The sequence below is a fragment of the Myotis nattereri genome (assembly GCF_964212035.1).
Source record: "Myotis nattereri genome assembly, chromosome: 13".
NCBI lineage: Eukaryota > Metazoa > Chordata > Mammalia > Chiroptera > Vespertilionidae > Myotis > Myotis nattereri.
Genome location: NC_138088.1, coordinates 21,571,961 through 21,860,318, shown reverse-complemented (window position 1 = coordinate 21,860,318; position 288,358 = coordinate 21,571,961). Strand labels below are relative to the sequence as shown.

Here is a 288,358-nt window from a genome sequence, read left to right as displayed (position 1 = left end):
TACCAACCAAGAGGAATATGTTAGTGAAGTGAAAGTGACAGGAACCTTGGGAAAAATTGAACATATCACCTTAGAGTTCATTACAGCCAAGGAAGAAAACACAGAGCCAAGTCAGACAAGTGCCTTCGATTGCTTAGCAGTTCAGAGAAGATATAAGAATGTCCCAGAGCCGGACATTCTAATATGAAAACTAGGACAAAAAAATAAAGCCCACTACTGCAATCACAAATGAGGGGAAATGGGAGAGAACAGATGCAAACATAACTCAGTGTGGTACACAAGGAGCTTCGCAAGGAGCTGGGCGTTTTAAAGGGCACACAGGAGGAGGAGGAGGAGGAGGAGGAGGAGGAGGAGGAGGAGGAGGAGGAGGGCAAAGGCAAGGAGGAGCACATGAGTGCAGTATTGACTGACCTGTTGGAAGAGTGGATGGACGTAACCTAGGATGAGCAGAGACTTGTGAAAAACACTCAACACAACACCAAGACTTTTAGATGCTTATGAGGAAGCAAGGACAAGAAAGATACAGCCTCCCTCCTCCACTCCCAGGCAGATTTCTTGATGCTGACAACTAACAGAAAGCAAAGTGACAATTTCCTGAGTTTGCTTCTCATCTTGCTTCTCATCTACAAAGGAGACTAGTCTTCAAAATGGAAGAGCTGTGTCAACAATCTGGAGAAGAAACCGATAAACAAAACAGGAGAAAAGATGGTGAAGGAATATTTAACCGTTTAGATGACTGTCCATTTCCGGGGATATTCTATTACAGCGAGGTTTCTCATTCTCGGTACTAATTATATTTTAGGCTGGATAACTCTGCTGTGGGGGGCTGTTGTGTGTGTGGCAGGATGTTTAGCAGCATCCCTGGCCTCTATCCACTAAATACCAGTAAGTAGCAGCCCCCCAGTGTGACAACCAAACGTGTTTCCTGATATAGCCCAATGTCCCCTGGGGAGCCGAAGTGCCCTGAGTGAGAGCCACAGTGTTACAGGGCAGCGAAAAACTTGCATGTATTATCACAGAATTATTGTTTGCATCTTTGAGTGATCATGGCATTGGGAACTGACAATTTTCTCGTATATCAAAAAGGCCGCTACTAAAAATTAAGACCAGTAAATTTGATGTTGAACCCCAGCAAATTTTAATACAGTATCAAAATATAACTAATTAGAAAAGAGAGCAGTGATCTTGTGATATCTTGGTAGAGTTCCATGAAGAGCCATTCATACTAAACTAATGTAATTTTGTTCTCTTTTCCCTTTTTCTCAATATCATCTCAATATCATTGCAAATGGTTTCACTAAAACATTTTTTTAAATCTTTTGTGAAATCTCCTTTGACAAGAGAAAGAAATGGGAGCTGTCGCATACACAGTTGATCTGAGCGTATATTGGTAAAATCTCTGGAAGGGACTCTGGCAATATCCAGGGAAGTTTATATGCACAAATTTTCAGACTAAGCAATGCCACTTTTAGGAATTTCAATATGTGTACAAAGATGTATCTATTGCAGTATTGTAACAAAAAGCTAACCACCTAAATGTGCATTAATTAGGGACTGGTTAATTAGTTGTCATATATTCTTTCATTCCTGTGACTTTACCTGTGACCAGAAGGTCAGGAAAAGCCTTAAGAAATACTAGTATACAGAATCCAATTGGATGGCATTTGCTTAGCAGTAGGGAAGATATTCAAAACACTTCACCACCACTTGGAAGGCCCTTGTGTACCAGATGTTCACACTTTAGCTTCTGGGTCTAGGAAAGTCTAGGGCAGTGATGGCAAACCTATGACATGCGTGTCAGAGGTGACACGCGAACTCATTTTTTTGGTTGATTTTTCTCTGTTACATGGCATTTAAATATATAAAATAAATATCAAAAATATAAGTCTTTGTTTTACTATGGTTGCAAATATCAAAAAATTTCTATATGTGACACGGCACCAGAGTTAGGTTAGGGTTTCTCAAAATGCTGACAGGCCGAGCTCAAGAGGTTCGCCGTCACTGGTCTAGGGGGTCCCCAGCAGGGACCAAGAAGAGGAAGGGCATGTGGTAGGAGAGAGCGGGAGTAAAAAAAGGCATTTCATATCTTAACACTTTGTATCACCTCACTGGGGAATGTCAGTTCTCACCAAGACAGAAACATTAAAATATTCCAGAACCGCGTGGATTCAACCAAATGGCAGCTGTAAGGAAGAGTGAAGTAAACTTACATGAACTGATACGTTAATTTTTTTTAATTTATACCAGAAACTATTAGCAGTTGCCATGTGGGAAGAGGATCAGGGAACTTAGGGTGGGTCAGGGAAGGGGGAGATTTCTTTTGTTGTATACCCTCTGTGGCAGATGCTACAGATGTGCTCACACCCCTGCCAGCCCTGGCCTACCTCTCCTCCTCCAGACTCCACCAACCAAACACAGCCTGGGTGATATTTGTTCACCTGTCGGACTGACAAAGGTGAATTCTGGTAGGGCATTTTGATCAGAGCTGTAAGAGTCGGGGACATGCTCTCAGCACACACTGTTAGTGGCGGTATAAATGGATGCGCTCTTCTTGAAGAGATGCATGGCAATAGCTCTCAAATGTTTAATCATGTATACTATTTAAGCTTGGACATTTCCAATTACAGTCAATACTTATTAAATTTTAAAATGAGCATTCCTTTTGCTCCAGAAATTCTACTTCCATGAGTTTATCCTAATGATACACTCATAAAAGTGCATTAAGAGATATCAACAAAGATATTCATTACAGCATAGCAACATGAAAAACGAAAAATACTGAAAACAACAAACATATCCATTAACCCAGAATGGACTAAATAAATTATGCTACAGACACTCTGAAGTTGAAAAGAATGAGGTAGATCTACATAAATTGCTAGAAATCTGTCCTAAATAAATGTAACGGTGCAACGTGGGGGAGAAGAGGAGACACGAGATGCAGGTCAACAAGTGTACGGTGTGCATTTTCCTTCCTCGCCTAAAGTAGATTCTGTACTTTAACAAGAAGAGCAGAATGCATAGCTATTGTCGAGGCAATCGGCAAAGCCTGTCACAGATTATTTGGTCCTTTGTTGTCCCAGACTGGGAAGAGAGGAACTACTGAGTCTAACAAAAAAGCAAGTTAATTCTCCACTTCCCATGACCTACGAGCTCCAGCCATCAAGTAAGTAAGAGCCTGGTACCTCTTTTAGAGACTCACAGAGAAATCCCCCTTCATCCCCACCCACAAACACACACACTGGACAGGACACGCCGTGAGGTCCGGGCTTTATTTGGTTCCCTAGCATCGATCCCCAGCACTAAGAATACTGTCTGGTCCGAGTCATCTACACTGAGAGAGTGATTCCAAAGCCAGCACTAGGGTAGGTCCATGCGGCCCTCTCAGCAATCTGCCTCTCCGTCATGCTGTGGGTTCTCAGTGAGCTAACCGGGGTCACTCTGCATTGATACCACCTCCAGAAGCCTCATCAACTGAGACCTGGCCATTCACTCATCTCGTTACACCTCCATCCCAATTCTCTATCTCATAATGCAAATAGAATAGAAGAGATAAATGCTATATGGTGTCATTGAAGTAATGCTACTCAAAGCACAGATCTGCAATGAGATGCGGAGCTTGCACTATAATGTAAATTGATAACTGTTTCACTCATCTAGACAGTCTTGCTACAAAGTCTTAGGGCATAGATGACTCACATCCTGGTACAAACTCTTTATGCCCTTTCACAGACCATTAATTAGATCGGGAAATGCTGATCACATTTGGAAAAGTGCTAATATCAAGTGGGGCCTAAAGTGCTCAAGTTCCACTCCTTGAAGGCCTTGCTTTGCGCTAATCATTGCCTTCTGCCTCAATTTCCCCATGAAAGGGAGACCTGAAGCATCACTAACTGGTTAGGACCATGAAAGGCAGGAAAAAGAGGTGGGGGAGCAGGGGTGCCAAATAAATTTGATCTAAATTTATACTTCTGTACATAGGAACTCAGTCACTCCTCAGAACCTGGAAGTTAGTGATTCGGTTGGTAGCAGATTACTGGCTATGTCTGTCCCAGGCAGCAATATGTAGTTAAAAACAGTAATTAAAGCACGTGAAAATCAGATGCAACGGCTAATAGTCCTGTTCACTTTTTTAAACTCTGTATTCTCAGTTATCTGTCACTTTCCATTAGATTTGCAAGTTGGCAAAACTCAGGAGCTCCACTTCCCCAGCACCATGTCACTGAAAATCCAGTATCCGCACAAAACTGCTTTTTGGGTCTCTAGACTAACATTCCCATGAGCCAATGATCCATAAATAAACACTATTTGTAAGTCTTCATTAGAAAGCACATGGTTTCTCTTCAGGCAAGATTGGGCTGCCAACTTCTCTTCTTAAATATGAATCTCTTCAATTAAAAAAAAAATAGAAACATGCAAACAGACATTCATAGTAAACAGAAAAGAGAACACCCATCCTTTCATAGCTATGACCTCTAAGTATCACTGAAAAGTAAAACTCCACAATTTTTTTTAAAAAAAATAATACAGGCAGAATATATTCTTTTAAGAATTCACAACCAGCCCTGGCCAGTGTTGCTCAGTGGTTAGAGTGTCAGCTCACACACTGAGGGTCTTGGGTTCAATCCCTGGCCCCAGTCAGCACGGGGGAGGCAATCAATGTGTCTCTCCTACATCGATGTTTCTCTCTTTCTCCCTCCTCCCTTCCCTTCCATTCTCTCAAAAATTAAAGGAGAAAATATCCTCAGATGAATATTAACGAAAAAAAAAAAAAGAATTCACAACCCTAATTCCTCAACTCACCTCCCACCAAGTAATACTGATCTCTCTACTCTCTCCACTTTGCTTTCTGTGAACCAGCCACCATCTCCAAAAAATCAAATATTGATCACCAATCCCTTAGGGTTTTCCCTGTGATATATTCTATTTCTATAACCATAGCTCCCAAATTAAACAACAAAAAACTTAAAACTTCGTATCTTCCCTGACTCCCACTCTAGCCATGCTCTTGTGTGCGCCCTCTCCTTCCTTTCCACTGTGCTACCTACAGATTTTCTCCAAATACTTCTAATTTCCCCAAACTTTTATTATAAAGTGTGTATCCTTCCTAATTCTGCTATTTCTTTGTCACAGTTGGATAATAAAATTCATATAACTCAGAATGATATATATATGGTGCTCTAACAAGTTATGAATGTTATTGTTCTAAAGTCCACAATAATATAAATAGTCAACAATACTATCTGTTGGGCCCAGCTGGTGTGGCTCAGTGAATGAGCATTGAGCTATTAAACCAAGAGATCACTGTTCAGTTCCAGGTCAGGGCACATGCCTGGGTTGCAGACTCAATCCCCTGGAGGAGGAGAGGGGGGAGGGAGCGCCATACAGAAGGCAGCCAATCAATAATGTTCCTCTCTCATCACTGATGTTTCTTTCTCTCTCTCTATCCTTCTCCCTTCCTCTCTGAAATGAATTTTTTAAAGCATATTTAAAAATAATAATAATAGTAATAATAATACTATCTGTTGGTTTCAGACACAAGGTGAAGGATTTCAACTCTGACACACACAGCCTTATTGATATCTGTGAATGTTGATAAGTTGAAATTTTGTAAATAGAAGGGATTCTGTCCTTCCAAACACTTAGTGTGTTCCTATCTGTGTGCCTGTGCCTCACAAAAATGTTTTTCACATCAGAGACACTCAATAAGTATTTCAGTTGGTAGACAAGGAATTTTACAATGCCTTAAAAAAAAATCCTTAAAAATCACAACATTTGTCTTCAACTCTAATGCTCTCTAATTCAAGTCCACACTTAAGAATAGAGCTTAAAGAAATTATTTTTAACATAAATAAATATACACACACAAAAGATATTTAACACAGCATGTAGATGTTTGGCAATGATTAATAAAATTATATCTACTTACTTGGAATAATGTTACACAGCAATCTAAAATAATATCTATGTAGAATAGATATTATTGGGGAAATTTTTTGGCATACGGTTAAATGAAAAAGCATTGTTCCAAATTTTATCTACAGCATTACTGCAATTCACTTTAAAGCCATGCAGAGAAAAAAGACTGGAAGGAAATACATCAATAAAATTACAGATCATTTTTTCTGTGCTTTCACATTTCATACAATGAATATATATTACTATTATAATGAAACCAAAGGAAGCTTTACTATAAAAAGTCCAATATGTTACTCAAATAAGAAGGCAGACAGACTCTGTGCAGGAGGTAACAAATGGGAATAGCTGTGTCCATGCTCTTTATATTGTGGGTTTCCCCATTTAACCAATGTGTCCTGTGCTGCTACTGTGTTAATGTTTTTACCGTGGGTAATGACATTTTAATAGCGCATCCAAATGTGCCATGCAAATTTGACTGCTGATCCTTCATATTCCAAATTACAAGTATTCTCAATATGTTGACCTTTCCATCTGCCTAAAGAAGCTAGCCACAACCCAGAACCAAGACTACTAGTAATTTGAAATCCCAGTTTTCCCACGTAAGCAAATCATTGGATCTCATGGATCTTCAGAGACATTGAAACAGTCTCTCCTCATGGTGTCTTATCAGGGACTCAAAACCTCTACAGCAGTGGTCCTCAACCTTCCTAATGCCGCGACCCTTTAATACAGTTCCTCATGTTGTGGTGACCCCCAACCATAAAGTTATTTTCATTGCTACTTCATAACTGTAATTTTGCTACTGTTATGAATTGTAATGTAAATGTCTGATATGCAGGATGTGTTTAGGTGACCCCTGTGAAAGGGTCGTTCGACCCCCCAAAGGGGTCGCGACCCACAGGTTGAGAACCGCTGCTCTACAGTCATCTAGCTTCCTGAGGCCTAACCTAAATTCCTCCTGATTTCCATCTGAACTCATTCCTTCCAGTTCTGGCCTCAGGGCAACCGCGAGCAGCGGCTCACAGTCCCGCAGACCCCACTGTGACCGCTCTTTGCATTACCGATGGTACATCACAGCCCACGTTCGCCTCACATACTGTGATTTTCACTTGGTTATACATGGTGGTAGAACAGTTCTGCGAGATGCCTTAGCCTCCTGATACTACTGCCTATTACAACACAAAGATATAATGCAAATGGTAAATTCAAGCACTAATGCTTTTGCCACTCGGTCATCTGGAAAAGCTCCCATTTGCTGTGAACAAGCTTTTTTGGTTAAAAGTAAAACCCCTTCACACACTTTCTTTTGCCCCAGCTCCATGGCAAAGCAGAAGCATCCAGGCCACATCTTATCTTCTCCTGCGAGGTATCGCAACCGGCTTTTTATAGCCAGAAACTCTCTGAATGCAAAGCACGACATTGGCTGCCAGCTTCCCCTGGCACTGGTTTGGAAGTTATTTATAACTTTAAAATTAGCGTGAAAGCCTACATTTCTCACCAGAACGACTCACAACATCCCCGTTTTCGAGACGAATGTGACGTCCTTTCATTCAGAAGGAAATCCCGCATTTTAACTAACGCAGAGCAACCCAGCGCAGAACCAAGAACACACTGAGGCCCAGCTCTTCTCCTTGCAAACTGGACACTTACCTTTCTGTCGCTTCCTATAAAGTAGATGTGTTTAAAACTGGGCTCTTCTAGGAAATTATCCAAAAAGACGTCTTGGTCAGTGACCGAGTTGCAAAGCAACAAGTGGAGAGCCAGTGGCAGTGGGGCATTCACCCAGGATAAGAAAGAAAGGGGAGGTTACAAGCCGGGTGGGTGGTATCTAATCCTGAACCACTAGTCACTGACCTCACTGACAACTTGTTACTGAAAATACTTCGTTGAAAAAGGCCAGACGCATACTTTGCCTAGAGATCTGCAAACGTGGCTGTCAGGGAGCTTTGAATAAGTTAGATTTGCATTTCTCTAGCCCCTTTCCAAAATAAGGGCCCTTGCCATCTAATTAAAGCTGAAGGCTGAGATGATTGAGAGTGAAAAGTGGTAAAGCAGAGATGATAGGAGCCCAGAAAACCTGTCAAAAGATCGACCCTGTAAAATTCAGGGTCTTCAGGACCATGATGCTGTGTCACATGTGGTGTGTGTTTCCTCTGAAATCTTACCTGCCTTATCCTTGCACCAGTCACTATACTCTCTGCTTCCAGAACCTATGTAGAACCACATAATTATCAGTAGTGTATGTAAAGTGAAAATTTACCAAAAACCTCCAGTATTAAAGCTACCGAAACAGCCCTGGCTGGTTTGGCTCAGTGGATAGAGCATCAGCCTGTGGACTCAAGGGTCCCAGGTTTGATTCCGGTCAAGGGCATGTACCTTGGTTTCAGGCACATCCCCAGTGGGGAGTGTGCAGGAGGCAGCTGATTGATGTTTCTCTCTCATTGATGTTTCTAACTCTCTATCCCTCTCGCTCTCTGTAAAAAAATCAATAAAATATATATATTTTTTAAAAACTACCAAAACAAAACAAAAACAAAAACACCGTTTTCTCCAATAAAATTTCTTTCTTCTATGGCTATTTTTTTTTCATACTTCCTCTCCTCCCCCCCCCCCCCCCCATTTAAAAAAAATATATCCTCTCTCGGAATATCTTAACATTCACTGGAGCAGCCTGGTATATCCCTCCTCCTGCTTTATCATTTCATCAGTTCTTTGCCTCCCCACTTGAACTTGTACTGCAATTCCTTAGACGGGCCCACTTCTGTGACTCTCTTGCAATAGCTTCTAAAACAAGAGGTGGCAACGGCTCCTAAAATAGAACTACTTGTTCGAGTTTGGGCATTTCTGTTCTTCACAGGCTGAATTCTAAATAAAAAGAAGGCGTTTGTTTATTAGCTCCACGGGCAGCCTTACAACAAATATTAGGAAGCCAAGAGGCAAGGGGGGCCTGGGGACCGTTAGAGAATCAGGTGTGAAAGGGGTTTCGCTTTCTATGATTTTTAGGGAAACTAGCAAAGCTGCTGTCGTTTTATGTAGGTTCCTTCACAATGTGTGCAGTTGGCATTCCATCTCACCTAAAGATTCTTAGTGCACACACTGTCCTCCCAGATTTTTTTAAAGCAGCTTCCCCCCCCCCCCCCCCCCGGACAATCTAGGAATGGCCTCTTTTCACAGCGAAAACAAAGAGTAAGTTTTATGTCTCTCAATCCATCTTTTCTGTAATAAAGAATTCACTTGACACTTGCAAAATAGAAGTTTTTGTTTTAGAGCTTTAATAATGACTGTTTTCCAAACCCAGACTGTTGAATTGAGCCCAGGATACCCAAGTGCTGTCATGCGCCAGCCTGCCACCACTATAAAGACACAAACAAGTTACTTACCTGCTCTGTACCTCTCCTTCCCATCTGCAAAATGGAGATGAAAAACCCCTGTTCTACCTGCTGTTCAGGGGATGTGTGAATGAAATGAATACAATCTGAAGTGCTTCAAATTACACTGAACTCCCAAGCGGTGCCATGCAGATGCAATATGGTACCTCATGTTATCAAAACAACTAAATATTATAAACATCTGAAATACAGTTTTAAAGAGCTCTGCGGAGCTGCTGTTCAATTCCTTTATAAAACGTGAAGTATTTCCCACTGTAGCCACAAGAGGTCCTCCTCCTAGCAATTCAAATCACGTCGGATTTGACGAGTAGAGGCCCAGGGGCTTCTGTATTTACATGGGTTGGCTGGCAGGACACAGAGATCACCTATGTCAAGCTTCCGTAGCTAACTACAGGGAAGCGAACAAAACCGGAGAAATCTGGCTTTCTCTGGCGATTGCCGAAGCATGCTGCACACTAAGTAGTTCCTGTAAACTACACAGCCGCTGCATTTTGCACCCTGGCCCCCTTCCAAATTTTAATCCCTTCTTGTCACTTTGCCCAGTCTTGTTCAGTATTTATTCTCCTTCCCTATTTACTTATTTCCTTTCTTTCTACTTTCCAAACTTTACATTTTTGGCTCACATTCCCCTTGCAAGCAAGCAAAGGTTAGGGATAGAAGAGCTGGGGGAAAAGGGAAAAGAGAGAGAATAAATAAGTCAGGGCTGTTGTAGCAGTTCTCCCGAGGTAATCCAAAGTGCGTCTTCAGCTCCAGGAATCAGGGCTGACCCCAGACAGCCACTCAACCACATGTACTAAGAAGCCCCTTGATGCGGGGCACTGGGTTAGGAATCAGCAGATCAGTGCACAAAGGGAGGCCTCCACAAAGAAAAGAGTTCTACCCCCTCAGCATCCCCTCTTGGAAAATAAGCCCTCCAGGGTGCAATCGGTTCTTTAATCAGAATGAAATACAGTTGCTTCTTTTCACTAAAATACCCTAAAGAATAAGTGTAGCTTTTTGAAAAATATATTTTTATTGATTTCAGAGAGGAAGGGAGAGAGAGAGAGAGAGAGAGAGAGAGAGAGAGAGAGAGAGAGAAACATCAACGATGAGAGAGAATCACTGATCAGCTGCCTCCTGCACGCCCCCTATTGGGGATTGAGCCCACAACCCAGGCATGTGCCCTTGACCGGAATCAAACCCAGGACTCTTCCATCACAGGCCAACTCTCTATCCACTGAGCCAAACCAGCAAAGGCATGAGTATAGCTTTCTGCATGAACCATAAGCCCATTTTGTTCTCTACATAATTACTCAAAAGACTGGCAATTTCAGGTTGGAGCTTTAAAAAATATGTAATTTCATGAACAGCTAAAATACGTATTTAAGATAAGATTTAAAGATAAGGATAATTTCTGTTTGTGATCATTAAAATTATTTTACTCCAAAAGTACGTGGCAAATAGTTCTGGCACATTGGTGGGCGTCTTAGGTGAATCTAATGAACGGGCTTCTGTGGTAAAGATCCGTATGTGCTGTCGCAAAACGTGCTTCCTGCTCTCCCTTCCCACCCACCCTGCTATCAGCGCCTGGCCCACTCCCCTCCATCACCGAGGAACGCAGAAGCCATCGGGGGGCGATACCCCGCGTCTTCTCAGCGTCAAAGCTCCCAGAGCACCAGCCCGGGCCGTCTTCTCGGCCTTCCCTCCTATGGCCGCGCAGGCAGAACCCTGCTCCTCCCCAAGGCTAAGCTCGCCTCTTCTGCTCTGGGTCCCTCTTCTCCCACCTCCCCGCCGACTCCGCTCCGTCACGATCACCACACCAGCTGCACTACCACCCCTTTTCAATGATCAGCCTAAAACTATGCGCTGGAGAGCATTATGCTAAGTGAAATAAGCCAGTCAATGAAGGAAACATACCACATTATCTCACTCATTCATGGATAATAGAGACCATTATAAACTTTTGAACAATAATAGATACAGAGGCAGAGCTGCCTCAAACAGACTGTCAAACTGCAGCGGCAAGGCCGGGGAGGGTTGGGGGGCAGGAGGTAGGGGGGTAAGAGATCAACCAAAGGACTTGTATGCATGCATATAAGCATAACCAATGGACATAAGACATTGGGGGATAGGGGAGGCTAGGGGACTGTCTAGGGCGGGGGGATAAAATGGACACATATGTAATACCCTTTGTAATACTTTAAGCAATAATAAATAAATAAATAAATAAATAAAACTATGCCGCGGGACTTCTAACTTCAAAATACCAAACAAAAGCACTAGCTTCACCCTTCAGCTCCCTCTAGCGCTCCTCCCCGTCCTCTGCCGCCTTCATCACAGGACTTCACCCCTACGCTGTCACCTCTCATTCCCTCCACAACCCGCTCCATGGAACTTCTGTCCCTGTCGCTGCCCGAAGGGCCAGCTGTAAGTCTATCAACAACCTCCCGGCATCACCTCAGGGGATAGCTCAGCCAATCCTGTGGCTTTAAGCGAGATCGGCCACTGGATGTTGAGTGGGACTTTAACTGTTGCACCGAATTGGCAACTAAGGCTCAAAATGAAAACGTAAGAAAACGAAGCCACCTGTGTACATGGCACACTAAGGAATGCCCAGTGTTTGAGGACAGACACCTCACTCGGGGCTTACGAAGAAGGTAAGAAGAACTGCATGCTCTTCTCTCCCGCTCCCTCTCCCAGCCCCAACACCAGAGGAAAAGTTTGGAGACTTGGAAAATTAAGGGAACAGGCCAGCTAGTCCTCTCTTCTCAAAGATATCAGAGAAGAAGTGGTAAAAAAGTAAATGTCCCTTGCGATTGCCAAGTCCCTTGAAAGGACAGTTTTAAGACGAGAGCTGATTATTTCTTCTTTGGAGGGTCAGTACCGGAGGAGGGGAAAAATGAAATTTTATTAAACTGGAATAAAGTGGAAGTTTTAAAATGGACTGAGCAGCCTTCAAAACACTGCAAGTGGCAAGTAAATTATGGAGCCTACCCAATTGTCATAAAGGAATGAGAAAAGGAGATACAACAAAGAGCTGAAATGCAGGGATTGGGGAAAGCAAACTCGTTCACCCAGCAAACCGGTCACACACCCATAAGCTAATGATTCCCAGATCAGTATCCCAGACTAGATCGCTCTCACCAGCACCAAAGGCATACATCCAACTGCCCTCTCCACTTGGATAGCGAAGACACACTTCAACGGTAGCATGTCCCAAAAAACAGCTCTCGCTTTTGCCTCTCAGACCTACTTCTTTCTGTCACTCATATTCTAGTTATGGGTACCATCGCCTAATGGCTTAACCCAAAACCAAGCAGTCATTCTTCATTCATTCTTTCCCCTTTCAATCATCAAAAATTCCTATTACTCTTACTTCCAAAAGCTATTTTTATTTTTATTTTATTTTTATATTTTATTGATTTTTTTACAGAGAGGAAGGGAGAGAGATAGAGAGTTAGAAACATCAATGAGAGAGAAACATCGATCAGCTGCCTCCTGCACATCTCCTACCGGAGATGTGCCCGCAACCCAGGTACATGCCCTTGACCGGAATCGAACCTGGGACCTTTCAGTCCGCAGGCTGACGCTCTATCCACTGAGCCAAACCGGTTTCGGCCCAAAAGCTGTTTTTAATACATTCACTTGTCTCTATCTCCCCTGTCCCAGCTATCCTGAGTCATTTGCAATGCATTCTCCACATGGCATCGAAGTGGTCTTTCAGAACACAGCTTTGCTCATCTTATTCTACTGATTAACATCACCCAATGGCTTCCTATTCCTTAGAGCAGAAAATCCGAATTCTTTACCAAACTTACAAGGCACTGCATGATGACCTGGCTCCTGTCAACCTCTCCAACCTTGACTCACTGCGCTCTTCCCCCTACTTCACTGACTTTAACTACATTTTCTGTTCATAGAACACGCAAGCTTTCCCCATTAGGGCTGTGGCACTGGCTGACCCCCTGCCTGAAGTCATTTTCTCCCAGTGGCTTACACGTCTGGCTCACTCTCTACCTTGACATAATACTTCCCCTTCTCAGAGAGCTGATCACCTTATCTCACTGCCCCCAGTCACTTATAGCAACCTTACATATTTATTTATGTTTCCTTATTCCATTGGAATGAAAGCTAGAGGCAATGGCAGTGTCCATCACAGCATGGCATATGCAAATGAACTAGAATGGATTTCAAAAGAGGGAGAGCGAGCGCTGGAAGGAAGGGGTAATCCAGGGCATTTTCCTGGAGGGAGTTATATTTGCCTTGATGCAAAAAGGAAAGATGTCAATACCATAGGAGAATAGTGTTCCACTAATTTTATTTCTCAAATATCCTTCAGATCCATTGCCTCTCCATCTTTCCAGCGACTGCCCTGGTACAAACTGCAGTTATGTCTTGTTTGTTGTCTTTATATGTTATATTTACCCCTCCTCCTCTGTTTCACATTGTGTAAACCCAAATACAGCATTTAAATTCTAGTCAGGGTGTATTTAGTGCTAAAATTAAAAATCTCAATATAACTATTTTAGAACTACTGAAAGTGACACATTAACTTTATTGCCTGGGTGATAACAGTAGGGCTAAAATGAATGGTTTTCTCATTAATTTTCTCATGTAATTTTCTCATAGTGCCATGCCTCAACTTTGACGGCCCATCTTGCCATTAGTCAATAACCTTAACAAGCACAGTAATTACAGTCAATCATGTCTGCTTTAGCTCATTGATTACTTTGCTACTTCTTTTTCAACTTGTTAATGAAAATTCTCAGCACAGACCTTCGGGGTGACATTTCTTTTATTAATTAACCATCCTATCAGTCCCTTGAGTATATTAAACCAGAGCATCTTATATTGAAATTGACATTTACTGTCATTGAACCTGCCTTTTTATTTCAATTTTTTAAATAAGAGATTATTACATTACTTCCAAAGATGAGAGAGAGAGAGAGAGAGAGAGAGAGAGAGAGAGAGAGAGAAAGAAAGAAAAAAAAAAGAGTAGAGAGAGGAGAGAGAGAGAGGCGAAAAGCTTGCTCCAAGACCAGTGTTAGAGACTGGTTGTAGGAAATTCAAAAGGCTCAATAATGTTAAAGCTTGCACCATGCCACTCCTAATTCCCAAAAATCTTGAAGTGTTTAGGTATTATTATAGATACATAAGGTGCACCTTACTCAACAGTAAGTAGAATTTTTTTAGAAGTTCTAAAGTGAGAATTACTTTTAGAAACCCCGTAAAACAGCTCCAATTCCTTTTTGACCTCAGGAAAATAGTCATGTTTAACTATTTCCTCTCCCCACCTACCAAATCAATTACCAAATCCTAATGATTTTAAAAATTCTCTCTCTCCAGTTCCATTGAATCTTATCAATGGTCACCTAAGCTATTGATATAGCTTTCTAAGTGATTTTGCAACTGTTGGCATTCTCAGTATTACAACCTCCACCACACCCTAACCCCATGGTCGGCAAACTGTGGTTCATGAGCCACATGCAGCTCTTTGGCCCCTTGAGTGTGGCTCTTCTTAAGCCTTAGGAATACCCTAATTAAGTTAATAACAATGTACCTACCTATATAGTTTAAGTTTAAAAAATTTGGCTCTCAAAAGAAATTTCAATCGTTGTACTGTTGATATTTGGCTCTGTTGACTAATGAGTTTGCCAACCACTGCCCTAACCCTACCACTCCATTCTCCAAATTACTATCAGAGTTCTTTCTAAAACACGGTCTGATTATTTAATTATTTTGCATACGAAGTCTTCAGGGAACTCCCAGAATAAAATATAAACTCTTTAGTTTAACATTCAAAGCCCTTTGCCATCCGGACTTTCTCTATTTTTCCAAATACCAGTACGGAATGTAGCACACAAATATGCCAAGAACAAGAGATCTATATGTCGCTAAGTAGTTTTATTTCAATGGTAAAAGCACACAGACACACAGAGTACTTGCCAGTTTCTACACAAACCATACTCTTCTTTTTTCAATGAGCTTCCCCCAAATACCCTCCAACCAATCCATAAGAGTGTCCATTTCCACACACTCTAACCAACCCTCGGCATTACCGAACTTTTTCTTTCTGCCAATCTGATGGGTGAAAAGTGGTATCTTTTAAGAGGCAAAATTCGTATTCTTTTAATCATGAGTAATAGTAGGTTCATTTCATTTGTATGAAAGTCATCTGTACACCACTTCCCATGCATGGCCTGTCGTTCCGTTATTTTCCCACTGGCTGCTTTCATATTTAACTGTAAGAGCCCTTTATATATTAAGGAAATTAGTTATCTCATACAGATGTTGTCCATCTTTTCCTGCCAATCTATCACCCATTCTTTGATTTTACTTAGGGTATTTCTTACTTAGCAGATGTTTATAATTCCTATGTAATCCCAAATACAGAGCTTTGCCCCTATTGGATCTGGGTTTTGTAACTGAATAGCATTCCCTACCCCAAGATGATGAAGAGGATGACAACGGTAACTAGGTAATCATCTGGTAATTCTAATTTCTTAATGTACTCATATTTTCTAGTATTTCTAGTTTTGGATATTTAAATGTGACCCATTTGCAATTGATTCTGATGAAAGAAATGGGGTAGAACCCATTTTTATTTCCTCCAAATGGATAGCTAGGTGTCCCAACATCATATTTTCGAATTTTCTTCTCCTCACTAATTTTAAATGAATTTGATGACACACTCATTACCCATATACTATAGAGATCTCCATGGGGGGCTTCTATTCTGTTGATTCATAAGTCAATAACCTAAATTTTTCCAAATGCTATATCTCTATAAAACTTCCTTTTCATCTCCCCATTTGAATATGATAGAACTGGTCACTCATGATCACTATTCCTCTATTTCACAATTTTATCAGCTAATCACACACATCTATTTCTAACACGAACTTCAGAACCAGCTTATCCAGCTCCCCCTAAAAATCCTATTAATTCTCCCAGATTGTGCTAAATATATGGAACAATTTAGGAAAAATTAAACTCTACAAGGACAAGGACAAGCACTATCTTCCCATTTATTCAGTCATCTTTTATTCACCTCAGTAGAGCTTTAGAGTTTTCTTCCTATTTGTGCTCTGCATTAATCATTATATTCATTCCAATTTATTTTCTCTTTTGTTACAATTACCCATTTGGCCTTGACCTTTCTTCCTTTTACTCTCAGGTAAAAGAAGATTAAGTAAATCATATTCCCTTCAGTTTATAGCAATTATCACTATTAGTCTGTGTAATCCCTCTTGTTACTTTATTCTCTTACAGCTCGAGTCCCTCTTTCTCCACACTGTATCTCTGCATTTGTATTTGTTCTGGGGGAAAAAATGTGTAGCTTTATGTGTACATATTTTTGCTTCACATAAATGGTATTAGGGTTTTATTTCTCATTCTATTTCACTATTTCACTGAGTACCATGACTTTACAATCCATTCATGTTCATGTGTTTTCACTTCTAATTACTGTGCAAATCTCATGCTGTGCATCCACCATACTTAACATACCTATTTTCACAGCGACAGACACCCAGTGTGCCTTCAACTTCCCCACCATAAAAAGCACTGCAACAAACGCTCTTGCAGTAATACTTAGGATCATGTTATTTACTGGGACAAACAAACCCAAAATTTCAGTGCTTAGGAAAGTAAGTTTCTTTCTTGCTCATATAACAGTCCAGCCATAGCCGGTTTGGCTCAGTGGATAGAGCGTTGGCCTGTGGACTGAGGAGTCCCGGGTTCAATTCCGGTCAGGGGCGTGTACCTTGGTTGCGGGCACATCCTCAGTGGGAGGTGTGCAGGAGGCAGCTGATCGATGTTTCTCTCTCATCGATGTTTCTAACTATCTCTCTCCCTTCCTCTCTGTAAAAAATCAATAAAATATATTTTTAAAAACAAACAAACAAAAAAAAAACAGTCCAATGTAGGTATTCCTGGGAGGTGGATATCTTTCCTTCATGTGGTGGTACAGAGAGATCACATAATTTGCCCACAGTCACACAAAGAGTAGCACACCCAAAAATTCAAATCTAAGTTGTCTTATTCCACAGTCTGCTACGCATGTCTCTTTAAGAACATGTGTGAATATTTGCAGTGCTATCTTTATTACAGATTAAGATCTCATATTGTGTTAGATATTAAACTATTGTCTCTTCTGCTCCTATGCTTTGCTTTTGTGATATTGGAGTGGAAGCAACAAACCACTCTCCTGTCAGCTGGCTTACTGTTGTTGGTTTCTCCCAAGGACACTAGAAGGCAAGACAGCAGGTGAAATTTGCTTCTTTCTATCTCCTTGCTATTCTTACAGCTCAGCCCATTTTCCCATCAGCAACAGCCATCCAGTGTCTGCTCCTCTACACTCCCAGAAATAACCCCTCGACCGGCAGTTCCTCTCTCCTCAGACGACTGAGTCCCAGCTCCAACCAGGACCCTGCTCCATGCTTGCAGGTTCTAACTCCAGCCCCTTCCCTGTGTGTTCCCCCAAGGATGATAGCTGTTTCCTATTTTCTCTCTGGTTTCATCAATTTTCAACTCTCCAACACCAATTTAGCCATTTCCCAATAGTCACTTATTTTTATTGAACCTCCTAGTATGGTTTCTGGTTCCTTAACCAGACTCTGGCTGATACACATATACAGTCAATTCTCATTAGTTTTGCTATAAAGTTGCCACAAACACTGAATTAGTGATGCTGAACCTTTGCTTCTAGGAAAAATACAGTTCCTGTGAATCTGTAGGAAAAGTATTTCCACTGCAATCAATACTTCGCCTTGTTTTATGTGTGTCTCTGTTTTAAAACACCTAACTTAACATTATTGCTATTACAAACATTGAACTCTCAGCCAACAGCACCGTAACTCATGTCTGAACAAAACATACCTAACACAAATATTTTCTCCATCAAGTACATCACAGCCTCCTTGTGCTTGAGAACACGAGAGAGCACTTCAGCACTGTGTGTCAGTGCCATTTTCAACAGTGAAATCGACACCATAAAGCACAGAAATGCAGAAAGCGTGGCTCTGAACAGACCATGAAAATGACACATGTGGAGTGTGAGAGCTGAAGCGAGAACACAGAGCATCTCCTTGGGTAGCTGGGAACATGCTTCCGCTCATCAGGCGACTCAAATTTTCTCTGTTTTGTGCGTGTTGGTAAATGACTGCACAAGCGCTGCGAGTGTCGATTTGGGGTTTACAAATTTTAGCAAGTAGGCGAATTTGTAAATATAGAATCTGTGAAGAATGAGGATAACTTTATATATATATTCATGGCCTGTCTCCAAAATCTCTAAGCTGTTTAACTGGTCCATGTGTAACATGAAGACTTTTTAATATGTCTTGATATCTAGTATGATCAATCCCCACCCTTTTCTTTTTTAAGGCTGACTTAGCTATTCTCATACCTTTGCTATTTCTTTTTTTTTTCCTTTGCTATTTCATATAAATTTTAGAATAAATTTATCAAACTCCTAAAAAAATCCAACTGTAACTTTAATTGAAATGGCAATTTTTACATTAATTAAGGAATAATTGATATATACTTATTAAGTTGCCCTGTCTGCTATGGGACATCCTTCCATTTATTCAGCTAATCTTGTCTTAGGTTTTCAATGTTTTTACCATAGAGATTTTTTATATTCCTAGATACCTTGGAAATATTATCATATTGTGAAAGGATTTTTTTATTATATTTTCTAGTTGGTTCTGATGAATGGAAAGAAATACTATTAATGGCTTAAAACTGATCTCATATCTAGCAATCGTGTAGAATTCTCCTGAGTCTCACACTTCTCAGTTGATTCCTGTATTGTCTACAAAAGATGAAACAGTGCTCCTTTCACATTCCCCTCCCCGCCCCTCAGATGCACCAGCCTGGACCACCCTGCTGGACTTGTTTCCTTTCTTCAAGGCCCAGCTCAAACATTACCGTCTCTGACAAGTCTTACCTAACGGCCTGGCCTCCTACACAACTATCGAACAGTCCTCCTTGCTTGCCACTCAGTTAAATGTGCCACTTACATGCTTCTGTAACGCTTTCTACATACCTCCATTCTCCTACTCAGCATGGTGCATCAAAATTACGTGTTTAGCCGAAACCGGATTGGCTCAGTGGATAGAGCGTCGGCCTGCGGACTGAAAGGTCCCAGGTTCGATTCCGGTCAAGGGCATGTACCTTGGTTGCGGGCACATCCCCAGTGGGAGGTGTGCAGGAGGCAGCTGATCGATGTTTCTAACTATCCCTCTCCCTTCTTCTCTGTAAAAAAATCAATAAAATATTTTTTTAAAAAGAAATAAGCAAGTTCAAAGATTACAATAAAACTTTAAATGAGCTTATAATTAATAATACACTAATATATACATTTCCCTGCAATTTCTGGGAAATCTGTAATGTTATAATTACAGTGAAAACACAAGTACTACCCTACAAAAGATAACTTCCTGTGAAATACAGAATTTGAGTTTTATTATTTTTTTTATTAAATCTTTATTGTTCAGATTATTACATTTGTTCCCCTTTTTTCCCCCCCATAACTCCCCTCCTCCCAGTTTCCACCCCACCCTCCGCCCTCACTCCCCACCCACTGTCCTCATCCTTAGGTGCACGATTTTTGTCCAGTCTCTTCCTGCATCTCCCACACTTCTTTCCCCCCCAAGAATAGTCAGTCCATTCTCTTTCTATGTCCCTGATTCTATTATAATCACCAGTTCATTCTGTACATCAGATTATTTATTCACTTGATTCTTAGATTCACTTGTTGATAGATGCATATTTGTTGTTCATAATTTTTATCTTTACCTTTTTCTTCTTCTTCCTCTTCTTAAAGGATACCTTCCAGCATTTCATATAATCCTGGTTTGGTGGTGATGAACTCCTTTAGCTTTTCCTTATCTGTGAAGCTCTTTATCTGACCTTCAATTCTCAATGATAGCTTTGCTGGATAAAGTAGTCTTGGTTGTAGGTTCTTGGTATTCATCACTTTGAATATTTCTTGCCACTCCCTTCTGGCATGCAAAGTTTCTGTTGAGAAATCAGCTGACAGTCGTATGGGTACTCCCTTGTAGGTAACTGATTTTCTTTCTCTTTCTGCTTTTAAGATTCTCTCTTTGTCTTTTGCTCTTGGCATTTTAATTATGATGTGTGTTGGTGTGGTCCTCTTTGGATTCCTTTTGTTTGGGGTTCTCTGCACTTCCTGGACTTGTAAGTCTATTTCTTTCACCAGGTAGGGGAAGTTTTCTGTCATTATTTCTTCAAATAGGTTTTCAATATCTTGCTCTCTCTCATCTTCTGGCACCCCTATAATTCTGATGTTGGTACGCTTGAAGCTGTCCCAGAGGCTCCTTACACTATCTTCGTATTTTCGGATTCTTTTTTCATTTTGCTTTTCCGGTTGGGTGTTTTTTGCTTCTTCGCATTTCAAATCTTTGACTTGATTCTTGTGCTCCTCTGGTCTGCTGTTGGGAGTCTGTATAATATTCTTTATTTCAGTCCATGTATGCTTAATTTCTAGTTGGTTATTTATCACAACATCGAGGGTCTCATTAGATTTCTTTTAGATGTCATTAAGTTTATCGGCAGTTTCTAGAAAATTATTGAAAGACCTTAAAAGTGTGGTTCTGAATTCTATGTCCTCCATCAACATTTGTGTCCTATTTCTTTGTCTCCTCATTTTTTATGCTTTCTTGGTGCACCCCTAGTGGTCTTTGTGCGCAGTCTTGTTGTAGTTAAGCCTTGATTGTTGTAGGTAATACTGGGGGTGATTTGACCTCCAGGCCAAGTGGCTGTGAGAATCAGCTGTGTCTGCAGTGGGAGAACTTTTGTCCTCTAGGGAGGTGCTAATCTAGCCCTTGCCTGAGGCTATGCAGCAAATGCCTCTGTGCAGGGCTTGGGCGGGGCGGGTCGCACGGGATCAACAGGGCGGGTGGAGCGAGCAGTTATGGCTGCTCTCAGTCCCATTCCCAGAGGCTCTGCTGCTCAGAGACCCAGCAACCGCTGCAAACCTCGGAGAGAAAGCTGCCTCGAGTTCCGACCGAAGCCAGACAGTCCCGCTTCTCCTGTTTGAGTCTGGGTCCCTAGAAACTCGCCCGGATCTGGAGCTCAGAGTCTGAGACTCCCTCCCGATTGGAACAGACAACCGCGCCCTCAGCCGCCAGCCCGCTCCGCACGCACCTCCGCACCTTTGTATTTTCCGCACTGCGCCTCTTCTGAGTCTCAATATGCTGTTCTCTTTCCTTCTAGTTGAAGAATTTCCCCTCAGCCAGCCTTCCTGTGGTTCTGGGTGATGTCCGTTCTGTCTTTTAGTTGTATTTTTGAAGTGGTTGTGCGAGGCAGCAATCTCCAATGTTTACCTATGCCGCCATCTTGGTTCCTCTCCCACAATTTGAGTTTTAAAAAAGAAAAATTAAATATGAATTTGAGAGAATGCTTTTTTAAAACATTTGTTCCATAAAAATTTGAAAGTTTTCATTTTAAAGGTTAAATTTAATTGTCAGAGAAAGAGCCAGGGTTTTTATGAACATGTAATATAAACAATTTAAACATTATTAGTCACAAAAAATAAGGTCTAAGATCAATCTCAGCAACAAAAGTGGTTCTAGAGTGAAACAAACACTAATATTACCTCTAAGAGTAACAGCTAATAGTTAGTGAATTTATTATGTCAGACACTGTGCTAGCACTATAGATACAATATAATGCTCACACCGATAAATTATAATTTATACATATGATGTTCACATCTATAAATTACAATGTATATATAATATAATGTTCACATCTATAAACAAGACATCTTAGATTACTAGACTATTAGATGAGAAAACCTATGCTAAAAGGGATTTATTTGCCAAAAACACAAAACTAGTAAGTGGAGAGGTGGTTTTCTGACTCCACAGAACCTCTATTAACTGCTAAGCTCAAGTAAACAAGTGCCTGTATGATGAAATTGAAGGTAAGGAAAAGCTAACCAGCTCCAAAATATCTTCTTCAATCACTTATAGCCTTCAAATTCCTGCTTTTAAAGGCTTCAAGACAGGATGGACTGAAAATATCTGATGGAAGAAGTGAATCAAAAAGGAATAGACCAGAGAATGAGACGCTGAGCAGCCAAGGGCCAGTAAGTTGAGGAGATTGGAAGTACATAGACCTAAAAGAAGTGTCAAAAGAAGGAGGCATGAAATGAAAAGCACAAAATCCAAATAAGTTAACATTGTAAGCAACCACTATTGCCTGCTTTTACAGTTTTACCAAATCTGTCTATGCCTCTTTGGCGACATGAGAAAATATAGTTAAGTATTTATAAAAAATAACATGGTAGGCAAGTAACTGCTCCCCCATCCTTTCTTCTAAAAAGATAACCTTCTACAGTAAAATTGTGGAAAATAAAGAGAAATAAATTAAAAACTATTAATCAGCCTTTAAATATTAAGTTTACAAAATATTTTTAATGACATGGGCAATGCTTATTCCATAATTTAAGTCAAAAAAAGACCAAAGCTTAAAATTGTACAGATACTATTTTCTAAAAATTTGTAAAGTTATTCATAGAAAAAAAGGCTTGAAGGAAATTTTGAGGTAAGATTATATATATATATGTATATATATATATGTGTGTGTATATATATATATATATATATATATATATATATATATATATATATTCTTTTATTTCCATCAGGATTTCTAGGCCAAGTCCAGAAATTTGTCAAAAGCAACTTTGACAACACTAGAGGGCGCTTAATCGGCGCTAACACTGTGGTTTCCAAACTTAAACCGTGGGTCCTACAGTCTCCCAACCACCTGAAGAGTTGTTAGAACCGCTTGCTGGACCCCGTTCCCCGGGTTTCTAATTCAGTAGATGCTGCAGTTCTTTTTTATAAAATGGGCCATTTTAATGTTTTTTACAATAAAATAAATAGTTCTCTTGATGACTGCAGACATGTTACCTGGGTGATGGTACTCAGAAACATCACAGTAAAGGAGTTTTCCTGATTGGTGCATTGTCTTCAATCATTACAAGGAGTCATTTGCTCTCACCAGTAAGACTGCATTTACGCATCCATCATTTTCAGGATTGTTGGTAACTGGGCATGTTTTCCCCAAATAGCCCTGCCTCCAGGTGTCACAAGGCCCAACTTGCTCACTGTCACCTCAATGACAGTACCTTTGGGAATAACACTCAAAGTTGTAGAAAGAGGGGATGAGAGATTCTTCTTTACACCGAGTATTGTCAGGCAAAAGGTGGCTTTCAGTTCAGGACGTGTTAGGTGGGCCATCTTGAAACGCAAGCGCATTGGCCTTTCATATTTAGGTGGTGCTAGCCATCTCCAGCAAAGCAGACTTGAGTAACCATCCTCTTGCAGGCATTCTTCTTTCTCTTTTCTGTTCCAATAACTTTGACACCTTTGCTTCTCCCTCGGCATGAACTTTGAGCAAAGGGACTTCCCATTTTCCCCGCTTTCTTTTTTCATCTTTTTGTTTAATCGTATTGCAAAGTACTTTAGCTCCGACTGTCCCTCTCTGCCCAGTAGGTATGCAGATACTGCTCCTTGTGGCATCTTTCCATCATTCTTTGGTTTGGTGTTTTCTCTTTTCATGCATCTTTTTTAAAAAATATGTATTTTTTATTGATTTCAGAGAGGAAAAGAGAGGGAGAGAGATAGAAACATCAATGATGAGAGAGAATCGGCTGCCTCCTGCACTCCCCATGCTGGGGCTGGAGCCCGGGCATGTGCTCTGACCAGGAACCGAACCATGACCTCCTGGTTCATAGGTTGATGCTCAACCACTGAGCCACACCAGCTGGGCTCTCTTTTCATTTGTATTTCTCAGCATGGTGTTGTTTATATGGAGCTTAGCCTTCAGACCAATCATCCTTTTTGCCCTCTTTGACCATTCATGAGCCTCTCCCCTTCCTTCTTTCTCTTTTATCACAGTCATCCAAACAATATCCGTAGCACTTAGTGTAACTCAGCATATGAGTTCTGTGGCATGGTTTCCGGAGCCACTGGGTGCATTCCCCCCGTGTGAAGAAGCTCTCAACTTCCAGGTCTCAGAGACTCACAAGCCAACTCCACACCACTCGCAGCAGGAAAGGGAGAAACTGCATTTCTCACATACTCACAGGCGATGCCAATGCTGCTGGCCAGGGAACCACACTTGGAGAACCACTGGTCTACATAATTGATGATGATATGTATGCACATATTTATACAGACACATTTAATTACCATGCAATTTAATTTATTATTTTATTATATTATTCTAGTTATTTTCTATTTAATTTACTATCTGTAACTATTAATAATTATAGCTGGGTGCTAATTTATAAAGCCCCATACTTACCTAGATCTGTTAGGTCTACCTGTTGTCATGTGGGATTTTATTCCCCACTGGGGGAAAATAGGCCATCTGTACATTTGGTTGATAGGATGAGACAACAAATCTGGCCCAACTACTATCCACGGCTAACCAAAGCTGGCGAGAATCTGCTCTACAGAGAGAATGGTGTTTCCTTACTAATTCCTAAATCTTACTTACAAAATGGACAAAGAGCTGTTCATAAGAAAAGCAGGAATTTGAAGGCAATCTAATCTTTACAAAGAGGGGAAAATGAAAAGATAAAAGCAGTCTCTGGCACTTTTCCTTCTCTTTTTCCTCACTGTCCCCCTAACGGCATCAGAAATTACTCTCCAGGAAATCTCTCCCACAGTAAGCCCTGTTCAAAGGAGACGCTCCATCACAGAATGACAGTGATGATCATTCTATACAGCATGTGACCAATAGAAGCACAGTGTGCTGATGAAAAAAAGCAGAAACATTTACAGATCTATGAACTTATTTGTTAAATGAACCATTTCTCGATGAGATTTTCCTACTTGCTAGCCCGCATTTTCAAAGTTCTGTAGCAGTACTTTTCTAAATACCCTAAAACAAAAACCAGAAAGACAATATTAATCTAATTTTTTTACTACGTCTGTTCTAATTTAATTTCTGCATTGCTAGATTCAAAGAACACTATGGCAGGAAGGACATGAATATCCTTTTGTAAATTTCTGATAGGAAAACTATAAACTCTGTACAATGTATTTTTGAATGAACTGAATGATCTGAATATTATAATTTGGCTCATTTCCTGAGTGACTGATAGGTTAGACCAAGTTTATGTTCTAATGAAAGAATCAGTGTCAAGATTTGGCAATCCTTTTGGGGTGAAAAAACATTTGAAACTACACAGAGGTGGTAGTGGCTGAACAACATTATAAATGTACATTTAAAATGCCACTAAATTTCTCACTATAAAATGATCGATTTTATGTTACGCCAATTTTACCTCAATTTTTTAAAGTATGTCAAACAAAAACTGGCAATACAACTTTCACAATTACCAAGTCCTTGCAAAACTCTTGCTCTTGACATTCTAAAAAACTTCTAAAAAAAATGTTGGATTTCTTACGTGTAAACCATATGGACAAATAATCTTAAATGCTAATCTCCCAGTTTGATTGATGTCCCCCACCCACCTGGTTCTTCCTTTATTCTCCCAGGAACAGAAGGGACAGTCAGAATCTGGCTGCACATATGTTGTTCATAATTCCAGGGAAAACCTCAGAAATTTCTGAGAAAAACTTGACACATGTACGGCTAAAAGGCAGAGGTACACAGGTTACTTCTAACTCGATCAGATTCCGGGGGCCTGCCTCTTTCAAAATAAATACAAAGGTAAGCCCTCTTCTTGGCATTTATTTTAAAAGAATGTTAAGACTTCTTGTTAAACTTTGATAAAACTTACAATGTTTTACGCAGCCACACTATCAAACATATGCATAGTTGAAACATATATTTTCCCTCTCATTCACCCTTTCTGAGGAAGCTACTGGACTACATGCTCCCCTAAACTGAGAAAATAAACTGTGAAAGAGGAAGATGTGACCCAGGAAACAACAGAATACACTAAAGGAGAGGATGACAGGTGAGCAGTAGGCTTAGGATCAACAGGTCCAGATTGGAGCAGGGAAAAGAAGAGCTCTAAAAAGGATACCCGGATGAGAGAAAGAAAGGAAGGAAGAAAGGGAGGAGGGAGGGAGGGAGGGGAGAGGGAGAAAAAGGGGGAAAGAATAGTGAAGGAAGAGAGGGAGAGAAATATAATAGATAGCGTGATGTGTTTAAATATAATGAGGAAGCCCGGCGGATGTGGCTCAGTGGTTCAGCATCAACCATGAATCAAGAGGTCACGGTTCAATTCCCCGGTCAGGGCACTTGCCTGAGTTGTGGACTCAATTCCCAGTAGGGTCGTGCAGGAGGCAGCCGATCAATGATTCTCTCTCATCATTGATATTTCTATCTCTCCCCTTTCCTCTCTGAAATCAATAAAAATATTTTTTAAAATAAATAATAAATATAATGAGAAATTTATAGTTCTGTCATAGAATTTAGGATGAATTGGTAATAATCATATAGAAAATTAAGCAGACAAAAAAGAATAATATAATCATTAATTCCTGGGAAAACAAAAGTTCTAGAGAAAGGAAATTTAATCATAGTATAATATGTGGCTTAGCTATGAATAATAATTACATAATCATAGTAATATAAACACTGAATATTGTTTTAACCAAATATCATCACATAATTTAAAAGATAAGAGACAGGAAAAGGAGTATATTTAAAATGCTGATGGCTTATATTTCATAGTAAATAGCAAAGAGATAAAATCTGAAACTAAAAATTTAAGAAGCAGTAGTGTAAGAATATTGTTTAGAAAGATGGAAGTAAATACCAGAATAAACAACGGTAAGAGTTTAGGGTAGTTATCGTATCTGGAGAGTGAAATGTGAGAACAGGGAGCATGGGGCAGGGAATACTGTATTTCTCATACTTCCCATCATATAGTAGTTTTCTTTTAACAAGTATCACTAGATGAAAAGTAAAGCTTAATTGAAAAACAGTTTTTATAGCCCTGGCCAGGTGGCTTAGTCTGAAGTGTTGTCCTGTACATCAAAATGTTGCAAGTTCCTTCTTTGGTCAAGGTGCCTAAGGGAATCAACTGATCAATGTTTCTTTTTCTTCTCTCTCTCTCTCTCTCTCTCTCTCTCTCTCTCTCTCTCTCTCTCCATTCCTCTCTCTAAGTATATGCTTGGGTGAGGATTTAAAAAAAATAAAGAAAAATAATATTTATAGATTTTCATAATATGAACTGCTGAGCTTGTATTTTAAAAATCAAAGTACTGTGCTTAAATTAAAACATGTTTATGAGTAAGTTGATGTTTCTTCGCTTAAATTAAAATCTTATTTGAGCATCTGATAGGACATAGTCTTAGAAAAAGTGTCATAAAAATCATAATTTTTAAAACCATTGTTGATCAGTAAAAACTTGTTACTAATTTCACCCAAGCTGAGATGCCCCTTTTTTATGCTCTAAGCACTTATTATTATATAGATACACAAATATAATTTTCTCATTAAAAAAATACACTGTTTTAGGGTAAAAAAATATAACTCTTTCTTCAGAGCTTATCGGTAATACAGTGGCCCTACATCTTACTACATATTTACTTGAATAATAAACCAACAAAACAAAAATAGGCAGAAGTTTTATAATCAAAATATTGTTCTACTAGAGTATGGAATTAAATAAAAAAGCTTCTAATTTAATATCTCTCACAACATATTCGTTTCTCATTATTTTGTCATGTGTCCTTGTAACTCTACAAGACCTGAGTATTAAAACTGTGCAATATAACTTACCAAGAAAATATTAAGATTTAGGTTAAAGATGACAAATTGAACACACCTTTATCTGCCTTCCCTCTCAATATGCCATTAAAATTGTAGACTTGAGCAAACAAAGTCAAGTCCCTAAATGATCAGAGAGCAAACACACCAAACCTTGAACAGTGTTTAGGAGAAAAATGCACAGAGAAGGGAACAGATTCCCAGTCCCCGCTGCCCATTACATAGCAAAAAAAAGAAAATGTAATTGGTAGCTATGTAATGTAAGTACTTGCTCAGAAAGAAAAAAATCAAATAATGCTAAAGGAGTTGGAATGAGTTGCTTAGGTACCTCCATTATTCATGTTTATTTAAATTTCTAATTTTTAGATAAAAGCAATATCGTGTATACCTTAAGCCTACGTAATGTTACATATCCATTAAATCTTAATTTTTAAAAAATAGGCAAATGACTTCAATAGACATTTCTCCAATGAAAATATACAAATGGTCAATAAGCACATAAAAGAGTTCAACATCATTAGTCATTAGGGAAATATAATTCAAAACCACTTCCCATTTACTAAGATGGCTATAATTTTTTAAAATGGAAAATAAAGTAATGGCTAGAATGTAGAGAAATTGGAACCCTCAGACATTGCTGAGGAAGTATAAACGGTACAGCCACTGTGGGAAAGTGTTTGGCAGAACCTCAAAAAGCTAAACACAGAACTACCATATCATCCCACAGTTCCACTTCTCGGTATATACCCAAGAGAACTGAAAACAGATGTTTGAAGACTTGTACATGAATGTTCATAGCAGCAGCACTCATAAAAAATAGCCAAAAGGTAAAAACAATTTAGTGATGAGTAGATAAACAAAATGTGGTCTACCTAGACAATGGAATATTATTCATCCAAAAAAGAAATGAAATTCTGGCCCAGCTGGCATGCTCAGTGGTTGAGCGTCGACTATGAACCAGGAGGCCACGGGTCAATTCTCAGTCAGGGCACATGCCTGGGTTGCGGGCTGGATCCCCAGTGTGGGGTGTGCAGGAGGTAGCCAATCAATGATTCTCTTTCATCATTGATGTTTCTATCTCTCTCTTCCTCCCTCTTCCTCTCTGAAATAAAAATACATTTGAAAAGAAATGAAATTCTGAAACATGCTAACCATGGATAAACCTTGAAAACACTGAGCTAAGTGAAATAAGTCAGACCCAAAAGGATGAATATTGTACTATTCCACTGACATGAGATACATATAGATAGAGGCAGAAAGTAGAACAGAGATTACCAAGCGTGGGGGTAAGAAGGAATGTAGAGTAATTGTTTAATGGGTACAGTTTCTGTTTGGGATAAAGGAAAAGTTCTAGAATGGATAGCTGTGATGGTTGCACAACGTTGTAAATGCACTCAATACTCTGATATCATACATTTAAAAATAAACTGGTAGATTTCATGTTATGTATATTTTAATCACAATTTTTAAGGGCAAGTAACTAAAATATTGTCATAACATAAACACACAAAATTTTGAATAAAATAGCAATACATACTATGACATGGATGAACCTTCAAAATATACTAAGTGAAAGAAGCTGGACCAAAATAATCCACATATCATATGATTCCACTTATATGAAATTTACAGAATATGCAAACCTATAGCAAAAGATTAGTGACTGCCAGGCTGGGGTTGTGGGGGAATGGGGAGTGATTAACTAATGGGTACGGGGTTTCCTTTTGGAGTGATAAAAATATTCTGTAAGAGATAGTGATTATGGTTGCACATCATGAGTGTATTGGAAGCCGCTGAAATGTACACTTTAATGGTTAAATGGCTATGACATCATTAGGTGATAGGAATTTTACAGCTCCATGTCAATCCTATGGGACCACCATTATATACTAAGCCCACTGTTGACTGAACGTCATTATAACTGTATATTATATAAAACTGGATTGTTGTAGACTAGAGGGCAATTCTCCCGACAGCCTTGAAGAAGCCAACTAGCATGCTGTAGAGAGGTTCTACATGACAAGATACAGTGGGCAGCTTCTCGGAGCTGAAAATGTTCCTCCACTGACAGACAAGTCCTGCAACTACCGGAACTGGATTCTGCCAACAACTAGTGATCTTGAAAGAGGGCCCTGATCAAAGCTGAGCCTTAGATGACACAACGGTCCCAGTCACCATCTCGAGATCTGGTGAGACCCTCAGTAGAGGACCCGGTCAACCCAGGACCACACTCATGACCACACTCTCCTGACCCACAGAAACTATGAGATAACAAATTCATGTTGTTTTCAGTCACTAAGTTTATCATAAATTGTTATATAGCAAAATAAAGCCAATATAAGTCATATGCTTACCCCTTGGCCTGAGAAGCGTGGGCTACCTTAGCAGCTGAAGTAAGGTTGCATCCAAATAGGGAGGGGAGGTCCCCCTTAAGCAAAATTTAAATGCCATCATCGGTTAGGAGGATGGATACTGGAATAAAGAACAAAAATGATCCAAGGCAATATATTCGGTACCTGACATCTCATAGGCCTTCAACATTCAACTCAACTGTCCCCTGCCGTTGGCTCTGTCTACTGCCACATACACACTTCTTAATCCACATGACTCTGAGCCAGAGACTAACAAAGAATACATGAGGTCAACAAAATCTAGCAAGAACACTGGACTTTTATCTTCGTAAATTTGCCCCTAATTAGTTTATCTCACACTGGGCAAGCCACTCAGGGACCTCAGTTTCCTGTTTGTAAAAAGGGGGATTGAGCTCTGACCAGTTTGGCTCAGTGGATAGAGCATCAGCCTGAAGACTGAAAGGTCCTGGGTTCAATTCCAGTCAAGGGCATGTACCTTGGTTGCGGGTACAACCCCAGTAGGGGGTGTGCAGGAGGCAGCTGATTGATGTTTCTCTCTCATAGATGTTTCTAACTCTCTATCCCTCTCCCTTCCTCTCTGTAAAAAAATCAATAAAATATATTTTTTAAAAGGTGGGGGGGGGGGGGCATTGAACTAGCTTTATTGTTTCTTTCAACATTAAAATTCTATGGGGTTTTTTAATTTAAAGAGAGAGCCCACCAAAATAATTCAAAGTACACTTTGATTTGCCATAAAAGAACAAAGAAATGCCATATTGCTCCAAACACATGCCCATCCCTCTCAGTATTCCACCTCCGCAAGCGGCATTAAGAAAGGTTTTTAGAGAAAGCCACGAAACATCTGCCTTCCACACCCAAATTAGCTTAATAAAAACTACCACATCAAACAAACAGCAAACAAAGAAAACTACCACATAAAAGAACAGAATCTGGGCGTGGCATGGAGGAGAAGGCAATCAGAACTACCAGGGGACCTTCACAAGGTAAAATGTCCGTGGTTGCAAGTCAATGTTTCATGATATTGTTGTCATGAATCAGAATGTATTTATATTATAATTGTGTGGGAACATATGCATTTTACTTCTTTTCCCTTATTTGCCACTCACTACATTCATTGGCAATGCTAAAGACCCAATGTTAGATGTAAGAAAACTCATCTGGGAAACTCACACTTTTTGAAAATCTAATCTACAATGAGTGTGACTTCTTGGATTATTTTAGCAACATGATTAGTCAGGAAAAAAGCATTTTGGATTTTTGAAATGCCTACATTCACTCAAATGAGCTGAAAATTAAGTGTGAAATGCAGTATTTCACTTTTGAAAAATTGCAAAGAAATGTTAATCACAATTGTTCTCATCAAATACACATTGACTCTTGCAATATATTTTTTTCTTTTGCAGTGTTCTTTTCTCTTCAACAACAACAAACAACCTCTAAATTCTCGGGCCTCAAACAGCTTAAAAAAAAAAAAAAAACCTCTCAGAGTAGAATTTTTGGTTGAACTATTTTAACCATAATCAATTCCCATTACTGTCAAGCTTGTAAGCAGGTCAAGAGAATGCTTTAAAAGGGAAGAGGAGGTTAAGGAGGAGAAAGAGGACTTGATTTATGCTTTTGCCATCCTTCCAGCTCTCAGCCAGACAGGCCGGAGACACTTCTGGAAGTAATCTCACCATGGCTGTCCAAGGGGAACTGCAAGTTCAGTTCACACTTGTATTGGCTGGTGATGATGGTACTGGAAAAACGGGTTCCATGAGCATCAGCTGACTGGTGAATTTGAACTTGGGTGTTGAAGTCCACCCCTTGTGTCCCATACCAACAGAGGACCTATTAACTTCAATGTATGCGATACAGCTCGTCAGGCGGAATCTTGTGGACTGAGAGACAGCTATTACATCCAAGCCCAATGTGCCATTACTGTGTTAGATGCAACTTCGAGAGTTACTTGTAAGAATACTAGAGGCCCAGTGCACGACATTCGTGCACTAGGTTGGGGGAGGGTCCCTCAGTCTGGCCTGTGCCCTCTTGAATCCAGGAGCCCTCGGGCAATGTCTGACTGACAGCTTAGGCCCGCTCCCTGCAGGGGACATCCTAGCCGTGAGCCCGGCTTCTGGCTGAGCGGCGCTCCCCCTGTGGGAGCGCACTGACCACCAGGGGCCAGCTCCTGCATTGAGTGTCCGCCCCCTGGTGGTCAGAGCACATCATAGTGACCAGTCATTCCACTGTTCCGTCAATTTACTTATTAGCCTTTTATTATATAGGAATCCCAACTGGCATAGAGATCTGGTGTGAGCGTGTGAAAATATCCCCAGCATGTTGCGTGGCAACAAAGTGGATCATAAGGACAGGAAAGTTAAGACAAAATCAATCGTCTTCCACCAAAAGAAGAATTTGTGGCATTTCTGCCCAAAGTAACTATAACTCTGAAAAGCCCTTCCTCCAGTATGCTAGAAAACTAACTGGCCCCTAACTTGGAGTTTGTCGCCATGCCTGCCCTCGTCCCACCAGAGGTTGTCATGGACGCAGCTTTGGCCGCACCACACCGTAGGAGCATGCTCTGGAGGTTGCTCCGACAACCGCTCTCCCAGATGAGGGTGAGGACCTGTGAGGAAAAGAAGCTGGAGCCCAGCTCACAAGCCCTTTTATAGGCAGCTGTGCTGTGACGTCAGTGCTGCAGCGCCTTTGCCACTTGGTCATACAGCCAAGCACAATGTGTGCTTAATCTCTGGGATACGCAAGGAGATGCATGGGCTTCAGAGTAAACGTGGCAGTTAAAAAAGACCTTCATTTCTTGGACCTGCAGACGTAGCTGTTTTGGAACACCGCTGCTTCCTTACTGAGTTTCAAATATCAGACTGCTACTGAACATCACAAGTCAGTGCGCAATCGTGTTTGTCACCGTCATTCCCATTCTTTCTCATTTAGAATCAGAATAAAATTGTACTTCAAATTCTTTTTTAAAAAAAAAGGAAGCCAAAACCGGTTTGGCTCAGTGGATAGAGCGTCGGCCTGCTGACTGAAGGGTCCCGGGTTCGGTTCCGGTCAAGGGCATGTGCCTGGGTTGCGGGCACATCCCCGGTGGGAGATGTGCAGGAGGCAGCTGATCGATGTTTCTCTCTCATCGATGTTTCTGACTCTCTATCCCTCTCCCTCCTCTCTGTAAAAAATCAATAAAATATATTTTAAAAAAAAAAGGAAGAGGAAGAGTTTTCAGTAAATATTATCACTCAACTGCACAGAAAAGAATTCAAGATCGAGATACAACTATGAAAACAGTAAGACTGTAAAAGGCGCGCCGCCCGCCTCTCCGGGCGGTGCGGGAGGAGGAGTCTGGCCGCTGGCTCTGGGATCCCTCCGCGCCCGCCGTGGGGCCTGGCCTCCCCGGAGCGGATCCGGGTGTCCGGACCGGCTGCGTGGTGGCCGGCGGCGGGCCGAGGGGTGGGGGCCGGGCGGCAACCGACCACGGAGGAGGTCATGGGAGCGGAGGGCCTCACCGCTTGGCTCTTTCCTCCCTCCCCCTGTGGTCGGCTCCCCGCTTGCCCCGCGCTGGGGCTGAGGGTCCATGCGGCCCTCGGGGCCCGGTCAGGGGGACCGGGGCCTGCGTGGGCCGGCCACCGGGCCCCATGGGGGGGGGGGGACGTTGGCTCCCCGGCCCACGGCGGGAGCCCGGCGCAGGCTGCCACCCGCCCGCTGCCCCCCGGACTGGGCCCGATGCAGCGGCAGCGGAGTGGGGCGCGTGCCCTAGCTCGGGGAGGCCGCCATGCTGCAGTGCACCGGCCCCATGGCCGGGCCTGCTCCGGGCGGATGCCGCTCCTCTGGGGCTGGGCCGCTCCACCGGCCGCACCCCGTTTGCTGGGCCTGTGCCGCCCAGACGCGCTGGAGTCCCAGTCTGCCCGCGGGCCAGCTGCAGGTGCTATGCGGGAGGGCCATCCTGCCTTGTGGCGAGTTCGAGCGGCAGCAGCAGGAGCCGGGCAAGGACTGCGCCCTCCATCTTGCCTTGGGTCCTCCATCTTGGGACAGAGCCACCTGCGCCCTCCATCTTGCCTTGGGTCCTCCATTTTGGGACGGTGCCATGTGCTTCTTCCCGGAAGACGCCGCTGCTAGCCACACCCAGGATTTCTCTGGACTGACCAATAATAATCAAGGGAAGTACACGCCATCACTATGACTGACTCGCACCTGGCCAATCGGCGGGACCCACAGTCCCCTCTCCTGCCCTCACTCCACCCCCCTTTAAAACCCCCTGTCCCATCAGGTCTCTCTCTCTCTCTCGGCCACTGGAGCTTACCGTTGCATCGGTGAGTGTGGCAGGGGAGCCAAACCTAGGTTTGAAAATAAATGACTCTTTGCTTTTGCATCGGACTGACTGGCTCCCTGGAGGTCTTGGGAACTTTGAAATCTGGGCACAACAACTGAATTACAGGTGATCTCAGGGCACACACTGAATCGAAGAACAAGATAAAAAGACAAAAATGTCTTTCTTTTTGGAGAGCATCTATTGGAAACTTGCAAGTAAAGCTCGTATATGATAAAACTTGTGCCTAGGAATGTCGATAACTGTGTTCCATAGAATTCACAGTGAAATTGGAATGGCTTGTGTTGCTGCCACAGAGGTAAAATTTCTAAAAGCAGCAGTCTCAAACTGGATAAAACTTATTCTTACAGTTTTCCAGTATCTTGCTCCCCTTCCACAATTCAATCGATGTAGACACTTAGCAGCGTAACTTCGTTAAGAGAAATAATCTTGAAAAGCCTCACGAAAATTCACACAGCCATCGCGGTCATTTAACATCCAAAGCCCAGCATGTTGTGTGGCAACAGAGTGGACATTAAGGACAGGAAAGTTAAGACAAAAATCCATCGTCTTTGCCACCAAAAGAAGAATCTGTGACATTTCTGCCCAAAGTAACTACAGCTCTGACAAGGCCTTCCTCCGGGAACAGGCAGGAGAGCAGATCAAAGCTCAGGGATCAGCCTTCCTGCCTTAATATGAAATGGAACATTATGGGAAAGACGGCGACGTTTCCACGCACAGTTTTAGAAATTTAAACCAGTAAAGGCTGCGGCCGGATCACTCATCAACACAGACAACTTGCCACGGGTGGAGCCCACGTGTTGCGGGTATGCGCTGCGCATGCGCCCTGGCGCCAGCCTCCCAGCCGGCGGGCCCCCAGCCCCCCGCCCCCCCTACCCCCCCCCAGGCCGCCGCTCCCCGCCTCCGTTCTCCGAGGGGGCGGAGGTCAGGCCGCCCCAAGTCGCCTAAGGCAGGAGCTGCACTTTGCAAGGGAGGGAATGAATGGCATTTAAAGATCGATGCAGACCTAACGCAGAACCGGCTCGGGGACCACCTCCAAGCCCCCCATCACGTGAGAGGCCTGAGCCCACACTGAACCCCGATTTCTTCCCGCGGGGCCCGGCGGGGACGGGGTCATCGCGAGAGGAGAAATGGCTGCCCCACGGGAGCCCGGCAGGGGGCGCCAGCCGTCCGCCACAAGGGGAGGGCTCCGGGCGACGCCGGCGCCGGCACCGCCACCACCGCGGGAGACGCTGCGGGAGCGACGCGTCCCCTCGCCGCCACTGTCCACGGCGCGGGCCGCAGCGCCACGCGGGACGGGCCTTGGCCGCGGCCCTCTCTGACCTAATCGAGGAGCGGGAGGGCAAAAGCCAGGCCCGCGACCGGAGCGGCGCGAAGGGCAGGGTTTCTAAGGCCCAACTGGGAAGCGTTCCCTTAAACTAAACGACTGGCGGCAGGTTCGAGTATTCCTTGGCGTCCACGCAGCAGCCCCCGCAGCTTCAGGCTCAGCCCCGCCGCCTCTGAGAGCGGAACTCCGGGAGGCTGTAGGCCCCGCCTCCTCTCGGTCCGGCGCGTGCGCAGAGATGTTAATATACTAAAGTGTCCCTGCCTTCCCTTCTCCTCCGTAGCAGCGATGGCCGAGTGGTTAAGGCGTTGGACTTGAAATCCAATGGGGTCTCCCCGCGCAGGTTCGAACCCTGCTCGCTGCGGAAGCGGGCGGCTTCTCCTTTTCTCTTTTACTACGGATGCTTTCAAATGATACCCCGTATCTTCCTGTTTCATTTCCCAGACGTGCTGGCTAAATGGAGCACGTCTACAGAAAACTTGAATGCGCCAGATGAAGGACAATAAATGTCAGTGCGACAAACACACTGTTTACACTAAAAGATAAAAGTCGTCCTTTATTCTAAACGGTAAGCTAACAGTTTTAAAATCTTGTTCTTCAATGTGAACAGCATAGTCGCAAAATAAAAATATAGTTTTCAGGCTATGACAATCTAAACAAGCTATCATCTCTTTAAAACTGATAACAAGGCTAATGCTCCCTCTCCTTCCATCTCAGGATTACCTTCAGCGGTTCCCCCACCACATCCAAAAGTGGTGTGAAATAGGAGATAATAAAATCTTTTGAAAGTTCTACTTCTAAACCATGAGATTATATTCACATAATGGAACAATATGCACATAGCCACTAAAATGATGTTGATGACATGGGAAGGCCTTCCCGATGCATTGCCAAGTGCAGAAAGTTGGACAGTTTGGAAAACAATTTATATTATGATCACATTTTTGTTCAACAGTTCAGTTGTGTGACGAGAATGGGAGAAAAAGAGAGAATGGATGGGGGGCTGGGAAGAAATAACAGTAACTTTTATCTCTGGATGGTGGGATTTAAATTTTCTTAACAGTTTTTAAACTAGTTTCCAATCATATATTGACCCAGTGTTTTCTTAATAATAAAAGAAAATTGTGAGGTTAGTCTTTGAGACCCTGTACAACCCCTTCTGCTCCCTTTCCATCCACCTTTCCCTTTCTCCCTCCCACCCCATACTGTCCAGATGTCCTTGGGAGTTCCCTGACACCTCACAGCTGGAGACAGCCTTCTGTGATACCTGAAGTACATTCCCCCACACAGCCCCCATCCCACTATATACAATCACCACATTCACATCTTCAGTCCATCCTCCCTACCCAATCCCATCCTCTTCTGCCCCCATTCAAGTCACTTATAAATAACTGCATTCGTTTCCTAGCTCATCTCCTTCCCTGTTTTAGTCAGGATCACACTGAGCTGCAAATGACGGAAAACCCAACTCCATTGACTTAAACACATAGGGCAGTGGTTCTCAACCTTGGCTGCACATTAGAATCACCTGGGAATCTTTTTAAAATCCTGATTTCTGGGCCTCATTCTCCGGAAATTCTGTTTCTTTGTTATGGGGTGGGGCCACAACATTAGTAACAAAGAAACAGAATTTCCGGAGGATGAGGCCCAGAAATCAGGATTTTAAAAAGATTCCCAGGTGATTCTAATGTGCAGCCAAGGTTGAGAACCACTGTTCTACAATATACCTTTAAGCTTCCACATCAATCCTACCTCTGACCACAAAGTTTCCGATTTTTTTTAAAAAAACAGCCCTATGTGAACAAAAGTATTTCTTTTCCACACAGCATTGCCCTCGGTGAACTGGCCTGAGCAGCTTGCAGAATTGCTGGGGTAAAATATCTTTTTTTTTTCCAGTTTATATTCAATATTATTTGGTATCAGTCTCAGGTGTACAGCATAGTGGTTAGACAGTCATCTACTTTACAAAGTGTTCCCCCTGACATTTCCACTGGGTTGAGATTTCTTCGGGCCCCTCTGGATCTTATTCATGAAATGTCTGCGATGGACAAGGACGCTAGCTGACCACACTGCAGAGGTTCAGACGCAAAGCAACAACTACCAAACCTGGAGTCTTTTTGCAACATCACAAACTAGCAAATGCTCTGGGGGCAAACCCTTCTTCTACTATTAGCCCAAGGCTGCCATCTGGTGGCAATCTGAGGAATAGTGACTCGAGCTTATAGATTTTGAAGAGCCTTTTTTAGGAGACAATGTGAATACACTGCTGGGGGTAGGGGTGGGGGGTAATCTTTGCATTTCCTTGTCATATCTTCTATCAATTTGTAGCATAAGTAAAACCTACTTTGGATAATTCTGAAAAATAATAGAAAAATTCTACTCACATAAGCATAGATGTTTAGAAAAGATCTTAGAAATCACCTTATAAAGAAATAGCCAGGCTTTTTGTAAGACTAGTTGAACAAAATGCCAAAGTTTTGATGTATCACTCTGCAAAAATCACTAAACATCAGGTTTACACATTTTCCACATGGGAACTTTGCATTGTGAGGTTCTCCTTTATCCAGAACTGGAATTGCTCCTAAGGAAAGATCTCATTCCGCACTCGCTGCATATGTCTAAAGTGCTCTCCCTGGCCCATTTTACTTCAGGGCTTCACCTGCATATGCATAGCTACAGCTCTGATGTCTTCCTTGAATACACAGTCCTTCTCTCAAGTCCTTCTTAAGCACCCAGAGTCCTGTGCCACTTTCTTGCTTTCTCTCTGAACCCAGTTGTAAGGCACCAAAAAGCACAAAACTTTTCACACACACTCACACAAAAATAAAAAATCTACCCTGGGCATGCATAACCATTGTCAGCACCATGAGAAGGCAGCCCTGGGTGGGGAGAGTGATGCTCTCAGAGACGGATCCCCAAGTAGGAAATAGAAGAGCAGCACCTGGGAGAGCCCAGGGTTAAGAGTTAAAACAGATGCAGACAGATGGCTTCTCTCGTTCTCTGAATTTTTACCATATGTGATCCCCAGGGTAGGGCATGCAGGAGGCAGCTGATCAATGTGTCTCTCTCATTGATGTTTCTAACTCTCTATCCCTCTCCCTTCCTCTCTGTAAAAAAATCAATAAAATATATTTTAAAAATAAAGAAGAAGGAGGTCTGATAAATAACTTTATATACCTTACTAGAGGCCCGGTGCATGAAAATTCATGCACTGGAGGGGGGCGGCCCTCAGCCTGGCCTGCCCCCTCTCACAATCCGGGAGCCCTCAAGGGCGGGAGGCGACCTGGAGATCAGGGGAAGGCGACACCTCATCACACCTCTGCTGCTGCCACTGCCAGCAGCACAAGCCTCGGCCAGCCCTGGTTACCTGAGCCTCGGGCAGCCCTGGGCAGCTGGGCAACCGCCATCCAAGGCTAGCCTGCACCTTGGGCTGACCCTGGGTGGCTGGGGGGCTGAGGGAACTGGGGGTCTCTGGAGGCAGGCACATGGAGCAATCGGGCCCACCTGGGGGCAGGCCCTGCCACACGCCTGCCACCCAGTGGGGCTGAGGGGACTGGGAACTGCCATCTTGTGTCTGTGGGCGCTGCCATCTTTGAGGGTGGGACAGTCAATTAGCATATTCCCTCCTGATTGGCTGTGGGCACTGCCATCTTTGTGATGGTGTGAGGGTCAATTAGCATATCCCTGCATTATTAGATAGGATACCTAGTATGTCAATCACCCAGAAATTTTTCTTCCCAAATGTACCACTCGCTGTCAGATCTCCAAGCTGTTCCTTCCACTAAAAATACCCTCTCCTACTCCTATCCCTGCCCTTCAGCCTGGAGAACCCTACACATCTTTCAAAAGCCGGCTCAGATACCTACACATGTGTGAAGACCTCTCTGACCCTCCCCCTCAAAGGTGACTTAGTCCTTTCGGACATACTTCTACCACAGCACAACGGAAATGCCAATGTCATTATCTGAGTCTCCCACCAACTGTGGGCTCTTTGAGGGGCGGGCACTGGTAGTTCATCTCTGTATCCTGAGTCCCTAAGCAGTCTGTGGCACATAGAGAACATTCAATAAAGGCTGACTGAATAAATAAATAAATATTAGAGGAGAAAGAAAAGAAAAAAAGAGAAAAGGGAAATCAAAGATGAGATTGAAAGAAAAAGATGAAATAGAAGAAAGGAAGCCCTGGTCAGTGTTCTCCGTGGTTAGAGCATCAGCCTGCACACCACAGGGCCGCAGGTTTGATTCCTGCCCAGAGGGGGAGGAAGACAATACACGAGGCAAACAGCTGACCGTGGAGAGGTAGAACCAGACAGCTTGATGTTTTAGGTCACAACACGAAGTGCAAATCAGGCTTCCAGAAATGTTTCTTTGGCCAGCACAGCATTTAAAAAATTTTTGATTTAATAATCAAAACTTAAGAACCATAAAAATCCAGGTTTCTAGCTTCTTAAACAAAAATAGGTCCAGCCTAGCCTGGGTTAGCACTCTCCATGATAGCCATTGGCTGGGTCTGAGGATGCTTTTCCCAGGTTACCAAGTCCCCAGTACTCCCCATTGTAGGCCCAACATGGATGTTGAATATCACCAGCCACTTACCATTGAGCTTGTGCTCTTGGTTCACTTATAATTGACCTACTTCGTTCATTTACTTCACCTGCCTTTTAAACCTTAGAGTTCATCACCCTTGTCCCAACCAATGCTCCATCTAGATTCGCTATGGCTACAAAAATAACAATAGTAATAGTAGTAATTATTCTAGATCTGCACTCGCCAATACACCTGTCTAAGATGGTGGGAATATTCTGCAATCTACACTGTCCACGTGAGGCTTTTGAGCACTTGAAATAGGACAAGTGTGATTGAGGAGGTGCATTTCTACTGTTCTTTCATTTACAGGCATTTAATATTAATTTAGGGCAGTGTTTCTCAAGATGTGGTGTGTATAGAAATACCCAGGGATCTTGTCAAAATGTATTATAACTTAACAGATCCAGAGTGGGGCATGAGATTCTGCAGGTCTAATAAGTCCCCAGGTGATGCTGATGATTCTGGGCTTTGGACCATACTTTGGGGAGCAAGATTCCACAGCAGTGCTGCTCAAACCTTAGCATAAATCAGGGAGATGCCGAACATATTCCTGGGCCCTCACAGATGCTGATTCAATAGGTCTGGGGTGGGGCCCAGTAGTTTGCATTTGTAACAAGGTCCTGGATGCTGGAGCACTGTTCTAGAAAATGGGAAGATGTTGGTAGCAAAAATAATTTTAGTCATTCTCTGATTTTCTTTCCTAACTGCTACTAGTAATCTATATATATAAAATCCAACGACTAGAATGACCAGTCACTATGAAGCCCACTGTGGCCAGCGAACCCGCCTGATTGATGGGTGGGGCCAGCTGGCCAATCTCCTGTGGACCTGCCCCCTGGCCTGCCCCACCCCCGTGGGCCCCCACCACCCCAATCGACCTGAGGCCCCTCCCCCCAGCCAGCTCCACCCCCAATCGGCCCCCCCACTCTGATCAGGGCCAGTGCTGGCCAGCCAACCTCCCACAGCCCCTCCCCCGGCCGCTGACCCCTGATCAGCCCCCCCACACACTTGGGGGTGGGGCCAGCTGGCCCACCACCCACAGCCCATCCCCACAGCCGGCCCTGCCCCCAACCATCCCCCCACCCCAATTGGGGGTGGGGCCCGCAGGCCAATTGCCTGCAGCCCCTCCCCCCAGCCAGCCTGGACCTGATCAGGCCCTGATTGGGGCGGGCTGGCCTGCCAACCTCCCCCATCTCCTCTTCCTGGCAGGCCTGGCCCTCACCCATGCAGGAATTCGTGCACTGGGCCTCTAGTAGTTAATATTTGTGTCCTACATCAAGGGAATTACTATCCCATTTTACTGATGCGGAAACAGGCAGTGGGAGGTTAATGAGCTTGCCTAAGGTGACACTGATGGCAGGTGCTATCTCCAGAGCCACCCACTTACATGCACACATTACACGGTGGGTGACATGACCATGGGTGTTTGCCAGTGGAGTGTCCTTGCCTTAACGTATACACTCTCCGATCCCTAGAATTTAGAACAGAAGAGAAAGAAAACCAGGACAGTCTGGGTTTGTTTTATTTCCTGGTAAAATGTACAAGAGAGGACATGGGCTCAGAGAAGCAAAAGTCAGATACTTTTCATCATTTAGCTTTTATTATTATCTGGGGAACAGCACTGATAAGCTTCTGTTTCTAAACTTTTCAGGGCCACATTTTATTGTTTGAGCACTGGCGAGCATTTTTAGCTAGTTGCTACTGGTAGAGACACATCCCCCTCCCTCTCCACGAGCAACCGCAGAACCTGTGTCACTCACCTGCTCAGCTGCTCCTTCCTCCTCAGCTGGGAAGGCCAAGGTAAGAGAGGAGAAGGAAGGGGGGAGAAAGCCAGGTCTGTGCTCCGGGCAGTCAGGATCTGTCACCACTTGTGAGACCTAGGGTCCTTATGGCTTTGATTAAATTTGGTTTTAAGTCCTAGCTCCAGAAATCGTATCCCTCTCTCTATGCAGGTATGTATACCTCTCAGAGACCTAGCCTTACCCCCAGGTAATCAGCAACTCCCCAGGCCGCAGAAGACAGTAGCCAGGGCCCGACTCATGGTCACACAGTTCGACCTCCGGCAGGCTAAAGAGAACATGTCATGTCTCAGTTCCCGAGCCCCAAGGTGGACAGACAGCCTGGCTACTTTCCCATGAGACCAGACAGAGGGGCCAGAAAAGACCTCACCTGTCCTCAGAGCTGTCCTCAAGACCAGAAGAAATGATTTATTACTCTTACCTCAACTCGGACCAATCAGCTCCCAGCACAACCCTGACTGCCTAACCCACCCAGAACCCCTAACCCACTTGTCTTCTGATGTTTGCCCTATATAATCTGAAACCTGCACAAGCTCCCCGGCTCCGCATTGACCAATTCAGTATTAACTATTTTTTCTTTCTATACTGCAAACCCCTGCTGGTGCGTTTCTTCCGGCCAGTGTGTGCAGGCAGGCGGACTCAAGGAACAACACAGGGAGAGTCCCAGCCTCTGAGAAACTATTCAAGCCTGGTGACAAGGAAAGCCTTCTCCCGGCCACAGGTGCTCGGAGTCCTGCAGGGGGCGCTCCAAGTGGCCTCGGGCTAGAGGTGAAGACCAGGGAGAGCCCAGTGAGGCAGAGCGTGGCTGCAGCTCATAGGCCTGTTGGAAGCCCAAATGGAGTGCCCCTGGGGTCATGGGGACCCCCAGAAATAGCTTTTCATAGAAGGGAGAGCTCGGGTCTCCTATATGTGGGTAGAACCATCAAGACATTAACCATTTCACCTACAACCTATACTTGTTGAAGCCACCGTGGTCCTCGCCCTGAGAAGCAAGTTAGAATTACCCTGGAGTTGTCAAATCCCAACAGGAAGGGACACCCGGACCCATTACATCAGAACCTCCGGGTGGGACTCAGGCACCAGGGTTTTCATCTTCTCCAGGTGGTTTCAAAGTTGAGAACTCTGAAATAGTTTAAAATATATATAATGTTTTCCATTTTATCGTTTTTAGAATATAACAAAACTACAAATTCTCAACCAAATTAGATTAATTGGAAGGTTCAAATGAGATTTGTGTGAAAAATGCCCTGGCCAGTTTGCTCAGTGGTTAGAGTGTCAGCCTGTGGACCCAAAGGTCGCAGATTCAATTCCTGGTCAAGGGCACGTACCAGTACCACGGTCCCAGGTTCCTCAGCCCTGGTAGGGGTCCCTGCAAGAGGCAACCAATCTATGTGTCTCTCTCACATCAATGTTTCTCTCTCCCCCCCTCCTCCCTCCCTCCCACTCTCTCTAGAAATCAATGGAAAAAATATCTTTGGGTAAGGATTAAAAAAAAAAAAAAAGAATTTGTGACCAAATGCTTTGAAAACTGTTAAACATAGGAGTTATTTGTTATCATTAGACCGTTTTGGAGCCTCCCCTAATGGCCTGACAAGCTGGAAAGTATTTAATATGGTATATTTATATTTAATATACTTTATTCTGAGGACAAATCCTCATTGTCTTCAGAGGTGGGATGCTATCAAGAATGGCATCAAACTCCGATGAATGTAAAAGGTCACTGAGGTGTTTGGAGCTGGTGTGTATAGACACACCTACTACTTCATTGTAATCTCTCCCTGTTAGTCTCTGCCCTTTCCTTTAAAAAGAACATTCAGAGAGGAAGAGTTATGAGAAAGAATGAGAAAAAAGACACATCCTCTTTCTCTGCCCTCCCTGTCTCACTAATCCTTCACTTCTACCTCTGCCTACACATTCCCCATCAGTTCCCACACTGGCCCGGCTCCCGCTGGAGGCCTAACCAGGCCACTCCAGACCTGGTCTTGGGTCAAGCTGTGTTCTACAAAACGGAGATTCTTACTTCTGGCCACACTTAGAAGAAACTAGATTTTCCCTAAATCCCACAGTAGGTTAGAACCAGAGGAAGATCTAGTTCTCCACACACCTAACCTAGATTCCACTCAGAAACATTCACTCTTGGCAGCTAATTAATATAAGAAATCAGCAAAGCAAAAACACTGGAAGAAATGGAACAGCCTGGGAGGGAAGGGAAAGGATGAGAAAGTGCAGCCTGATGCAAAATATTCTCCCACGGTGAGGGTGAGATGACACAGAAAGCCGAGAAGTAATAATAGTGGAAGACACAGCCACACTGATGCATATCACAAAACCTGAAATTGAAGGGAATTGAAGCCTTTCATCGTGACACATTTCATCATTTCCTCAGTAATTGGATCAGTTTTATAATTTCTTCCATCACTGACTCCCCAGGAGTCCTGGCATCTCTCCGTCTATGATATGGAGATGGCGGGTAATGGTGTTTGCCTCCAGGAAATTAAAGACCCTTTCAATAACTGCATTAGTCATCCACACTTGCTGCTGTGATTGATCTGGTAACCACCATCAGATCTGGGCACAGAAAGGATATGAAAATTCATACGCAGGAAAACAATCTTATCTTCCCTCTCCCTATCCAGCTCTCTCTTTACAAGAAATATCTGCAAAGTCATTTCTGCATTTCTAATCTGTTCATTAAAGGGCATATTTGTGACAGGCTGGGATATATCCACTGGGGACTGAAAACGATTTAGGATCCTAGGAAATGGTGAATTCTGCCTAGGTTTTTCAAAGTTGCTCTGTTGAGTTGCCCTTTAATGTAAAAGAGCAAAACTGTTTCAGAATTGTATTTTAACATTTCAGGACACCAAGAAGGCAAGAAGCCATAACACTGAAAAAAAAAGAAAAGCAAAACGCCCTGTTCTCTTCCTGTCTCTGTGGAAGGTACCAGAAAAAAAAAAAAGTGTACTCTGGTTTTATTACTGCTTTATATCATGGGCACTCCCTAATATCAAGCGTTAGGGGAGGTGCTGGGGAAATTGTTCCATAAGCACAATGCCAAACAAGCCACTCAACAAAGTCTAGCCTAGAGTGAAAAAACGTAAAGGCAAGAATCCCAATGAACAAGCACTATTTTCTGGGTTTTCCAATCCAGATCTCTGAAACCTGCATCTATTGTTTAAGAATAGGATAATCATGCCCTGGCCGGTTTTTCTCAGTGGATAGAGCGTCGCCCTGCGGACTGAAGGGTCCCAGGTTCGATTCCAGTCAAGGGCATGTACCTTGGTTGTGGGCACATCCCCAGTAGGCGGTGTGCAGGAGGCAGCTGATCGATGTTTCTCTCTCATCGATGTTTCTAACTCTCTATCCCTCTCCCTTCCTCTCTGTAAAAAATCAATAAAATATATTTTTTAAAAAGAATATGATAATCAAATGTACATATACAGGGTGTCCCCCAAAATGTATATACTTTAACAGCTGATAGCTCAATTTTGAAAATGAAAGATATTTTAATAAGCACTGCCTTCATAACTGTTCAAAGTATGTGTATACATTTCTGGGGGGACACCCTATGTATATACTGTTTGATCCACTCAAGTACTAGGTTATTTATCCTACAGGTATACTTCCCATACAAGAAATACTATGTATAAAGCTATTCATTACAGTGTTTCTTGTGATCAGGAATAAATAACCTTAAAAAGCATCAATGGAGGACAAGTTAAATTTTGGTTCATCCACACAATGGAATCCCATGAAACAGATAAAAAGAATAAAGTAGCACTCATATACTAAAAATGGAAAAATCCCTAGGGTTAACTGAATAAATGGAAAGTATGCAGCCATGTAAACAGTATGTTACCATTTATATAAAGAAAAGAACAGAGCCCTGGCTGGTGTGGTTCAGTGGTTGGGTGTCATTTGTGTACCAAGAGGGAGATGGTTCGATTCCTGGTCAGGGCACATGCCCGGATTTCAGGCTCAATACCGGTCAACAAGAGTGCAGGAAGCAGTTGATTGATGTTCTGCTCTCACATGAATCAATCTCTCTCTCTCTCTCTCTCTCTCTCTCTCTCTCTCTCTCAGAACAGACACACATCTATGTGTGTGATGCATAGCATAGCTATGGCAATATATGCAAGAATCAGTGCCTCTGAGACAGAGAACTGGGGGAAAAGGGACTGAGGAGGTAAAGAGGCCATAATTGTATTAATTGATTATCACATGACTTACTATATAATTACATGTAATTATATAGTAAAAACTAGAGGCCCGATGCATGAAATCCGTGCAAAAGTAGGTCTTCCTTCCCCCAGCTGCCGGCATTGGCTTCCCTCACAGCCCCGGCTTCACCTGGAAGGTCATCCAGAAGGATATCTGGTCCAATTAGCATATTATGCTTCATTATTATAGATAGTAATGAGTACACATAGTGCTTTGCCAGGCATGTTCTAAGCACATTACATACATACACTAATTCAACATGCTCCTTTTAAACTGTACAAAATTCAGGTACCTGTCTTATTTCACTAAATTATCAATTACTTGAGAGCATCAACATGACTTAAGCATTTTTACATCCTACACAAATGACAGTACAATATTTTCACAATATTGCTCTCAATGAACAGCAAAAGGATCCATCAACAAAATGAAAAGGGAGCCCACTGTATGGGAGAACATATTTGGATACATCTGATAAAGATTTACTATACAAAATATATAAGGAACTCATACAACTTAACAAAAAGAAGACAAACAATCCAATTAAAAAATGGGCAAAGGACCAAAAGAGACACTTCTCCAAAGTGAACATACAGATGGCCAAGAGACATATGAAAAAAATGCTCAAAGTCACTGATCATCAGAGAGATGCAAATTAAAATGGCAATGAGGTATTACCTCACACCTGTCAGAATGGCTACAATCAACAAATTAACAAATGACAAGTGCTATCGAGAATGAGGAGAAAAGGGAACCCTAGTACACTGCTGGTGGGAATGCAGACTGGTGCAGCCATGATGGAAATATGGAGTTTCCTCAAAAAAATAAACATTGGAACTGCCATTTGACTCAGTGATCCCACTTTTGGAATATATCCTAAGAAACCCGAAACACCAATCAGAAAGAATGTATGCATCCCCATGTTCATAGAAACACAATTTACAATAGCTAAGATCTGGAAACAGCCCAAGTGCCCATCAGTAGATGAATAGATAAAAAAGCTGTGGTACATTTACACCATGAAATATTATGCAGCAGTAAAAAAAGGAGGATCTTGCCCTAACTGGTTTGGCTCAGTGGATAGAGCGTCAGCCTGAGGACTGAAAGGTCCCAGGTTCGATTCTGGTCAAGGGCATGTACCTTGGTTGTGGGCACATCCCCAGTAGGGAGTGTGCAGGAGGCAGCTGATCGATGTTTCTCTGTCATCGATGTTTCTGAGTCTCTGTCCCTCTCCCTTCCTCTCTGTAAAAAAATCAATAAAATATATACCAAAAAAAAAAAGGAGGATCTCTTATCCTTTGAGACAGCACGGAGGGACCTAGAGAGTATTATGATAAGTGAAATAAGCCAGTCAGAGAAAGACAAGTATCACATGATCTCACTCATATGTGGAATCTAATGAAAAAATAAACTGTTGAACAAAATAGTTCCAGAGACATAGAAGCATGGAACAGACTGTTGAATCGCAGAGGAAAGGCAGGGGTGGGTGGGAAAAGATTGGTCAAAGAACTGATATAAGAACATATATGCAGCATATATGCATAACCCAGGAACACAGACAATCGGGTGGTGAAGGCCTGGGGTGAGGGACAGAGGCAAGCTATAAGGGGTCAATGGGAGAGAAAAAGAGACATGTGTAACAATACTTTTAACAATAAAGATTTTAAAATAATAATAATAATGCTCTCAAGAAATATGTACCACATTCATTTATTCATGCAATATCAAATATAAGAGAAACTAATGATCTTTAGCATTTAGAGCTGACTTAAAAGCCTAATGACCTTAATCTATAATTACCTTTTTATAATTGTTTTGTTCCGCCATGAAGTCGAGCCAAAACTCAAAAATAAATGGCTTTGAAAATGTGCTATTATACATACGCACAATTGTAACTGTGCTGAATACACTGGGGAGTCAAACAAGTTATTGAAGAAAAGTTGTCCAGTTTTCCCATTATTTTTCATTCCAAGAGAAAAACTGTATAATCAACACACAGTCCTTTTTAAACTTTGAGTTCAGGAGAGTATTTAAGAATAAAAGATCTCCTACTAAGTTACATAAAGTGCTCAGCACAAATACATGAAGTGCTTCGCACAAGCCTGGCCCGTCATAAATCCCCATCCCAGCACAGCTCTTTCTCATTTCTTTGGAGGCTGCCAGCCTCACGGGAGAGAAAAGTACTCCTGTCAATAACTGGGAAATCCATCTGTAAAAAAGCAGAGTGGGCCATGGAAGTGGGAGTGTTTTTCCCTTTAACAAGTCATTAAAAGTCATCAGTGCTATGAATCAGACAATGGGGGGTTGGGAGAAAAAATTAAAACTCCAATTCTTAGATTTAAAAATTCACTTATTCAATCTAGTATTTTTTTCAAGCGCCACCTGGACCGGGCAGGCATTATGGCAGGCAATTGTAGTCCAAAACCTCATTTTATTAATTTAACATGCTTTATATTTTTTCTATTTTTAAAGTAAAATTTGCAGATATGGTAACAATGTCAAATCACATTTTAATGAAGTGATAAAATACTGATAGAAATCATTCTCTCTACAGATTTGACAAAACAATAAAATTTCAAATAAAATTAAGGAAACCAATACAGGATTGTATTTGTTTAAAAAAAATTTTTTTTCGCCCCACCAGTGTAACTCAGTGGTTGAGCATTGACCTATGAACCAGGATGTCAAGGTTCAATTCCCAATAGGAGGCATTTCAATCTCCCTTTCCCTTCTTCTCTGAAATCAATAAAACAATAATATTTGGGGGGGGAAGGTTTTCACTTAATTGAGTTTCCCAAATTTCATATCTTGAAGTCATTTTTTATGTAATGATTTTAGAGAGGGAGGAAGGGAGAGAAAGACAAACATCGATTTGCTGTTCCACCCACTTATGTATTCACTAATTAATTCCCTCATGTGCCCCAACTGGGACCAAAACCTCAACCTTGGCGTATGGGGATGACGCTCCAACCAGCTGAGCTACCCAGCCAGGGCCAAAATACATATATTGACGTCCCAACTCCCAGTACTTCAGAATGTAACCTTTTTGAAGATCAGGTCTTTAAAGAGATGATTAATTTAAAAGAAGGTTGTTAGGTTGGGGCCCTTATCCAGTATGACCAATGTCCTTACAAGAAGTAGAAACACCAGGGATATACATGCACAGAGAAAGGCCATGTGAGGACACAGTGAGAAAGCAGCCACCTGCAAACCAAGGAGAGAGGCCTCAGGAGAAATCAAACCTGCAGACACCTTGATCTTGGACTTCAAGCCTTCAAACTGTAAGAAAATAAATTTCTGATCACTTGCTATATAACAAAAGAAATCTGGTAGGGATGTGTTTCCTCAAATTAATAACCTTTTAAATTTACAAGTATTGAAATTAAAGTAGAAATACCTATTCAGATTATTTAAAAAAAAAAAAAGTTGAATTCTACATTCATTATGAACTTTGGGAAAATTATTTATTTCATTCTATGGGGTTTAGACAAGCAATTTCACATTTCAATTTAAGTCCAGAGTCAGAAAACATTTCTTGTACATTCCGTACTAATACAGATCATCATATATCAATGAAATATTTAAATACAGAGACTGATTTAAAAGTGGATTTCTCTAAATAACATTTATCGGAAAACACACATAATACAATCCACTCTGGATCTAAGAGGCTTAATTTGTTCTAATATTAAAAGAACATTCTAAATTTTCTTTTAAATTTTCTTCTGAAATTTCTCTAATTTAAAAGACATATTGTGAGAATGGGTTCAAGGGTGGAGGAATCAATCGGTACTCAGCGATTCACAAACATGGCATATAAACATGACATTTTAAAGATTTGGACAAAGACTGCATGTTGGCAGCACAGGGGGTGGTCTTGCTCACTCGCTCTCCCTCCTACTGAGCAGGGACATTTCATATTTCATAGTTTCTGAATTTCCTCAGGAGTTCTGAAGGAGCATCCCCAGACCAGCGGAAATGAAGGTGCCAACTGTTCACATCTGAAAAACCTTTGAAGGAGAGAAGAGAAGATTTTTAAATCAGAGGTGGGAACAAAGGAGTCAAGCTTGTAATAGTAGGACAGCTTGCTGGTGAGATTTCACTGCAATAAGTGAAATGTAAGGGTTAGTCTTTGGGATGAATTATTAATATCTTACAGAAACTGATTAACTTGGGCAGGATGTTGAATTCTTGTGAACAGGATTTATTTTATATGGATCAGAGGATCTCACATGCTTAAACTTAATAATAAAAGGACATTTATAATGCCTCCAGTGCTGGTAATTTTGACAATTCACCTGCAAGGAAATTGGAAACAACTTTCAAACAGCTGCCAAAAATAAAAGGTCAATGGTAAAGGATTCTGGAAATACAAATAATGTATTCCATGAGAGTAAGATTTATTTTTTTAGAGTAATAAACAACTTTGTTGAAAATTAGATAAAAAGTCATTTTCCCTCTACTAGAGAAAATGTAAACTGGCAAAACTATTCTGGGTAGGAAACTTGCAATATTTATCAAACTCATTAAAATGCATAAACACCCCTTACAATTATACTTCTGAAAATTTATCTTAAGGAAATAATCACAGATGTGCTCAAGGGTTTTAACTATAAGATGTTTAACATGATACCTTTTATAAATGTTTTTAAAAATAAAAAAACAGCCCTGGCCTGTGTGACTCTGTTGGTTGAGTATCATCTCCATGCATCCCTAGGTCACCAGTTTGATTCCAGTCAGGGCACATTCCTGAGTTGCAGGCTCAATCTCCAGGAGGGGGCATGCAGGAGACAGCCAATCAATGTTTCTCTCTCTCCCTCTCCTTTCCTCTCTAAAAATATCCATAAAACATATTAAAAAAAAACAAAAACATTCCAAGTATTCAGCAATAGAAAGTTGGTTAAAAGGCTGTGATATAGTCATTAACAATTTTTAATACTTACAATCACATTAAAATGCTCATAACATATTGCTGTGACAAGTAGTTAGAAAACAGTGTGATCCCATTTTTTAAAAATATGTTTTTATTGATTTCAGAGAGAAGAAGGGAGAGGGAGAGAGATAGAAACATCAATGATGAGAGAGACTTATCAACTGACTGCCTCCTGCACACCCCCCACTGGGGATCAAGCCAGCAACTCGGGCATGTGCCCTGACTGGAAATCAAACCATAATCTCCTGGTTCATAAGTTGACACTCAACCACTGAACCACAACAGCCGGACTCATTTTTAAATTTCTTATTTACGTGGGTATTTCTATAAGAAATGTTCAAAGTCTATAAGGAATTACCCCTAATTGTTAACAGTAGTTATCTCTGGATAGCTGGAATAGATGTAATTTTCATTTTTTAATACTCTTTTCTGTTTATTTGTGTCTTCTTATTTTTCTGCAGTGAATAAGTATGCCTTTTGTCATTTTTGTTGTTTATAATCTACTTATATAAAAACCATGGGTGGTGTTCATCACGACCACAACCACTGTGACCAAGTAGAAAGAAGTCAGTCCTGCAGGGATTGTCTTGGCAACAGCTGCACCCTCCCCCGAGCTGTTTCCTGGAGCTGTTTCCTGTAAGGGCGGGGTTTGAGGCAGGAACCTGCCCTGGGAGCCTGGAGGCATATCTTTTCTAAAGTGTGCTACACCAGCACAGCCAGGGTGAACCTGAGTGGGGGCGGCTGAAAGGTTTAGAAAAGACAGACAAGAGAATGAAAGCTGGGTCTCGGTGGGACACTGCTTCTCTGAGAGGCAGCAACCACGCCCACAGCCATGCCTTTATTTTATAGCAGATGCTACAAGGCAAAGTAAGGGCGGGACCAAGATGTTTACAACATTCTCCTGGGTTTCAATTCTACTCAACTACATGCACCTGAACTCTATCAAGCCTACATCACTCAGGCACGTGGGGCCACTTGTTTGGACCATAGGTTCAAGCTTACAACTACAGCTGTTGGCTATAATTGTGCTGGGAGGGCCCTGCTCTCCAAGCTGGGATTTGCACGTGGCAATGAGAGGACTGTACCCTTTCATCAGTCCAAGGCTTGAACCTGTCCAAAACACTGCAGCAGCTCCCCAAAATAAAGTTTTAATTCTGTTTCTTTGTTACTGATGTTGTGGCCCCACCCCATAACAAAGAAACAATTTCCAGAGGATGAGGCCCAGGAATCAGGATTTTAAAAAGATTCCCATGAGAGAACCAAGATGGCGGCATAGGTTAATGCCGGAGTTTGCTGCCTTGAACAACTACTTCAAAAGTGAAACTAAAAGACGGAACGGACATCACCCAGAACCACAGGAACGCTGGCTGAGTGGAAGTCCTACAACTAGGAGGAAAGAGAAACGCATACGGACACTCAGAGGAGGTGCAGTGCTGAAGTCAAATTCTGAGGTGCGGAGTGCGCGGAGCGGGCTGGCGGCGGAGGGCGTGGTTGGCGTTTTCAATTGGGAGGGAGTCGTAGACTCTGAGCTCCAGATCCGGGCGAGTCTTTAGGGACTCAGACTCAAACGGGAGAAGCGGGACTGTCTGGCTTCGGTCAGAGCGAGTGCAGCTTTCTCTCCGAGGTTTGCAGCGGGTGCTGGGACTCAGAGAGGCAGAGCCCCTGGGGACAGGACTGAGAGCCGCCATAACTGCTCTCTCCAGCCCACCCTGTTGATCCTGTGTGACCCGCCCCGCCCAAGCCCTGCACAGAGGCATTTGCCCAATAGCCTCAGGCAAACGCCAGATTAGCACCTCCCTAGAGGACAGAAGTTCTCTCACTGCAGACACAGCTGATTCTCATAGCCACTTGGCCTGGAGGTCAAACCCTCCCTGGTATTAGCTACAACAATCAAGGTTTAACTATAAGACTGCGCACAAAGACCACTAGGGGGTGCACCAAGGAAGCTTAACAAAATGCGGAGACAAAGAAACAGGACAAAATTGTCAATGGAAGATATAGAGTTCAGAACCACACTTTTAAGGTCTCTCAAGAACTGTTTAGAAGCCGCCGATAAACTTAATGAGATCTACAAGAAAACTAATGAGACCCTCGATGTTATATTGGGGAAACAACTAGAAATTAAGCATACACGGACTGAAATAACGAATATTATACAGACTCCCGACAGCAGACCAGAGGAGCGCAAGAATCAAGTCAATGATTTGAAATGCGAGGAAGCAAAAAACACCCAACCGGAAAAGCAAAATGAAAAAAGAATCCAAAAATGCGAGGATAGTGTAAGGAGCCTCTGGGACAACTTCAAGTGTACCAACATCAGAATTATAGGGGTGCCAGAAGATGAGAGAGAGCAAGATATTGAAAACCTATTTGAAGAAATAATGACAGAAAACTTCCCTCACCTGGTGAAAGAAATGGACTTACAGGTCCAAGAAGCGCAGAGAACCTCAAACAAAAGGAATCCAAAGAGGACCACACCAAGACACATCATAATTAAAATGCCAAGAGCAAAAGATAAAGAGAGAATCTTAAAAACAGGAAGAGAAAGAAACTCAGTTGCCTACAAGGGAATACCCATACAACTGTCAGCTGATTTCTCAACAGAAACTTTGCAGGCCAGAAGGGAGTGGCAAGAAATATTCAAAGTGATGAATACCAAGAACCTACAACCAAGATTACTTTATCCAGCAAAGCTATCATTCAGAATTGAAGGTCAGATAAAGAGCTTCACAGATAAGGAAAAGCTAAAGGAGTTCATCACCACCAAACCAGGATTATATGAAATGCTGAAAGGTATCCTTTAAGAAGAGGAAGAGAAAGAAAAAGGTAAAGATACAAATTATGAACAACAAATATGCATTTATCAACAAGTGAATCTAAGAATCAAGTGAATAAATAATCCGATGAACAGAATGAACTGGTGATTATAATAGATTCAGGGACATAGAAAGGGAATGGACTGACTATTCTTGGGGGGGAAAGGGGTGTGGGAGATGCGGGAAGAGACTGGACTAAAATCGTGCACCTATGGATGAGGACAGTGGGTGGGGAGTGAGGGCGGAGGGTGGGGCGGGAACTGGGAGGAGGGGAGTTATGGGGGGGAAAAAAGAGGAACAAATGTAATAATCTGAACAATAAAGATTTAATTAAAAAAATAATAAAAAATAAAATAAATAAAATAAAAAGATTCCCAGGTGATTCTAATGTGCAGCCGAGGTTGAGAACCACTGCTATAGATAATACTAAAAATATATCTAAACGTGCAATTCTTTGTCCAAAAAATGAGCATGTTCAAAAATTATATGAAGAAAATTTGGATATACTCGATGGAGATTTTCACACATATTTGACTGATGATTCCATTGATTCCACAGATGATCCTGAAAAGGAAAATTTTCCCATTGAATTTCTTAATAGTATTACTCCTTCGGAAATGCCGTGTCATAAATTAAAATTGAAAGTGGGTACAATCACCATGCTATTGAGAAGTCTCAGTCGTAATTGGGGTCTTTGTAATGGTACCATATTTATTATCAAAAGATTACGACCTAACATTATCGAAGCTGAAGTATTAACAGGATCTGCAGAAGGAGAGGCTGTTCTGATTCCAAGAATTAATTTGTCCCCATCTGACACTGGCCTCCCATTTAAATTGATTCGACGACGGTTTCCCGTGATGCTAGCATTTGTGATGACTATTAATAAATCACAAGGACAAACTCTAGACAGAGTAGGCATACTCCTGCCTGAACCCGTTTTCACACATGGTCAGTTATATGTTGCTTTCTCTCGAGTTTGAAGAGCATGTGATGTTACAGTTAAAGTTCTAAGTACTTCAGCACAAGGGAAATTAGTCAAGCACTCTGAAAGTGTTTTCACTCTTAATGTGGGGTACAGGGAGATATTAGAATAAGTTTAATCACTTTATCAGTCATTGTTTGCATCACTGTTGTTTTTATATCATGTTTTTGTCGTTTTTATATCATGCTTCTGTTGTTGTTATATCCTTTTGTTACTGTTTATTTATTAATAAATTTATATATTATTTTCATATACATTTTACTAATTTCCTTTCATCTCTTCACATTTCTATTATAGGACAAATAGCAATATTAAAATATCTCTGCTAATTAATTCCTTTTTAAAAAATATATTTTATTGATTTTTTACAGAGAGAAAGGGAGAGGAATAGAGAGTTAGAAACATCGATGAAAGAGAAACATCGATCAGCTGCCTCCTGCACACTCCCCACTGAGGATGTGCCCGCAACCAAGGTACATGCCCTTGACCGAAATTGAACCCAGGACCCTTGAGTCCGCAGGCTGATGCTCTATACACTGAGCCAAACCAGTTAGGAGAATTAATTCCCTTTTAATGTGCACAAATTTCATGCACCCGGCTACTAGTATTGCTAATGAAAATACAGGTTACAGAAAAATAAAATATGCTTCCATTGATATTTAAATGGTTATCTAAAAGTCTAGGCAGAAAAAATGTACACGGAATTGTGGACAGTGATTATCTCAGAAAAACAGGATCTGCTTGCACTTTCTTTAGAATTATCATAGAAAACAAATTTAAAGAATTTCCATTTGGAGAAAAAGCAAACAGGAAATTCTTTCTGACAATCTGTAATTGAAAAGCACACACAAAATATGGACAATGTGGCCCTTTTAGTTTTAAGTACACTAACATATAAAAATATACCAAAAGATCAGTGGTATGTTCTTGAGGTGGTAAGAATTCAAGTTGTTTTTTCTCCCTTTTGCTTGACTACATCCTCTCACATCACACCCACTGCCAGGCAGGCCTCTGCCAGAGGAAGCCCAATGCGAGGCACACAGGCGGGCCCAGCCTGGGGGTAGGCAGAAGCCCCAAGGACATGACTGCACAGCAACAGCATCTGCTACCTTTCACTTTTTTTTAAAAATATATTTCTTTATTATTTCAAAGAGGAAGGGAGAAGGAGAGAGAGATAGAAACACCAATGATGAGAGAGAACCATTGATCGACTGCCTCCTGAACACCCCCTACTGGGGATTGAGCCCGCAACCCAGGCATGTGCCCTTGGCCGGAATCGAACCTGGGACCCTTCAGTCCACAGGCTGACGCTCTATCTACTGAGCCAAGCTGGCTAGGGCTACCTTTGACTTTTTGTTTTTATTCCTGGATGTCACAGAAAACTATCTACACTAGTAAAAGACAAACATGCAAATTGACCGTACCTTTGCTATGCCTTAAGCCACGCCCACCGGCCAATCAGAGTGACCATATTCAAATTAACCCAACCAAGATGGCAGCCAGCAGCCACAGAGCTGGAGCAAGTAGGAGGCTTGGTTGCCCCAATGATGGAGGAAGCCAAGCTTCCCGCTTGCTGCATCAGGCTCTGAGTTCCACTCAAAGCAACAAAGTTTCAATTATAGAAGGTAAATAAGCCCCAGATACTTGCTTTCAGCTGGCTGTGGCCACAGAACTGGAGTGAGCAGGAGGTTTCCCTCCCGCCCACCCTGGCTGGCTCTGAGCTCCTCTCAAGGCTACAAAGTTTCAATTATAGAAGATAAATAAATCCCAGAATAAAAAAAGAAAAAAAGGAGAGGCTGGGAGCTTCCGTCGCCGGGGGGCTTGGCCAGCCTGCAAACAGCCATCAGCCCTTCACCCAGGCTGGCCAGGGACCCCAGTGGGGACCCCCACCCTGATCCAGGACACCCTTCAGGGCAAACAAGCCGGCCCCCAGAGGGATGTCTGATTGCCAGCTTAGGCCCAATCCCCCGGGGAGCGGGCCTAAGCCAGCAGGTGGTCATCCCCCAAGGGGTCCCAGACTGTGAGAGGGTACAGGCCGGACTGAGGGACACCCCCCCCACACACCGAGTGCACAAATTTTTGTGCACCAGGCCTCTAGTTTGATTTTAAAAGAGTATTTATCAGAAGCCCCATTCATTGCATATTTAAATGGAAAGAGAAAAAGGTGAGATTGTCTCACACACTGGTTTGCAGATGCCATGGTCCATATTTTACAGGTTGCAATTAAGTCAAGTGGATGACGGGGACTATTTGATGGCTCATCATATAAGAGCATCAAAAGGCAAACTCCAAAGTAAATATCAAGCATTGCATGAGGAAATTAACAAGTATGCTTAAAAGCTATGTGAGCAGCCTCTCAGGGCTTAGTAAAGCTGACATGAATAATATTTCTTAAATTCTGACATTATAAAAATTTACACTACAGTCAAATGAAATTATAAATAATCATGCAACTGCACTTTGGTATATCAAACTCCAACTTTAAGGCACTACTCAGAACAGCTAACAATATCTTAAACCACACTAAGAAATACTGGTAGGCCCTGGCCAGTGTTGCTCAGTGGTTAGAGTGTTGGGATGCCGGGGTCCAACCCCAGCAGGTCCAGGGGTTCCCAAAGGCGTAGACGGAGTTGGCGAAGAAGGAATGACACGGAGATAGCGTTCAGTTGATCAGCAGCCTAGCCAGGATCTCCAGCCAAGTTCTGGTCTGGATCTCCAGAGAGGTTCTGCTTTTTATTGTCTTGTTACATCTGTATTTATCCCAGTTGATTTTAATCCTGTCAATTTCTTTTTTTTTTTAAATATATTTTATTGATTTTTTACAGAGAGAAAGGGAGAGAGATAGAGAGTCAGAAACATCGACGAGAGAGAAACATCAATCAGCTGCCTCCTGCACACCTCCCACTGGGGATGTGCCCGCAACCCAGGTACATGCCCTTGACCGGAATCGAACCTGGGACCTTTCAGTCTGCAGGCCGACGCTCTATCCACTGAGCCAAACCGGTTTTGGCCCTGTCAATTTCTATTACAAAGGTTAGGGCGTTTCTTATCTCCATTCCAGGGAGTAAAGATTATGTAGCTTAAGCATGATTGTTTGTAGTGATTAACTACCTGCCTGGCACTTAGTTAAGGAGTTTCATCCCCTCCCTGACTTCAGGGAAAAATTCCTACCTGGGGAAACAACCTTTCTAGGAGAGGCATCCCCTCCCTGACTTCAGGGAAAAATTCCTACCTGGGGAAACAACCTTTCTCGGAGAGGTGACCTTGGTTAAAACACACAGCGCTAAGGGGAGCAAACATATTAAGAACAGTATGCTATATACGCCAGGTCCTTTGAAACATATGCTGTGCAGATGTTTCTTTCCTGCAGCGACTGTGTCAAGCAGCAAGGATGGACCGGCTTCCGGCATTGGCCCTCCAACCCAAGGGTCTCAGGTTCAATCCCTGGCCCCTGTTTTTCTCTTTTTCTCTCCCCCTTCCTCCCTCCCTTCCACTCTCTCTAAAAATCAATGGGAAAAATATCCTTGGGTGAGGATTAGCAGAACAAAAACAAACAAACAAACAAAACAAAGAAAATACTGGTAAATGCAGCCTTTGGCAAAATTTCATGATTCTTATTCTCCAACAAACAGCTCTCAGAATGAGGATCCTTCCTCCTCTCACCCCCTCCACTTCATTCACAATTTATCCTGATTGATATATCTGCGCTGTGGAATATTTATCAGCTGTTAGAAACAATGAGTTAATTCTAAAAGTAAAGTTTTAAGGAGAAGTCCCATAATAATAAAACCTGACACACAAAAAGAACTTTTATATGCCTGATGGAAACATTTTATGTATATTAAGTTATTTACTCCTCAAAAAGTCTGCTTAACTTAATCAATTACTGTAAGATAGTAATAATTTATACCAAAAACATAACCTTTCAAAGTAGAAACTACTATTTTAACCATTATCTATATATATAATATATATAAAAGGCTAATATGCTAAGTGTCCATATGGGTAATGACATCATGTAACAACGCCCAGCTTCCTCTCCCTAGTGACTAGCCTCCTTGGAGTTTCTTCAGCCCAGAAACATGACTTGCTTTATAGCCAGGTGCAAACATTTTACACTGTAACCAAATATCTGTAAAGTGTTTTCCCATGCCTCATCTCATTTGATCCTCATAGAAGTCCTGGAGTAGGTAGATGGGAGACTCTGTGGAATCCTATTTTCTTTTCATTAGCCAGAAAAATGGAGATTTGGAAAGCTTAGGAACTTGACCCGACTGAAAAGAAGTAAGAAATGCTGAACTTTGAAAATGACTTCAGGTTTTCTCACTGCATAGAATATAGTCAAACACTGCTGCAGTTAAATATTTTACCCTTTGTTCTCCCTGTGTGATCTACAATAATAATCTGCTCCGTGTTGATATTTACTGCTGTGTTGCTGATAATTATCTGAAAGAGAAGTTGGGGGTGCTTCACTGGGCTGGAAAAAGTTTACCTAAATCAGAAAGCAGGTCTAACTAAGCAAGTTTATTCTATATCTATAAAAGGCTAAGTTGACTCGCACATGCGCCATTCATATAAAGCTCTCGCTGGTGCCAATCGCACAAGTGTGTTTCCATCTGTCATTGTCAATCATGAATTTGGTTGACACTTCCTTTATAGAGAAAGGGCGAATAGCGATTTTAAAATATTTCTTCTAATGAATTTTCTTTCAGTGTGCATGAATTCATGCACCAGGCCACTAGTATACAGATTTTTTTAAAAATCAAAGAGATTAACTCTTATTAACATAAGAATGTCCAAACCTGTAGAGAATTTTTATAAAAATTTATTGTTTGAGTTAAACAGAGGATATGCCTGGAAGTGAGATCTCCATAGACAGAAAAATGTTTCCCTGAATAACAGTTTGTAGTTTCTGTGTGTATTTGAGATTAAGGAGGGAATGTAAAGGAGGATTACATGAAGGTGGCGATCTGATTACTCTCTTGAGGGTGGTCACAGTTTAGGAGAGCTCTGAAGAGTCATTTCAAAAGTGTGTTAACCTAGAAGCACGAAAGCCACTGACAGAACTTGATTAAGGCCAAGATAAGCCTTTTACTAAAGCAGTTACATGCCTGGGGCAGGATTTTGGTTAACACCTGAATCCAACTGCCCAGTTAGGAATTTATGATCAGATCACCCTGTGCGGTGACTTTCCATAGAAAGCCTTTTTTCATCCACATTCACTTGCCCAAGGCCACACAACTCATGGTTAGAAAAGCTGGGATCTGGTTAAGGCCACAGTGCTCTTAGCCTCCTGTGTAACATAGAGAAATGTGCTCAGTGTATGGCTGTTCTATATTTTTAAAGCCCTCCTGAGTGAACATATACTGTTGTTCATATATGCTTGTATCAGCGTATGGAACAGTATGGAAGGAGACACACCTGGGCATCTGCATTGGTTACTTTAGGAAACAGAAGCAGAGAAAGATGGGAGACTGGGGTAGACACTAAGTTATTGTATGTATATAATTCTTTGATTTTTTTAAAATGACAAGTTCATTATTTGGGGGGTTTATCACATGTTTATCACTTTTTAAAAATATGTTGTTACTTATTTTAGAGAGAGAGAAAGGGAGTGGTATAGAGAGATAGAAATATTGATGAGAGAGAAACATAGATCAGCTGCATCCTGCACACCCCCTACTAAGGATCGAGCCCACAATTTGAGTGCATGCCCTGACCAGGAATCCAAACAGTAACTTCTTTTTTTTTTTTAATATATTTTATTGAATTCTTACAGAGAGGAAGGGAGAGGGATAGAGAGTTAGAAACATCGATAAGCTGCCTCCTGCACACTCCCTACTGGGTATGTGCCTGCAACCAAGGTATATGCCCTTCACTGGAATTGAACCTGGGACCTTTGAGTCCGCAGGCCAACACTCTATCCATTGAGCCAAACCAGTTAGGGCCAAAAAGTAACTTCTTATCAACGCTCAACCACTGGGCCACACTGGCTGGGCTATTTTCAGATTCTTACAACAGGCAGTCAAGTGGGGCCTCAGCATCATGCCTGAGTCTCTAAAGTGTCCAACGCCCCAAGTTCTGGTGAAGTCTGAATCCAAAATAGAAAGTCACAGGCACCCTCCAGGATTTAGAGAGGGACAGATCTGAACTTTCCAAGGCTGAATGGAGAAACATTTGCATGTTTGCCTTTGTGTGTGTGTTGGGGGGCGGGGTGGGGGGGGAGTGTTTGCATGTGTGTGTTGCTTAAAACCGATTTCCTAACATTCGGGCTTCAGCTTTGATCAGCTTGCTGTAACACATTTCCAGTTACAAGGCTGATGCAGTCAATGTACAGGCTACAAAATGATCTTTTGGTTAACACCTGAATCCAACTTTAAGAATCTTTATTCCCAAAAGTAGTGAGCACTTATAAGTTCTCCACAAAGAGAGATTTGAAGTGACCATTTCTAGAAAGATTATAATTCACCACAAACTATCTACTTGTCTTATTTTATTAAATAGGTGTTCAAGGATGTTCAGGAACCTTCTGTTTAAAGGCTAAAATCTAATGGAGTGTTGAATCACAACCCTGGAAATCAAATAAGATTTTGAAGGACAGTTACTGTGTGTGTACATAACACACCTATCGACACAAGACACACAGTGGAATGGCTACACAGACAAACAAAGAAATGATAATAATAGCTCACATTTACCCAGGGCCTGCTAAAGACCAATCACTGTGCTAAGCATTTTGCATGGATCTCCTCATGTAATCCTTATGATAAGTCTTTGAGAAGGTACCATTATGATTTCTATTTTGTAGATGAGGAAACTGAGGTTTAGAGAAGTTAAGTAACTTTTACCAAGTAATACAGACAATAAGTAGTAGAGTCAGGATGTGTAGTTTGGGAGCCAGGATTTCAACCTCCTAACACCCTGCTCCCGTGGATCTATAAATGATTCAGAATGTCTACAGAGCTAATTTTAGATAAGGCATCTTCTCAAGATAGTGCAGTGCCTTAGAAACAGACTGAAGCCAAACTGCCTTAGTTCAGACCCCTGCCCTGCCACACAATCTCCATAACCTTGAGAAAATTACTCAACCTCTCTGGGCTTCAGTTTCCTCATCTGTAAAATAAGAATAATGTTGATACCAACCTCACAAACTTGTAGGGAGGATTAAATAAATATGTGTAACATTAATATTAAAGGAGATAATAGATGTAAACTAATTCCTGTGAAAACATTCCTGCACATAGTAAACTCCCCAATGTTAGCTAACATTAGTTCAGTGGAAAGGAAGACACTCCCAGAAATATCTCAAAGTTCCCTTTACCAGGATTATATTAAAGAATGTATCATCTAGCCCTAACCGGTTTGGCTCAGTGGATAGAGCGTCAGCCTGTGGACTGAAAAGTCCCAGGTTCAATTCCAGTCAAGGGCATGTACCTTGGTTGCAGGCACATCCCAAGTAGGAGGTGTGCAGAAGGCAGCTGATCGATATTTCTCTCTCATTGATGTTTCTAACTCCCTATCCCTCTCCCTTCCTCTCTGTAAAAAAAAAAAAAAATCAATAAAATATTAAAAAAAGAATATCATACTAATTAAAAAATAAAAAAGAAGGTATCATCTAGTTTCCATGTCAATGCTAAGTAAGTGTTTAAGGACAAGCCAACCCTTAAATTTGGCAAGAGTCAGACCTTCTTTGTCTGCAAAGCTGTATGACATGACTTACTTGAAGAATCTGGACTCTGTCGGGAGGATGACTTCTCCAAGGACTCAGATTCTTTTTGCTCCATCTTCTCAGTGGTTGAACCCAACTCTTCTTTCTTTATTTCTCTTTGTTCGTTCTGTTCCTCATTTTCAATCTTGTTGGTATGAGTCTGGTCAGGTTCTTCCAGCATTCGATCTTTTTTACCTCTGACAGCCCAGTGCATTGACTATATTAATTAAGAGCAGACATATAATATAAAATCAATACTATATAGCTTTCCGTATTTAAAGTTTAATATGTGGTGACACCTGACTTACTATTATAATGCTAATTTCAGAATGTTAAACTTGACTAATAACCAGATCAATTAATCCAGATATTAATTAATTAATCTTCCCTGGTTTGGAAGACTAATGATATAAGGAGACATCTATATTATGGTACAGAACAAAGGGACAAACATCAGAGAGATTCAAAGAATTAGATGTTTCCTCAAAAAGTTAAACCACCGAAGCCGGTTTGCTCAGTGGATGGAGCATCGGCCTGCGGACTGAAGGGTCCCGGGTTCGATTCTGGTCAAGGGCATGTGCCTGGGTTGCGGGCACATCCCCAGTGGGAGATGTGCAGGAGGCAGCTGATCGATGATCGATGTTTCTAACTCTCTATCTCTCTCCCTTCCTCTCTGTAAAAAAATCAATAAAATATATTTAAAAAGTTAAACCTAGAATTACCACATGAACCCAGCAATTCCATTGACAGGTATATACCCAAAAGAACTGAAAACAGATGTTAAAAGAAAAACTTACACATGAATATTCATTCACAAAAGCCAAAGGTGGAAACAACCCAAATGTCCCTCAACCAATGAATAGATAAATAAAAGGTGGTATATCCATATAATGGCATATTATTTGACCATGAAAAAGAAATGAACTACTACAATGTGGATAAATCCTGGAAACATTATGCTAAATAAAGAAGCCAGATACAAAAGCCACATATGTATATATGATCCCACTTACATGAAATATCCAGAATAGACAAATCCATACAGAAAGAAAGCAGAGTGCTGATTATCAGGAGCTGGGGGAGAGGAGGATAGGAAGTGATTGCTACAGGGTTTCCTTTTGGGGTGATGAAAAAGTTCTGGAACTAGATAGTGATGATGGATGAACAACATTGTGAATGTACTTAATGCCACTGAATCTTACACTTTAAAATGGTTAAAATGGGCCCTGACAGGGTAGTTCAGTTGGTTAGAGCATTGTCCCCATACGCCAAGGTTTTGGGTTCAATCTCCATCAGGGCACATACAGGAATCAACCAATGAATGCATAAATGAGTGAAACAACAAATCAATCTCTCTGTCTCTCTCAAATTAATAAAAATTTAAGAAAATAAAAAATAATAAAATAAAATGGTTAAAATAATGAGTTTTATGTGTATTTTACCACCAAAAAACAATGAGGCTGTGTGCCTCAAGTCATGCCAGAGATTAAGCCTACTACTATTGTAACTATTGTAACTACTATTGTGACCTTCCATTAAGCTTGACCAATGCAGAGTTGGCATTAGAAGTCTGGCAATAAAAATATTAGAATTCTGGATTATACATCTTCTCTTTAAGAAAACACATGGCACGAAGCAGGAATTCAATCAATATTTACTATGAAACATGTGTGCTAACTTTAAGTGGATTCACTTTATGTGAACTTTTCCAAGTCCAGTTATCCTCAAATAACAAGAACTTTCTAAATATATTTCCTTTTGTTTCTTTAAGGATAATGTGAATGTGCACATGTACACTATATAGAAAAGGTTTCTGGAAGGAAACAAGAAACTGCGATGGTGGCTTTCTGGGTAAGTAGAACTGGGGTCTGAAATAAGGATGAACTGACTTTCATTACATATCCTATTGTACTGTATTGATTTTTTTAAAAAACAAAGGTGTGTTAGTTATATTTTTAATTTACAATTTTAAAAAAATCAGTGGTCATAAATCAACAGAGTTTGGTATTGCCCATTGATTTCTGGTATAACTTTTATATTTTTAGAAATATACACGTTCCAGAGAAACCAAGATGGCGGCATAGGTAAACACCGGAAATTGCTGCCTCAAACAACCACTTCAAAAATACAACTAAAAGACAGAACACACATCATCCAGAACCACAGGAAGGCTGGCTGAGTGGAAATTCTACAACTAGAAGGAAAGAGAAAAGCACACTGAGACTCAGAGGAGGTGCGGAAGTAAAGTGCAGAGGTACAGAGGCGCATGCAGAAAGGGCTGGCAGCTGAGGGCGCAGCGCACGTGGAAGGGGCTGGCAGCTGAGGAAGCAGCGCACGTGGAAAGGGCTAGCAACTGAGGACGCGGCGCACATGGAGAGGGCTGGCAACAGGGGATGCCGTTGTCTTTTTCAGCCAGGAGGGAGTCTCAAGCTCCCGACCGCTCTGAACTCCAGTTCCAGGCGAGTCTCTGGGGACCCAGACTCATACGGAGAGAAACTGGACTGTCTGGCATTGGTCTGAACTCGAGGGCGGCTTTCCCTCAGAGGTGCTTGCAGCGATTACCGGGACACTGAGAAGCGGGGCCTCTTAGGGAGGACTGAGGAGCAGCCATAGCTGCTTGCTCCGCCCTGTTGATCCCCTGAGACCCTGCCCCACCCAAGCTGTGTACAGAGGCTTTTGCATATGAAAGGCCTGCCCCTTTGCAATCTGAAAATTACCTAACAAACTGCAGCTGGATCAGAGAAACCCAGAACATCCAAAAGAAGGCCTTAGGCCCCACAGCAGCTTGCACTGCTTCATAGCTGGGCTCCTGCTGGGTAGGCTCAGGCAGAGGCTAAATTAGCACCTTCTTAGAGATCCAAGAGCCAGTGTACCCAGTGGTCAGAGTGGGATCATCCAGATTACACTTCCTCAGATCCATAAGGGACACACTCAGGAGGCAGACTCAGTGAGCACCAAAGCCCCACTGAAGCAAGTCTTGCCCCAGAAGGGTGTCTCCGGCACAGAAGTTCTCCCACTGTAGACACAGCTGATTCTCACAGCCAATTGGCCTGGAGGTCAATTCCTCCCAGTGATACCTACAACAATCAAGGCTTAACTACAACAAGACTGTGCACAAAGCCCACAAAGGGGTGCACCAAGAGTGTCCACCTCCGGTAATTGGGGAGGCTGAGCCACTGGGCCCTATAGGACACCTAGCACAGAAATCCACTCTACCAACACAGGGAAGCATAAAAAATGCGAGACAAAGGAAAAGGTCACAAATGACAGAAATGGAGGAAAGCAAATTACTGAATATAGAGTTCAAAACCACGGTTATAAGGTTTTTCAAGAATTTTCTAGAAACCACCGATAAATTTAGTAAAACCCTCAATAAGTCTAGTGAGACTGCTGATAAATTTAGTGAGACCCTCAAGAAATCTAGTGAGACCCTCAAGGTTATGAAAAAGGACCAACTAGAAATTAAGCATACACTGACTGAAATAAAGAATATTATACAGAGTTCCAACAGCAGACTAGAGAATCATAAGAATCAAGTCAAAGATTTGAAATATGAAGAAGCAAAAAACACCCAACCGGAAAAGCAAAAAGAAAAAAGAATCCAAAAATACGAAGATAGTGTAAGGAGCCTCTGGGACAGCTTCAAGTGTCCCAACATCTGAATTATAGGGGTGCCAGAAGAAGAGAGAGAGCAAGATATTGAAAACCTATTTGAAGAAATAATGACAGAAAACTTCCCCTACCTGGTGAAAGAAATAGACTTACAAGTCCAGGAAGCGAAGAGAACCCCAAACAAAAGGAATCCAAAGAGGACCACACCAAGACACATCATAATTAAAATGCCAAGAGCAAAAGACAAAGAGAGAATCTTAAAAGCAGCAAGAGAAAAACAGTCATTTACCTACAAGGGAGTACCCATACAACTGTCAGCTGATTTCTCAACAGAAACTTTGCAGGCCAGAAGAGAATGGCAAGAAATATTCAAAGTGATGAATACCAAGAACCTACAACCAAGATTACTTTATCCAGCAAAGCTATCATTCAGAATTGAAGGTCAGATAAAGAGCTTCACAGATAAGAAAAAGCTAAAGGAGTTCATCACCACCAAACCAGTATTATATGAAATGCTGAAAGGTATCCTTTAAGAAGAGGAAGAAGAAGAAAAAGGTCATAGATAAAAATTATGAACAACAAATACACATCTATCAACAAGTGAATCTAAAACTCAAGTGAATAAATAATCTGAAGAACAGAATAAACTGGTGAATATAGTAGAATCAGGGGCATAGAAAGGAATGGACTGACTATTCTCGGGCGGGGGAGAGGTGAGAGGGTGTGGGAAGAGATTGGACAAAAGTTGTACACCTATGGATGAGGACAGTGGTGGTGGGGGGTGGTAAGGGCAGAGGGTGGGGTGGGAACCAGGTGGAGGGGAGCTATGGGGGGAAAAAAGAGGAACAACTGTAATAATCTGAACAATAAAGATTTAAAAAATAAAAATTAAAAAATAAAAAATATATAAATATACACGTTCCAAGACCCCTGAAACTCTCTGGAAACCTGATACAGAATTGTGTTGAATATGCTGGTGGGGGTCTTTTGCCCAGTGATTTTGTACTCATAATTTAAGTTAAGCAATAAAGGTTACATATTCTGCATTCTCTCAAGGCTACAGCCAACTGTTTTCTTAGCTTATGTAAATAAAGTCCTATGTTTTCATTTCTTATCTAGCCCTCCCCCCACCCCCTTAGAGCAGCCTTTTGGGGGGAAGCGGGGGAGGCTGCTTGGCGCCAGCTATGAAGACCTAAACGTGTGTCCTAAATCTACAAACTCCTGTAGGAAGAGAAATAGCACTAAAGGGAGGGGAAGAATTTTGAGAAACTGCATATTCATACTCCCCTTCACTCCACTTCCCTTTACTTCTGGGAGAGAGGACAAATCCATAACCCCTCCCTTTATCTCTTTTTTCTGCTTTCTCTCTCCATCCTTAAAAAAATCTCTGCCTGCACCGAGATATTAAGATGGGTTTTTGAGGATAGGAGTCCCCCATCTTCTTGAGATGCTGACACTTGAATATACCTCTTTCCTTTACACCAGTACCTGTCTCACAAGTTTGGCTTTCTTTACAACAGGCAGTCAAACCTGGGTTGGGTTACCGTCTGTGTGATTTTGCCAGCATAACCCTGGCTTTGTATGGTGGGATCTGGAGTATGGGAGAAATAAAAAATGGGTCTTAAAAATGGAATCATTTTTTAGGTAACATTTTCTGAAGAACAAGGTAAGAGAGAGTTACATTTCCCCATAGACCCTTTTGTACCTTTTCTATTTTGTGTCCTGTATATGTATTTCCTATTAAAATGTTTAAAATTGGCCCTAGCTGGTTTGGCTCAGTGGATAGAGCATTGGCCTGAGGAATGAAAGGTCCTGGGTTCAATTCCAGTCAAGGGCACATGCCTGGGTTGCAGGCTCGACCCCAGTAGGGGGTGTGTAGGAGGCAGCCAATCAATGATTCTCTCTCATCATTGATGTTTCTAGCTCTCTCTCCCTCTCCCTTCCTCTTTGTAACAAATCAATACAATATATTTTTAAAAAATATATTTTTTGATTGTTTTTAGAGAGGAAGGGTGAGAGATAGAGAGTTAGAAACATCTATGAGAGAGAAACATCGATCAGCTGCCTCCTGCACACCCCCTACTGGGGATGTGCCCGCAACCAAGGTACATGTGTTGTAATGTACCCCGTGAATCACAGAAGGACGCCTCAAGAAGTCGAATTAAAGAGTCACATTTATTGCAATCCGGGACTATGAGGGGCCATTCCCCAAATCTCATAGTGATAAGATGGTGGCAAAACCAGACTTATATAGGCAAAGATCACAAAGGTATTGATTACATCTCAAGGTTTGGAATGAGGAACCTGGTTTGCAAAAAAGCAGTTTACAGAAGCAGAAGCAGCATGTTAACTACAGTTTTGGGTCTCCGGATCACTGAATTGACAGAAACACATTATCTAGAGCCCTCGGGTCTGGAATGAGGAACCTGGTCAGACTGAAGCATGTGATCTAAATTACAGTTTTGGGTCTCCGGAAGACTGAGTCCACAGGGACACGTTAACTGGAGCCTCTGACCTTGGGATAACTGTGCTGTCCTTCCCAGGTAAAGGGAAATGTGCTTTCTAAGACCAGTCTGACCACGACCAATGGGATAGTCACAGTACAAGCAATAGGTATTCAATCAAATGGGATGATTTATATCAGGGGTCCTCAAACTACGGCCCGCGGGCCACGTGCAAATACAAATATTGTATTTGTTCCCATTTTGGTTTTTTACTTCAAAATAAGATATGTGCAGTGTGCATAGGAATTTGTTCATAGTTTTTTTTTTTAAACTATAGTCTGGCCCTCCAACAGTCTGAGGGACAGTGAACTGGTCCCCTGTTTAAAAAGTTTGAGGACCCCTGATTTATATAATTCAGAAAATCAAAGTAACTTTTCTATTGTTAAACCAAACAGCAGGGTTAAGAGTTAAACTACATTTTCTACCTGAGATGATTGCTACCATACTTCACATGCCCTTGACCGGAATCGAACCTGGGACCCTTCAGTCACAGGCCGACACTCTATCCACTGAGCCAAACCAGTTAGGGCAATAAAAATATATTTTTAAAAAAAATAACTTGTCTGCTCTTAAAAAAAATGTTTAAAATTGGATAGATGGTAGATGGAAGAATAAATGAATATAGAGTGAGAAAGAGGGAATGAGAGTTTACTGTGTCAAGAAATCAAAGCAAAGAAACCAAAACATTGCTTTTCTGAAGTTCAAGGTTATTGAATTAGGTCAGTAGTTGTGACATTTAAAAACTGTGCCAGAACCACAGAAGGGGCCACCGCCTCTGCTACACATGTGCCCCATGATGCAAGGGGCATATCGTGTTTCATCTGTACAGCATTACTTTTCCGGGAAGTCTAAACTTATCTACAATACGGGGGTTGCCAAGTTCTGCCTGAGGCACCACTTTATTTACCAGGCATGATTGACAGGCTAGTATCTTCCCTATGTGACTCCCTCCCCCAGTGTTTTACAGGGAACACGTCCATAATGTCTGGCCTTCCCTTTGCTCTTATCCTGTTATTAATAATTAGTTAATTACAACAGTATAATATTAATTCTGTGTCTTAGCACTTCTCTCTTGGAATAAAAGGACCTATGGTATGCCTTAGATGGGTGAAGGACAAATGACTCACCTATAATAAATGCTTTCCAAGCACTCAGTGAAAAGATATTAAGATAGTCGTCTTACTCATCCATCCCCTTTATGAGCAAATCAGAATAAAGTATTTTATTATCAACCCTCATATCTGCTGATCCCAATTAATCAAATACCCAAGAGGAAACCCCAAACTATATCTAACCTATACAGGCACCTCTTACGCTTTATAGTTCAATCCAAGAACTACCATAAGAGCAATGCTAAGCAGCCTGGTTTGCTGGGACACAATTAGATCATACATTTCTGTGTTCATAAAACGTATTTCTCAGCTCCACTAGCATAGCAGTTGGGCACAACAATATTTAACATCAAGCAAACTACTGTGGAGTGACTCTGATCAATAGAATGAGCATCAATAAAAATATCAAATGATAGCAGATGATAGAGATAAAGAGGAATTCTAGGGAGGGGGAGAATCTGGACAGTAAAATGAATTGCCCAGATGAAAATCACTGTGTGCATGGAGCTGGCTAACACTAAACAGACACCCAGCCTGGGGGCAAAGCCACTGTCCTATTCTGTGAAACTGGCATGTTGTTCTGCTTCTCAATTAACTTGTTTACCATCTTTCCTTCATGGATTGTCTGGTTTTTTGTGTGTTTTTTAATCTAGAAAGCCATTTTCTTAAATTATGTACCTTGGTTAACACTGGAATATAAATCCATTGTGTCTATAGTAAACTTTGAGACAATTAGAAAAAAATCGATGGACTCAGATGAGCCATGGTTCAGCTAAGTGACTATTCAAAATTGATGGGTTATTTTTATCCTGGCTCTCCATGAGTACATATTTTTTTACTTTCCTGGGTGACCTCTGACAGTTTTTGGATAACAACCATTTAGGACAAACTGCCTTTGAATAAGCCCAGAGGACCTTGAACTGTTTCCCATCTGGCCAGGGAAACTGTGGCTACCAGGGAAACCAGGAAGCTTCCCTAGTAGTCTGCAGCCAACTGGACTCATCCCAAAGACACCTTATCCAGCCGGAAATAACAGACAAGAGGTCCACGTGAGGGTGACTGGCAGCCCCAACAAGCCCTCCCAGTAACAATGTTTCAAACAATCAATTCATCAAAAATATATTTTTATTAGTTCTTTATAAAATTATAGCAGTTTATACGGCATGGGCCAGTTTTAACAGCTTATGAGAATTTTACTCAGCACTTTATTTAGACTGTGGCTTTGCTACAACCGCTTTCTCACAGCTATCCTAAAGGCATCCTGCCATATTATTTTGGAGCTAGAGGGAAAGTCATCCCCTGAATTCCTTGAAGAAAACCATTTATAGCATGACCATAATGAATTTCCCTAAAATTCACTGAGCTAGAAGGGTATCTTGTTTTCAAGTTATCCCAAGCTCCCACAGGCCCTAGTTAAGGAAGCCCTCACCCCATCCCTTTTTTTTAAACCAACATCACATACCTAAATTTAAATTTCCAACATATTCATTGACCTCAATAAATTCTTAAAATATTTTTACAAATTAAACTATCAGGAAGAACTTCTAAAAAGGAAAAGAAAGATAAATAGCTAGTGAAGTGGCAGGTGCTTGGCATGGAGGAAAAAAAATACCAATTACAGTCCATCATTCTTGGATGATAGAAATGAGTCATTTAAGGAATTCTCCCAAAGGAGAGTCCTACAATATGAACCTGTGTGTGATGCTGCAAAAATGCATTATGATTTGTCCTGCCTTTAAGGTGCTGGGACTAACATTCCCTACCAATGCTTTTCCTTCAAGGGGCGTTATACTGCTTAAATAAAAAGCAGAAACACAAAGTTGATGATGGAAAGGTAGGGATTTTATGAGATTTAACATTCTAAATGTGTAGAACAAGTGGCCATGCACATGTGTTTTAGATAAATGTCACCTATTACCCAAACCCTAACTTACAAACTTACAAACATTTTATTGTCAGAATGGCATATGCCATATATATATATCCCAAAAGACCTAATGCTGATGTTTATCTACAAAAAGATAGGCCCAATCTATGAGTTGATGAACAATATTAGGTATGACAATTAATAATTATAGTGAATGTGAAAAGTTGAACAAATGAAATGCACAATATAGAAAGCAATAATTAAAATGTTACAGAGAGAGGGGAGGCTTTCACATGCAGAAGTCACTGTGAGGACGAAAACAGAAAAGAATGAAAGGAAATTTACAGAAAGTCTAACGAATGAGGTACAAAACATGTGAAACTTGGCATGCAGTCCACTGAGAAAGAGAAGCAAAAGCAAGTTGGAAGCAAAAAAAGGTTTGGCCCAAAGAAGACTGTGCAAGAAAACATAACACTGCTAATTTAATGCAGAAAGATATGCATCTCATCATTTTTGTATCATAATAAGCATACATACAAAACCAAATGCTAGCCTGGCATACTCTTTTAATTTTGCTGACAAGATAAATGACGTAGCCAGTAAGATCTAAAATGTAATTATTGTAAGACCTCAAACAGTTCATAGTTAAGATAAATTCAAAGCAGAAATGATGTGTTTGGAGACAAAAAATAAGTATTTAATGGAAAGACATTGGCAATATAAATTAGAGCAGGAATTTAGAGAAGAGTTTTGTTAAGATCCACAGCTAACTTGATATTAGCAGTTAAAATTAAGTAACAAGAGCCAGTGGATCATCAAGAAAAATGAACTATAAATCAAAAGGCATTCAAATAGCAAGGGTCACTAATTCAGTTGCAGTTACAGTGTGTCACACACAGCAGAATGGAAATATGGTTATGCAGAGGTGGTAGAACAATGTCTATTTAGTCCGTGCCAACAAGGAATTGCAGGTATACACAATGTAAAAGGGGAAAAAATCTTACTTTTGAGTATGTGAAGTTAACTCACTATTTTAAAAATATTCTCTCTAGCCCCACCCGGTTTGGCTCAGAGGATAGAGCATCAGCCTGTGGACTGAAGGGTCCCAGGTTCGATTCCAGTCAAGGGCACATGCCCAGGTTTCACACTCGATCCCCAGTAGAGGGCATGCAGGAGGCGGCCGATCATCAATGATTCACTCTCATCATTGATGTTTCTATCTCTCCCTCTCCCTTCTCTCTTTAATCGATAAAAACAAAAAATTCTCTCTAGTTATTTTGTGCATACAGGACATGGCAAAAGTAGGTTTACAGTTGTGAGTACACAAAACACAGAATTTATTCTTGTATTATTTTTTATTAATTATTGTATTTTCCATATGAACAGTAAACCTTTTACCTCATTCTATATATTCAATAGTCCTTCATGAATAATTAACCCACTTAAAGAAATCATATGAATATACACTCATTCCAAAATGAGATGAAGAATATTATTTACATTTTATATAGAGTGGCTTTAACTATGTACTTTGATAATTTTGCATTGTTCTTCTCAATTACTTCAAAGACCCTCGCTTACTATTACAGATCTTTTATCAATGGAAAAACAATTTGCTTAAGTCTTCTTAAAATAAAACTATTAAGAAAGAAATTTAAATGTAATGCTGACAGGTTGTAATGTAAAAGATGTGAATCAGCCCTGGCCAGTGTGGCTTAGTTGGTTGGAGAATCGTCCTATACATCAAAAGGTGGAGGGTTCAATTCCCAGTCAGGGTACATACACTCAGGTTGTGGGTTTGATCCTCCATTGGGGCAAGTGTGGGAGGCAGCCAATTGATATTCCTCTCTCACATCAATGTTTCTCTCCCCCCCTTTCTCTCTCAAATCAAATAAAAGAAAAATAAGTAAATAAAAGATGTGAATCGTTTTGTGACTAAATCTTTTTTTTTTTTTAGAGAGAGAGAGAGAGTGTAAGGGAAAGGGAGAGACACACAGAGAGAAACATCAGTGTGAGAGAACATATTGATTGGATGCCTCCCTGAAACCAAGGCACATGCCCTGGACAGAATCAAACTGCTAGGCAGGTGCCCTTGACTGGAATCGAACCCGAGATCCTTCGGTTGCAGGCCAACACTCTAACCACTCAGAAAACTGGCTAGGACCTTGCAGATTAATTCTAATAAATGTCCCTGAAGACTTGCCTGTAAGGTAACTTCTGTATTCTAAGTCTCATGCCATAGAAAAGTGTCCCTATAGAAAAAAAAACTGGATAATAAGTCATGCCTAAGAATGTAGAAACCTTTAAAATTGTATTTTCTCTACCTATATATATAAAAGCCTAAGCAACCAGTTGACCACTTGATCACTCAACTGCTCGACCACTCAACGGGTCAACAGGTCACTATGATGCACACTGACCAACCACCAGGGGGCAGATGCTCAACACAGGAGCTGCCCCCTGGTGGTCAGTGCACTCCCACAGCGAGAGCACCACTCAGCCAGAAGCCGGGCTCACGGCTGGTGAGCACAGCTGCGGTGGCACAAGCCTCTCCCACCTCCACGGCAGCACTACCAAGTGGCGGCAGCAGGCACAGTGGGGCCGGGATGAGCGGGAGTGGCACAGCACCTGGCCCCAGCTCGGGCTCCTCCCCAGCCACCTGCCGCTTCACACACTGCTACATCCCTCAGGGGATGTCAGACTACCAGTTTCAGCCCAATCCCCACAGTCCAACAACCCCCGAGGGGGCCCAAATTGCAAAAGGGTGTAGGCCAGATTGAGGGACCCCATCGGTGCACAAATCCATGCACCAGGCCTCTAGTAATATATAAAGCTTAATGTAAAAAAACAAAATAAACAAATAACAGTAAATATAGTGATTATTTTGATATTTAGGGTTTTTTTAATGTCATAAAGAAATAACACAATGCTTTAGTCCTGCGTCTATCCAATAATTCTTTCATAAGAATTTATAATGAAAGTAATTTATAAATAATTTGGAGCTTTCTTTGATTAATCAGATCCTGTTTTTTTATGGAGTTTATACGCCTTGAGAAGAGAACAGGCTCATATGAACTAAAAAGATGAAGGAGATAAATTTGCAATGGTTCAAAATTCAGCAGTATTGTATGAGCAACTTGAGAAGCACAGTTATCAGAATGTATAAAACAGTAAATGATAACAGGGAGTGTATATAACGAATTGAATAGCTAAAGAGACTCACAAGCATAGTCACGGGCTCTCTGGCACTGATCCACTACATTTCCCTTCACAGGGTTTTGTGGACACCGACTGACTTTCATCCAGATTCTACCACCTTTTGGGCCTTCTCCCTCCCATCCCCTATTGACTATTTAAGTTACTATGTAAGTCTAATCCATGGGCAGCCTGAGCTTCATAAATTCGCTTCATCCCAGAGAGACACCTACCGTTTTCACCGAGTCACTCAAAGCTTCCCACTGCTGGAATGACATCGCGATCTGGCTCCTTCGCCAGTGGTCATAGCGGGCTCGACTCTCTTCATTAGTTAGAATCTCCTTTGCCTTCTGCAATTTCTGAAAAGTCTCCACTGGAAAACAAATCAAAAGATGAGAACTACTCTCTTGGAAGGATTATTTAAAACTCCCAAACAGTCACTGCTACTTACTAGCTGTGTAACCTTGGACCAGTTTCAGCTCCTCACAATTAGTTTCCTCATTTGTAAAGTGTACCATAAGGACAAGTGAGATTATGTCTGTAAAGTGCCTGGCTCACAGTTTATCCACTCCCTTTACTGAGCTCCAGTAATGTGCCAGGTGCTGTTCCAGGTGCTGATGACACAGGTGTGAAAACAGACATGATCTATTCAGTGGGATAGCCATTTATAAACACTGGGAAAATTATAATTTTGTCTACGAGGAAGAAAACTACCTTTTCTTGTCTGGGAGGGTATGACCAAGCTAGAGGGACATTACAAATAAAAACACCTAAGTCATGGTAAGGTAGAGGAAGTAGGGAATGGCAATGTGGCTGGGAGACACAGGGCCAGAAGAACAATGAGGGATGGGGCTGTAGAGTGCACAAAAGCACCCAGTATCCAGGATCTTACAGGTCATACTGAGGATTCTAGTCTGATTTTTTTGTTGCAAGAGCAATGGGAAGCTATTGGGAGGTTTTAAACACAGGAAATAACATGATAGATGGTTGATAATTGGTAGCTTTGTCGCTGATCTATTTGGCCAGATGGTATACAATGGAAACCTTTCTTGGCCCACTTGGAAACACTTCCAATGTCACTTCTGCTCCTCAGTAAAGTTAAACTTTCTATAGAGAAGGATAGAAGTTCAATATGTGAAAATCAATTGTTTCTATACATTAGTGATGAGCAATCTGAAAATTAAGAAAACAATTTCATTTACAGTAGCATCAAAAGTACACAATACTTGCCCAGCCAGCATGGGCAAGTGTCTGAGTGTCCACCTACAAACGAGGAAGTCACAGTTACCATTCCTGGACAGGGCACATGCCTGAATTGTGGCCTTGATCCCCAGTAGGGGGCATGCAGGAGGCAGCAGATCAATGATTCTCTCTCCCCATTAATGTTTCTATCTCTCTCTCCTACTCCCTTTCACTCTGAAATCAATAAATATATATATTTTAAAAAGAACACAATACTGACCTAACTAGGTTGGCTCAGTGAATCGAGTGTCAGCCTGTGGACTTAAGGGTACCAGGTTAGATTCCTGTCAAGGGCATGTGCTCGGGTTGTGGGCTCATCCCCAGTAGGGGGCGTTCAGGAGGCAGCTGATCAATAATTCCCTCTTATCATTGATGTTTCTATCTCTCCCTCTCCCTTCCTATCTGAAATCAATAAAAATATATTTTTTTAAAAAATACAATACTTAGGAAAAATGCTAACAAAAGAAGTACAAGACCTACACACTGAAAATTATAAAACACTGCTGAAAGAAATTAAATCTCTAAATAAATATAAAGATATCATGTTCATAGATCAGAAGACCTAATATTGCAAAGATGCTAATACTCCCCAAACTAATCTACAAATTCCATACAATCTCTATCAATATACCCAGTTGGCTTTTTTTGTAAAAATTGACAAGCTGGTCCTAAAATCCATATGCAAATGCAAAGGACCCAGAATAACCAGAACAATCTTGAAAGATAAGAACAAAATTGGAAGAATTCACACTCCCTGATTTAAAACTTTCTACAAACCTCCAATAATGAAAGCAGTGTGGTACTGGCATAAGGATAAACATAAATCAATGAAACATTGAGAGTCCAGAAGTAAATCCTCACATTTACAGTCAACTGGATTTCTACAAGATTACCAAGACAATTCAATTGGGGAAAAAATAGTCTTTTCAACAAATTGTGCTGGGACAACTGATATCCGCATATAAAAGAATTAAGTTGGCTCTCTGCTGGCGTGGCACAGTAGTCGAGCATCAACCCAGAAATCAAGTGGTCACCAGTTCAATTCCCAGTTAGGGCACCTGCCTGGGTTGCGGGCTTGATCCCCAGTAGAGGGGGGTGCAGGAGGCAGCCGACCAATGATTCTCTCTCTCATTATTGATGTTTCTCTCTCTCCCTCTCCCTTCTTCTCTGAAATCAATAAAAATATATTTTTAAAAAAAAAAAAACACAGTGAAAAACAACAACAACATGGTGAGATACCACTTCTCACCACTAGAAAGGATAAAATAAAAAGATAAATACAAGTGTTAATGAGGATGTGGAGAAATTAGAAGCCTCATACATTAAAGATAAAACTGTACAATTGTATAACTACTTTGAAAAACTGTTTGGCAGTTCCTCAAAATGTTAAATACAGAGTTACCATATAGCCCAAGAATTTCAATGGTTAAGTACAGTCAGCCCTATGTATTCCAGGTTCAACATCCATGGATTAAACCAGCCATGACTTAAAAATATTCAGAAAAAAAAAAGTTACACTGCTGCTCACATATACTATGTAATTAAGCCTACAATGGTTGCATCTGTACTGAACATGTAACACTTTTTCCTTGTTCTTATTCCCTGAACAATAAAGTAAAACAGGTATTTACGTAGCACTTACATTGTATTAGGTATTATAATAATAATAATTAGTGCATATGCAAATACTACCATTTTACATAACGGACTTTTGGTATCCATAGGGTCTCTGGAACCAGTCCCTCATGTATACCAAGGGACAACTATATAAGCTCAATAAAACTGAAAAATATGTCCATACAAAAACTTGTATACTATAATGCACAGCAGCATTATTCATACTAGCCCAAAAGCAAAAACAACTCAAAATTCAAAAATGTCTATCAATAGCCGAAACCGGTTTGGCTCAGTGGATAGAGCGTCGGCCTGCGGACTCAAGGGTCCCAGGTTCGATTCCGGTCAGGGGCATGTACCTGGGTTGCGGGCATATCCCCAGTGGGAGATGTGCAGGAGGCAGCTGATTGATGTTTCTCTCTCATTGATGTTTCTAACTCTCTATCTCTCTCCCTTTCTTTCTGTAAAAAATCAATAAAATATATTTAAAAAAAAAAAAAGAAGTGATCGTTAATGAGTTTCTTTTTCTTTTTTTTTTTCACAACGTTATGAGCTGGATATAATTATTATTACTTCCATTTTATAGCATCTAAGACTGAAGGGGGTTAATGTAACTTGCCCAAAATCCCAAAACTTCAAGTGATGGAGCCATATTTCAAACCCGAGCCTACCGGACTCCCCAGCTGGTATTCTCCTTGACTGCCGTCCTGACTTTCCTACAATGCATGTTACTCTCTAATTCAGCGGTTCCCAACCTGTGGGTCGCAACCCCTTTGGGGGTCGAACGACCCTTTCACAGGGGTTGCCTAAGACCATCAGAAAACACATATATAATTACATATTGTTTTTGTGATTAATCGCTATGCTTTAATTATGTTCAATTTGTAACAATGAAATTGGGGGTCACCACAACATGAGGAACGTTTTAAAGGGTCGTGGCATTAGGAAGGTTGAGAACTACTGCTCTAATTCCTCCTTTCTCTCTCACTGCCAGGAATAGTAAACACTTCATCATTCATCAATAAGATCCAGGTTGTGCCCTTGAGGAGCTCAGAGTTGAGTAAGGAAGCAGATCTATAAACAAATCATTTCAATACGTGATAAACAGAAATAGAGAGGCAAGACAGATTCTGTGTGGAGAGGCGGGAAATATTTCATCCATTTCCTGTATACTTGGATTCATCCTTGACTCCTCTTTTTCTCACATTTCGCTTCTAATGCACTGGCAAACTTTACTGGCTCTGCCTTTCAAATATACCCAACATCTGACCTCTTGTCACCACCTCCTGCCACTGCTCTGGCCAAAGCCATGGTTCTGTCTTGGCTGGATCATTATAGTAGCTTCTCAACTGATCCCCCTGCCTTTGCCTCAGTCTGTGTTCTACACAGCAGTTAAAGTGATCTTTTAAAAAATAAGTCACACACTATCACTCCTCTGCTCAAAATGACTTCCAGCAACTTCCTGTTTCTCTTAGAATAAAGCTGAAAATTCTTACCATGGCTAATAAGCTGACATGCTCTGCCTGCCCTGTCCTCTCTTGCCCTTGACCTCACTTCCTTCCCCTTCTCCCCTTCTCCCCTTGCTACAGCCCTCGTAGCTTCCCTGCTGCTCCTTGACAGCACTTCAGCCTCAGGGCCTTGGCACTTGCTGTCCCCTGTCCTTTCTGCCAAGAACAATGCTACCCCAGGCACTCACGTCGCTGCCTTCAGATGTTGGCTCAGAGGCCCTCTTGCTGTCTTGCCAATGGGGTCTTCTCTGACCATGCCATCTAGATATGGCTGCTCGCCCCATCATCCTTTGCCTTATTTACTTTTCTTTTTTTTAAAATATATATTTTATTGATTTTTTACAGAGAGGAAGGGAGAGGGATAGAGAGTTAGAAACATCAATGAGAGAGAAACATCGATCAGCTGCCTCCTGCACACTCCCCACTGGGGATGTGACCGCAACCCAGGTACATGCCCTTGACCGGAATCGAACCTGGGACCTTTCAGTCCGCAGGCCGATGCTCTATCCACTGAGCCAAACCGGCTAGGGCTATTTACTTTTCTTTATCCCCTGACATTATCTAGTTATTTGTTTGTGATTTGGCTCCTCTGCCAGAATGCACCCACCATGAGGACAGAGACTTTACCTCTTTTGTTCTCTGCTGCATCCCCTGTATTGCAACAGCATAGCAGGTGCTCAAAAGTAGTTGCTCACTGAATGAATAAGTGAACGTCTCCTATTTTAAATGTGAACATAACAATAATCACACAGTGCTATTCCCTAAGCTCTAAGCACAAAGAAATCACAGGTACCCTTATAACATTTTGAGCCCCAGTCCCCCAAATACACCACTTCAAGTGCCCCCCCGCCCTACCCCCCCCCCCCCCCCCCCCGGGCAGCCAGAGAGCAGCCTGCCACAGACAGCACCTCCAGGCCCCTGCTCCAAGGCTGGACAGCATAAATACCTAACAGGCCATTATCTATTTAATATCACTGCTGGAGGTAGTAGCACTTACAGGTTAAAGGGAAGAACCTAAAGATGGGGCTATTGAAAGCTACAGGGAAACAAAGAAACAAATAAAAATCATCTTGTTGTATCAGCTGGCTCCAGTAAGCAATCCTTCCTGTTGCTGGTGACCATGTAAATGTCTCTCTGTATAAATGAGATGTCATGTTTCCCAACAGGAATAAAAAGCTCATTAAATTATCACCACAGATGCACACACTACTTGAGTAGGGGCTGTAAATATTTACATATTTACCTGTGAGTCACTTTCTCTTTGCACATTACTGCTGGCCTGTTTTCCAGAGTTTCCGGAACAAAAGAAGCCTGCCTGGAATTATTCTGTCAGTCCCTCAACAACAATTGATAAGCAGAAAGCCTTTTCCTTGTTCCATCCTCTTCCCCACATTTAATAAAAATGAGTTTGGGTTTATATTTGCCCTTTAATATATTAGCTAATCAAATGAATCACACAAGATAAATATTTACCAGTTCTGGGAAGAGAGATCTCATTTTATAAGCTTATACGAGCAAATGATGCTGAAACCTTTGAGAGACATTGTGGCTTAACTCCTGTTTTGAAAACACACAGGTTCTTTTAAATTCATATTTCACAACAGAATTTGTATTATTATAGCCACATTTTAAATGCAGAACACTTATCATTACTTAAGTTATAATAATAATATGATGTCAGAACATGCTTTGGGAAAAGTCTGAAGGAAAATATCCCAACTGTGAATAGTGGTCTCTGACAGAGAGAGCAGACTTTCACTTTCAACATTATTTATTACTATGTATTATTTTTATTCTGAGGAAAAGAAGCAATTTTTTATGTTTTTATTGATTTTTTTTAGAGAGAGAGAGGAAGGGAGAAAGATACAGAGATAGAAACATTGATGAAAGAAACCTCTATTGGCTGCCTCTTGCACGTCTGCAACCCAGGCATGTGCCCTGACCAGGAATCGAACCAGACACCTTTTGGTTCACAGGTTGACGCTCAATCACTGAGCCACACCGGCCAGGGTAAAGAGATTTTGAAGTAGGAAAACATTGAGACATTCAAAGATAATAGAAAGGGACAAAGAGCTGCCTTTCTTCAAATATCTGTATGTCTTTGAAGCCCGCAAATCAATAACAAAAACACCATTTCACAAAACCTTTGACCCCTTTCTTCAGGGTCAAAGAGAAGTTTTAAACCATTGGCCTGAAACGGTTGTTGTCACGCGCATACACGGGACTGGCGTGAACAGCAGTCAGGATCTTTTGAGCTCAAAGACATAATTTCTATAGCACAACCAGTCTCTGTCCATCCCCCACACCTGGAGAGGAGGAGGGATTTCCAGAAGCCTTAGATTTAGAATTCTTTTTAAATGAAAGCAAGAAAGCTCTGATGGTTACTTACAAAAAAGAAACTATTCCATTTTGTTCAATATTTAACTTAGAGTGCTGAGAACAGAAAGTCCACTGAATCGTAATTGCCAACATTCATTGAGCTCTTCCTGCATGCAGGACACCTCATTTAATCTTCACGGCAAGCACATGAAGTAATATACTGTTGTCTACCCATGTACCTGTGAGAATGCCCAGGCTCAGAGAAGTTTCCCTAGGTCAGCTAGCTTGGAAGTGGGAGCTAGGAGCAATCCAGACAACCTATGTTCATATCTCCTACTCCATCATGCTAACAAATCAGTGATTTCAATGGCAATGGTTGACACTACATTTAGTGGTCCAAAAGGTATATATACATGTTTAATTTCTCCTACGTACACTTGCTCTACAGGCTAGCGCTAGCCTTTTACTTTAATGAAATACACTTCAAAATCTTTCCAGTGTATTCTGGACTTCTGTCAAGTTAAAAGTTAGCATCTGGGTGAATTTTTGTTTAACATTTTTTTAAAATTGGGGGAGGGGGGTACTCCTCACCTGAGGATGTTTTTTCCATTGATTTTTACAGAGAGTGGGAGGGTGAGGGAGAGACAGAGAAACATCGATGTGAGAGTGACGCATCAATTGGTTGCTTCCTGCACGCACCTGCACCCAAGGTATGTGTCCCTGGGCAGAATTGAACTCGAGACCCTTTAGTCCACAAGCCAACACTCTAACCACTGAGCACACCAGCTAGGACCTTAAAATATTTTTTATCAGGAACCATAATCCTTTTCCAAGTATGTAAAGAACCACTTACCTTACATTATTCATCCCAACTGAGTAAATGGATGCTTAAACAGACTTGAAAACTATTTCTACCCAAAGGTTGAATCATCTGTCAACTGCAAGGCTGACAAGGAAAGGTACTGATGTCTGTGTACCTTTTCATTTTAAACAATATTTACACAGTCTAGTGTTTCTCTGAACAAGAAGACTGAGGTAGCTGGTACAGGAAAACTCCATCACTATGGCAACTAGAAATGGCAATGATTGCACAGTGATTCATCATGTATCCCAAATAGAAACTGTGCCAGGGACAGACAAATACTCAAAGCCACGCTTCATTGAGAGAAAAATCCAGTTAAAGAATAACCTGGGGCTGATAGTTGTTTTTAAGTGTTTATCAAACGTTTACACTTTTATGCTAGAAAATCTATTTTAATATTAACTCCAGTTCAGAGAGTACTTACTGTCTTCTAAAGAAATGTTCTTGAAGTCACTCATTCACTCACTCCACTAATTACTATTTGCACAAAGTAGATGTCCTCTGCGGTAGGTAGATGTCCTCCGCTGGGGCACACCGATTGGAACAAGAGAAGCCTCACTGAGCTTCCAGTTTGACTAATAAGCAAATAGGCAACAAGGAGATGGTCTGACACACAGTTTGCTGCCTGACGTACAGAGTGCTCTGGAAGTCGGACATGACTTCCCAGAGGAAGAGGGGGCTAAGCTGAGACCTGATGCAGGAGTATGACCTGCCAATCAAAGCAGGGCAGGGACGTGTGCAGGCCTCAGGGGAGTTCCAGGCAGAGGGAGCAGCAGACATTAAGGTCTGAAGAGTAGAAAGCAGAGCACCTATGGAACCAAAATATTCTGAGTGGCTAAAACATGGACCGTAGCATGGCGGTGGAGAGAAAATGAAAATGGAGAGATGGGGGAGGGCACAAAATGAGGGGGTTTGCACCTAAAGGCCCAGCAATGACAAAGAGTGAACTATTGCTACATGTGCAACATGGGTTAATACCATAGACACAATGTAAATCAAAAGAAGCCACACACAAAAGAGTACATATTGTATGATCCCATTTACATGAAATCCAAAACCAGGCAAAACTAAATAATGACAACAGAGATCCACAAATGGGAGAGGGTCTGACTCTGAACAGGACATGAAAAGGGTGCTGGAAATGTCCTACATCTTCACCTGGGCAGTGGTTAAACTGGCTGTGCATAGACACAAATCTGTCAAGTTTACACTTATGATTTGTTCCTGTGGTCTTAAACAAGTTATGCCTTAATAAAAAGAGTGGGAATCAAATGAGCAAAAGTGAATAGCTAAGTATTTAACAAAATAAATGACTTCCTATATTGGAAAAACATCTGCTTATACAAATCAAAAGGATCAAGGATTGCTATAAAAATAAAATAAAGAGCTTTAAGATAAGGGAAACATTTTTTCTACCAGTCCTTATGTATTTATTCACACACTTGATAAAAATATCTCAATTAGGCCCTAGCTGGTTTGGCTCAATGGATAGAGTGTCGGCCTATGGGCTGAAGAGACCCAGGTTCGATTCCGGCCAAGGGCACATGCCCAAGTTGCTAAGAGCAAAGAGCGTTTCAAGAAAGAGAGCATGATCCACAGTACCAAATCCTGCTACTCAAGGAAGAGGAAGACAAAAAAAGCAACCATTGGATTTGGCAGCCACGAAGTCCTTGGTGACTATTACAAAAGCAATTTCCGCCCTAGCCAGTTTGGCTCAGTGGATAGAGCATCGCCCTGCAGACTGAAAGGTCCCAGGTTCGATTCCGGTCAAGAGCATGTACCTTGGTTGCAGGCACATCCCCAGTAGGAGGTGTGCAGGAGGCAGCTGATCAATGTTTCTCTCTCATTGATGTTTCTAACTCTCTATCCCTTCCCCTTCCTCTCTGTAAAAAATCAATAAAAATATATATATTTTTTTTTTTTTAAAAAAAAGCAATTTCCAAGAAAGGTGAGGAGAAAGTCAGATTGGGAAAACTGGGCAGAAGGGAAGTAGAAAAATCAATTGTGAACTTCTTTTTCAGAAAGTTTGGCTCTAAAGCAGCGGTTCTCAACCTGTGGGTCGCGACCCCTTTGGGGGTCGAACGACCCTTTCACAGGGGTCGCCTAAGACCATCGGAAAACACATATATAATTACATATTGTTTTTGTGATTAATCACTATGCTTTAATTATGTTAATTAGTAACAATGAAAATACATCCTGCATATCAGATATTTACATTACGATTCATAACAGTAGCAAAATTACAGTTATGAAGTAGCAACGAAAATAATTTTATGGTTGAGGGTCACCACCACATGAGGAACTGTATTAAAGGGTCGCGGCATTAGGAAGGTTGAGAACCACTGCTCTAAAGGGAAGGAGAGGAGCAGGAGGAAGATAGGTTAAGGAAGGATTTTAGTTTGTTAGTATTTTTTTTCAAGTTAAGATATACATAAGCATTTATGTCTAAATTTATGATAATGGATTTTAAATGATCATAAATGAAAAAACTAAAGTGTGAATACATTATCATACATATGGACATGTAGCATATGTGGACATGTTCAGGTCCCTGAAATGAAGAAAACACAGCAAAGTTCTCATCAACTCAAGCATCTGGTTACAAATGTGCTTAAGTTATGTTAACACTCCAATGCTGGTGAAATAAGGCATAAACTGGACACATTTTAAACCATGAAGCAGCACATTACAGCAGAAATAAAAATGGATGTTCAATGACTACCATTAGAGGAAAGACTCTACACTCTTCCCTCCCCTCCTACCATTCAATAGTACAAAAACATTCTTTGGCATTGAACAAAAGAATAAGTTTGAGAGTAATAGAGAAAAGAAAATTAAGTTACAATGGCTTTTTAGTTCTATATGCTATTCATTTCCACAAGAAACAGCTATTAAATACCTACCTGCTTGGGAATTTTCAGGATGCTTGTCGGGATGACATTCCAGGGCTCTGACCTTAAATTCTGCTAGGATCTGTTCCACCTAAAACAAAAATCAATGTTTAAAATAAAGAGTCCAGATTATATGCCATGAAGGAAGAACTTGGACATCAGTCCTTCCCAAAACAGCCATGATCAACACAACTTTTCATTTTGATCTTTATATTTGTATTTTGACTTTTTTACTCTAAGAAATAATTTCCTTAATTACACAATTCAGAAAGCATCCAATAATAGCCCCTATTCAAATAGTGGTTTGTGATGACAATTTAACTTGCTGATGGCCCAAGACATCTATGAGCTCAATATATTTGTCAAAAATGGTCAGATAGGTTTATCCTAAGAATGTGTACAAGTCCTACATCTGAGTTCTTTAAGATACTTAGCCACCATTCATTATTCAGGGATGACTGTCCAGTTTATAAATTATTCATTATAAAGTTCCTTCTTCCTGTCTTTTGGCCCTTTTCAGTTTTATTAAGAATTTCACGCTCTTGCAACTCGGCCGCCAACATACCATCCAGACTGAGGAAGACCCGCAAACTTCGGGGCCACGCGAGCCAAAGCCACGGCCGCATTGGCAAGCACAGGAAGCACCCAGGGGGCCGTGGGAATGCTGGCGGCCTGCATCATCACAGGATCAACTTCGACAAATATCACCCAGGTTATTTTGGGAAAGTTGGTATGAGGCATTACCACTTGAAGGGGAACCAGAGCTTCTGCCCAACTGTCAACCTTGATAAACTGTGGACCCTGGTCAGTGAGCAGACACGGGTGAATGCTGCCAAAAGCAAGACTGGAGTTGCTCCCATCATTGATGTGGTACGATCGGGCTACTACAAAGTTCTGGGGAAGAAAAAGCTCCCAAAGCAGCCTGTCATTGTGAAGGCCAAGTTCTTCAGCAGAAGAGCCGAGGAGAAGATTAAGGGTGTTGGTGGGGCCTGCGTACTGGTAGCTTGAAGCTACATGGAGAGGAGCTCATTAAAATGTCCAAGTACTTAAAAAAAAAAAAAAGAATTTCACAATTTTTTTTTAAAAGGACATAGCCCTGGCTGGCTTGGCTCAGTGGATAGAGCGTCGACCTGCAGACTGAAGGGTCCCAGGTTCGATTCCGGTCAAGGGCACATGCCTGGGTTGCAGGCTTGATCCCCAGTAGGGGGCATGCAGGAGGCAGCCGATCAATGATTCTCTCTCATCATTGATGTTTCTATCTCTCTCCCTCTCTCTTCCTTTCTGAAATCAATAAAAATACATTTAAAAAAATGAAAAGGACATAACTCAAACCTGATCATTTCGCTACCAATTAACAGCTTGGTTAGAGACTTTGGCTAGGAAAACAGAAACTCCAGCCCAAACTAGAATTATGTTTAGGGCCATCTATGATTTAATTTAATCCTTAGTATCAGAAATAATCAACATTTGGCTTTATTTAATTTAACTGCAATGACAGCAGCAGGAGACAATAGTGGTTACGTGGCTCTGGAATCTAACAATTTAGTTTTATTTTTTTCACTTAAATGTTTTGTTTTAATAAATAAAGCATCATGGCTTAGATTTTAAATCACATTTACAGATAAGGAGCATTTCTAAGCCCAAACAAGTAACAGTGAAGCTACTACTGCTGGAAGGAATGCATGCTCCACATGTATGTTAAGCCTAAAGAGCAGAGACTTACCAGCAGAACACACCATACACATAACCTCTAGACTAGATAAATAGAAGCAGAGGAAGAACACAAGTTTGGGTAAAGTCCATGCAGCAACCACCTGATTTCTTCACCTTCATGCTGCAGAACCAACTGAAAGTTGTGTTACTTTTAGATAAGCTAGAAGTAGGTTCCCTGATCATATTAAATGAAACTCTCTCCCATTTTTAACAATTAGGTTAAGGGCATTAGTATAGAAGGATATCCACAAGTAAATACAGAGTAATAGAATAGCAAAGAGGAAACTACATAGATCATCTTGCTTCTTCAAAATCAGAAACTTCTACATCATAGCAGTGCATGAATTCCACCTCCCAAAGGCTTAGTTCAATAATTTTCTCCTTTTCCTTGTTAAGCAACTACTGAGAACCTCTTAGAATAACAGGAAGATTTAGACTTCCTATTAAGAACTGTAATCAATTGTTTCCTCTTCCAGTTGCTCCCTTTAAACCATCAGTCACCATTACCTGCTTATACAGCAAAGAAAATTGAGAATAGCTTGTTTTTCAATTTTAAAATATTAAATATTCTAAAGATCCTAGCAAGAATTTTATAAATTGGGGGAGAAAAAAGAGGGACAACTGTAATAATCTGAATAAAGATTTAATTTAAAAAAAAAGAATTTTAAAATTAACAAGTAATTTATGAATACTCATAATCAATCTTTGAAAAAAAAATCTAGCAATACAGATAAAAATTAAAAGCTCCTTGCCTGCCGAAACCGGTTTGGCTCAGTGGATAGAGCGTCGGCCTGCGGACTGAGGGGTCCCAGGTTCGATTCTGGTCAGGGGCATGTACCTTGGTTGAGGGCACATCCCCAGTGGGAGATGTGCAGGAGGCGGCTGATCGATGTTTCTCTCCCATCGATGTTTCTAACTCTCTATCTCTCTCCCTTCCTCTCTGTAAAAAATCAATAAAATATATTTTTTTTAAAAAAAAGCTCCTGCCTTAACCGGTTTGGCTCAGTGGATAGAGCGTCGGCCTGTGGACTCAAGGGTCCCAGGTTCGATTCTGGTCAGGGGCATGTACCTTGGTTGAGGGCACATCCCCAGTGGGGGGTGTGCAGGAGGCAGCTGATTGATGTTTCTCTCTCATCGATGTTTCTGACTCTCTATCCCTCTTCCTTCCTCTCTGTAAAAAAATCAATTAAAAATATATTTAAAAAAAAAAAAAAGAAAGGCTCCTTTACCCTTCTTCTCCCAAGATAAAAGGTTACATTCTTCAAGGCCCATTTTTTACATATATATGTATATATCTTGGGGGTGGGGATGTTAATAAATGGATAAAATCATACCTATCTATCAACAGTAGAAATTTTGGGTTTTTATTGTTATTTTATTTTTTATTCCAATACCATTAGGAATCATTCTGCTATTAGCCTTTGGAAGCAAATGGTTAAAATAGTTAATTCTCCACAGTGCTAATGTGTATGATCGTTTCTTCTTTATATGTATACTAAAGGCCTGGTGCACAATAGTTTATGCACTCGGGGGGGTCCCTCAGCCCGGCCTGTGCTCTCTCACAGTCTGGGACCCCTTGGAGGATGTCCACCTGCTGGCTTAGGCCTGCTCCCTGGGGGATCGGGCCCAAGCTGGCAGCCAGACATCCCTCTGGCAGCCCGGCAGTCCTCAGGGGATGTCCACTTACCAGCAGGGAGCAGACCTAAGCTGCAGTCGGACATCCTTAGTGCTGCTGAGGAGGCAGGAGAGGCTCCCACCACAACTGCTGTGCTGGCAGCCGTCAGCCTGGCTTGTGGCTAGCAGAGCTCCCCCTGTGGGAGCACACTGACCACCAGGGCACAGCTCCTGCATTGAGCGTCTGCCCCCTGGTGGTGTGTGTCATAGTGACCAGTCATTCCCAGTCGTTCTGCTGTTAGGGTCAATTTGCATATTACCCTTTTATTATATAGGATAGAGGCCTGGTGCACAGGTGGGGGCCGGCTGGTTTGCCCTGAAGGGTGTCCTGGATGAGGGTGGGGGTCCTGATGAGGTGCCTGGCCAGCCTGGGTGAGGGGCTGAGGGCCGTTTTCAGACTGGCCATACCCCCTTCAGGGTGGGGGTCCCCACTGGGGTGCCTGGCCAGCCTGGATGAGGGGCTGATGGCTGTTTGCAGGCTGGTCAAGTCCCCCCTAGTGGGGACCCGCACCCCATGGAGGTTTGGCCAGTCTGGGTGAGGGGCTGAAGGCCGTTTTCAGGCTGGCCAAGCCCCCTGGTGATGGAAGCTCCCAGCCTCTCCTTTTTTTCTTTATATTTTTATTCTGGAATTTATTTACCTTCTATAATTGAAACTTTGTTGCCTTTTGCAGAGGCTACAGCCGGCTGCGGGAAGCTTGGCTTCCTTCATTACTGGAGCAACCAAGCCTCCTGCTCGCTCCAGCTCTGTGGCCACAGCCGGCTGAAAGCAGGTATCTGGGGTTTATTTACCTTCTATAAATGAAACTTCATTGCTTTAAGTGGAGCTCAGAGCCATCGCGGCAGGTGGGAAGCTTGGCTTCCTCCATCACTGGGGCAAGCAAACCTCCTGCTTGCTCCAGCTCCGTGGCTGCCGGCCGCCATCTTGGTTGGGTTAATTTGCATATAGTCACTCTGATTGGCTGGTGGGCATGGCTTAAGGCATAGCGAAAGTACGGTCAATTTGCATGTTTGTCTTTTATTAGTGTAGATTTCTATATTTTGCCAATTTTAGAAAATTAAGAATAGTCCATATGTATCTTTCATTACTTTTCACAGTTTTACTGTTGTAAAGTTTATCATAAATCTCTTATGTAGGGCTGGTTCTGGTTAAACTAACTGGTAAACTGGGCTACTTTGTCTTGGACACATTTTATTAACCTCCTGGCATCTCCACCCCATGTACCCAGTGCCAAGTGCAACCCATGAGTAAGTGAGGCCCTCCATGGCAAGGTCCACTGAATCCCGACTTCCTAAGCCAATGTTCAATGGTCTGGAAAACTGCCTACCCTGTGGGCCAGTAAACATACAAAAATATTCCACTTTATTTGTACTCAAATAAAGCAGAACATCCAAGGAATGATAACATCCAGTGTTACTGAAGGTGCAAAGAACTAAGCGTTCTCATGCTCTCCTGGAGCTAATTTCTTGGAAAGCAATTGAGATATACGTATATTTTTTCATATTCTTTGATCCAACAATTCCAATTTAAGGAATCTGTCTAAGGAAGTGGTCGGCAAATTCATTAGTCAACAGAGACAAATATCAACAGTACAACGATTGAAATTTCTTTTGAGAGCCAAATTTTTAAAACTTAAACTATATAGGTAGGTACACTGTTATTAACTTAATTAGGGTACTCCTATGGCTTAGGAAGAGCCACACTCAAGGGGCCAAAGAGCCGCATGTGGCTCGTGAGCCGCAGTTTGCCGACCACGGGGCTAAGGAGATAATCCAAGGTAGGAAAAGAATTTAGTTAAAAGAAGGTTCATGCTATACCTTGTAAACAAAAAAACCTATGTGTCCATAATAAGACATTTGTTACAGTTCACTGTAATATAGCTATAGGCTGGAATATTTTGCAGTCATTAAAAAATCATCTTATAATAAAAACTTTTAATAACCTGAGATAATTTATATAATGCATTTCTATGAGAAAAAGGTAAGCTACAAAGCATATTTTGCAGTATAAATCCATGTTTAACCTCAAAAGGAATGATGTAACATATGTATATACATATGTCATAATAATAATCTATATGTATAAAAGCCTATGCGACCAGCCAACTGACTGGTGGCTATGATGTGCACCTGACCACCAGGGGCAGACGCTCAATGCAAGAACAGAAATCCCAGGCATAGAAACATGGAACAGACTGATGAATCTCAGAGGAAGGTGGGGAGGGGGCAGGGTGGGAAGAGATTAACCAAAGATCTTATATGCATACTAGAGGCCCGTGCATGGATTTGTGCACTAGTGGGGTCCCTAGGCCTGGCCTGCGAGGGGTCCCAGATTGCAAGAGGGCACAGGCCAGGCCAACGGACCCCACCAGTGCACGAATCCATGCATCAGGCCTCTAGTAATAACAATAATAATAGCTAAGATGTATTGATGCCAAAACCGGTTTGGCTCAGTGGATAGAGCGTCGGCCTGCGGACTGAAAGGTCCCAGGTTCGATTCCGGTCAAGGGCATGTACCTGGGTTGCGGGCACATCCCCAGTAGGGGGTGTGCAGGAGGCAGCTGATAGATGTTTCTCTCTCATCGATGTTTCTAACTCTCTATCCCTCTCCCTCCCTCTCTGTAAAAAATCAATAAATTAAAAAAAAAAAAAAAAAAAAAGATGTATTGAGACTTACTGTGCGCCAAGCACTGTTCTAAGTACTTTACATATAGTGTCTCACTTAATTCCCACAACAACTCCATGAGGTGAGAACTACAATTATTCCCATTTTGAAAATTAGAAAATCAGACATAGAAAAGTTAAATAATTTTCCCAAGGTCATACAGATAGTAAGTGGCCAGGATTTGAGTTCAGGAAATCTAATTTCAAACATATAAAAATACACATACAAATATGTACACATACATGCATGTACTTATTTATATAATATACTAGAGGTCCAGTGCATGAATTTGTGCATGGGTGGGGTCCCTCGGCGTGGCCTGCAGGGATTAGGCCAAAACCAGCAGTCCAATGCCACCTGCAGCTCCTGCCTGCCGCTTCCGCTCATCCTGCACCTACTGCGGGCTCATGCCCAGTCAATCCCAATCAGACCCCTGGGGGAGTCCCTTGGCCTGGCCTGTGCTCTCTTGCAATCTGGGACCCCTTGCAGGCCAGGCCTAGGGACCCTACTAGTGCACGAATACGTGCACGGGCCTCTAGTATGCATATAAGATCTTTGGTTAATCTCTTCCCGCCCTCTCCCCTCCCCGCCTTCCTCTGAGGTTCATCAGTTTGTTCCATGTTTCTATGCCTGGGGTTTCCCACCCACCCAGCCCCCCCTCCCCCCCACCACCCAGCCTCCCCCCCCTCCACCAGAGCAGCACTCGCCAGTCATGAGCCCTGCCTCTGGCACCCATCCCAAGGGGGTTGGGGAGTCCAGGATGTGATTGGCCCTCCAGACAGGTGGTGGGATGCTCTTGCTGGCCTGGGATCCGGATCTGTCCAGCTGACATTCGCGCCAGTTGTCAGGAGCCACCTGGAGGTCCCTTTTATATCATTTCTTCCTTGCAGAGCATCTAGGGAGGGGAAGTGGCCATGATGCCCGAGGCCGACTTCCAGGAGGCCAGCATCACTATTGGGATCGTGCCAGCAGTGCCAGTCCGTCAGTGCCTGGCCCATTCTCCGGAGATTGGACCTGCAAGACTACTGAGGGAGTGAGTGGCTGCCGCAGGGCTGGTGGGCCACCTGGACGGTTGATCAGCTGAATGGCACTCCCACTGTGGGAGCGCACTGACCATCAGGGGGCAGCTCCTGCACTGAGTGTCTTCCCCCTGGTGGTTAGTGCATGTCATAGCGACTGGTCGACTAGTCAGGTCATTTGGTTGTTCGGTCGCTTAAGCTTTTAGATAGATAGATAGATAGATAGACAGACAGACAGACATAGCATATCTATATGCACACATAATTGCTATGCATGTCATAAACCTAAATATTAGGCATCTAAGTTGGCGTTTTTCTTTGTGCTCTCTTCATACTCCATATTTCCTTATTAAACACTAGAGGTCCGGTGCACAAAATTCGTGCACGGGCAGGGGGGGTGGGGCGGTCCCTCAGCCCAACCTGCACCCTCTCTAATCCAGAAGCCCTGACGGCTTGATTTGATGAACCTCCCCGTGGTTCTCTGCTCTCTACAGGGCCTGGCTGCTCCACGCCCACTGCCCAGAGGCTCTCCGTGGCTCAGAGGCCTTCCACAGCCTGGGCAAGATGCTTGCCTCATCGCCACAGCGACGAAGCAAGCATTCAACCAGGCCACTCATGCTGCCCGCTCTCAGCAGCCATCCTCACAGGACTGAGGGACTCTGGCGGGGCTGAGGGAACTGGGCACCGCCATCTTGTGGCTATGGGTGCCACCATATTTGTGACAGAGTGATGGTTAATTTGCATATTACCCTTTTATTAGATAGGATAATCTAATTTTAGAAATTAAAATTTAAAACTTAAAAACTTATCTTTTCCATATCCTATTAGCATAATATTTTGATCTGTGCCAGGAAATACTTTAGTATTCAATAAGGACTGATCTGATTCCCACTTGGACAGATCTTGTCTAGCTTTCCCTGGCCACACTAATGCCCCATGTCTCTCCTTCTGTCATCTAAATTTTGACCGTGTAAGATCATTTCAAGCCCCATCTCTTCTCTGAAGTCTTTTCAGATATTCTCTCTCTAATTCCCATTTCACTTATAGACAGTACCGTATAACACAGTGCTTATTTGTTCTCAAATTGTTTCCTGTGTATTAGCTTTGGCTCCTCAACTGGATGTTAAATTCCTTATATACTCATACCGTGTCTCACCTTTCCGTTTTGTTTCTCCCCCACCCCCCAGCCCCACCCCACATTGCTTCTAAGACTGCCCGGATGCCAAGTGTTAAATAAATACTTGATTACGGACTGACAGATGTTCTTCAAATAGTATGACTGTAATATAATAGGAGCTTTCTGAAAATTGTGATTTATTCATTAAAAGAATGAACTGAATCTAGTGATGGAAACTTTTATGTTGAGGAAAAGACAAAACTCATTTTAATAAATCGGTTATTTAGTACCCATCATTTCAATTCAATTAGTTTGAAACTGCATTTTCCACACAAAACTCCAGATGTTAGCCCAGTGTGGCTCACTTGGTTGAATGTCATCCCATGCATCAAAGGTTGCCAGTTCAATTCCCTGCCCAGGTAGGGGGCATGCAGGAGGCAGCCCATCAATGTTTCTCTCTTATGGATGTTTCATTCTCTCTCCCTCTCCCTTCCTCTCTCTAAAAAAAAAAAAAAAAAAAAATTAATAAAAACATATTTTAAAAATATGTATCTATTACAAATCATTTTTAAATAATGTGAACTTTTAAAAATTAATGTGAATTATAGAATAAGGATAAATTTACAAAGTTCCAAGTATTACTGTGAGGCCAAAACAACACCATACCACAACTACAACTATGTGCCAGGCACCATTCTAAGCACTTTCTATATCATGTCTCATTTAATCCCCAAAACAACCCTATGAGGTGGGTACTATTATTATCCCCAACTGAAGATAAGGAAACCAAGGCATAGAAAAGTTAAGCAATTTTCCCAAAGTTGCACAGCTAGTAAATTGTAAGATTTAAACCCAGGTGATTTGAAGTCAACAAGAAAAAGAACTAGAAAAAAGAAGCAGGCGTTTCCCTTCATGAGTTTTTGCTCAGTATTCAAGTCCATGAAATCTTGAAATTAAGAAGTCTTCTTATCATTACTGTAAAATGGTGACCAAATATTTTAAAAATCAAATAAGATCCACACCAGAAAGAAGGCCTTATACCTCTAGTGTGTGACGTCTGCATCATTAAGGACTTTAGAAGATGTTATATTATAGCATGTGTCTTTTGTGTAAAATGTGATATAGGAAGGAAACGCTGACTGACTTGGACTCAAACTTTCATAAATGCTTTTTAAATGGGAGGTATGTTGGTTTCTACTCAACAGCATGGAAATCCTCCCACAGTTTACATTTGTCATTTAATTAATTTCTAACACAAGCTGTAAATTGTAAAAACTATATACTAAAGCAAAAGAATTATGTGTGACCCGGCATATCTCAGTGGTTAAGCATCAACCTATGAACCAAGAAGTCATGGTTCAATTCCCAGTCAAGGCACATGTCCAGGTTGCGGGCTCAATCCCCAGTGTGGGGAGTGCCGGAGACAGCCAATCAATGATTCTTTCTCATCACTGATGTTTCTATCTCTCTCTCCCTCTCCCTTCCTCTCTGAAATTAATATATACATACATATATATTTTTTTATTTTTTAAAGAATGCCCTAGCTGGTTTTGCTCAGTGAATAAAGCGTTGGACTGTGGACTGGAAGGTCCTGGGTTCGATTCTGGTCAAGGGCACATGCTCGGATTGTGGGCTCGATCCCCAGTAGGGGGGTGTGCAAGAGACAGCTGATTAATGATACTCTCTCATCACTGATGTTTCTATCTCTCTCCCTCTCTTAAATCAATAAAAATATTTTTAAAAGAATTATGTGTATCTCAACTCAATTGTTATAAAAATTAAAATATCAAGTGGCTTTGAAATTATAACTGCTAAATTGTTTTGAGATATGAACAGTTATGGTCAATTTTTCAGAGCATCAAATCAAGGAATATTTGAAGTAAAGGAAATCCATCCAATACAAATCAAGTAAAGGAAATGTCACACTACTCAAAATTGGCTAAGATATTTTTAAATGGGAAGGATACCTATAAAAAGAATTGACAAAATTATGGAAGGTCATTTCATTTTAAACAAATGATTGTTATCTACACTTCTGTGCCATTGACAGAATCAGTAAATGCATCTAGAAGAAGGAGTATAATGCTTTTATCCGTTTAATATATCCCACAATATATGCAGAGAAGTATGACTATAACTGTTAACCATGAAATTAAACTGTTATAAGCATTATAAATAAACAACAGGACCATATTTTTAGTCTATTCAAAATTAATCCTCCTCCTGTGTAGACTGAAAAGAAAATAACAGAACTACAAGAGACTGACTAAACAGTTGAAAGATTTATTATGGAGATGTAAAGATTCTTTATAACCTAGCATGACAGTATTTTTTAACCCAAGTTGTGAAACTTATCAAGTTTGATTATGCTCCTTTGATTTTAAAAAGTTCCTTCAAAAATTATTTGGCAATAGTAGAATCCAAGGTATGAATAACACATGGTAAAAATGGTAATAAGCTTTCAAACTCGCTATAAGCAAAATCACCACAAAAGTAAGCAAGAGTAACATATTATCCTAAAGAAGAAATATGCACCTAAAAGAGCATTATAACCTGTTTAGTGTGTGTGTGTGTGTGTGTGTAACTACAAGGTACTCAAGGTAAACTCCTCAAAGTGATGATGGTAGATATTTTAATCCTTTGTGTCCAATATAGCATTCTAGTCTACAATATACAAAATAGCATTTAATTTCATTTTATTACTAAACTCCAGCCATATAAAACAAAATTAAATAGAAAAAATATTTTACTTTAAAATATTTTATTTTAATAGCTATATTTTAGTAATGAAATAAAATATATTTTAAAAATAGACATAAATAATATGAATATATGCAATAATATAATTAAAATATATTTCATATTCATCTCAATATTTAAAATTTTGAAAACTAGAAATAAATAAAATTTGTAACAATAACAGAACATCCATTGTGGTACAATAAAATTATGTGATCATTAAAATATGTATGAAAAATGTTTCATAGCATGGAGAAATCCTTGTTATAATGTTAGTGGATAAAAAGCAAGAATCAACAAGTATATATAATATCCTCCCAAACATGTCTTCAAAAATACGTATAGGAAAAAGACTGAAGATTAATATGCCAAACATTAACAGTGTTACCATTGGAGATAGAATTATAAATGAGTTTCCCATAATTTAAAAAACTTTTACAACCTTTATAATTGTCTATGGGCACCTTTAAAACATTATTCTATTATGGATCAAGTGAAAAACTACAGAATTTTCACATGGTTTGTATCAGAAGCCACCCTTTTAAGAAGTAATTTCTCTTACACAATTTGAACTATTAACATAAAAGGATGCTTCTTGGTTTGCATAATTTAGCTACTCACATAACAGTACACATTTTAATAAAACATTTTAAAATCACCAATTACTAGAAAATTACATTTCATCTCAATTAAAATTTAAATTGCCATAATAAAGCTATCACTTATGTATGCTATGAAACACAGTCAATAGCAATTACAACAAAATTTCAAATATCTATTTTTAGTATATTTGAAATAGAGTCTATGGCAATACACATATTCAATCACAAGTATCCATAAAACTGCAAGAAGACACTATTCAAGTAAAGACCCAATGCACCTTAATTTTCTCTGAGCCAAAGGTACTTTAAAATAATACAAGATTAGGTTTTTAGGCAATGTGACTAAAATTTCAAAGTTAAAACCTTAAATAAAACCTGAAATACTGTTGTGAAAAAGAACAGCATAATTCACTGTCTTACCGAAGACAGTTCATCACATCCCAGTAACGTGTAGTAGTCTTCAGTGTCTTCCAACCTGTAATTCAGTATCGCGTCCATTTAGATCACTAAATCAACTCTTCTTGCCCTGAAACAAGAGGCACAATGAGCTGCAAATGAACAGGAAAAGCCTTTTAAATCTGGTTTACAGCAGCATGTTCCAACCTGCACTAACAAGGTTTAAGGCTGGACACAGCCAATACACACACCAGATGTCATCCAAGACCTGTGTAAACTACCTTTCATTGGCTGTTTACAGAAGAAAAAAATAATAGACCCTACCAAACTGTTGCAGTGCTGCCTGGGACTTGTAGTTTGAGTTTATATAAGTGATGCAGATTAACCACTCTCTTCTGGATAAACAAAGACTGTCCATTTTTACACACTCCCCAAGTGAACCATCTCTCCATCTCCTATATTTTTTTTCTTTTTCCTTCTTTTTAAATGATAAAAGAAAAATTTGAAGCAATATGCTAAAATCTTAGAATTTGTTAGATATGAATAGTGGGTGGTTTCCTGTGAACTTAGAAAATTTCAAAAAAATTTTAAATAGAATAAAAGAAAATAGACTCAGAAAGCAAATTTTCATTCATTTGATCATTTACTCATTCAACAAATATTTATTAAGGACCTACTTCGTGCCCAGCATGAAGGTAGGAAAGGTATGCTAAATAACTCTGGGTTCTTAGAGAGCTTACATTCTGATGGAGGGAGGCAAACAAATAAAACCATTTAAAATCGTGAAATAAAATAGGAAAGTGAGAAAAATAACTCTATGATGATAGGGTAGATTTGCTGTACCATTTCTCCTGGGCTGGCTCTCTCCAGACTCAAGAATGTGTCTGGTCTGGAGTGGATGCAGGGAACCTGTGTTTCAGCTCACCGTGGTCCTAGGAAATGCAGGTCAGGTCTAGGATTTAGAGAAGATGAGTGGTGAGGTATACAAAACTGTAACTGCCTTAACCCTTTAAATGCCCCCATAAATATCACCTTGGAAAAAATACTTTTTCACTGAGCTCACCTATATACATCTTTTTTAAAGCTTATTTCTGAAGAGAAATAAAGTAGTGAGGCACCATTTTCACCAATCCTTCACTATATATCCTCTCTTGCTAAAAGTTCTGTATGGAACTTATAAATAAAGTAATTAATTTTGTTTTAGAAATTTCACATCCCTTGAGGTTTTGAAGGCCTACGTGGGTATCACAAAAGCCTAAACAAAATAGCTGAAAATTGTCTTAAAATGATGTAAAGTTGCTGCTATGGAAAACAGGATGGTGATTCCTCAAAAAATTAAATATAGAATTACTATAAGTCCCAGCAATTGCACTTCTGGGTACACACCCAAAAGATTTGAATGCAGGGACTTGAACAGATATTTGTATACCCATGTTCGTAATACCATTATTCTCAATAGCCAGAAGCAACCCAGTATCCACTGACAGAGGAATAGATAAACAAATGTGGTATATACAGACAATGGAATATTCTTCAACCTTAACAAGGAAGGAACCCAGCTGGTGTGGCTCAGTGGTTGAGAATCAACCTATGAATCAGAAGGTCACAGTTCAATTCCTCATCAGGCCACATGCCCAGGTTGCGGGCTCAACCCCTACTAGGGGGCCTGTAGGAGGTAGCCAATCAATAATTCTCTCATCATTGATGCTGCTATCTCTTTCTCCCTCACCCTTCCTCTCTGAAAAAAAAGGGGAAAAAAAAGGAAAGAAATTCTAACACATGCTACAACATGGATAAAGTTAAGTGAAGACATTTTGCTAAGTGAAGTAAGTCAGACACAAAAGGACAAATTCTGTATGATTCTACTTATATGAGGTACCTTGAGGAGTCAACTTCATAGAGACAGAAAGAAAAATGGAAATTTCCAGGGACTGTGGGGAGGAGTCAAATGAAGAGTTAGTGTTTAAAAGGCATGAAGTTGCCCAGGCCGGTTTGGCTCAGTGGATAGAGCGTCGGCCTGCGGACTCAGGGGTCCCGGGTTCGATTCCGGTCAGGGGCATGTGCCTTGGTTGCGAGCACATCCCCAGTAGGGAGTGTGCAGGAGGCAGCTGATGGATGTATCTCTCTCTCTCATTGATGTTTCTAGCTCTCTATCCCTCTCCCTTCCTCTCTGTGGGGAATCAATAAAATATATTTAAAAAAATAAAAAATAAAATAAAATAAAAGGCATGAAGTTTTAGTTTGGAAAAATTAGAAAAATTCTGAAGATGGATGGTGGTGATGGTTGCACAACAATGTGAATGTACTCAATTCCACTGAACTGTACACTTAAAATAGTTAAAATGGTAAATATTATGTTATATATATTTTACCACAGTTAAGAAGAAAAGTGATATGAATTCCCTCAAACACTAGACAATATTGATCAGAAAAAGAAAATATTGCTCATTTATTCTCTATCTTGAGAAGAGTCAGGACAATGCTTTAACGTTCTTCTGAAAAACAAAAAGAAAAGATAATTGTGAAAAGAATTTTGGTAATCACTCACTCATGTTTTATGAAATGCAACTCGAAGCTCCTTTTCCTGAACCACCATATTCTCACATTCTGCAATGTACCATGTAGTCACTGAAAATGATGTAGAAACATATTTAATGCCTAGGAAATGTTAGGTGAAAAAAATCAGAAAACAATATGTACTATGTAAAACTTCAGAGCGCTAAGACCTATGCACGTTACTGGGTATAAGTTATATCAAATTCATCTCAATTTTAAAAGTAAAAAATATAAAATTTACATTTTAAAAGTAGGTATGGTATGATTCCAGTTTTATAAATATAAACTGTATGTATAGATACATTGTATAACTATAATAATCTATAATAATAAAAGCATAATATGCTAATTAGACCGGACATCCTTCCGGATATCCTTCTGTCATTCCAGACGAAGCCAGGGCTGCGAGGGAAGCCCGGGTCCTGGGTGCCTGCCAGTGGCTGGATGGAAGGAAGGCCAACTCTTGCATGAATTTCATGCACTGGGCCTCTAGTATATTTATAAAATATGAGAAGGTATATACACCAAAATAGATCAGTTGTCATTAGATAATAGGGCCACAGGTGACTTATATTTTATTCTTTTTCCTCATCTACATTTGCTAAGATTAACATATACTATTATTTTAATTTAAAAAAAAAAACAAGCAATAAAAAAAAAAAAAAGGAAGCAGTCCTGGCTGGTGTTCTCAATGGTTAGAGCACCGGCAGGAGCACACAAGGGTCACAGGTTCAATTCCTGGTACCCATTAATCATGTACCTGGTCCTTTCCTATAGGGTTAACCTACTCAGTAGGATGTGGGTATACCTGCAGAGAGATGTTTGTTCCTGCTGAAACCATGAAAGTAATTTGGTCTCTTAGTTGTTGCCACTTGGGAGCATGGACATGTTAAGAATTTGGGATCAGCCCAGCTGGTGTGGCTCAGTGGGTGAGCATCAACCTATGAACCAGGACGTCACAGTTAGACTCCCGGTGGGGAGCATGCAGGAGGCAGCAGATCAGTGCTTCCTTCTCATCCTTGATGTTTCTATCTCTGTTGCCCTCTCCCAGCCTCTTTCTGAAATAACAATAAATAAATAAAATATTTAAAAGAAAATTGGGCCAAGAATATGACTGTTTTCAGGAAAACTAATGGCCAATAAATATCAATAGTAGTGCAAACTTATTCATAATTATGAAACTGCTAATCAAAGAAAGTGGTTCACCTATCAGAGAAGCAAAATTTCTAATGTTTGATATTATCCAATGATAAAGCATAAATGACAAAATAAGCACTTTCATACATTTTTGGATAAGGGTGTGAATTGATACAATTTGGCTATTCGGCGGTATTTATCAGCATGTGTCTCGTTGCCTGGGCAATTCTGTCTCTCTACAAATGAACCCTGAGGATTTACACCAAAATATGTCCCAAGGCAATCATTGAAAATTCTTTGCAACAGAAAAAAATTGGAAGCAGCCAAAATGTCCTTCAGTGGGTGAAGAAGAGGACAGCGGATGAATACATTATGGTATTTACGGAATGTACTACTATCTAGCCATTTTAAAAAGAGTAAGATAGCTTTCTCTGTGCGCGTCTCTAAATGGATCAAATGGAAAAGGCTGGAGAGCGTATGAAGGCATTATCTTTTTCTGCACTTTTTAATAACACGCACGTCTGCACCTATACTCCCCCCCCTCCCACTTTTAAAAAGCAGATGTTTTCCTTTTAAGGGTGGGAGCTGGGCAGGTACAGAAACGGGGCTTTTAGTTTATGCCTTAGGAACTCTATCACCATACCACTTTTGTTTTCTTTTTATGCTTTTTGTTTTAAAACAACAAATGTCATTTGTCTTATTTACATAGGTTTCCTTGAAGAAAGCCTTTAAAAATAGTACAAAATAGGTAGTAGGGATCAAGTAAAATTTTTAACCGAATTAAAGGTCTTTGTACCTCAAGTGAGGCGAGTCCGATGCACAACTTCATGCCCAACCAGACGGGAAAAGCCGCCCGTCAGCTCACGCCCCGCCCCGTCCGCGCACACCCCGCCCCGCCCCCTCCCTCCCCCCCCCCCCCCCCCCCCCCGTCCTCTCATTTCCCCCTTCCCCTCCCTCCGCTTTCATTTCCCCTTCCTCCCTCCAGCCCCCGCGCCCCGCCCTCGCATCCCTCCCCGCCAGGTCCGCGCCCCCCACGCCCCGTCCGCTCACCCGCAGCACCGCCCACCCAGGTCCACAACTCCCATGAGGCATCGCGAGAACGACGTAAAAAGGGGAACGCGAGACGTTCCAGTTACTTCCGGCCTCCCGGAAACGTCCCTCCGGAAGTGCTTCTTCTTTTTTTTTTTAATATATTTTATTGATTTCTTACAGAGAGGAAGGGAGAGAGATAGAGAGTTAGAAACATCGATCAGCTGCCTCCTGCACATCTCCTACTGGGGATATGCCCGCAACCCAGGTACATGCCCTTGACCGGAATCGAACCTGGGACCCTTCAGTCCGCAGGCCGACGCTCTATCCACTGAGCCAAACCGGTTTCGGCCGGAAGTGCTTCTTTTTTAAATTCCGTTTGCTAGCGGTCTTCAAGCCGGAAATAAGAACAAGTGAAACACAAGCTCCAACGGAAAGGGGGAAGTCTGGGAAGTCGGAGCCGCCGGTCCCAGGAACCCGAGCGCGGGCCGGAAGTAGCCCCTCGGCGGGCTCCCCGCGCGCGCAGTCCATCGCGCGCCACTCTCCCGCCTCTGGCTTTCCTTCCTGTCTCTTGCCCTGTTTCTGTCGTGCAAACAGAACCGGCAGCTTTCCTGTACGGCTCATCGGAACCGAGCTTCCAGGGAGCTAAGGCCGAATTCCAGACACTGCCTGCCACCCCTCGCCCTGACATCCCACATGCCGGCCCGCTCCCTGCGCAGGGATCCTGGGAACCGATCCAAGGCCGCGGTTCCGGCCCAGCTACGAACCCGACGCCCGCTCAGAACCCACTGCTCCGTTCCTGCCTCTGATCTGGGGGAAAGAAAACGGGGTCGGCCGGCACTTGACCCTCCCCTGCAGCCTGTCCGTTTGTAAAGCAGCCCAATGAGCCCCTCCCTGGCAGCCGGAGCGGACCAGCATTCTGAGACCAGAGCAGGATATGTCTGAGCAGTCTTAAGTCAGACACGATGGAATGTGTGGTTCTTTCAAGGCTGCTGAGATATTACTTAGAAGTGTTAAGTGCAATAATAAATGCTAGTCATCCCGCCGTGGATAATGTGGTGTGGGGATATTGATAGAGGGGAGGGAGTGGGTATGTGTGGGACTGGGGGTATATGAGAACTCTATGTCCAGTTTCGCTGTGAACCTAAAACTGCTCTGAAAAATAAGTTTAATAGTTTAAAAAACAATAGTTACAACAGGAAGTAGTTGTAACCCCTTTATTGAGCCCCTACTAGGTGCCAGTGGTAAAGCTAGGATTTGAACCTTGCTGTGTCTGCTTCCTAAGCCCATAGTGAAGAAAATGCATTTATTTTTTTTTTAAATATATTTTTATTGAGTTTTTACAGAGAGGAAAGGAGAGAGGTAGAGAGTTAGAAACATCGATGAGAGAGAAACATCGACTAGCTGCCTCCTGCACACTCCCCATTGGGGATGTGCCCACAACCAAGGTACATGCCCCCGACCGGAATCGAACCCGGGACCTTTCAGTCCGCAGGCCGACGCTCTATCCACTGAGCCAAACCGGTTTCGGCAAGAAAATGCATTTAAAAAAAAAAAAATGCTGCATCAGATTATCTGGCCGGAAGTTCGGCATATTAGAAAATTCACTTGGCAATGCCATTTGGAACCCTGATTTCTGTATCAGCCCTTTACGGGTTCCTTGGTGAAAAACAACACATGCCATTTGTCTTATTTACAATTCCTTGATTTGTAAAGGAAGATACCAGACCGGAGTAATGAATCTCAAACTTAAAGGTGCACACGAATCACCTGGTGATCTGGTTCAGATGCAGCTTCTGCTTCAGGATATCCGTGTGAGGTCTGAGATTCTGCATTTCTGACAAGTCCCCCCACCTCTTACCACCACCACCACCACCCCCGAAGGTGCAGTCCCTGTTGACCTAGGGGCCACACTTGGGGTAGCAAAGTCCTGGATCGCCTGTGAGTTCTTTGCAAACTCTGACATTCTTACCCTGGATTATGCTTCAGAGTTCCACTAAATAACAGTTACCTTTAAGTCACTATGGGAAGCTTGTACTTGGACACAGTCTCCAGCACTACCTCATGATGGCCACTAGAGGGACTAGAACCAAAGGAATCATCGAGCTCCTAGGTTCAGTATTTACTTTCCTAGATTACTGCTCAGTACTCCTATTTAAAAAACAAAACACACCCTGCCCAAACTCAGTGCCAAAGGAACTATCAATAACAATGGTAATAAGAAAAATAATTTGAAACTTCACATTCTTTCCCCATGATGGAAGTCCTGAGAGGTAGTGAACATAAGTCAGGCAAGGATCTGGGACACCAGCCACTGCTTATGTTGGCAAGAGAACGAGATCTTTCGGTTTTATGAAGCCTGGTGCTATGATGTGTGGTCTGTAGTAAAAATAATTATAGGCATGAAGAAGTGAAGGTTTCCAGAGACCTCCCCTCACCCTCACCATCAGTTAGTTGCGCTTGTATTTCAGCACTGCTGCACTGGGGACTTGCTCCTGAAAACATGTTTCAATGTAGCTGCTGCTTTTTTTTTTTTTTTTTAAATATATTTTATTGATTTTTTACAGAGAGGAAGGGAGAGAGAGAGTTAGAAACATCGATGAGAGAGAAACATCGATCAGCTGCCTCCTGCACATCTCCCACTGGGGATGTGCCCGCAACCCAGGTACATGCCCTTGACCGGAATCGAACCTGGGACCTTTCAGTCCACAGGCCGACGCTCTATCCACTGAGCCAAACCGGTTTTGGCTTGCATTGTTCTTTTATGTAAACCCTGATTTGTCTCCTGACTACGACTCTGACTTCCTCTCCTACCACTTTCTGTCTTCTGTGCAGACTATATTCCCGATTCTCAAACTTGACAACTTGTTCCAGCCTCAGGACTGACTGCCTTACTTACTGGACCTCTCTCTTCTCCCAGGTCCTCTTCATTCCTGTGTCACCTTATATGTTACTTCCTCAGAGAGGCCTTTTGGGACACCCTTCACGTAACTGTTATTCCCCAGCCCAAATCACTCCCCATCGCCATGGTTTATTTTCTTCTTTCTTCTATCACTGAAATTTACCTTGTTCATTTATGTACTTGACTACCTACCTACTACTAAAATGTAATCTCCATAACAGGATCCTTGACTGCCTCATATACCTCATATCCTCAGTATCTAGAACATAAATTAGGAACTCACAAGTATTTGTTCATTGAATACATACATTAAATATACTATTCTGCAACTTATTTTTTCACTCACTGTATCTTGTACAGGTTGTATTTTACTTTGTGTAGATATTTTTATTTCAGTTATGTTCTTAATTTTTTTAATTTAACTTTTTTAGGTTAAATATTCACATGGCTCAAAAATGAAACAATGTAATGTAATACTTTAAACAAAAAATAAAAATAAAACAATATAAAGAGGTATTCAGCGAAATGTCTTATATCCACTTCTGTCTACCATCTGCCTAGTTTCCACTCAACCAGGTAGCCATTTTTACTGTATTAGCCTACTGTGTATCTTTCCTTATGCAAATATATATATCTCTATATATTCCTATTCTTTCTTTCCTCCCTTTTTGCACAAACAGTAGCTGTGCAATATACTTTTAACAGCTGCATGATATTTGTAATTTATATACATTTATAACTTATTTTACTCCATTCTCTATTGATGAACTTTTGGTTCTTTTAGTTTGGGTTATTACAATCAATGTTGTAAAAATTATTTTTATGCTCGATAAATGTCTGATAGAATAAATTCCTAGAAGTGGAATGACTAAATCAAAGGTGTGTGTATACTGAATCAGGAAAGATCTTTTCAAACTTCCCTCCAAGTAAGTTACCTCAATTTATACCAACAGTGTACAAGAGTACCAACTTCCCCTGTACCCTTGCCCATGATAAATATTATAGACTTGAATTTGTTCACTAGTCTGATGGCTGAAAAGTAGTTGTTCACTGTTGCTTTTATTTTGATTTCTCTAATTATGAAGTGTAATACCTTTCAAATTTTAAAAATAGCTCTGTTGATACAGAATTCACATACATGTATCCATTTGCAGTGTACAACGGCTTGGTTTTAGTATGTTCACAAACATCACCACTATTGCCCAGATGTGCAACCATCACCACAGTCAATTTTTGAACATTTGCATCACCTCAAAAATAAACTCACATCCTTTAGATATCCATCTCCTGTTGTAACGTACCCCGCGAATCACAGAAGGACGCCTCAAGAAGTCGAATTAAAGAGTCACATTTACTGCAATCCGGGACTATGAGGGGTCATTCCCAAATCTCATAGCCATAAGATGGTGGCAAAACCAGACTTATATAGGCAAAGATCACAAAGGTATTGATTACATCCCAGGGTTTGGAATGAGGCACCTGGCTCGCAAAAAAGCAGATTACAGAAGCAGAATTAAGCATGTTAATTACAGTTTCGGGTCTCGGGGTCACTGAATTGACAGAAATACATTATCTAGAGCCCTTGCATAACCTGGGTTAAATTTAGGCATGTTATCTAAATTACAGTTTTGGGTCTCCGGATCACTGAGTTGATAGAAACACATTATTTAGAGCCCTCGGGTCTCCCGACCACTGAGTTGTCAGGACAATTTAGAGTAATTGTGCTGTCCCGGTCTCGGGACCACTGAGTCAGCTGGAACGCACCGCCTGTGGCCACTAAAACAATTTAGGGTAATTGTGCTGTCCTGTTTCCAGGTACAGTAGAATGTGCTCTCTAAGAAGGCATTCAGTCGAATGGGATGACTTATACAATTTAGAAAATCAAAGTAACTGTCCATTGTTAAACAAAGCAAATAGGTACATAAGCCAAACAGTAGGGTTAAAGTTAAACTATAGATGGTAGCTACCATACTTCATCCTACCCCCCCATGACCCCCAACCCTAAGAAACCACTACTCTGCTTTCTCTGTCTATAGATTTTCTGGACGTCACATATAAATAAAATCATATAATATGTGTGCGTTTTTTGAGTGGCTTCTTTCACTTAGCATGTTTTTAAGATTCGTCCATGTTGTAGCATGTATTGGTACTTCATTCCTTTTTATGACCAAATAATATTTAATTGTATGGATATACATTTTTAATCCAGTTGTCAGTTGATGGACATTTGTGTTGTTTCCACGCTATTTTTTAAAATATGTTTTTATTAACTGGCCAGTGTTGCTCAGTGGTTGAGCACTGACCTATGAATCAGGAGGTCTGGGTTCCATTCCTGGTCAGGACACATGCCCAGGTTGTGGGCTCCATCTCCAGTATGGGGTGTGCAGGAGGCAGCCAAACAGTGATTCTCTCTCATCACTGATATTTCTGTCTCTCTCCCCCTGTCACTTCCTCTCTGAAATCAGTAAAAATGTACTTTTTAAATAAATAAATAAAATGTTTTTATTGTTGGTTTTAGAGAGAGAGGGAGGGAGAGGGAGAGGGAGAGAAACATCAATGTGAGAAGGTAACATGACCTGCTGCCCCCTGCATGCCCCCCACTGGGGACCGAGCCCATAACCTGAGCTATACCCTGATCAGGAATCGAACCAGGGACTTCTTGGTTCTTGGGTTAATGCTCAACCCATCCACTGAGCCAAACCGGGTACGGCCAGCATGCAGATTTTTAAGAGATCCTCTGGGAGAAGCCAAGGTTGGAAACCCAAGCCTGCCCAGTTCCACCTGGTTCCATTCTTCTATCTTTAAAATGACTTCCTTCAAAACGTCACTGAGACTTTTGCATAATAAGGGCCCTAGAAACTGCTACGGCCTTCTATAAGAGCGTTGAAAGTAAACTTTTAAGATCCTACATTGAGATTTAAATTTCAGTACCTTCCCAATCTCCAGGTGCTGACCTGGAATCAACCCGCCCTCCAGCTTCCCACCCCGGAGTCTGGCGCTCTGAGGCCCAGAGGACCTCTGCCCCTCTGGATATAACCCTCGTGTGGTTGGGCGCCCATTCCTCTTGGCAATGCCCTGGATTTGCTTTTGAGTGTGTTTTCTGATTGACCCTCTTCCTGTTCGCTTGATTAAAGTTTTGTGTCTTGCTATCCAGCTCCCTTTGGTCTGAAAGGGAAGGAAAGACTGAGGGAAGAACCAACCCCCCCCCCCCCCCCCTTCTTTGTCCTGAACACTTGACAGGAGAGTGCGGAAAGGGAAAATCCCAACCTGATAGGGGCAGTACTGAGCAATTACAGTCTAGCCACAGGCAAAGCCAAGCTGCCTCCTTCCATCCTGTTGGGCTCTATTTATTAATGTTACCGGCAAGGGGACCTGGACCTGAACGGGTCTCCTAGGGCCAGCCAGTAGTGTGTAGGTTCTTGACTTTGTGCAGGAAAACTTTCACAACATGAGTCCAGGTGAATCCTAGAGGACGCTTACTAAAGCTGGGGACAGGGAAGCCAGAAAGGGCTGGGGAGATGGGCCCAGGCTGGGCTGCTTGGCTCACTAAGAAGTCAGAGAACAGGGGCCCTGGGGACAGGTTCAGGGGGTTTGTCTGGGAGGAACTGCCGCTGCCCATTGCTGCCCTGGTTACAAGCCTCGTGGGGTCCCTTAGAGTTCGGGAGATGCACGCCTGTGGGGGGAGGGGGAAGCAGGGAGGCCCCAGAGTGCTCCTGGGAAGGCTAGACCTTTTTTGGGGTTTTTTTAAAAATATTTTTTTATTGATTTCAGAGAGGAAGGGAGAGGGAGAGAGAGCTAGAAACATCAATGATGAGAGAGAATCATTGATTGGCTGCCTCCTGCACACCCCACCCACACTGGGAATCGAAGCCGCAACCCAGGCATATGCCCTGACCAGGAATTGAACCATGACCTCCAGGTTCATAGGTCAATGCTTGACCACTAAGCTACGCCGGCTGGGCGAACCTTCATTTTGAGGGGTTCTAAAGGCTGGGTGTTTAGGGGAGGTCTTACAGTAGGACCCCAATATTCATCAGCTTTATGCTGATGTACCAAAATGAGGTTTATTCTTTTAACTTCATCTGTCCTTGAGTGTGGTTGGCAAATGGCACTATTTGGATTTCTGTTATCTGTCTCCCTGAATGTGTTTCTGATTGACCCTCTTCCTGGTCAATCAGAAAACACCCCTGGTTAGGGAAAAGTGAAATGACTTACTCTCAAGTGTCCTTGGTTTAAGATAGATAAGATTTACTAGAAGTCTGCAAACTGCTGTTAAACTGTCTCAGTTCCCCACTCTGCTTGTCCTGACTTACTAGCCTGTACCTCATTAACGTCTGCTCCCAACCCCCAAAAAGTCTGCCTTGACTTGTTCAGAAGTTTCTGAAATTGCCTCATTTCCACCACATGTGCAGTGTGCCCTGAGAATCACCTCAATACTCATTTGTGCCCACCTACCAAGTACCAGGTGACACGTCTCAATGTTTAATTCACAGAATAAAGTGCTCTCCTCAAAACATTCGATTCTGCCTCCAGTACTTCTATGCCTTGGACAGTGCAGAAGCACTGTTTGAGAATTTGCGTAATAAAATAGTGAGGTCCTGTGATAAAAGAATATTAATAAATGTTCCTTTTTTATTAACTACTAGGGGCCCGGTGCATGAAATTCATGCACTGGGTGTGGGGGGGGGGGCGGGGGGAGGGGGAGTGTCCCTCAGCCCAGCCTGCCCCCTCTCACATACTGGGAGCCCTCAGGCGTTGACCCCCATCACCCTCCAATCGCAGGATCGGCCCCTTGCCCAGGCCTGACGCCTCCGCCAGAGGTGTCAGGCTTGGACAGGGGACCCCCATCTCCCCACGATCACTGATTCTGACCCCCGCCCAGGCCTGAGGCCTCTGGCCCAGGAATCAGGCCTGGGCAGGGGACCCCCATCTCCCTCTGATCGCTTGCTCCACCCCCCGCCCAAGCCTGACGCCTCTGACCCAGGCTTCAGGCCTGGGCAAGGGGACCATCATATCCCCCCAATCCCCGGCTCCACCCCCCACCCAGGCCTGATGCCTCGGCCAGAGGAGTTGACCCTCATCACCCTCCGGTCACCAATCACCGGATCGGCCCCTTTACCAGGCCTGAGGCCTCCGGCAGAGGTGTCAGGCCTGGGCAGGGGACCCCCAGCTCCCCGTGGTTGCAGGCTCCGCCCCTGCCCAGGTCTAACGCCTCTGGCCTAGGCGTCCGGCCCAGGCAGCGGGGACCTGCAGTGGCAGCGGGGGGCGCCGCGATCGTGGGCTCCGCTTTAGGCCCAGGCAAGGGACCCCTAGCTCCTGGGACTGCCAGCTTCGACCGTGCCCAGCTCCCATTGCTGGCTCCACCCCCACTTCCTGCTATCACTGGCCAGGGCGGCAAAGGCGCCTGATTCTCCGATCATGGCTGGGGGGCAGGGCAAAGGCGGCCCCAGGGCCGCCTTTGCCCTGCCCCCCAGCTCTTAGCTCCCCCCTGGGTTTCTGATCACTGTGAGTGGCAGGGGGCTTCTTCCTGCTTTCCCTTTCGCCTCCCTGCATTGTGCCTACATATGCAAATTAACCGCCATCTTGTTGGCAGTTAACTGCCAATCTTTGTTGGCAGTTAACTGCCAATCTTAGTTGGCAGTTAATTTGCATATAGCCCTGATTAGCCAATGAAAAGGGTAGCGTCGTATGCCAATTACCATTTTTCTCTTTTATTAGTGTAGATAGCTGTCTCAGAAAGATGGTTACATTCTTTTTTAAAATATATTTTTATTGATTTCAGAGAGGGAGAGAGAGGGAGAGAGAAATAGAAACATCAGTGATGAGAGAGAATCATTGATTGGCTGCCTCCTGCACGTTCCCTATTGGGGATCCAGCCCACAACCCAGACGTGCCCTGACAGGGAATGGAACCATGGCCAATGCTCAACCACTGAGCAACACCTACTGGGCAATAAAAGACTTTTCAAGACTTCTGGTACTAACCAAGAAGAAGTTAGCGTCTACTATAGCCTGCCATTCCCAATGATACAACTAAAAACTCTGGAAAGAATACAGAAAGCAATAGTAGCAGGAAGATTGGGAGGGGAACCAGTGCTAAAGAAGGCACCTACAGGGGTGAGTTTTCCATAGTTAACCTTTTTTATCGCTTGGCTTTGACCCAAAGACAGCCACAATGCATGACTGCACAGTTGGCACAGGCAGCAAAAACTCCTAGGGAAATTCTAAAATTTCTGGTCAGAAGACCTGGGAAGGCAGCCCCCGCAAGCAGGAGAGTGTGGGAAATCCTCCTTGTTTTTTTCCTGTCTTTCCCTTTCTCTTTGGCCCTACCCCTAGGGGCAGCCCTACTCACAGAGCTGCATGGTGGTGGCAGTGGCACCTGCATCTAAAATCCCAACAAGAAACTTATCTTTCAAGCCAGAGGGACTGAGATAAAGGGAGCTGTTAGGTCGATATTGAGAGGAACCAGGCCGAATGAAATAAAAAAGCAAAATGCAGCCCTAACCGGTTTGGCTTAGTGGATAGAGCGTCGGCCTGCGGACTGAAGGATCCCAGGTTCGATTCCGGTCAAGGGCATGTACCTGGGTTGTGGGCACATCCCCAGTAGGAGATGTGCAGGAGGCAGCTGGTCGATGTTTCTCTCTCATCGATGTTTCTAACTCTCTATCCCTCTCCCTTTCTCTGTAAAAAATCAATAAAATATATTTAAAAAGAAAAAAAAGAAAAAGCAAAATGTATAAATGTGTTGTTATATCTGCAAATAGAAGGGCTGAGACCAAAGTGGTGTCAGCCAGCAAGAGTAGGGAGGAAGGGGTATTTATGTTGTTACGTGGGCCGAAGCTAGCAGCTGGGTCTAGAACTGCTGTTCTTGGCCCTTAGCTGTCACTTGTGGCACCTGAAACAGGAAAACCACAGAGAGGGCGGGAGCCCCCAGCGGGGCTCAGGGGAGAAGTGCTGAGCGCAGGGGAGCCACAGAGAGCAGGCGAAGGAGGGCCTGTGCTTTTTCTTTTTCCTCCTGTGAGCTGCGGTGGAGGAGGGAGGCCGGCCCCGGACTTCCGTAACTTCTTCACGCTCAGGTGGGCCGTGGAGATGTCCCACATTAGTCGGTGACTGAGGGAGGGGGTGCGATCTAGTGAAGGTCTGGAACAGCATCGTTTCCCCGATGGAACTATTGATGATTGCCTGAAGGCGGTTTTGAAGGCAGGAGGAAAGGGCTCTTAGGATGCACAGGCCAAAGATGAGTGCCAAGAAGAGCGTTCAGAGGGGCCCGACTAGAGGTGGAAGCCAGGAGGTCCAGTGAGGATTCTGCAGCCAGGTGCCCCAGGATTCTGAAAGCTGTTGTCGGACTTTTGAGGCCCTGTCGACTAGTTTCCTGGCCCCGTCCCTTACAATGCCAGACTGGTTGGCACAGAAACAGCGTTCTTCCTCTAGGAAGAGGCATAGCCCCCTTCTCAGCTGTGAGGAGGTCAAGTCCGCTCCGATTCTGGAGGGTAACCGCTGCCAATGACTCTATCCGGGCCTGGACTGCAACAATACTTCGGGCAATTTCCTCTAAGCCAGTGGTTCTCAACCTTCTGGCCCTTTAAATACAGTTCCTCATGTTGTGACCCAACCATAAAGTTATTTTCGTTGCTACTTCATAACTGTAATGTTGCTACTGTTATGAATCGTCATGTAAATATCTGATATGCAGGACGGTCTTAGGTGACCCCTGTGAAAGGGTCGTTTGACCGCCAAAGGGGTCGCGACCCAGAGGTTGAGAACCGCTGCAAGTCTAAGCTGTCTGCAAGGTCTCTGGATAGGCTCTGATGGTAGGAAAGGGAGGTTGCTAGCCCCCTAGCCCAGTGCCTCGGCCTGTAGCTATTCCTAGGCAGGCAAGGAGGGGCAGGAGGGCAATGTCCCTCCTGGTCTGTGCCTAAATGGTGAGAGGAACCTTGAAGGGCTCATTGTTAGGGACAATGTCTATTTCGGGGGGTGAGATAGATCAGGGTCCAGGTCCCAGTCCAGCGGGCTGGGAGGCAGGGATAGGCAGGCATTGGTGCCGAGCAGAAAGAAGACTCCCGCATTTTCTAAGCAGAAGGTGTTTTTGATGGTGAAGAGGTGAGTGAGCTTGTTGTTTTCATTTTTCCAAACAGAAAGAGTTCCAGCCAAGGCTGCCCTGGTAAGGGGCTGAAAATGGCCTTTGGGATTGACCTGTGTCGTCCCAGTGGTGATGTTATATATATATATATATATATATTTCCTCTCAGTTTCCACCCGAAATTCAGAATGTGTGAGACCACGGGAGGGGAGTAGGCTGCAGTTAGATTGTAATTGAGAGTTACGACTCTGCCACGGGAAATAGCTAACGCAGGAAAGGGGCTGACCTAAACAGAACTGGGGGGTATGAGTGGTCATGGTTGTTGGGAAGGTGGCTGAGATGGTGGGCCAGGCTGAGAACCCAATGGGTTTTAGAAAAAGGCTGTTTGGGTGATGAAATTGCTAGCCCAGCAGGAGGAAGGCTGAAGGTTGAGGATGTAAAGTTGCATCGGCGTTGATCAAGATGCCCTAAAACCTTCCCTGCAGCGAGTGTTCTGTTGATGCAAAGAGGTGCTGATATGCTAGGTCAGTGTTGGTTGTTACTGGTCCTAAGATGGGGACTTTGTTGGATGAATGTTCAGTTATGTGGTTTAGGTATGACTGGAGTAACTGAACAGCTCTACCTGTGAGTGTTCCCCTTTCATCACTGATGTTTCTCTCTCTCTCGCCCTCTCCCTTCTCTGAAATTAATAAAAAATATATATTTAAAGAAAAAAAAAGAGCCTGGCCGGCATGGCCACTTAAGCATCAACCTATGAACCAGAAGGTCACAGTTTAATTCCCAGTCAGGGCACATGCCTGGGTTGTGGGCTCGATCCCCAGTGAGGGGCATGCAGGAGCCAGCCGATCTATGATTCTCTCTCATCATTGATGTTTCTCTCTCTCTCTCCCTCTGAAATCAATAAAAATATATATTATTTTTAAAAAGTTCCCTGGGGGTGGGGGGGTGGGGGTTTAAGGTGCTAAATTCCTGAAAGGCCTCCGTGAGGCGGAAGAGAGCCTGAGTGATTTCACTGTTTGTCACAGTTGACTGCCTTATGGGCAGCCTTTTGGAGTCCGGCAATGAGACAGGTGGTCAGAGCCAGCGCCCTGGAGAATTAACCAGGTCATCCCGTCTCAGGTCAGTTCGGGGGAGCATGTCTGCGCCAACTGGATTGGCTGCCGTGTCCTGCCTATGGAGGGCATGGGCATGGTCCGGAGCTGCTAGCCAGATGTGCTCCTTTTCCTCTGGGGTGAGAGAGGAGGACAGGAGGACATAGATGTCATGCCAGGCCAGGTTATAGGACTGGGTCAGGTACTCAAATTCCTTGGTAAAAGTGGTCAGGTGGGTGGAAGAAGACCCAAGATACCTCTCAATGTATGCGAGGTCGGACATGGAAAACGGGATGTGTACCTGGACAATACCCTGGGCCCCAGCCACCTCTCAGAACTGAAGGCTGGGCTGCCTGGGAATGAGTGAGAGGCGGGGCTCGGTAGGGAGGCTGAGGGGTGGATGTGAAGAGGTGGTGTCTGGAAACATAGGGGCATAAGGAGGTGGGTTTGGGGGACCCCGAGGGGAACAGAAGATTGAATGGGGAAGGATCGAAGGGAGGGGCTGAGGGATCCAACTGGTCGGGGACAGATGGATCAGGAGCCTCAGGTGGAAAGGTCCGGGGTTGCGGAAGGGGCTTTGAGTGGAGAAGTAGGATTTGATGAGTAGAGCAAGTTTGACAGACAGAAGGACGATTACGGAGTGTAAAGAAGGCCTGGACTCAGGGGATCTCTGACCTTTACCACTGCGGTGACAGAAACTGTCTCAGTCCCGGAGAACGTTAAACCGAAAGTACCATTCTTGGGCCAACGTGAATCACTGTCTGATTTATATTGTGGCCAGGCAGTACTGCAAGGGAAAATAAGGCATTTGGGCCAGACCTCTGTGGGAAGGCCGGGGGTGTTTGGATTACAGAGGAGACATGCAGAGGCGTGTTTCTGGGAGGACAGACAGAGAAATCCTCATGGTGTCCATTAGGAAGCGGGGGTAAGTAACAAAGTCCCTACCGTCTGTCCAGTCAGGCTTCTGAGGGAAGAAATCTGATCCCTGTGGGGGGCGTACCTTCAATGAGGAAGACGGTGGGACCTGGTCCCGGCCGAGGCCGGGCTGGAGAGGACTTGTGGCCTAGCGCTAGGACTTTGTCTGAGACGGAAGATGGCCAATCTGAAATCCGGAAGGGTGACCAAACTGTCACTTACCAGAGAGGAAATGAGCCGGGGTGTAGAGCGGGGTCAGCGCTGGGAGGGAGAGGTCCCCTTCGGGTTCCCCTCGGCGTTCCAGGGTTTCGGCACCAAAATGTTAGGTGGATGCCAAGAGGAACCAGGCCGACTGAAAATTAAAAAGCAAAATGTATAAATGTATTGTTACATCTGCACACAGAAGGGCTGAGACCAAAGTGGTGTAGGGAGGGCCTGGTATTTCTCTGTTTTTTATGTGGGTCAAGGCTAGCAGGTAAGCCAGATGCAGGTGCAGGCATTTGCAGGGAGTTGGGTCTATTCTAGACTCTAGAGCTCTTCTTGGCTGCTTAGCTGTCTCTTGTGACACCTGAAACAGGAAAACCACAGAGAGGGCGGGAGCCCCAAGCGGGGCTCGGGGGAGAGACTGGACGCAGGGGAAAGATAAAGAATGTGCCTAAAAGAACCCTGTGGTCTGAAGCATATGGGGGAGGGGGTCCCCATTCATTTTTTTTCACTTTTCTTTCACTGTTTGCTCCAAAGTTGGTCCAATTATGCACGACTGTGGCAGCTAAAACTGCCAGGAGACAGTTCATCTTTCTGGTCAGAGAACTGAGAAAAGGTAACCCTGGTAGCTGGACAGTATGGGGGAATCTGGAGAGAAGAGGGCTGGAAAAGGGACTCCCCTAATTCTAAACGATACAAGTAGTAAACCTCTGGCCAGACTGACCAGAAAAGGGGAGAAGACACACGTTACTATTATTGAGGTAGGATAGTAAGAAGCTAGAAAAATTCCTGAGAGAGTGGAATGGGTGAAACTGAGACAAGATAATTAAACAAGGCCAAACCAACTTACAGCCAGCTAGTGAATTACAAGACCTAATCTTCCCTAACCAAGGACACTTGAGAGCAAAGGGTTTCTACCTCTCCTCCCTGACCACAAAACGCATAGCTTCAATCACCCTGGCTGGGAAAATAGAGAACGGAGACCCAATTAATGCCATGTGTGCCAGCTAAACTCAAGGACAGATGAAGTCAGGGGAACAAATAACAAAAACCCAATAAAAACCAGACAGAACCAAGATAAAAGAAAGACAATAAAACAGATGAAAGAATAATTCCAAATCCCTCCATGCGCTCATTTTGAAGCATCAGCCATATTAAAAACGCACCCGGAAAGCTGGTGAATATTCTGCTGAAACCCTCCCCTAAGATTCTCGCCAGAAAAGAGATAAAACCCTCAAGAGAAAGACTCAGTTTGGGCTCCCTGTTTAGAACCCCCCTGTCCCTTCTCAGTCATGAACTGTCTCCTTCCCCCTAAACTCTAAGGGACACCATGAGACTTGCAACTCGGGGAACAGTGGGAAGCAGCGGCTTGTCCGGGGCTTACCCCTGGCCCTGCCTGACTTTCCAGGGAGCTAAAAGGAGCCCCTCCTTGGCTCACTTTTTTCCTTTAACATTTCTAGGGAGCCAAAGCCTAGGCTCTCCCGCCTGTTTCAACTTCTATCCTAAGTCCTTCCCTTGTTTCACTCTCCTCAGCTTTAATAACATGCTCTCAAAATCACCTGGACTTGTTTTGGGAAATCTTTCCTGCATGAAGTCAAGCATCCACGTATTTCAGGACAGCCTGAGGCGGACTTGGTCTGGGCCTGGGCTCCATCCTGTAGCATTATCAGGAATAAAAGAGGAGACATTGGGGCAGACACTACTGACATCAAAAAGAATAACAAGCCCTGGCCGGCTTGGCTCAGTGGATAGAGCGTAGGCCTTTGGTCATGGGTTTGATTCCGGTCAAGGGCACATGCCTGGGTTGCGAGCTCAATCCCCAGTAGGGGGCGTGCAGGAGGCAGCCAATCAATGATTTTCTCTCATCATTGATGTTTCTATCTCTCTCTTCCTTCCTCTCTAAAATCAATAAAAAATATTTTAAAAAAACAACAAATACTGCAAACAAGTCTATTCCCATAAATTAAATTAATTAAATAAAATGGACCAATTATTTGAAGTACCGAAACTCATATAAGAAATAGATAATCTTCACTGTCCCATATCTATTAAAGAAACTGAATTTGTAGTTTAAAATCCTTCAACAAAGAAACCCCAGTCTACCAAACATTTAAGTTATAAATAATACCATAAAATAGAACACTTTCCAACTCATTTTAGGAAACCTGAATTTAGCCATTGATATTTTTGGATTATTTATTATAGTAGTTAATCTACCCTAGACAGCTATGACAGTGGCTTTTGCTATGTTCTCTTGGGACCCTAAATCTCCTCAGTGATATCTTGAGGAATGCCATGGTAGAAACTCAGGGAGTCTACTTCAACCAGAACAGCCCTGCTTTTATATATTTAATAGTCAGCTCTCCATATCCATAGGTCTCAAATCCACAGCAAGGGGCAGCTATACGCATTGTTCTACGCCATTTTATGCAAGGGACCTCAGTCTCCGAGGATGTTGGTGTCCATCCTCAGAGTCCTGGAGGCAATACCCCAAGAATACCGAGGGAGGACTGTATATATAATGTACGATATACAGATGGCGAAGTACGAACGCATGCACGTATGACATGTAATGATACACATGGTGAGGACTTCAAAAGGCACAGACGGCTTTGTAGTAAAACTGAATCTTCTTTATACCTCTGCTGTTCAGTCTCCCATTTGCCCTTTCTAGGAGCAACTTGTCACCCACTTCCTGAGTTTTAGTGATAATTTATGTGCATATAAACATATGTACCGGTGATATATTTAACCAGTTCCTCGTTAATGGATATTTTGTGTATTTCCCATCTTTTGCTAGCATAAACCATGGCACAGTGATTATCCTTACATATACATGGCATTTTATACATATGGCATGTGCATTTCACATTTTGATAATGCCAAATTGCATTCCATAGGGTACCAATTTACACTTCTATCACTTGCCCTTCACATCCTTGCCAATGCAAGGTATGACCAAATGTATTAGTTTGATATGTGAAAAATGATATCTCATTGTAATTTAATGAGTATTTTCTCTCATTATGAGTGAAGTTTTACATTTTCACATGTTTAGAAGCCACTTACATTCCCCTTGCTGTGAACTGAACACTTAATTTTCAACTGGGCTATCAGTCTTTTTCTTATTGATTGGTGAGAGTTCTTTAACTATCAAAGGAAACGTATTTACATTTTATAATAGAGTTAAGGTCATTCAACAGATGGATTCTGCTGCTTAAGACCAAAATTTGAAAATCACTGCCTATGCTCCTTTGTAACCTGGCCTTGCTAATAAAATCCTGTCTCCTATACCCTAGGAAATCGTTGTCAGTTAGAGCCCCAGTCAGTACCACTTGCCCTGTGTGGCTGAAACTCTAAGCCAGAGTTCCGCAACCCTGACACGGCTGACGTTTTGGCTGGATAATTCTTTCTTGTGTAGGGGGCTGTCGTCTGCATTGTGGAACATTTAGCAGTATCCCTGGTCTCCCTCTCTCTCTGCTAAATGTTGGTAGTACAGTCTCCCCTGAGTTGTGACAACAAAAAATATCTCCACATTGTCCAGTATACCCCAGAGAAGGGGGGTGGTTGCAAAATCGCTGTGATTTGAGAACCACTGGTCTAGGTTTTAATCTGTCTGGTGGAAGGCAGGCTGCATTACCAAATCAAGTTTAGTTTACAAGTCCCAGAGAGCTCACATGGTGCTTGGTAGGATGCCAAATACTAAGATCTGTAGGGAAGTACAACACTGTATCTAATAAAAAAGACAACATTCATGAAGCCACGAAAGAATAACGCCTCCTACATTTGTGTTTATACCCAGGGAATTTAAAAAGAAGCGGTGTAAGTCAGGGAAGTCAGTCAACTGCTCCCACCTCACAGGGTGGGGGAGGCTTGATGAGGCTATGGGAATGCAGAGTCTAGCCCTCAGGTGGCAGTTTCAAAAAACAGTTACTCTTTTTCTTATTAAACTAAAAATAATGTACTCATTTCAATACATGAAATTTTAGCAAGAAATATATATTTTTTTAATTTTATTTTATTTTTAAATATATTTTATTGATTTTTTACAGAGAGGAAGGGAGACAGATAGAGAGCTAGAAACATCGATGAGAGAGAAACATCAATCAGCTGCCTCCTGCACATCTCCTACCGGGGATGTGCCCACAACCCAGGCACATGCCCTTGAACGGAATCGAACCCGGGACCCTTCAGTCCGCAGGCCGATGCTCTATCCACTGAGCCAAACCGGTTTTGGCAAGAAATATTTATTGATGTGTCCTCAACCTTTCCATTTCTGTCCAGCCTTTCCATCAAGAATGCTTAAAATAGTAAATTTTTTTCAGTCTTCATCAGAAAATATATTTATTATTGATAGTGAGTGAAGTAAAGAGGTCAGTATTTATGATAGAGAAGCGGTTGTATAAGCCAAGGTTGTCTTTATGTTGATTAAAAAATGCCTTATTTCATAAACATCATTCCAGTAAAAGAGGTATATTTTCTCTCTTTTTTTGTCTTCTTACTTTTATGATCACGTAGTGAATTAAAATGAAATAGCTCTTATGTAGTCAAGGGAGAAAAGAAAACAAGAGAGAGTATTACCTACAACAATCAAGGCTTAACTACAACAAGACTGCGCACAAAGACCACAAGGGGGTGCACCAAGAAAGCATAAAAAATACGGAGAGAAAGAAACATGACAGAAATGGAGGATATAGAGCTCAAAGCCACACTTTTAAGGTCTTTCAATAAGTTTCTAGAAACTGCCGATAAACTTAATGAGATCTAAAAGAAATCTAATGAGACCCTTGATGTTGTGATAAACAACCAACTAAAAATTAAGCATACACTGACTGAAATAAAGAATATTATACAAACACCCAACAGCAGACCAGAGGTGCGCAAGAATCAAGTCAAAGATTTGAAATGCGAAGAAGCAAAAAACACCCAACCGGAAAAGCAAAATGAAAAAAGAATCCAAAAATACGAAGATAGTGTAAGGAGCCTCTGGGACAACTTCAAGCGTACCAACATCCGAATTATAGGGGTGCCAGAAGAAGAGAGAGAGCAAGATATTGAAAACCTATTTGAAGAAATAATGACAGAAAACTTCCCCTACCTGGTGAAAGAAATAGACTTACAAGTCCAGGAAGTGCAGAGAACCCCAAACAAAAGGAATCCAAAGAGGACCACACCAACACACATCATAATTAAAATGCCAAGAGCAAAAGACAAAGAGAGAATCTTAAAAGCAGAAAGAGAAAGAAAATCAGTTACCTACAAGGGAGTACCCATACGACTGTCAGCTGATTTCTCAACAGAAACTTTGCAGGCCAGAAGGGAGTGGCAAGAAATATTCAAAGTGATGAATACCAAGAACCTACAACCAAGACTACTTTATCCAGCAAAGCTATCATTCAGAATTGAAGGTCAGATAAAGAGCTTCACAGATAAGGAAAAGCTAAAGGAGTTCATCACCACCAAACCAGTATTATATGAAATGCTGAAAGGTATCCTTTAAGAAGAGGAAGAAGGAGAAAAAGGTAAAGATACAAATTATGAACAACAAATATGCATCTATCAACAAGTGAATCTAAAAATCAAGTGAATAAATAATCTGATGAACAGAATGAACTGGTGATTATAATAGAATCAGGGACACAGAAAGGGAATGGACTGACTATTCTTGTGGGGGAAAGGGGTGTGGGGGGTGTGGGGAGAGATTGGACAATAATCGTGCACCTATGGATGAGGACAGTGGGTGGGGAGTGAGGGCGGAGGGTGGGGTGGGAACTGGGTGGAGGGGCGTTATGGGGGGAAAAAAGAGGAACCAATGTAATAATCTGAACAATAAAGATTTAATTAAAAAAAAAACAACAATAAATATTAAACTTAAAAAAAAAAAAAAGAGAAACCCAACATGTCACAGTCTAGACAATTCCGCTGGGCCCTGCTGGCCTGAGATGGAAATATTTTGCCCTCTGTCCTCCCCACTCCAATTCCCTTATCTCCAATCCCAACCCCAAGCTGTGCTGGAGTGTAGGGACACCAAGTGATGAAGCTTAGTTAGAAAGAGAAAGTTGAATAGGAAGTATATACCTGGTAAGTGATAGATGGTAACAATAAAAATTGTTTAATTAGGCAGCAAAATATCAGACATATGTTGTAGCAATATCTTTACCGATACAGCTCCTAGGGCAATGGAAACTAAGGAGAAAATAAACAAATGGGACTACATCAAAATAAAAACTTCTGCACAGCAAAAGAAACCATCAACAGAACAAGGAAGCCCATTGCATGGGAGAACATACTTGCCAATGTTATCTCCAATAAGGGCCTAATCTCCAAAATTTATAGGGAACTCATACATTTTAACAAAAGGAAGATAACAATCCTATCAAAAAATGGGCAAAAGACTTAATAAACTTTTTTTAAAAAAACGTATTTTATTGATTTTTTACAAAGGGGAAGGGAGAGGGATAGAGAGTTAGAAACATCGATGAGAAACATCGATCAGCTGCCTCCTGCACACCTCCCACTGGGTATGTGCCCGCAACCAAGGTACATGCCTTGACTGGAATCAAACCCGGGACCCTTCAGTCCGCTCTATCCACTGAGCCAAACCGGCTAGGGCTTAATAGACTTTTTTGAAAGTGGACATACAGAAGGCCAAGAGACATATGAAAACATGCTCAAAGTCACTAATCATCTCAGAGATAGGCATCCAAACTGACAATGAGATACCATCTCACACCTGTCAGAATGGCTACCATTAACAAAGTGACAAACACAAGTGCTGGCAAGGATGCAGAGAAAAAGGAACCCTCGTGCACTGCTGGTGGGAATGCAGACTGGTGCAGCCACTGTGGAGAACAGTATGGAGTTTCCTCAAAAAATTAAAACTGGAACTCCCATTTGACCCAGTGATCCCACTTCTAGGAATATATCCCCAGAAACCAGAAACACCAATCAGAAAGGATATATGCACCCCTATGTTCATAGCAGCACAATTCACCATAGATAAGATTTGGAAACAACCTCAGCAGATGAGTGGATTAAAAACTGTGGTACATCTACACGATGGAATACTACGCTGCTGTAAAAAAGAAGGAATTCTTACCATTTGCAACAGCATGGATGTACCCGGAGAGCGTTATGCTAACCGAAATAAGCCAGTTGGAGAAAGATAAATATCACATGATCTCACTCATTTGTGGAATATAATGAACAACATAAACTGATAAAAATAGACCCAGAGACAGAGAAGCATCTATCAGACCGTCACACCTCAGAGGGAAGGCGGGGGAGGGGGACAGGTAAGAGATCAACGGAAGGACTTGTATGCAGGCATATGAGCATAACCCACGGACACAGACACTAGGCGGGTGAGGGCATGTGCTGGGGGTTGGGGGTGGTCGGGAGAGGTTGATGGGGGAAAAAGGAGATATATGTACTACTATATGTAATACTTCAAGCAATAAAGAATTAAAAAAAAAACATTACTCCAAAGTGGAGTAATGATTACTATTAAAAATTGTTGTTTTTGCTACTAGATTAGAACATTTAAAATGTTTATGTAAATATATATATTTTAAATGGCTTCTTAGTTAAAAAGCTCTTTCTTAATGCAGTTATATAATGTTCTAAAATGCCTTATTTTTACTGTATTTCTTCATTGAGATCTTCAACCCACCTGGGGTTTACTTTTAGTGTGCGGCAGGACTCTCTATCTGTATGTTCCCATATTAGTAACCGGTTTGGCCAATGCCATTTTGCTAGTACGCGAAGGACGGACACAGGTCCCTGATCTTTTCACACCCCCGTAACGGTAGCTACACCGTCATCAAATCCTGCCTCCTTCGCCCCAGATGGGGTTGTGGGGCCGGGGTGCCCTGGTGACTGGACCATGTGCGGGACCGAGGCCGCGCCGAGCAGCTCTGCGTGTTTACAAATCCCGGCCCCGCACGGGGAGCTCTCGGCGCTGGGGGCGGGGCGGCTCCGGCAGCGGCGGGGAGAGGGGTCCGAGCGGCCGGCAGCGGCGGGAGGACGGCCCGGGTCCCTTGGCCTCCCCCCACCCCCAACCGTCAGCGAGACCGGGCGGCCGGCGCCGACCTCGCCCGCCTCCCCCACCGCCTCTCGGGGCCTCCGCGCCGACCTTCCGCTTCCATCTGGAGCCCGCGCGGCGCCGGGGGCAGAGCGGACACTCGCGCGGAGAAGCACAACGCGCCTCCCGAGCCGCAGTGATTTCGGGGTTCGGGGCGGAGAGAAGTTGGGAAAGGGCGGGGTGGCCGCGCCGCCACGTGACCCGGCGTCCTGTGGTCCCGCGCGCGGGGGCGGAGGGGGCGGGGCGGCGCGGGGTCACGTGACGGGGTTTAAATCTCCCGCAGCCGGAGCCGCGGGGGCGCCAGAGCCGCGAGTGCGAGCGGGAGCGGAGCAGGCGAGGCGGCGGCCAGAGAGGCAGTTTGAAGATGGCGGACGAGGCGGCGCTCGCCCTTCAGCCCGGCGGCTCCCCTTCCGCAGCGGCGGCCGAGAGGGAGGCCTCGCCGCCGCCCCCCGGGGAGCCGCTCCGCAAGCGGCCGCGGAGAGACGGCTCGGGCCTCGGGCGGAGCCCCGGCGAGCCCGATGGGGCGGCCCCGGAGCGAGAGGCGCTGTCGGCGGCCGGGGGCGGCCCGGCGGCGGCCGGCGGGGCGTGGGAGGCCCAGGCGGCGGCGGGCGGAGGAGGAGACAATGGGCCCGGCCTCCAGGGCCCCTCCTGGGACCCGCCGCCGGACGAAGACTTGGACGACGACGACGACGAAGAGGACGAGGAGGAGGAAGAGGCGGCGGCGGCGGGGATCGGGTACCGAGGTGCGCGGGGCGCGGGCGGCCGGGACTGCGCAGCCCTCCTCCCTCTCGGGGCCCCTCCAGGCCGGGGCGGGGGGCCGGGCCGGGCCGGGTGGGGGCTCGGGGCCGGCTCGGCGGCGCCCCCTCCTCCCGCCGCCCTCGGGGCGCCTCCGGGGCGGCCGCCGGCTGCGGCCCGCGCTCGCCGCCTCCCGCTCGGGGCCCCCGGCTTCCCCTCCCGCCGCCCGCCGGGGCCCGGGCGCGGTGCGCAGCCGCCGGGCGGACAGCTCGCAGTCGGTTTTGACATAAGTTTCTCTCGCCTCCGACCTGTTCAGGATGCGGCGCTTTCGTTACACGGTGCAGCTCCCCCTCCTCCCCCCGCCCCCAGCACACTCAAACCTGCAACTTTTTGCCCATCTTTTTGCAGTTGTCTTTGCAAACGCATACCGGTGCAATTCGTGGCTTTTTTTGGGGGGGGGGCAGGGGGGGACCTTAGTTTTTACATTTGTCTTACATTTTAAAGAGCAAAGCTACATTCTGAGCCCATACCCTGCACATTGCCGAGAGCGCAGCTGTTCCCGAAGCCCGTCCCGTGGCGCAGCTGGCGGCCGGCAGCGGGGAGCGGCGGCGCTGGCCGAGCCCTGGCCGCCACCAGTGTTTCTCCTCCGACGTTCGAGTAGTTTTCAGTTTAGTTCTCACCCTTGCCTGTGTGTAAATACAACCCCGAAACGCGAATTGGCATTTTTTTCTGGCATACTAAATAAGTCTGATGTGTTGGCTGTGAGTGTCCCGTCTCCTCGAAGTTGCGTGTTTGCGGTCCGAGGAGTTTTCTGTCCCGGGCGGAGGTTCGTCTCCGTCGGTATCGGCGTCAGTGGATGGAGTCGGCGGGCTCGCCGGGCTGTCTGTGAAGGTGGCCTGTGCGTTAGGGACTGGATGGGGCAGAAGACCGCTCATTTCAGGCCACAGTGCAGTAGGGGAAACGGACTAAGGCAGAGCCGTCTGTGCATGTTTAGAGAAGTTGCAAGTTGCCGTAGAGTTTCATTGGCACTTTTGTCGGTGAATTTTTAGTGGACAGATTTCACGAGCTCCATTGTTTGTAGTTGGTAAGTTCAGTCTAACTAGATGACTCCTTTCTGTTTGGATTTAGTGGGCTTGACTTATATCTAGACTTTCGATGAACTGAGGTTAGAATCCCTTAAGGAGAAAATACTGTTCCTATGAACCAACCAGGCAAGATGACCCAGTAGGCATTCTTTTAAATACGTTTTTATTGACTTTGTTGAGAGAGAGAGAGAGAGAGCGAGAGAGCGAGAGAGAGAGAGAGAGAGAGAGAGAGAGAGAGAAAGGGAGGGAGGGAGGGAGGGAGAGAAACATTGATGAGTTGCCAAACCCGAAACCTGGGTATATGCCCTGACTGGGAATTGAATGTGTTTTATTCAGTGAAAATCATTACATCATAACCATTACAGATCTTCATGCTATTTTATTTTATTTTTGTTAATCCTCACCCTAGGATATTTTTCCCATTGATTTTTTTCCCCCCTAGAGAAAGAAGGAAGGGGGGGCGGGAGATACCTACATGAGAGAGACTCATCAATTGGCTGCCTCCAGCACAAAGCCTGAGGATCTGAACCTGCAACACAGGCACGTGCCCTTGACCAGGACTTGAACCCACAACCTTTGTTATGTGGGCTGAAGTTCTAAGCACTGTGACACTGGCCAGGGCCATTTATTAAAAAATTGTTTTGAGAGAGAGGAAGGGTGGGGTGAGAGAAACATGGATTTGTTGTTCCACTTAGTTATGCATTCATTGGTTGATTCTTGTATGCTCCCTGACCCGAGATTGAACCCACAACCTTGGCATATCTAACCAACGGAGCTACCCGGCCAGGGCCCCGATCTCCATACATTTTAGATGCAGATTATTCAGCAGACTTGAGTTGCTTTTGGTTTCTTTTGCAGATAACCTTCTGTTTGGTGATGAAATAATTACCAATGGCTTTCATTCCTGTGAAAGCGATGAGGATGATAGAGCCTCGCACGCGAGCTCGAGTGACTGGACTCCGCGGCCGCGGATAGGTATGGCTTCACAGCTTCAGAGTGAATGCTGTCTTCCTCTTTGTGTTTTTGTTTTCTGCTAACTAAAAATGTAACTATCTGCCTCCTTACAACCTGGGGATGAGGTTCCTGGCCACGGATAGGTATGGCTTCACAGCTTCAGAGTGAATGCTGTCTTCCTCTTTGTGTTTTTGTTTTCTGCTAACTAAAAATGTAACTATCTGCCACCTTATAACCTGGTTATGAGGTTCCTTAGGTGCTTGCTAAGATTTATGTTTCTAGGAAAAGTCTAGTGCTTCTGTTTTTGTTTTTGAACAGCTCACGCCCATGGAAGTTGGCCTCTAGTATTTATCAAACAACCAGGTCCTTCTCACACCTCAGGTCCTTGGGTCCTTTTCACGTTTTCTGTGTGTAATGCTCTTCCTTCCTATTTGTTCTTCCTTTTCTTTTAACATACTGCTTTTAAAAGAAAGATGTTTTATTGCTTTTAGAAAGAGAAATATCGATCTGCTTTCTCCTGCACGGCCCCCAGTGGGGATTGAGCCTGCCACTGGGGCATGTGCCCTGACTGGGAATCGAACTGTGACCTGGTTTATAGGTCGACGCTCAACAACTGAGCCACACAGGCTGGGCTGAATCTTAACTTTTTTATTGTGTTTCTTATACTAGAATATAAGCCCTATTGGGGACAGGGATTTTCTTTTTTAACTGATTTGTATGCTATTTTGTCAGTTCCTAGAAAAGTGTCTGGCACATAATTTGTGCTCAGTAAATCTTTAACTATGTTGATGAAATGGGAAAGTACAGGGTGGGCAAAAGTAGCTTTATAGTTGTGATACAAGTAAATAATACAATAATTAATAATAACATAAGAATAAACTGTTTCGAGTACTCACAACTGGAAACCTACGTTAGCAGTAGAGAACATTATTAGGTATTTATACTAAAGTTATAACATGACCATCTCGAACATAATATTTTTCTTTTTTAAAAAATATATTTTATTGATTTTTTACAGAGAGGAAGGGAGAGGAAGAGGGATACAGAGTTAGAAACATCGATTCAGCTGCCTCTTGCATACTCCATACTGGGGATGTGCCCGCAACCCAGGTACATGCCCTTGACCGGAATCGAACCTGGGACCCTTGAGTCCACAAGCCGATGCTCTATCCACTGAGCCAAACCGGTTAGGGCAGAAATGATATTTTTCTTAATGTGCCTTCATTCTTGACTATTTAAATTCAGTGATGATTAGTTCCTTAGTGTCCATAGTATTACTGTCTTTTTGGTTTTCTCAAGCTAGAAAACTGACTTAAGAAATGTCAGAGTAAAAAAAAAAATCAGTGCTTAAAACGTATCAGCATTATATGTATCATTTTCGGAGATTGGTTAAGATCAAATTGAATATTATTACTGAAAAAAATTGAAAAGGTAGTAGTTATGTATAGATTTCCTTAGAGAGGTATATAAATTTCCTTTTCATTTATATCTTTTTTTAACGTTATTAATTTTAGAGAGAGAATGGAAGGTGGAGAGAGGGGAGAGAGAGAGCGAGAGTGAGAGAGAGAGAGAGAGAGAGAGAGGGAGAGAGAGAGAGAGAAAGAGAGAAACATCAGCTTGTTGTTCCACTTATTTATGCATTCATTGGTTAATTCTTGTTTATGTCCTCACCGGAGATCGAATCTACCACCTTAGTGTGTTGGGGTGATGCTCTAACTAAACTGAGTTACCTTGCCAAGGCTTTGCCTTATGTCTTTAATGATAAATAGTATGGGCTTTTGGATTGGTAGGATCTTCCCTATATTGATTTGTAGAACCCTTTTGTATATACATGCTCCTGTTACTAATTATGGAGTATATTTTTGAATTTTAACCATCAAAATTTAACTCTGGTAATTAATTTGACTCTAAAAATATTTTATATTTTATAATTCAAGGGGCAGACCCAACTCTTGATTTGATCTCCCTAATTTCATTGGGATATAGCATTCGTTCTGAGGATGCTGTGAAAATGATATATTTTTATATTGCATTTTATTACTTTATTAAAAAAACCTTAAAGATTGTTAGTTCATTACTTCAGAAAATAAATGAGATTTTAAATTAATTGGATGTGAATTTGATGTAATTCTTTGTCCTCTTAATATAGGTCCATATGCTTTTGTTCAGCAACATCTCATGATTGGCACAGATCCTCGAACAATTCTTAAAGATTTACTACCAGAAACAATTCCTCCGCCTGAATGGGATGATATGACACTGTGGCAGATTGTTATTAATATCCTTTCAGAACCACCAAAAAGGAAAAAAAGAAAAGATATTAATACAATAGAAGATGCTGTGAAATTACTGCAGGAATGCAAAAAAATAATAGTTCTAACTGGAGCTGGGGTATGTAACATGTTTAAAACATGAGTAAAAAAGGAGGAGGTGGTAAATGTTTTATGCCTTTCCAATTAAACGTTTTTCTGGTGTAGAAGAATTTATCCTTCCATGATAATGGGCAATTTTTTGTGTTTGGAAACTTCTAAAAATTGAGCATAGCAGCAGTTGCTAAATTGGTTGTTTTTAAAAGCCTCTCCAACAACCATAAAAAAGATTTGTTTCTGTTTATTAGTACAGTAGTAAGTGGAATTAAGGCAAGATTTTTACCTACATTATACCACAACTCCTAAAGGAGATTAAGAGAATTCTGTTTACATTGAAGTGTGTCAGGGTGTGATGGAGAAACTGAGTTTTTGTTCCATCTTCATGGGGAAACCAGGAACCTAATTAATATTCACAAGTAAAGAACTTAGTGTTAGGAAGGTAACAGATTCCTACCTCCCATCCATTTAAATTAAGGTGATGTGATTGAGGTGGCTTGACAGTTTTCGATTGCCTCCCCTATAGAGTCACAGATAACTAGCTACATAAGGGTATTGTGTTTTCTGTGTTGAATACAGAATATGTTGGTTAGTGACCAGAGCAATGCTGGAGTAAAATTCAGTTCTGCTTTCTGCCATTTTGAGTTAACGGAGGGTGTCACTTAGTCCTTTTTTTTTTTTTTCTAAATACATTTTTATTGATTTCAGAGAGGAAGGGAAAGGGAGAGATAGAAACATCAATGATGAGAGAGAATCATTGATTGGCTGCCTCCTGCACATTCCCCACTGGGGATCAAGCCCACAACCCAGGCATGTGCCCTGACCTGGAATCAAACCATGACCTGGTTGGTTCATAGGTTGATGCTCAACAACTAAGCGAAGCGGTTGGGCCGCTTAATCTTAAATGATCAAGAATAGTAATGATTTGCTCCCTATATGAGTTAGATAAGTTTGACTTAACTCTGAGGTCAAAGTGGAATCGACATTGGTAAAATTGTAAAACAAAAAGGTAACACTCAAATCTCTATTTTAAAGCATAGTGTCTAAATCTATTCTTAAGAATTGAAACATTGTAGCCCAGTCAGCCTGGTTCAGTGGTTGAACTGTGGACAGATGAACCAGGAGATCATGGTTGATTCCAGGTCAGGGCACTTGCCCAGGTTGCGGACTGGATCCCCAGGAGAGGCCATGCAGGATCAATGATTCTCTCTCATCATTAAAATTTCTATTTCTCTCTCCCTCTCCCTTCCTCTCTGAAATCAATAAAAATAATTGAAACATTGTACAACATAGTATTTTAAAGAAAATACAGAAATTCAGTATTTTGTTGGACATTTTTTTAAAAAAATATATTTTATTGATTTTTTTACAGAGAAGAAGGGAGAGGGATAGAGAGTTAGAAACATCGATCAGCTGTCTCCTGCACGCCCCCCAGTGGGGATGCGCCCGCAACCAAGGCACATGCCCCCGACCGGAATCGAACCTGGGACCCCTGAGTCCGCAGGCCGATGCTCTATCCACTGAGCCAAACCGGTTCGGCTGTTGGACATTTTTAATTGATTTTTAGAGAGGGTGGATGGGAGCGGGGGAGACAGAGAAACACTGATTGGTTGCCTCCCGGGTGGAGCCTGCAACTGAGGTACTTGCTCTTGACTGGAATTGAACTGGGGACCGCAGGTTGGTGTTCTATCCACTGAGCCAAACCAGCTAGGGCTAGAAATTCAGCATTCTTGAAGTAGTCGGTCCCTGACCAGATGAGAGATTTCTCTGGAAACACTTGACTGTAATAGAAGTTGTTCCCTACTTTCTGGTTAGAATAATTTGAAATGATTTACTTCTCAAATTTCTATTGCTTTAATTTGTTGATTAAATGCTTTAAGATTCAAAATTTGCCTGACTTAAAATTCCTTACCCCATTATGAATGGAATGTGATGGATTTAGTAATACTTGTTTGGGGGGTGTTTTATTTCTATTTTAAATTGGAATAGGATGGTGTTTCTGTCCTCCAAAAGAAGTTTAAAACTAAAATATTTTTAAACTTCCTAATTGTATAAGAGCAGTTATAAACATAGAGGTAGAAGATTTGATTGTACAAATTATGCCATGTATTTTGCAGGTTTCTGTTTCTTGTGGAATACCTGACTTCAGGTCAAGAGATGGTATTTATGCTCGTCTTGCAGTAGACTTCCCAGACCTTCCAGATCCTCAAGCAATGTTTGATATTGAATATTTCAGAAAAGATCCAAGACCATTCTTCAAGTTTGCAAAGGTACTATGAACGCTTCTAGTTGTTTCATTGACCACCTGTCATCACAAAGTATTTGTTCACATTAAGGCTTCTTAAGTTTAACATTCATTGTCTAGTAAATTGGGTACTAGTACTGTAGTGTGGAATAACATCATTGAAATAGTCATTTAGTAAGAATTCCTTTCCAGAAGGGATTGTTATTTACTTTTCTTCATTTTTGGATTGAGTTTCTTTTCAAAGAAGAGGCTATTTTCTATTTTCAAAATAGAGAGAGGCTATTTTCAAAATTCACTGCAATAATGGCCTTTACATTGTCTATGCTTATTTATTTTTAACATGCTGTTTTTTTTAAAAAATATTTTTGATTTCAGACAGGAAGGAAGAGGGAGAGAGAGAGAGAAACATCAATGATGAGAGAATTATTGATCGGCTGCCTCCTGCATGCCCCCACCTGGGGTTCGAGCCTGCAACCCAAGAATGTGCCCTTGCCTGGGAATCGGTCCCAGGATCCTTCAGTCTGCAGGCTGACACTGTATCCACTGAGCCAAACCAGCTTAATATGTTTTTATTGATTTCAGAGAATAAGGGAGAAGGAGATAGAAATATCAATGATGAGAGACAATCATTGATCACTGCCTCCTTCCCACATGCCCATTATTAGGGATTGAGCCCACAACCGGGCATGTGCCCTGACTGGAATTGAACCATGACCTTCTGGTTCCTAGGTTGATGCTCAACCACTGAGTCACACAACCAGGCAGATTTTTAATCTTTTTTTTTATGGATTATAAAAGTTTTAATATCTACTTTGGTATGCTTTGTATTAGCCAGGTCTTAACACATGTAATGTGCATGAAAATTTGTGATTAAGGCCAAAGGCGGTTTGGCTCAGCGGATAGAGCGTCGGCCTGCGACTGAAGGGTCCCAGGTTCGATTCCAGTCAAGGGCATGTACCTGGGTTGCGGGCACTTCCCCAGTGGGGGATGTGCAGGAGGCAGCTGATCGATGTTTCTCTCTCATCGATGTTTCTAACTCTCTATCTCTCTCCCTTCCTCTCTGTAAAAAATCAATAAAATATATTAAAAAAAAAATTTGTGATTAAGGGTGGAGAAGATTCTAAGATTGCATTTTAATCTATAGTGCTCTATTCTGCTCTAGTCTCTAGAGTTGCACGGTCCAGTTCAGAAGCCACTAGCCACATGAGGCTTTTGAGCACTTTAGTATATTGAAATGTGATTTAAGTGTGAAAGTCGACCAGATTTTAGAAACCTAGTATGGGGGAAAATTACATAAATAAATATTGATTACATGTGGAAATACTTTTGATACTGGGTTGTAAATTATGAAAATTCCATGATCTTACTGTAATTACTAGAAAATTTAAAATTACATGCATGGCTCACATTTCTATTGGGCAGCTCTACTCTAGAGTACAAAGCTTGATAATATATTATGCCAGCAATTTTCAACTGGTGTGGTTCAGTAGTTAGAGAGTAAGCTTTATCCCTGCCTTCACCCCCCATCCCCTCCCAAGTTTGGGTCCCAAGTTTGATTCCCTGTCAAGGGCACATACCTGGGTGCAGATTCAATCCTGACCCATCCTGGCCATGCGGAAGGCAAACAAATCAATGTGTCTTTCAAATCTCTTCCCCCCCTCTGCCTACCTCCCTACACACACACACTCACTCTCTCTCTGGAAAAATATCGTCAGGTGAGGATTAATAACAAAAACACAACACAAAGAGTACCTGACTATTTAGTCAGGAGCACTGACTCACTCTTTTCCCTTAGATTGTCAAATAAAAAAATGACAATAGCCAACACAACAATAGCTATCCAGTGTGAATGAATCACACTGATAACTGTTTTATTTTGTCAGATTGGCAAAATATTTGATGTGCCACAGAATTTTAGTAATGAGTTTTTTTTTTGTTTTTTTTTTGTTTTAAAATATATTTTATTGATTTTTTACAGAGAGGAAGGGAGAAGGAGAGGGATAGAGAATTAGAAACATTGATGAGAGAGAAACATCGATTCAGCTGCCTCCTGCACACTCCCTACTGGGGATGTGCCCGCAACCAAGAAGGTACATGCCCTTGACCAGAATCGAACCTGGGACCCTTCAGTCCGCAGGCCGACGCTCTATCCACTGAGCCAAACCGGTCAGGGCTTAGTAATGAGTTTTATCTGTGCCATGAAATGAAAAAGATTGCTAATTGCTGCATTATACCAAGCTCAAGATAATTTAATCAGAAAACTTATTTTCTTTTCCTCTACAGTTTAGTTTTATAGGAAGAAATTGTAAAATTGCTATTGCTAAGCTTCAGTATTTTGAAAGGGTCTTTTGTGTTAGTGACTATTTTTAGTGAATCTAGAAGTTAAAGGAACCTACATTTTTTTTTTTATTAGTTAAGGTATTACAAATGTGTCCTCATCCCCCCCATTAACCCTCAACCTCCCCCCCCACACCCCCACCCCACCGGAACCTACATTTTAATTAAAGGGGTAATCTCAGTACTTTCAAAGCATATTGTCTATTTACATAACTATAGGAAAAGCTTTGCTAATTTAAAATTAATGGAGTTTAAATTGGTTGACTTGTTTTTAAAGAAATAGTCTTTTGTTTCATTCAAGTGTGGTTATAAATAAGAATTTGAGTAAAATGTGGAAGTTATATTTAAGTTTTTTGAATATGACTTAATTGCTAAAACTGAAAACTGAATTTGAGAAGTTTTCAGGCTAAGAGAATTTTTAATTTAAGAACTGACACCTGGTTTACATTGAATTACTTAAAGTTAGTTTCTTTACATTATTCTCTTTTCTTAATTACAAGATTATGAATTAGTGAAGACTTACTGTTTCGCTGGTGCTAGTAGTACTAATGCATGATTTTGCAGACCAATGAAATGTCACTTAGTTACAGGTTTCTTGAATTGAACCTAAGATACTAGCATTATATAACAGTTCTAGTTAGCAGAAATGAACACTTATAGAAGGCCAGCAGGTAACTAGAAATTACTTTGATCTTATTTCTCATTATTAAAGCTTGATTCACGAATCCATTTATGTAATGCTTGTAAGACTTGCTGTAATTCTGTGTTCTGAAAGAAAACATATTGCCCAGACTAACTTGTCAGATCCCACCCCCCCTCCCCCATCACTTCAGTATGTGCTAAATTGCTTAGTAAAGTAGTAACCTGACACTTGGAAAAATGTGATAACTGAGAATAGAAATAGCAAGGTGAGAAAGATTGTAAGCCTAGTTGTCTAATATACAAACTGGGTATTCATTGGTAGCTTAACTAGCTTTGACATGTAAAAATTGATAGAAACAATTCAGAATTATAATGATAAGCACAAAGTATAAGAAATTAAAAAAGTGTGCTTAATAGAAATCTAGTCAGTACATAAGAGAAAAGAACAATGTTACAGTGTTCTTAACCACTGTGTTTAGGTTATATACCATCTGGGAGAAGAAAGGGTTGGAGGGGTGGTATTTTTTCACTTTAATGTAAAAGTTTTAAGATTTTATGCATTTTTTATTGTTAATAAAATGAAAAAATTAAGTTCATTTATAAAGTATTGTTCATATAAACTTAATTTTGCTTGATTATTTTTTGTGAGCTTTCATTTAAGTTTTGTTAAAAGCTAAATAATTAACCTTTATAACTACTATTCATATAGAACTGTTGCACTTTAATTCTCCCATTATGAACTGCCTAAAAGAAAGCTTTTAGTTGCTGAAGCAGCACTTAAAATAGTAATAGGTAGAAGAGGCTGAGTTAATATTGGGTCTAAAAATAAATAATTGGGGAAAAGGTTAAGGAGAAATAAGAACAAGGAACAAAGCATAGTATCCAAAAATGGAGGAAGGAGAGGGTATGCAAATATTGTTATATTTTACTAGGTTCATGAAATATGTGACTAAAACACTAATAACCTAAATTTTTCTACCAGTTGCTATAAGTAAGCAGAAAGTTCGTTGAATGGTTTATGGTTCTTGCTAGTTGTGAGAGAAAATGAATGTAATATGAAGTTATGTTATTATTGGTGAATTTTTGGAAGGAAAGAATTTCCTTAATGCATCAAGCCATTGATTGTATATAATTATTGAGAAGAAACTTAGATTTCATTTAGACTGGAAATTCCAAGTAATGGAGAGGTGTGTTTAAAGAAGTTACTGGCCCATTAAAGCAGATTCTCAATCCATTGACATTCTGGAGTGGGTAATTCTTTGCTGTGAGGCGATGCCCTGTGAATTATAGGGTATTTAGCAGCATCCCTCTTCCCACTAAATACTATTAACATCCCCCACTCCCAGTGTTGACATTTAGAAATGTCTCCATACATTGCCAAGTGTTCCCTGCAAAATCTTCCCCGTTTGAGCACCATTGTGATACAGTGTGCCTAGCTGTGTTACCACTTTGAAATTCACACAAGGACAATTAAGGCCAACATAAAGCTACATAGCCATGTCCTGAACCATTATCGTCTTGTATCAGAGCTCTCAGGAGTCTAGACTAATTGACTGATGCTGATAAAATTGAGTAGGTTAGTCAGTAAAGGTGAAACTGAACATGGATAAAATAAGTTTTTTTTAAGACTGTCCAGAGTGTATTTGCTAACCTGTATAGAATTCAGTGAATGTTTTTTCCATTAAAGTGATTAAAACTCAAGAAGAAGTAGAGGATGGAAATGTGAAAATGTGAACTGAACTTGACTTAATTCCAAAAAAAATGTACCTTTATATTTATTCAATAAATTCTCACTTTATTGGTAATGTTCTAACATACCAGATTATGTAGTTACAAAAGTTAAAGACTTTAGCCGAAACCGGTTTGGCTCAGTGGATAGAGTGTCAGCCTGCGGACTGAGGGGTCCCAGGTTCGATTCCAGTCAAGGGCATGTATCTGGGTTGCGGGCACATTCCCAGTGGGAAGTGTGCGGGAGGCAGCTGATCGATGTTTCTCTCTCATCGATGTTTCTAACTCTCTGTCTCTCTCCCTTCCTCTCTGTAAAAAAATCAATAAAATATATTAAAAAAAAAAAAAGTTAAAGACTCTTAAAACCAGTTCATTACCTAAAAATAAAAAAATGCATGCATGCATGCAAAAAAAAAAAGCCTCAGTCCCATTTATCTGAAAACAATATATTAATACTTATGTGTATATGGATTGCAGATGTATAAATATAGGCATAAAGTATTATAGCTAGGTATATATTACATTTTTATTATAAAAATGGGCTCTTTTTCCTACTGATTTGTATTTGTAGTATTTCCTACTTAATGAATTTTTTGTGTCCGACACTTGAATACTTTATAGTCATCATAATGTTCATCAAGTAATGTAATGAACTAATCCTGCAAGTGTATGTTTGAATGTTCTCTACTTTCTGTTAGCACAAGTAGGGTTGCTTTGATTATCCTTTTTGGTGTGTTTCCAATGTTCTTAGGATAAACTCCTAAAAAGGAAATTGGCAAGGCTCCTGATATATTTTGCTGTATTGCTATCTGTGAAGGTTGAATAAAATACATTCCCGTCAGAAGAAGTGCATGAGAAGGCTGATTTAACATGCCCCTGCCCACTCCCTCAAATTCTCTGCAGTACATTATTGGCATTAAAATACTTTTTTAAATAAAGTGTGTGTGTGTGTGTGTGTGTGTGTGTGTGTGTTGTGAATATGATTTACAAAGAAATCCAAACAGTACAGTATGTAAACATTAGTTGGCCTCCCTTTAGTTTCCCTATCTTGAATGTCTTTCTTCAAAGGTTACTGTATTTTCTTGGGCCTTCCAGGAGAAAATGAGTTAAGAGTGTGTGTGTGTGTGTGTGTGTGTGTGTATGGGAGGAGTATTATTTTAAGTTTCTAGTAATACTTTGAAAATGATTACTAACATTTATACACCCATTTCTCTAACCTTGCTTCCGCGCCCCCCCCCCCATACACATAATACTCTTAGAAATAGTTTCATAATGGCACTTAACAGAAATAACTTATTTTTAAGAAAAGGCCTGTAGAGTATTTTATAGTTGTACCACAATATATTTAATCAATCTTCTATTAATGTACATCTCAAGTTTTTCAGGAAGTTAAAACTATTAGTTGAATAGAAAAAAATGGGCATTTTTTCTCATCAGTGTTCTGTTTTAGTTTATTAGTGTGAATGATTGCTTTCTACAACTGGCCATGTGTATATCCTTGAATCATTTGATTGTTCTTAGGCATTTTTTTCCAGTGGGATGTTTTTCTTTTACTGATTTTTGGGAACATTATGTATTCTTGAAGAATGTTTTTATGTTATAAGGTGATTGGAATTCCAGCCTTCAGTAATGCCATGAAGATGTGCAAAATGAAGTGTACTTACTAGACTGATCTTAGATTTAGACTAGTTAGCAGTACCTGACAGAAATGATGCTTAGCCTAAAAGAAGAGTATGAAACGAGGTACAGGGATCAAACATTGAAAAGGTATTATTAGACATGTAATACTTTCAACAACAAAGAATTTAAATTAAAAAAGAAAAGTTATTATTGCGTAGTGGTTAAGAGCCACACTTTGGTATCAGAACTGGGTTTGAATGATAGCTCTGCTACTTACTGGTTCTTGTGACTTTTGACAAGTGACTTCTGTGCTTTGGTTTTTTTCATCTGCAAAATGGGGATATATACCCTACAGTATGGTCAACAAATCTTTTCTTTATAGGATCAGGTAGTAAATGTCTGCTTTGTGGACACCATGGGAGCTTTATTAAATGTCCTTTGTTTTTTTGTACAACCTTTTAAAATGTAAAAACTCAGTCCTCAGCCTAGTTTATAGCATTATAATAAATTGCTCCTGTTATGTCTAGTACATACTAAAACCTCATTAAATGGTAACTGATAGCTCGACTGACTGAAATTCTCTTGTGTTAGGTTAGTACAGGAATTGGCAAACTATAGCCTCAGTCCAAATGTAGCCCACTGCCTGTTTTTATGGAGCCCTTGAGCTAAGAGTTTTTAAATGGGAGGGGGAAAATGAAAAGAATAGTTTTTCATGGCATATGAACATGAAAATTCTAATGTTGGTGACTGTAAATAAAGTTTTATTGGAATACAGCTATGCTCATTCATTTGCATATTGTCTAATGTGCTTTTCCACTATATTGGAAGATTGAGTGGTTGCAACAGAGACCATATGGAAACCTTAAATATTTACTAATTGTTGTCCTTGTTTGGAAAAAGTTCGCTGAACCTTGCGTTCCTCAGGGAACCAGATTTTTAGAAAAGGCAGTTGAATTTGTCAGATGACTAATAATTTGTAAGTGCTGATTAGGTAAGATATTGAGTAGTCTATGAAGTGTGGTTTTGTGGAATGAATGAAACAAGCGATTATGAAGATTTTTCTAACCAGGACCGATGTGTGTGTTCTGTTTTTTTTTGTGTGTGGTGTTTTTTTTTTTTTCAGCAAGAGATTTTAGGTTCTAGTTTATTACCAACTCTACTTAACTGTCTCCCTCTGCTCTGTAGGAGGAGGTGGATATTAACAAATAGTGCATCTCAAACTTTGATGAGTCCTTTTATTTTTGAGGGGTTGCCGTTAACATCCCTGCCTTTGACTGGGGTCTCACTCATATTGCTAGAAATTTTTAGATGAAATCAAGTAGAGATCATTTTTGGAGGAGAGCCATTATTTCTGCATGAAACCTCAATATGGCAGGTAGTTCTAAGCTTTAATTTGGACCCTATTGGTTGCCTTTGGACAATTACTGAAGTGTTCGCATATTTCTAAACACAGGTGTATGGAAGCAACAGGTCTTTTTAAAAAGTGCTTTGAGCCTTTGGTCCCAGCTCTGCTTTCTCTCATTTGTGAGGATCCCTATGGCACTAACAGATTGGCCCAGTCCACATGATCGGTTCCTTGATAGGACTTGAGGATGTTCAGACATGGTCCACTACATATTTGAAAGAAAATAGACAAAGTTAGTTTCAAATCGTAGCACATAAAATTTAATCTTATAAAAAAGAGCTTCATAAATGATTCCTAACTATAGAAATTGATTTTTAACTTTAAGGGCTAAACTACCTTGAACTGTTACGGTTTGAACATGAAGGGAAATTGGAGTGTAGAGCTGAAGCTAGTGTCTGCATATCTTTGTGCTATTTACCCTCCCCTTTAAAAGGGGGGGTGGAAGATAAGGCACATAAACGTTCATTTCAGGAGTCTTGGAGTCTTGGCACTCTTACTCCCTGACCCTGCTCTGGAGGTCATTTGTTCTTATTTTGTTTGGCATGCTGTTATCACTTTTCTTCCTACTTTAGATGTTATTTTATTTGTTGCCTAGCATATTCTAATATTTGTTAAAACACTCTAACAGCTATTTACAGAGGGAGCTTTAATAAAATACAATTATGTTTAAGTCTCTACATGTAAATATTAATGTACTAGAACAAAGCATCTTGTAGCTAAAACAGTGGTTAGTATAGCACAACCCATTGGTCTAGAACACAATGTTGCTTTAAATTTTTTGTAAACTTTAGCTTTATTAAGCTCTTCACTTGTTACTTCTTTCTATATGTGCATTGTCTATTTTGTAAATTGCAAAGTTGTCCATGAAATTCATGACAAAAATTTGAATGTGAGGAAAATTTTGGATTTTTGTATACCATTTTCAGCAGCATATGGACCTGTATGTGACAGTTATAAGGGAGATTTTACTTATTAATTTTACCTGAAAGATATACCTGTAGATAGCTTTTTTTAAAAAATTGAAATATTAAATAGGTTAAAAGTAGTCATCCATAATCTTATTCAACATTTTTGTATAATATCAGAAGTGAAAGTTCCCCATCTGTTTATAGCTTGTTTGAATCCTTCCTGACTTGATGTTTTTATGAACATATCTATATGCATGTGCATATTATTTCCATTTTTGCTTAATAACAAAACAATAAAAACAAAACACACCAGTGACTAACTTGCTTTTTTCATGTATGTCATGAACCATCTTCCAGGTCAGTGCATCTAAACCTCCTATTAATTTTAATGGCTGCATACTCCACTATTATGGATGGTACCACATATCTACAACCGGTCCCCTATTGATGGACATATGGTTGTCTAGTTTTTTGCTACCATTGTAATAGGTTAGAGGCTGTAATGAATGGTAAGGAAGTAGAAGGTAGCACTACTACTTTAATGAAGAAACTTCCTTTGCCATAGTCACTTACTAAATGAAATATAAACACTGTCAAAAGTTGAGAGGACCAAAATTGATAATTTTTCTCTGATCTTTTTGCCATGTGTATATCTGAATTCTTTGTTTTTAAAGAAGAAACAGCATTGAAGCATTATTTGGGGGGAAAAACACACACACAAAATCCAGCAACTCAGCATTCATGAGCAACTCTATACTATACCAGTATGTGCCTGTGCAGTGGAAGGAAAACAATTTTGGTAAGGAATTAAAACTTTAGCTTTAAACTTCCAACAGGTTTATATTTATAATGAATGATGAATAAGAAAATTTTAATATTCTTATGTTTTTAAAAAAGAAGTCACCATACCTTTGATATCTTTAATTTCAATTTAAACTATTCCCCCTTTTGCTTTAAAACAACAACTGAATTTGCAGCCAACAAAAGTTAGATATGTTCTAAGGTGTGTATTTCTTCTGACTTTTATTAAAATATCTGTTAACATTTATTAGAGATGTTTATGGGTCATCTTTATCCTTTTCAAGGGGCCAAGTTCACTAATTGCTGAGTTTTATACATATAACAGCAACAATCCTTTTGTAGGTGTGTGTTGTACCCATCTAGATGCTTTGAGATGCTCATGTAGTTTTTAAATTACTTATACATGGGGCATTAACATTGGTAGTTTTTTTGTTATTAAACCTAAATATGTGATATCTGTTATACTTATTTCTTAAATGTAATGTTTTTTCTGCCTTTTGCCTTATATAGGAAATATATCCTGGACAGTTCCAGCCATCTCTCTGTCACAAATTCATAGCATTGTCGGATAAGGAAGGAAAACTACTTCGCAACTATACTCAGAACATAGATACACTGGAACAGGTTGCAGGAATCCAAAGGATAATTCAGTGTCATGGTTAGTAAACTTCAGAATTGCTTTCTGTTATTTAGTTTTGTTAATCCTAGGAAAAATTAGGATTAGAAAGTAGGCTGCCATCCAGGAATGGAGATAGAGCTTTATTATTTACTCATGCTCTCTGACCAGTTGTAGATAAAATAAGAAAAGTGGAATGCAAAAAACCCATGAAACTGGAAGGATTGGCCTTGACACACAAAACATGAGAAATCAATGTGCTTTTGGATTTCAGAATATGTAGCAGTTGCATTCCATTACATTCTTTTAAGTAACCTTTTTAAAATTACAAACGTAATATAGCTAAGTATGAAAAGACGTCTTTAGATTATGAAACCAAAGGAACTGGGTAGTTCTGATGAACAGTATTTAGAAATTTCCATCTAGTATAACAAGTATGAACAGAACATTATGTATCTGAATTGTTTTTAAAACAACTGTTAGGCTAAAGTAATACCGTACAGTTGTAATCTTCCAACTCTGTAGTGTTTTAGCCCTTGGAGAGTTGGTTTATTGTATTGAAAAGAGTAGCTTTAGGGGAGTCATCATTGTATCAACATCTCAGCAATGAGGATTGGATTCTCGCCTTACTTACTATATAAGTATTTTAATTACTCATACCCTAGATTCTCCCATGGAATCTTTTAAAATTTTAACATATTAACCTTTGTAGTATGCTTAATAAATGGAAACATTTCATTAATAAAACATGCATGTTGTATTTTTTAGGTTCATTTGCAACAGCATCTTGCCTGATTTGTAAATACAAAGTTGACTGTGAAGCTGTACGAGGAGATATTTTTAATCAGGTAATTTATCACCCGTATTTTAGGAATTGTGCATGTTTCTGATCTTTTTTAAAAAAAATTTTATTGATTTCACAGAGAAATGGAGATAGATAGAAACATCAATGATGAAAATATCATTGATAGGCTGCCTCCTGCACGTCCCCTACCAGGGTTGGAGCCCACAACCCGGGCATATGTCCTGACACTCAACCATTGAGACACACTGGCCTAATCTGTTTCTTCTTTTGCCTCCCAAACCGTTTTTGTTTTTTCCCCCTGAAAGTATTTGTGTGGTACAAAAAGATCTAGGAAGAGAGTATTACCATTGGGAATTCTGGTGAAATACACAAGAACCATTCAGTACCTTAAGTTGAAAACATTGGTCCATGATGTCTAAAGTGATGAAATTGGCTCCTTAATATCAAAGATTAAAATAAAAATCCAGATCATAAGTGAGGTGCTGCTATATTAGTTTTTCTTCTTACTCTCCCTTTGTAGTGCCTGTCAGACTCAGAATTTTAAATTAAGGTGGTAATTCTTTAAACATTAAAAAATTTATTGTAAAAGGTATTTCATATATGCTCACTGCCAAAATACTACAAGAAAATATGGCAAAGAATAAAAACCATCCAGAAATAAAAATTCTATTCATTTACCTGCATATATAAGCATATATACTTAGGAGGATAGTATATTAAAATGGAATCATTGTATCTTTTTTGTTTTTATTTTTTAAATGATATTCAAATATATTTTTATTGATTCTAGAGAGGAAGGGAGAGGGAGAGACAGAAACATCAACGATGAGAGAGCATCATTGATTGGCTGCTTCCTGCACACCCCCCACTGGGGATCGAGCCCACAACCCAAGCTCGTGCCCTTGATAGGACTCCAACCCGGGATCCTTCATTCACAAGCCAACGCTCTATCCACTGAGCTAAACCAGCTATGGCTGTATCTTTTTTACTTACTGATTTTGAGAGAGAGAGAAAAATCGATTTGTGTTCCACTTATTTATGCATTCATTGGTTCATTCTTGTATGCGCCCTAACTGGGGATTGAACTTGTAACCAAGGTTTATGAGGGCCTCTCTTTAACCAACTCAGCTACATGGCCAGGGCAGAATCATTGTATCCTACAAACGTACTCTTGTTTATTTTATTTTGTTTTTAGTGATTTCAGAGAAGGAGAGGAAGAGATAGATAGGAACATTAATGATGAGAGAGCATCATTGATTAGCGGCCTTCTGCACACCCCATACTGGGAATCGAGCCCACCACCCAGGCATATGCCCTGGCCAGGAATCAAACTGTGACCTTCTGATTCATAGGTCGACGCTCAGTCACCTATGAAATACGCTGGTTGGATGAAACTTATTCTTTTTAAAAGGATTAAATCTGTGTGTGTGGGTTGTGTATATGTGTGTGTACATATATATATACACATGCTGGTTTTTTCTTTTACTGTACAATAAACCCTTGAATATCAAATGTAGGCTTGTACAGATGTATAATAGTATACACAGATAATAGCAACATTGTATTTCAGTTTATGTTAAATTGTGACAATTGAGATTGATGTTTAGGTTGTACCCAATTTCCCTATTTATCCACAACTTTTCTGTTTTCTTTGTTGATTTTGAAATGAATTCTTGGCAACTGTGGAAATATTGACTGTTTCTAAGTTGGCCTTTCCCTTCTCTTCCCCACCTCAACCAAAAATCTGAAACATGCAGGTGGTTCCTCGATGTCCTAGGTGCCCAGCTGATGAACCACTTGCTATTATGAAACCAGAGATTGTCTTTTTTGGTGAAAATTTACCAGAACAATTTCATAGAGCCATGAAGTATGACAAAGATGAAGTTGATCTCCTCATTGTTATTGGGTCTTCCCTGAAAGTAAGACCAGTAGCACTAATTCCAAGTAAGTTGGTGATGATTTTTAGAGAGTATTTCCTTATATATTGCCATGGGTTATGAGTCTGTACAGTACAATCTACTCTAGTGATCTTATTCTGTTTCTGGTTAAAGAGTCATGAAGAACCAAACTTTATTTTTTTAAATATATTTTATTGATTTTTTTACAGAGAGGAAGGGAGAGAGAGAGCTAGAAACATCGATGAGAGAGAAACATCGATCAGCTGCCCCCTGCACATCTCCTACTGGGGATGTGCCCGCAACCCAGGTACATGCCCTTGACCGGAATCGAAACTGGGACCTTTCAGTCCGCAGGCCGACGCTCTATCCACTGAGCCAAACCGGTTTCGGCCAAACTTTATTTTTTAGGTGACATTCTGTTCATGTTAATCTGACTTGTGAGCAGGGGAGATGAGATGGATGTAAAAACAGAAATAATGTCAGGTTCTAATGTACATAAACAATTTAGACAAGGGGAAACAGTTCAAATTAAATTAAAATTTTTAGCTTGATAGAAGTATAACATTATGTAAGATAGAATTTGGGAAGTCAAAAGAATTGGCTTGTTTTTGTATGAATAATAATCATGCCTTGTCATAATCATATGTGGATTTACTTTATCCATAAGGGTGTTTTGTGTATATAAAAATGCTCAAATATAATTAAAGTCCCTATCACTGTCAGGGTCACATGCTCTCATACTACCTTTTTCTCCCTCTAGTGAAGAAGCAAGGGAGAGGGGGGAGATGAAGGGATACTCACTCAGCATCAGGTATGCCCTAAAAAATGGAGAAGAAGAGAGAATATCAAACCCTTAATCAGAGAATTAAATTAGATCCTTATAACCAGCAATCAAATAGGCAGCCAGAGTAAATAGTTGGAAAAAACAAGGATTTAAACTCTAATTCTATAGCTTTTCCTACCCTATATGTAGTTGCTTTTAGCAGTATGATTGTCTTCCCTACATAACTGAGAAATCCTATTGTTAGAATATAGGACAATTTGTAATTAAATAAAACACGAAAATGTATAAATAAGCGCCTTTATTTTTGAGGTTTTTTTTCTCAAAGGCAAGGCAGAGACTTTTTTAAAAAATTGACTTGAGAGAAACACTGATTGGTTGTTCCACTTATTTATGCATTCATTGGTTGATTTTTTTTTAAAAAAAAATGTTTTTATTGATTTCAGAGAGGAAGGGAGAGGAAGGGAGAGAGAGAGAGAGAGAGAGAGAAACATCAATGTTGAGAGTCATTGATTGACTGCCCCCTTATGGGGATCCAGCCCGCAACCTGGGCATGTGCCCTGACCAGGAATCAAACTGTGACCTCCTAGTTCATAAGTCGAGCTCAACCACTGAGCCACACCAACTGGACCACTGGTTAATTCTTGTATGTGCCCTGATCCGGGAATCAGGCCCGCAATCTTGGCATATTGGGATGATGCTCTAACCAACTGAGCTACCTGGCCCGTGCTAGGCAGAAACATTCTTAAAAGCCTGCTGGGGGGCAGTATAATAGTGCATTGGTAGATAGGCAGTAAAGGTGCATTTAAAAAATGTAAGACACAGATATATAATAGTGGAGAATTGTATGAATTTTCACACTTTTTAAAATTTAATTTCAGTTGTATTTGAAATACAATAATATGAGTTGCTTTAGCATGGTTCTGGTGCCAGTGGGTGTATCAGTTGTGGAGCTGAATGGGATGGGGCTCTGGTCTGAAGCTGTCCACCAGGTGTGTTGGGTCTGGAGCTTCTTGGGACTCCTGTGCAGGTCAAGGTTAGCTGGGGCTTGTGCTGGTCTTGGCAGCTTGGTAGATCTACAGAGTGATCATGGTTGGTTGCTACTTGTGCTGGGCGTGGAGGTGCTTGGGAGAGGCACTGCTGTGAACTGAGGCTGGCTGCCAGTTGTGCCAGACTTGGGACCCTTTGGTGGCACTATGATGAGATGAGTGCACCTGCCATTTGTCAGGCTTGTGGTAGCTTAGTTAGAGCTGTGTTACAAACACTGGCCGCCACCACTTAGCCAGATGTGCAGCCGCTGAATGGGAGTTAGAATGCAAGCTGAGCGTGGGTGCACTTGTGCTGGGCTTGGGGCTGCTTGGCAGGAGCGTCAGTGCTTGCCAAGGCCAGCTGCTGCACTGTGTGAGGTTTGTGGACCTTTGAGAGTTTGTAGCACCAGCAGAGGCCAGCCAACACTGTGTGAGGTTTCTGAGTTTTGGGGAAAGTCTGAAGTGCCAGCGAAGGCAGGCTGTTTGTGTGGAGAAGCAAGTAGGAGAGGCTCTGGCCAGGCAAGGGAGCTGGGTGGGGCTGCGTCTCAGGGAATCACCTGGGCCAGGTGAACAGTGTTCAAGGAAAGCACAGATTTGGCACCTGCCTGCACTGGGCTGGTGGTAGGTGAGTTCAGTGGAACAATGGTGTCTAGGAGTATTTCCATCCCCAGAGAAAGTTGACCTGTCTCTATCTCTTGCCCTGTCCCTGGCATTTTTAATTAATTTTATTTTTTGACTTCATAATGGAAGTGAGTGGGAGAGATAGAAACATCAGTGATGAGAATCATTGATCGGCTGCCTTGTGCACGCCCCCCACACTGGGGATCGAGCCTGCAACCTGGGCATGTGCCCTTGACTGCAATTGAACCGGGGACTTTTCAGTCCACAGGCCTATGCTCTATCCACTGAGCCAAACCCGCTAGGACTGTCCCTGGCATTTTTCAAGCTGGTGCCTGTGCTGGAGCTTAGAGCACGAGTCCTTTAAGACAGCCTTCGCCAACTGGTGGTCCACGGACTGATGGTCCGTGAGGTCCGAAAGGTTGGTGGAGACCACTGCTTTAAGGGCAGTACCTTTGTCTCAAAGCATTTGTGATTCTCAGATCCCTGCTGATTTTCACAGCCAGGTATTAATGGGGACTCCTCTTCTGACACTGCTGCCATGGGCTGTGGAGCCTGATCTGGGGCTGGGATCCTTGGCTTCTCAAAGGCAGCTCAGCAGCCAAGATATCCCTCCTGGGCTTAGGATCTTCCTGTCCTGTCTGCCCCTCCTGTCAGTCTGTGTTGCTTCTTTATATCCTTAAGCTATAGGAATTCTGTTAAGCTAGTCTTAACAGATGGTTCTCAGTAATTTAGTTGTAATTTTGATGTGATTATGGGAAGAGGCAAGCTCATCTTGACCAGAAGTCCTCACACTTTTTATATTAAGAGCTATTTCAATAAAAAGAATGATCACTTGCTAGGTGCCAAGAACTTTTCTATGCACTTGAAATATATTAACTCATTTAATCCTCACTGCAACTTTGTAGAAAAGTACTGTTATTTCCATTACATAGATAAGGAAATTGAGGTACAGAATAAAAAAATCCAAAAAGATTGCTAAGAGGTAACCAGGTGACAGAAGCAGAACCTGAAATTTTATGAAAGATGTTTAATTACTCATCTGTTTCCTTGGTAGCTTGATGAAATGACAATGGCTCAGTTAAGTGGCCAGTTATTTTTTGGTATTGAGAGAATGTTATATTTTTGCAATAGTGCATTTGTTATGGCTTTATTAGCTTATCTCTGTTTTTCTAAATTGTATTTTTCGCCCTCTTTTTAGGTTCCATACCCCATGAAGTGCCTCAGATATTAATTAATAGGGAACCTTTGCCTCATCTGCATTTTGACGTGGAGCTTCTTGGAGACTGTGATGTCATAATTAATGAATTGTGTCATAGGTTAGGTGGTGAATATGCCAAACTTTGCTGCAACCCTATAAAGCTTTCAGAAATTACTGAAAAACCTCCACGAACACAAAAAGAGCTGGCTCATTTGTCAGAGTTGCCACCCACACCTCTTAATATTTCAGAAGGCTCCAGTTCACCAGAAAGAACTTCACCACCAGATTCTTCAGTGATTGTCACACTTTTAGACCATGCAACGAAGAGTAATATTGATGACCCAGATGTGTCTGAATCAAAAGAGTGTATGGAAGAAAAATCACAGGCAGTCCAGACTTCTACTAGGAGCATTGAAAGTGTTACTGAACAGTTGGAGAGTCCGGATTTGAAGAACATTAGTTCTAATACTGGGGAGAAAAATGAAAGAACTTCAGTAGCTGAAACAGTGAGAAAGTACTGGCCAGCCAAGATTGCAAAGGAGCAGATTAGTAAACGGCTTGATGGTAAGAAACTATTTTTGGAAGATATAATTAAACAAATATTTGCAAGAAATGAGCAACTTTAGCAGGTTTGTTGATAGGGTAGCTAAATGTAACATTGCAAAGTTGAGTAGTCAAGCTAGACAAAGATAAACATTGGTATTTTACATAATACGGGGAAGAAAGTGTTTGAAGTATGCTTAGTACCTTGTGTTACTCTAAGGAATAAGAAGCAATAACTTGAGAAGAAAATTGGGAAATATTGAGTGCTCTGCCATGTCAGGTGAGAGATTTCACTGGTAGAAATGACTGAGATTCAGTGCTTACTGTGGGTTAGCTGCTTTACACACAATATCTGACTTCAACCTAATGACGTAGGAACTATTATTACATCTCTGTTACAGGTGGGAAATCTTGAGGTTAAATACCCCATGCAAGGTAACAACTAGGATTTGGAAGAACCAAGATTGTATTCCAGGCATATCCCCAGAGCTTGCCCTTTAATCACTATGCTGTGTTGTGTTAGATCTAGAAAGCATCTGATTCTTCCCCACGGATTACTAGGGGCACAGTGCACGAATTCGTGCATCTTGAAAGGAACTGGGGGCCTTGAGGCTGTGGTGGGCACAGGGGTGGGTCTCGGCCCATCTTCTGCACCCTGCTCGGTTCCTCCCGCCGCGACCCCTGGTCCCATCGGCCAGCCCCACTCCCACACTCAGACAGCGCTGGCAGCGGGGTATGAGCGGGGCCAGCGCCAGCAGTGGCTCTGGCTCTGGCACTGGCAATAGGCATGAGCACTGGGTGGGACCGCGGCGTGCAGGAGCAAAGAATTTTCAGTAACCACCAGAGGCTCGCCCCGATGACAGCGACCAGCATCCCGCCTTGGTCTGGTGCCCCCACTTACCTGCTGCACCATCCCGCTGCGGCCAACACCCGCCATGTTCTGCACTCCTGCTGCCAAAGCCTGCCATATTCTGCGTGGGCTCTCTGGTGGTCAGCACATGTCATGGCAACCAGTTCGGTTCTGCCATTCGGTCTATTTGCATATTAGGGTTTTATATAGATAGAAGGTAAGGAATAGTATCTCCCCTTTTGCCACATAGAAAATCTAGGTAAAGTCACTTTCTAATTTTTGGAAATCAATGTTTAAATCCAAGTAAATCTGGTGAAAAATGCTAATTTAAGAAGCTAAACCTAAACTAAATTTGACCAAGTTGGGACATTTAACTTTATTAGTATTCATAGATGCAAATTAATGCTCTTAAGAGTAGAACATCTTAGAGGAGGTGCTTTTGACCTGGGGTCCATGACTTAGGGGGGAGAGGGAACTCTTCTTACCATAGGTCAAATCTCATACTGTCAGTACAAATTTGGGAGGGAGTTGAGGTAGAAAGGTTAAAATCTATTGCTAGATCAGTTCTCTCTCACACTTCAATGTGTGTGAGGACTCATATATACTGATTCTGATTCAGTAGGTGGGAAGTATTGGGCCTGAAAATTTGTAACTCAGGTGATGCCAGTGTCTACAGACTACTTTGAGTAGGTAGTGAAGCCGTATTAAACTACTTTTAGGTTTATAATAGGCAAAGATACATGAAAATGTTTAATAAAGATGCTTTGAAAGCACATGTGCTTTAGAGAAGTTATATTCAATGAACATGATTTAGATATCTAATGTAGACTAGGCTGGGTACTTCATTTCATCTCATCAAATCTATTCAAAGGAGTTAAGTAGTTAAGGAGTTGGTTCTTTATTGAACACGGTTCTCTACATCCTATATAATAAGACCCTAATATTCAAATCAACCAAATGGTGGAACGACCAGTTGCTATGATGTGCATTGACCACCAGGAGGCTGATGCTCAACGCAGGAGCTGCCCCCTGGTGGTCAGTGCACTCCCACAGGGGGAGTGCCGCTCAGCTTATGGCTGGCGAATGTAGCGGCGGTGGCAGGAACCTCTCCTGCCTCCGCTGCAGGTGGGTGGCAAGGAACTAGGGGTCCCAGAGTGAGAGCCCCAGACTGTGAGAGGGATGTCTGACTGCTGGCTTAGGCCCGATCCCCGAGGATGGTGCAGGCTGGGCTGAGGGCCCGTCCATCCCCTCCACAAGTGCACAAATCTGTGCACCAGGCCTCTAGTTTTTTCATAATTTACTTCATAGCATTATTAAAATTTTTTTTTTCCCCAGATGAGGAAATTGAGGCAGAGAGATAACTGCCCAAATTTACAAAGCTCTGGTGAGTAGCAGAACTAAGTTTTATACCCAGTACTAGCTTGTTTTTGAAAATCACTAGAATAATAATAGTTTCTATTATTGATACTCAGGTAAAAGGCAGAGCTGGAACCTACACTTATTCCAGACAGCCCAATCAGACTTAAGTAACTTACTTCTCTTTTATTTCTCTATTTCAGGTAATCAATACCTGTTTTTACCACCAAGTCGTTACATTTTCCATGGTGCTGAAGTATATTCAGACTCTGAAGATGATGTCTTACCCTCTAGTTCTTGTGGCAGTAATAGTGATAGTGGAACCTGCCAGAGTCCAAGTTTAGAAGAACCCCTGGAGGATGAAAGTGAGATTGAAGAATTTTACAATGGTTTAGAAGATGATCCTGATATTAATGAGAGAGCTGGAGGAACTGAATTTGGAGCTGATGAAGGTGATCAAGAGGCAGTCAATGAAGCTATATCTATGAAACAGGAAGCAACAGACATTAATTATCCATCAAACAAATCATAATGTAGTAATTTTCCAGGTACAGGAATTGTTCCACCAGCATTAGGAACCTTTAGCATGTCAAAATGAATGTTTACTTGTGAACACGATAGAACAAAGGAAAGCAGAAAGATCTAATATTTATAGACTGGTAAAATAGATTTTTTTTTCATAGATTTTTAACTTCCTTATTTCTGTACTTGTACACTTAACACTAATTTTTTTTTTTTTTTTTTTAAAGAAAGGTACTAAGTATCTTTAACCTGAACCTGCTCTTGGTCGACTTTTAAAGGTTCATTTGTATGATACATCCATATGTATATATAATTTTTGTTTATACATTTTTGCCTAGTGAGTTTCAGCATTTTAAAGTTTTCAAAAAGCCATTGGAATGTTAAGTTAATGTAAAGGGAACAGCTTACCTAGACCAAAGAATGGTATTTTCATTTTTATTTACTATTTCTTTATAACATTGAATAGTTTGAAATCCTCAAATCTCTGTTCTGCTAAACTTTTCTTTATTAAACAATTACCTGTTTTTAAACACTGGCATTTTCCAAAACTTGTGGCAGCTAACTTTTTAAAAATCTCATAACATGCAATGTGAGTAGAAGGAAGTCAACAATATATGGGAGAGCACTCAGTTTTCTTTGCTTTTTAAAGTAAGACTTGGTGCTAAAAGTTTCAGGAATGTTGTATTCAAATGAAGATGGCTTTTGTACTTCTGTGGACATGTAGAAATGTCTATATTGGCTTATAAAACTAATCTGTAAAACAAATAAATGCTTTGGAAATGTTTCAATTGCTGTAGAAACAATAGTGCCTGCCTGGACCCCCTTAGTATTGAGAGTATTTCCCATTGTTGTTTCAATACCTATCACTGTGGTAGAGCTTACATTGATTCTTTTCCACAAGTATTAAACTGCCAAGATGTGAATATGCAAGTCTTTATGATCTGTAGTAATGGTAACTTTGGGGAGAGTGTAATATTATGAACTGCTGCTTTTCCACACATGAGGAGAGTGACAGGTTCCCTGATTATGGTTCCAAAGTAATAAGATATTAATTATATATAACTCGGCCAGTAAATACATGTCTCCTTTTGCGAGTATTTGGTGTAATAAACACCAAACTGCTAGCCTAGTACTATGGAGATGAACATGATGTAACTTGTAATAGCAGAAGAGTTAGTGAATGAAATTAATTCCTATTGTGTCTTTGTTTAAAAGCTTAGCCTGCCTTAAAACTAGAGATCAACTTTCTCAGCTGCAGAAGCTTCTAGCCTTTCAAAAAGTTCATACTTTATAAAGTTGCACACTAAACAATTTTCCAGACTTTTCCCAACATTACTCCCAAATTACAAAGTATTCCTATGTTGCTTTGGTATTTATTACAATTTTTAAAAAGGGTTTGAAACACAGCTGTTCTTTAAGCATAAAATACCCAGCTAGGACCATTACTGCTAGAGAAAAAATTTTATTGAATGGCCACTTCCCTACCTAAAAGGTGTCTCAATCTATTTTATTTGGCTACACTAAAGAATGCAGTATATTTAGTTTTTCATTTGCATGATGTATTTGTGCTATAGATGATATTTTAAATTGAAAATTTTGTTTTAAATTATTTTTACAGTGAAGACTGTTTTCAGCTCTTTTTATATTGTACATAGTCTTTTATGTAATCTACTGGCATATGTTTTGTAGACTGTTTAATGACTGGATATCTTCCAACTTTTGAAATACAAAACCAGTGTTTTATACTTGTACACTGTTTTAAAGTCTATTAAAATTGTCATTTGACCTTTCCCCCCGTTAACTTACATTGTTTAAGTTATAAAACTTTAAAATCTTGCAGTTTCAACAGCTTTCAGGCCTATGTTAGATGCTTTCTTTTCATAGTAAATACTTAGCTACCTAACCAGAATAATATTTAAGCAAACACTGATAGTACTGACTGTAGCAATTAGTGCATCACCAAAAGTTTCAAAACCAATTATTTCAGCTATTCTAGGATAGGGGCCTTAGTAGGTAAGATGTAGGGGAAAGGCAGGGCCTAAGAAAACTTGACATACAAAGACTTGGGGGGTGGGAGGTGCAATAGGGAATGGTGCAATTGTAGTGAATTCAAGAGCCCATTAGAAAAGCTAGGTTTTCTGTGTTAGTTTCTTGGTGCTAGATCAAACCACACTGGGTATGAATTTTTTAAGGCTGGCCTGAAAACCTATTTAGTCCAAGTCCTTGAGGGACAAAGTATTACTATTTAGGAGGCCAGGAATACACACACCCCTTAAAAATATATAAATAAAACCTTGACTGCCGTTTCTTGCTCTCAGGTCTGCTTTTCTCCCCAGCAAACTCTTGAAGTGAATTTTTAAAAAAATACCAAATACTCTGCCCTGATATATCCTACTTGCACGAGAAAAATTACCTGCTAAATCCCATCCTTAGATGTTATAAAATCAGGCTGAAACTGGCTCTGTGCATGTCATAGTGAGTGGTTGAGTGGCCTTAGCATATCATAGCATATTACACTTTGGTTACTGAATGGACGACTGGACACTTAGCATATTAGGCTTTTATTATATAGGACTAAAAGCCCGATGCATGAAATTAGGGCAAGGGGCTCAGCTCTTGCAGCCCCTCGCAGCCTCGGCCAGCCCTCAGCCCCAGCTTCATCAGGAAGGTCATCCTGTCTGCTTGGTCTAATTAGCATATTAGCTCTTCAAGATATAGGATGGTGTATGTGCCTTCAATCAATGGTGCTTTACATCATCTACTTATTAAGTACATGGTTATTTGACACCTCAGCTCCTACACCTGTAATCTAAAAGGTGGGTGTGGTAAGCACACTAAGACCTCTCCCTTCAGATATGATGAACAAAGTCTGAGCGTTAAACTCAAGCTAGATGTTAGCAGAAATATGGAGAAAGGGTCTGTTTCCCCTATTTTGAGTGGCTCTCATCTGGAAATTACTCGGCATCATCTCTTAGAGGTAAGATTTAATTGGCATAGGTGGGGCTTGTGCACAGTATGAAAAAGTACCCCCAAGTGATTGAAAAGTATAGCAAGAGTTGAGAAAGGGAAGGAAAACTCCCCAGGGGATGGTCTAATAGGGAAAGCCAGCTTACACAAAACAGGCAGACTCTTCCCAATTTATCTCTAGAAATAGTTCAGTTGGCAATAACAAAGGTGGGGAGCCAAGGAAATAAGAGTAACTTCTTTAGCCAAAGGAGAAAACTAGAATGAGTATGGATGGCCAAAGTGTGAAAGAGGTTGCCGAATGGGAAGAGGCTGAGAACAAGAATGTGTCCCCCTTGCCTCTTCAGGGGAAGACTGCCCTGCACATATACTTTGATTTAGGATCTTTTGTTAAACTAAATGCAGGGAAATTATTCAGAAAGGTGAAAAAATCTATTAGTAGAAACGAACCCCAATGAATGGTCTTTATGAGGAAACTTTTGAGAAGGCTGGGATTTTTGATTTAGGTCTCAGTTTAACAATCTCCATTTTGGTTTTATTTCATGCCAATTTAAAGGTGTATCTTGGTTCTACTGCCAATCAGTCTGAACAATGGGTATTGGTTAAAATTACTACAGTTAGGAGCTACAAAAATTTCAAAGTTTAGTCAACTCTGTAATCATGGTTCTTAAAATTTAGTGAACTCGGTCTCTGCCTTCTTCCTACTGGTCTACGAAGCTCAAAGTATTTTTTGTTTTAGTTTTAAAATGGCAATTTGAGAAACTGTCACTGGCATTTTAATTTTCTACCATGAATATCCATGTTAATGTTACTGTGTCTGCAGAAACAGGAAAAGAATATCAGACTTACCCAAATTAAGCTTGTAGAGTTGTGTTCCCAGATAAGATGTCAGGTGTCCTTGTTAAAATATTTGTTCAAGCCCTAGCTGGTTTGGCTCAATGAAGAGAGCGCCAGCTAGTGGACTGAAGGATCTCCGGTTTGATTCCAGTCAAGGGCACATGCCCAGGTTGTAGGCTTGATCCCCAGTGTGGGGCATGCAGGAGGCGGCTGGCCAGTGATTCTCATCACTGATGTTTCCATCTCTCTTCCTCCCTGAGATCAATAAAAATATATTTTAAAATCCTATATAATAAAACCCTAATATGGAAATCGACTGAACGGCAGAACAATCTGTCAGTATGACATGCACTACCAGGGGGCAGGCGCTCAATGCAGGAGCTACCCTTGGTGGTCAGTGCGCTTCCACTGGGGGAGCGCCAGGCTCACAGCTGGTGAGTGCAGAGGCGGTGGTGGAGCCTCTCCCGCCTCCACGATGGGCGATAAGGAGGGGTCCCGGACTGAGAGAAGGTGCAGGCTGGGCTGAGGGACACCCTCGAATGCACGAATTTCGTTCACTGGGCCTCTAGTCTATATAAAAGCCTAAGCAACTGTTACAGTGGAACGACCAGAATGACTGGTTGCAATGATGTGCACTGACCACCCGGGGGCAGGAGCTGCCCCTGGTGGTCAATGCGCTCCCACAAGAGAGCGCCACTAAGCCAGAAGCCGGACTCACGGCTGGCGAGCGTAATGGTGGTGGTGGGAGCCTCTCCTGCCTCCATGGCAGCACTAAAGAGCAAGGGGTCCTGAACTCTGAGAGGGTGAAGGCCAGGCTGAGGGACCCTCCCTCCCCCAGTGCAAGTGTGTGTGTGTGTGTGTGTGTGTGTGTGTGTATTTGTTCAATGAATTCTATCTATTGCTCCTAAGTGGCTATTTCACAGATTAGCTTCACAGCATATATGTTTTTGATATGAATAATCACTACCCTCAAGTAATAGATGCACAGGGAAACTGTATGATATCAGGTACATGGAATGATTTTCAGAGGGAAGAATGCAATTTTGAGGAACATCATCTTAGGTGAAAATATTGTTTTTAAGGCTTCTATCTTCATAAAAAGACACCTATAACCACGAGAAGTTTTTATATTAAACTACTGAAAAGTACAAGTCCACAATCTCTTCTCCAAAAATCCTGGGCTCATTTGCATTTTGGAATTATGGGTTGGAGGCAGCATGTAAATAAAACAATAAACACATTAATATTGCCACAATAAAATGTACAAAAAGTCCCATTTGATACCTGCCATAAATAGCCTCAACAATTCAGATCGGGTTTTGCTGCAAAATGAGATAAGCAAGTTTTTTCAGAGTTGTTTTAGATTTTTGAGTTACAGCTATAAGACTTGGGGCCTCTGTAAGACAAATTTGATGGAAATGGGAACAATCCAAAATTTAAGAGACCTTCCCTGAGACATTACTTTTCTTGAAGAATTTTGAATCTTATATGAGAACCACTGAAAATTTAAATATTAAACCAATAAATCTTTATTATTTGAACAGTTTTCATGGCATATTTTTATAAATTTAAAAAATAAATATTTGCATTATAGCTGAAAGTCACAAGTGTTGCATCAACTGTTACAATTTAATGACAGGAGATAACTAAGCAACAGCACCATAAAACTAAGATTTGTTTCTTAAAAATTCAAGGAAATAGTTCTAAAGCACTGAAAAATCCAGCCTGCAGCATCAATAGTTTTGGAAACTATAATTCAGTGATTGGTTCTCATAGTAGCCAATGTTTCTATTTCTGGCACCTGTAGTACAAAGTTCTTCCATTACTAAACATTAAGCTTTCTGATAATCCCATTTATCAGTGGCATCTCAAGATTCACAAAAGGAAAGAACTATAAGTTATTTAGATAATTCCTACCCATAATTTAAGTTTGCACAAGGACATGTATTCTAGCCAAAAAAACCAAAAACAGAAACAAAAACCACAAAAAAACGTGTTTTCACCATGCTAATTTCTGCTTTTTAAGTTCTTAGAATAAGATTTAAATTTTAATTTTTAACCTTTAAAAGTCATCTCAGTTCAATTATAACCATAGAAACTGTATTGGTATCAGAACATAACTATTTTATTACAAAACTTAACATTATTTACAAAATGAAAAAATAATCAAATGACTATTGCAGGCCAAAGTTAAAGGTTTTTTACCCAGTGATTCAAGAAAATTCAAGCAACATTTCCATGCACACACACATCAGATCATTTGTGAAATATGCAAACAAACTCTTAAAATTCATGTTAGTAAAACTACAATGTATTCACAATACTTGTATGTTTATTGGAAGATGGTCAAAAAATCCATAGTTCTGTACATTAAGTTCAGTATTAACAGTTTGTACTTTTCCTTTAATATTTTTTGGCTTTCATAAATACTAATAGCATTGAACATTTTGCAAGATTATAGTAACTCCCTCTGTCACCTTGCTGAATTCATCATAAGAAAAACACAATTAGTTTAATGCTTTTGCAGTAAACAGAATAGTTATAACGCCAAGTTATATTAAACTGAAACCTTCATTGTGATCAATAGCTTGGATCAGTTTAGAGCGTAGAGTTTCTTTTTCTGTATATTTTGGAAGATCTAGAAGATTAAAGCAGGTATGGGAAACTGGGAGATACTCCTCACCACCTCCTGTTGACTGGATGACTAGTTTTAGACTCTTCATACCAAGAATAGGAATCCGATCACTACCTGTCAAAAATACTGCCAAGAAAAAAAATCATTCAGCCAACCACTTTTATCAAAACCAATATAGGTTATCAAGTTATTTTCTATAGGCACTATAGCAAACCTTTATATTAACATTTGCTCAAATATGGAAGTCCATCGCCAGAATATGTGTGAGCATGATATTTGAGACATAAGATAATTACACATCAATATAATTATAATATATTTTCTTTGAAAGTATAATCTTAATTATTAGCACACAGGAGAAGCTTAATAAATGTTTGATGAACAAATGACTATTGTCCCTGACAAAAACATTAGGGAGCCCTTCTTTTGGTAATAGCCATTTAAGACTAGTTTCTACAGAAATTCCCAACGTTTTGGGGCAGAAGCAAAAAGAAAATGAAGACTCAACAAAGAAGAGACCTTTTTCTAAAATAAATTACAACCCTAATTTACTATAATCAGTATTATAGTTGTTTTCATTTGAAAGAACCAATTCCATTTTGGAGACAAATTGAATTTAACTTTCAAATAAGAAAACATATGTAATAAATAGGACCTTGGAACAATACTATAAAAAAAATAACAAAAGTGAAGCAATCTCCCATTAAATAAGTTTAATAATTAGATTACATTCTCATAAAATATAGAACAAGTTAGAAATACTTACACAGAAATAGTTTTTTCTTTTCCAATGGCAATTCATGAAATACTTCCCAAAATATTTTTATTGTAGGATGTTCTGCCCAATACTCCCCTTTGTATTCTGTATTCTAGAAAACAAACAAAAAAACCCCTATTAATATGGAGGGATATTGGTTTTTTCTTGAATCTGAAAAATTGGCTTTACTTCCTTAGCACAGAAAGGTTGTTCAGGAGTTTGAAACTCATGTGTTTCAGCTGATCACCTTTATTTCCTGGGCACTTTGTAATTTGGAACTATTAATTCCAGGGGAAAGAGAAGAAAATATGTATGAATCGACAGAAATGTTGATTCCACCACTTCAAAGAGCATGATAGGATTGTAATACCTCCAAAAGTATCTAAAGGATAAACTAGAATTGCTAAAATGTTAACGGATTATTAAAGTTCAACATGGAATTAATTACCTGCGATAAATATAAAACTTCTGTATTAATGAACAGAAGTTAAATTAATTATTTTCTAACTTTCCTGGAAAAAAAAAAAAAAGGCACTAAAAACAAAACACTAATAACTTTCTGCGTAGTCAGTTTCCAAGATGACCTCTCCCTGATCTCTGCCACCTGCACGGAATAGGCCTGACCCCTGTAATCATTAGGATATTGCAGATATGAGGCTGGATTATGAAAAATTCTGACTCCAGCCTTGCCTTTTTGATCACCCACCAACTGGGAGAGCCAGTTGCCATTTCATAAGGACAATCAAATAGCCCTATGGAGAGGTTCCTGGTAAGACACTGGGCTTTTGGCCAAACAGCCACATCAGTGAGCTATCTTGAAAGGGAAACTCTATCCAGCGGTTCTCAACCTGTGGGTCGCGAACAATGAAAATACATCCTGCATATCAGATATTTACATTACGATTCATAACAGTAGCAAAAATTACAGTTATGAAGTAGCAACGAAAATAATTTTATGGTTGGGGGTCACTACAACATAAAGAACTGTATTAAAGGGTCGCAGCATTAGGAAGGTTGAGAACCACTCCTTAAGCCTTCAGATGGCTGAAGCACCAGTCAATTCAGATGGCTAAAGCAGTTACTATATTAACCTATTGGAATACAACTCCCAAGAGACCTCTGAGCTAAAGCCATCCAGCTAAGCTATCCCTAAATTCCTGAACCACAGAAACTGTATGAGACAATAAATATTCATTCTGATTTTTAAGCCACTAAGTTTTGGGGTAATTTGCAGTAACTTCCACCTTAAAAAATGTTAGCACTAAGAAAAAAAAGAGTGATAAGAGAGAATTAAATCTTCACTGTGAAGTGTGTTTTTTTAAATCCAGCCATAGCTGCTTTAACTTTTAGTTCTTAGCAAGAACCTTTCAGTATCAGGGCCTTTGGACACACGGGTCCCTCAGCCTAGACCACTTATATACACCCTTCTTTTTTCTTTAATTCATCAAGGCTAATTTCTATTTATCCTTTGGGACTCATATTAAATGTCACCCAATTCATTCAAATATTTAATGAGATTTAGTCAAAGTTTGGGGCAGTGGGGAAAGTGCAGTGAACCAAGTCCATACCTTTTGAAAATTACTACTACTAAGAGGCTTTTCCAGATTTGTGTAGCCTCAGCTAGGCTCCTTATATACCACCCCACTAAATTCTCTTCCTTTGCATCCATCATAGTTTAATTAATGTCTAGGGCCCTTATTAGAAGGCAAAGACTATAAATACTGCTGTCTCCTTAATCTCTTGTGAAGTATTAGGCATCCAGCAATGGCCCAATAAATATTTACTAATGGACTTCTTGAATTTTGGTCTCTTTTTGTAGCTAATCATAGTTCAATGACTGTATTCTTAAAATCTACAAAATATTTGCTAGTAATTTGCAGAAATTTAATTTGGAGAAAATAGCTTGAATTCCAGCAGTTACTATACTAACCCATTTGAATTAAATTCTGTGAGCTTGTTAGTGGGGAATAAAAGGAAGATGGCTCAAGTTATTCCTTTTTTCTGAAACCTCTAGGTGGTTCTGGGGAAATGCGTAGAGCCCTGATGAAGAAGGAGCATTTAAAGTCATAAATCATGCTGAAACCGGTTTGGCTCAGTGGATAGAGCTTCGACCTGCAGACTGAAAGGTCCCAGGTTCGATTCCGGTCAAGGGCATGTACCTGGGTTGTGGACACATCCCCAGTAGGAGATGTGCAGGAGGCAGCTGATCGATGTTGCTCTCTCATCGATGTTTCTAACTATCTCTCTCCCTTCCTCTCTGTAAAAAATCAATAAAATATATTTAAAAAAAATAAAATAAAGTCACAAATCATAATCACTAAAATTATAATAAATCAGATACACAATGGAAAAAACCAAAGTATATACTAAGTATAAGCACACTAAAATATACTAAAAAATTACTGTCTTAATGAATGCTCTGTCAATTATATCTTCAGGCAAGGTTTTAAGTAGTTACTGAGTGCTAGGCTTTGGAAATACACAGGAACAAAGACAAAAACCCTGCCTTTATGCTGTTTACATTGTAGTGAGGGAAAAGAGAGACAGACAGTGAAGACAATTAAGTAAAATTTGAAAATTAAAAATAGAGAGGGGGTTGGAGGATTAGTGAAAAAGGTGAAGGGATTGAGAAGTACAAATTAATGGTCACAAAATGTTCATGGGAATGGGAAGCACAGCATGGGAAAATAGCCAATAACATTGCAATAATGTACGGTGCAGGTGGATACTGCAAATATTGAAAGGGACCATTTTGTTTAACCACTATGCTGTACCTGAAACTAATACAAAATAATACTGACTGTCAATTGTAATTGGGGGGGGGGGGGGGAAAGCAGGGAGACAGAATGTATGTGTGCATACCCTATTTTAGGTTGTTATCCAGTGAAGGTCTCTAAAGACATAAAGTGAGAGCCAGACCATTTGGACTTAACATGATGAAGAGAGTCCCAGGCACATAGAATAGCAAATAGAAAGGCTCCAAGACTGGTGTGTTCCTGAGGGCTCTAAGTTCAGCAGAGGCCAATAAGGGTAAAGCAGGGTAAATGAAAGGAAGAATGAAGGGAGATGAGGCAAGAACAAACTGTATGATCTAAAGCAGGGGTGGGCAAACTTTTTGACTCGAGGGCCACAATGGGTTCTTAAACTGGACCGGAGGGCCGGAACAAAAGCATGGATGGAGTGTTTGTGTGAACTAATATAAATTCAAAGTAAACATCATTACATAAAAGGGTACGGTCTTTTTTTTTAGTTTTATTCATTTCAAATGGGCCGTAGTTTGCCCACGGCTGATCTAAAGTGTGGTGAGAAGCTATTATATTGTTTTCATTTTAGAGTGATTGCAGGTGGGGTCCATGTTCACTGGGGTCTCCTTACAGTATATTTTTCTTCGTTTTAGCAGATCCATTACCCTCCAAAAGAAACCTTCAATCTCCTTTCTGGGGATTTAGGCCTGGGTCCCACCTTCTGAATGCCATCCTTAGTTCTATCTAATCCCTCAGATTTTCAAGCTTCTCTCAGGAGCTGTATTTTGTTGGGTAGAAGAGGGGACGTGAAAGGTCTAATAATTCCTTAAATTAGCTTAAAGTAATTCTATTGCTTTTAGCCCAACCCCACATCCCTGCCAGTAGAGTAACACGAAATAACAATTCCTGAGCCTTTCAGAGATTCTAGGCCCATTTTATGTCTTTATACCTTCTTAGAGATCTTCACTGGATAACAACCTAAAATAGGGTATGCACACGTACATTCTGTCTCCCTAGAATCTAGGGTGTGAAATGAGTTGCCTCTTGATAAAACCTGTTCCTCCAGAGCAGCGATTCTCAACCTGTGGGTCGTGACCCCTTTGGAGGAGGGGGGGCGGAGGTCGAACGACCCTTTCACAAGGGTCGCCTAAATACATCCTGCATATCAGATATTTACATTATGATTCATAACAGTAGCAAGTTACAGTTATGAAGTAGCAACGAAAATAATTTTATGGTTGGGGGTCACCACAACATGAGGAACTGTATTAAAGGGTCGCGGCATTAGGAAGGTTGAGAACCACTGCTCCAGAGGCTTAAAATTCAATTTTCTTTGCGTTGAGTCACTCATAAATGCAACTACCTACTTTCCATCTTCTAAAACTTTTTCTCTTGTTCATCGTTTTGTTTATTGTTTTGTTTTTGGTCTGTGTATTTCTATTTCTATTCCTTTATTGTCATTCTAGTGAGATTTTGGGAGAGGGCAAAGACAGACATGTTTATACCATTATGTTTAACCAGAAGTCCTAAATTATGTTTTTAATGAAAAAATTGTATTTTCTAAATTATTACCCTGTAAGATTTGATTTTTTCTGGTGCATACATAGTTTTATGACTTTTAAACACATATATACATTATTCATGTAACCATTAGGATTTTGAAGAGTTCCATCATCCCAAAGAACTCTTTTGTGCTACCTCTCAGCAGTTACACACTCCTTCCATCCCTAGCCTCTGTTCACCATAGCTTTGAATTTTCAAGAGTGTCATATAAATGGAATCAAACGGCATGCAATCCTTTGAGACTGGCTGCTTTCACTCAATGTAAGGATCTGAGAGTCATCCCAGGTGTTGCATGCATCAATAGATCATTCTTTTTTATTGCTGAAGAGTATTCTACTGTATTGATGTACCAGTTGGTTTATCCATTCAGCCACTGAAGAACATCTGGGTTATTTCCCGTTTTTGTTTGAAGATTTTTAAAAACGTTAAAAATATTGTGGTAAAATACACAAAACATAAAGCTTATTATCTTCACCCTTTACAGTTCAGTGGTATTAAGTACATTCATACTCTTGCACAACCATCAACACCATCCATCTCCAAACCTCTTTTCATCTTGCAAAACTGAAACCGTGTATCCATTAATCAATAACGCCGGCCTTATTCCCCCCATTGTTTATAAATTATTGTGTAAACATAACATAACCCTAGGAATGGAACTGCTCGGTCATGTAGCTAGTGTATATTTTAAATTTATAAGGAAATGCCAAACTTTTTCCAAAGTGGCTATTTCATTTATACTCCCACCAGCAATGTATTTGAGTTTCCAATGCTCTGTATCCTTGTTGTCTTAGTATTGTATTTTTTTAATGTTAGCTATCTAAATGGTTTTAGCTCTATCCAGTCTATCAAATGACATTTTTCTATATGAACACTACCAATACCACAAACATAAAAATGCTATCTAATTCATACACAATTAAAACATACTCATTGTACAGTAAGTGTTTTCCTATAAAAGTGACAGTAACAGTGCAAAATGAAAAACCAAGAGAGGACAAGATTTCCATCAACAAGCCATGTTCCTTCTGTCTTCCCATTCAACAATATCATAGATGTGTTTTCCCCTACCTTTTCTAGTTCCTTCCAATCATAATTTGTATTTCCAATAACCATTGCTTGTAGTTCATTAGGCTGGAAGAGTTGAAGGACTTTTCCTCCACACACTTTATGAAAGCCCGCATGAAAAGCATCAAATAAGGAAGCCACCGATTTATTGAATATGTAATCCACATAAGCATCAACAAACTCCTGCCTAGAAAAAAATCACACATGCAAATATAAAAATCTTTTTTAAATGGAGTATATTGTAGGCTTATTAAAACTTTGAGTGCCTCCTATACTTTTGCTATTTATCTGTAACTAGAGGCCCGATGCACAAAGATTCGTGCAAGAATGGGACTTCCTTCCCCTGGCTGCTGGCACCGCCTTTGCTCCGGCCCAGAGCCACCTTTCCACACTGCCTAGAGGCCTGGAGTGGCTGGAGAGGTGTCCTGTCCCGCCCCCAGCTGCTCTGTGCCTACGTATGCAAATTAACCCATCTTTGTTGAGTTAATTTGCATACTCACTCCCGATTGGCTGCTGGGCATCATGAAGGTATGGTCATTTTGCATCTTTCTCTTTTATTAGTGTAGATACCGAGTAGGGTTCAAAGGGAATAAAGTCTTTATGGAGAAGTTTATAATTCTTTCTATACAAAAATACGGTATATCTAGGAGTCATGTAGACTTATCTATCATTCACAACCATTCTTGGGCTATTTCTATATGAAACCTGTCATTTCCTAGTAGGAAGAATGATGATGCAAATGGCTATCAAAATACATTTTAAAATAGTAACGAATTATTTATAATATACATGCATCATTCCACAGGTATTCCTAAAAGGAGTGATTCGTTAAATATATTAGGTGATTAAAAAAAGCAAGCTTTAGGATTCAGATTATTTGATAAGATCGTTGTTTTTCCTTGGATTACAATAAATCTGAAACAAAACTTATTTTAAAAGCTAAATTCCAAGAGGGGTAATTATGCAATCTTTTAGGATAATCATTTAAGAAATGCCAAGTGTAGTTTCTTTTCAAAGGTACATATGTGTATACATACACACATACACACACACAACCCTGATGCTTTTTTGGCTGTTATGATACAAAAGGAAACTGTAAAGAAAAAAGGAAGCCTCTTTACCCAGTAATTAGAATTACAATTTTATTTGTTCTGTAAGCCACAAACACTTTATGCAGCTACTATCTGGTCAAATAAATAACAAGAATGGGTACTAAAGGATTTCAATATTTTATACTCTTTTCTTCCAAATTAGAAAGGATGATTCTACAAATGGAAATACTAGTAAATTCAGTCATCTACAGATAATTTTCTTAGAAAATTATAATTCCAAACCGAATTTACAAAGAGAAAAAAAGGTTAAATGAGACTATTGTAAAGTATAAAATATAACATAGGTTCTAATAAGAAGAAACATAATTTTGTAATGCATAATTTTATAATTTACCTAATTAGAAAGCAAATTTATCTATACTAGTTAAGTCTCTTAAAAGTCCCTTAAGCAAAAAAGGCTAGATTGCTTTATGCACAAATAACATTTTTGTCTCTAACAGTTTCATTATGTAAGTAGGGCTGGTAGTACAAGGGTCAACATTCTTTAAATTATTTCTAAAGTCAATAATCTATGTGAAATAATATTTTTTAGAAACTTAAAGAATTAGTTCAACAATAGAAACTTTAAAAGCATTAAAAAATCTAAGTTTTTCAAAAGCAAGATTTAAAAAAAAAAATAGCATAGAAAGACCTGTTTTTTCACAATATATTAGAAACAGCTTCACTGTTATCAAAGACATACACAAAGTTAAAAGTGTCAAACACTAATAATTCTAACAGCCAACATTTACTGAGCACATACATGTGCTAGGTACCATTTTAATAAGCCTGTTGAAATTACTGCCTCATTTAATCCTCAAAATAACTCCATGCAGTAGGTACAATTTACCATCCCATTTTACAGAAAAGGAGACTGAGGCACAGAGACATCAACTAGTTTACTTAAATTTACACAGCTTTAAGGAGCAGAATCAGTATTATAATCATTGGGATGAAGTCCCTGGCAACAGCCATTAAGCTAGTTTATCTAAAGAATTGGAATAAGAGAATAAGGCAGTTCTCTGTCTTACACTTTTCCACCAGAAACTCCTGCCATTCAAAGGCAACTATTTGTTATCGCCTTGCTATTCCTCCTGGTATTTATCTTCATCCTTCAACAACATAGTTCTATTGTTATTTCTTGACTTTTAATTTTAAATATTATCTAAAGAACTGAATATCTATTGTGAAAGGTAAGGACTCACCTTTTATATAATTGTCCTACTCTCACTTTGCCTCCCAGGATATTCCCATTATAACAATTTTGGGTTTAATTTTCATTGTTAACATTTTTATGATTTAAATATTATTCATAATTAAGCTACAGAATATTCTATGGTTACTTTTCTTAAAAAGAACTTTTGTTTCCCTTAGTTTGCTACTTCATCCCCAACTTCAACAGAATTGTCAACCTCCTTTTTATTTCATTCAAATATATTAGGTAGCATCAGTTGCACTTTTCTCCTGAAGCCCTCCATCCTCTTGATCTAACCCAGATCGGGTACTCCTTCTGCACAAGGAATCCTCTTTGCCTCTATCCTATATTGGATTCTATTTTGGGGGATCCTATGTTTTCCTCTTTCTTGGTTTAACTGCTTGTTTTGGTAGAACACATCCTTCAGTAACTTCCTGAGAAAAAGGCAGTGGAAGGAAATGCTCTGAGACTCTGCATGTATGAAAATGTTTTTATACACCCACACATGCTTGATAGTTTCAATATAGAATTCTAAGTTAAAAATAATTTTCTTCCACAATTTTGATCTTCTAGCTTCAGTATCATTCATTAGAAGTAGATTATTCTGACCCTAGTAAGTTTGGCTCAGGGGATACAGCTTTGGCCTGTGGACAGAAGGGTCCCTGGTTAAAGGCATGTACCTCTCAACTGCAAGCTTGATCCCTGGCCCTGGTTGGGGGGCCTGCGGGAGGCAACAAATCAATGTGTCTCTTCCACATGAATGTTTCTCTCTCTGTCTCTCTCTCTCCCTTCTACTCTAAAAATCAATGGAAAAATATCCTAGGGTGAGGATTAACAAAAAACAACAAAAAAGTAGATTATTCTGACTCTTTAATTCTTTGTATATGGTTTGCTTTTTTTTTTTTCTTTTCTGGAAGGGTTTTAGGGCCCCTTTTATTCCAGAATTTTGAAATTTCTTGTATTTTGTCCTGGTATGTGTCTTTTTTTCATTTCCACACTTTCAATCTTAACAGGCACTACAGTTCTGGGAAGTTTTTTAGTACCATTTCTTTGACAAATTTCATTCTTTCTATTTCTTTTAATTTTTAATAGTATCCTTATGGATGCTACCCTTATAATTTTGAGGATCCTGACTTCACTTTCTTCATCCTGCACTGTTTCTGTTTCCTTAGAATTACTTTCGATCTTTCCGTAAATGTCTACTGACTTTTGGCTATCCATTCACACTTAAAAGTTAGGAAGTTTTACCGGAGAAGAATCCTCCAATGTAGTGTCAAATAGGAAGGAGCTGTAAACTTCCAAACTCCCTGTTTTCAGTTTAGCCACTTGTCCCTGGCTGTATCTAACAGTTCTCAAACCCATAGTACCTTTACTTTAATCTCTCCAGAAGGTAAATTTCCAATCTTCTGCTAAGTCTGGAGAGGGGAAGTTTCTAGGCTACTGGTGTGATAAGGGAAATGGTTTCTGCTGCTTTAACAGCCAATCTATCTGTTTCCAGCATTCCCCTAAACCTCATGCACTTTCTAACATTTTTTATTCTCAATTCCAGAGCCTTTATTCTACAATATGAACTGGCTACCTTCTTGGCTCCACCCAGTCTATCTTATGTTATAGCTTTCTCTAGTTGGCTAGTTATCACTGTTTTTTAGCTTCAAAAAATGTGTGCTGTTTTCTGTTATTTCTTCTCTTTGTTGTTGTTTATGATCTTTTTAACCCTTTATTAATATCGTGAAGGGATTTCCGGAGCAAAAGGGAAGTTACTTACTGACCATTAAAAAAGTTAAGTTTTATCTGGGTAAAAACTTAAGGTTGCGTGACATGTTTCTAAATACAGAAAAAAAAGTCTACTAAATCTTATTACTACCACTGATGCTGCTATAATTCACTTACCGATTTTGTTTGTTAACAGCTGTGTCTGCACCATTTAGAACCAGCTCTTTCACTTCTGTTGCACCAAAGTTTTCAACTGTGATCTATTTAAATTTTTAAAAAAAGTGATGTCAGACCCAAAATTTATTAAATTATTTTAATAACCTATTATTATATTCTACCTTTCTCTCATTAAAAATAAGAATTAATAAATTTGAGGTAAAATTCTGCTACCGTAAGCTTATTTGAATTCTGCATAAAGCCACAACTATAAATTTTCATCTTCTCCAGTAGCCTGAAATCCTACCTTGACTAATTATAAATTACCAAGTGTTTGGTTAGTTAATAAGAAACTAAGTATTTATAGTGCATAAAATTTTAGAATGGTCATTACAAGTTACAGTAAAATATTAGAAAGGATGTTTTCCTTGGACAGGAAATAGAATTCAAGTGTCAAAATGCATTCAGTGTAGACCAGCTATGCATTCTTTCCATCTCACATCTGCCTCATTGCTTTCCTGATCATAGGTGGGTCTTCCAGTTATGTCATTAGCTTGAAACTTTTTATTTCTCTTACTAGTCTGCTAACTTTTCTAGAAATGTTACCATTCCCACCTTTGCATCTTTTCTCTTTGATATTCCCTCTTTTTGGAATATTATCCTCTTCTACTAAAACATTTTTTTTCTTTTAGTAACTGTTATCTATAAACACTATAGTGGGAGTGACATGATCAGATAAAAGATAAATAAATTCCTGCTCTGGAGTTTACTACCTAGTAAAGGAGGAGAAATGTGACATGTAAACAACGCATTACAATAAAATAAATGCTATAACAGAGACATGAACAAAATGCTACCAGTCGACAGAGGAAAGAACTTACTTCTATTTGGAGAAGTATGAAAGACCTTGAGGAAGAAATGTCATTTAAAAGCACTTAGAAGAATGAGTAGGGCTCTGAAAAACTGGGAGGGGGTTCGATATCTGACTGAGCACACAGATTGAATAAAAGGACAGAAATGAAAGTAGATATCAAGTTCTGAAAAATGTATGGTACTTAAAAAACAAGATGGAAGGGTGTATGAAAGAAAACTGCAGCATGACAGACCCTGGGTGGAAGAATACAATGACAGTTAGAAATCCAGATCACAAATGTCTTTGAAGCCCGCTCTAAAGCTCTTAGTCTGTAAGCAACTAAGAGCCATCAAAAATCTCTAGGAAAGAAATGGTAGTGGGAGTGTTTGAATTACCATAGTTCTTGAATATACTAAGCATTCATGAACTTAGTGACTAATAAATTAGAAATCAAATTACGTGGAAGACAATGTTTAAGTCAATTGAGATGACCAATAAAGATTCGAAGACAACTAATATACTTATAAGTGAAATAAATGAAAAGGGGAATCAAAATGTCATAGTTACAAAAAAAGTCCAAGGAGGATATTTGTCCTGACAAAAACAATTATTGAAATAAATTGATTTCACCATATATTTACCAATTTGCTTAGAAATGTACCATGAGGCAATTCTTAAAATAAAGAATGGATATATTATTTTCAGAGAGGGCACAATTTTTAAGGGCAAATTTTGTGAGCAGAATATATTGTACCAGCTTTGACCATAAGATCACAATGAGGACTGTTTGGGAGGAAAACAAATATACAAATAAGGTTTTTAAAAAGAAAGAAAACTAAAGGTTTTACCCTTTTCCAAGAGTCTAATTTATAATATTCAAATCATTCCCTTCTGAAGTGTCTCATCATCTTTAGTGATTTTCTCTTCCTTAATTATCAACTAGTCTACTTTTGCCAGATCCTCATTTGTCAATGGTTCTGCATGTTACTGGATGAGTTACTCAACATCTCTTTTGCTAAATTAACACAATTATGCTTCTTTCACATGATTTAGAGTTTCATTTTCCAAATAACATTCCAATGTATTTGTATTTCTATTATGTATGTCAACCAACAGTAAGACAAAATGCGCAAGGATGAATGTTAGTGTGAAGGAATGTCTTGGGTGGAAATTAACCTTTTAAGTGGTAAGTTCGATGATGAATATCTCATGTTACAATAATTTTTGCTTCTCTAAACACTTGTAATTGCAGACTCAAAAATGAGCATTTGAATAAAGAGGACCCCTTGTATTTGTAAAGATCTTTAGCATAATGATAAAGCATGTAGCCTTTGAAATCATAGAGCTGGATATAAACACTATGTCTAACATGTAATGACTATTTTTCAGTTTTCTTCATCTGTAAAATAAGGATAATACCACCAATCTAATAGGATTGTTACAAGGATTAAATGAAATAATGCATGTTCTAGGACTAGCATATAGTTAATGCTCAATAAATGTTAGCTAAAGGGTTCTTTAAGAATTTCATCAATCAAAATAAAGAAACACCATAAGGCACAGCTGTCAAATAAAAGGGATGATGAATAATCAGCCTACCCTGTATTTTTCCATCTTACCGTAAAATTAAGACAAAATGTTTCCTCGACATCATCTTCTGGATAATCCAGTAATTGTTGCATGCTTCTGCAAAACAAAAAATGTTCCTTTTAGGCAAAACATTATTACATATTTTGACAATTTTGCTTATGAGTAAATATATAATTCTCATTCATTTTTGATAAAATCTTTTTAGTAATTTGTACTTTTATATTTGCTTCAGAATGGTGGATGTAAAATAGCAAAAATAAACATTGTTGAAGAAAAAATAATTACTTTTTAATTTTTATCTCTTCTTGGAATACAAAGGTACTCACCTATTTTCAATATGTGTCCTTATTTATATACAATTTTCATTCCATTTTATGTAATAAATAAAAAGAAACTTTACAAATTCTAGCTAGGCATGAAGGTGATCAGAAGTAAAAGTCCAAGTAAATCATTTAACTATTCTAAGGTAACACCTTCCTAAATTTATTATTTGATATTCACAAAGTATTGTTAAGCCAGTAAAAATTTAGCAAATGGCTTTATACATGTTAAGTCTTTCAGGAGAAAATTTTGGATCAAAGTAACAGCTTTTATTAAAGCAGCTTTTGTTTATTTTGAAAATTCAACAAGAATAACAAAACACAATCATTCCTAAAAGGAAAGTTTTCTATACATTCCCTATTTCCTAAGCCCCACCCCTGCCACTTTTTACAACTAACCTCCCAACATCAGGCATTAGTTCTTTCAAATCATCCAGGGATGGCTTCTTTTTCAGCAATTTCTTATATAAAGCCAAAGGAAAATGTAGGTCCACAATTGTAAAATTATAAATAGCTAATCCACAGATAACACCAATCAAATGGAACAAATCACTGTCTTCAAATGTCTAAAAATAAGGAAAAAAGTAAAGACTTGTTCTCTAAGTTAAAAGAGTAATAAATATATTCTGATTACAAAAACAAATACTTAATAGTAGAAAATTTGAAAGATATAGAAAAAAGTAATGAGTAACAATAAAAAAGTTCATTCTCACTCCTATCTCCCTGGGATAAATAAATGACTGTTTGCATTCTTTTGCACATTTCCATTCAATATATTCTCTAAGACAAAATTAAAATCTAGCTGCAATCAGATTACACATATAACCTCTCAACTGGTATTTCCCACCAGAAATATAAACATTTTCATATTAAATTTTAAATTAATAAATGAAGACGAACATTTTTTGAATTTAAAAAATTATACACATTCACAATATGGAAAGTAAAAAAAACATAAAAACTACTCAGAAGCTATTTAAAAATACTTATGTATTTTCATCTACTGTAAGTTCAGAAAAATATTCAGAAAAACATTTAAGTTTTGCTCATTTTCTAATTGCAACACAAGTATTTAATTATGTCATCAAATATTCTTCAGAACACGATTTTTAATGGCAGCACAGTACATGATATAAAAGTACCATGCTTTGCTAAATGAGCTCTTTTACTGTAATTGGACATTTATGTTATTAAAGCACTGAAAACAATGCTTATTCTACCTCTCCCCCAATCTTTAGAGAAGTAATATATGGTCACAGAAAAGTCTGTGAGCATGAGAGTTAAGAGAAGAGAGTTTTAAAAGGTAGATCTGGGGCTCCAGATATGGTTCATTCGCCATCTAGCTTCAGGAGTTTCAAAGACAAAAATAGTATTTATCTCACATGGTGGTTGTGAGGGTAAAGTGGGATAATGTATATAAAATGCTTTTAGTGCAGTTCCTGAAGCACACAGTAAAGGCTCAGTAAATGTTAGTTATTCTAACTAGCTAGTAATATTAAAAATATGACAGGCATCTTTTTTGCATATATTTTGGTCCATAGTTTGGAATATTTCTTTAGGAGGAATTCTGCTTTGTAAGAAAAAATCACAAAGTGATAAGGTAGTTAAGCTTACTGCCAAAATGTTTGTCTCCACATCTGTTCAAGTTTGTACTGCCATTTATATAGTCCAGGAAACTGCCTATCTTTCTACATTTTCATCTATGTACACACAAACACACATTTCTGTCTGAGTTAAAAATGACTTGTTTTAGTATATATTTTTTAATATTAATGATACTGAAAATTAGGGACCTTGCTAGAAAGCAGCCATGATAATAGATAAATGAATGAGCATAACTTTATTTACAAAAACATGTGCTGGGAGGAACTTAGCTCACAGACTATAGTTTGCTGAGTAGTTTACCTCTGCCCTAAATGATAAAGGTAGAGAAATCAATGATTCCTAATGATAAATTAATTTTTTCCAGATGAAAAGTTAATCTGGTAATAATTATAAAATCCTCAAATATAAATCAGAAGAAAGAATAGTCAATATCATTTTCAGACTGACTATTAATTTATTTTGCTAATTTAAAATGTGTGGTAAGTGTTAATGTGTGTTGACTTTTCAAATGGCAATAAAATCGATTTCTGGGTCAAATGTTAAGAATCCAGTAATAACTCTTATTACTACTAAGTTAATTTGATACATATAGGTATATATACATAAGTATAAACACAGAAGTAACTTAGATGGGTGAGCCTTTTACCTTATCAGAAAACCAAATGAGTCTGGAATCTTCATAATACCTAAACATGCCATATTTAGGATCCAATAATTCCCTCATGATGAGCAAGAAAAATTCTTTGCGTACCCCTCCTGCATCAACAGCATCTTCTCCAACAAATATAACCTAAGATAACATAATGCAAATACTGAATGTAAAGAAATGAAAGTATATTCTGGAGACCTTATAACATGTTATTGATTACAAAAAAATGCTCAGCAATTAATAGTTGAAAAATTTTTTAAGTATGTAATTTTATTAAGTTTCAAAGACATACTAAAAACAAATAGGAAAACGTTAAACACATTTTTTTAATATAAGTCCCAGTTATTACAATGAAAAAAGTCAAATTACCTTGAGCGGCTTTTTGTAGTCTATATTCTTTGTTTTCCTAAGGACTTCCATTGCATCTCCTACGATATTTTCTCTACGTACTACTAGAATTAAACAGGGATTCACAGACTCAATCACGGGGAGAAAAAGAGAGGAGACATTCTGTCTGTGGGCCTGGTCAATAGCCATCTAGAAAACAAAAGATGAAAAGTTTAATAGCAATGCTACAAAGAAGCTACTGTGACTAAATAAAGCAACCTCTACCTATTAATTAGATATCCTATAATCCCTATAACACTTCCTATACTACTGAATTCATATAGCACCCAACACACTATCTAGTATAGTATGAGCTTATTAAAATGTGATTTGAGCATAAAGAGTATCCTTTTTAAATTTTTACATTAACTAATGATACTATTAAGCACAGAACTGTAATATGATAAATCTGAACACTATTATTTCTCAAAAGAGAACTGGAATGTAGAGTGAGGTAAAAAACAATAACAAACCTCTAAAGAGAGTAAGAAACAGCCTGGCTAAGGAAGTGTTATAGAAATTCATCTAGCAGAGTGATCACCCTATGAGCTCACAAAACAAGCATTTGGCTTTATCATTTAAACACTTTGTTCTTTTCCTATGGTTTTCCAGGTTCTTGGCCTGAGGGCAGGATGGAGGGGCATCAATGTGGGGTTGGGGCATAATATCTATGATACTTTCAATAAAGATAAATTTTTTAAAATGGAATATCCTATACTAAATGCACCATGTGACTTATTGATTTAACAGCTGCCAAACAAACAAAAAACTGGTTTATGAGCTGTTAGTATAGAATGCTACAAAATACTTCTTTTTTTCTATTGATGAAAAAGGAAATAAGCACATCTCTAAAATTCCCCCTAGTATCTATTATTTAAATATCCAGAGGGATTTAGAACACTAAATGCATTAATTTTAAAGGAATGAAAATAGCATTCAACATTGGGATAAGGGGTTAATTTTTTAAAACATTTTTAGAATATTAAATGCCCAAGGTTTCTTCTCATTCTTTTCTTAGTCCTCAGTCTCTATAGTTAGCTATTCTATACCAGAGAGAGAAAAACTCAAAACCTTTATTTACTGGTTCAAATGATAAAGCAAACCTACCGTAGACCTTCAAAGTTATATGTAAACTAGTTTTAAAAAATCCTCATTATAAATAAAAGAATGCTTAACATAAAACACAGCGAGTTGGGGGAGAAAGGAGAGGGAGGAGACAACCAAATTTAGAAAAGAATTTTTTAAAATGAAACTTTCTTCAAGGAGATTTCTCCTCCTCCTAACAAGTGATCAAATGCATCCTACTTTAACATCATTTCACCTTTACTCACCTCTATCTTTTACCAAGTATGTAAATAGGGGACACATAATGAAGCAAGACTTGAAGCAAATTAGTTTATTAAGTAAACTAGTAAAATTATTTATAAAGATTGCATATTTCTGTAATGAAAGAGGATTATACCATTTTTTAGATATATAATGATAAAGACTAAATTATTCTATTTTCATTTAAATGCATATAAGTAGCCCTCATAAGAACATACATGTCACATGCAACAGTGCTCTTTATCGGTACAAAAGACACTCTGCAAAAGACAGAACACACAAGCACAAAATATCCCCAAAGATGATTATAAGCAAGTTTCAAATATTTACTTTTTTAAAACTTCATAAAAATCCAAAAACCACTCTGAAATCAGATTAGTACATATTATAAAATATTTTACCTGCATCTGTAAAACTGCATCTGTTTGTAGCAGAGTAGTTTTTGCTTGAGCATCAAATACAAATGGATATGTGCAGATTGTAACAGGGATATCTGCCAACTGGAAAAAAAATTAACTTATTAGTACAAATTAGTTTGTGATTATATTTCTTATAGGTACCGTCACTTCTAATAAAGTTGATCACATTCTTTGTTTATTCATTGTGTGTTGTGTAGGAATCATAAATAAAACATGTTGCTTATTTCCCAATACAGGCATAATACCTCGGAAATACTGCAGGTTCAGTTCCAGACCACTGAAATAAAGTGAGTATCATGAAAAAGCAAGTCAATCTTTTTGCTGGTGTTGCTTTCAATTTGTAAAAAAACCCCACAACATCTGTGAAGCACAATAAAGTGCAATAAAACGAGGTATGCCTGTATAGAATTTTTATTGATAAACCCAATTCCCAATGTTAGGAGGGATTATTCTTTAGAGTCCACAAAACCATAAATTGCAAGTACCTTTTGCTTAACATATTAACGCCAAGTTTCAGTGAAGTAGATTGCAAATTTATTCTAAAATTAGAAACCTGTAAGTTAAATACAGCACTTAGTTCACAAAAGCTAGGGCTACTCTAGCAACTGAGGCCAACCATAAAACAATCTGCTTGTTTACTCACTTAAAAGATTTCCTGCACGCCATTAGGGTGCCACCATTAACAAGCCTAACAATCTGTTCTTTCGTTTAACATACAAAATAAGGGCTGGTATTATTACGCTCTGCCAATCTTTAAAATTGGGAGGACTGATCTATTCACAGATTATTGAAGTTGGAGGAGGATGTATTCCTGCTATCTACCGGACAAAGCAATGTTTTTGTGCCAGCCCTCACACAGAGCCCCTGCTATAAGGCTTCTAATGAAAAAACTTAATACACCATGAAACGGCCCAATTCTTTTTAAGTGCTTTAGAAAGTTCTTTATGTTAGTCTGAATCTGCACTTCTACATATCACTATGCATCACTTTATTTTGTATTTCAGTCTTCATTTTGACTCTGCAGGGAAGTACATGTGGTTTAAATATTTCAAATCCTCATCCTCTCCTCCATGTCTTTTTTCCCCCACTAAATACTCCCAGATTTTTCAGCCATTCTGAAAGTCTTCTCCATAACTGCCTTCTTTAAAATTTAAATTTGTCTAATGCTCTCTTAACTACGGCCACGAAAACCAAAATAATCCAGTAGTACTCAATCAGTATAGAATATCAACCCTTTGTTCTCAACATGTAAGACAAAACCTGAATTATATTAACTTTACAGTAAATTACTCTTCACTATTTTTGTTGTTGTTAATGCTCACATGAGGCTATTTTTCCCATTGATTTTTAAGAGTAGGAAGGAGGTAGGGAGAGAGAGAAACATTGTGAGAGAGAGACACTGAATAGTTGCCTCCCACACAAGGATTGAACTTGCAACCCAGGTAAGTGCCCTTGACCAAGAATCAAACACAAGACCCTTCCAGTGCATTGGCCAACGCTCTACCACTGAGCCACGCTGGTCAGGGCTTCACTGTTTTTCATATGACAATTTTCACCTCTTTCCTGTATTTGTGTCACTATTACTGGTGGAAAGTCATTTTACTACTTTGAAACTCCAGAGGACTGAGATGATTTCTAAAGTCTTCTCCCTTTGGTTCCACAACTTTAATTTGATAATTTTATGTGCTACTTCTATTTAAGAATGAGGAAGGAAACGATGTTAGGCATAACTTAAAACTAACTCTAAATGCTTCATTGGTTCAAGTGGAAAAAACGGAAAGCAAAGCAAAACAAAACAAAACCTAGCCTATAACAAAAGTATAAAGGAAGTTCTGTAACATTTCCAAGTGTTAAAAAGGTAGGTCTAGAATTGCTGATTATGTAAAAAAAAGTGAGGAAGATGATCATGCTGAAAGTTTATTTAATTTTATGACCATTTCTAGCATCAATTATTAGTTTAAAAATTGAAGATCATTTTACATCTCTAATATAAAATATTTTCTACTTATTGTGTAGGCATATGTCAAACTTTAGGTTTGTTTTTTAAATTCTGAGGACATATTAAATTTTATGCTGAAAGGCAACAAAAATAGGAACTAATTTTAAGCAAATATTGTTTAAAGGAATCATACAGGTGTAAGGTTAAATTGAAAATAGGGTTTAATTTTCTTCATAAAATTCCTCTGAAATTCTATACAGGATAATTTCTAAATTCATTTTTATAAATATGCATATATATTTTAAAGTCACACACGAGAAACTTTTGGCTCTCCTACCACTTAAGACAAAGCAGAGTCTATTTTACTCTGGACATGAGACTATTACACCAAACTTACCTCAGTTAATCCATGGTTGACATCCTAAGACAGCCATGCAGAATGTAACAATGGGGAAAGAGCAATGTTAGTGTCCAAATTTAACTATTTCTATTCAAAGTAGCATTTCATATATTTTGCTACAGAAGAATAATGAATTAATGTAGACCAAAATACATCTACAACAAAACTTACCCTTTCCACATGTACCTTATATATTATAAATGTAACACTTGTTTCAGGTACCTTGTGATCATATTATTATTGAGGCTTGAATATAATAAAATTTGGTTTCAGCAACTAAGCAACCTACTTGCAGAATTTAGGTAGAGCAGGGAAACTAATCCTAGCCTAACTTGGTCTTAAAGAAATAATTTTAGGGCTCAGTTTCTCTACCTGGCAAAACTTAAGTTTGATCGTGAAGAGAGATGTGAATTGGAAAGAATATGAAAAATAATGAGACAAGTGTAAAACTTGAGAAAAGAATATCAGATACCAAGCAAAATGGTTTACCTGATAGGCTTTCAAGGGACAACCAGATTAAAATCATTATTAGAAATTTCAATTACAGGTATAGTATCTTAGACAAAAGCTCAAACATTAAAAAAATTTAATGCTTAAAACTTAAGGATGGCCCTGGTCAGTGTTGTCAATGGTTAGAGCACTGGCCCTCGCACTGAAGGGTCACAGGTTCCATTCACATAGCTGGGTTGCAGGTTCAATCACAGGCTCTGGTGGGGGCTCGTGCAAGAGACAACCAGTTGATGTCTCTCTCACATTATGTTTCTCTCTCCCTTCCTCTCTCTCTCTAAAAACATCAATAAAAAACCATATCCTAGGGTGAGGATAAAAAAAACAAAAAAACTTCATGAAACATGTAAAGAGAAAAAGGATGGGAAGATGGAAGGAGATGAGGTGTAGTTAGGGGTCTCACCAGTACAAAAGCATATTAAAAGGAAAGCAAAGAATTTCACAGAATTAGGTTTTAATGGTTAAGAATTAGGGACATGTATACCTGATAGATTATGGCATAAAGACAAATATAACAAAGGTAAATAATTTCCCAGCAGTGTTTAGAACAAGGTAAAGTAATGTGTATAAATAAAATTTATACACATATCCTATATAATAAAAGGGTAATATGCAAATTGACCCTAACAGCAGAACCACTGGGAATGACTGGTCACTATGACACACTGACCACCAGGGGGCAGATGCACAATGCAGGAGCTGCCTCCTGGTCGTCAGTGCGCTCCCATAGGGGGAGCTCTGCTCAGCCACAAGCCAGGCTGACGGCTGCCAGCACAGCGGTGGTGGTGGGAGCCTCTCCCACCTCCTCAGCAGCGCTAAGAATGCCTGACTGCCGCTTAGGCCTGCTCCCCACTGGCAAGTGGACATCCCCCAAGGGCTCCTGGGCTGCCAGAGTGATGTCTGACTGCCAGACTGCGAGAGGGCACAGGCTGGGCTGAGGGATCCCCCCAAGTGCACAATATTTTGTGCACCGGGGCCTCTAGTATTTCTTATAATTCACTAGAGGCCCAATGCACGAAAAGTCTTGCACGAGTAGGCCTTCCTTCCCCTGGCTGCGGCACTGGCTTCCCTCCAGCCCTGGCTTTGTCAGGAAGGACGTCTGGTTTAATTAGCATATTTCCCTTTTATTATTATATATAGTAATTATGTTCTATCAAAGAATATTTTAAACTTTCACATTGAAGCAATGGAATTATTTTAAGATCATTCATGTGCAATAATGGTGTACACACACACACACATACACACACACACAGTATATGTGTATCTGAATACACATATGAAAACAACTGTATCATCACAAAATAGCATGTATGTACCCTTAGGATAGATTCTTTAAAACTTTACTTATAGGGTCATATAATGCTTGACTCGGTATTAAGCTTTGTGATGCAAAAGTATGAATTTTATTAAAAAGCTCCAAGAAAAAAATCTTTATATTATGTGTAAATGTGAAAGTGTTTTGAACTCTAAAAGAAAAATGCTCTGTGAGGTTAAATGTCATAATATATAACTTAATGAACTATTTAAGAGTTGCATAGTCAAAGACCTTAAATGTAAACTGTCAGCCTTCTATTCCCAGAGATAGATTAGAAGAACTCAAACCAGGATTTGGGTTCTGGGTTCTGATTTGTAATGATATTAAACTCACTAAGCAAATTAAATAAGGAACAAGTGGAAAATGCCACAACCACCTATTCAATATCACTGTTATAAATAAAGGAAAAGCATGTGATTGAAAGAACACAGTAATAGAGGACAATTCTGAAGTATAGCAACCATCTTAACAGATCTGAAGAGAATGAGAAGCAAAGAGAAAAAGTCAAGAAATAAGAAGGTGGTCCTCTAACTGCCTTCCTTTACCAGAAAATAGTTGCACTGAAATAGCTCCTAAGAAATTAAATTTGATATCACCTCAGTTATATACTAAGAGGAATTTAGATACAGGCCTGCCAACTTAAAAGCAAACAATCAAACCACAGCTGTTCCATATAGCACAAAATTATTGCTAACTAAACAAAAACAAAAACAAAAACCAAACCTATTAGATTGGCATTTCTCTTAACTTGTTAAGAATACAAGTAGTTTATGGCCTATATATACTAGATATAAGTTCAGATGTCAGCCTGATCTGCACCCTCTCCAACCCGGGACCCCTCAGGGGATGTCTGACTGTTGGGATCAGGCCTAAACCAGCAGTCGGACATCCCTCTCACAATTGAAACTGCTGGCTACTAACTGCTCACATGCCTACCTGCCTGATGCCCCTAACTGCCTCTGCCTGCCTGCCTGGTCACCCCTAACTGCCCTCCCCCACTGGCCTGGTCGCCCCTAAATGCCTGTCTTGGCCCCCGCCACCTGGCTTTGTCTGGAAGGACGTCCGGTCTAATTAGCATATTACTCTTTTAATAGTGTAGATAGATTCTTTTAGATATTTTCCCACATGAACAACTGTAACATATATTTGTCCACTCCTGTATTATGTCCAAAATGTGTGTTCATTCGAAGATAATATGAGACTTCTAACAAGTCTCACAGGGAAGAAGTTAACCTCAAGAAATAGTTTTTTCCATCTAAACAACCAACAACCTAATCAAACCAATCATTTTATCTCCCCTAATCTACTAAAACAGTCTTCTAATAATTAGACTTCCCCTCTTCATTGTTGCTTTATTCTCCTCACTCCGTTCTCCATAGAGCCAACAAAACAATGATTTAAAAATATAAATCATACTGTAATTCCCCTCTGCTTACCACCCTCCAATGGCTTACCATAACACTTCATATAAAATCCAAGTTTCTGATCTTAATTTATAAAATCTCCATGATCTGGCCACTGTCCATTTCTCTGACCCTTTCCCAGAACCCTTCCGACTCCCATATTTTAGCCATACTAGCGTCTTTCTATCCTTCAAACATGTCAAGCTTGTTCTCACCCACTGTCTTTACTGATGTTCATTTCCCCCGAAATTCTCTCTACTCTGATCTTACACATCTGTTTCTTAACATTTAGATTACAGCTCAGATTTCATTAGACAAGACTTTTCTGATTATCCAATTGTACGAAACCATACAGTCTTTATTACATTCTCTTATTTTAATTCTCTATATAAGTGCATATATTTTTTTAAAATATATTTTATTGATTTTTTACAGAGAGGAAGGGAGAGAGATAGTCAGAAACATCGATGGGAGAGAAACATCAATCAGCCGCCTCCTGCACATCTCCCACTGGGGATGTGCCCGCAACCCCGGCACATGCCCTTGACTGGAACCGAACCTGGGACCCTTCAGTCCGCAGGCCGACGCTCTATCCACTGAGCCAAACCGGCTTCGGCTATATAAGTGCATATTAACCAACATTTTTTTCCTTTTTTTTTACTGTTCATCTTGTCCACTAGATTATAATTTCCATGAGGATAAGGTCCGTAACTATCTAGTTTGTCACTGTATTTTCTGTTACCTAGGGTATTCCCAATAAATATTTGTTGAATGAGCAAATGAGTAGACCTAAATCTATAGAATAACTAACTGTAAATTTAACCTAGATTCCTAGTGATTTTGAGGAGTGGGCTGGGATGGGGGAGAAGAGATTAACAAATCTCTTCCAATCCAGACCCAAGTACCTAGAAGTAACCTGATACCTATAGATGAGTATACTAAAAATAGCATGCACTGACTGACCACACTGCCATTCAAAAACTACAATACTTTTTTAGTGCCTACTAGACACATATTCCAGACACTATTAGAGATGCTGGTGAATAAACTGACAAGAGCACCTATCCACAAGGAATTTATATATGATGCCCAGCAAGCAACGAAAGGCTACTCACCCTTCTACATACATAATGCTTAATCTGCTTTGGGTGGAAAAGGGGGCTTCAAGTACACTATCAAGGTTAGCAAATAAGAGTATTAACCTGACTTTTACATCTAGCTGCTGACCCATTTCCATATTAAAGTTTTACATGCCAAATTCAAGTTTTATAAGACTATGCTATTATTAATGGGGACATTAAGTTGTAGTTATTAGAGACTTAGCAGCATAGAAAGAAGTATATACACATGTGGATGTACATGAAGAAATCTGAAATAAAATTGAACACATAAAAGGGGAAATAATAAAAAATAGAATCAATAGTCCTAGGGCTCTCCCCTAGTAGTTCTGAGGCTCTAATCTCACAACAGTAATACTATCCTATATAATAATGAGCTAATATGCTAATTAGACTGAACAGCCAAACGACCTTCCGGATGAAGCCGGGGCTGCGAGGGCCAAGCACCTTGCACGAATTTTGTGCAACGGTCCTCTAGTATTCTTAGAATTCCAGTCTCAGGAACTCTAATATTCTCAACATTAGAAAATTAAGAGGCAATCACATGGAAAATAAATGAGAGTTATAAATCCATGTCAAATTTGCATTGTTCTTTAGAAAAGTATGATCTATCTCTTTGATTTGGTTTTGGTGTAAGAGTGGAATGTTTATTTATAAATAAATATGCGTAATATGTAGCTGTTCCTTTGCAAGGTGTTTTTATTTCAACCATAAGCTCTGCAAAAAAGCTCTGAAAAAAACTTTGGTGTTTCTAAAACAAGCAATTGCTTTCATATTAGGACAAATGATACATAAAAATGAAATCATAAAATAGGAAACATACCATTCCATAGGCCTGCTGTTGAACCCAGTTGATATAATCATTCCTTATGTCTATCAATTCTTGTACTTCATGTATATAAAATTTATCATACTGTATAATCTGCCCCGCTTTCTCATTTACCTACAAAAAAAAAGTATAATTAACATTAAACTTAACTACTACCTGAGATTGAAAAATGTTTTAATAGAAAAAGGCGTGAGATTTCTTAGCTAAATTTTCTCTTCCTATAAAAAATACTTTACAGAGTGCCTACTATATGCACATAGTATGTGTATGGGAAACAGATTTATAAGATCTAATATATGCATTCAGTACCTGAAAATCTAGTAAAAATGAAAAATATTTATATAACCACCACCCAGTATGAGAAATATACCATTAAAATACATATAGTGTATATAAACTAGAAACTATAAGGACTTCTGGTTGGGGATGGGACTTATACCTAATGTTTTTAAGAGGTGTCAGTGGGCAGGATGTGAAAAATAAAGAGAATGTAAATTACCATCTTAGAAATTACAAAGGGAAAAACAAATCTTTACAGTGGAGAGAACCACCTTAACTGAGTGATCAAACTAATCATCACCAATACTGGAATAATCAAACACTATTATCCAGCTGATTATATAATGCAACAGGAAATACAGACATTATCTCTGAAGCAAAAGAGGTTTACCCTGAATCTAATCAAGTCTCTTGATCTAAATTCCAGTTTATAGGAAACACAAAGGACAGAGGAACAAGTCAAACATCATCCTAAGGAAACAATCAGACAAACGTCCTGACTGTAGGAATTCTATAAGAAGACTGGCCAGGACTCTCCAAAAAGTCAAAGTAATGGGATTTAAAAAAAATGGGGGTTCCAAATTTTTCCTGTGGGAGTGCCTTCCAATCAACATGAGAGTCAGGAGATAGAGTTCAAGTAGAAAGCAGCAGTTTTACCAGAGAGAGGAGTCACAGATCAGAGACTGAGAGTGCCCACTTGGCAGACAGCAAGGAGAAAAAAAAAAAAAAAAAGCTCAGAAAGGATCCCAGGGGGTGAAGCCGCAAAATCTGTATGCAAATTCTCTCTACATCTTTCAATAACTCTTAAACTGAAAGTGTTCAAGGTGAGACTTGGGGGGCAGGGGAACACCCCAACAAAAGAAGGCAACTGGGAGGCTACTCTTAAAATAGACTTCAAGACAAGCATTTCCAGAGTAAAAATGGCACATTTCGTATGTACAAGAGAATTAATTTATCAAGAAGTCACAACAATCCCCAAATAACAGTGCTTCAAAATACATGAAGGGGAAAATCAATAGACCCACTTATCATAGTTGAAAATTTTAACACCTTTCTCTCAGTAACTGATAGAAAAAAATACACACACACCTAAGTAGAGAAGATTTAAACATTTCCAACCAACTCACTATTATAGAATATTCCACCCAGTAATTATACGTGGAACGGACGCTAAATGTAACAAAAAGGTATTTGGAAAGCCTATAACGTTGGCAATTAAATACAACACTTCTAAATTATCCAAAGTTTTCCTTGAATCCACCACGGAGCTAAAGTCTTAAGATAACCAAGTAACCTGAATTCCAAGGACGGACAAAGGTTTCCGAAGAGAAATAGGATGCCAGAAAAGGGTCACCTGTGGCAGAGAGGAGGAAGATACTGCTGTCATATACGTAGGAAAGAAATCACCTAAAATGATAATTGTTTATATCTGACTACGGGAGCTTCAGACAGTCTGCACTCATTTATACATCCTCAATGACTGGAAATAGTAGATTAAGAGCCTCTCTCAGTGGTGCAAGGAATTGGCTTCTACTGTGAGAAAGGAACAAGGCCTGACACCCTGTCCAGATACTTCTCTCATGCAGAAAGAGCAAAAGCTTTCAGCCACTGAGAAAAGGGAAGCGATTCCATGCCTTATTGCTGGAGGAGAGAAAAACCCTCAATCCCTGGTAGGAAGGGGGGCAGCAACAGTCTTGAGCCCAGAATCTTGTATCAGTAGGACTAGAGGACCTCTGCTATGGGGTCAGGGGTGGGCAGAAACTTTGAGGACTTCCCTCCTCAAGATCCAGGTACACATAATCTATCTAAGATGGAGGCTATAGCACAACAAAGAACCTTTCCTTTCTCTCTCCTCTACCAATGTTGAAAGCATTAACAAGCAACATCAATTTACCACCGAGAAGGTGCAAGAGTGAGGAGAGAAACTCCTCTAAGGAGCAGGCATGCAGACTGAAGCAAAAATACTGAGAAAAACACTTTGACATTTCATCTCCGCCTTACAAATCAGGCAACATTAGAAGAATTTGAAGCTTACTAGAGAAAACTCAATCCCAGTTTAACTGGGAGTTTGTTTAAATCTCCACAATAACAGGCAAAGAAGAGATGCACACATTTACAGGTTTTTAATCTATTTACTTCAATCTCTACTATTTTATAGGTAACAAAAAAAAAACCCAAACAAAATAAAAACCACACAAAAATGGTCTTGAGGAAAGCAACCAATCATGAGTCAAGACTCAAAAGATGATTCAGATGTTGAAGCAAGAAGATAGGGACTTTAGAAAAATATTTTGAACTTAATAAAAATAAAAACACAACAAATCAAAATTTGTGGGATGTTGGTAAAGAAGAACAAGCAGTAAATTATCTTGTTAAAGTCAATGACCTAAGCTTCTGCTTTAAGAACCATCTTTTTAGATAATCAAATGAAGGCAAAATCAAGCAGAGGAAGGGAAATAAAGAGCAGAAATTGATGAAAGAAAACAGAAAAACACTAGAGAAAAATCAGTGAAGGAAATGTGTTTTATAAAGAGACCAATAAAGTTGAGATCAGGCGCGTTCAGGGTGGTATGGCTGTAGACAGAGACCAATAAAATTGAGAAGCCTCTAGCCAAACTATATAAGAGAGAAGCCACAAATTATCACTACCAAGAATGAAAGAAGGAACATCACCGCATAGATATCTTACTGAAATTGACTCAAGAAACAGAGAACATAAATTACACTTTATTTTTAAAATTCAATGTTAAAAATTTGAAATTTCCATATAGAAAACTCCAGACCAAGATGGTTTCACTGGTAAGTTTATCTAACATTTTCCCCCCTCACCCGAGAATATACTTTATAAAACTGATTTTACAAAGAGGAAAGCGGTGTGTGTGTGTGTCAATCTGAGAGAGAAATATTGTTCAGTTGTTGCCTCCCATACTGGGAGGCAAACCTACAACCTGGGCATGTGCTCTGACCCAGAATCAAACCTGCCACCCTATGGTGTATGGAATGACATGCCATCCAACTGAGCCACAAGGGCCAAGGCTCTATCTATTAGGATAGAAAAAAAGGCCTCTTTTTCCCTTATTGTAGCCTTCCACAATTTATGAGAAGCAGTTAGTAAATAAACCCCAAGACTGTTAGCTCCTCTGATTCAAACAACCCCTCTGTTCAAACTGAAGGACAAGATAAGCGACTTTCAAGCTGCATTATTGCATACACCTCCTCCCTGCTGTTTTTACAACTCAGGAATAATAGAAAGTTCCAATCCCTCCTTCCCTTCAAACAGGCCTCTTTTGAACTCTTGCTCTAAGCATGTTTTACAGGCTTGAGAAAAATGCTGATAAGATACCTCCCTAGGAATCTGCTCAAACTGCCTCCTGAAGAACAAATTACAACCCACCTTGAAGTCTGCTCAACTTCAGCCCAAGGTTCTCCTCCCTTCCTTGCTGCTTAGCAATAGTGAAGACTTAAGGGGGGGCCACCATCTGTTTTTTGCTTTTGTATTGTTTAGCAATGCATTGGCCCTTTCCTTTTGGGAAAGTGAAATAAACTTCCTTTCTGCATCTATCTCTTCGCTTAGTTGTGAATTCTTTCACAGCCTGCGTCAAAAGCCAAACACCCTAACACTATCTAACATTTAAGAAAGAAATACCAATCTTAAACTAACTCAGAAAATATAAACAGGGATCTTTCCTTAATTCATTTTATGAAGCCAGAATAACCTTGATACTAAAAGCTGATGGTAATGAGAAACAAAAATTATCAGATCAACATCCTTTATGAACATAGACATACAATCTTCAACAAATATTAGCAAATTAAATCTAACAGTATATATAAAATATAACATATAATGCCCAAGTGGAGTTTATCCCAGGAATGTAAGGTTGGTATAATATTAAAATATCAATGCATTTTATTACATTACTAGAGGCCCGGTGCATAAAATTCGTGCGGGGGCGGGGGGGGTGTGTGTCCCTCGCTCAGCCTACACCCTCTCCAATCTGGGACCCCTCGGGGGATGTCTGACTGCCAGTTTAGGCCTGACCCCACAGAGATCGGGCCTAAACCAGCAGTCGGACATCCCTCTCACAATCCGGGACTGCTGGCTCCTAACCGCTCACTTGCCTCCCTGCCTGATTGCCCCTAACCACTTTTGCCTGCCAGTGTGATCAGCCCCCGACTGCTCTCTCCTGCCGGCCTGGCCGCCCCCAACTGCCCTCCCTTGCCAGCCTGATCATGCCCCCACCTGCCGGCCTGATCTTGCCCCCAACTGCGCTCCCCTGCTGGCCTGATGGCCCCCAACTGCCCCCTTCTGCTGGCCTATTTGGTTCTGATTGCTCAGTTTCTATGCCAGTCAGTGTCAAAAGCTCTGCCTCTTAGGCAGCTATTGGCTCCTCACAGTTCACCTGGATTTGGTTGTGACTGGTCAGTTTCTATGCCAGTCAGCAACCCTGGGCCTATCAACGGGGCCTGATCAGAAAGGCAGGGCTGATCAGCAGCCCCAGTGGAGGCCTGGAGAGAAAGGGAGGCATGGTTGCTAGAGAGAGAGGCAAGTGCTGATCAAAAGCTGCCACAGAGGCTATGGATCAGACTCTGCTTCTCTCTTCAGGCCTCTCTCTGGGCCTGATTCGCAGCCCCCTCAGCAGTCAGTGCTGGGTCACCATGGCAATCCATCACTGACTGCAGGACTAACTTCCGGTTGGTTGAGCCTCCGGTCGTGACAGACCCAGGGTTTTTAAATATTAGGAAAGGGGGGGAAAAGGCAAAAAAAATTTGTTCATCTCAATCAACAGTTGCAGAGAATGACAACTAACAAAATTGTACACCTATTATAAACACTTTCAGCAAACCAGGAATAGATGGAAACTTCTTCATATAGATAAAGCCTACCTTAAAAATAAAAACACCACAGACCAGCTGGTATAAGTCAGTGGTTGAGCACCAACCCATGAACAGGAGATCAGTTCAATTCCCAGTCAGACCAGGGTTGCAGGCTAAAACTGTTTGTTCTTCAGATCCCCAGTGGGGGGCCTGCAGAAGGCTGCCTATCAATGATTCTCTCTCATTACCGATGTTTCTATCTTTCTCTCCCTCTCCCATTCTCTCTATGAAATCAATAAAAACATTACACGCACACAAACACAGACTCCACAGCTTGATCATACTTTCTAAAAATAATATATTTTATTGATTTTAGAGAGGAAGGGAGAGGAAGATAGAAACATCAATGATGAGAGAGAATCATTGATTGGCTGCATCCTGCACACCCCCTACTGGGGATTGAGCCCACAACCTAGGCATGTGCCCTTGGCAGAAATCGAACCTGGGACCCTTCAGTCTGCAGGCCGACACTCTATCCCAGTGGTTGTCAACCTTCCTAATGCCGCGACCCTTTAATACAGTTCCTCATGTTGTGGTGACCCCAACCACAAAATTATTTTCGTTGCTACTTCATAACTGTCATTTTGCTACTGTTATGAATCATAATGTAAATACCTGATATGCAGGATGTATTTTCATTGTTACAAATTGAACATAATTAAAGCATAGTGATTAATCACAAAAACAATATGTAATTATATATGTGTTTTCCGATGGTCTTAGGCGAACCCTGGGAAAGGGTCATTTGACCCCCAAAGGGGTCGAGACCCACAGGTTGAGAACCACTATTCTATCCACTGAGCCAAACCAGCTAGGGCTTGATCATCATACTTACTGATAAATTATCAAATGCTTTCTTTCTAAGATTAGGAACTAAGCAAGGATACCCACTGAAACCATTTATACTCAACATTGTACTCCATGTCTTAGTTAATAAAATAAGGCAATAAAATAACAGAATTTTATACACAAGAAATCTCAATGAATCTATGAGAATTATTGAAACTTATAAATTAGTTTATCAAGGTCACACAGTATAAAGTCAATACATAAAGCTGAACTTAATTTCTTCATACTAGCAGCAAATACTTGGGGGGGGGGGGAATCAAATTATAATACAAAAGCATCGAAGACAAAATATTAAAGAATTTAATATGGAAGTCCTCTGAAAACTACAAAATATTGCTGTGAGAAAATAAACTTAAATGAGATATATTACATTCATAAATTGGAAAAAGACTAACAAGACAAAAAACAAGTGTAACTGAACTCTAGTTTTATAAAAAGCAGTGATATAAAAACATTTTTGGTACAACAGAGGAAAACTGCGTATGTCTAGATCAGGGGTGGGGAAACTTTTTGACTCGAGGGCCACAATAGGTTCTTAAACTGGACCCGAGGGCCGGAACAAAAGCATGGATGGAGTGTTTGTGTGAACTAATATAAATTCAAAGTAAACATCATTACATAAAAGGGTACGGTCTTTTTTTTTTTAGTTTTATTCATTTTAAACGGGCCGGATCCGGCCCGTGGGCCGTAGTTTGCCCACGGCTGGTCTAGATAGATAGATATTATAGAATCATAGTTAATTTAAGAAAAATAATAGTATTACTCTATTGTAGGAAAATGACCAAGAAAATTAATGCTGAGATATTAAAGGGCAATATCAGGATTTAATTTTAAATGATTTAAGAAAGTATACAGTACACACACATTTGTAAAGCAAATGTGACAACATGTTAACAATGGCTGAATCTAGAATGGAGGACATACTGGTATAGGTATCTATTTTGGTTGTATTTCTATGTGTCTGTACACAGGACAATATTGAAAATAAAAATTAGAGAGTGGGATGAAAAGAGATAAACAAAAGTACTTACATATTTATATGCATAGCCCATGGACATAGGCAATACAGGGGGAAAAAACCTGGGGGTGTGGGTAGTGGCTGAGAGGAGGAAGGTAAAGTGGGAGACATCTGTAATACTATCAACAATAAAAAATATATTTCTTAAAAAAGAGAAAAAAATTTGAGTGAAGTGAATGGAAAAGATTTAAAAAATGTTTAAAGAGGTTCTTGGCAGAAAGAATAGCATGAACTAAAGGAGACAAGAATTTGTATACATCTGCTCCAGCTAAACTGCTGGTTCAAGAATAAGAGGCACATGAAGCAGAGCTGGACCCAATATGCAGCTTGGAACTAAGTCGGGCTATAGCCTAGGTCAGCCAACCACTACCAACTTTCAGGATGAAGCAGGGGCCATATCAGTAGTAATGAGAGTAAATGCTTATTACTGTACTAGAGGCCCTATGCATGAAATTCATGCAAGGGGCTCAGCCCTCACAGCCCCGGCTTCCTCGTGGCCCCGAGGCCCCACCCCCACACGCTGGTCATTCTGGAAGGTCGTTCCACTGTCCCACCTAATTAGCATATTAGTTCTTTATTATATAGGATACCAATGACTTTCAGTGTTTCGTTGCAGAGCATTACTGTGGTGAGAGCTGATAGTTAGGGATATAAGGTTTTAGAGTCAATAAGTGATAGAATCAGTGACATTTTATGCAAATTATTCTGTTGGCAGAGTGAGGTATATAGTCAAGAATGAGTACAGAGGCTAGTGGTAGGAAACTGAATTAGGATATTAAAGATTCAAGGTTTCTAGATAATAAGAAAGAATGCGGAGGTCATGGTAACTAACTGGTTATAGAAAATAGGAGAGGAGTCAAAGACAACTCCAAAACAAACGCTGGCAACATACACACAAGTCAGGAAAAGACAACAATCTTGATGAGAGAGGAATGAGAGCTGGGAAGGATGAGAAATTTGGTAATAAACCTATTTTTAGTTTAAAACAATGGCAAAACTGCCAAGTAGCTCAAGAGAAAGGTTTGCTCCAAACACGTAATTTAGAACTATTTTCCTTAAAGGGGACAACTAAAGCTGTGGGTGGCAGAAGGTGAGGGAGAGGTAAAGAGTGAAGGGCCAAATGCAAACACTTAGATGCCACATTTAGGGAGGGAAAATAGACCACTGAAAAAAACAAAGAAAGCTGATGTAACTTATAAATTAAACTAGCTAAATTTCCTAGGGAGAATAACAAAAATAATTGTTTGTAATTTTTTTAAAAAATCACACACACATACACACACAACCAACCAAGCAGTGTTTGAAAGGAGTCATCTAGTTGAGGTATAAATCTATCAGATAGTGCTTGTGTCCAATCAGGTGCTCAATAAACAGGAGATGAATGGAAGAACAAGAAAAATGAGTAAGAGATACATATATAGTTCCTGCTTCTAATGGCACTTTAAATTTTCACTGAATTGCAGATTTTTACCTTAAAATCCACTCAGATTTTCTGTTCCAATAATAAAATAATAGCTATCATTACGGATCACTTACTAAGTAGATGTCACATGCATTGTCTCGTTTAATCTTTAAACCCCTATGAATTAGATACTATTATCATCATCATCATCACATGGATGAATATACTAAGGCTCAGAGTTCAAGAAACTTAACCAAGGTCATACAGCTAACAGAGCAAGCAATTAACTCAGGTCTCTTTAATACACATGCATTCTTCTTTTTAAAAAAAAAAAAAAAACTTACTGGAGGACATGCTTAGAGAGAGGAAGGGAGTGAGGGGGAAAGAGAAAGAGAGACAGACAGAGAGATATTGATCTTTGCCTTCTGCATGAACCCAGACCAAGAATTGAACCTGCAACCTTTTGGTGCACGGGATGACGCTCCAACCGAGCCATTCCAGCCAGACTACATATGCACTCTTAACTCACTATATGACTATCTCACCTTATTAATATATGTATGTGCATACACACACGAGAATATGTGAATATTTGTACCTATAAATGTGTGCAACGTATTTAGAATACTTTGTATTAGAATATATATATAAAACACATATACATGTTTCTTTTTAACTTTTATGAGTAAGTTTATAAAATTATGTTATCAAGTACCACCAATGCTTGATCCTGTGGCCCACTCTTGAGGATACAAGTAACACAGTTTAAGAAGCACATATTAATAATACTGCTTTTATTTTCAAAGTTTCTGTTCATTGACAAAAGCCCTATGAGCTCATTGTTTCACAGTTTGATTAATTTATATCAGTGGTCAAGGTACCCATTTGTAAGCAATTGAGTGAAACTGCTATTCCTGCCTTTCAAACAAAACAAAGATATTTAGTTTATATCTAGAGATCAAAATCTTAATCTTAAAGCAGGGATCAACATACTACAGCCTGTGGGCCAAATCCTGACTAGACTGTTTTTGTAAATAAAGTTTTATTGGAAAGCAGCTATGCCCATCCATTTATTCATACTGTCTGCAGCAAAGCTGGGAGTTGAGAGTTGTAACAGAAATCACATGGCTCGCAAACTGTAAAGTATTACTAGCTGATCCTTAACAGGAAAAGTTTGCAGCCCCTTGCCCTACAGTTTGTAGTTAAACTCATTCTACTAAAAATGACAAGATATACAGTAACTACACAAAAAAATACCTTGGCTTTTCTCTCTCCAATATTTATGTTTATAAATACAGTCATGTGCTGCATAAGGATGTTTCGGTCAGTGACAGATTGTATATACAACAGTGGTCCCATAAGACTATAGTAGAGTTGAAAAAACACCTATTGCCCAGTGACATGGCGGCCTTCATAGGCGACTAAATGCATTTGTGATGATGCAGGTGGTGTAAACAAACCTACTGTGTTACCAGTTACATACACAATTACATATAGTGCGAAATACTTGCAGATAATAATAGTAAATGACTATATCACTGATTTATGTATTTACTATACTACACTTATCATTAGTTTACAGTGTAGTCTTCCTATCAGAAATAAAAAATAAAAAAAAAAGTTGGCTGTAAAACAGCCAGCTGTGTCATATCAGCAGCAGCCTTATACATCTCAAGCTTACCACATCTCTTGATTGCATCATTGCCTCTCATGCTTGATTTAATCTCATGTTGTTTTGTACAGTAACATGCTGTACATACAGGCTTACAGCCTAGGAGTAATAGGCTACATACCATCTAGCCTAGGTATGTAGTAGGCTATTCCATCTCTGTTAAGTGCACTCTATGATATCCACACAGTATCAAAATCATCCATGATTCATTTAGCAGTGCATGACTATACACACACTAACTTTTTATCACATTGGACTCTAAAATGTAGTGATTCTTGTCCTAGCTGGTTTGGCTCACTGAATAGAGTGTCGGCCTGGGGACTGAAGGGTCCCAGGTTCAATTCTGGTTAAGGGCATGCACCTTGGTTGCAAGCACATCCCCAGTAGGGGGTGTGCAGGAGGCAGCTGATCGATGCTTCTCTCTCATCTCATCTCATCAATGTTTCTAATTCCCTCTCCCTTCCTCTCTGTAAAAAAAATCAATAAAATATATATATTTTAAAAAGTAGTGATTCTTGTAGAAAATGATTCACATTCCACTGCTGATATATATTTTTCTTATCTGAAATATCTTAAGATTTTAAAATGTAAACTGCAGTTTCCTTCACCAATAGCAACCAGTGTTTGTAATCTGTATTTCCTGAAAATGTTTTTTGAAAAGAAATACTATGTTAGAATAAAAATGAGTAATTCAGAAGCCAAGTTTGGTTCAGGAACACACAAATTACAGTCAAAGTTAGACTTGGGAGGAAATTATGGTTGCTAATCCAGTGGCAGTGATTTAATAACTGAAGAGAAAAATCAGTTAACAATGCTGTAAAAATAGGGAAATTACACACCAAATAGGAAACTGATCCAAAAGACCTGTATACAGATTTACATATAAAAATCAACAGTTTAAGCAATCTATAAAAATACATTTATATAGTAGATATATTATTTTACCCAGAAAGCTCTCCTTAATTCTGAGTTATGTGCCTTCCTTTGTGTTCTGATAGCACCATTCATTTTCCCTAGTCTAGCACTTGTCGTGCTAGGTCATAAATGCTTATTTGCTTGTAAGTATAAAAGTGCTCTAAGTTGATAATCTTAAAAAGGGCAGAAATCACATCTTTTCCTTATCACCTCATCCCTAACGTCTATGAAAAGCACGTAGTAGGCACTCAATAAATATTTGTAAAAAATCAACCTGTACATTCAGTATACTGCCTGAAATGGACAAAATAAAATTATGTTTGATCATAACACTTTTATTTCACATTTTAATTACAGTTTATAGCATTCTGACTTATAAACCTCTGTTCAAAAGTGGTATTTAGTAAATAGAGATGTGTGTCTTATCTGTTTCATTTATCTTAGGGTTTATTGCAAAAAATTTTTTTTTAAATCATTGATTTTAGATTAGCAAGATATGTAGCTATTAGACTAGACAGGCCAAGTTAAGTCTTTTCGTTAAGAATATCAGTATCTCTTTAATGTACTGTGTGAAAACTCAGAAACTACTAACTAACCCAATTACTTGCCAGTAAGTCATTTATCTGGTCATGCATCCATTCCTGACAGCAAGTAATAAAACTACCTTTCTTATGCCATTTGGAGCATTAGATATGATTTTTGATTCAAAAGCATTCCAAAGGACATGACATAAGGGAGGAACAAAATGATTAGGAAACACACAGTCCAGTTCTTTAGCTCCTAATCTTGATCTAGGATTAGGTAAAGAAGGAAATCATTTGAGCAAACTTCTAATTATTCACCATAGAGCAAAAAGAATGAATAAATACAGTTGTCAGCCTTAAGGTGTTTTTGAAAAAATAAGTTTCTGATAAGCAACTTGGGTTTCACTAAAGATGAAAACGAAACATCCCCAATAGTTAATTTCCATGAGTATCCACTTATGGGAGATCAGGACCAAGGAAAGTTTTCTCCAAAGTAGGGGGTAAAAGAAAGACAAGTGACTACTCTAAGAACTCCCAGTAAGAGATGCTTAAGAAATTGATAACATTATCATTCTGCATTTGAGTATGTAATAATTTCGAACAAGGACTTAGCTTCCGTATAACCCAATGAATCAAGTCAAATGGTGGTACTAGTGATAACAAAATCACTGCCATATGAAGGTATAATAATTCCATATGTTTTATGAATTAAATAATATACCAATCCTGGGAAACTATTAAGCCAATATTTTAATCCTTATTTAATAAGAAACTTCTCCATTTGCATGTGATAAAGAAAAAGACTTGTTCAAAATTATAGAGGATAGGAAGCAGCACAAATAGAGTTAGAAACATGGTCTTTTAACAAAATAATACTATCAGCTATCATGGAAAGATGAACCACTAGATCTAGGGGCATAAAATAAAAACAAACTCCTTACCCTGGGCGCATGGCTGTCATTTAGAGCATTGTCCAGTATACCAAAAGGTCACTAGTTCAATTCCCAGTTGGGGCACATTCCCAGGTTCTGGTCAGGTTGTGGGTTAGATCCCCAGGTGTGTATAGGAGGCAACCAATCAATGTTTTTCTCTCTCTCAAATCAATAAAAACATACCTCAGGTGAGGATATAAAGAATAAATAAAAGCAACCCACCTGTTAAACATATTATATTACTACACCTGTCAATACAGAAGTACATTAGAAGAAGCAAAAGCTTGGATTTGTATTTCAACTCTGCTACTGACTGGTTTATGACCTTTGACATTCAGAATTAAGGGGCAATATCAACCATACAGAGTTTAAAAAGTTAAATAAGGAATATATATAACGTGCTCACATGGATTAATATACAAATGATATTCTGCCTGGCTGACGTGGCTCAGTGGTTGAGCATAGACCTCAGAAGGTCACGGTTCGATTCCAGGTCAGGGCACATGACCAGGTTGCATGCTCTGATCCCTAATCGGGGGCGTGTAGAAGGCAGCCAATCAATGATTCTCTCTCATCATTGATGTTTCCCTCTCTCTTTCTCTCTCTCCTTCTCTCTCAAATCAATTATATATATCTATATATATAAAAGTGTAATATGCAAATTAACTGGATGGTGGAACAAACTGTCGCTATGATGTGCACTGACAACCAGGGGGCAGGAGCTCAATGCAGGAGCTGCCCCCAGCCCATAGGCCCCAATCGCCCGTTTGAGGCCTGCTGGCCAACCTCTTGGCCTCTCCCCCCGGCTGGCAGATTACAATTACCCAATGGAGAACGGGGAGCCAAGGGTGGGTGGCAGTGGATGCGGGTGGTGCCAGGCCAAGGCAGGTGCGAGCGGGGCTCCGATCGCCTGGCCAGTTGCTCACACACAGAGGGCAATCGGGGAGGGAGGGCGGGGCCAGCTGGGGAAGGTCAGCCCAGGTTGCAGGTCAGGCCTAGGAACCCTACCTGTGCACAAATTTCGGTCGCCAGGCCTCTAGTATTATATACAAAGCATAGTTTAATTCTGGCCACTGTTAGATGAGTTTTTCTTCCCTTTCAGCTAGCAAAAAATTAGGATTCTAGTCTCTAGCATGGCTCTAATAAAAGGTATCTGGAGATGGATTCCTGTAAGATTCTTCTTCAGTAGAGACTGAGGCTTCTGAGCTAAGCAAATAAGCTACTTGCTCAATTTCTGTCTGTAATTATCAAAGATAAAAGATTCAATTCCTTCCTATTCTCCTCCCCTTCCTTTTACTTGTGGTAAAAGATACAGGTAAAGCAACCATATCTATATGTATATATCTATATAAAGGGGTAAATAAAGATAAGTACATAAGAAGGAAGGGAAAAAGGGTAAATATTTGGAAATCAGGTCTGGCTAATAAAAATGGTTCACTGGAGTAGGAAAAGAGAGTCCAGAGGAAAGAAAAAATCTAATTAATGTCTTGAATCCTAAACAAAAAGCATATAGAAAGTAGAGGCTCATCCCATGAAGTCAGGGGGTCTTCTTAATAGATTAATGCAGAATCCAGTTAACCCTAAAGTGCTATAAGGAAGGCTTGTTCAGGGAAGGGAAAATATAAAAATGACTATTTCTTAGGAAAGAAATGGCCATCATTTCTTTGATTATAAAGTGAAGAGAAATGACTTTTTCCCCCTAGGAATCTTGGACATTCTAAATATAATAGAAAAGAGTAATTTAAAAAGTGAAGTCATTTAGAAAATACACAGGAACTTCACTAACAGAATAAAAAGAAAAAAAGAAATGCTCCGTAAGGGTTCTTTCTTACAGAGAACAGAAGGACTATCGTCTTTATTCTCTCATTGTTTACCTCGGTACTAGATAAGAAGGGTCTGAAAACATTGAAGTTGTTAAGGGGAGGAAACTAAAGAGTAAAGGTTTATATGAGATTTTTAGTCACTTGTGAGTCTACAGACATAAGCTTCTCCCTTAGGTCATGTCTCCCGAAAAGAAAACAGCATCTCAAGAATACCAAATGGCATAACATAGATATACCTACCAGCTATCAAGGATGTCTCAAATCCATCTTTAATGAAACAGCTGAGACTACTTCTTCATATAACTTTGAACTGCTACAAGTATAAAGAGTACTATTTCTCATACTGAGAGGAAGGGCAGGAAAGAATAATAGGTAAATTAATGAATTATATATGGTTCCAATTTCAAGTTAGTAATTTGTTTCTAATGAAATGTTTTACTTTAACTGAAGCCATTAGTACCCAATAGTAAAAGAATGAGTTTTGATCTCATAATCACAACTAGGATTCAGTCTCTTTTATATGACAATCACGTATAAATAATAAAAAACATATTATTTAAACAAATTATGTTCTTCACAAGAAAATATAAAGAGAATCCAATTCACTAACATGCTATTGGTCAGCCCAACTACAGACAAGTTAGGTAACTTTTTCAAATTCTATTATGTATCTTTTATGCTAATCTAAATCTGTAATATATTAACGTTAAATTAAACATCATCAATCTGTTGTAGCAATAAGGAAAGAGAAAAATAAATAATTGGACATACCCTATGTAATATTTCTAAAACCTTTAATGCAGTATGAAGAAAACTGTTGAAAATTCTTCTTTCAGAAGGGGGAATGCCAATCTTGTAGAGTTTCAAAAGATGTACCACAACTTCCTTAAAAAGTTCTACAATCTTGAGGAATAGTGGAGGTTCAAGCACTGACCACCAGTTTTCTGTTATTGAAAGGTGAACACAGAAATAAAATAATCATGATTTTCAAAATAATACCAACTTTTCTTCTAAAGCAGTGGCTCTTAACCCTTTGAAAACTATAGGAAGATACACATGACACAGTATTTTATATAACATTTCGAGGGTTTACTCACCTCATCTTCAAGTTAAAGAATACTGTTCTAAAAGCTATCAAAAGCAAAAATATATAGATTATATATATATATATATATATACACACATACATGTATATATATAGTGTTGTTGAATCATGCACATGAAGCCTGTATAATTTTGTTAACCAGTGTCACCCAATAAATAAAAAGAAAAGGAAAAATAAAGTTACATTTATGGTTTCCTTAATTACATTAAAAACTCACCATTATACCTAATATTAAAACCAGTTATTATTAAAAAATGCTTTGGAAATTAGAATTTTAATTTTTAAATAAAACACTTTACAACTGTCTTGCTCCAATATTTAGGAATCTTTCTAAGCTTTATCTCTCAACACAAAGTTGAAATATTGTGAAACACCACCTTTAAAAGGCAAGGTGCTCCAGAAAATCAAATACAGAAGTTGAACAATAAAAAATATAATGTCTGTCTTTTCCCATATTCTCTATTTGTTGTTATTAACTACATATACCACAATCCTAAGAGGCAGACAGAAAGAATACAAAACTTCTGACAAAACAGAATAATACTCTTTTAAGTCCTTGCTTCACTCTTCTATTACTAGCTAATTCCTTAGGATTCCAAAATTCTATCCCTTACTTGTTGCTTCCTCTGCTCTTCAGCAGAAATTCTATAAATTCTTGTACTGATTTTATTACTTCCATATATCTCAGCTTCACATACCTAACAAATACTATCAGGAAGGAAAGCACTGGGTTAACTGTAGCAAGAAAACTATAACAGCTATGAAATCTTTACAATTAGAAAAATTAGGATAAGAAAAATTGGCTGGCCGGTGTTGCTCAGTGGTTGAGCATCGACCCATGAACCAAGAGGTCACGGTTCGATTCCCAGTCAAGGCACATGCCCAGGTTGCAGGATGGATCCACAGTAGGGGGTATGCAGGAGGCAGCAGATCAATGATTTTTCTCTAATCAATGATGTTTCCATCTCTCTCTTCATCTCTCTGAAATCAATAAAAACACATTTTTAAAAAAAATTTGACGCCCTGACTGGTTTAGCTCAGTGGATAGAGTGTAGGCCTGCGGACTGAAGGGTCCCGGGTTCGATTCCAGTCAAGGGCATGTACCTTGGTTGTGGGCACATCCCCAGTAGGGGGTGTGCAGGAAGCAGCTGATCGATGTTTCTCTCTCATCGATGTTTCTAACTCTCTATCCTTCTCCCTTCCTCTCTGTAAAAAATCAGTAAAATATATTTTAAAAATAAATAAATAAATAAAAAATTTTTGAAAAATTTAGGCCAAAAAATATGAACAAAGAGAGAGAGAACTGTAAGATCAGATAAGCAGAAGAATCTCATCTACATGCAGAGAAATAAGTCAAACATCAAGAAACTAGCAAGTGAGGAAAAGAATGCAAAGGGTTAACAGAGTTCAAGGAGGATTTAATATCATGTTTATTCAGTTTTAATTGTTCCTTCTCCTTTACTTTTTTAATAGTAAGATCACTCTGGAGGAGATGGGGGAGAGGAATATGAAAAACAACTTTTATCTTTCCTGATACTGTCTCTGCTACTGTGTTTGATCAAAATTTTAATACTTCCAACAACTTCAATAACTAGCATCAAATGACTAGAAAAAAAGGTTTATTTTTCCCTAAGACAATGTCAAATAAGCAGGGTAGAAATTTTCAAAGAGCAATACAGTAAATAAGAAGTTCAGAGCATTTTCATTTAAAGAGAAAAGGTTATAAAAGAAAAAAAAATTAAATTCTTACCAAGTACTTTCAGTGGTGCCTTTTCTAAGTTCACAAGAGCTGTACCAAAGGGAATTGCTATTGTTGTAAAATTGTTGGAATCACTCATCAGGGGACATTCCGGTAGAGTAAGATAAAACCTCAATGCTTCAACATCAGGTAAGGAGCTAGTCAGTTTAGGAATCAGATTCTTTTCCAAACTAGCTGCCACCTATATTTTGACAAAAAGTAAAACCTACTTCATTTAAAATAAATATATTTTCCAAAAACATGAAAACAAAAAGATAATCTTATACTACAGCAAACATGAAATGGTGAAAGAAAAAAGTCTTGCAATGACTGAGTAAATGTACTTTGTAGCACAATAAAAATTAATGCCTAAGCATTGCTAAAAGCATTCTTGTATGAGTTTCATTAAATTCTCTTTCTACAGTTATATAAAGACTTAAACAACATGATAATGTTGAGCAATTAAGGGTCTGTGCCAGATGTCTGAAAAGATTTACAGATATTTGACAGCTAAATTACAAATATCTTAATTTGTAATGAATTTATTATATTTATATACAGTGGAACCTCGGTTCTGGAAGGCTGTCCAAAACACGATCTATTTGAAAACCGCATCATTTCCACCCCATTAGAAATAATGTAAAATGAATTCATTCCAGATACCCTGTTTTAACCTTTCTTCCATACAGTGTATGTCTAAAGCCCTGGTCAATCTATAAACTAACACTCTTTTCTTAAATTTACCGAACCAACCTCTACTATCCTTAAAGGAATCACTTTCAGAACTTGTTCCAGAGGTGTCTTTTGGGAAGTCAGCCTGCAGCATCTTTACTTTTTCATATATCATTGCCTCTGAAATGCTGTCACTGGCTAATTGCTTTCCCTTTATCTAAATCAGCAACAGTTTTTTTGTTTATTTTTTAATCTATTCAATTTCCTGTGATCACTGTTTCTTTAACACCCTTAGCAATACTAGCATTCTTGATGTCCTCTTTATGTTTTAAAATTGTACTAATTGTCCATTTCACCAGTGACAAAAGCAAAAAGAAACAAACAAAAACAAAAATATTCACAGAACAATTTCCTAAAATGTTAACAACGAGATGGTTAGCTGGTAAACTGACTTGCATGCTCTCCTTTGTAGCCTGAGAGAAGTTTTGTTTAACAACTGCAACATTTTTTTCTGTAAACAACTTGAACAACTTGGAGAACTGAATTGTTTGAGATGGGAGACATTTGAGAACCGAGGTTTGACTGAATTTAATAAAACCATACAAAGGGCATCATAATGAAGAGTATGAAACTGTAAAGTTAATTAGGCTATAAACATAAAGTAACATGGAATAAAAAACTCAACAGGCTACATAATACAAATATGAGGCAATTAAAAAAAAAACAAACCTGCTGAGCTATCTGAGGATAATCAGGTTGTATTAGTTTGTGGTATAAAAGCCTAGCAGCATTCATATCAACCCCTGAGAATCTGGTGCCTGTTCTATAGTGATCATCATTGCTATTAAAAAAAAAGGAGAGAGAGAAAAATAATAAAATGAAACTTTAAAATTATTTCACTTATTTAATATAATAAACTTAAAAAATTCAGTATATCAAAGAATTGCCACTTACCTAACAGCTAAAAAACTTCCATTTAGACAACCAGAAGAGGAAAATGTTCTATCTATTTCACTAAAAAGGAATTTAAAAATAACAAAATCACAAAATAAGAAATGTTTGCCTTTCTTTTTTAATAAAAATTAAAATAAATGTTTAATCTATTATTTAATTCTACATTCTTCTCATCAACACTTAATTAGAATAATCTGGACTTTATAAATTATTAAAGATTGATTAAATAATACTTGATAAAGACATTACTACATATCCTTAAGTTTCTCAAACATTACTTTCCTCTGATTCATTGAACAAATCTGATGTTCTTTTAAAAAAATTGTAAATGAAAACATGCACATTTAATTTTCTTAATTTCACACTCTGGTAAATCTAATCTGGGATGTTATTATTTGGGAAGCCAACACCAACACAACCTACAATTTGAAAAACTTTAAGTACTAAATAAGTTCATCTATAAGCAAAATATTCAAGAAAGTAATACTCAAATCTTCTTGGGAGTATAAAAGTTAAGACAGTTACCACTAGGAAGCTACAAGAAACATTTCAATCCTAACCCTAAAATGGCTACATTTAATATTTAAAGTCATTTCATATATCATTATGTACATGAAAGAATTCTAACAAGTCTAAATGAAAGATCTCTTAAAATATACGTTATTATAGGAATTCTAGATATTTTAACTTTTTAAAAAAAATATATTTTATTGATTTTTTACAGAGAGGAAGGGAGAAGAAGACGGATAGAGAGTTAGAAACATTGATGTGCTTCCTGCACACTCCCTACTGGGGATGTGCCCAGAACCAAGGTACATGCCCTTGACCGGAATCGAACCTGGGACCCCTTCAGTTCGCAGGCCGACGCTCTATCCACTGAGCAAAACCGGTCAGGGCAACATTTTAACTTTTGTACACAAACAATTCAGTAAGTGATATTTAACAAAATATTTACTTAAATAAAAACTCCTAAGTACAGGTTTGCTCTACCACAAAGTTGGGAGCTTGTGCTGTGTAGGTAAAATGTCTTTCTTACTTGGCTATCTCCACAGGAAATCTTCCAGAGGGGTAGCTCAGCCATTTTTGAATCAGAGCTTCACTCACAGTCCAGATCTGCTTTGAAGGATCAGGACATCTGAAGTCATCTGGTGGCCCACCATTCTAAATTTTAAAACAAGCAGATTAGTCAGAGGGAGGAGATATTACATATAATTTAAACCTAGATATATAATCAAATATAGTATGTATAGTATTTGACTTTTTTAAAAACAGAAATATCTACTCAACACCTGAAACCAAAACTTCTTATATGAATCAGCAAAATTTTGTAAACTTGAGGAAAAAAATGTAAGGCAATTACTTTATAAAATATAAAGAACATTTATTGGTTGAAAAATTTCTTCTAATTTCTTTGAGTTTAGTAATTATTTATGACTACTATTACCTGGGGATTAGAGTAATGTGAAAAGCTCTGATCTCCACCTGAGAAAATTCTTTTTACACAGAAATATTCTTCAGAGTCTGTGATAAAAATAAAATGTAAAAAAAGAAAAAAAAATCAGATTTATATCACATTTTTTAAAGCATCAAGTATGCTACTATTGGATTTTCTCTTAATCATCTAACTTAATTAGACCTCCCATTCATGGACTCAATGATATAAAATATATTGGAATATTCTAATTGCTATGGAAATGAGGCTGACCAAGTACAAACATTAAATGATCCCACAAGCATGAACAGCATTTGGTAAGTTTAGAAGTCTTTCTTTTGGCCTACACACAAAAATGGTGTTTTCTAGTCTGTATCTTTTTTTTTTAAGATAGTGGGGTAAGGGGGGGGGGGGGTGAGAGAGAAAAAACACTGATGTCATATGTAATTAGTTGAGATCATATAGACTAGGGTAGGCCCCTAATATAAGATGACTGGTGTCCTTATAAAGGAGGAAAACTGAGACATAGATATCCACACAGAAAGAATGCCATGTGAAGATGAAGGCAGAAATCTACTAGGCAAGGAATGCCAAAGACTGCCAGCAAACCACTAGAAGCCAGAAGAGACACATGGAACAGATTTTCCATTATAGCCCTCAGAAGGAAGCAATCCTACCAATACCTTGATCTTGGATTTCTAGCCTCCAGAACTGTGAGTCAATACATTTTGTGTTGTTCAAGCCATTCAGTTTATATTTTGTTATAGCAGCCCTAACAAACTAATACAGGTGTCCAAAGTTTATACCTTTGCCCAGCTTTAAGGAAACAACCTGGAAGTCCTTGGAATATGCTATCAAAAAGTGTTGTTTACCTATGTCCTTACAGCCACAACAGATTAAGTTTATGTTAACAATGTTAAGACTGGGGGCTACAGACTTCACCTCTGGAGGGGTTGAGTAAATTAAATTCACATTTAACTAGTGTGTGTATGCTTCACACCTTTAGTATAGTGCAAAAAAATTATCAACCTTTATACAGGGTGGGGCAAAAGTACGTTTACAGTTGTTAGTATGAAAAATAATACAGAGAACCAAGATGGCGGCATAGGTTAACGCCGGAGTTTGCTGCTTTGAACAACTACTTCAAAAGTGAAACCAAAAAACGGAAGGGACATCACCCAGAACCACCGGAACGCTGGTTGAGTGGAAGTCCTGCAACTAGGAGGAAAGAGAAACGCATACGGACACTCAGAGGAGGCGCAGTGCTTAAGTCAAATTCTGAGGTGCGGAGTGCGGGGAGCGGGCTGGCAGCGGAGGGCGCGGTTGGCGTTTTCAATCGGGAGAGAGTCACAGACTGAACTCCAGATACCGGGCGAGTCTTTAGGGACCCAGACTCAAACGGGAGAAGCGGGACTGTCTGGCTTCGGTCAGAGCGAGTGCAGCTTTCTCTCTGAGGATTGCAGCCGTTGCTGGGACTCAGAGAGGCAGAACCCCTGAGGACAGGACTGAGAGCCGGGGACAGGACTGAGAGCCGCCATAACTGCTCTCTCCGGCCCACCCTATTGATCCTGTGTGACCGCCCCGCCCAAGCCCTGCACAGAGGCATTTGCCGGATAGCCTCAGGCAAAGGCTAGATTAGCACCTCCCTAGAGGACAGAACTTCTCTCACTGCTGACACAGCTGATTCTCATAGCCACTTGGCCTGGAGGTGAAACCCTCCCTGGTATTAACTACAAGACTGCACACAAAGACCACCAGGGGGTGCACCAAGGAAGCATAACAAAATGCGGAGACAAAGAAACAGGACAAAATTGTCAATGGAAGATATAGAGTTCAGAACCACACTTTTAAGGTCTCTCAAGAACTGTTTAGAAGCCGCCGATAAACTTAATGAGATTTACAAGAAAACTAATGAGACCCTCGATGTTATATTGGGGAACCAACTAGAAATTAAGCATACATGTACTGAAATAACGAATATTATACAGACTCCCGACAGCAGACCAGAGGAGCGCAAGAATCAAGTCAATGATTTGAAATGCGAGGAAGCAAAAAACACCCAACCGGAAAAGCAAAATGAAAAAAGAATCCAAAAATGCGAGGATAGCGTAAGGAGCCTCTGGGACAGCTTCAAGCGTACCAACATCAGAATTATAGGGGTGCCAGAAGATGAGAGAGAGCAAGATATTGAAAACCTATTTGAAGAAATAATGACAGAAAACTTCCCCCACCTGGTGAAAGAAATGGACTTACAGGTCCAAGAATCGAGGAGAACCCCAAACAAAAGGAATCCAAAGAGGACCACACCAAGACACATCATAATTAAAATGCCAAGAGCAAAAGATAAAGAGAGAATCTTAAAAACAGCAAGAGAAAGAAACTCAGTTACCTACAAGGGAATACCCATACGACTGTCAGCTGATTTCTCAACAGAAACTTTGCAGGCCAGGAGGGAGTGGCAAGAAATATTCAAAGTGATGAATACCAAGAACCTACAACCAAGATTACTTTATCCAGCAAAGCTATCATTCAGAATTGAAGGTCAGATAAAGAGCTTCACAGATAAGGAAAAGCTAAAGGAGTTCATCACCACCAAACCAGGATTATATGAAATGCTGAAAGATATCCTTTAAGAAGAGGAAGAGGAAGAAAAAGGTAAAGATACAAATTATGAACAACAAATATGCATCTATCAACAAGTGAATCTAAGAATCAAGTGAATAAATAATCTGATGAACAGAATGAACTGGTGATTATAATAGAATCAGGGACATAGAAAGGGAATGGACTGACTATTCTTGGGGGGGAAAGGGGTGTGGGAGATGCGGGAAGAGACTGGACAAAAATCGTGCACCTATGGATAAGGACAGTGGATGGGGAGTGAGGGCGGAGGGTGGGGCGGGAACTGGGAGGAGGGGAGTTATGGGGGGGAAAAAAAGAGGAACAAATGTAATAATCTGAACAATAAAGATTTAATTAAAAAAAAAAAAAAAAAAGAAAAATAATACAATAATCTATACTAATAAAAGGGTAATATGCTAATTAGGCTGGACTTCCTTCCAGACAAAGCCACAGCAGCTGCAAGGGTCAAGGGCCAGCAGCTGCAGTGGCTGAGAGGGCAGGTCCAGCACCACGGTCCCTTTTGCAAAGGCCGCGGGAGAAAGTACTGCAAGAGAAGGTAGAAGGGAGAAGGCGGCACCATGGGAGAAGGGAGAAGGCGGCACCATGGGAGAAGGGAGAAGGTGAGGAGGCCAGTGCCGTGGGACAAGGGAGAAGGGAGAAGGGAGAAGGGAGAAGGGAGAAGGGAGAAGGGAGAAGGTGGCAGTTAGGCAGTTAGGGGAATCAGGCAAGGAGGGAAGAGAAGTTATGGGAATCAGGTTGGCAGGGGAGAGCAGCTAGAGGGATCAGGCCAACAGGGGAGAGCAGTTAGGCAGTTAGAGGGATCAGGCAAGGAGGGAAGAGAAGTTATGGGAATCAGGTTGGCAGGGGGAGCAGCTAGAGGGATCAGGCCAACAGGGGAGAGCAGTTAGGCAGTTAGGGGGATCAGGCCGGTAAGGGAGAAGAGTTAGGGGGGATCAGGCCAGGAGGGGAGGGCAGTTAGGCAGTTAGGGGGATCAGGCGGGCAGGGGGAGAGCAGTTAGGCATTTAGGGGGATAAGGCCAGTAGGGGAGAGCAGTTAGGGGTATCAGGCTGGCAGGAAAGAGCAGTTAGAGATGAGCAGGATGGCAGGGGAGCAGTTAGGGGCATCAGGCAGGCAGGCAGAGGCAGTTAGGAGCCAGTGGTTCCGGATTGCGAGAGGGATCCCAGATTGGAGAGGGTGCAGGCTGGGCTTAGGGACCCCACCCTCCCTACCCCCCGCTGCTGTGCATGAATTTTGTACACCGGGCCTCTAGTAATAAGTAATAATATAAGAAAAAACTGTTTTGTGTACTCACAATTATAAACCTACTTTTGCCCCACCCTGTAGATATGCAAAATATATAAATATATAGTGTTGTAAAAGATACATAACAAAATTTAGCATTTTAACTATTTTATGTATTTACTAGAGGCCCGGTGCACGAAATTCATGCACTCAGGGGGTCTCTCAGCCCAGCCTGCGCCCTCTTGCAGTCTGGGAGACCTCGGGGGTTGTCTGACTGACGGCTTAGGCCCACTCCCCTAAGCCATCAATTGGACATCCTTAGCACTGCTGTGGAGGTGGGAGAGGCTCCTGCCACCATTACTGCGCTCGCCAGCTATGAGCCCGGCTTCTGGCTGAACGGCACTCCCCCTGTGGGTGCACGCTGACCACCAGGGGACAACTCCTGCACTGAGTGTCTGCCCCCTGCTGGTCAGTGCGCGTCATAGCAACCGTTCGTTCCGCCATTTGGTTGATTTGCGTATTAGCCTTTTATTATATAGGACTAGAGGCCCGGTGCACAAAAATTTATGCACTGGAGGGGGAGGGGTCTTTCAGCCCAGCCTGCGCCCATTCACAGTCCAGGACCCCTTGGGGGATGTCCACCTGTCGACTTAGGCCCACTCCCTGGGGGATCAGGCCTAAACTTGCAGTCAGACACCTTCTGGCAGCCAAGGAGCCCTCGGGGGATGTCCAACTAAAGGCTTAGGGCCCTAAGGCATCAGGTCTAAACTGTTAGTTGGACATTCTTAGTGCTGCCACAGAGGTGGGAGAGGCTCCTGCCACCACCACTGTGCTGGCCAGCCATGAGCCAGCTTCTGGCTGAGTGGCACTCCCCATATGGAAGTGCACTGACCACCAGGGGGCAGCTCCTGCATTGAGCATCTGCCCCCTGGTGGCCAGTGCGCATCACAGCAACTGGTCATTCTGCCGTTCAGTCAATGTGCACATTAGCCTTTTTATTATTATATAGGATGTCCCTATTTCCCCCCTTTTGGCCCCTCTACCCAGCTCTTGCTCCCCACTTCTCTCTGGCCATTACCATACTGTTGTCTGTGTCCATGGGTTATGCATATATTTTCTTTGGCTAATCCCTTCTTTAAATTCACTTTTTTAAATTTTTATTTTCAGATAAGTGCTTATAACTGCACTATTATATATTTTCTATTATACCATTTAGAATTAAGATATTTTTTAATTGAACCCTTGTAAATTTTAGCACAATATAATAAAGTATGCTAGAAGCAATTAGGAGATTTTTCATGGAATGCATACACATTTCAATTAATCTTTTATTAATTTTTAATTTTTTAATATTTTAATTTGAAATAATCTCATACATATGAAAAAAAACACTATAAAATACGACAGCATATTATATGTACCCTTCACCCAATTTCTTAGGTGTTAATAATCTAAACATAACCATTATACAACTAACAAAATTTGGAATATATTTTCCTTATAATCTCTTTAATGTTACTTAATCCATTTACTTTGTTTTTGTTAATCTTCACCCAAGGATATTTTCCCATTGAATTTTAGAGAGAGTGAAGGGAAAGGGAAAGACACATTGACTGGTTGCCTCCTGCACATGCTTTGATAGGGACCGGCGGATCAAGCCAGCAACTGAGGTACATGCCCTTGACTGGAATCGAACCTGGGACCCTTCAGTCCACGGGCTGATGATCTATCCACTGAGAAAAACAGGCTGCAACTTAATTCATTTACTTTTAATCTATGTGTCTTTATATTTAAAGTGGGTTTTGTTTTTGATTCACCCTCATAACCTGTCTTTTAATTGGTGCATTTATGCCACTGACTTTCAGAGTGCTACTGATAGAGTTACTACCATATCAGGCAGCTTCTGGGGTGGGCGTGCCTTGTCGCCCCAGGACCTGCCAATCGGGTCCCGGGATGGCAAGGCATGGCTGGCTGCTGGGGTTTCTGCGGTGGGCCTGCCTTGCCACTGGGGACCTGCAGATGGGGTCCTGGGCGGCCGGCTTACCCTGGATGGTGGTGCACTGGCAGTTCGTGCTGTCCCGCCCTGCCTGCAGTATCCAAATTAGCCGCCATCTTTGTTGGTGGTTAATTTACATATAATGCTGATTAGCCAATGGGAGGCGTAGTGACGGTATGGTCAATTACCATGTTTGTCTATTATTAGATAGGATCTTTAAAATTTTTATTTTTTGTTAATCCTCACCCAAGGATATTCCTACCATTAATTTTGAGAAAGAGAGGAAGGGAGGGGGAGAGACAGAGAGAGAGAGAAACATTTAAGTGGGAACATCTATTGGTTACCTCCTGCATGTGCCTGCAACAAAGACATGTGCCCTTGAAGGGAATCGAATCTGTGATCCTTCAGTCCAAGGTCCCATTTTAACTATTTTAAAGTGTACAATTTAGCAGCCTTAAGCACACTTAAAATCTTGCGCAGCTATCACCATGGTTCATCTCCCGAATGTTCTTATCATCCTACACATTTTGTACCCTTTTAAACAATAACTCTTTATTCTCCTCCTCCCCTGGTAACCTCTATACTATTTTCTGTTTCTGTAAATTTCACTGTTCTAGATACCTCATATAAAAGAAATCATGATATTTGTCCGTTTGTATCTTAACATGTTTTCAAGGTTCATTCATGTTGTTGCATAGACCAAAATTCCACTCCTTTTTATGACTGACTACTATTTGATTACATGTACATATCAAATTTTTCATTCATTCATCTGTAGATGGGCATTTGAATTGTTTGCACCTTTTGGCTACTGTGAACCAACTATTTCTTTGATGAAACAAAATTGTAGCAAAATAACTAATTTTAAAACTCCATCTCCTTTCTCATTTTAATGCAAATAATTTCAAGGTATACATTTTCAACAGTGATAATATGCATTCCTAACTGACTAAGTTATATAAACGAAATACATGATTCTTTAAAATAGCCCGTCTGCTTGAAAATACAAAATCCTTGTTTATTAGTGCCTTTTATGGAAGAAACTGATATGATAAAACACCAATATGCTGCTGAAGACACAAGAAAAAAAAACACTACAACTAAAATAAATGTGTATTCCAAACCTAAGTAACCAGAAGAAAATGAAGCCACATTCTATACATAAAAATCAAACAGAAAACAAGAAAAGAGTATCACACCTTGATCTTTGCAAAATAGAAGCATAACTGAGATAGCCTTTTAGTTACCAAAAACAAACAAACAAACGAACAAACAAATAAGAATCTTCAAGGCTATCTACACTAATAAAAGAGAAAAATGGTAATTGGCGTACGGCGCTACCCTTTTCATTGGCTAATCAGGGCTATATGCAAATTAACTGCCAACTAAGATGGCAGTTAACTGCCAACAAAGATGGCGGCTAATTTGCATATGTAGGCACAATGCAGGGAGGCGAAATGGAAAGCAGGAAGAAGCCCCCTACCACTGACAGTGATTGGAAACCCAGCGGGGAGCTAAGAGGTGGGGGCCAGGGCAAAGGTGGCCCTTTGCCCTGCCCCCCAGCCATGATCGGAGAATCAGGCGCCTTTGCCGCCCTGGCCAGTGATAGCAGGAAGTAGGGGTGGAGCCAGCGATGAGAGCTGGGCACGGTCGAAGCTGGCAGTCCCGGGAGCTAGGGGTCCCTTGCCTGGGCCTAAAGCGGAGCCCATGATTGCGGGGCCGCTGCAGCTGCAGGTCCCCGCTGCGCGAGCCGGATGCCTCAGCCAGAGGCGTCCTGCAGGGGCAGGGGCGGAGCCTGCAACCGCGAGGAACTGGGGGTCCCCTGCCCAGGCCTAATGCTTCAGCCAGAGGTGTTAGGCCTGGGCAGGGGCAGAGCGGGAGATCGCGGGGAGCTGGGAGTCCCTTGCCCAGGCCTAATGCCTTGGCCAGAGGCGTTAGGCCTGGGCAGGGGCAGAGCGGGAGATCGCGCGCTGCCGCTGTGGGTCCCCGCTGCCTGGGTTGGACGCCTCGGCCAGAGGCGTTAGGCCTGGGCAGGGGCGGACCCTGAAACCGCGGGGGGCAGGGGCAGAGCGGGAGATCGCGGGGAGCTGGGAGTCCCCTGCCCAGGACTGACACCTCTGCCGGAGGCCTCAGGCCTGGTCAAGGGGCCGATCCGGTGATTGGTGATCAGAGGGTGATGAGGGTCAACTCCTCTGGCCGAGGCATCAGGCCTGGGCGGGGAGCGGAGCTGGGGATTGGAGGGATATGATGGTCCCCTTGCCTACGCCTGAAGCCTGGGTCAGAGGTGTCAGGCTTGGGCGGTGGGTGGAGCAAGCGATCAGAGGGAGATGGGGGTCCCCTGCCCAGGCATGATTCCTGGACCAGAGGCCTCAGGCCTGGGCGGGGGTCAGAGCCAGTGATCGGGGGGAGATGGGGGTCCCCTGTCCAAGCCTGACACCTCTGACGGAGGCGTCAGGCCTGGGCAAGGGGCCAATCCTGCGATTGGAGGGTGATGGGGGCCAACGCCTGAGGGCTCCCAGTATGTGAGAGGGGGCAGGCTGGGCTGAGGAACACTCCCCCCCACCACACCCAGTGCACGAATTTCGTGCACCGGGCCCCTAGTTCATAATAAAAAGTTATAAACCTTTTCAAATTATACACATAATTGAATAAAGTCTCAACAAATTCAAGTCCCACAACTCAGTGAAAAAACCCAAAGAAAATCAGACATAGCTAAAATAAGAAAACAATTCTGAAGAATAGTTTATCATGGTAAGGGATATATATTATTTATATACTAGAGGCCAGGTGGATGACATTTGTGCACTCAGTGGGGGTATGGAGGGGTGCCCCTCAGCCTGGCCTGCACCCTCTCCAATCTGCGTCGCTTTGGGAAACAGGGCCTAAACTGGCAGTCGGAAATTCCTCTCGCAATCCAAGACTGCTGGCTCCTAACTGCTCACCTGCCTGCCTGCCTGATTGCTCCTAACCACTCTGCCTGCCGGTCCACTCGCCCCCAACTGTCCCCCCGGCTGGCCTGCTCGCCCCCAACTTCCCCATCCTGCTGGCCTGCTCATCCACAACTACCCACCCCAGTCAACGTGATCACCCCCAAATGCCCTCCCCTCATGGCCTGATCCCCCCAATAACCTCTGCCTCAGCCCTGCCACATGTCTTTGTCCGGAGGTTTCCTGGAAAGTCTTCCAGTCTAATTAGCGTATTACCCTTTTATTAATATACACTAGAGGCCCGGTGCACAAAAATTTGTGCACTCGGGGGAAGGGGGGGTCCCTCAGCCCGGCCTGTGCCCTCTCCCAGTCTGGGACCCCTTGGGAGATAACGACCTGCTTGCTTAGGACTGCTCCCGGGTGGCAGAGGGCAGGCCCAATCCCTAGGTGCAGCCCCTGGTCAGGCTCAGAGCAGGGCTGATTGGGGAGTTGGGCCCCGCCCGTCATGCACAGAGCAGGGCGGATCGGGAGGTTGCAATGCCACCCTCAGTCAAGCTCAGGTAGGGCTGATTGGGGTGTGGGGGCACCGCCCCGTCACACTCAAGGCAGGGTCGATGGGCAGGTTGCGGCGCCACCCCGTCACGCACAGAGCAGGGCCAATCAGGGGTGGGGCGCTGCCCCCTGTCACTCACAGAGCAGGGCCCATCAGGGGGGTTGGGGCTCCGTACCCTGTCACACACAGAGCAGGATCAATCGGGGTTGGAGAGCTCTCCCGTCACGTACAGAGCAGGGCCGATCAGGGGGTTGGGGAGCTCCCCCGTCACTCACAGAGTAGGGCCGATAAGGGAATTGGGGCACCGCCACCTGTCACACACAGAGCAGGGCCGATCAGGAAGTTGGGGCGCCGCACCCTGTCACACTCAAGGCAGGGCCGATGGGGAAGTTATGGCTCTACGCCGTCACACACACAGCACGGACCGTGTGTGTGTGCGTGTGGGGGTGGTGGTGGGGGGGGTTAGGGCACCGCACCCTGTCACACACAGAGCCGCAGGACAATCAAGGGGTTTGGGCGCTGCCCCGTCACACTGATCCCGGTGCTGGGAGACATATTACCCTTTTACTATATAGAGGCCTGGTGCACGGGTGGGGGCTGCCTGGTTTGCCCTGAAGGGTGTCCTGGATCAGGGTGGGGGTCCCCACTGGGGTGCCTGGCCAGCCTGGGTGAGGGGATGATGGCTGTTTGCAGCTGGTCACACAACCTTCAGGGTGGGGGTCCCCACTGGGGTGCCTGGCCAGTCTGGGTGAGGGGCTGAGGTCTGTTTTCAGGCAGGCGGGTGACTGAAGCTCCCAACCGCTCCTTTTTTTCTTGTTTCTAACTTATTCGGGGCCAGCTTTAGCTCTGACTCCAGCTCTGAGGTCTCTGTTGCTGAAAGCAGGTATCTGGTTTGTTTAGGTTCTATAATCGAAACACTGTATCAACTCCAGCTCTGAGATCCCGGCCGGCTGAAAGCTGGTTTCTGGGGTTTTGTTTAGCTTCTATATTTGTAACAATGTTTCAAACTGCAAGCTCAGAGGCCGGCAAGGCAGGCGGGGAACATTGGAGTCCTTCGTAATTGAAGCAAGCAAGCCTCATGTTAGCTTCAAGCTGCCTGGCTGCCGGCCGCCATCTTGGCTGGCAGTTAATTTGCATATTGCCCTGATTAGCCAATGGGAAGGGTAGCGGTCGTACGCTAATTACCATGTTTCTCTTTTATTAGATAGGACTAGAGGCCCAATACACAAAAATTTGTGCACTCAAGGGGGGGGGTGGTCCTTCAGCCCAGCCTATGCCCTCTCACAGTCTGGGACCCCTTGGGGTATAGCCACCTGCAGGCTTAGGCCCGCTCTCCAGGGGAACGGGCCTAAGCTAGCAGTCAGACATCCTTAGCACTGCTGAGGCAGGAGACGCTCCATCCACCACCACTGTGATGGCAGCTGTCAGCCTGGTTTATGGCTGAGCAGAACTCCCCTGTGGGAGAGCACTGACCACAAGGGGTCAGCTCCTGCATTGAGCATCTGCCCCCTAGTGGTCAGTGTGTGTGTCATAGTGACCAGTTATTCCCAGTCATTCTGCTGTTAGGGTCAATTTGCTTATTATCCTTTTATTATATAGGAGGAGGATAGAGGCCTGGTGCATGGGTGGGGTCTGGCTGGGGTGCCTGGCCAGCCTGGGTGAGGGGCTGAGAGCCGTTTTCAGCCTGGACACGCCCCCCCAACGACCAAAGCTCCCAGCCTCTCCTTTATTTCTGGCATTTATTTATCTTCAATAATTGAAACTTTGCAGACTTGAGCAGAGACGAGGACAGGCCAGGGCAGGCGGGAAGCTTGGCTTCCTCCATCGCCGGAGGCAAACCAAGCCTCCTGCTCACTCCAGCTCCGTGGCCGCCATCATAGTTGGGTTTATTTGCATACTCGGTCCTGATTGGCTGCTGTGCATGGCTTGTGCATAGCAGAGGGACGGTTAATTTGCATGTTCCTTTTTTATTATATAGGACTAGAGGCCTGGTGCAAAAAAATGTGTGCACTTGGGGCTAGGGGGTCCCTCAGCCCGGCCTGTGCCCTTTCGCAGTTTGGGACCCCTCGGGGGTGACCACTTGCTGGCTTAGGCCTGCTCCCAGGGGGATTGGGCCAGGATGGCAATCAGACATCCCTCTGGCAGTCCGGCAGCCCTCGGGGGATGTCCACTTGCCAGCGGGGAGCAGACCTAAGCTGCAGTCAGACATCCTTAGCGCTGCTGAGGAGACAGGAGAGGCTCCCACCACCACTCCTGTAATGACAGCCGTAAGCCTGGCTTGTGGCTGAGCAGAGCTCCCCCCTGTGAGAGCGCACTGACCACCAGAGGGCAGCTCCTGATTGAGCATCTGCCCCCTGGTGGTCAGTGTGTGTCATAGTGACCAGTCATTCTCGGTCTTTCTGTTGTTAGGGTCAGTTTGCATATTACCCTTTTACTATATAGGATAGAGGCCTGGTGCATGGGTGGGTTCCCTTGGCCTAGTTGGCAATTGGGGCAGATCAAGGCCAGTTGGGACTGGTCGGACAAAGGGAGGGACCATAGGAGGTTGGCCGGCCCCAGACAGTTGGCTGTGGGATCTGACTGACCACCAGGGGACAATTCCTGCATTGAGCATCTGCCCCCTGGTGGTCAGTGCTCATCATAGCTACCGTCTGGTCATCTGGTCACTTAGGCTTTTATAAATATAGACTAGAGGCCCAGTGCACAAAAATTTGTGCACTCGGGGGGGGGGGGGGGGGAGTCCCTCAGCCTGGCCTGTGCCCTCTCGCAGTCTGGGACCCCTCGGGTGATAACCACCTGCTGGCTTAGGCCTGCTCCTGGGTGGCAGACGGCAGGCCCAATCCCTAGGTGCAGCCCCTGGTAGGCCTCAGAGTAGGGCCGATTGGGGATTTGGGGTGCCACCCCCTGTCATGCACAGAGCAGGGCCCATGGGGGGGTTGGGGCGCCGCAACCTGTCACACACAGAGCAGGGCCGATCAGGGGATTAGGGAGCTCCCCCCTATCAGGCACAGAGCAGGGCCGATCAGGGGGTTGGGGCGCCTTCCCCTGTCACTAACAGAGCAGGGCAGATAGGGAGGTTGTGGCCCCACCTCGTCACACACAGAGCCGCAGGGCGATCAGGGGGTTTGTGCACTGCCCCGTCACGCTGCTCCAGGGGCCAGGAGGCCTCGTGGCTACGCTGATCCCGGTGCTGGGAGGCCTTGCTGCTCCGCTGGTCCCGGTGCTGGGAGGCCTCCCTGCTCCTCTAATCCCAGTGCTGGGAGGCCTCGTGGATCCGCTTGACATAGGGGCAGTGAGGTCTCAATGCTCAGCTGATCCCGGTGCTAAGAAGCCTCACTGCTTCACTGATCCTGGTGCTGGGAGGCCTCGCGGCTCCGCTTGACACAGGGGCAGTGAGGCCTCGCTGCTCTGCTGATCCTGGTGCTGGGAGGCATATTACCCTTTTACTATATAGGATAGAGGCCTGGTGCACGGGTGGGGGCCGGCTGGTTTGCCTTGAAGGGTGTCCTGGATCAGGGTGGGGGTCCTGCTTGGGTGCCTGGCCAATCTGGGTGAGGGGATGATGGCTGTTTACAGCTGGTCACACCCCCTTCAGGGTGGGGGTCCCCACTGGGGTGCCTGGCCAGCCTGGATGAAGGGTGATGGCTGTTTGCAGCTGTTCACACCCTCTTCAGGGTGGGGGTCCCCACTGGGGTGACTGAAGCTCCCAGCCTCTCCTTTTTTCCTTTTTTTTTAATTCTGGGATTTATTTACCTTCTATGGCTGTCACTGAAGATGAGAACTGGCTTTAGCTGCTGAAAGCAGGTTTCTGGGCTTTGTTTACCTTCTGTATTTGAAACTTTGTTGAGACTCCAGCTCTGAGAACCCAGCTGACTGAAAGCAGGTTTCTGGGGTTTTGTTTAGGGTCTATATTTGCAACAATGTTGCAGCTCAGAGCCCAGCAGCGGCAGGTGAGGAACCTTGGCTTCCTCCGTCACTGGAGCAAGCAAGCCTCCTGTTTGCGTCAATTGCCTGGCTGCCAGCCGCCATCTTGGTTGGCAGTTAATTTGCATATCGCCCTGCTTAGCCAATGGGAAGGGTAGCAAAGTTACGGCTAATTACCATGTTTCTCTTTCATTAGATAGGATTATGGAACTTTAAAAAGGAAGAATATTCTGACATGTGCTGCAACATGGACAAACCTTAAGGAGATTACACTAAATTTATTTTTATTTTATTATTATTTTTTTAAATATATTCTATTGATTTTTCACAGAAAAGAAGGGAGAGGGACAGAGAGTTAGAAACATCGATGAGAGAGATGGATCAGCTGCCTCCTGCACGCTCCCCACTGGGGATGTGCTCACAACCAGGGCACATGCCCTTGACCAGAATTGAACCCGGGACCCTTGAGTCCGCAGGCCGACGCTCTATCCACTGAGCCAAACCGGTTTGGCTATGCTAAATTTATTAAATAAGCCAGTCACAAAAAGACGAATACTACATGGTTAGACTCATCCAAGGTACGAAGATCAAGTCAAATTCTTATAGACAGAATGCTGAATATAGGGGATGCCAAGCTGATGGGAGGAGTTAATGGGAAGAGTGTTTAATAAATGAGTTTTAGTTTTGAAAGATGAAAAGAGTTCGAGAACGGCTGCATAACCATGTGAATATACTTAAAAATACACTAAAAAATGATTATGTTATACAAATTTTATGTTATGTGTATTTTACAACTAAAAATAAAAAACAAAAGTATTCCTTTCCACTTTTATCTAGTCACCAGCTAGTTCCCATATGTCTAAGTCTCTGAAACGACTTTTTATTAGTTTATTTATCCCAAGTTCCGTTATGCATATATGCAAATATAAACAAACTAAGCAACCATATAGATTGTTTAGTGTCTGATTTTCACTAAACAATGTATATTGAATCCTTTCATTTAAAATAGAAAACTTCATGATTTAAGAGCAACATTTTAACAATTACTCTAATGTGTGTGTAACAGAACTTACCAACATCTGGTAGACACTGTCCATTATATGGGCACCAATTTCCTTTCACAGTAAAAGGACTTTTCCTGTTGCTTGTTGAACCGGTTCCTAGCTGGCCGTTCCCACCAAGTCCAAAGGAATAAATTCGTCCTGATGAAGGAACAAAAGCAGAAGTGTGCTGCCTAGAGTAAAAGATAGAAAACCTCAGACTTAATGTTACCTTCTAAACAATTTACATTTAGAAAAGCACAGCAAAGATTAAGGATATTTTTCTTCAAAAATAAATTAATAAAGCCATTACAGTTCTAACATATTCTGTAAGGTATTTATTAATAGCCTCTTCTACACTAATTAATTTTGTACCACACAGGTAGGCTGCATAAGCATATAACAGATCCTCAAAAGAGAAAGCAAAAATTGACAGACCTAAAAGCAGAAATTGAAACTAGTCAAATAGTGTAGGGCACCGTACCATTCCCGTTTCAGTAACTAATTTTAAAAGTGAGAAAGAAGATAAAAACAAACACATGGAAGATCTGAACAATGTTAACAAACACTTCACATAATGGGCATACAGGGTAGGGCAAAAGTAGGTTTACAGTTGTGAGTATACAAGAGTTTTCTTGTATTATTTATTAACTGCAGGCCCAGTGCACAAAATTCGTGCCCGGGGGGGAGGGGGGTTCCCCTCAGCCTGGCCTGCACCCTCTCCAATCCGGGACCCCTCAGGTGATGTCCGACTGCCGGGATTGAGTCTAAACTGGCAGTAGGACATCCCTTTCCCAGTCCAGGACAGCCAACTCCTATGTGCTCACCTGCCTGCCTTCTTGATCGCCCCTAAGCACTCTGTCTGCTCCCCTGCTTGCCCCTAACTGCCCTTTCCTGCTGGCCTGGTCACCCCTAACTCCCTTTGCCTCGGCCCCTGCCACTGTGGCTTTGTCTGGAAGGACATCTGGTCTAATTAGTATATTACCCTTTTATTAGTATATACTAAGGGTCCAGTGCACAAAGATTTGTGCTGGGGGGGGGGGGGTCCTCAGCCCGACCTGCACCCTCTCCAATCTGGGAGCCCTCAGGGGAGCCCTTTCCAATCCGGGAGATTCTGTCTGTCTTTGCAATCATATGAGGGAACTGTCTGAGACCCCCCCCCCACCCCAGTTTGGTTTGTTGCTCACAGAATAGAGGCAATATTTTCTTTGCTTCATTGGTGGAGATTTCCTGGAAGTTTTGGGATAACTTCCCTTTAATTTTTCTTAAGACACTGTGATTTTACTTATGTCTCTCATCTTTGCTTTCCCTCCACCCCCCACTGCAATAGTAACTTGCTCCAGGCTCACTTTGCTCTAGTATCTAGGAGATCTGTCTGCCACCAGAACTATGATTCCCAGCATTCCTGGTGCTCCCCACACTGGGAGCGACTGAGGGAGCCATGGCCCCCCACACCTCTGGCTCTCCTGCTCTGCTCTCCGCCAGGCAACTGAGGGAGCCACGTCCCCCCAAGGGAGCAACCGAGGGAGTCACATCCCCACAAGCTGCCAGCTCTCCCACTTCTGCTCTCCGCCAGTGCCTGTGTATGCAAATTAACCTACCATCTTTGTTGGGTTAATTTGCATATTCACCCAGACTGGCTGGTGAGTGTAGCGAAGGGACAGTCAATTTACATGTTTCTCTTTCATTATATAGTATTAGTAGCCCGGTGCACGGATGGGGGGGGGGGGGGCCCTCAGTCTGGCCTTCACCCTCTCTAATCTGAGACCCCTCTGGGAATGTCCAACTACCTGTTTGTACCCACACTTTTAACAGATAACAGCTCCATTGTTGTTTCTTTCTTATGCTTAAAACCATTGGAATTAGTAGGTATTCAAAGTGTGTATACATTTTGGGGGGACACCCTGTATATCTCTAGTCAGCAGTGAAAGAAACCAACAGCAGATTTGGAACCCCCAGACAGGGAACCTTGCTCACTCCCCACGTCTCCCCACTTCACTTTCAACCTTTGTGGGTAGCAGAAGAATCAACGTTTTCTCTCATTAATTCGGAAAAGCACGTCCTGTCACCCGCTGCCTGGCAGGAGTGCACTAGACCCCAAGCAAGCAAGGCTCAGTCAGGGCAGCCTTCGCTCATGGGTGCTGGCACCCAAAGTGCACATTCCTCCTCTACAGTTGCCCCGACTATCCCACTGTTTCACTGAGAGGACGGAATTCCTCTCCGCCTCTGGGTTCTTGATCTTGAACGCTGACCGAAGGCACCTCAGCGAGGGCCGCCTGCGCCCACCAGGTGTGTCTGTCTGCATCTGCTCCCGCTACAGCACCTGCATTAACCCCCTAGAGGTGATCTCGTAGCTGCACTGGCCTCCGTGGGAACAGGGCATCACCACTCCGCCCTCTCACTGTCATCTCACAGGCGCCCACCCTCAGCACCCAGAACACCCAGACACTCTCCAAAGGACGTGAGTGCATCAGAGGGGATGTGTGCACATCCTGTGGGGGTGTTAGGCATGCTGGGTTGATGGAAGTGCGGTGGAGAGGCGGGGGGAACATGTGCATGCCTTGGTTTGCAACTGTTGCAGGCGCGGGAGGGTGACAGTGTGCTGGGGGATGTTCGCACGCCAGGGGGGAATGTGTACACCAGAGGCCTCTGGCTTTGCAGATCCGCAAACCCCCGTGGTGCGGCCAGGAGGACGTCAGTCTGGCCCGCCACGGTGGTTGTCCCTGTGACCCTGCACCTTCTGAGCCAGGATGTGGATCTTGAGCAACCACTCCTGGGTGCTGATGGCCTGTAGGCGCTACTTCAGCTCAGCCTGCAGGCTCTGCTTGGCGCGCTCACAGCTGTCACCACCACCATGTGGGGAGTACAGGCCGCCCTCCGCCGGCCTGCCTCCCCTGTCCAGAGGCTCTCTGTGCTGCTCACCTGCCCAGAGTGACTGGGGCTGGGTGGAAGCCAGGTGTCCTGCCCTGCCCAACCCCGGCTGGTCCACCCCTGTGCGAGCTGCCGCCCCGCCGGGAAGGGTCACGGATCCGGGTCCCGGGACCGTGGACAGCCTCAAGCACCGCCCCCTGCCCACCAGGGTCACAGATCCGTGTCTTGGTCCCGTGGACAGCCTCAAGTGCTGCCCCCCGCCCGCCACGTCACGGATCCGGGTCCCAGACCGCAGACAGCCTCAAGTGCTGCCACCCGCCCGCCAGGTCATGGATCCGGGTCCCAGACCGCAGACAGCCTCAAGCGCTGCCCCTGTCCACCAGGTCATGGATCCGGGTTGCAGACCGCGGACAGCCTTGCCCGCTGCCGCCCACCTTCAGTATGCAAATTAGCTGCCATCTTGTTGCTTCAGGGTGGGGGTCCCCACTGGGGTGCCGGGCCAGTCTGGGTGAGGGGCTGAGGGCCGTTTTTAGGCTGCCCACACCCGCTTCAGGGTGGGGTCCCCACTGGGGTGCCTGGCCAGCCTGGATGAGGGGATGATGGCTGTTTGCAGCTGGTCATACCCCCTTCAGGGTGGGGGTCCCCACTGGAGTGCTTGGCAAGTCTGGGTGAGGGGCTGAGGGCCGTTTTCAGGCTGGCGGGCGACTGAAGCTCCCAACTCTTCCTTTTTTTCTTTTTTTTAAATTCTGGGATTCATTTACCTTCTATGGCTGTCACTGGAGCTGAGAGCCGGCTTTAGCTCTGAGGCCCGGCTGCAGCTCTGAGACCTCAGCTGCTGAAAGCAGGGATCTGGGTTTGTTCTATAATTGAAACACTGTTGCGATCCTGCTGGCTGAAGCCCGGCTGGCCGAAAGCAGGTTTCTGGGTTTTGTTTAACTTCTATAATTGCAACATTGTTTCTTAGAGGGCAAGCTCAGAGGCCGGCAGCGGCAGGCGGGGAACCTTGGCTTCCTCTGTCACTGGAGCAAGCAAGCCTCCTGTTCGCTTTAGCTGCCTGGCTGCTGGCCACTATCTTGGTTGGCAGTTAATTTGCATATTGCCCTGATTAGCCAATGGGAAGCGTGTCGGAGCTACGGTTAATTACCATGTTTGTCTATTATTATATAGGATTGCATTATTTCCCATACAAACAACTGTAAACCTATTTTTGCCCCACCCTGTATATAGAATACTGCATGCTAGAATGAATGTACCAAAGACTGAAATGTATGCAAAATGAAAAACACAAAACATGGATCATGAAGTCCAAAAGAGGATACTTTGAAAAAAATTAATAAATTGGCAACACTTGGGAAATTAAAAAGAACATGAGGTTAAAAAGAACAAGAAAGGATAATTTAAATAAAGGATATCACTATAGATCCCACAAACATGAAAAAAAAATTCTATGATAATACTGTTAGGTAGATTAAAACAATAATCCCACTTCTTTATTACCCTGTAGTGTTGAACATGCACATTCCTGTCATGGTGGATGAGCACCATGTTTCTCCCCTACCTTAACTTTACGTTTGGCTATGTAATTTCTTTCTGGTCAATAAAATTTAGTAAACGTGATGCAAGCAGATGCTTGAGATGTACATGTACAAGTGCCACCACCAAGATAATAAAATACAAGTAATATTGTTTAATAAGAGTAACATTAAAAACTTAATATTGCCCTGGCTGGGTGGCTCAGTTGGTTGGAGCATTGTCCCATACACCAAAAGGCTGAGGGTTTAATTCCCAGTCAGGGTACATATCCAGGTTGTGGGCTTGATCCCTAGTTGGGGCTCATATAGGAAGCAACCAATTGATGTTTCTCTCTCTCTGACTCTCTAAATCAGAAAGGAGTAAGTAAAATTATCTTTGTATAGCAGTGACTCAGTTGGCTGGGCATCATGTCATGCAGCAAAAGGTTGCCAGTTTGATCCCCAGTGGAGGGCATGCAGGAAGCAGCCGATTGATATTTCGTTCTCACACTGATTATTTCTCTAGAACTCTCTCTGCCCCTTCCTCTCTCTTAAAAAAAAAAAAAAAAGTCAAAAATTTTTAAAAAAAGAATTAACTTAAGCAAAAAGGTAAAAGAATGAAAAACCACAAAATATTAGTAAAAAAATTATATAAATAAATGAAAAGACATCCCATATTCATGCATTAGAATACTTAATATTGTTAAGATTGCAGTATTTCCCAAAGTGGTCTACAGATTCAATTCAATCCCTATAAATCATGAAAAAGCAAATTAAAATCATGATTAATACAACATATCCAAGAATTTAAAATTTTAAAAAGTCTGACAATACCAAATGGTGACAAAGATACTGTCAGGAATTCTCATGCAATACTAATGGGAATGTAAAATGGTATAACCACTTTGGTAAATAGAATGACATTAACTCGCAAAATTCAAGTTAAGTATCCTCTATAACCGAACAATTCTATTCTAGGTATTTACTATAGAAATACAAAGGTTTATGTATATCATATAATAAATGTTCAAAGCAACATTATTTGTAATTACCAATAACTGGAAACACCCAAATGCCCATTAATAATAGAATAAGTACATAATTATGTATGTTTATAATTAAATGAAACACAGCAATGAGACCTAATGATGAGGAGCCACAGCTACACACATATGGATAATCATGTAAGTAAGATGTTAAAAAAAAGTTCACCGAAGGTTACCTACAATGTGATTCCATGTATCTGAGGATAACAGTTGGCAAAATTAAGCTATATTGCATAAGGATACACACACAGTGGAAAAAATTTAAGCTAAATGGTCAAATTGAGTTAACTTGTCAAAGTACATTTACCCTCTTAGGATCTATCTACTATAAACCACCAAAGGTAAATATCAATTTTGAAGCTCTTTCATATATTCACTCCCAACAACTGGGAATCAGGAGATCTGTATTCTAATTGAATTTTCACCACTAACTAATCTTATGCATTAAATAATTAATTGGTCAATTCCCTCATTCTTTAAAAAAAAAAAAAGGTGAAAACAAACAAAAAAGATGGAACTACAGTTTCCCTTCAAAATTATTGTTCTAGACAATAAATACAGTATCGACACGAATAAACTAGGAAGATGCAAATTGACCGTACCTTCATGATACCCACCAGCCAATCAGGAGTGAGTATGCAAATCAACCCAACAAAGATGGCAGGTTAATTTGCATGCACAGGCACGGCTGGGGATGGGGCAGGATGATGCAGGCCTTCTGCATCGCCCCAGGCCTTTCGGCAGCGTGGGAAGGCGGAAAGGCGGCTCCAGCCGGAGTGAAGGCAGTGCCAGCTGCCAGGGGAAGGAAGGCCCATTCTTGCACGAATCTTCGTGCATCGGGCCTCTAGTTACATATATATTATTAATATCTTGCCTCAGATAAAGAAAGGTGAAATAATCAGTATAAAAGATGTTTTTCTTGTTACTATGACTCAACAGCAAATTAGGCATTTAGGGGAGAATATTTTTTAACCTTAGCCTACTAGATTCCTGAATAACTCATTTAAAAAAATCCTACTTTCAGCTGGAAACTGCCACCTTCCATTAATTTGCAAAAATGATCAACATTAAGGGAAAGAAGAGAGGCATCCCAATATGTTCTCTAGGACTTTTAGAAAATATGAAGTTGTTCCTTGTACACCCAAATTTATAAAAAAAAAAAAAAAAAAAAAGAGGTGATATTGTAGACATCTAGGGAAGGGCATTGCTCTAATAAGTACTCTAAGAACTGAGACAGCTTCCTAAAACATGTGAAGGAAAACCATCCAAAATAAAAGTATGCCATAGGAAAAGGTTTTGGGGGGTTCAACTGAAACGCCAGCCTGCTCACCCACAAAGATTCACACTTAGTAAGAACCAATGGAAAGAAACATGACCAGCTGGAACCTATTCCCTATGAATTTCATGACATAAGAGGTGTCAAAAAAATAAAAGACCTCTGAACTGTTAAAAAAAACTTGCTAAATAATTGTATAATGTTAGAGACACCAAAATACTCTTATATAATAGCTTACCTTCCACAAGCAATCTGAGTGACAATGCTTCCCATAAGTTCAAAAACTTTCCTTGGGTTTATTTCATGACTAGTAGAATTATGACCCAACTGACCATACCCTCCAGCTCCGAAAGTAAACACTCCACCTTCCTAAAAAAGACAAAACCCTTTATCATTAGAAGGTCTGATAAAAGTAAATCATCTTCAGGAAAATAAACTAATCTTAACTATGGAGTCAAATTTTTACTTTTATTATCTTCACAATTTAACAGATGACACCTTTTTAAGGTAAAATATCTTAAAACGAACAGAGTTCCAGGTTCATGGCTATATATTTTCACATATTTTTAAAGTATTTAATTGTGTTCTTGCTATTATATTTAATTGAAGTCATCTCTGAAGAGATACTAATAGCTACTTTAGCAATGCCTTTCACTGTCATTATATTCTTGTTGAATTCCAAGTACACACCTATAAAATTTCACAAAACCATTAAAATGGTATCATCCAGTTTTCAAACAAGTTATACTTTTAACACAGAGTATATAACACCAGAGTGCACAAATATTGCTATTTCTAGCAGACAATATAAATGATCCTTAAAAATTTTAATAAAAAGGGGTGGGTGGAGGTAGAAGAGGATATAGGAGGGATAAATGATGATGAAAAAAATTAAATTAGAAAAAAAATTATTATAAAATTTATAGCTGGATTAGAGGTTACATACATAAAGTGATCTCTGATGGTAGCTTAACAAACAAGCACAATTAATACTTTTCAATTGTTTTTCTTCATATTGTTGCTATATATAATTTATCCTTTTTAACATTTAATAACCTAAGTATTGCCCTGACTAGTTGCTCAATGGTTAGAGCGTAGCCCACAGACTGAAGGGTCCATGGTTCAATTCCTGATCAAGGACATGTACCTCACAGTTTCGGGTTTAAGCCCCAAATGTGTGGAGGCAACCAAATGATGTGTCTCTTGCCTGTGGATGTTTCTCTTTCTCTCCCCACCCTCCTCCCTCCTCCCTCCTCCCTCCTTCCCACTCTGTCTGAAAAATCAATGGAAAAAATGTCCTCGGGTGAAGATAAAAATAAATAATAAAAACAAAAAACCAAAAAACAATCTAAGTATTTATACATGTTGTTACATAAGAAAATTGATTTTTCTTTTTTTTTTAATATATTTTATTGATTTTTTACAGAGAGGAAGGGAGAGAGATAGAGAGTTAGAAACATTGATGAGAGAGAAACATCGATCAGCTGCCTCCTGCACATCTCCTACTGGGGATATGCCCGCAACCCAGGTACATGCCCTTGACCGGAATCGAACCTGGGACCTTTCAGTCCGCAGGTCGACGCTCTATCCACTGAGCCAAACCGGTTTCGGCTGATTTTTCTTTTTAAAACTTTTGTCATGGAAAAATCTCAAATACACAAAATTAAAGACAAAAATAAACATGAAACGATATATAACCATCACTGCTTCAACAACTGGCAAAAGTTAGATACTTCTTTTTCTCAGATGCCCATTCCACAGTACTTTCGTAGAGCGCTTTAAAACAAACTATGGGCCCTAGCTGGTTTGGCTCAATGGATAGAGCGCTGGCCTGTGGACCAAAGGGTCCTGGGTTCAATTCCAGTCAAGGGCACATACCTTGGCTGCAGGCTTCTCTCCGGCCTGGGCCCTGGTCAGGGCCCGTGCAGGAGGTAACCAATCGATGCGTTTCTCTCACATCAATGTTTCTCTCTCTTCCCCTCTCTCTGAAAATCAATGGAAAAATATATCCTCAGGTGAGGATTAACAATAAAATAAAGCAAATTATGGGCCCAACCAGCATGGCTCAGTGGTTCAGCATCAACCTAAGAATCAGGAGGTCATGGTTCGATTCCCAGTCAGGGTACATGTCTAGGTTGTGGGCTCAATCCCCAGTGTGAGGTGTGCAGAAGGTAGCTAATCAATAATTCTCTGTCATTATAGATGTTTCTATCTCTTTCTCCCTCTCCCTCCCTCTCTGAAATCAATAGAAATATATTTAAAGCAAAGTATGGTCACCAAACATTTCACATATAAATGTTTATGTATCTTCACTGGCTTAAACCTCTAACTGGTAAAAATATATATTACAATATTATTATCACATAAAGTTAATATTACTTTTCTGGATAGAAAGTGTTAATTTTTATTAATGATTTTTATAACTGATATTTTCCCAGTTTTATTTCAGATATGACTTAATTTCCAAAAAAGTATGAAGTATATAATGGGGTTTGACATCTACAAACATTGTGAAATGACTACTAAGTTAATTAACAAATACGTCACCTCACATACTTCTGTGTGTATGAATGCTTCAAATCTATTCCTAGCAAATTTCAATTATATAACATAGTATTATTAACTAGAGTCACCATGTTGTACACTGGATCCTCAGAACTTATTCATCTTGTAACTGAAAGTTTGTATCCTTTGTTCAACATCTTCCCATTTCCCCCAATCTCCTGGCAAACACCATTCTGTTTCTCTTAATATAATTATTTTAAGATTCCACTTATAAATACATTGATGTAATGAACATGGGAGTGCAGTTATCTCTTTGAGATCCTGTTTTCATTTTCTTCAGATATAATTCCAGAAGTGGAATTGCTTGCTCATCCAGTTCTATTTGTAATTTTTTGAGGTACCTCCATACTGTTTTCCATAATGGCTATGTAATTCACCTTCCAACCAACAACGTACATCCTTTCTTTACATCCTCCCCAATCCTTGCCCTTTGTGGGGATTTTTGATTATAGCCATCCTAAAAAATGTGAGGTGATAACTCATTGTGAAATTTACATCCCCGATGACTGTGATGTTAGCATTGAGCACCTTTGCCTGTACCTATTGGCCATTTGTGTTCTTCTTTGGGAATATGTCTATTCAGGTCATTCTCCATTTTTAAATTAGATTAATTTTAAGTTATTGAGTTTTATGTGTTCCTTATATACTAGTATATTTAATATTAATCCTTATCAGATTTACAAATATTTTCTCCCATTTCATAGGCTGCCTTTTCATTTTGTTGACTGTTTCCTTTGCAGCGAAGGTTTATTTTGGTTGATGTAGTCCCATTTGTTTTTATTTTTGCTTTGATGCCTGCACTTTCGGTGTCGTACCAAGACTAATGTGTGAGAGATTCCCCCCAAGTTTTCTTCCAGGAGTTTTTCAGTTTTAGGCCTCACATTTAAGTCCTTCTATTTTGAAATTCTATGAGTGGCACAAGACAGGGATCCAATTTTGTCTCTTACATGTAGATATCGTTTTGCAAACACCATTTATTAAAGACTACCTTTTGCCACTGTGTTCTTGGTGCCTTGTCAATGATTAGTTGACCATATATGTGTGGGTTTATTGCTGGGTTATCCTTTTTGATTGGTCTATGCGTCTGTTTTTATGTCAGTACAGTTGTTTTAATTACTACTTTTATATAATTTGAAACTAGGAAGTGTGATATCTCTAGCCTTTTCTTCATCAAGATTGTTTTGATTATTCTGGGTCATTAGTGATTCCATACAAAGTCTTAAATTATCTGTTCTGTTTCCGCAAAAAAATGCCATAGGATTTATGATAGGGATTGCACTGAATCTGTAGATCACTTTGAGTAGGGTAGATATTAAGAATATTATTTCTTCCAATCCAAGAACATGGGATATCTTTCCATTTATTTGAATCTTCTTCAATTTCTTTCATTGATGTCTTATGTAGTTTTCAGTGTACAAGTCTTCCACCTCGGTTAAATTTGTTCCTAAGTATTTTAATGTTTTTTCATGCTATTTTGAATGATATTGCTTTCTTACCTGTTATATTTATAAGCCAAATGGGAGCTAAATTAAAGTTAGGCAGAACTATGTGTGAGTGGGATAGATATACACAGCATGGCAAGCCTGACAAACTTAAAAGGAATTCTTTTATTCAAAATATTATTTAAGCAGTATTTCACACAAAGCTGAATAACTGAACAATATATATTATCATCATTTAACAGATAATAATTCACATTTCATAACATAGGACAAGTTTGGAAATTAAGGTAAACTGTTTTTGAGAATAATAATCTAGGTCCTTTTCCAAGATAATTTTTTTTTAGATATTGATAACACTCATTTTAATGTACATATTAGGAAAACATTTACTAATTATGAAATAACTTTTATGAGTAGTAATAAAGAAGTTTTATAGGAGTACAATACCTTGGTTAGTGCAGCAGTATGATCTTCTCCACAACAAATATAAACTATTTTCTGAGTTCTTAGTGACTTTAGTAAATTAGGAACATACCTATCTGAAAATTCCAACAAGAGACATTAACAATATTTAATTAAAACTCTTCTACAGTGTTTCCTCTATAGCTTCCCATGCTCAGTGGACAGTGATGACTAAATAATTTCAACCACGATTCAATGATTTTTGCAATACAAGCCTACTAAGTTGGGTCCCCAGACCTTTCTATTTTACTGCGATGAAGCAGGGACTTAAAAAGAGTAATTTAAGTGAACTGCTTAAACGCAAATCAGCAACCAAGGAGTTAGAAAGCTATCTGACTGCTTCTAATCCATACACATACTTTATATTCACCTACTGGTAATTAAACTCATAGGATATTTGAAAATTATACTTTCTGCTATTTTCAAGAAGAAGAGATATAATCCCTACCTTATTTTTCTTATGCAGAAAAAAAAATTTTTTTAATTATTTTTGAGAGTATTATTTGGTTATCATTACCAGTTGCTACTAGACCAACAACTCACTTTTGTTATTACAATTATGTTAAACTTTATGAACTCAGTTTCTGTATTTCAAGTATTGGCATTTGACCTAATGTAGTTAAGAAAAATCAATTCCAAGATACCAATTTGTTTCAAGTAGTTATAATTTTTTTAATTCAAAATGTTTATTTTCAAGACTCTAGCATTAATGTTAAAAGTGAAGCCCAAACTAAAGATTAATCCAAATTATTTTACTAATTCCCTGAAAATTTCAAAGATTAATGCTTTGTTACTTTTCAAAATAATTGTATTGCTTCTTTTCACCAATGTTGGCCTATAATTTGGCTACCAATTTGAAGTAATGTTTTTCAATCCTCTTTTAATGAACATCCAACAGCAAAGAATTTTTGTGCAGTTATAATTTCTATAGTTTATGATAAAATGTTATTTTTTTGGCCTCCCACCATCCCCTAAATTATCATCAAATGAAATTTTAAAATTTCAATACATTTCTCTTTGACACTAAGAATCATTGATCCATTTCAAAAGATCAGCTCTTCTTAAAAGCACGTTTATAGTAATGAGAACCTACCATTTTCATCATTAAGACCTAATTGACCAAATTTGTTGCGTCCCCATCCAAAGATAGCTCCAGAAAGGGTGAGTACAAAACTATGGGCTCCTCCTGCTGCAACTTGCATGAAAGGGATTCCAATCAAAGACTTAATCAGTTGTGGTGAAGCTTGCTTTTTACAGTCAGTGCCTAAACCCAATTGGCCATATTTATTCTGTCCCCAAGAGAAAACTTCACTTGCTGTAAAACAAAAATCATAAAATTAACGATTTGTCTCACACAAAGTTTCATTTGAAAATCATCAGTTATTCTGAGATACTCTTCCTCTTATCAGATGGAAACACATATTCCTCTTAAGTTTATTTCTTATATGGAAACATAATATTACCTAGAAGAACATTCTATATTTAGTATACTTTAAGTTGACTGACTTTAGTGATGAATGGTAAGTCAAGTAACTTTATTCTCCTCAGGAAAGGACCATCTCTTTTTAATATTCCTCAGGTTTTACTTTTATTCTATGATTTCTCCCAAGAGGCACTCATCCAAGCTCAAGGTTTCAGCTATCAATAATATGCTAGTAGCATTCATCAAATAGATCCACTCCCCACCATCTCAACTGGTTCCTATAATAGTTCAGTCTGCTTGTCACTTTTGTCCCCACACTGCCACCCTCTTTTGCAACTTTAAACATATTTTTTATTTATTTTTATTAAATAAATAAACGAAACTAATACATTAAACTAATAACTAATTCACTAACAACTGATTTTTAAAAATTCATACTATAAAATAGTACGCGCTTAAAGTAAGTCTTTCTCTAAAATTAGACCTTTGGTTACTCTCCCAAGAAATAACTACTCTTTACCAATTACTGATAAGTACTTCCAGAAATAATCTATGCATATACTAGCAGGCATTTGTACATATACATAGAAATATAAAAATGCAGATTTGATACTGTTGCTCACCTGAAAAATGCTGATTTTTCGCACTTGCTGTTCCTTTCGCCTAAATTTCCCCTTCATCTTTGTCTAATTCATTTCCTCTCTCCCCCAGCAGGAAGCTCTCTCTGATCTCTGATTAAGTTCAGTCCCTCACAGTGGTTCTCAACCTTCTGGCCCTTTAAATACAGTCCCTCTTGTTGTGACCCAACCATAACATTATTTTCGTTGCTACTTCATAATTGTAATGTTGCTACTGTTATGAATCGTAATGTAAATATCTGATATGCAGGATGGTCTTAGGCGACCCCTGTGAAAGGGTCGTTCGACCGCCCAAGGAGTCGCAACCCACAGGTTGAGAACCACTGCTCTATTACATGTTCTAAATATCCTAAAGATTTTTTCTTTACAGTCTTTTTTCATAGTATGTAATCACAGTGTTATTTGTGTGACTGTATCCTAAGGGCTAGAAGTGTACTGCTTATCACTGAATGTTGCACACTCTAGCAGCAGTTCTCAACCTGTGGGTCGCAAACAATGAAAATACATCCTGCACATCAGATATTTACATTATGATTCATAACAGTAGCAAAATTACAGTTATGAAGTAGCAATGAAAATAATTTTATGGTTGGGGGTCACCACAACATGAGGAACTGTATTAAAGGGTCGCGGCATTAGGAAGGTTGAGAACCAATGCTAGAGTGTCTAGTTCATACTAAGTGGTCAAAAGGAAAGACAGAAAGAAAATGAGAGAGAGAAAGATTCACTCAGTAAATAAGACACTGTACTAAGATTAAACCTGAACAAGGCAAAAGATTACCTACCAATGAGTCAAAATAGAAAACTGCCCTCAACAGTAAAACCTCTGGGTTTAAATTTATTATGGGTCTACCTACCAAAATATTAAAAGAGAAGTTGACAAAGTAACAATAAAGAATATAGGGATGCCAGTTTCCCAACTACTTATAAAAGTCTAAATTCCTTAATATGGGACTTAAGGCCGTTTGTAACAGATTTGTTTTTACTTCAGTTTCAACTAAAGTATGAGCATGTCTCCCATGCTCTCACAATACCCACATAAAACTACATGTCAATACTCAAATAAACAAAATAGTTCCCTGATCTTATGCCTTTACTAATACTATCACCTTAGCCAATCCTCAACATTTCCCCTAGCTGTTTCTAACCATTTCTCCAATTCTGAGTAAATTCTTCTGATCTTTCAAGACTTGCATCAAATACATATCCCCTCATTATTGCTACTAATTCTACTGACTGGAACTAACTATACTTTTTCTTCATTCCTCTTGCATTTTACTTTTACCTTGTTCAAAGTAGCATCTATATATATAAAAGCCTAAGTGACCATCCGACCGGTAGCTATGATGCGCAATGACCACCAGGGGACAGACACTCCGAATGGTAGCTATGATGCACACTGACCACCAGGGGGCAGACACTCTGACCAGTAGCTATGACGCACACTGACCACCAGGGAGCAGATACTCAATGCAGGAGCTACCGAGCTGCGGTGACTTGGCAGCTGTGGTTCTTGGGTGATGCATTAGGAACCAGAGAGGAGGGAGCCTGATTTTGGGGTGCATCACCCGAGAACCACCCTCCTGCAATCCAGGACCCCTCGGGGGATGTTGGAGAGCTGGTTTTGGCCTGATCCCCGCAGGCCAGGCCGAGGGACCCCACTGGTGCACAAATCCATGCACCGGACCTCTAGTGTGTGTGTGTGTGTGTGTGTACACACATATATTTTCCCTTAATTTATAGCTATTTATTTGTATATCTGTCTCTTCCACTAGATCAGCCTGGGCAAACTACGGCCCGCGGGCCAGATCCGGCCCGTTTGAAATGAATAAAACTAAAAAAAAAAAGACCGTACCCTTTTATGTAATGATGTTTACTTTGAATTTATATTAGTTCACACAAACACTCCATCCATGCTTTTGTTCCGGCCCTCTGGTCCAGTTTAAGAACCCATTGTGGCCCTTGAGTCAAAAAGTTTGCCCGCCCCTGCACTAGATGGTATGTTCCTTAAAACTTAACTTATCTTAAGATAAGTCTCTTAACATACTGCAGACCAGTAGTTTTACTGCTAACTTTATCCACTGGCCAGATAAGTTTCTACTGAACGAGTACAAAAAATGTTTTACATAAATGTTAAAGGCATGCTTTAAAATTAAATACCCATTGCATTTTGAAGTTATTTATTACATGTTCTTACAAGCTAATATCTTTTTAAAGTATGATACTTTGTAAAACACTGTGTAATATGAAGCGAGAATTCTCATGATCCATCTGCAATATGTTAACTTATCTATATTTTCCTACAGCTCTAACGTAGTGCTTCGTTCATAGCAGGCCTCACCAGACATTTAATAAATTAAAATAACAATATTAATAATGAAGCTACTGTAACTTATTTTTAAAAGTAAAAATGAACATATGGCAGTTTCTTAACTAACCCAAGTTACAATCCTTAGCTGGCATATGAAAAAATTAAACTAATAAGAAAGGAAATCAAACAAAGCTAATAGGAATCTTGGCCTCTGTTTTTATTTATAAAAAGTTTATGTGTGAAATCAAATGAGATTAGGCAAGTTATAACTTTCCCCAGCTATGAAGGAATAGCATTTAACAAACTAAAGAAACAATTAGACACAAAAATAAATGTCATTCATGGCTACATACTAGCAATATATAATCTAACAGTGACACCATACAACAACAAAAAATATCAAATACCTATGGAAAAGTCTAATAAAACGAGCCCTAAGTCTTCTCCATAGAAAACAAAAAAATACTGAGAAAAATTAAAAGATTAAAGTAATGGAGGGATACAGCATGTTCAGGAACTAAAAGACATTGTGTAAAGACTTTCCTCAAATTGATTTACAGAGACAATGCAATCCCAATCAAAGTCCCAATAGTTTGTGCGTCTGTGAAAACTGTCAAGCTAATTCTAAAATGTTTATGGAAAAAAATCAAGAATCAGGGCAATTTTAAGAAAGAACAAAGTTGGAGGACTTTCTGCTCAATTAAAGTATCAAGTAATAAAACTGAAAAAGGAAAATAAAATAAAAACAATGCTTACCTTTAGAAAGTGCAAGTGAATGATAATAACCACAAGCAACTTGTACTATCTGGATATCTGATAAACATTTAATATTTCTAGAAAAGAAGAAGAGAGATCAGGATCAGTTAATTCCATTTATTAAATTGATACTAAATACTATTCATATATGCTATTTCTTGACCACCTACTATGCACAAGTTGTTTCCTACCAACCTAGCAGTTCGTTATTTTTTATACATGCCCAATTTACCAAAAATTTATGCTAAAGTCAGTACACAAAATATAGACATAAAGAAAATTAGAAGTGTGATGAGAAAATACTTCGAAAGGGCATTTAGCAAACTATGTGCATACCTCAAATATCCCTTAGAGTGCTTTTACAATTTCTTATATCGTCAAAATTTAAAAAAAAAATTTTAAAAAAGCTTAACACATAAAACTTGTAATATATTTGTAAAACAAATGTACATGATCTAATTTGTCTAAAATTGATGTCTGGCCTAGTTTAATATATGTTCTCTTCTATCAGGTTAAGAACAAGTAACATTCCTATTATGTGAATTACTACCAATTCACAAATTATGAAATCAATTCCTTTTGGCCCCTTGGCTTTGCATCTAAATCAGTGACATTCAACTTAATTCCTTACCAGGAAAATTTAATCAATACACACTTATTATCACTGACATGTTCGGTCATATTTCTGCTGTCTTGCGTTTTTTCCTTATATTTTTATAGTTTCTTTTTTTCTCCCATTTCTGATTTTTCCTTAACTGCAATATGATTTCTCAAACAATACAAAAATCAAGTAACTGCATCAAACATCCCAGGTTTTTCTTAAGCAGTTCCCTTTACCTGATCATTCTATTATTTTTACTGAATGAATGTTTTAAAGAAAAAAAGTGGGAAGGAAACGTATGTTCTTATTTCCCTTTACCTGATACTGCCACCTGACCTGATTCGACCAAATGAAAGTCCGGAGCAAGCTCTGACCAGAGAGTCGATACACATGATTTTCGGGAGGCAGCTTCAGCAAATCAAATTTTGAGCAGGAGAAAGATGAGTTACTCTAATCCCATATTATTATATTAAAAATATTTTTATTTAGTGGATTTATGTCTTAAATATAAAACCTGAAAGTTACGTTGCTATAATTTAGCAGAATCCAACAAGTTAGAAGGATCTAATGTACCCTCAGATTTTAAAAAGGTAGCAAAATGCTCATTTTTCTGCAATTACCAAAGCAAACATTGGCAATGCAAAAACAGGAATTAATCAAGTCCAATTTGCAAACCAAGTAAAACATGTCAAAACTACATTCTTACAGTATCCTGTGTCTTTTCCTTTGCAGCATTTATCACTATTAATTACTGACATACTTATTCATTTATTACCAGTGTACTGTTAAACAATAAACTCTCTGAAGGCAGATTATGTGTCTTATACCCACACAATCCCTGGCATCTACCCCAGTGCCTTACAAAAAGTATGTAATGAATACACTGTTAAAGAGTAAGTTTATAAAGTCTTCGAGACTTTAGTATTAAAACTATTTTAACATATATTTAAACCTGAGTGAAATTAAGAAAATGAATTCTGACCAAGCTGTTGGATTTCTACAGTCCAAAAACAGCTGTTCTCACAAGGATCATATCACACCCATGTCTGATAAACAGAACTTTAAAAAATAAGCTACAAATTTAATACAATTATTTTTCTAAAGTTTGCATGGGAAAGTATGTATTTCCAGTTACATTAAACTAAACATAGTAAAATCAGGCTTAACTTTTTAAAAATAAAAGTATAACTTATATTCTACATAAAAAGAAATAACTAGCCAAAAATTCAGGTCTACAGAGACCACTGATATTGATAATTTCAGTCTTTTTCAAGAATGGATTATTTCAAAACATAACAAAATTAGAAGTAGAAAAAGATTATCAAAGTAGTAAGAATTTCAAATTTCCAATTATTAGTTTTACATTCTTTAATTTTAAAGTATCATTTAATTTATGTATTCATCTTTTAGCATAAATATGGATTTTGTTCTCAAGAAAGTACAGTCTAATGTGAATCCTCACATTTCTGATCACTGTTGTGAAAATCATAAACAGTAATTTTAAAAAATCTATTAGTATATGAGTTTCCTCCTGTCTTCGATACATTTTATTCAAAATGTATGTGAAATTTACAAAGCTGGCTGATGTCTCTAAGAATCTAGAAAAAGCCTTGCATCTAAAAAGTGATATGGTACTGAAACTTAAAGAGGAAAATTATTGGCAGTCTTTCATAAAAGTATATTTTTACTGAAATATTAAATTGACCTTTAAAACTTGGAAATATCAGTAAAAACAATGTTTATGTCACAATAAACCAGACAGAGCAGTCTACAAAAAAACAGATGAGCTTGAACAGGAAAAATGACAACACAGCTTAATGTTAATATATAGCTATTTAACAAATATAAAAACCAGTTATCTTTCTTTCCCATTTACTAATCATCTACAGCAGTGGTTCTCAACCTTCCTAATGCCGCAACCCTTTAATACAGTTCCTCATGTTGTGGTGACCCCCAACCATAAAATTATTTTCATTGCTACTTCATAACTATAATTTTGCTACTGTTATGAATCGTAATGTAAATATCTGATATGCAGGATGTATTTTCATTGTTACAAATTGAACATAATTAAAGCATAGTGATTAATCACAAAAACAATATGTAATTATGTATGTGTTTTCCGATGGTCTTAGGCGAACCCTGTGAAAGGGTCGTTCGACCCCCAAAGGGGTCGCGACCCACAGGTTGAGAACCGCTGTTCTACAGATTACTGACTGAAATCTCATATACCAGAAGTGAATAGAAACAAAAATGTAAGTAGTGAGAATTAAGACACCAGTGGAGTAAAAATGAGGGTAAACTAGAAAGCTCTGCCATGAATCATGGTTGAGAATATTAACCTAGAAAATCTAACATGTACGTCTCTTTTCAATTCTAAAACCACAAAATTTTTTAAATCTTAAATTAAAAACCCCATCCTACAACAATTACTTTTGGGAGAAAATAAAAATAGAGAATATGACAAACATGTGGTCACTATGTTTCTATGAATGCTTTGTATTACCTAGCCAAAGACCAATGGTTGCAAAATACCATTTTCTGAAAGAAATCAAATTTGAAATGACAAAGAATTTAATTTACTTGGTTAAAAAAAAAAAGTTTTTTTTCCCCCAACAGAACCATCATTAAGAGACATTAAAAGCATAACGGGAATACTTATTTGTTTCAACGCTCCAAGTATTTAATTGTTATCGCAAAAGAAACAAGGGGGAAGAAATTCGTTGAGGTCTGTGAAATTTAGTTACAGGTTCAATAAAAAAAATAGGTGATTGTGATGTATCTCAACAGTTTATTACTACAACAAATATAAAATGTCAGAACAAAGATAAAAAAACTTTTAATATGTTACAACACAGGGAAGGTTACAGGCTTATTAAAGGAGCTACCTTTCCCTAATTTAAAAAGATCAACAACAAAAAACTCATTTCTAACAATGATGAGAGTTCCTGCTCTGATATATATTAGTAGTTCTTGTGCTCCATTTTCTTATCCAAGTATTACTTCATATCTCTTAAACCAAAATCAACATCAATTTTAAATTAAATACAAAATATCTAAATGTGTGCTTAAAAAGTGCTACCTAAAATTAGCTTAATTCCTTGGTTCCCTGGAGATTTCTTTTGTCCCTATAACTATTAGGAAGAAAGAGCAAGAATTTAAGGAGGCAAAAAAAACTGTATAATTTTAAAAACTAAGCATGACTTCATGTATTATTTATTTATCTAAAATAAATTAGATGTTTTTATTTAAATCTTTATATTTTTACCTAGATATGTTCTTACAATTTTCAACATTAAAACAATGATTATGCCTTATGTAAATCTTTAAGGCTACAACATTGATGAAGCATTATTTATTTTTCATTTTAAAATAATTCTATGATGACTTTAATGGTTAACATAAATTAAATTATGGTCACTGCTATATAAAAAAGTGGAAAGTAGCTGAATTATTTTTACACTAAGCATGTGAAACTTTTTTGTATGTGGAACTTCTGTACTGAATAGAAACAATAAACACTAAAAAAACAAGATAGAGAAACATGCAACCAATCAATATTTACTATGTCAATAGCTGGGCTAGTCAAGATATGTGGGGGAAAACAAAAGTATATAAAAAATGGGGCACTCCACCCAAATTAAAGGTAAGAACCTAACTAGTAAACTTCAGAATTCAAAGGGGAGATATAATAGGTGTCAACTTTTACATGCCCAAAGTATACAGGAAAATTTAATAATAAATTTATGATAAAAGATTATTAAAGACCTCTTTTTGGTCACCTTTGTTACCTGGGTACTCTGATACATTCCTCTGATCCTAGCAGGCCAAGTTGTCCATCAGAATCGAGACCCCAAGCATACACCTGGCCCTTGTCATTTAGTGCTAATGTATGAGCTTCTCCACATGAAACAGCTATAATATTTTGGGCATCCAGGGCAACAACCTGCTCTACAGAAATCAAGGAGAAAAACATATTCTAGTTTAGAACTACCAATGGAAATAAAACACAATCTTCATCTTGCATAAAAAAGCTAAGGAAATGCTGAAATACAGACTAAGTATAACTTTAGTTATTCTGAAAAATCTAGCAAATATGTTCCATACAAAGTTTTCATTGTGGAATATACATATATATATATATCATAGTGAATGATTGACTCGGAATATAGGGTGTTGCAAAAAAATGTATACACACACTTTGAATAACTATATAGGCAGTGTTTATTAAAATACATTTCATTTTCAAAATTGAGCTACCAGCTGTTAAAGTGTGTACATATTTTTGGGGGACACCCTGTATTAAGTGACTTGAACATTTGGGGAAATGTTAAGGGTTTATAAAGATTCTCTCAGAAAGTGATCTTCATTCAAAGCCATTTACCAATATAAGAGAGTCCAGCTGAAAAGGGAATCACTTAAATAACCTGGGCTGTGTTTTTTTTTTAAGAAATAAAATAATTGACACATACATTACCCTATAGATACCACTATGGAGTGATTCTGAATTTAATGAAATAATCTGAATTGGCAATTTCTGATAGGAAACAAATTTTTTACAGAACTCATAAATGAAGCATCTACTGGTTATGCTGAGGAGAGAGTTGAAAGGCAATGTGACCACAACAAAAGGGTTTCAGTTTATCGACTGCCATTTTAACATCAAAGACATAAAAACTCCATATGTGGTTAAAACGTGCTCAAGTTTTAAACTAAGAATTAATTCTAAATATTGGCCCTTCATAAGACTATCTGTAACCACTGACAAATCAGTCAAGAAAGTGAAATTGTTTCCTTAGTCCTAAAATGTGCAATATCTTATCAGTTTACTAGTACCCCAAGTTTTTGTTTGTTTTGTTAATCCTCACTCGAGGATATTTTTTCCATTTATTTTTAGAGACTGGAAGAGAGGGAAAGGAGAAAAAGAAACACATAGATTGGTTGTGCCCCCTCCACACCCCCCCCCCCCCACGCCCACAACCAGGGCCTGGGAAGAACCTGCAACCCAGGTATGTGCCCTTGACTGGGAATCGAACCCTCTACCCTTAGATGCGAAGGGCGATGCTCTATCCATTGAGACACACAGGCCAGGGTCCACCACGAATTATTTTATGATGCCACTTAAAATTAATTCTTTTAGCTTAATAAGAAAGCTATAAATTTGTCTTTAATAAACTGGAAGCCTCGTGTTGAAGTAGTTAAAATGAATCAAACAGGGTTTCTTCAGAAGCATATTTTAGCTTTGTATACAAATACAACTGTTCAATAATGAAACAGATCACATCAAAGAGGTTTAAATCCCTATGTATAGAGAAATTAAAATTGTATCTGAATTACCATCCTGTATTTTGGGGTGGAAGGTTAGCCCTAAATAGCCTCTAGGAATCTGTACACCTCTAACAATATTTTAAGTACTTACCTTAAAGTACTATGAGTTAATAACAAGAAGCTGTGAACAGTATGTGGCAGTTCATTATACTAATCTCTCACTCTTTGTATGCACGTTTTCATAAAATCATATTGCAGAAACATACAAAAAGGGAAAACAAGATATAACATATTGTCCCCCCCAAAAATTAAGAAAACAAACTTATAAGTATGGCATCATTTGTTTACATCAAAACATTCCCATAAGTTTTAATTATGATGAAAGAAAGAAAACACACAAGAGATCTCTACTCTCTCACAGAGGCCCCAGAAATAAGTCAATGTTTCTCCAAAACAATCTTCAAGGGTAACTAGTAAAAGCAGAAAATGTTAGGATGACAAGAGGAATGAATGACTGGTTGGTTAAACAATAATAAACAAAGAATACCTAAATTAGAGAGCAATGGCTATAAAATCAAAGGCACTTAAAATCCAAGAAACAATCATTCATACTAAACAGTAATAGCGTATAATACTTCTTTTGCTCCAAACTCTAGACACACAAAGACAAATAAAACAAGAATTCTAAAAAAAAAACTAAAAAAAAACCCAAACAAACAAAAAACAAACAAGAATTCTAGCTCCAAAAGAGTTTACAATGTATAGAATAACAGGTGGGATAAGGGATTGTGATTAAGTGCTAAGATAAAAGATATACAAAAGGGACATGGGATTAAAGCCTTGAAAGATACCGGGAAGAATTTTGGAAGACACTTAAAGTCCTGAGTTAAGAAGAGATTCCATGTACCCATTTGAGAAAATTCAATTTATTATATAGCAAAACAAACTAAAAGCAGTAAAAAGACTGATAACATAAACAGGGAAATAATATGTTCACTTAGAATTCATAGAGCCAGACAATTTTTAAAAATGTATTCTTACTGAGTTCAGAGAGGAAGGGAGGGGGAAAGAGAGAAACATCAATGATGAGAGAGAATCATCCATCTGCCTCCTGCACACCCTCTACTGGGGATTGGCAGCCCAGGCATATGCCCCAACCGTACCTTCCTGGTTTATAAGTTGATGCTCAACCACTGAGCCACGCCAGCAAGGCAAGACACACACTTTTAATTTATGTACTTTTCTATGTGGTTTTTAACCTTTTATTATAAAAGTTTACATTTATCAAGAGAATGAGAAAACAAGCACAGACTGAAAAAAAATTTGCAAAAGACATCTAATAAAGGACTATTATCCAAAATACAAGAAAAAACTCTAAAACTCAATAAGAACATGAACCCAATTAAAAAACAGTCCAGCCAAAACCGGTTTGGCTCAGTGGATAGAGCGTCGGCTTGCGGACTGGGGGGTCCCAGGTTCGATTCCGGTCAAGGGCATGTACCTTGGTTGCGGGCACATCCCCAGTAGGAAATGTGCAGGAGGCAGCTGATGGATGTTTCTCTCATCGATGTTTCTGGCTCTCTATCTCTCTCCCTTCCTCTCTGTAAAAAATCAATAAAATATATTAAAAAAATAAAAAAATAAAAATAAAAAACAGTCCAAAATCTGACCAGACACCCCACCAAAATAGAAGTAGATGGCAAGTTAAACAAATGAAGGGATGGTCTAGAATAGATCATAAGTCATCAGGGAATTTGTAAATTAAAATGAGATACCACTATACACCTATAAACATGGCCAAAATTCAAAATGCTGACACCACCAAATGCTAGCAAGGATATAGAGCTATAGACCTCTCATTGCTGGTGGGCATGCAAATGGTACTGCCACTTTGGAAGAACAGTTTGGCAGTTTCTTACAAAACTAAACACACACTTATAATGATCCAGCAATTGCGCTCCTTGGTATTTACCCAAAGTTGCTGAAAACTTATGTCCACACAAAAACCTTCCCATGGGTATTTATAGCATCTTTATTCATAATTGTCAAAACTTGGAAGCAACCAAAACGTCCTTCAGTACATGAATGGATAAAATGGTACATCGAGATGATAGGATATTATTCAGCACTAAAAAGAAATGAGTTGTTATCAAGCCATGAAAAGACATGGAGTAAACTTAAATGTGTATTTTCTAAGTGAAAGAAACTAATCTGAAAAGGCTACAAACTGTATTACTCCAACTATGTGACATTCTGGAAAAGGCAAAATTTTGGAGACAGTAAAAAGACCTAATCTGTTGGGGAAAAGGGCACTCATACATTAATAGTGGGAGTCTGATAGTGGGAATAAAAAATAGAACAACCTTGATGGGAGAGGAAGGTGGCAATACCTAACAAAATATTTTTATTTTCTTTTTGAACCTAGCAATTCCATCTCCAGGAAATTATCCTACAGATACACCTAAGTGCTGAAGGGTAGCAGTGTATGCCACCCCAAAATATGCCACTTTGGCATAAGGATTATTTTCAGCTGAAGGCCACTGAGAATACAAGAAAAGCTCTCTGTTCTGGTATTTGCCCAAAAGCAGGAACATACACTTGTAAATGTGTCCCCTTTCCCTCTCTACCAGGAAGGGCAGAAGTTAATCACCAGATACAACTCGGGACCCTTAGAGATGGCACCAGTAAAAGCTACATAAATTTTACTAACTAGCCTGTATTACTTACCTTCCCACAATTTGCCACCCCAGAAATTCAAAGTCCTTTCTATTTTGTTACCTATCTAAACATTTATTGTTCTCTTTTTAAGATGCTATATAAGCCCACCTTCTAACACCTCTAATCACTCATTACTGAGTGCTCCCCTGTGTAAGTGCAAAGCATGTGTTAATAAACTTGTTTTTTTCTCTTGTTTCTCTTGTTAATCTATCTTTTGTCTAGATAGGCCCAGCTGGAGAACCTAAAAGGACAGGTTATAAATATGTGTGTGAGAGAATGTGTGTATTTATGTATATTTGCAACACTGTGTATAATAACAAAAGACTAGAAATATTCTAAATATCCACTAAAAAAGGATTTAATGTACACATTGGAATACTATGCTCTACAAAAAAATAGTGAATTTTTACATGGTGATATGGAAAGATCTCAAGGGCATTATTAGTGAAGCAGAAAAAAATCAAGATGTGGGATAGTGTACATGATTTGCTATTTTTTTCATAAGGAAGACTAACAATATATACTCATATTTGCCTACATCTACATAAAGAAACTTTAGATATACTAAAACTAATAAACATAGTTACCTGTAGGAGGTGTGAGTAGAGGGGGAAACAGGGTAGTTAAACAATAAGAGCAAACTTCATAATGTGTACTTATATTACTTTGATTTGTGAACCATGTGAATATACTGTCTATTCAAAATAAAAATTAAATAGATTGTTAGAGAAAATAGTTAAAGAAATGTATAAAACAGATGTTTTCCCTTTTTAAAACTAACCTAAGCTCTTTTTTTCTACATAGTAATAACTCAAGATAAGTAATTTTGGTACTTTCAGAATTTTAGTCCCATCAAAGTATTGAGATACCTATTTTGAGACAGTATAACTATTTCAGAAATATATTATTTAAAAAATATTACTCCCTATGACTTCCCATGAGATTGTAGGAGTCAGATTAAGAGCAACAGGATGTGTGACAAATCTGACTCCATTTTACAAGCCAATCCTTCCTCTTAATTGAACCTGGACTCAGTTGCCCTATTTCCCTCAAAATTAAAGGATGAACAAAAAGGGGGGAATTACAAGAGTGAAATGCTTGCTCTCTCCAATGACCTTCAGGCTAAATCTCCTGCTATAGATACCGAATTACTAAAGAAATTCTGCTTGAGGCTTGAGCAACCCCTTCCTCAGGGAAGAGGTGGGGAAATATGCACAAAATAAGGACTATAGAACCAGACTAAGAGGGTAGGCCAAGAACAAAGGGATTTTTAAATTTTGAGCTGTTCCTTGGATCTGCTTTGTTGCCTACCTGTCTAAGCACACACCCTTGGCCTCACCTCTCCTTGACAATAAAGTATGCCTAAACTCCAGATTCTCTTAAAGTGGATTTGAGAATTAGTTCTCCCATCCTCTCTAGCTAGGCCTTCTGGATCAATAAACCTTTCCTTACTCAAAAAAAGGAAAGGAAAGAAACACTAACAAGTTATATGCCATGGGGATAATATTTAACAGAGGCTTTTCTACCACCAAATACATAAAACTGGTAACTTCTTTGTACAATTATTAAACATTACTATTTTTTCCAAATGTCTCATCAAAATGAATAGCTTTAATAATTTCCTCCTAGTATGCTAGAAAGTCAAATCAATGGTACATTGAGACATTTCACATCCAGGTCAAATTCTGGTTAAATGCTTGAAAATAATATGGCTTGAAAAGAAAGTCAATGATAAGCAAGAATGAAAGGGGAATTAATGAACCCAGAAAAAAAATCACTAGAAAGATTGCCTCAATGATGTCCTGTGTGAGAAAAAGAAAACAGAGTTCATATTAAACCCAACAGCTAACATTGTTTACTATTACCAGATAGTATGCTAACTCTATTAAGTTTTAATCACTGATCTACATTTGCCATTCAAAGTCAAGTAACATAGTTAAAAAAGGGAGGGATAAGTGAATATTAAATTCAATTTAGGATTGAGTATGGATATATAAGGAAGAGGACAGAAAAAAAGAAAAACTTGCCAAGCATGCCCATTAAAAAACAACTGAGTCCTTAGATAAATAAGTGCTACAAGATGGAATTATGAGGATATGATGCTAAGATTGTTGGAAAAGTTTATTAATAGCACATAATTACAGCTGAGTGTAATTCAGAAATAAGGAATCTGTTTTTTTAAAAATATAGCCCTATCCGGTTTGGCTCAGTGGATAGAACGTCTGCCTGCAGACTGAAGTATCCCAGGTTCGATTCCAGCCAAGGTCACATGCTTGCAGACTCGATCCCCTGCAGGAGGCAGCCGATCAATGATTCTCTCTCATCACTGATGTTTCTCTCTCTCTCCCTCTCCCTCCCTCTGTGAAATCAATTTAAAAAAATATTTTAAAAATAGAAATAATACAGATAAAAATTATGTGGCAAAATTTTAACTGCTGGTCATTGTGCTACTCTTTCAACTTTATGCTTCAAAATGTTCATATAAAAATTTTGAGCCCTAACCGGTTTGGCTCAGTGGATAGAGTGTTGGCCTGTGGACTGAAGGGTCCCAGGTTTGATTCCGGTCAAAGGCATGTACCTTGGTTGGGGGCACATCCCCAATGGGGAGTGTGCAGGAGGCAGCTGATCAATGTTTCTAACTCTCTATCTCTCTCCCTTCCTCTCTGTAAAAAATCAATAAAATACATATTTTTTTAAAAAAGATTCTTTGTAAAAAAAAAAAAAAAAAAATTTTTTTTTGAGAAAAATAACACTGCCCATATCAGTTCACAATATTCCTCTTTAAGGAAAAAAACAACATTTAGTTCTGGGAGGCACAAAAAGGCAAAGAAAACATTAAGTAAAGGACATTGCCTTGGGAAAGAAAAAATACATTATTCAGAGAGAGGAGCAGTAACAGAGAAGAAAAAAAAACTAGAGAAATGGTATATATATATATATATATTCAAGTTGTAAATACTGATAGCAGATCAGTATGACCTCATCATTACTTCTGGTTCTTTTTACACGTTTACTGTTAAAATGCAGTATTTTTGAAAACTGATGGCACATCATTTTATTAAGGAGATAATACTCTTCTTTACTCCATAATGCAAATATTATTGTCTTTAGATTTATAAAAACCAATTAAAATGTTCAACCTAATGATGATTTTCATTTCTACTTCATCTATTTCCTCCGAATTACCTTTGTATGCACATCTGATTTCAGCATTTGTTCACTTACATGCTACATCGAATAAATTTTGTTGCACCAACATAAGAAAAAATACTGTTATACATCACTTTAGCCAATACAGGATAGGTCTAGCTTCATGCAAAATGCTAAAAGATACAATCCTTCCTGTTAAATAACTAACTGGATAAGAACATCCTATTTCCTTTAGAACCTAAGAAATATATTCCTCAATTCTTGAGTTTGTGAAAATTCATGTGGAATTATCTCCAAACTCAATGATCAATTTCACCATCATCAGTGGTACTATCCACATTCACTTTCTAATTTATCTAGTAATTGTGAAATAGCTTTCTTTCTCTGTCAATTTTCTTCTCTTTGCCATTAAAGACAGAAAATGAAAATTTCTGCATTCTCAACTGTGGTCAATGAAAGCTACAAAAAAAAGAAAAGCTACAAAAATGGTGACTACAGGGTTCTTTTATACCTTCTTAAAAGATGATGCAAAACTCTACAAAACTTATGAAGAAAACTGAAAGATGCTAAAGATTGATTTCACTACTGCACCATCTTTCTAGGCAACTTCATCATTATTCTAGTTATAACTATAGTCATTTTATTTTAGTCTACTTGGGAATACAATCAATTACTGTTGTTTGCAGTAGTTATTATGTTCTATGAAGTCACCATGAATACTTATTTAGCAAATAAATCACTGCCCCTACGGAATATTCAGGGTTAGGTTCCTATAAGCTCTGATCACATTTTTGGCAACTGACCAATAGTAACCTTTTATGTGTGTTTCTGTTTGAAGGCATCTTAATACATACTGTTGATTCATTAACATTGAATTCACAGCCAACAGCACTGTAACTCATGCCTCAGTGTATTTCCTTGTAAGGCATATCACAGACTTCTTGGGCTTAGGAACCCTACATAGCACTTCAGTACTATGCACTATGCTTAGGGATCATTTTAAACTGTAAAATCACCACAACAAAAAGTATAAAAATGCACCCTAGCTGGTTTGGCTCAGTGGATAGAGCATTGGTAGGCCTGTGGACTGAAGGGTCCCGGGTTCAAGTCCAGTCAAGGGCACATGCCTGGATTCCAGGCTCGATCCCCAATAGGGGGCATGCAGGAGTCAGCCTATCAATGATTCTCTCTCATCACTGATGTTTCAATCTGTTTCTTCCCCTGAAATCAATAAAACTATATTTTTTAAAAAGTACAAAAATGTGAAAAATGAGGCACTAAATATACTGCGAAAAGGACAGTTGTTTACAGTATTGATAAGGGAAAAGGGTAGAATAAAAAAAATATTTTTATTCCTCTTTCCTTTTCTTTCCTTTCCCACGCTTTTACTAACAGATGTGTAATTGATTAATCAACTGTATATGTTTAACCTTATGTTCTGGCTAAGGTTTTGTTACAGTTCTCAGTTGACCAGGCAAGAACAAAAAGATTTTTAACCCAGCCATTTGAGAAAAAATATAAACATTATCATGTCACTCTATATCCTCTGTCATCCACAGATGTTAAATTCTTATGTGGTGTTATTGTATTCCCAAAGGGTTAAAAAATGGCAAAAACTATTTACACAAAATTGGCAAAAAACAAACACACTTCTCTAAAAAAAATCTTTAAAATATAAGCCAAAAAAAGCTTTTTAAAGAGGAAGCTGCAATAGGCTTTACAATTCTAAACATGGATGCCCTTTGACCCACTTTCCTTTTAAGAACTCATTATACATTGTAAAATAATGTTTATTGAATCTGTTTGTAATTGGGAAAAAACAACAGGAAATAACCCGATTTCCAGCAATAAGTAGGTAAGTTATGGAATATCCATGTAATAAAAATTGATGTTTCTATTAAAAAGAATGTCTATATATTAACAAGACAAATGTCCTATTCTATATAATAAAAGCCAAGTGACTGAACAGCAGAACGATTGGTCGACCAGTCACTATGATGCGCACTGACCACCAGGGGGCAGACGCTCAACACAGGAGCTTCTGCTGACCAGGATGAGCAGCTGCTACCGCTGTGGGCATTGGGAACAGCTGGGAATGAGTGCGCTCCCACTGGGGCGGGGGGGGGGGGGGGGGGGGGTGTTGGATACCTGCAGGCCACAGTCCCCCTACCAGTGCATGAATCCTGTGCACCGGGCCTCTAGTATCAAATAAAAAGCAAATCACAGACCTTTATATAAATGTGTATAAAATTATGTCTTTTAACACAAGTGTAAAAGACATGAAATATAAATAGTAGTAGCCATCTTTAGAATGTAGGGGGGAAAGTGACTTCCATTTTTTAGATTATACATTTCTATAAGTTTAAAAAAGACTACAGTACATGTATTATTTTGGTAGTCAGAAAAAAAACAAAAGAATTGTTTTAAGGCATAGAAAGCCCCCAACTTCTAAAATGACCCCACAGGAACAAATGTCCTATTTCCCAAAATCAAAACATTAGGGAAATAATTAACTTGGAGTGATAAGAGGTTCTTACCTAGGAAGCAGAGGCTATGATCAGATTATTGTTTATCTTAGTTAAGTTAAATGCTGCCGACAAATATCTATCCTGAACTTTCTGGAACTGATAAACCAACAGAACTAAACAAGTCAGGATAGCTGAAGGGTGCAGATATTTTTCTGACATCCAAATTTAAAACTCAAATGAATTTTTCTATAGAAAATGTTACACAGTTCACTTAAATATAATTATTAAAATATTATACTTAGGTGCAATATGTTTTAAGGAAGATTTGTTTGAAAACTTCTTTATCTAGCAAAATTTCCATACGCAAAGAACATTTTAAAGATTTTAATAACACAATTCATTCATAAATCAAGGACTATCTGGTTATTTCCAGGTGTGATGCAAGTCCACAATCAATTTTAACTTTTAATATGGTCTATGAGTTTAATAAAGTCCTACATGTATTACGAATTTTAAAACAATGAATTCTAACAAAGTTTAAATGATTTTCAATGTTTTATTTGGAGAACAAAAACCTCTGTTAATGTTTTATGTTTAACTTATGGGGCCTGAAAAACAGTATTGTTAATGAACACCAAGCAGAGCCATGTTGATAACAATTCTAAAACTGAGAAATACACTTTGTTAAATAACTAATTTAAAGAGGCATCATTTCAATTCCTTAGTAATTTTGCCAGATGTCTATATGCCAATGTTTAATTCTTCAAATTTTATTTACTTCAAAGTTTAAGTTTCAAAATCCTCTGAACTACCATGCCTTCCTAGTTGCTATAAATGTTTCTTCTTTCCTTCTCTCTGAATAACTCCAAACTCTAAAAAGAACAATCCATCTCTAAAAATTTAATGTTCAGCCGAAACTGGTTTGGCTCAGTGGATAGAGCGTCGGCCTGCGGACTGAAAGGTCCCGGGTTCGATTCCGGTCAAGGGCATGTAACCTGGGTTGCGGGCACATCTCCAATAGGAGATGTGCAGGAGGCAGCTGATCGATGTTTTTCTCTCATCGATGTTTCTAACTCTCTATCCCTCTCCCTTCCTCTCTGTAAAAAATCAATAAAATATATTTAAAAAAAACAAAAAAACTTAATGTTCACAAGAGAGTATTTTATTTAAGAGGCACTATCTAACTCCATTCTTGTTTAAAAATATCACACACAGCCTTGGCCAATGTGGTTCAGTTGGTTGAGCATCATCCCAGGCACTGAATGGTCAAGGGTTTGATGCCCAGTTAGGAAGCAACTGATTGATGTTCATATCCATGTTTCTCTTTCTCCCTCTCTCTTCCTCAATGAAACATTTTTTTTTAAAGTCACTCAGCCCCAATATATATGCAGAAAAAAAGACTGAGAAAATAAATACTAAATTGTCAACTCTGGTTACCTACAAGGGTATTTTTTTCTTATGGTTCTTTTAATTATTTAATTAAACAACTGAATGTGTAGTTAATGCACTTATGATTCTGACTTTTGAAAGATGACATTAACCACTCAAGCTTAGTGAATAACAACAATAAATAATTCAGAATGCTTTTTTTAACTTTAAATAATCATAGTTAATTCTGTTACAGAGATAACAACGAAGCAAAAGGCTACTTCACTCAAGGCATGTACTTTCCTATTCCTAACCTGAAGTTATTGTTTACTGACACTTTGTAAAGAATCTCTAAAATAATCTATACGTAATTATCATAAAGTGTATTATAAAACAAATTGAGACTGAAGGAAATAAGACTAAAACATCAAAAAAAATTAGTGTCTATTCTCTAAATTATTACCAATAGAAATTTGAAACGGTACAACCCATAGCCATTAAAGCATTTTGAGTTCCCTGATAAAATATAAAATTAATGTAAAGTGACTTATATGTCTTAGCTGACAGCCCACAAAATAATATTCATATGGAGCTATTTCTAATTTGATTTTAAAAATTGTTTACAAATGGGTATGTTTACAAGTTCATACCCCTCTTATGCATTCTATCTACATAGAGGTATACAGTTAACATACATCAAGAGCTTATTATGTGCCTGGCACTGTGCAAAATGACATAGTAATCTCATTTAATCCTCATAACACCATGAGTAGGGTATACCATCATCCCTATTTACAGATCAAGGCACTAACATATAAATATTCCCCTATTTATTGTCCTTCTGTTAACAATATTTAAAGAACATGATTATGTTTTAATAATGGATTTTCCAAATATACTTAACATTTTATAAAAATTTAGGGCTTTACCGTATTTTTTTTTTAAAGCCCTTCTGGCCCTAACCAGTTTGGCTCAGTGAATAGAGCATCGGCCTGCGGACTGAAAGGTCCCAGGTTCAATTCCGGTCAGTGCATGTATCTTGGTTGCGGGCACATCCCCAGTAGGAGGTGTGCAGGAGGCAGCTGATTGATGTTTCTCTCTCATCGATGTTTCTAACTCTATCCTTCTCCCTTCCTCTCTGTAAAAAAATCAATTAAAAAATATATTTAAAAAGAAAGAAAGAAAAGCCCTTTCTGGATGTTTAGGAACTGCTGAAATTGCTCTGAAGAGAAAAGGAGGTCTTGAAATACAAAGATTCCAACATAAATATGTCATATAGTTGCTTTACTTCAATTTCTTTTAAGCAAGAACCATCAAAGTACACTAGCAGAGGTTTTGTTCTGTTGTGTGTGTGTATGTGTGTGTGTGTGTGTGTGTGTTTAGATTATTTATTCATATATTTGGTATCCATTCATCACAGGGTCAATTATATGAACATATGTTCTTATTTTCTGTATTCTTGATGCTCTGACGTGGGAGGTGAGGGGGCTTACAGAGCAAGCAACAGTCCCTTCAGGACAAATTCCTAAAGAGAACTACTTGCCTACTAGCATGCTTTTCATATGCAAACCAGCTAATCCAGAGTTTATAACACCAACTAAATCCGTATCTAACTCTCACACAGGAAGCTAGTATTTCCCATACCATAAATCATCCCAGGCCAGGTAGTAGGAAACTAGAAACCAACCTTATAGCCCAAAGCCTGGAGGAATTAAACTAGCCAATCCTAAACTGTTATTCTGCCCAGTCTTGCCTTTCCCTGGGAAACCCAAATAAATGTCATAACCTGTGCTCTTGTTCTCTGCCTCCTGACTACCCTGATGTCTTCCCCTGTATCTGTGTGTGGCATACAGTGACCCCTCTCTCTGAGATCTGAGTATAATAAATTTCTTTCAAGCCTCATTCTTGCTTCCTCTTATGCTCACACCAACTTTGATATATCATATCCAACATGTACATTTTTAGAACAGTTTCAAATTTTAAATTTTCTGTTATAATGTAGCTTATGGCCACCAAGTTCATTGAAACAAGAGTCTATGTATAATTTTCTTCCTTTCCTATAGCATATCCAATAAAATACACTGACCATGTGTGCATTCAATAAACTCATATTCCTTCTGTGTGTACCATAGTGTAGTCACCACAGTGACAAAGATCTATACTAAAGTAAGGCTTCTACTCTCTAGCATGGTAAAGAAGATTTTTATCTAAACAATCATATAAAATAGACAGCCAAGCAACTTATTTACTGAATGCCAGGTAACTGTCCTTCGTTACACAAAAATATGCAAATTGAGTTCTTACAACGGTGACCAGGGAGATGTAGGAGATAGTACTTCAGCTGGGCAAATTCAACAGAAATGGAAATATGCCTTAGAAAGATTAATCCTAAATTAATAGGAAGGCTGAATTGGAACAAAAACATCAGTTAAAAACTTTTTGCCAGTTTTTACATAAACCAGTAATGATCTAATTAAGATAAAAATAAATGTTAGACTGAGATAGCAAAAAACTATTGGCCCTAATAATTTAAAGCAACTAGCTGAAGGTCACGCATTTAGCCATTTGCAAAGGAAAGGAAATGTGAGAGTTACTAAGGAAAGAACCAATAAGATTTGGCAACTGAATCAATGTTGGTGCTATGGGTTAGAAAGCAGATCCTAAGGTGAGTCTGAGGGAATTCAAGAAGCATTAATAAACAAGGACGAGGAGTTGTTTCCGCAGTTTATTTTAGAGATGGAGATAGCTAACTTACAATACAATGGTTTCCATTTAAAATGTTCTTTTGTGCCGAAACCGGTGTGGCTCAGTGGATAGAGCGTCGGCTTGCGGACTGAGGGGTTCCAGGTTTGATTCCGGTCAAGGGCATGTACCTGGGTTGCGGGCACATCCCCAGTGGGGAGTGTGCAGGAGGCAGCTGATCGATGTTTCTCTCTCATCGATGTTTCTGACTCTCTATCTCTCTCCCTTCCTCTCTGTAAAAAAATCAATAAAATATATTTAAAAAAGAAAAAAAATTTAAAATGTTCTTTTGTTCTCTACATTTTATCAGTTCATGTATATAAATTTCTCCCATAGTTAAGCACCTTGTAAACAGATGCCCCGTTTATTAACATACTTATATACTAAGCAAAAAAATTTGGCATTGCTGTTAAAATAGTTACAACTATAAAAAAAGAGAGATGCAATCAAATGCATTTATTTTTAATTTAAAGGTCTGCTTACTTTTTGGGCGGGTCAGAATTTTAAAGTGTGAATAACTACAATTTATTTAAGTGCCTATGTTCCTCCACATACAGTACACAAAATATACCTTCTGATATGAACTAAATGCCTGTGCCCTCTCCAAATTCAAAATTCATAACCCTACAAAGTGATAGATAGTATGTCGTAAGCCTTTGGGGTGATTAGGTCATGATAGAGCTCTCATGAATGAGATTGGTGCCCTTTCCCTCAGCTCTTCTGCCAAATGAAGGCACAATGAGAAGATGGCTTTCTATGAACAGGAAGTGAAGTGCTACCCAGACACCAAATCTGCTAGTACCTTGATCTTGGACTCCCCAGTCTCAAGTATTGTAAGAAATATATACTGAGTGGCCAGATTATTATGACCACCCCATCAGTACTTCGTTGGGCCACCTTTTGCCTTCAATACTGCAGCAATTCTTCTTGGCATTGACTCCAGAAGATGTGGAAAGGTGATGCGAGGAATCTGACACCATGCTTGATGAATAGCACTGTCCAGTTCTGTGAGATCTGATGGTTGTGGAACCAGCTGCCTGATGGCTCTTTTAACTTCGTCCCACAAATGCTCAATTGGATTGAGATCTGGTGATTGTGGGGGCCACCTAAGCAAGGTAAAGTCTCCCTCATGTTCTTGAAACCACTCCTGCACAATACGAGCACCGTGGCATGGTGCATTGTCTTGTTGGAAGAAGCCATCTCCATTGGGATACGCCATCAACATGATAGGATGAACTTGATCAGCAGCGATGCTTAGGTATGTTGTGCTATTTAGACGTTTATAATGGTCTGGCCCTCTAGCAACTTCCGCGCGAAATTATAGCTAATTTGCCTACAAACGTCGGGTGGTCATAATAATCTGGCCACTGTGTGTGTGTGTGTGTGTGTGTGTGTGTGTGTACACTAATAAAAGAGAAACATGCAAATTGGTGTCACTCCGTTACACCCACCAGCCAATAAGAGCGACTATGCAAATTAACCCAACAAAGATGGCGGTTAATTTGCAGGTGCGGAGCGAAGACTGAAGAGGCTTGGCTTCTCCCCTGCGGCTGGACCAAAGGCCTGGGTCCCGGGTGCCAGAGGAAAACCGGTGCCGGCAGCCAGGGGAAGAAAGGCCTATTGTGCAAATCTTCGTGCAAAGGGATACACACACACACACACACACACACACACACACACCATGTTCAAAGGCTGTTAAATTGCATTGTTCACCCATATCTTCAGAAAAAAATCATTTCTACTGTCGTGGTAAACAACCTGCTTCCCTGTTTATAATGGTCTGGCCCTCTAGCAACTTCAGCACGAAATTATAGCTAATTTGCCTACAAATGTCAGGTGGTCATAATAATCTGGCCACTCAGTGTATGTTGGTTAGTCAAGCCACCAAAACTATAGTAATTTTGTTATAGCAACCTGAGTAGATTAAAACATCTTCCAATTATTCATCATTAAATAATTAACCTTTGAAAATAAATGATGTCTAACTTCCATTATTTATGTGCTTCTCCAAGGAACAAAAAAAGGGGACTTTAATTCCTTTATTTTTCTGTATCTTTAAAGAAATCCAATTCATTTTATATCTTGCTCAAATATAGCATTACCTCTAAGCATCACAAACATACATTTTTTTGATATTTTGGCACATTTTTTAATATGAGCTCCAACAATTTTAACATAATAATTGAATACTGAAGTTAAAGAAGTACTTTCAATCTTAGCATACTGTATGGGACAGAGTAGGAAGACACTCATTTTTTTGGAATACTTGAATTTCAGTTCTAAATGAAGATACGTATTACCGTATTTTTCCGTGTATAAGATGCTATTTTTTCCTAAAATCCTTAGACTGAAAATCAAGGGGCATCTTATACATGGAAGTCAGCCAAGGAGGGAGCCATGCAGGTGTGTAGCTGCCCATACCTTGTTAAAGAGGCTTCCTCCAATCATGAGCCTTATACCGTAATTGGAAGTGGAGGTGGACAGTGCACAGATGCAACAGGGAACAGAGCTTTCTGAGCCCATAAAGATGTCAAAAAATAAAAAGACAAATACCAGTAAGCAATTGTCTTACTCTGCAAAATTCAAACTGTATGTAATCAGCTATGCAAAAAAGCATGGGAAAAGAGCTGCAGAGAGACAATTTGGACCTCCTCCCACTGAGCGTCTGATCAAACAGTGGAGAAAACAGGAAGAACAACTCATTAAGATGCCAAAAAGCCAAAACCGGTTTGGCTCAGTGGATAGAGCATCGGCCTGCCGACTGAAGGGTCCCAGGTTCGATTCCAGTCAGGGACATGTACCTTGGTTGCGGGCACATCCCCAGTGGGGAGTGTGCAGGAGGCAGCTGGTCGATGTTTCTCTCTCATCGATGTTTCTAACTCTCTATCTCTCTCCCTTCCTCTCTGTAAAAAATCAATAAAAATATATATATATTAAAAAATGCCAAAAAAGAAGGGCTTAAGAGGAAAACCAGGAAAATGGGCAAACTTGGAGCAAAGGCTTAAGATTTAGATTATGGAGCAGCACCAGAGTGGCTTATGTGTGTCGACCAAGCTTATTCAATGTCAGGCAAGAATGTTTGCAAGCAAAATGAACATTGTTGATTTTACAGGAAAGGCAAAATAGTGCTTCAATTTCATGAAAAGAGAAGGGCTGGCCATGAGAACACAAACAATGTTAGCTCAGAAAATGTCACTGGTTTATGAGGATGATCTCACATATATAGACAGTGACTCAGAAGACAGCAGTGATACAATAGAAGTTGCAGAAATTGATATGTCTGGAACTAATAGTGATGAAGAAGAGAGCAGTGATGCACCAGAAGCTGAATAAAGTGATAGCTGCATAATATCATAGTACTGGTATGTAAACATTTCCTGTGGTAATTACTAAATAAAAATGTGTTTTGTTCTATGTTTAAAATATTGATTTCTTAATTTGGGGTTGGAAAAGTGGGGGTGTCTTATACATGGAAAAATATGGTACCTATCTGAAGGCAAATATGCAAACAGCCTATCACCCATTTCAGTGTAAGTCACATCTAAAATTAAATTCCCATTGTAATATTAACAGCTTTCTTCTCTTAAGCAAACATTTATTGAGCACTCATCACATGCCAGGCATTGTTCTTTGCACTTCAAGTGTTATCTCATTTCATCCTTACAACCACCCTAGGAGTTTGGCAAGATTAATTTTATAGAAGAAAACACGGGCACAGAGTGCCTAAGCACTGTGCTCAAGATAACACAGCTAAAAAGTAACAGAGCCAGGATATGCATAAAAGCATTCTATTTCCAGAGCCTACCCTTTAAATATGCCGAGAGACAATCTGTGTCTACCATCCACTTCCTCACCAACAGAGTTCTCATCCATTGTCCTACCTCTGCACCAAGAGTAACTACTGTTATTAGTTGTATGTACCCTACCAGGTATTTTTACATATTAATAAGGAAAGAAATATATAATACATATGTATATATAAATATATATGCTAATCCAAAATACATCTTTCTATACAATGTTCTAAACCTTGCCTTTTACTTAATGTATCTTGGAGATCTTCCCATTTTGGTACAAAAAGAACACCTTCATTCTTTTCACAATTACATAGCCTTACTTTACATTGACTGAATAGACCATAATTTATTTTACCAGTTCTCAATAGTCATCTGATCACTTCTAATGTTTTGCTATTATAAACAATGCTGCAGTTAATGTCGTTTTTGTACATATACAAATGTAGCTATCAGAGCAAGAGTTATATTCTTGGACTTTTGGGAGAAAGGGTATGTGCATTTGTAATTCTGACATATGCTGGCAAAATACCCTCATACAAATTTATCAATTTATACTAACAACCTATGAAAACTTATTTACTGACAGCCTCACCATACAGAGTATATTATCAAACTTAAAATTTTTTGTTAACCTGATATGTGAAAAAAAATGGTACCTCATTGCAGTTTCCTGCATTTCTCTTAGTATGCATGAAGTTGAAGAGAATGCATTTGTTTCAGAGCCATTTGTATTTATTCCCTTTTCTGTTAATGCCTATCCATATCTTTTGCCCATTTTGCTGCTGGACTGTTGTCTCTTTATCTTGTCAGTTTCTAGGAGTGCTTTATTTATTTATATTTGTTTATTTTCCCCAGGTACAACTGAGAGTACGTTTATTTTATTAATTTAGACTTTGGGCAATTCATTTAACCTCATGAAATTGTATTTCCTTCACCTATAAATCTAAGCTAATATGTACTTTTCAGGGTGGTTTTAAGACTTATGGATAAGGCATAAATGATTCTCTCCCCTCCTTTATAAAACCTGATGATTCCTATTACAAACTATCACTGGATATCCATCAAATTAAATCCAAGCTCCCCAATTTGATTAATTCTATAATCTGACCTCAATTTTACCTTTCTAACCTTCCTGGTCACAATTTTCAGATATTTCAGGTAATTCAAATTTGGCGATTTGAGCTGCTTTACCTATAGAACACTCTTCTTCAATCTTTCCTCATTGAAATACTATATCCTTCCAGTTCATATGCTATCTTTCCTATAGAAACTCACCTAGATCCACTCCATCCCAAATGGTTACAATATCCATCTCTTTACATAGCATTATCTATGCCATCTTGCAAGAGTTAGTACACTTTATATTTGTATGTATTTCTATTTATTTGTGCACTTGTTTTATCTTCCCTTCTAAATCTTTAAATTATATTTATCACGTTATACTAAAAAATTTGTCAAATGAATACATTTCTAAAACATTTGTTTGAAAATAAATATCTTCTGGGCTTATCAACTTTGTAAAGTGAAGCACAAGGGTGCTTAAAATTTTTAAATAAATTTAGTCATTGCTTCTACTACATTTGCTAAAATTAAAAATGTTCTTTTTCCTAAAGAAATAGAGATGCAAATAAAACTAAATTTATGTATATATTCATGGTAGCATTCCTTATAACAAAAGTCTGGAAATTAAAAAAAATACAACAAATAAATTTTGGTACATTTAAATGATGAAATGTTGAATTATCATTAGCAATATCCCTAAACATTTAAAAACATGGGAGAAATTCTAATTATTATTAAATTATTACTGGGGGAAAATTTTTGAGATACTAGAACATATTCCTACTTTAATCAGAAACATTTATGAGTATATAAAAAATGTCAAATGGACAACAGTATTTATCTATTCATGATGGCATGATGATTGAATTTTACTTCCCTTACTTCCCATATTTTCTACTAAGAATATGTAATCCTATCTAATAAAAGAGAAACATGGTAATTAGCGTACGTCCGCTATCCTTCCCATTGGCTAATCAGTGAGATATGCAAATTAACTGCCAGCCAAGATGGCGGCTGGCAGCCAGGCAGCTTGAAGCTAACATGAGGCTTGCTTGCTTCAGTGACAGAGGAAACCAACGTTCCCCGCCTGCCTTGCCGGCCTCTGAGCTTGCAGTTTGAAACATTGTTACAAATATAGAAGCTAAACAAAACCCCAGAAAACTGCTTTCAGCCTGCCGGGATCTCAGAGCTGGAGTTGATACAGTGTTTTGATTATAGAACCCAAACAAACCAGATACCTGCTTTCAGCAGCAGAGGCCTCAGAGCTGGAGTCAGAGCTAAAGCTGGCCCAGAATTAAAAAAAAAAAAAAAAGAAAGAAAAGGAGCAATTGGGAGCTTCAGTCACCCGCCTGCCTGAAAACAGACCTCAGCCCCTCACCCAGACTGGCCAGGCACCCCAGTGGGGACACCCACCCTGAAGGGTGTTTGACCAGCTGCAAACAGCCATCAGCCCCTCACCCAGGCTGGCCAGGCACCCAAGCAGGACCCCCACCCTGATCCAGGACACCCTTCAGGACAAACCAGCCGGCTCCCACCCGTGCACCAGGCCTCTATCCTATATAGTAAAAGGGTAATATGCAAACTGACCCTAACAGCAGAAAGACTGGGAATGACTGATCACTATGACACACACTGACCAGCAGGGGGCAGACACTCAATGCAGAAGCTGCCCTCTGGTGGTCAGGGCGCTCTCACAGTGGCGAGCTCTGCTCAGCCACAAGCCAGGCTGATGGCTGCCAGTACAGCGGTGGTTGTGGGAGCCTCTCCTGCCTCCTCAGCAGCGCCAAGGATGTCCAACTGCAGTTTAGGCCTGCTCCCTACTGGCAAGTGGACATCCCCCGAGGGCTGCTGGGCTGCCAGAGGGATGTCTGATTGCCAGCTTGGGGCCAATCCCCCAGGGAGCGGGCCTAAGCCAGCAGGTGGTCATCCCCTGAGGGTTCCCAGACTGAGAGAGGGCACAGGCCAGGCTGAGGGAGTCCCCTCCCCGCCCCCCCGAGTGCACAAATTTTTGTGCACCGGGCCTCTAGTATATATATATATATATATAAGCCCAGTGACCAAATGGCAGAACGACCGGAATGACAAGTCACTGTGAAGCACACTGACCACCAGGGGGCAGACGCTCAATGCAGGAGCTACCCCCTGGTGGTCTGTGCGCTCCCACAGTGGTAGCGCCACTCGGCTGACCAGGATGAGCAGTGCTCCCATGTGGAAGGCCCCCTGCCAGGGAAGGCGCTGGCTTTCTTTTAAATTCATGTCGAATGAACCCATGATGAAGGCAGAGCCTATCTTGGGGGTATATCCAGCTAAGAGGTGGGAATGCCTCAGTTGACCTTCAAAGCCAGGTACCAGGAAATGGGTTCTTATCTAAATCCAGTCAAGCACCAGGAATGAATGTGATTCGGACCCACCCAGAGGTGACTATTTAGGAGGAAGCTACAAGAATGCATGCATTCCCCCTTTTACTTAACCTTAGTAAAACTTCCTGGTATTTGGCTATAAATAAAGGTTGCTGTGCTGGCTCTGGACCCTGTTCATCTATCAGAGAGCAGACGCCACACCTGGTCCCAGCTTTCCTCTATTTCTGTCTCAGTCTTGTTTTATTCAATTTTCCTTAACCTTGTCCCATTCTATTCAAGATTTCATCAACCCCCGAGTTCCCTCTCTATGCGCTGGTTGCAAGAAGAGAGAACGCCATCCCCCCCTTATCCTCACAGTGGGCTAATCCCTGCAGGCCATGCCCCCCCACCACCACCAGTGCACGAATTTGTGCACTGGGCCTCTAGTCCTATATAATAAAAGGCTAATATGCAATTCGACCAAACCGCAGAACTGATTGTTATGATGCGCACTGACCACCAGGGGTCAGAAGCTCAATGCAGAAGCTGCCCCCTGGTTGTCAGTGCGCCCCTACATGGGAAGGGCCACTCACTCAGAAGCCAGGCTAATGGCTGGCAACTGCAGCGGTGGGAGCCTCTCCCGCCTCCATGGCAGCACTAAGGACCCCTCAGGGGATGTCGACTGCCAGCTTAGTGTGCAGGCTGGGCTGAGGGGACCACTCCCCCCCCCCCATGAACAACTGTCGTGCACTGGGCCTCTAGTTTAAAAATAATGTGAAAAAATAAAAATAAAAATAATGTGAAAAACACATTACTAAAGAATTCTAAAATGTTTTCCTATGGCCAAGAAAAGCTAAAGTAATTTCAGGTAAATAAAATATGGTTTTAAGACTGAGCCACCAAAAGTTAAGAAATTCTTCTTTTAAAAAAATAATTCCAACAATACAATTGTAAATAGCACAGATTTTTCTTGCATACAGTTGCCACAATTCATTAAGATAAAAAAATAATTACTGCCTTGTAAACTGCATCAGCCTGGGAAAAATATTTATAGAAGCTGAAAGGAATCAAACCATGGGCTCTCTGATTCAGTCTCTTCACTAATGCTCCCCACTTTTCTACTTCCTAAATTTTGGGGGCAATCCTAGCCCCCAAAATCCTTATAACAATGTTTGAATACATTTCTTCTATTAGGTTTTAATAGGTATCTCAAAGTACCTGATATGCTTTATAGCCTAGGGGAAAAAAATATCTATGAAGTAAAACTTGATTTATTCAAAGCAATTTTAAAAAGACAAGGAGTTTGTAAAAAATTATCTTCAATAGTGCTACCTTTGTATGTCATATTAGGGACATGGAGCCCTAAGAATATTTACTAAAGAGATGACAGAAACTAGACCCCCAATGCTGTTATCTGCAACAAAAATCTTTAATAAATGCCTAAACTGTAGAACTGAAATCAACCATACTCCTGGTTCTTTCAAGGAAAGTATATGGCTCACTTCCAATCAGATAAAAACACTAATATACCAAATGCAGAGAAAAATCATCACTTCCAAGTCCTTTTAAAAAGTCTGTACTTGTTAAATTGCTCAGATTAGACAACTATTGCTATTATTGTCTTCTCTGTGGGTTAAAGATTCTATAAAGCATTTACCAAACCAATGCATCCTACAGAGAGATACATGGCAGACTTGATACAACATAACTAATCCAAGCTCCAATATTCGCCACCAAATCAATCGACTGGGCCTTGGATAGTAGCACAGCATAGCATTAGACAACAAAGGGATATAGAATATGATATATAACAAAGGAGAGAAAAGACTGGGGAGTACAATGATAGGTTTTTGTTCATCTGTTTAAATATTCTTCATACCACACAGGGTATAATACCAAAGTGGTATCACAATGCAAGATCTTGGTAAAATAACGATTTCAAAAAGCCATCAAATAGAATGGCAAGGAAACAATCTGTGCATTAGTATTTCATCTGCCTCAAATAAAAGATACAACTATAAATAATTCTAAACATAAGCACAATTTAGTGAATAAGGTAGGAGACTGGTAGACTTAAAATTTTTAGATTTAATTTATAGTTGTTCACCAGTCACCTGCTGTTTTGACAAGTTACTTACCAACTTGTGCTGCCATTTCTCCGTAAATTTATCCCCTAAGATGAGGATAATTCTTGCAAATTGTGTCACAAGCATTTTGAAAGGAACCATGAGTTATTGTGTAATGCTCTTGAAATTCCTCAGATGTAGGGTCCTACACAAAGTAAAGTATTATTATACATCTCTCTAACAGTAGTCATCTGTTTGCATTATGATTTTTTTGTTCCTATTCTTGAACACTGTGATTCTTGGGCACTAACCTTTCTCAAAGTGTCCAAAGCAAGCCTCCATATATCATCCATTATCTTTCACTTCCTCAGAAGGTACAGTTAAAATTAGGAGTTATAAAACATAATGAGCTGCTCTGGTATTACATGCTTTGGTTCAATAAGAAATATGTGGAATAATTTGGTACTTTTAATCCACTCTTAAGTGAATAATTTTATTTTCCACACTTATACATTTATTTTCTTATATTACCTTTTAAATTACAATGATATTTTAAGCAGTTCATTAATAGATTTATGTTTTATGAACAAGGAGAGCAGGTCAGAAAATGAAGCAAGAAAGGCAAGCCACGTAATTACTGCCACGTAAACAAAATACTTTATTGGAATGACCGAACAGTAGAAATGAGCCCAGCCAGCTCACTAACTGAGCATCAACCCATGAACCAAGAAGTCAGGATTCGATTCCCAGTCAGGGTATGCGCCCAGGGTTGCCGGCTTAATCCCCAGTAGGGGGCGTGCAGGAGGCAGCTGATCAATGATTCTCTCTCATCATTGATGTTTCTCTCTCCTGCCCCCTTTCTCTCTGAAATCATTAAAAATATAATTTTTTTTAAAAGAAAGAAATTACCATTTTGGGCTACAGGAAACAGAATCAATGCTTATAATTTTTACATCTTCTGTAGAGAGTTGAGCACAAGCTACAGTTTTATTATACTATTCCAAACTTTGCTAGCTTTGCTAATCAAGTTAGCCTTTATTTCAAGAATAAAACATACACATTTAAAATTTTAGTTGATGTTGGTGCAATATTATATCTTTAAAATAGAACTCTCAACCTTCTTTATTGTTCCTAAAATCGCTTCTCTTTGAATTTGGAATGTTCTCTTATTTGCTAGCCTAGTGATGGTTAGTCTCTTAATCTTTTAACTTCAGTTTCCTCATGTAAAATGGGGACCATAAAGCCTGCCCCAGCTACCATACAAGACTGTTGTAAGGATTAAATGAGATAATCTACTTGAATGTATTTTACAAACCATAAAAAGCTATCAAAACGTCACCTTTTAACAGAACTGTATCACATTATTTACAAATTATGGTCATAAAATAGTTTAGTATTGTTTCTTATATGAAATAGAAATACATGTGCAAAACATATTACAAGAAACAAATGGAAATACATGTGTAAAACATATTACATGAAACAAATGAAAACACATGTACAAAACAGCCACCAAATTTTACCTATGATTTGATATATAGTGAGTTAATGATCTTGTTAGGAAAAGTACTTCCTATGTTATTTTTAAATCTTTAGACGTGAATTTGGAAAGATAAAAATAAAACAATTAATTTAGCTGCACTGGTCTACAGTGGTTGGCAAACTCATTAGTCAACAGAGCCAAATATCAACAGTACAATTGAAATTTCTTTTGAGAACCAAATTTTTTAAACTTAAACTATATAGGTAGGTACACTGTTTGTTATTAATTAGGGTACTCCCAAGGCTTAGGAAGAGCCACACTCAAAGGGCCAAGAGCCACATGTGGCTCACGAGCTACAGTTTGCCCACCACGGGTGTAGCACTTTGAAGTGTAACATATTTACTTGTTAGCTATGAATTAAGAAACTGAGAGCCATTAGCTAAAAAAATTAAAAAGTTAAAAATAATTCTTATGAAAGAAAAATGCATACAGTGGGACCTCGATTCTCGAACTTAATTCATTCCAGAAGGGTGTTCGAGAAGCGATCTGTTTGAAAACTGAATCATTTTTTTCCCATTAAAAATAATGTAAACTAAAATAAATAAATAAATAAATAAATAAATAAATAAATAAAAATAATGTAAACTGAATTAATTCATTCCAGACCTCCAAATGATTCCGTTTTAACTTTTCTTACAAACAGTGCATGTCTAATGTACTGTTTAATGTATAAACAAACACTTCTTTTTTATCAAACCACCCGTAGTAGCCTTAAACAAATCACTTTCAGCACTTCTTCCAGGGGTATCTTTCAGGAAGTCGGCATGCAGCATCTTTACATATCACTGCCTCCAAAAGGCTGTCACTGGCTTAACTGTCTTTTGTTTATCCAAATCAACAACAGTTTTTCAATTGCCTGTAATCATTGTATCTTTCACATCCTTAACAACATTAGCACTCTTGATGGCTCCTTTATATTTTAAAATTGTGCTAATCTGTGCATTTCCCCAGCAACCAGAGCAAAAAACAGTAACAAAAAGCAAACAACACACACACACACACACACACACCCCAAAATAATATTCCAGCACAATTTCCTGAGACGTTAACAAGGTAAGGTTTAGCTGTAACTGACTTGTACTGGTGCATTCTCTCCTTTGTGGTCTGAGATGCTTTTTGTCATGCTGACTTATCAGCATGAAAGAGTTGTGAGGTTGAGAATCAAAATTTTGTTCGATAACTGAGACATTTCTTTCCGTGAATAACTTGGTAGAGAACTGAACTGTTCAAGATGGGAAATTTCAAGAACCAAGGCTTGACTCTACTTGAAAGTGAAATAGATGTTCACTTCTAAGGAATAAATGAGAAAGAGCTAGTAGTGATAGCAAAGGGTATACATAAAAAAGAGAAAGTTGTTGAACCATGGGCATAATCTACACTCTCGGTATACAAGGAAAATCAGTGAAAACTTCCTCTGTGGTTTCTAAAAAGTATGAATGGAAACCTCTCCCGATAGGCTATAGATCAATTCCATTTAGCTACACTGTAAGGCCGAGTCCTCCAGTTGGTTATCAGATTCTCAACAACAGCTTATCCTTAATGAATGAAGCCACTTTATTCGTTATTATAGAATACTTAGTATGGTTACAAAGCCAGCCTCTGTAAAAATACAACACACAATTCTTAGCTCCCTCCACACGTTTAAAGCTCTGATGAAGAGAATTACTACGTTTATAATTTATAACATGGTCCTAGAAATTCAACCAGACTCACTCTATTACCAGAAGACTTTAAAACCAATTAAATAAGAACTTATGTTCTAATTCAGTCCTCAAACTCACAAATTTTAAAAAGGGTTGGAGAAGGCACACATTTAAATCTTTAAGAAATTATTCCAAAGGGAAATAATTTTGGTTAAATACATTCAAATTTTCCTGTCAAGCACCTTAAATCAAAACTGAGGTTAAAAGTCCCTATCAGCCCATCCCATGTGGCTCAGTGGTTGAGCATCGACCCATGAACCAATACGTAGGTCCTGGGTTTGATTCTGGTCAGGGCACAAGCCCGGGTTTTGGGCTCAATCCCCAGTAGGGGTGTGCAGGAGGCAGCCAATTGATATTTCTCTCTCTCTATCCCTTCCTCTATCTCTAAAATCAATAAAAACAATAAAAATAAAAAAAAGTCCCTACCAGAGTCCCTACCACCTTTCTTTGACTTTTACTTTCTCTTACCTCTGTAACCTAGGTACACTTCAATATATCATTGAAACTGAACTTCTGGTAATAAAAAAGCTTTTCTCAGAATTAGGATCCCGCCCTTAAAAAACTATTATTTTAAGCCCCAGATTTCTTTTCTGGCTATTTATGTGATCAATGATTGAATTGAACTTAAGACTTCATTGTCTTCCAGAAATCTTTAATTCTATCCCACAATGACATTTCCCATCATTTAAATTTCCTAGACTCAAAGTAGGTATCACATCATGTCAAATTTCAATTCTCTCCAGTTATTTCATTTATACGTGCCTTAACTCCCAGCCCAGGCTCTAAATTTTTCAAGACAAAGTTTATGCCTTTTATTTCTCTATAGCATATGATGTACCCTGGACAATGAGGCAATCCTAAAGAGATATCATATATTAGGTAAACCCACCCTCCCAAACTCTTATTACCAAATAATGCTTCCAGGATGAATCAATAGGGTGATATAAATGTCACAATGCAATCATCACAATGTCAGCATGACCACAAAGAAGCTTCTAGCTAGTTAAGTTTCTCAGAATCTTACCTATAGAGTTAAAAGCTGTTCCAGGCAATATAATCATTATATTATTTGTGCAGTGTCTACCCCTGACTTAGACACACAACTGGTGTCTGTTCAATTAACATTTACAAATTTTAAAGCATAGTAAATTTCAGCAACTATACTGGCGATTTCTATGTGCTGGCTTTGTACTTTCTACTTGCCTTTGTAGCCTCTCAGAAATTACTAAAGCAATACAGAGATATGTTTAGTTATTTCTGTGGGGCATGTTAAATATAATAGCAATAGCCCCATACTATGAAAAATCTCAACCTGAGGCAGCATTCCAAGCTAGGCAAAATGTAAAGGATTTATCTGCCGCTAGCAGTGATAAATACTTATCAGTAAATTACCATTCACATCTACCAACATAACTTCCATGCCTAATTATGAAAATCTGATGATTCCATAAAATATTCTTAATGAGATAAAATACATACAAGAAAGCTGCCATTTACCTTGAGTTCTGCAATAATTAAACCTACTGTATTAAGCATCACTACCATTCATCCAAAATAATTATATTACAAATTAAGGCAGAAGAAAAGAGATTAAGACTCTAACAAGGAAGGATGAAAACCATACAGCATTTACAAGTAGAAGAGCAAAGTTTGGCATGGTGGTAAGATGGCATAAAAGAGGAATAATATGCCTTAATTTAATGCTTTAATATACCTACATTAACCTCTCCAAAGTAAACTAACACTAGAAACCTCTTAAAGAAGTTGTAAAGAAAAACACTGCCACAGAAAATATACTTAAGTGCCATATTGCTGAAGTTAAAAGAAACTAAATACAGCTGAAGTTTTATCTGAATTTACCACCTTAAGAGTTAATTTTTAGTTATTATAATTAAAGCAAAAAACTCACATAACAATGATATTTCTAAGTGTGGTAATACTTGATTTTAAAATATCGATAGCCAGGAAAACAGAATAAAATATGACCTCAAAATTCTCATTACCCTGCAATTATTTTAAAACTTGCTTGTATAGCTACTACAAAATCAGGACATCTCAGAATCACAAAACCTTTAATAGCTAGTGGTGCTAGAGGAGAATAAAAGATGTTATTTAAAATGCTACAACAGGGAGAAAAATAGAAGCATTATATATATTAGGAAAGTAAAATGCTTTCATATTAATATTTTTCTTTCTAATGTATGAAAAACAACACAAAGTTATGCATTTAAAATCTGCCAGAGGTCGCTGAACAGTACTTGGTAAAAAAGACCTGCATACTATATACTCTGTATCAAATATACCTAAACAATGTAGGCAATGTAAACAATGTTTTTTCTCTATTTGTTTACATCACCATAATTATTTTCTGAAACAAGGCTTCATACAGTAAGGTTTTATAACAGTAGGAGTTAAAAAAGGAAACCACAATATAAAGTACTTAGGAGTATGTAAATATAAAGGATATATTTAAATCCTGGTTTGCTTTTAAAGTTTGACAAAAAATATGGGTCTAGGACTAGAAGAACTATTTGACATGTCAAACTTAAATGATATAATTATTAGAAATAACAAACGAATTTTCAACTTACCTGGTTTCTTTCTGGATTTTTCATGACCTAGCTGTCCCAGATCATTGCATCCACATGTGTACACTGTTCCATCATCCAGAACAAATACAGTATGCCTGAGTCCACATCCTACATCTCGGACTTTTTTGTTTATAAAAAAGTCACTTTTTCTGGGCTCTAGTACAATTTCTTCATCAATTCCACCCAAACCTAGCTGTCCAAAAGATGCATTTCCCCAGCATAACATGTTTGTAATTCTTTAGGTCTTCCAGTTTCAACAAAAAACTCCCTTCTGAAACACTGGAAAGTTGGAGGTATCCCTATGGCTGAGGAGATAGAAAAAAAGTTAAGATGACTTCAAAGGAAATATGATGTATTGCTGCTCTTTCAATTGCAAGGCTACAATAACTATTACATAGTAAATATTAAATCTATCTCACAATATGCTACATATAAGCATCATTCAGTTTCAAAAACCAATCGGTTGTATTTTTTAAAATATTTGCTATAGAAACATTTAGCTCTCTCCATGAGCTCTGTAAAAGTTTAAATATTTCGTTTTTACTCTACTACAAATATTATAAGTATCTTGATGAAATTAATCCTTTTCTCGTTTTTGCTTTAAATAATTTCAATGGAAGAAATAAGACATCTACTGTCTCAACAATCAAGGAAATTACACAGTGAAAAACTTAGCCAACTTCAGAAACCCTGAAATCTCCCTGAGGCCACCGCATAATTAAACCTTCTAATACCTACCTCCACATCAACAGAAAACGGAAGTTCTGATCTGTAATAGAAAACCAATAATGGAAACTTTAAATTTCCCACCATTTACACGACTGCCAATTATTCATGCCAATGCTGAGTCCCTAGAGAAAATTATTCTCTTGCCAGGCCGCGATCTTAACGACAATCGCCTCCAAAGATCATACTTACAAAAATAAAAATCGTTAACGCTCCGACCTCACTACAACTTTAATTTTAAAACTAAATCAATGGACATAATTGTAATACTCACAAAAGAAAACACGCAGTTTAATATCGAGATTCTCCCCCAAATTCAACATTTGTCTATTAATGAGTGGTAACCGCGAATGGAAAACATTCCCCCTGGGCCATCAATATCTATCTATACCTCCGAGACCATTATATGAGGATGGAAAAAAAAAACACCCGCAAGCAACTCCAACACGGCCGACCTTTCAAAAAACAAGGATGGGGGCTGGGCCATTGATAGCTGGGTGGCGAAATCGGTCGAACTTTCCAGCACATGGAGTATTTCTGCGTTTGTGAAGACACAGATAACAGAGTCCAGTTCGCCTACAGCCACCCGGGCCTTAAGGGACATCGCATCACTGAGTAAGTAACACAATGACAGGAAGTCCGCCTGGTGCTCGCGGCAGTCACCCACATTCATTATTACACAGAACCTGCGAAGTTTCAAAACCCAACTTTCCGACGTTCGGGCGAGCCGGTGCCCACGCCGACCCATTCCACGACCCCATCCATTCACACAAGTTGGACCTCATTCTTTTGGAACATCAGAACTCGATCGTTCCCGAGAGCTCTGCATTGTTTCCCCCGGCGGGGAAAAAAATTTTTTTTTTTTAATTTTAAGAGAGGACAGAGAAAAATATCCCTTGATTTCAGCGCACGAGGTTTAACCATCCTTTTCTTTTCCAAGTCTGAAGGGGTCTAAGAAAGGCGTCCTCCCGCCAGCAACAGGTAGGGGGCTGAGCAGCAGTTTTCATTCCCATCGTATTCCCTGAACGTCCGTCCACTCAGACCACTTCAGGGGGACCAGGGGGGAGGACCCGTCTGCGCACCCCCAGCCTCGCCGGCCGACCAGTTCAGTTCACTACGGCAGCCGCCCGCCCGCACAAGTCGCAGGGACCGGCGGTCGCGGCTCGGCACCTCGGCGGCCTTCGGTCCGAAGGGGCCCTTCCCCCGCGAGGTGCCACATTCCGGGCCCCATGCCGGGGAGCCGCGACCCTGCCCTCGTTCCCCGCCCCCCACCACGAGGAAGCGCTGAGAAAGCACCCGGCGCCCGGCCGGCCTGTATCCGCCCGGCCCCGCCGACCCCGTTCCTAACGCCGTCACACACCCCCGAACCCCCCCGCCCCGGGCAACGACTCACCCGACCGCTCAAGGCAGGGGAAGCTCCGGCCAGCGGAGGGCGGCGCCCCCCCAGACAGTGAGGCGGCGCGGCCGCTGAGGCAGGTCTCCAGCGCCTGGACCCTCCTCCTATAACCCGTGGCGGCGAACACCATGCAGGGCTCCTCCGGTGTCGGTGCCGCTGCTCGCGGCTCCCCTCCCGGCTCCGGGAAAGTTTCTCGGGTTCCTCTTAGAACAGCCGCCGCCGCCGATGTCCAGTCCAGAAACAGCCGTCAGCGCCCCGGATGGAGCGGGAGGGGAAGGGCTGGAGCCGAGCGGGGCGGAGAGCGCGAAGGGTGGGGAGAGTTCGGGGAGAGGATGGGAGCAGGGAGAGGGGGAAGTGAAGAGGCGTGGGAGGGGAGGGGGAGGGGCCGCCGGAAGTGAGCCACGGAGCACGCGTGCGGGCCCGCCCACTTCCCGCCCCGCGCGCCTGCGCCGGAATCCTCCCCGGACTCGGCGCTTCGCGCGCCTGCGCAATGAGCTGTTTTGGGGTTTTTTTGCCTCGGAAGCCAAGGGTCAGATACCGAAGTTGACCGTCGGAGGTGTGCTTCTGCGTGTACGAGGGCCTTTTAGTGAAGAAACCCTCTTTTTCTGCTCATAGGTTCCAGGCTATAATTTTATTCTGTCTTTTCCCAAGGAGAATTTTAAGTAGCAGATGAAAGACAACAGTTATGAAGGCGCGTGAAGCCTTTTCTTGTCTCTCTCAGCTTCAGCCGGAGCTAATCTGAGGATGACAGGTATATTCATAGCCATGGCTCAGGCCATGGCATTAAATGTCAGCACCACCACTTAGGCTTCTGGTAATAGTGATGGCTGCCATCACTTGCTGCACTCTCCCTGGAAGGTAAATTTACATTGCAGCATCTCCTTCACTGGGGAAAATGTAGTAATGCATGTGGCTGGAGTCCCTGCTTTATAAAATCGAAGTTTTAACCTCTTAAAAGGAGGAAACTTGAAACAAGGAAGGCACTTCGGTAATTTATGTTGGACTTTGCTAGAACCTGTGACTTAGGGGTGAATGTTGAGGCCTTGGAAAGAATTCCACAATAGGTCATGTGTCTTTATCTCCTTGAAAAGCACATTTCAGATGAGTATTGTAGGGCTGCCATAACAAAATACCACAAAGCGGGTGGCTTAAAACAGCAGAAAGTTATTGTCTCCGTTAAGGGAGCCAGGAGTCTGCAATCAAGGTGGCAGCAGGATGGGTTCCCACTTGGACTCTCAGAGAACTTCGCCCCCATTCTCCTGTCCCAGCTCCTGGTGGTTGCTTCAGTCCTTGGCATTCACTTTAATCTCTGCCTCCATCTCCACATGGTGTTCTTCCCTATGTATCTCAACAGTCTGAGCATTACTTAGTGTCCAAATTTTCCTCTTAAAAGGATGTGTCATTGGATTAAGGCCCACCCCAATCCATTATGACCTCTTTTTAACTGGGTTCTCTCTACAGAGACCCTCTTTCCAAATAAGATCACATTCTCAGCTAGCAGAAATTAAGACTTCAACAAATCTCTTTGGGGGACCCAATTCAACCAATGACAATATGTTACAGAAATAAGTGTAAAAATGACAAGATGCTTTAAGCAAAGAAAGCATCCATCTCTATATATAAAAGCCTAATGTGCAAATTGTCCCCTCGGGAGTTCGACCGGGAGCGGCGTGGAACAAAGGCAGGCCCTGCTGGCAGCCTAGGGACCCTATCCGTGCATGAATTTCATGCACCAAGCTTCTAGTAATTTCAATATTAGGAATAGTGAGAATGCCCACAAAAAATGCTTCATTCTTATTTTGGTAGCTTCATTGCCCTTACAGGATTTTTGTTCTCTTTGAATGTTAAGGACTTGATCCCTCAGAATATATCAGTAAAGGGGAAGTTATGGACTTTGGGATTTTTGAAATATATACTTGAGCTGCAACAAATCAATACTAAAATTTGAGTGGCTTAACACAATAAAGGTGTATTTGTTACCTTCTTAACAGTCCAAGTGGATATTCCTACTGAATGAAAGCTGATTTCCAGGAACCTGAGGAGATAGGAGTATGGGGAGTTTCTTAAAATTCTTATCTGAAACGTGCCACATATTACTTCTGCCACATACAGCATTAGCAAGAACTACATACCTAGATGCAAGGGGACAGGGAAACAATCCCTGTCTGAGTTCCAGGTACTACCTTATACTGTAGAAGAGAAACCTGAATTAGTGGACAGCTATCTCTGCCACATGGATACATCTCTCTGGAATTTTTTTTTTTTTGGTAGATAATTTTTATGAGTTTATTTGAGCCAAACTGGCAACATATGCCAAGAGCAAGATCTCAACTGCTCTTCTCTCTGGAATATTTTTAATGATAGGTCTTGCTTATAGAAAGTAGAATGGACATCTGTAGATGTTCCTTTTAACCTTATAAATCTATGAAACTGTAGTGTAAGATTTTAGAAAATAGCCTGTGATTATCTTTAAGATGAGACAACTATAGGATCAGAGGGGTATTAGGATAATGTAAATTTACTGCATAAAAGCAGCGTGAGATATTGATGAGAAATATGGCCTCTGATGTTGATTTGTCTGCATTCAGAGCTTGAGCCTACAGGCCACCTCAAATCTCCCTCCTATCCTCTCAGACATTTATTAATGATCTGTTTTACAGAAAATTATGCCTCAGTCACAATTTCTGTAAGTGGGGGATGTTAATTCCTATCTCACTAGGTTGTTGTGGGATTCAATAAGGTAACATGTACAGTGTCTTGCTCCTTTGGCAAGTGGTTTTTATAAATGATTGCTATTATTACTAATATCTCTTTTGAACTACAAGTAGTCAAGATTTGGGAAAGTATTCCATATCACCAATAATTAAATAATTTTAATTTAGAACAAAATGAAATTTTTTTTAACCTACTGTATTATTTTCATTTTAAAAGGTAATGTTCAGGCTGTTGAGACACCACTAAAATAGGTATTCATTTTGTCCCACTCTTAGCTTTGCTCCCTTCCATCCAGCCATATTGTTCGTGCTGGACCTCGCCTCACTTTCTTCATTCAGTTCTCTACTCATGTATCTCTCCAGTCTTCCCTGACTGTTCTATCCAAAAAACCACCCCCTCACTCTCTGTAATCTTATATTACTTTATTGCCTTTCACATCCATTATCATTACCTGATATTTTATTGTACGATTCATAAATGTATATTATATATGTAATATGTAGATAATCAATTACAATATATTACAGTTTATGGCCTACAGCATGTGCTCAAAAATTATTTATTGAATTATTAAGGGTGCTGGCAGCATTGTAAATGATCACAAATAAATATATTCAGCCATATGTTTCAAGAGGCAGTAAATTTCACTTAACAGTTCATAATAATAGCAATATTTATTGTGAGATAGTGTACTAAACTATAGAAATATCACTTCTTAAACTCTGTCCTAAAGAAATACAAGATGCATTTAAGGAATATTTATTGAGCACCTACTATGTGCTACTCTCCCAGTTCTAGTAAGAGGAAAATAAAAGTCTGAACAAAGATTTTTGTTACAATGTTATTTTTTTCTTATTTTTTTATTAAGCCTACAGCACCCAATGTTATTTCTAATACCAAATATTTAAAACAACCTAAGTTCCAACAATGGGAAAATGGGATGAGTGGCAAGGTTAATCCTCTTATTAGTTAACTTTGAAAGGATAAAATGGTATTGTCCAAAATAATTTATTACCAATTGTCACCAAATCATAATTTCACCTTGTCTAGACACCTGGAAAAGCCTCCTCTAGTCATTTTACCCCCTCCTGCTCTCTGAGGTTAGAGCCTCCACTTAAGCAGTTGAACAGCCACACTTTTTTAGATCCCTCCCTAGCAACTGGAGAGTTCTGCTCTTCTCATCCTCTGTCTTATGGGCCCCAGAGTCATTTCTCCTTGGCCTTTGAGCTAGCATTAATGGCTTCAGCCTAATGTGTACACAAGGCAGATCTTTTACCAGGTTCTTGAGTAAGTCTTTACTGAGCACCTACTCTGTGCTGCCTTCCCAATTCTAGTGGTAGAGATAGAAGGGGGAAAAACGACTAGCCAGACAAAAGAATTTCAAATTTTAATAAATACTAAGGGTACAAACGGGGTAGAGATAGAGAATAATAGAGGAAGTCCTTGAAATAGAATGGACAGTGAAGGCCTCAAAGAGGAGTCACTATTAAAACTTAGAGCACCGCTTTGCTGGTGTGGCTCAGTGGTTGAGCATTGACCCAGGAACCAAGAGATCACCAGTTCCATTCCCCGTCAGGGCACATGCCTGGGTTGCAGGCTCCATCCCCATTATGGGGTGGGTGCAGGAGGTAGCCCATTGATGATGCTTCTCGCTCGTTGATGTTTCTATATCCCTCTCCCTCTCTCTCAAAAAAGCAACAACAACAACAAAAACTGAGAAGAGTAGGAGAGACCGGAGTTTGTGGCCTACCCCATCTCAGATCAGGTCTAAGCCCTCTCCCTGGGAATATGGTAACTATACTCTATTTCATAATCCTCATGTGAATCTGCTTCCAACTGGCTATGAAGATGAATAAAGAGAACCTGGACCACTACCTAGTGGGGATCACGGCACTGATTTGGACCATTACTCTGCACATGGACCAGAAAAGTGTATGGAGCCTTAAGATGACTTTCTTTCCTAAGTACCAAAGGATGACTAGAGCATACTAATCTCCCTTCTCTGGGTTTATGGCAGGAGATAGTTTAATAAATAACTTAGATTCATCATGGAAAAAACACACACAACTTAGAACAAAGAGAAGGATCAAGCCATGTGAAGAGAGGGGTGAAAAGCAATTCTAGGTGGAGGGAGCAATGCAGAACCCTTGAAGGAGGAGAGAATGTGGCATTTTCCAGGAACTGAAAGAAAATTAATACAGTTGAGGACAGGGACACTTGATATGCTTGGTGATAGGTGGTCAAGAGTCCACATCCAGTAGGGCACATTAAGGAGTTTTATTCTGTGTACTATTCAAGGGTTTTATGCCAGCAGCAGGGGCAATGATTATGTGTGTTAAGAAAAAGATTCGCCGAAACCGGTTTGGCTCAGTGGATAGAGCGTCGGCCTGCGGACTGAAGGGTCCCAGGTTCGATTCCGGTCAAGGGCATGTACCTGGGTTGTGGGGCACTTCCCCAGTGGGGGATGTGCAGGAGGCAGCTGATCGATGTTTCTCTCTCATCGATGTTTCTAACTCTCTATCTCTCTCCCTTCCTCTCTGTAAAAAATCAATAAAATATATTTTAAAAAAAAAAGAAAAAAAAAAGAAAAAGATTCCAGCCCTAGCCAGCTTGGCTGAGTGGATAGAGCGTCAGCCTGCGGACTGAGGGGTCCCAGGTTCGATTCTGGCCAAGGGCACATGCCTGGGTTTCGGGCTCAATCCCCAGTGGGGGGCCTGCGGGAGGCACCCGATCAATGACTCTCTCTCATCATTGATGTTTCCATCTCCCTCTCCTTCTCCCTTCCTCTCTGAAATCAATAAAGAAATATATTTTTAAAAGAAAAAAAAAAGGTTTCATTTGATGCTGAACTGGATAGGACTGCTGAATTAGAGGAGGGTCAAAATGGAGGATATACATTATTGCGCAGGCTTTTGCAATAATACAAATGAGAGAATAGTGGTGGAACTAAGGAGATTGTGATGGAGATTAAAAAATGAAGAAAATAGATAAAAAACATACTGTGGGAATAGGATTAACAGGGTTGTGATGGAAGGTTTGTAGGAAAGAATGCTGGGCCACTGGTAATTTTCTGCTTTGATAGTATCTGTTATAATCTATGCCGTTTAATCTATAATGTAAAATTATTCTGGATATTTGTTATAGAATTTTTCTCAACTTTCACTCTCACAATTATACTAACTTCATATCCTGCTCCAAATTTACATTCTAGCTGCAATTTCCTTCTCAGTGTCCTAGTGTGAAACAGTAGAAATGTTTATATTATGAATATCTGAAACATTTTTTAAATGCTCTCTTTCTATAACTCTCTATAACTTCTTTGTATTTGCTTTTCGTCCCCTAATTATTAGGCATTCAACTAGCATTGAAATAGGCATAAGCCTGCAAAATCACATGTAATGTGGCCCTTGACCAGTATGTGGGGATGTGTTCAAGCCTTTGAAATTACCGTGCTAGTACTCCAGTTACTATACTTTCCGAGCAGAGAAAGTGCTCAAAATGCCCTGGGTCTTTTTTGTGTGTCAGTAAAGTATAAAAATTGTTTTTAAAAACAAAGAATTATATCATAAATTACGTTTTAAAGTTAATTTTATCCCAGCAATCATAAGATGAGGATTCTGCAAGTTCTAATTGATAATGAGCTCCACCAAAGCAATACAGTATGAAGTGTGGGATCTATACTTACATGAATCTTTTTTCTTTTAAAAGAAACAAAATAGCAATAAAGTGGAGAAATCTCAACTATAGGGCTTAACAGTCAAACTTTGGGTAGCAAATTGAACTATTTTGTTGCTACTGATTTTGAAGGGTCCTGTAAAGATATCTGAGGTTGGAAAGTTCTAATATAGCTGTCAGAAATATGAAATCTGGAAAGTCCACTTCATTTTGTTCCTTGTGCCCGGTCCCCTACCAACTTAAATTAGTAATATAACCTTCATCAAGTCAAAAGACAAGAAAATATATATATATGTATCTATGTATATGTATATACACACACATATATACATATGTGTATATATGTATGTATATATTTAAGTGGCATGTCTCACTGCTTTCAAATAGGATCAGGACTAAAACTAAATTTGACAAGACTTTGTCAAATTAACAGTACTACTTCTTTGAATAGAAACTAAGCACAGAATGATTATGTTCATCTATTGAATCCTTTATTAGCAACGTTCAAAGTACACAACTGTATAAAAGAAACAGTCTTGCTTGCACCTTTTTCATTTCTAAAGGGAATTTACAACACATTTCAGGTTCTTATTTAAGCATTAAAAATCTTAAAGAAGCAGCACAGGATCACAAAATAGCTATCATCCAAAAAATAAATAAAACACAAGCATTTTATGAATAGATTTTCATTTGAGTTTGAAAATGGGTTCTTATAGTCTCACTGTAAGATGTGATAGCCAGTAGGAACAGTTGAGAAGTAGTGACTAGGAAGGGCAGTGCTCCTAAAAGACATACTATAGTTGCCATCTCCATATGGCAGTTTAGCTATATTAAAATGACAGCAATGTTTCCCCAAGAAAAATCCATACAATTCAAGCTGCTGTTTTACTTTTTTATAATTTTTTATTTTTTATTGTTGACATTATTACAGATGTCCCCTATTCTCCCCCATACCCCCCACCCACACACCTCCACCCCAGGCCTTCACCACACTATTGTCTGTGTCCATGGGCCATGCATAAATGCATATAAGTACTTTAGTTTAATTTCTTCCCATCCTCCCTCCCCCACTCCCCTCTGAGATCTGTCTGTTCCATGCATCAAAAAAATGGAACTGCCATTTGATCGAGGGGTCACACTTCTGAGAATTTATCCTAAGAATGCTGTTTTATTTTTTTAAATTATGTTTTTTATTGATTTTTTTGAGACGAGAGGGAGAGAGAGAGAGAGAAACATAGATCGGCTGCCTCCCGCATGCTTCCTGCATGCCTCCTACTAATCATTGAGCCTGAAACCTGGGCAGGTGCCCTGACAGGCAATCAAACCGGTAACCTCTTGGTTCATGGGTTGATGCTCAATCATTGAGCCACATCAGCTGGGCTGTTTTACTTTAAAAAAAAAAAAAAAAAAAACAGAAAAATTACTCTGTAAACTTAAGTATATTAAGAGGTGAATTTCAGTGTTTTGGGCTGTTCACTTTAAACAAACAACAAACTTCATCTGTTCAATCGTTAAGAGAGCTAACGTCCCAAAAGCAGCTTCCAAACTGCTCTCATTCACAAGCTCTGATAGTGTTGACAATAGAATAGAAATCCTGGGGAGTAGTGAATGTTAGAATTGTTCTTGGTGTGGAAAACATCTTTCTTTTTTTCAGTACTACACCATCAGAGAATATCATTGCAGTCATACCTTGTTTTCTGTGCTTTGTTTTGTTCCACTCCACAGGTGTTGCATTTCTTTTTAAAAAACTTTTTTAACTTTCTGGCGGCGACATGCCTCTCGCCAAGGATCTCCTGCACACCTCCCCGGAGGAGGAGAAGAGGAAGCACAAGAAGAAGCGCCTGGTGCAGAGCCCCAACTCCTACTTCATGAACGTGAAGTGCCCAGGATGCTACAAAATCACCACCGTCTTTAGCCATGCACAAACGGTAGTTTTGTGCGTTGGTTGCTCCACTGTTCTCTGTCAGCCAACAGGAGGAAAAGCAAGGCTTACAGAAGATGCTCCTTCAGAAGGAAGCAGCACTAAACGCACCTCAAATCAAGATGAGTGGGAAACCATCCCAATAAACACATTTTGGATTAAAAAAAAAATTTTTTTTTAAGGAACTTTTTTTTTTGGTACCAATGGAGAGTCACATTCTACTTAAAAATCCACGAGACATTTTTTAAAAAGATACAACCAAGAAAAAGAAAGGAGACACAGATGAAGGAGAACTACTAAGAGGCTTTGAGGTAAGTTATGCTTTCTTCTTAAAACACTATTAAAAATCATGGGCAGATATCCATTTACATACAATCAAAAATGTTAGAATAATGGAAAGAGTGAGATTCATGCAATTGCCTGAGTGAGGGGTTAGAGTTGCTCTTATAAGTTTATCTGCCATGTTCTTTTTTGTTTTTAATTTTTTATTGTTGATAGTATTACATATATCTCCCATTCCCCCCTCTCTCCTTTACCCTCTTCCTCCCAGCCCCTACCCGCCCTCCCAGGTCTTCACTACCCTATTTCCCATGTCCATGGACTTTGCATATAAATATATACATTTTTTGGTTTATCTCTTCTCGTCCCCCCAACCGCACATTGAGGTATGTCAGTCTGTTCCATGCCTCCATGCTTCGGGTCTTTTGTTGGTCAATTCATTTTTTTTTTTCATTAGATTTCACAAATAAGTGAGATCCTGTGAAGTTTGCTTTCTCATATTGGCTTAATTCACTTAGCATAATATTTTCCAGGTCCATCCATGCTCTCCCAAAGGGTAAGAGATCCCCTTTTTTATAGCTGCATAGTATTTCATTGTGTAAATGTCCCACAGCTTTTTTTTTTTTTTTTTAACAAACTGCACGCAAAACCCTCAACCAGCAAAAAGATTACAACTCACTTTATTGTGATACTTGTTTGATTACAGTGATCTGGAACCAAACCTGCAATATATCAAGGTATGTCTGTACTTGCTTTATTTTGTGGTGGTCTTCCCTCCCCTCCCCCCCCCGCCAGCATTATCCTATCTAATAATAGACAAACATGGTAATTGACCATACCTTCGCTACACCTCCCATTGGCTAATCAGGGTGGTATGCAAATTAGCCGCCAACAAAGATGGCAGCTAATTTGCATACCGCAGACAGGGCCGGCCAGCATGAGCCGCCATCCGAGCCCCCGTGTGCCGCCTAAGCCCCGCCCCCAGCCAGGACCCCCGTGTGCGGCCCTGGGTGGTGGCGCGAATGGGCCGCCTAAAGCCCCGCCCCCAGCCGGGACTTGCAGGAATCCTCCTGCAATGGGCTTCCAGTCTATATATATAAAAGGCTAATATGCTAAGTGTCCAACCGTTTGACCAGTAGCTATGATGCACACTGACCACCAGGGGGCAGACACTCAATGCACAGGCATAGAAACATGACTGAATTCATGCACCGGGCCAGTTTCAGCCCAATCGCCATAGACCAGGCCAAGGGACCATCCACCTGGCCTGCAAGGATTGGCCGAAACCGGCTCTCCAACATCCCCTGAGGAGTCCCGGATTGTGAGAGGGTGCAGGCTAGGCTGAGGGACCCCACTGGTGCACGAATCCCTGCAATGGGCCTCTAGTTGAGATATAATTGATATGTAACATTGTGTAAGTTTAATGTGTACAATGTGATGATTTGATACATTGTGAAATGATTATCACAGTAAGGTTAATTAATTCCTCCACCACTTTAAAAATCTTGAGCTGAATATATTCAGACATGCCTTGTTTATATTTGGATAATCATCTGTGCTTTGATTGCCTAGAATAGCTTTGCCAGGTTCTCCAACCCCTTAGGCTCCACAGACTAGCAAAATGCTCAAGATGATATAAAGGAGACCCTTGAGATGCTGTTTAGCATGTGTATTTTGTCTATTGCATTTGCTTATTTTTATTCTTTAAGTTAATAAGCAATTTGTTTGATTTGCCAATAACATATGCAGACATAATTTCTTGGCTTTTTGGTCATAAATATTTAAATCTTCATTGTTCCTACACTACCTTATTTACAACTATCAGCAGTTCCAGCCTGGACTTCTGCCACAACTGTGGACTACCAATAGTCTTGGCTCTTTGGTCCATCCACACAGCCATGGAGGTGATCTTTCTAAAATGAAGATTTGATCACATATCCTTAAAATCTTTATCACGAGGCGTTAAAAATTCTACATAATTAAGTCTTTATCATCATCTGCAACCTCATTCTTGCCACATCCTCCAAATCATACCTTATCTTCAGTATATAAGCTATGAAATATGCTCTCTCACACTTTTCTTCATTTTCACATTGTTCCTTCAACCTAATTAGATCATTTTTCAAGACTCAATTCAGACAGTTCTTTCTTAATGAAGACTTGCCCTGTCTATAACAGTTAGGAAACCCCCCTCACCACCAAATTTGGTTTCATCTTTTGTTGTAGAACTTGCCACATTACAATATAATCACTTGTCTGTCTTCCTTCCTGGACTGCTACCTCAAGGTCAGGAACTTGGGTCTTTTCAACCTTGTATCCCCAAGAATGAACAAATACAAATTGTTTCATATTAGTCAGAAGCTCTAGTTGCCAATTTTTTTTATCTTTGAGCAATAAAATATGAAAAATTAATCGTTAGAAAAAAAATTTTGTACAAAATCTCTCAAAACAATGTCTCTAGGGAAGAAGATAATTAAGAAGCCCTAAGTGAAGACAATGAACATGTGTATAATAAAGATCCATTAAATAGTTGTCAATTGCATATTTGTTCCTTGTTTCAATTACAATCTTTCTAAGGGAGGGACCTATATTATACTTTTTAAAAAATTTCCTCCAAAGCCTAGAAGAGTAAGTACTATGTTGTTAGAATTATCTCAGGTCCCTTTTTATTGATGAATGAGTGAATCCATTATATCTAAATCTCAATAGGAATTTACAAGCCATGCTTCTTTGAATCTCTATGTATATGGAAATATCTTTGATGACAGGGGCTCTACCTTGTTGATTTTTACATTCCCAGGTGCTAACACAGAGCACAAAACACAGTGGAAGTTTGATAAATGTCTGTTATCAAGATTACCTCAATGAAATATACATTTGCTTTGCTCATCATTGTATCCCTGTGACTTAAGGCGACATCTTAGCCACAGTAAAAACCTAGTCAATATTTGTTAGATACACATGATTTGAAAATATGGTCCCTGGAAGGTACAACTAAAATATAATATAAAAGGTTTTCCTTGGTCCCTTGGATTCAGAAGTAAATTCAGATTAGAATTAGCATAATTCTGAAAGAGATATTATTGATTACTTTGAAATAGTTCAACCCCACAGAGTGGAGAGGGGTGGGCAAAGAAGGGAGAGAAATTGGAAACAAGTGAGGCTCACAGGAGAAAATAGCTCCTCGGAGGGAGCCACATGCTCTGATACCCATGGCAGCCGCATGAGGAAGCAGCCTAAAATTAGCAGGATGGGCAAGCCCGGGAAGGGAGAGCCAGGCAGCTTTCCCTGCCCTCAACAAGTGAGGTGAGGGGCTGGGAGCCCCGGTGGCAACCTCCTTAGCGGGTGGAGCCCCACTGCAGTTTATGCCAGGTAAGGCCTTCCCTGGGAAATCACCTTGGGAGGCAAAGCAAGAGGAAACTGACGGGGATGTCTGGACAATTGAAAGATTTAACATTGCCTAGTAAATTTTACTAGGAAATTTCCTGGCGCCCCCAGGAATCTAATGTTTCAGAGAGCAATAAGAGTATTTTTATATCTATCCTCACCCAAGGTTTTCAACTAAACCACCCCCTTTCTCCTTGCGGAATTGGGCTCTCTGGGGTGTGTAGGTGCTATTTTTTTCAAGTGTTGTAAGTACAGGGAGGAGGCTGTCCTAGAAAATTGTAAAACCAGGTGGAAGAGGAATGAAGGAAAGGGTACCTCCAAGTAATATTTAAAAATGGACAAGATACTGCAGAGCCAAAAAGGAAAGGTTAGTAATTACACAAATAGGTCTGGCTGGGCAACAGTGTGCTTTTCTCATGGATGAAGTACAGAGTGGTTGAGCTGGTCAAAGACAGACAACAGAATCCTGGAGGGGGTCAGGATTTTCTCAGTATTATTATTTCATGAAGAATTAGGTCAGTGATTTGCTTTATGATGCATATAAGTTATTCCCAGAGTATTTATCACTCTCCATAGTTTCTATAAGTTCCTGACTTCTGTTCTGGAATTCACTTTTTTGGTTGCCTATTGCTTTTTGAAATTACAATTGATTAATGATAAAAACCCTCCAATGCTATTACTAGAAAGAGGGTGTCTCACAGGGCCAGTCTGAGGGATTGTGTTTATTGGACAGCAAAAATTCAGAACTTTTAAAAAATGGCAGCTTTATTGAGATATAGTCACATACCACACAATAATTCAACTAACCGTGTACAGTTCTGTGGTTTTTTAGTATATTTATAGTTTTCTAACCATTGTCACAGTTAAATTTAAAATGTTCATTACCGTTCTCCCCAAAAACCCATAATCATTTAGCAGTCATTCCTATTTGATATTTCCTATAAATGAAATCATACAGTATGTGGTCTTTCCTGAGCTTTTCTTTTCTTTTTCTTTTTTAAGGGAACGCCTAAGTACTTAATGGGAGAAGAAAAAACTCTTCTTTTGGTAATATTCATTGTTGATTCATCACAAAGGGGATCTGTCATTGCCTCTAGTCTCCATTCTGAATGACCACTTACAACCCATTACTCTAAAATTATTCAGTTATAGTGGCACTTCAGTTCTATATAAAATTATATGATTAATAAATGCTTTTCAGTATGGATGGTTTTTGTTTAATGATAAAATAAGTAGCTTGATGGAATGACCTGATGAAATGAAGTGCATCCAATTATGATCTCATTAGAGAACTTACATGGTACATATCCTAAGGTTTTAGTAAATAATATATGAATTAAGTTGTAGTACATCTAGAACAGTGCCTGGCAAGTAGTAGATTCTTAGTAAATAGTCACATTTTCCTCCGCCCTACTTTGAATGTTAAACATTTACTCATAAGACATACAGAACAGATTTGAAGAAAATCTTAACCTAGCAGAGTGCTTTGAACACACTAGTTACTCAGTAAGTGCTTATTAAAGCAGGAAAGGGAGATTCAGACATGAATATGTGCATTATATACCTGTGACACTCTTTCATAAAGGCTCTATAAAACAGTTTCATATGCTGGACTAGGAGGCACCAATTATAATTTCATGTTTGAGCTGATTTCAACTGCAGTTTTGGATAATTGACTGCCCTTTTCTGGTTCACAATTCATCTACAACTCCAGATCCAGGTATGCTGGATCATAGCTAAAAGCCATCCCCATTGTTCATACTGTGGAAATGTTTTATGGCAAAGTCTCCAAGACACACCTGCCTTTCATGTTTATTTCATGCTAAAGGTCAGACTTTGAATTATAAGACTGCTTCTTAGGGAAGTCCAGTGGTTGACTGTCACAAGACCTTGCAGCTTGTAATTACCTTGATGAACTCATCAGGTTCCATCATCTGGTCCTCAGCTTTCCAAGCTCAGAAACCTAATTTGTTTATCAAAAATTCTTACAGCGATCCAGTCCTTTAGCAAAGTACTTACAAACCAAACTCAGAAGAGAGTAATATAGCAGCCAGAATTTCAATTTGTTAATTTATAATGAGATAAATGGCTTTAGAACAAACAAATATGTTCTTCTATTGACATAATTTTTTTTTATCTATAAGGCAATGTATTTTTTAAACTAAAAAATCAATAAGAAGAAAAAAATTTAAATAAATAAAAACTAAACAACTAAATTGAGATGAGAATGTTGCTGCAAGGATTGCAGCAAGGCAGGTAATTGGTCGTGGCATTTGGCCATGTTGGACCGGGGCCCCCAGCTCTATCATCAAGAGCAGATAAGACTTTCTTAAATGAACATTGCTGATTCTTTCTTTTCATTTCCCTTTCCTACCGGTCATTCTGATTACCTCCTCAAGTGCAGATATAGATGTAGATGTAGAAATAGATATAGACACACAAAGTTAATTTATATACACACATATATTAGATAGATACCATCAATCCATCAATTATACAACAGCTAAATTTTGTCGTCCCCCCCCTCGCCCCCCGTGTACTTGAGGCTTTGGGTTTTTTGTTTGTTTGGGTGGGTTGGCTTGAGGGGGAAACTTTCACTATTTTTTTCTATATGTAAACAAAATACACCCTTATTAGGAGGTTTTTTTTTAAAGTACAACGAAGAAAAAATATGAGAGAAAAACCTCTAATAATTCTACTACCTAGGCATAACCATTTAAATTTTTGGAATATTGTACTCCAGAATTTTAAAAAATAAAATAGGGTCTATGTCAATTATAATTAATAAATTAAAAATAAATAAATAAAATAAGGTCATATTATACTGTTTTAAAGACTTTTTAAAATTTTTATATATCATAATTATTGTTCCACGTTAAAAAAAATGTGTTTCCAATTTTATTCTAGTACAGTTCTTTATAAACATCCTCATAATTACATTGGAATGTTAGTTCTTTTCTTAAGGTGTCTAAATTTACACCTTAAAATTAGTCATTTTATATTTTCTATTTTAATCTTTAGTGTCCAAGGTTCTCTGCTAAAGTCTCCATGTTTTTCCTATAATATGAAATTTTTCATATTTATATATCGCTTTTAAAAGTTTATATATATGTCACATTTCAATTTTTAAATACTTTATTTTATACTAATTGTAATCTGAAGTAAATAAAAAAAATTTTCCTCATTTTTCAGTAACTGAAAAGATGAGTTAACTGAAGTATATGGAGTGATTTTCTCAAGATCATAGAGCCAGTGAGTGAGAGAGTTGGGTGGGGCTAGAAGGTTCTTTTTTCCTTAGATCAGTAATTTCTCTCTTGTGAGCAAGACCCCTGTAGGGCCATGAAGCAATTGTAAAAGGTCCACAAATCCATGTCTGGAAACAGAATAAGCATATTATTTATTAGAAAGTGTTACAAATAGTAAAACATAAATTTGTTGGAAATAAGTATTAAATTAATGGTTGTTTTTTATGTATTTTCTAAATCAATAGATTAAAATTATGTTTATCATCACTTAGGAGACCCACAACATTTTTTAATGTTGGAAAGGCATCCTTGTACTTGAAAAAATTAGGAACCAGTGCTTTCAGCCTTTGGAGTTCACTGTATTTGCTCTCAAGTATTATAAAATGGCTTAGAACTCTTGAAAAAAACATGCTTTAAAAATATAGCCAGCAGTATTTTATCACAAATAAAATTTTCCCCATGATAGAAATTAGGCTGCCCAGAAATATTCTTACTAGGTCTTGTTCTTTAGAGCTTTCAAAGAAAAAAAAGTAGGTGATTGGAACTATAAAGATGGAAGACGTGAAGATGTGAGACATGAAAGCCAATACATGTGAACAACTCTTCATTGCCATAGTTTGCAGAAGTACCCTTGGCATTGTCAGGGTAGGAGCGCCAATCATAAATCACATTGCAGACTGGAGGCTCTTGCCTCCCACCTGAAATCCTAATTGTTTCACAACTCTGCTAAATCGGAGTCCTAAAACCAGCCTAGTGTGGATCCTCAAGGCAGAACCCTTACAAATTCTTACTTCAGAGACTAATCAGAAATGAACACTTTAAGGAATTTTCTCCTTAAGCTTTCTTTAAAACACAAAACAGTTCTGACTGTTCATAAATAGGTTACCTGGAACTATACGTAGTCATATTCAAAGAGACAGAAAGTAGAATCGTGGTTGCCAGGATTTAGGGATAGAGGAGAATGGAAAGTTATTGTTTAGTAGGTAAAAAGTTTCAGTTTTACAAAATTAAAAAGATCTGGAGATAGAAGGTGGTGATCGTTGTACAACATGAATGTACTTAATGCCACAGAACCGTACATTTAAAAATGGTTAGCATGGTAAATTTCATTTTATGAATATGACTAGAGGCCCAGTGCACGACAGTCATGCACTGGAACGGGGGGTCCCTCAGCCCAGCCTGTGCCCTCTTGCTGTCCGGGACCCCTCGAAGGACATCCCCTGAGGGGTCCTTAGCACTGCCGTGGAGGTGAAAGAGGCTCCCACCACCGCTGCTGCACTGGCCAGCCGTGAGCCCAGCTTCTGGTTGAGCAGTGCTTCCCCTGTGGGAGCGCACTGACCACCAGGGGCAGCTCTTGCATTGAGTGTCTGCCTCCTGGTGGTCAGTGTGCGTCATAGTGACTGGTCATTCTGCCATTCAGTTGATTTGCATATTAGCCTTTTATTATATAGAATATCACAATTAAAAAATAACTGATTTTTTTAGAGAAAAGAGTAGGTTACCTGGAGACTAGATTTTCAAAAAGGTTTTTCATTAGGACTTTTACTCACAAAATCAACGTAGAACAGAATTATACTAAGACATTTCATTTTTTTGATATGAATTTGATTCAGAGATAGGTAAAAGATAATGTATACAAATTAACAAATACTTCTAAAAATTCCTGAATCATATCATCTTATGTATGGGGACACAATTCACAGAAACTTGAAGATAAAGAAAATATGCCAGTAATAACTCAATACTCCAATTTTTTTTTCTAGTACAGTAAGTCCTCAGTTAACATTGTCAATAGGCTCTTGGAAACTGCAACTTTAAGCAAAATGACTGATAACAAAACCAATTTTACCAATAGGCTAATTAATATAAATAACAGTTAAGTTCTTATGGCATATTTCTGTTCACCCAAACATCACCAAGCTTCTAAATAATAGAACCAAAACACCAAAATAAATGCAGGCTATACATACATTTAAGAAAGATTAATAAAAACAAGTAAGAATAATTATTTTCCAACCCTTTTATTCCAGTTCAGGGTCACAGGTGGTCAGAGCCTCTCTCAGCAGCTCAGGGCACTGCAAGGATGCCTTTCCATCAAAGAGTGCATCACACCCACACCCAAACTCACCCATACAACTTAGACATAGCAGTTGACCTCTCGTGGACATCTTTGGGATGTGGGAGGAAACTTAAGAGTCCTGAGTGAAAACCCACACAGATATGGGGAGAACAGTGCCAACTCCACACAGATAGTGGCCCCCACTCTGGGAATTTTTCTCATTAACATTATAAGGAAACGAAATGACCTTGGAGGAAATGACATGTGAGCGAAACAACGTTATTCAAGGACCTGCTGTATTGAGTTGTGTAACTCTAGCTAATTATTCTTTTTGTATGTCAGTTTCCTCATATGTAAAACATGAGTATTAAAGCAGATCTGCCGATAGGACTCATGAGAAATAGCTAATAAAAACAATAAAACTCTTTAATTACAGTGCTAATATGTAACCGCATTTAAATAGTAGTATTTAAAACATCGCTGTTCTTTGTTTTTCATGCCTGCCCCAGTTCATCATCATTAGCAGCATTTATTTAGCACATCTAAATCTGCTTCATTTTATTCCACATGGTGTTTATATGTATTGAACATTTATTTATTAGACAATTCAGAATCACAGAAAGACTACAATATTCTTTTTTTAAAAAAATATATTTTATTGAGTTTTTACAGAGAGGAAGGGAGAGAGATAGAGAGTCAGAAACATCGATGAGAGAGAAACATCGATCAGCTGCCTCTTGCACATCCCCTACTGGGGATGTGCCCACAACCCAGGTACATGCCCTTGACCGGAACCGAACCCAGAACCCTTTAGTCCACAGGCCGACTCTCTATCCACTGAGCCAAACCGGTTTCGGCAACAATATTCTTCACTTCCCTGGATACCTCCTCTCCAGATCGCTTAACCTTAGCAATAGTTCTGTTTACCTGAGTTTTATACCAATATTTTGCTGACATCTTTTCTCAGATGAGATGAGAATTAAGATACTTACCAATACCCTCAGTTGCCATTTTCTTGTCATAAAGCACATACCATTAGGGTGGATATACTGTGGTGATATTTGTCACCACTCTACTTATTTGGCTAAAGAAGGCTTGTTTGATACGTGGTTGTCAGATCAAATTATAATTTAAATCCTTTAGCTATGTTTAGCCCCTTGGCAGTGGATGAGTTGAGAATTTAGAATTCAGAAGCAGATGGTTCGGGAGCAGGGTAACAGATAGGAAACATGTTACCTCTATGTCATGGGTTTGAATGTGAACTTGGTTGATCACTATTAATGTTCTATACAAGATGTAAAAGATCTGATTTCAGTCTCTAATGAGCAGCACCCCATGTTACAAAAACTAGTTACTCTTGGCACTAATTAGCATTCTTGTTGTCAGCGTCAGGCTGGAAGCCAAGGACTGGCTGAATCAGCCTGGAAACCTGAACTGCTGCTGTGTCTGAGTCATCAGTCTAGATGGCCCATTCAGCTTGTGGCCTTTGCTTAGAGCTTACAGCTCAGCGCAACTGTATGCACCTCACTCTGTGTGACCTCACTAAGCCAGATTTAAAGACGTTCACTTAAAATATCTCTTTTTTTTTTTTAAATATATTTTATTGATTTTTCACAGAGAGGAAGGGAGAGAGATAGAGAGTTGGAAACATCGATGAGAGAGAAACATCGATCAGCTGCCTCCTGCACACTTCCCACTGGGGATGTGCCAGCAACCAAGGTACATGCCCTTGACCGGAATCGAACCCGGGACCTTTCAGTCCGCAGGCCGACACTCTATCCACTGAGCCAAACCGGTTTTGGCAATCTTTTTATAATAATAATGGTAATAATGATGGCTAACATTTATTGGCCATTTGCTAGGAGCCAAGTATTGTTCTAAGAATATTAACTTAATTATCTCAATAATCCTATGATGTAGGTACTAGTACTTTCCCCATTTTTAAACAAAACATGTTTTTGTTGATTTTTGGAGAGAGGGGAAGGGAGGAGAAGGGAGAAAGAGATAGACATATCGATTGGCTGCCTCCTGCATGTCCGCTACTGGGGATCAAACCCACAACCCGGGCATGTTCCCTGCCCAGAAATGAAATCAGTGACCTCTTGGTGTATAGGTCGATGCTCATCAACCGAGCCACACCCACACCAGCCGGGCTTCCCCATTTTTTAGAGATGAGAAAACTGAGGCACAGAGATTAAATAACTTGCCTAGGGCTTCTCAGCTAGTAAGTGGTGACTCTGGAATCAACCCTGAATATAGTTACTCTCTGCCTAATTATAACACCTGTTTTTCTTTTTGCTTTACCATCTTACTATACCACTGGTTATATATATTCTGTGTTTAAACCGAACAGGGCACGCATCAATGTCTCAACTTTAAAATTGTTCATCTTCCTGTACTAGTTTATTTTTTTCTGAAAGAGGCCATGTATCTCTCTTAAATTTGATTTAGGTACATCATTATTTTTAACTTAAGGTACTTGAATAGCTTGATATTACAATGGCTTTTATGGCATCTATTTTTTGTTGTTTGAGATAAACATTACTTGAACTTAGAAACATTCTCTGACTTTATCTTTC

General features: G+C 40.1%; 4 protein-coding genes and 3 pseudogenes across 11 annotated transcripts; 4 read left to right on the top strand and 3 right to left on the bottom strand.

The window, feature by feature from the left end:
* Positions 1–23,300: 23,300 nt before the first annotated feature.
* On the bottom strand, positions 23,301–24,280 carry LOC308529194 (ribosome biogenesis protein NSA2 homolog; annotated as a pseudogene). The gene is made up of 2 exons: positions 24,096–24,280; positions 23,301–23,888 (listed from the first exon to the last, which is right to left on the bottom strand). The product of its transcript is annotated as a ribosome biogenesis protein NSA2 homolog (transcript).
* A 7,791-nt stretch (positions 24,281–32,071) lies between these two features.
* LOC308529050 (GTP-binding nuclear protein Ran-like) lies at positions 32,072–33,005 on the top strand (annotated as a pseudogene). The gene is made up of 2 exons: positions 32,072–32,351; positions 32,659–33,005. The product of its transcript is annotated as a GTP-binding nuclear protein Ran-like (transcript).
* A 17,075-nt stretch (positions 33,006–50,080) lies between these two features.
* On the bottom strand, positions 50,081–102,529 carry DNAJC12 (DnaJ heat shock protein family (Hsp40) member C12; the record flags this gene model as incomplete). 4 transcript variants are annotated; one of them, XM_081105057.1, is made up of 9 exons in its annotated part: positions 102,225–102,307; positions 101,100–101,349; positions 100,284–100,363; positions 98,579–98,687; positions 97,760–97,865; positions 85,826–85,904; positions 75,608–75,747; positions 63,097–63,301; positions 50,081–50,652 (listed from the first exon to the last, which is right to left on the bottom strand). In XM_081105057.1, exons 5-9 carry the CDS (start codon positions 97,835–97,837, stop codon positions 50,558–50,560), a joined length of 597 nt encoding a protein of 198 aa, XP_080961183.1. In that variant the 5' UTR covers positions 97,838–97,865; positions 98,579–98,687; positions 100,284–100,363; positions 101,100–101,349; positions 102,225–102,307. The 4 variants fall into 4 exon arrangements, with proteins under 4 accessions (XP_080961183.1, XP_080961181.1, XP_080961182.1 ...); XM_081105055.1 differs by lacking the exons at positions 101,100–101,349; positions 102,225–102,307 and adding an exon at positions 102,479–102,529; XM_081105056.1 differs by lacking the exon at positions 101,100–101,349 and having other exon boundaries at positions 102,225–102,329.
* On the top strand, positions 86,142–86,821 carry LOC308529136 (large ribosomal subunit protein uL15-like; the record flags this gene model as incomplete). The annotated part of the gene is made up of 2 exons (XM_081105177.1): positions 86,142–86,184; positions 86,334–86,821. The coding sequence occupies 2 exons, from the start codon at positions 86,142–86,144 to the stop codon at positions 86,819–86,821; spliced, it is 531 nt and encodes a 176-aa protein (XP_080961303.1).
* Positions 102,530–124,095: 21,566 nt separating the features above from the next.
* Positions 124,096–152,567, top strand: SIRT1 (sirtuin 1; the record flags this gene model as incomplete). 2 transcript variants are annotated; one of them, XM_081105051.1, is made up of 9 exons in its annotated part: positions 124,096–124,474; positions 126,410–126,526; positions 128,655–128,896; positions 130,989–131,141; positions 141,068–141,215; positions 141,942–142,021; positions 143,736–143,922; positions 147,505–148,068; positions 150,457–152,567. In XM_081105051.1, the coding sequence occupies 9 exons, from the start codon at positions 124,096–124,098 to the stop codon at positions 150,783–150,785; spliced, it is 2,199 nt and encodes a 732-aa protein (XP_080961177.1). In that variant the 3' UTR covers positions 150,786–152,567. The 2 variants fall into 2 exon arrangements, with proteins under 2 accessions (XP_080961177.1, XP_080961178.1); XM_081105052.1 differs by lacking the exons at positions 124,096–124,474; positions 126,410–126,526; positions 128,655–128,896; positions 130,989–131,141 and adding an exon at positions 140,213–140,555.
* Positions 152,568–156,679: 4,112 nt separating this feature from the next.
* HERC4 (HECT and RLD domain containing E3 ubiquitin protein ligase 4) lies at positions 156,680–268,804 on the bottom strand. Its single transcript, XM_081105049.1, has 26 exons — positions 268,496–268,804; positions 267,115–267,145; positions 266,377–266,681; positions 237,353–237,512; positions 232,961–233,037; positions 228,926–229,147; positions 227,818–227,909; positions 223,602–223,732; positions 216,693–216,853; positions 202,367–202,443; positions 201,959–202,083; positions 200,923–200,982; positions 200,698–200,809; positions 199,309–199,498; positions 197,225–197,397; positions 182,156–182,275; positions 176,984–177,007; positions 174,630–174,728; positions 172,885–173,052; positions 172,513–172,656; positions 170,661–170,827; positions 169,971–170,037; positions 167,520–167,602; positions 163,347–163,530; positions 157,978–158,080; positions 156,680–157,337 (listed from the first exon to the last, which is right to left on the bottom strand). Exons 3-26 carry the CDS (start codon positions 266,600–266,602, stop codon positions 157,129–157,131), a joined length of 3,174 nt encoding a protein of 1,057 aa, XP_080961175.1. The 5' UTR covers positions 266,603–266,681; positions 267,115–267,145; positions 268,496–268,804; the 3' UTR covers positions 156,680–157,128.
* Positions 268,805–276,658: 7,854 nt separating this feature from the next.
* On the top strand, positions 276,659–276,914 carry LOC308529053 (small ribosomal subunit protein eS27-like; annotated as a pseudogene). The gene has a single exon. The product of its transcript is annotated as a small ribosomal subunit protein eS27-like (transcript).
* The last annotated feature ends 11,444 nt before the right edge of the window (positions 276,915–288,358 follow it).

Excerpts from the sequence above, each read along its gene's own strand:
- HERC4 (XM_081105049.1), bottom strand. The coding sequence starts at position 266,602 with ATGTTATGCTGGGGAAATGCATCTTTTGGACAGCTAGGTTTGGGTGGA. Across the intron at positions 237,513-266,376 it reads AAAATCCAGAAAGAAACCAG|AGCAGGTTGTTGCCCTGGAT; the intron begins GTAAGTTGAAAA and ends TGATTTCTGTAG. Across the intron at positions 182,276-197,224 it reads TTTTAGAAATATTACATAGG|GTAAATGAGAAAGCGGGGCA; the intron begins GTATGTCCAATT and ends TTTTTTTTGTAG.